The sequence below is a fragment of the Zootoca vivipara genome, chromosome 4, assembly GCF_963506605.1.
Source record: "Zootoca vivipara chromosome 4, rZooViv1.1, whole genome shotgun sequence".
Taxonomy (NCBI): Eukaryota; Metazoa; Chordata; class Lepidosauria; order Squamata; family Lacertidae; genus Zootoca; species Zootoca vivipara.
This window is the reverse complement of record NC_083279.1, coordinates 88,703,126-88,991,483: the sequence shown is the minus strand read 5'-3', so window position 1 is coordinate 88,991,483 and position 288,358 is coordinate 88,703,126.

Genomic DNA, 288,358 nt, shown 5'->3' with positions numbered 1-288,358 from the left:
GATTGCTCTGGAGGACAGGAACTCTCTTAGCACCGTACTCCAAAATTGGTACTGAGACACATGTAGGAATTCATTTATCTGAGTCAGCAGCATCAACACTGGGACATGAGGCGAATGCTGCTCCTACTTGTGGGTTGTGGGTCCAAGCTGGCTTTCTGGTTCCAGCAGGTCTTTTAAGGTAGTGTTCGGGTTTACGCTGAATGTCATTTGTAGGGTTTGTTTTAATGTAGATCACTTAGAAATGCAAATGATTAGGCAGTATATAAATGCCTGAAACAAATGAATAATTATTACTTCTACTACCACCACCTACAACAGATGCTTTTGCTCATTATGGGCTACCTCGCTTTCCCATTCTGAATCTTTTCCACAGCAAAGCCAGAACAAATTTCTGGATGGACTTTCCAGCTTCTTTGTCGGCTGGGACCCACCTTAACTCTGCTAAATAAGGACAGCTTTTGGCCTCTGAACAGAAAGCAGTTTTTTTTTTTACTCTGCCTCGATTGCTAGCATGGCTTCCTTTCCCATTTCCTAGATAATGGTTGCTTGCAAATTGCAGTCCACTCTGAGCTTTGCGATAATGACCTATTACTGGCGCTTGCCTTGAAATGGCAACATCAGTGCATTTTCGAAAAAAGCCAATTCCTGGTTGCGTTGACTGAACCGAAATGACTCTCTTTATCAGGGTTCCTTCCCCCCACCCCAAGTTCCTGAGCGTTGTGAAATTTCAGCTGCCTTTGGAGATTTTGAATCGAGATGCTCCTTTCTCTCAGTGCCAACGCCCTCCCCACCCCCTCGTGATCCGCATAAGAGAAGTTATATTTTTATATTCATGCCAGACTATGAACTTTGAGGTTGAACAGAGAGACCTGGAACGAAATGGCAATGCAGATTGCCTAGGAAGGGAAACAGATTCACAGCTGACAGCCATCTCTGTGTTCAGTTTGTGAATACGTTTTGTGCGAGTTGATGCAGCTAAGGGGCAAAATAATGTTAGCTGAGTGGCTCATGTACACAATAACTGCTCATAGCCTACAGTCTGAACTGGCAGCGACTGACCAAGACAAAGACCTTGCCGTCAACTCATTGAACACGCTGACCCAGCGTGCAACAGCTGTGAAAAAGGCTAGAGATCAGTAGGAAAAGGAACTGAAAATGTAACTGCCAGTATCACAGACCCTCCAAGTGTCCCCATTTTCCAGGGACAGTTGGGGATTTACAGAACCCGCCCTGGTTTCTGATTTGATCCTGGAATGTCCTGCTTTCCCTAAGATGTCCCTATTTTCACTGGAGAAACGTTGGAGAGTATGGAGTTCTGTGACCCCTGAGCCAAGAACATAGGTAGCTATACAACCTTTAGAAGACATCTGAAGGCAGCTCTGTATAGGGAAGTTTTTAAATGTTTTATTATGTTTTAAAATATGTGGGAAGCCATCCAGAGTGGGGGTTATAACTAAAACAACAGCAGCAGCAGCAGCAGCAGCAACAACAATAATAATCATCATTATAAAACAGGACTTCCCTATTTTCATCAGAGAAATGTTGGAGGACATGCATTCAGCTTCATTGGAAGTTCCCAAGCTTTAGCCTTATGAGAGAGGGAGAAAAGCATTTTTTGTATCCAATTTCTCCATACCATGCATAATAATAAACTCCTGCCATTTTGCCTTTTCCTTGCCTTTTCACTAAACAGTCACAAATGCTGCAAACTTTCCTCACGGTGTCTCTCAGAGCTGTCAGAAGTCAGGAGAAATATGCCTTACATTTTCTACAGGAAACTGAAGAAGAATTTGATAGCACTATGCACCACAGACCAAGCAGTTTATGGAACTCTGTAAGAATGCTAACTGCATTAATTTCAATGGATTTTGCACAAAGTCCTAATGGATTTTGTCCACCATCTTTTAAAGAAGTTATGGTGGAAATAACCCCTTTGCAAAGTAACAATAATGTTACATATATATGAGTAAATCAGACAGATTTCTGTCTTCATCAGTGATTCTTGCGTGTTCATATTTCAAATGTGTAAGCTAAATCCTGCAAAGGAACAGCTATTCTGATCTTGGAGATTTATATCTCCCTGGGAAATTGCTCTTCAAATCTCCTAAGCTCCCTATTCATGCTGCGAGATGGATACTTAAGGATCCAAGTTACTCCTTTTAGAGTCTCGGTTTGAAGTGAAATAAGAGGCCATTTTCAAGCTATAAAAGTAATACCCAAGTCTAACAACAGCAAAATTGCCTTAATTAAAGTTGTAGCTCCGGGTTTTTTTGCGTGGTTTCCTCTCCCTCTGCGGGCGTTAATTTAACAACCCTGTGAACTGCCGCAAGGTCAATAAAGTTAGCCGTGCCTTTAACTGAAATAACTGGCATCAAATACCTATATGCTTCATTGCCCAGATAGGATAATTATGGAGATGTATAATTTTCCTTCTCTTGAAAAAAATAAAATAAAATAAACAGGAGGAAATGAGGGGGCCTGCCCGATTTGTTAACATTCCCAGGTTGCCGGCTAGTATTTTCCTACCAGCAGATGAAGATGAATTCTGCTGGGGCAAATTAGGCATGCCTAAATCCCATTACAGCAATTATTATTTATTATTGTGATTAAAATTTGCAGGGCATTTTTGCAAAAAGTGCAAACTACCTTGCCTAGATGGTTCAGAATCTAGATAGGCGGCAAGTCACAGGAGAGTAAAGAAAGGGGTTGGGGGTTGGGGACAAGGAACAACAAAGGGAAGGCGTTCAAAAACCATAAGCTCATAGCAGTTTCCAGCCATTATGGGAACATCGTCCCCTTTAAATCTGCAAGATTATATGGACAGGAGTCGGAGGAAGGAGGGGACTCCAAAGTTAATAGGGTGGGGGAAACCATAAAAGCGTAACTGAACAACAATGTACCATTAAAGGTACAAGTGCAAACTATAGCAAAATGTAGTGCTTTGCTTTAGTGTTTCGGCCAGCCAAGCAGTATTGCCTGTTTCTAGGCTACTCCATTTCATCCCTTGCCTGGCATTTTTCAAAATCCACAGGCTTACAAAGAATTGTAGAGTAGAAACGGGAAAAGCAACCTTTATGCACTCATGCAACCGTATCAAAACTGTATCAGAATTCCCTTTTGCATCTTTAGACCTTTAAACCTCACCCTATAAATAAATTCAGACAAGACTCAAATTTTGGTTTGGTTTTTGGCAGAATTTAGGCCACAACTTTATTGATTACATCAGGTGAGTGGTTGCATAGGCTCTGGTTCGACTAGCTCCCTGCACCCTTGCAGGTAGCGCTGACCCAGGGCTCTACCATAGATCAGCCTAGGGTGAACACCTGGAATGATGGAAGGTTGGGGACATGCTATGTCCACCACCCAGATGTCCCCCTGGACTCAGGCACGGGCGCAACCCCCTCATAGGGTTGACCAAACCATTGGGTCCCTGGATTCCTTTAACAGAATGCCCTTCACATAGGGATAGCGAGAGCGTTCCCCCAGCCCTTTCACCTGAACCAGTGCCTATCCACAACCTTACAAGTTGTGACGATTTGCTACGCGGCAAGCAAAACCCAAAATGCACCAGCCAATCAGCCAAGTGGGGGAAATTCCTGCCGTGCCCCTGTCCCAACGACAGATGACACACGATGGCATAGCAAGGTCAAGTGCGCCAGCCCTAAAAATAGGGAGAGGTGGGCGGGTGTTATGATGCACTGACCAAGAGAGAAAGCTCAGGGTCACGTGAATTGGCATATATAGGTCCTTTGATCAGTTTGGCTAGCGTCCCATTGGTCTGATTTGTCAGGAGTATGGGCAGGACTCAGGCTCTGGAGCCTGTAGTGCTTTGCAGGACTGGGGCCTGCCTCAGCTTGTGCTGGGGAAGCAAGGAGTGGCCACTCAGGTGAGGCCACTTGATAACTCACTGCAGCTGGTGGCAGGAGCTGGGAGGGATAAAAGATCAGCATTTTCCTTCAGCTCTTTGCCACAGCAACACTATCCCTGCCTTGTTGCATCTGGCATCTTGCTCCTTGCACCTTGGACCCTTGCCTTGCCAATGCCTTGCTCGTTGGACACTCGCCTTGCTGACGCCTTGCTGACGCCTTGCTGACGCCTTGCTGATACCTTGTTCCTTGGACCCTCGCCTTGCCAACGCCTTGATCCTCGACCCTTGGACCCATGCCTTGATCCTCGACCCTTGGACCCTCGCCTTGCCGACGCCTTGATCCTCGACCCTTGGACCCTCGCCTTGTCGACGCCTTGCTCCTTGACTCCCAGACCTCCGCCTCCGCCTTGTTCCTTCACTCTGCGACTGCCTGCTGCTGGACCCTCAGCCCTGCACCTGGTCCTGCTTCTACACCACCATCTTGCCTCTGGTCCTGACGTCCTCAGCCAGGGCTTCAACCGCCCGCCGGCCGGACCGTGACATGATTCAACCCAGCATCAAGGGACCTACCAATAGGGTGTTGTGGCTATCCAATTTAACCCACCCACAACACAGGGTTCAATTGCCAGGATGCACTGTGATTTAATTGATGTACATTTATGCTGACTTGCACTGGTAAGATGCAAGTATAGACTACTACTGATGCCAAAGTGTTTTTTCAGGCTCTTGTGATTTTTCACACCATTTCTCTACTCTTTCTTTAAACGGGCCAGTATATTTGTTATCTCCAGTTTTTTCGGGTATAGGTCTGGAGGTTTAGAACAGATAAATACCCAAATCAATAGCCCATCCATTTCAGATTTGAGCTCCTTGAGAATGCTAGCATGCATGCCATCTGGTCCTGGAGATTTATTACTGTTTAATCTGTCAATTTCCTCTACACAATTTGTTCTTCTTCCATTTGTGACAGAGGAGGACGTCTTAATAGTACAGGGAGGAAGCCGCTCTGCAGGGATGCTAAGCTCCCTCATTGAAATGTTGGAGGCATCCAATTACAAATCAGAAGGACTGCGCTTCTGTCTTCAAGCATTTCAACTGGATCATGTCGCACACTTGGAAATATGCCACATACAAGAGTAAGCGTTGCTCAAGAAATTCTGCATGCAGGATAATGTCAGAAACACAACCATGCTCAAATCTGGCTTGGGGTGGAGGAGATAAAGATTTTGGCTCCTGTTTCCCACCCTCGATCCGTACCAAATATTTTCTACTCTGCCTGATGTTTCTCTCTGTTTCCTTACCATACTTAAGGTGGTTTTTTTAGATGGGGGGGGGTAAATTGCTCCCAGTACGGTGTACATAAGATCAATGGGAAATGACCGTCCCTGTCTGCAGGCTTGAAATCTAAAAGACACAACATGAAAGGAAAAAGGAATGAGGAGGGAGGAGGAAAGCAAGCAAATTCTGGCCCCAGATCTTCAAGTTACACACAGGTACTTAGAATGACCAGTCAGAATGGAAGCTCTTCTGGGGCATAGCTGTCAAGTTCTCCCTTTTTTTAAGGGAAATTCCCTTATGCTGAATAGGCTTCCTCGCGAGAAAAGGGAAAACTTGACAGCTATGTTCTGGGGACGGGAGCTAGCCTCTTTATCTCTCCCTCCAGTGCACTTTGATGGAATGGCTGCTGGCAACCTACAGTTGATGGAGGAGCTTCTTTCCCCTGCTGCTGTTTTCACCCTCTGAACCTTTTTCACCTGGAGATGCCAAGGACCAAACCTTGAAAATATCAGTGGGTTTACTAGTAGCTCTTTGATTTTCCTGGATTGAAAAAATGTGTGGGGAGCCTCTACAGTTTGAAAATAATCTCCACAGCCAACTTCCACAAGTTGGAAGCAGATTAAAGGAGGACAGGGCCCAAGGGCGTACCCACCACGGGGCAAGTTAGGGCAGCTGCCCTACTCTAGAAGCCAGCTGCCCCCCCCAGGCAAGGCTAAGCATGGCGGGGAACCAGGGAGCGCGGCGCGGTGGGCGGGAACGCCGAACTCGCACTCCGCTGGGCTAGGCTCCGCCTCCGCCCACCAGCCCTGCTTCTAGGGAGGGGCACAGTCCGGCGGAGCGTGAGTTCGCCGTTCCTGCCCGCCGCGCTGCGCCCTCCCTCCAGCTCCCTGTCGCGCCCTCAGGCAAGGCCAAACGCGGCGGGGAACCAGAGAGCGTGGCGCGGCGGGCGGGAACGCCAAACTCGCGCTCCGCTGGGCTGGGCTGGGCTCTGTCTCCGCCCACCAGCCCTGCTTCTAGGGAGGGGCACAGCCCAGCGGAGCGCGAGTTCGCCGTTCCCGCCCGTCGCGCCACGCTCTCCCTCCAGCTCCCCATCACGCCCTCAGGCAAAGCCATGCACGGCGGGGAACCAGGGAGCGCGGCAGGGGGGCCTTCCTGCCCTGGCGAACTCCTGCCTTGCTGCCCCCTTTCCTGGCGCAGCGGCGGCTGCACTATTGCCGGCGCCTCCCCAGCTTTCCTCTCTGTGACAAAGGCGCCCGCCTTTGGCCAGGGTCTTTTCGATTGGGCCATAGCGAGGCAGCGGGAGGAGCTTGGCTCCGTCATCTGCCCACATGCAAAACCGTGCAGGGGTCGGCAGTTGCTGAGAACAGGGTCGCAAGGAGAGAGGGGCGTCTGCGCGGTTCCAGATCTCTCTTTCTCTCTCTCTCTCTCTCAATCTCTCTCTCAATCTCCCAGCTGGAGGGAGGTCGCGCCACGGTGCGCTCTGTCGGGCTGTGCTCCGCCTCTGCCCATCAGCCCGGCGCCTCTGACTGCACTTTCCCCGCCCACTTTGTGGCCCCTCCCCTTCCGTGCCTTGGCCCCTCCCCTTGCCCCCCTAGTTTTGATCCTGGGTACGCCCATGACAGGGCCTGGAGTGGTGGTTGAGAGACCATGCGTCCTTTCTGCTCCCCTCATGGGGTCTGTTCCCCACTTTTCAAGAGGACTAGAGTCTCTGCAGAAATGGAAACATACCTCCCCAGTTTTGTAAGTGCCAGCAGAAAGTGGGAATGAAAAGTCCTTTTATGACTGAGAAGGCTAGTTTCTAATTCAGGAGGCTTAATGTACCCCTCCCCCGAGGCACAAGTTGTGCCCAGCATTTTGGGGTGTGTGTGTTTCACTCTACAATATCCTCTTTGAAGTGAGGAGAGGTGAAGCATCAGTAGCAATTTTTTTCTGCTTGAAAGAAAGGCAGAAAAAAGGCCAAGGAGCTATCATCATACCATGATAACAAATGAAAACAAGCAGGCAATGCTAGAGAACACCATCTGGAGATGTTTGCTTGGTAAGCCTCATTTGACAGTACACCTATTGTCTGCTTGTGATGAAGAATGTATGAGCAGGAGTATGGGTAGGGTTTTTTTTTAATACTCAAGTGGATGGCCTTTGGTTCTTCCAACTGTCGAGAGAGAGAGAGAGAGAGAGAGAGAGATTGCAGTGTTATGTAAGTACATCATTAACACCGGACTAGGACTCTGGAGTATTTCAACTCTACTTATGATAAACTTAACTTTCGAAAAGTGGTCTCGGTGGAAGCAATTCCGTTTTGATCTAGGTTCAGCTCAGCATATGGAAACAGCCAGAGAGTCATTCAAAATCAATGCGTCTTGTTCAACTGAATAGTATCCTCATTGAATGGGAAGATACTTGCATTGCAATCTCTCACTCTTCTTGGCTCTGTACCAGTCACTCTATTGACTCCTGAGATGTGCTCCAATATAGAGAGGGTATTTGAATGGAGTGCTTGGAAACAAACAAAGAACGTGGAGTCCTTGAGAGGGAAAAATATCTTTTTCTGAGTTGCAGTTCTGAGCGCCCTGGCCCTTCCAGCATTCCTCTCTAATGCCTGCCTCCCACTGCTCTGATCAAATTGGGAGCTCCCAACCTCAATATACGCAAACCACAGCTGTAAAGGTCACACTGCCGTGCACACAGTTCTGACCAATGGCACCTCTGTGTAACAGAGGCAGTGTTATGTACTGAGCTGAATCCTAGAACAATAGGATCCAGAATCAGCAGTATGATTGGTCCGCAGGAGCCACCCAATCCAACTCCAGGTGCAAGTGAATCCGCAACCTGATTGGCCTGCAGGAGCAGCCAATCAGGCGGCTGGCAGAAGTGAATCTGCAACCTGATTGGCCTGTAGGAGCAGCCAATCAGGCTGCAGGCAAAAGTCAATCCACTACCTGATTGGCCCACAGGTGTAGCCCTGAAGTAGCCAATCACGCAAGGCCCATTGTGTAAATAATGTATATAAGCAGATGGTTTTGGGAACAGAGCCATTCTTCTCTTCTTCTCCTTGATGACTATGAGCTGAATAAAGAGCATGAAATTTACTCTCGACTCCGAGTATATTTCAGGCAGTCTCCACATTCTCTTGGAGATAGGGTTGCCAGACTCAATAGAGGACAGGACTTCTGTGCCTTTGATTGCCCCGCTCTCTTTTGAGTCTGGAACCCTTAAAGAGAAACCAGCAGACCCTTTGCTTGGAAATTAAACAAAGGGTCTGTTGGTTTCTCTTTAAGGTTTCCAGACTAAAAAAAGAGAGCAGGGCAATTAAAGGCACAGAAGTCCTGTCCTCAACCCTACTTGGAGAACATAAGAAGGTGGCTCCTAGACAGGCCAAAAGGTCCATCGGAACCCTGCAAGCAGAATCTGAGTGCAACGGCACTGCCCCCACCTGTGATTCTCAGATACTGGTATTCAGAGGACTACTGTCTCTGATGGTTGAGGTAGAACACAGCCATGGTGTGATGGCCTGGGATTCAGACTCAGATGCTGAACCTGAGGTGTCCCAGCCTACACAGGGTTCCCCGCCTCCAGAACCAGCTGAGCCGGGTCTAGGGCCTGAGCCTGAAGGGTCCTCACCTGTGCAGGATCCTCAGGTGCAGTCTGCTCTGGGCCCCGATGTGATGGAGGACCCATTGCCTGCAGCTGCTCCACTCCCAGCCCCATCAGGGGAAGCCGAGGCTGACCCTGGGTCCAGTTACCCACCAGCCTCTCCTGAGCTGCAGAGGCTCAAGGCAGAGAGGCGAAGGGAACTAAGTTCTTGCAGGAGGAGTGCTCGCCTCCAGGCCAGAAGGAGAGGCAAGTCACTGGAGGATTGGGGCCACCCCATGCCTCGGGGTAGATAAAAGCCAGCCAGACCCAGACCCAAGTTACGGGAGCAACATAGTTGCTAATGTGAGCCTGCCTGTGACCTTGTGGCTGTACCTTGCCCTGCTTCCTGCCGGACTGACACCTTGCTAGACTCCTGGACCTAGGACTGGACTTTGACCCTGTTTACGGACAAATCCTTGGCGTGTTCCTGACCTCTGACTACCTGGCTAGACCCACGGGGTGTTTCCTGACTCTGCTTTCGCCCAGCCCCTGGACTTGGTTGCCTCGCTTGGACCTACCGCTGCTGACCCGGACTGTTGAGTTTCTGGTCATCCCACCCGGGGTCCACTGGGCTGGGCACCCCAGGGCCATCACATATGGCTAGGAGCCTTTGATAGACTAATCATCACTGGAAGTCCACCAGTCCTCCTTGATGGGCTGTCATGGGGACCTCCATCCCTGTGAGATGCCGCAAGAGGCCCCATCATTTCTAAACTGAAACCCATTTCCAACCTTTTTATTTTTAAAAAATTGTTCTTACAGGACATTGCTATTTTTGTGTCTGTCCATCATCCTATTTTTAGATAGGAAGCAGCTTCTCTCAGACACTTCGTCAAGCGGAACACCGAAGTGCTTTTCCACGTGGGATTCGGCTCCGCTCAGCAAACTTTATAGCTTCCAGGGCATATGTCATTTTGAAGGCCAAATAAAAGTCAACGGCAAAACCAGGATGAAGCAAATTTGCTACACAGCTGTGCTGTAACTCAGCAAACCCGCATGGCCTTCTGAGTTAACAAAAGCAAAACGCAGTCAAATCCTGCCTAGGAAGTGCTTTCTTACAAGAACATTGGGGGGAACAGGGGATGAGGTAGGAGAAGCTGCTGAAGATATGCCCCCAATGGCTTCTGGGTATTCAGAAGCATTGCCGCCTCCAACTGTGGAGGCAATCATGGTTAGTAGCCATTGATAGTCTTTTCCAGTGCTATTTTTCTAGAAAAAGAGGTGCCAGAACTCACCATGAACACTTCCCTCATTCTCTTAAGTGCCCACCTGAGAGATGCTGGAACTGAGTTCTGGCTTGGGGGGGGGGGCTCTGGTCCTCTCCTCCATGAATTTGTTCTTTACAACCATCTAGGTCAGTGACCAACACAACTCTTCCTATTTTCCAAAGCAAGAACGGAGAACCTGTTGCCCTCCAGATGTTGCTCCCACCATTCCTGACCCTTGCTTATGCTTGCTAGGACTGATGAGACTTGTAGTTCGGCAACATCTGGAGGACCAAAGGTTCCCCACTCCCGCTTTAAGGGACCCAACTGCACCAAAGCTACAACGCAGATTTTAAACCATACCTGACCCTGCCAGACTTCAGAAGAAAATCCCTGCTCCAGATCCTGTGTTCAAGGGCTTGAACAACATGCTTTTTATCTCTCTAGGTTCAGTTTTCTACATTCAAATTCCCAGCCGTACCTATTTCTGGAAGCAGAACCCCTCTGTTGGTGCTTAGTGAATTATGGTGCTGCTGGAAGGCAGGTAACCTGAAGTGTGTCTGGAGGTGAGGTGTGTCTTTTCGCCTAGACATCATCTGCGCAGTAAAACGAAATGTCAGCCTTACTGTCGAGGCAGATGTAGCAGGCTACGCAAAGTTATAAAACATTCTCCCGACGCTTCTGCATGACAGCCGAACATGTGCAAAAATATCGGGAAGTTTGGCGTTGGATGGGAGAAATGAAACCTACACAGAAAGATGTCTTGTTGTGAATCAGATGGTTGGTCTGTCTAGTTCTCTGGCTAGGAGGAACTCTCCATGGGTTTATCAGACCCACATCTTCCCCAAGCATGCTAAGTGAGGTCTGTTTAAAATAGAGGTTCCAGGAACTGGAGGTAGAAGCTTATGCAGGTAAGGACATAAGAGCTCTGTGGATGAGGCCCAAGCTCCCTCTGAGTCAGGATCCTGTGGTTGCTATTTTTATCTATTACCCGCCATATACGCTAAGGCCCCAGGATGGGTTGCAACATTAAAACAATATTAAATACAGTTCAAAACAACTTAAAACCATAAAAATAAAGTCTGTCCTAAAAACATACATCTTCAGTCATAGAATTGTAGAGTTAAAAGGGACCACCGGGGTCTTATAGTCCAACCCCCTGCAATGCAGGAATCTTTTGCCCAATGTAGGGCTCGAACTCACAATGCTGAGATTAAGAGTCTCATGCTTTACCAACTGAGCTATCCTTGCCAAAAGCCAGATTCTCCAGAAGCACCTCTGTGAGTTCTACAGCTTAGGGGGCCACCACAGAGAATGCCCTCTCCCAGGCCCCCAGGCCCTGAGCATCTGAGGGCAGTGAAACAACTAACAGGGCCCCTCTGCTGATATAAGCAGCCAAGAAGGTCTTTAGGGAAGGAGGCGGTCTTTTAGATAGGTGGGGTTTCAATTGTCTGGGCTAAGGGCTTTAAACTCCAATATGAGCCCCTTGAATTGGGCCAAGAAACAAACTGTCACAGAAGTGAGCCAGTCAGTAATCACACAGTTCAAAGATGGAGTTAACTCTGTATTAGCAGAACCACAACCTCCACAGGTGGGTTGAGTGTCATGCCTAATGAGCAGAGCAACTCATGGTCTTCCACCATGAAAATCAGTTGTTGAGACTGAAAGTTCCCTCCTCCCCAGGGCTTTTCCCCAGCAACCAGAGACGGCACCTGCATGCAGTCAACCTCTTCTCCGCCCTTTTCATGCCTCTTCTGGTTCTGGGAGACAAGGGGAGAAGGGAGCTTGTCGCAGTATCAAGGGAGACACCTGTGACTCTTCAGCAGTCTGATTCATCGCTGCCTCTTGGCCTCCCTCCTCTCACTCTCCTGCTTCATCTTCTGCATTCCTGTCTGCCACAGACTCTCCCAGCTCACGAAGCCCTGTTACCTCTACAGCTTCCGATGCCTCCTCTTCCCAGTCTTCTCCGCCTTCTCCCTCTTTGTTGTCCCACCACCAACGTCCAGGCTCTGAGTCTTCTTCCCTTGCTTCCTCCCACCATTCCTCTGCATCCATCCATCCATCTAGACACCCCAAAGAAGCATTTTCAGCTAAACGCATTGCAAACTTTGTATGAGAAATGGGTTAGCAAAAACGGAACTCCACGGCACCATCTGGTGTCACAGTGTTAGAATGCATATAACAGTGCATAGAAAGCGCTTTTGCTTTGCCAATGTAGCTGAGTCCCAAGCTGTATTAAAACTGAGGTTATATGAGATCAAAATAAGAATGAGATCTAAACTGCTTTGATGCCCCCCCCATAGGCCTGATAATAGCAATTAATTAATTAAATGATTTTTGCTGGGAACGGAATCTAGTTCTCCAGATGTGGCCAAGCCAAGTGCAGAACAGTTGTTCCTGCATTACAGCAGGTCTGCATGTACCAATGTTCTCTCACCCACTGGCATTGGATCTTTTCGTAACCTGTACCTGTTTACGACTGAGCGCTGTGTCCCTTCTTTGTTTTCCACCTGCAGCACCTTCACCCTCCTGTAGCACCCTGTGGAAGGAAGGCTTCCGTGTGTTTACTTATGACCTAATTAAGTACTTTGTATTCATTACTTCCCCGTCCCCGTCTCCCAATTAATCTCTTCAACGTAATTACTTTGCCGTGTACACTCTGTCAAGCGTGCAGCGTCGGACCTGTCCGGTGTTTATTAAACAGGGCAAATGTATGGCCAATTAGTCTGCAAAAGATAAAAATGGGTGCCTCTAAATGTCTGCCCCTAAAAGCACCTCTTGATCTTCGCTGCTCCTTCCCACTAATGCACATTTCATTCCTATAAATCCAGCATCTCATTCGTCTGGTGGCATGTTTATGTTGCCTCTATTGCTTCGTTGAAGATGAATGGAAATGCAGGTGAAAGCAAAGGAACGCTCTGAAGTGCCACCACCGAAAGCCAGTGATTATAATAGAATTGTAGACTTGGAAGGGACCACAAGGGTCATCCAGTCCAACCCTCTGCAATGCAGGGATCCTTTGCCCAACCTGTGGCTTGAACCCACAACCCTGAGATTAAGAGTCTCATGCTCCATGGCAGGCATAGGCAAACTTGGCCCTCCAGATGTTTTGGGACTACAACTCCCATCATCTCTAGCTAACAGGACCAGTGGTCAGGGATGATGGGAATTGTAGTCTCAAAACATCTGGAGGGCCGAATTTGCCTATGCCTGCGCTATGGCTTCAGCTATCCCAGAAACCTATGCCAGAGGAAAATATGAGAAGTGGTTTCACACACTCCATTCAGTGAGCTGATGTGGGGTTTACTCATGAGTGTAGGAAAAGGGGAAGAGAAAGACAGACCAAGAGAGCTTTTGACCAGCAAGAAGCCCTGAGAGAGAGAGAGAATCAGAATGAATTTTCCCTCCTCTCCCTGCAGGCTATTTTTTATTATAATCAAGGTGGCAACCCAAAATTCAAACGCTCCAATAAAATCCTAGTACAGTGAATAATTAACAAAGACTATCCTGAAACCCTGGGGACCCAGGTGGCGCTGTGGTTAAACCACTGAGCCTAGGGCTTGCCGATCAGAAGGTCGGCGGTTCGAATCCCTGTGACGGGGTGAGCTCCCGTTGCTTGGTCCCAGCTCCTGCCAACCTAGCAGTTCGAAAGCAAGTCAAAATGCAAGTAGATAAATAGGAACCGCTAAAGCGGGAAGGTAAACGGCGTTTCCATGTGCTGCTCTGGTTTGCCAGAAGCGGCTTTGTCATGCTGGCCACATGACCTGAAAGCTATATGCTGGCTCCCTCAGCCAATAATGCGAGATGAGCGCGCAACCCCAGAGTCGGTCAGGACTGGACCTAATGGTCAGGGGTCCCTTTACCTTTACCTTTATCCTGAAATCCTACCCCCTTCCAACATCTCCCCTTATCAACACTACAAAGGATTCCTGAGAGGATTAGGCAGGAAGGAAAATCAGGGAACAGGTTTACCACCTCTAGGATCTACATCAAAGGCTTGTTTACAGAAAGAAAAGAGGAATGCCAGATGCCCTTTTGGCCAGATCTGTAGTAAGCATGTGAGCCAAATGTTTTAGGCAAATGGCTCGTGTCTTGCATCTTAGGTTGAAATGTGATTTACCAGGTACAGAGAAATGGAGACCACAAGCATCCCATGGAGTTTATATCACAAACTATACATTCTATAACCCAGGTGGAAAAAGTCTGACCTACTGAATTATGAAATTCGGGTCATCCTCTTCAACCACACACATGATTATAAATCTATGATTCCTTTCAATAAATCCCTGGGATGCTACAAGCTGACACTCTGCAAACGTGTCTACACAATAGTTGCTTAAGGATAATTGGTTTAATTGACACTGAAGTGGGAATGTCTGGGTATTGGTGAAAAGTTTTAACAGGGGAAGATTACGTTGACTAAAGAACAGTAAAAAGAGCTCTCTCTGAGCTTTAACAAGCTGATAATTAACTACTGTTGTTTCCTGCTAGCTATAACCTTAGATCAGGTGACAAAGGTATTTGGTTCCAAATCTGCATTTTGAAGGGAGTTGGAAGATAGAAATGAAGCTCTCAATGAAAACAGCTCCAGGCCAAATGGATAGAGAGAGACCTTTGCTTCTAGGTTAGTTTGGATTATTTCATATTTTCTAAGATGCTGAGCCTGTGGCGGACAGCACAAGATATTGTCTGGATCATTTTCAATGTACATTTGATGTTTTAATTCGATTTTAAAGAAAGTTCTGCAAGTAAAAAGTCTGAATAATATTATGATGGGTCTAGGCAATGCTTCCTTCCAGAAGGAACAGTTTTCATGTAGCCAGTCACTTCAAACTGTGCAATATTAATATCAGCAATAGATATCAGCTCTCTATATTGGACAAACAGGCCAAACCCTACGCCAAAGGATAAATGGACATAAATCTGACATCAGGAACCATAAGACTGAAAAACCAGTAGGAGAACACTTCAATCTCCCAGGACATTCTATACAAGATCTCAAAGCAGCTGTTTTATTACAGAGAAATTTCAGGAACAGACTGGAAAGGTAAGTTGCTGAATTGGAAATCATTACCAAGCTTAAAACCATGGAAGCACCTGGGATGAATAGAGACATCGGATTCTTATCTCATTATGCATGATCAAGCTTTCTTTAGCACCTCAGCCCAGGACTAATTGCAGCCATCAGCAGCCATTAACATCCATCTACAGGTTTACCACTCCCATCAGCCCATCTCCCATTCCCACCCCCCCACCCTCTGTATATATATAGGGTCTGACACTTCTGTTTCTAGTGTATCTGAAGAAGTGTGCATGCACACGAAAGCTCATACCAAAATATAAACTTAGTTGGTCTTTAAGGTGCTACTGAAGGAATTTTTTTATTTTGCTTCGACTCAGACCAACACGGCTACCTACCTGTAACCAGCAATAGAGTTTACGTGTACTTTTTCATGAAACCACTTGCACACATGTAGAGACAGCTTGGGCCACTGTTCAAAGGTGAACAAGCGTACGGTTGCATATGGTGATTGCATTAATTTCTAGTCAATGGCCTCTTTGACAGCAAATGCAGAGTGTTTGCGAGCCTGTTTGCCCGAAGTCCTTTCCTGGAAATCCTGCTGTTGATGCAGACAATCGCACTGCAGAAATACAACATTCATCTCAGCGCAATTTGAAAATTACAAAGCAGTTAAGATAAAAAATGTGACATTTTTTATTTGGCCGAATGGGGAGGGGGTGTTCTTCTAAAGGCGGGCAGCAAATGGCTTGCATACGTTTTTATGGGGGAGAAGGCCAGGGATGAGAAATCAATGAGGCTTTATTTAATCATAGCTAACGATTTCCCACAGTTTTAGCACCGCTTGGCCACCGAGAGACTGAAGGAGCCCCAGGCAATGACAGAAGCACACTGTGTTTATGGCCTGACCGTGGCAGTTAAAAGGGAGAATTGGTGTGCCAAGGGTATTTATTGACCATATAAGGAGGGACTCTCTTTTCGGCAGTAAACCATGGCTTTGTACCCTGTAGGAATGATGGCACACCTTTGCAGGATGAGTCAAGGCCACAGCACGGGCTGGTGTAGCTCAGCAATCACATTTAGACAGGGTTATCAACTTATCAGGAATGTGGACTGTACTTTGCTTTTTCAGGCTTGCTTGGGGATAGATGCCTCAGCCTGTGTTAGAGTTTCACAAGTCCGCTCCATCCCACTTCCACAAATCACTTGCAATCCTTTTTTGTGGCGTTTGTGTGATACACACACAGTGCTAAAAAAGATTGCAAAGAGGTTGCGCAGAAAATGTCGTGTATAATTTCCCTGAATAAATTGATAAATTCTGTGAACATTTTCTTCCTTAAGAGAAGCATACTACAGTGGTACCTCAACATACGAATGCTTCAACTTATGAAGGTTTCGACTTACGAAGTCGACATCCTCGGAAGTCTTTTTGCGTCGCACGGTACGCGCATGCGCAGAAGTACAAAATCGCACTTCGCGCATGCGCAGAACGGGCGCTTCAACATCCGAATACCTCGACTTACGAAGAGCGGCGCGGAACGGATCATCTTCGTAAGTCGAGGTACCACTATATATATATATATATATCATACCAATCTTACACAATAAAAAAGAATTTAAGCATACCTGTTCAGAACAAATGAAGAATGACAGAAAGAGCTGGTTACATAGCTGCCAAGTTATCCCTTTTTTAAAGGGATTTCCCCTTATGCTGAATAGGCTTCCTCGCGAGAAAAGGGAAAACTTGGCAGCTATGTGGTTAAGAGTATTTTTAGATCTACCGTATATATTTATGTATTAATCTGTGGTTTGATTGCCTAGAAGGTGAACATCAGGAGGAGAGCATAAGGCTGTACCTTATCTCAGGATGTTTATTCCAATGGTTTATAAATAAGCTCCATTTTTGATAACTTTATTGAATGTACTACCTTCTTTAGAACCTCTTAGAATGTGTGTCTTTTGTGTGTTCAGACCCAGAGACCTCCCCGCTAAATAAATTCACACATGACTCAAATTTTGGTTTGGTTTTTGGCAGAATTTAGGCCATAACTTTATTGATTACAGCAAGTGAGTGGTTGCATAGGCTCTGGTTTGACTAGCTCCCTGCACCCTTGCAGGTAGCGCTGACCCAGGGCACCAGTATAGGTCACATGGATAGGCGGAAAGCCGGGAACAGGCTATATCCACCACCCAGATGTCCCCCTGGTCTCAGCCACCGGCACAACCCCCTCACAGGGGTTGACCCAAACCATTTGAGTCCCTGGATTCCTTTAATGGAATACCCCTTCGCATAGGGATGGCGAGATCATTCTCCCATCCCTATCACCTGAACCAATGCCTATCTGCCACATGAGTACCTATGCTCGCCGCCAACCACTCACACCTGTAACCAATCCCTTAACTCCATTGACACAGCAGTCAGCCATAAATAATTCCCAATCACAGACAGATGAACCCCATCAAACCTGTAAATCACGGAAGATAATTCCAGGGTGATGGATCACCGTCCTGTCCAAGGCCAGAACCTTCTTGGCCACTGCGCTCTGGATGTGCCTCCTGGCCCTCTCCATGGCAGCTGGGCACCGGCTTCCTCACAACACACGTCACTGCTAACTGCTGCGACCAGAAAAGTTTGAGTCCAGGAAGAGCTGCCTTCAACTCTTCCAAGTCCTCCTGCATGCAGGTCCGCAGGTTCAAGCCGGGAGCTTCCAGCAAATCATTCTCACCCAGCTTCACCACCATCACAGCAGGTGTGCCTTCTGCAGACACCTTCACCCGCACCATTGGGAGAAGCTCCTCCCAACACATTCCTCGTCTGGACACCCAGGAGACTCTCATGTGGTCGGGGAATCCAAGGACATGCTGTTGCTGTTTCGAATGCACGCACCGAAAGAGGAAGCTCTGGGTCACGTGCATGGGTATATATAGGTCCTTTGATCCATTTGGACTGCGCCCCATTGGCCAGATTGAACCCAACATTGAGGGACCTTCCAATCGGGTGTTGTGGCTGACCAATCTTACCCACCCACAACACAGGGTGTCTGTCTCCAGGTCTCACCGCAACACATGCCCTCTTTGAGGGAGGACCCGATAAATGGTTGAGGGAGTTGGGTATGTTTAGCCTGACGAAGAGATGACTGAGAGGTGACACGAGAACCACCTTCAAATATCTGAAGAACTATCCCATGGATCAAGCTTGTTTTCTGTTACACCAGAGGTCAGGACCCAAAGGAGATTCGGACCAAACATTAGGAAGAACTTTCTAATGGTAGGAGCTGTTCGACAGTGGGACGGTCTCCCTCGGGAGGTTCTGGACTCTCCTTCTTCAGAGGTTTTTAAGCAGAGGCTGGATGGCCATCTGTCATTGATGCTTTAGAGATTCTTTAGCTGTGATTCCTGAATCGTAGAGCTGCCCAGATGACCCCTGGACTTCCTTCCAACTTGACAGTTCTATGATTCCGAGTCATCTGTGCCTATGTTCAGTGTGGGATGTAAACCATTGGTACAATCAAATGCAACATTCCCTCCTCCCCCTGCATATGATCTGGGAGATGGGCATGGCTCTGGCTGACTCCATAAAAGAGCCGAGTCATGCAGCCATTTTCTCAGTCTGTTTTGTCTTTCTATTGTCTTGCTGTTCTTTTGCTGCCCTGCTGCTCTCCAGCAGCCGTTTTGTTCTATTAATGATTTTTCTGTCTCCCAATGAGATGATCTCACTGTTTATTGTGTAACTATTAAGCAAAGCCTGCCTTTCAGGGATCAAATCGTAAACGGAAATGTGAGTAAACTTTTTGTTACTTTACTCGGAAAGACTCTAGTGTCTTTATCCTTTTAAGAGGGATTAAAGGGGACACCACAGGGACCCAGGTGGCACTGTGGGTTAAACCAGAGAGTCTAGGGCTTGCTGATCAGAAGGTCGGCGGTTCGAATCCCTGCAACGGGGTGGGCTCCCGTTGCTCGGTCCCAGCTCCTGCCCACCTAGCAGTTCAAAAGCACATCAAAGTGCAAGTAGATAAACAGGGACCGCTCCGGTGGGAAGGTAAACGGTGTTTCCGTGCGCTGCTCTGGTTCGCCAGAAGCAGCTTTGTCATGCTGGCCACAAGCTGTTTGCGGACAAATGCCGGCTCCCTCGGCCTATAGAGCGAGATGAGCGCCGCAACCCCAGAGTCGGACACGACTGGACCTGATGGTCAGGGGCCCCTTTACCTTTACCCTTTAAAGGGGACACCAGGAAATAAACTTAACTAAGAGATTCAAGCGAATCTGCAAACTTGCTTCCAGCTATATTGGGGGGAATCTGCTCTGTTACATCACTTACAAGCATGAGTGAAGGATGATACTTATTCAGTACAGTATATCCTTTCCTACCACCCTCAACATTCCCACATTCAGCTACTTGTGAGAAGGAGTCCACACATGGAGAGCAAGACAGAGATGCGGTGGTCATTCTCCTCTGTGGGTGGGTGCCCTTAAATCTAACTCATTTCTCATGGCACACTAATATGCCCTGGAAGACAGTTTGCAAATTATTAAAGTATTTAAAAAGAAGAAAAGGGCTTCAAGTGAACAGTGACTGACAGTGCCTGAGTGACACAAATCAGCTGAAAGTGTTCCCAAAGAAATCCCAGCAGCTTTGCAATTATGCTCATCCTTTTTGCTCATTTGCTCCTAAAATTTGCTCATCCACCCACCTTTTTGCTAGCCTCATCATCACAGCCATTTTATAATGAGAAAGATTGCGTTGAATGTTGGCAGCTCCTTCGTCTCAAGAAAAAGAATGGAAATGTCAGAGGAGCTCCAATTTAAGGCGTTTAGCTCTCCTATGAAATCTACTAAATTAAAATAAGACCATTAAGTATGATCAAGTTTGAGCTAAATAGGATTGTGGGAGCTTATAGCAACCCCCCCCCCCAGTCACTCTCCCCTGGTGTGCAGATGTTGTCTGAGATGGAGGTGCTTGGTTTCAAAAGGCCTCTGCACGCAATTGGTTCAGACCTCTGGCGAGAGTGATCTGACTCGGTTCTCAATGCCCACCTGAGAGGCCTTCCAGTGAGTTCCGTCTGGAAAAAATAGCCCTGTTCTCCTCAGGGAGGTTCGTTTGGTGCCTTCAATAGACACCTTTAGCCAGTTAATCACCTTTGGCTGATTAACATCGCAGATCCTTTTAATTGTGCTTGTGGGAGGGTGTCAGGCTTCAAGGAATTGGCTTCCTCCCCCTCTTTGGCAGTAGATAAGCAGAACAAAGGAAAAGGAAACAAAAAATAAAATAAAAAATTCCTTCCCGTAGCACCTTAGAGACCAACTAAGTTTGTCATAGGTATGAGCTTTCGTGTGCATGCACACTTCTTCAGATGCGAAGGAAAATGAGTCTTCTTACCAGTTAGAAACTTTAATGATCACAGCGAGAGAACAAAGAATCCATTTCCTAGGAATGGTGGTGCTCCCACTTCCTCCCTAGTCCCCGCCATCACTTCCGCGTCTTGTAACCTGATCTCACAACCACTGTGCTTTCTGTGCTGCCCCTTATCTGCTCTTCTTGACCTTGGGCTGAGCGGATGAATGCTTTCCAGAGACGGTGAATCTGTTAACTCTCTCTGTCCCGGTGCTGCTTCTCCTAGCTGTTCCTCATTCATTATTTCCCAGCTTCTGCCTTCTCAACTGTGTCCCTCTGCAAACCACTGTTCCAAATCTATACTGTTCTCCTGCTCCTGGGAAGACTCCATCATTCCTCCTCAGTGTAGCCTTCCTCAGCACGGTCCCTGACAGAGGGGGGAGTTGTTGCTTTGCTTCATTCTGTTTTTTATGATGTATTTTGTGTTTTTATCTTGCATTTTTAATGCTGTGAACCACCCTGAGATCTTTGGATGAAGGGCGGTATACAAATTTAATTAATAATAATGGTGGAGGGAGATCCCAGTCTAGATTTACCACGTTCAGAACTGGCATGCTTGCTACCAATAGCACACCGGTGTTTAGAGTGCAGAGACATGCTGCACACAGTGTTGATTTTGGGAAATTACATTTGATCCAGCTGCTATAAACATATTTCAGTGACATTGTTAGGTTAGGTTAGGTTTCATGCAAACCAGGAGAGATTCAACTCTCCCATCCATAATAAATTGTGCATGGGTGCTGGCGGTTAGGTCAGGTTAGCATGACACATATTTGCCATGACCTTCCCCTTAGTCTCTACGTGCCATTTCATCTGTCTGCCATTGTGGTATGTTAAGTAGCTCCAAAGACGTCCACTAAGCTTTTGGAAACTTTTCATAGTGAGAAGTAGTTGCAAGGTAGCAACTACTTCTCCCTCTCTTTTAAAAAAGCATTCCTATATGTACACTTCATGTAGAATTTGGCAGACCCATTTGGCTCTAGCTATAAGCATACAGAGCCCAAGATCACTTATTTGAATCCTACTGAATTCATCTAATATTCTGTTCTGTTTAAAAGTCTGCATTTTAAGCTCCATGATCAACAACAGCATGGCCTGATCATCTGAAAGCAGTTTATTCCTCGCTCTGCTTGCTCTCATAAGATTAACTGGGGATGCCCAGCAGATATCATGCTTTATATTTTGCCTTTATGGCTTTTTACAGGCCCAGCCTTATTCCTTCCGAAATGATCGTGCAGAGGAAAAATGCAGGATGCTATCAACTGCAAGGCATCCAAATCGCTCCTGATCAACGGATCACATGACCTATCTGGAAAGTGATGAAGTTCAAAGCTTCAAAAAATAATAATACTGTACTCTGGTATAATTCAATACTGGTAGCCAGAACTGGTCTGGGGAAAGTAAGGCTATTTATTTGACTTTCGTCAAGCATAAATTTGTAAATGGATATAGAGTGCTTATCATAGCTTTTTGGGGGGGGGGAGGAGGAGAGCCTCCCATTTTAATGGTTCCTCGGCCTCTCGAAGAACATCTTCCTGTCATGCCTGCAACATTTCATCAGCTTGAAGATTCTTCCTAAAGTGCAAGGATTCATTAAAGTCATCTGAAAGCAATTTTCAATTATCAAAATACTATTTAAGGACTGGAGCGGGGAGGGGGAGAGAAGTCTTTGATGATGACAAAAGTCAGGAGTGATTGACACACTCTTGCTTGTCATTTGGAATCAATTTCACACTTAGGGGGATGGGGGTGGGGTGGGGAGAGGAGGATATAACTTTGCTAGGAAGGAGATCATCCGCTGTCAGCAGGTGACAAGAAGCAGGGGGTGCGAGGAAGGGGATGAAAGCAAATTTTACTTCCGTGGAAAAGATATATATATATATGCAAGGAGCATGCAACTCTTCTGACATGTCACAATTTAAGGTAAAGGTAAAGGGACCCCTGACCATTAGGTCCAGTCGTGATGCTCATCTCGCATTATTGGCCGAGGGAGCCGGTTCACCTTTGACTGAACTTAACTGTCCAGGAGTCCTTTACCTTACATTTACCTATCGAGCACCACTGTAACAGAACACATCACAAAAAATCATTAGATAGACCGTGGGAAGGGTAATTTCGTTCAGACAAAATCTGATGATGGTGAGCAGATTCTGGAAGCAGATTTTTGAGCTTTCTAGAAGAATTTGGAGGGCAGTTCTGGAGAAGACTTAACCAGTTCTCAACATGATCCAGAATCACAGGTGAGCAGAAGTTTTGGTCTGGCGTTGTTGTTGTTGTTAATTATTGACTTTATATACCACCCTATATCCGGAGGTCTCAGGGCGGTTCTCCCCACTCAGGGCACAGGCAAAACAGTTTCTTGTGCCCAGCCACTGAAACCCTCTGTAGCCTTCTGGAGGGGCTTGTGGGATTGCCTGCCAACTCTGTTTTTGAATTGGCTAATCATGGCCTTGGTTGGAGGCACACGACCGGAGCACCAGACTGGAGTGAAGAAGTCTTCACTCTGGTCCTCCTCCAGAGTATTTCAGCCGACAGCGCTTGGCGTCACCAGCATGGTTGGCAGAGCAGCAAGCCTCCTGACCACCCCATGTATACCTCTTGCTTCTGTGCTTTTCAGACTTTGCTGTGGTGGAAGATGGCCGCCTTATTCGGGGCCCAAGAGGCTCCGTGGTTTAGACCACAGCACCACCCAATAACACCCAGCCAAATATATATATATGATTGTGCAGTAAAGCCAGGAGATCAGCTGCATAGCTAGCCACTTGGGTGCATGGTGTGGCACATGCACCGTGCGGGGGTGGAGCGAAGTGCCTTCAGGGTGCACCATAATGCAAGTGCCTGAGCCCACATTGCTTTTTCAGGCAGTGCGGAGCCTGTAGGCACCTGAGTCACCACATCACCCCCAGGAGAGATGCAGGGCTGGCTCTAGGGCAGGGGTGTCAAACTCAAAATCATCGGGGGCCGCATAAGCAGTTTGGTCACCCTCAAAGGGCCGGTTGTATCTGTAGGACTATGTGTCTACTCTTTATTATCATAAATTATTGTCACTGCATTCAATTATTACTGTTTTTTGTAATAATGTAGGTAATAACTAACATAGTCAAAATAATGGCAAGCAGATATTCAAATGTACCAATTATTGTACAATTTATTGAAAAATGATTTTTGGTAACTGCACTGGGTGGTGGAGGCTCACTAGGGTTTCATGCAGGAGCTTTGCAGAGCTACTGGTACCTGGAGATGCTGGGGTCCTTCTGCATGCAGGACAGATGTTTTGCCAGTGAGCCACCACCCTTCACCAAAGGGACTGGCTGAGGTTGACTCACTGGAGCTGTTCTCCTGGTTCCAGGGTTTAAGGGCCAGAAGTATAAAGCAGCATCCTATGTTTCTGAGGAGAGGGAGAGGGAGGGGAGGGAGGAAGGAAGGAAGAAAAGAGGGAGTGGGAGGGAGAGAGGAAGGAAGGAAGGAAAGAGGGGAGAGAAAGAAGAGTAGGAAATAAGGAGGGGAATAAAGAAGGAAAGAAAGAGGGAGAGAAGACAGAGATAAAGAAGGAAGGAAGGAGAGGGAAAGAAAGAATAAGAATGAGGGAGAGGAAGAAAGATGGGAAAGACGGAAGAAAGGAAGGAAGGAAGGAAGGAAGGAAGGAAGGAAGGAAGGAAGGAAGAAAGAGAAAGGAAGGAAGGAAGGAAGAAAAGAGGGAAAAGGAGGGAGAGAGGAAGGAAAGAGGGGAGAGAAAGAAGGGTAGGAAAGAAGGAAGGGAATAAAGAAGGAAAGAAAAAGAAAGAGGGAGAGAAGACAGAGATAAAGAAGGAAGGAAGGAGAGGGAAAGAAAGAATAAGAACGAGAGAGAGGAAGAAAGAAAGGGAAGGGGGGGTCGCTGCCTTGATTCAGCACCAGAAAAGAGCGCGAAGGGACCCAGGGGCAAAAAGCATTTCCCGTGCAGCGTGAGGCAGCGGGTGTCCGTTTTAGGAGACGTGCGTAAAGCCTCAGAGTTGCACATTCGTGAGGCTGAGCCGCTGCTGAGCTCACGTTCATGAGGCTGAGCCACGGCAGGAGGAGGAGGAGGAGGCGGCTTGCCGGGTTGGTGTCCGTCAGCGCCGTACGGAGAGACCCGAGTCTCTGAGATGCAGCAGTGCTCTGTAGCACTTTGAATCCTCCTCCTCCTCCACGCGGCGCTGCTGGGTGCTTTGTCTGTGCTTCAGCAGCAGCAGCAGCCATTTCCAGGCGCCGAGCAGAGGCAGCAGGAGGAGGATTCAAAGTGCTACAGAGCACTGCTGCGTCACAGAGGCTTGGGACTCTCCGTGTGGCGCTGCTGGGCGCTGACCCGGCAAGCTGCCTCCTCCTTCTCCTGCTGTGGCTCGGGGTGCTCCTTGCAGTGCTGCTCCGGCCGCCTTTCTACCCCCCAGGCCCCAGCTGTTTGTCGGCGCTTTGTCGGCGCGGCGCTTCAGCAGCAAGGTCCCATTGCTGGGTCCCGCTGGCTGGGGCGCTCGGCGGGCCACATGACAAGGTCTGGCGGGCTGGATTTGGCCCCTGGGCCTTGTGTTTGACACCCATGCTCTAGGGCAAGGCTGGGTGACGCAGGGCACCAGGCCGTCAGGGGGGTGCCGCGCTGCTGTGCCTGCTGAAGCTGTGCTGCACGCTGTGCCCACCAGCCAGCCGCGCTGGAAAACGGGGCGGGGGGCGCCGGAGGGATCGTCGCACCACAGCGCCAGGGCGCCTGATATACTTAAGACGGCCCTGGAGAGACTTGTGGCTCGGGCACGGTAAGTGCTGCCCCCCCTGCAGTGTGGCTCCCAGTGCCCCCTGCCCCCCCAGTTATGCCTCTGCAGGAGATATTTTTAGAGGTGCTTTCTTGGTGGTTGTGGGTTAAACATCTTAAGTGGAGCATTTTTAGCAGATAATGGGAGGGAGGGGGGAAAAAACCACCCAGCATTGCTGAAGCCCCAAATGGCGTTTGCTAATGATAGCAGCGACTTTGAAGAAGTAATGAGGCATATATAGAAACATTTGGCATCCAGAAACTCAGAGCAAAATGTATTACTTTTTAGTGTCCCGAAAAAAGGCAAGGGAAGAGATGGGGAAGCATTTGCTTTCAAGGGGAAGGACAGACTTTATTTTAAGCAGCCATAAAGAAGCACAGTGGAAAGCAAAGACATCCATCTCCCTTTCTCCCCGCAGTCTTTATTCTCAAGGGACTGCAGCAGTGCAGTTACTGAGTTATGGACTAAGCTACTTAAGCTGGCTGTGAGTGTGGATCAATGCACAAAGTGGGCGTTTGACTGCCCCAAGCGAGTCCAGGTCCTTGACAACCTGGAAAGGGCACAATGGGACCCCTGCAACATTGGGCAGCACCCCTGATTTACATAAGACTGGACTTGGTTGGACCACTTGTCTGATCTAGTATTAGGTAGCTGCCTTTTTAGCCACACAGAGGACCAGTATACAGTGGTGCCTCACAAGACGAATTTAATTCGTTCCATGAGTCAATTCATTTTGCGAAAAATTCGTCTTGCGAATTGCGGCTTCCCATAGGAATGCATTGAAATTCCTTTTTTTGCCCATTGGAACACATTAATTAAATTTCAATGCATTCCTATGGGAAACCGCGATTAGCAAGACGAATTTTTCGCAAAACGAATTTGTCTTGTGAGTCACCATCAGATCCCATTTGTCTTGCGAAAAATTCGTCTTGCAGGGCATTCGTCTTGTGAGGTGCCACTGTACAGAATTATCTCTTTTACCAAGCAATCTGTGGGGCTAAGAGGAAGAGCACAGGGACACACCTAATTCTAGGCCAGACTAATGGTCCATCTAGACCAGGCATGGCCAAACTTGGCCCTCCAGATGTTTTGGGACTACAATTCCCATCATCCCTGACTACTGGTCCTGTTAGCTAGGGATGATGGGAGTTGTAGTCCCAAAACATCTGGAGGGCCAAGTTTGGCCATGCCTGATCTAGGCTCTCCAGGGTCCCAGTCAAGATCATGATGTAAAAGATTGGACCTGGGACCTTTTGTCATTGAAAATCACCTCAATATTGATCCAGAGCAGACTCCAATGTATAATTAGCAGAGTAAACACTAAAAAATGTTGCAGGATTCCAAAAAATAAAATAAAATAAATAGACCAGGGGCATTTCATCCAACAGAGCTTTACTGCTACTGAAGGCAAATGCGCGTAATGGTCACAAATCCAATACAATCAGGATTGGCACTGTCCATAAGAAATCCAGTTCCATCAGACTTAAGTTTAACTTACAATAACTTGTGATTCTCATCTCTCTCTCCTAACCATTAGCACAATGGACCTTGGTGATGGTTATTATGGGGTGTGTGCTTACCTGCTTACCCACCTGTGGGCACTGCTCTCAGGCAATGCACAAATAACCTCACAGGCAGATCCTTGTCTTTACCATGCACAAGAAGACGCCACTGTCTGAAGAGCTGCATGCCTCAATTTTCTCTCTCTCTCTTTTAACCATTAAATTTTTATTTATTCTCATTTTTTAACAATTTAAACAACACATTGAACCATGCGATACATAGCTCTCCCCAGCTCTGACTCCCCCCCACCCCCTCCGCAGGTAAATTAGTTCCGTCCTCTCGCGTATTTCAACTTTCTCTTAGGATCACAAATATAGGATTTAATTAATAACTGCCAACGATTTCATTCCTTTATAGTTCATCCTAGCAAAGTCTACAAATTTACTCCATTCTCTATTGAATTTCTCGTCACCCTGGTCCCGTAATCTGTAAATCAGTTTGGCCATTTCCATAAGATCTAACAGCTTCGTTTGCCACTCCGTAATCTGGGGTAACTCATCTGATTTCCACTTTTGGGCAATTAATAATCTAGCGGCTACCGTGGCATACATAAAAAATCTCTGATCACTTTTTGCAATTCCATTATCTATCAGCCCCGGTAGAAAGGCTTCTGGGTTTTTTTTTTTGAAGGTATATTTGAGAATCTTTTTTAATTTATTATAAACCGCCTCCCAAAATATTTTAATCTTGGGGCATCCCCACCACATGTGAAAGAATTCTCCATTTGATATTTTACATTTCCAGCAGGCCTTATTCTGCAATCTATACATTTTTGCTAATTTGACCGGAGTCAAATACCAGCGATAAATCATTTCCCAGACATTTTCTTTTAAAGTTATACAAGCGGTAAATTTTAAATTCTCTTGCCATAATTTTACCCAATCATCAAATTCTATGTTGTGCCCAAAGTCAATCGCCCATTTATCATTGATTCTTTCAATTTTCTCAATTTCAAGACACAGGGAGAAACTTCAACCCAGACCTGCATGAGGAAAGAGAAACGAAACCTTGCAGACTCCCTTATAATCACAAATAGTGATAGTGATGGCTGATAGCCAAACTTTGTCAGGTAAATCCCCATACATCAGAATGAGCACAACGAAAACAGGGAACATCCATCGACCGTTACTGCTGTCAAACAGGGATCTACCTAACAAGGGAATGATTGGCGAGCAGCAGCCATGAGTGTCTTGCACTGAGGACAGCTCCCTTGACGCAGCTGTGGGGCATGTGGAATACAAATCTAACATGTGAGGGGGCAGGTGGGGGAAGGAACTCATGGGCACACTCATGGGCACAGCGACATTTGCTGCACATCCTGACCTGAGCTCACTTCAAGGCCCTTTGCTATGTTGCTGCTGCTGCATAAATGACAGCTATCCCCACTAGGGGTGGAAGAATCCATCCTTTGATGTTTCCTTTGTTGTTTAATTAATATATAATTAATAAATAATAATAAAATAAGATTGCTATTTTTATTATTTTTATTTCTATCCCGCTTTTTTCTCAGACCAGGACTCAAGGTGGCTTACATGAATTAGAACAACCAAGATAAAAAAAAAACCTATTAAAAACCACTGTTTAAAAGTGATTGAACTCTAAAAGGATTAAAACAACGTGAAAACAAATCTGTCAAGATACATATAACAAAAACTGCATATATTCCCCATCTGTAAAGTCAGTTCTCCACATTCTCACATCAGTTTGCAAATTCCTTTAAAAAAAAACTATAAAAAAACTAATGAAAAATTATAAGCATTGTAGTGTGGCTCTCTCCTAATCGACACATTTCTGTATATGCTTTCCCCCAACACAGTATGCACATTTTACATAACCTGCCCCCCCCCAATTCCTACTGTGCCCCACTCACCCTCAGTGGGTTCCCAATATACCCTTGCATCTGCAGATCCATGTTTGGGTTCTCTGTTCTCTACACACAAGAGCTCTCCAATACTCAGGTCCTTCTCCTCGGCATCAGAAGGGTGGCAGTTTTGCCAGCCTATACTAGATCTCGCCCGTAGCTCATTTAACTCTTTCCTATTTGGACATGAAAAACAGTTTAGCATGAACCCATGAATTCATTTCTGTCGAGGACTCTCTTTTACAATGCTGAGTCAAAGAAAGAGCTTGCAGAGAGAGAGAGAGAAAAAAAGAGAGAGCAGTAATGAACATTTACAATTGAAAAATCCTGGCTATTAGTTTGGTGAAGTGAGGAATTGATCATCAAGCTATTCACTTCTTAGCGCGGGACGTCCATTTAGCCACTTGAAATAATCATTCTGTTGGAGATCATTGCTCTTTAGGGAAAAGAATTGATCAATTAGAGGGAGATGGCTAAACCTGAGCTAGGGATGCAGATCTTGGAACAAGTATTTCTTGCAGCCAAGAACTTCTGGCTTTGGAACAGGGAAGACTCAGAAAAACACACCATCATGCTGCTCTGTTAATGTCACTGCAGTGCCAAGGAAGTCGGTCTTGTATGTGATAGCATCAAACAAGTGTCGGGGGACTTCTTTGAGCTGAGGGTCACATTCCCTCATGGGAAAGTGGTCAGGGGCCATATGGTAGCAGTGAGTGGGACTAGCAATGGCAGTGGACAAACACATCTCATTCACACAAACATGCACCCATTCACACAGTCAAAACTCCCTTCCCCTTATCTCTTGCTCCAATTTCTCTTCCTCCTCCTTTCTGTATGCGAATGGTAACTTTCCTAGGTCTAATTCTTGTTTGGGGTGCAGGTTTTGGGGGGGGCAGTATGCTGTAGGTGGATGTTTAGCTAGCGATGGGGAAGAATTTGTTTTGGTTTGCTTTTAACAGTGGACCAACCTTATCTGATGCTGCCAAATTCACTTGAGGATCGGAATACGACTCCCAGTTATTGTACTTACACTTATACCCCCACCTTTCCTCCAAGGTGCTCAGGGTGGTGCACAAACTACAGCTCCCATAATTCCTTGGGGGAAGCCATGGCTGTTTAAAGTGGAATCATAGTATGGTGTGAATTTGACCCAGGTTTAGGAAAGCGCCTCAATTCAGAGATCGTTGCTCCCCTGGTTCCGGAAGGGGAGGGCATTTTGAAAAGAGTTAAGAAGGATTGGCCTGAGGGCCAGCTCTACCATTAGACAGAATGCGTTGACCACCTCAGGTGGCAGATTAGTGGAGCTCAGCAGGGGCAGACCTCTAGCTGTCCCCCTCCTGAGCCCCTGACTATATCCTTCTGTTGGAGGATATGGTCTGCAGGGCTCCCCCCCCCCCAACTGGACTCACCGGAACTCATTTCCAGCACTTCTTAGGTGGGTGCCATTTCCATTACAAAACTTGCCCTATGCAGCCATAACTACCCTAGAGCCCTCAGTTGTATTGGAGGACACTATGCTTTTGCCATTGTTGATTTAAGATTTAAACGCCAGTCCATTCCTTTTCTGCATGTTGAAAGTGAGCAGGAAGCCATCTTCCCTTTGCCTCAGGCAGCACAGTGTCTTGAGCTGGCCCTGGTTGGCCCAGTTCTCCATTCTCATAATCATCAGTTCCCAACTTGTTCTTTTAGCTCTTTGGCCTTCATACTTGCTCTCCCATTCCTCCCCTCACCATCTGGAACGTGTCCAGAGGAGGGCAACCAAAATGGTCAAAGGCTTGGAAACGATGCCTTATGAGGAACGGCTTAGGGAGCAGGGCATGTTTAGCCTGGAGAAGAGAAGGTTCAGGGGTGATATGATAGCCATGTTTAAATATATAAAAGGATGTCATATACAAGAGGGTGAAAGGTTGTTTTCTGCTGCTCCAGAGAAGCGGACACGGAGCAATGGATTCAAGCTACAAGAAAGAAGATTCCACCTTAACATTAGGAAGAACTTCCTGACAGTAAGAGCTGTCCGACAGTGGAATTTGCTGCCAAGGAGTGTGGTGGAGTCTCCTTCTTTGGAGGTCTTTAAGCGGAGGCTTGACAGCCATCTGTCAGGAATGCTTTGATGGTGTTTCCTGCTTGGCAGGGGGTTGGACTGGATGGCCCTTGAGGTCTCTTCAAACTCTATGATCCTATGATTCTATCTCATGCTATTAAAAAAATCCCCTCGCTGCTTTGTTAACAGCAAATAGGTTTGGTTAAACAGAAACGCTGATTTTCAAGGCAGCTCTGGGAAGAAGGCAGGGAGACCAGCCATTTAGCAGGCCGTAAAACATCATCCCATCATAAAATGTCAAAAGAAGTAACAGTAATCATAAAACAAACCCAGGTAACGGAAACCTCAACAAGAAAGACAGAGCCAGATCTCCAACTCCCTAAAGGCTACAGTGGAACAAACAAAGGCTTCACTGATCTGAGAAAAATGAAGAGGGAGGCAGCCTCTTGAGATTCGTGGTGATCCACAATGCAGGTGTCATCGGCAAGATGAATTAACAGGGAGAAATAGCACACCTGTATTCAAACATATGTCCACAAATGAACGGAGTGAAACACCATCATTGTTTTTTTAAACAGGCACCACTTAGCTTCAAATTTATATCTGTAACAATGAGAACTAGAACCTTAATTTTTAATAAAAAAATTCCTTCAGTAGCACCTTAAAGACCAACTAAGTTTATATTTTGGTATGAGCTTTCGTGTGCATGCACACTTCTTCAGATATGCATGCACACGAAAGCTCATACCAAAATATAAACTTAGTTGGTCTTTAAGGTGCTACTGAAGGAATTTTTTTATTTTGCTTCGACTCAGACCAACACGGCTACCTACCTGTAACTTAATTTTTAAAAATTTAAAAAGTGGAACAGAGTCGTTTAACTTGCTCAGATATTATTTACTATTGTTATATTGTTGTGGTAACTATGTTATCATATTTTTTAAAACTGGGGTAGGGCATGGAATCTGCTCCTTGGACTTTTTACTAGAAAGGTGAGAAATGATCGATGACAGATTCTGCACATTGCCATTTATCTCCAACCTTTTCATTTCCTCCCCTTAACACCTATGCGTCTATATACATCTGACACCTCTGAGGATCATACTCCGTTCTTCTGATGAAGGGGGCTCTAATCTACGAAAGCTTATTCCATAATAAAAAATTGTTAGTCTTAACAAAGTGTCACAAAATTCTAAGAATACGCCAGTGTAAAGGGGAGGCTGCTGCACATTCAATCAGGCTGGCCAGAGTCATCTGGAAGACGATTTAGGAAGACACCTTGATAAGATAACAGGAGTTTCTAAGTGGAAAATAACTCCAAGCATGGGGTGTCCAACTGGAAGGCCGGGTAAAGAGACATGAGCAGTTCACACGTTGCTGTAACCCAGGCATCCCCAAACTTCGGCCCTCCAGATGTTTTGGACTACAATTCCCATCATCCCTGACCACTGGTCTCATTAGCTAGGGATCATGGGAGTTGTAGGCCAAAACATCTGGAGGGCCGCAGTTTGGGGATGCCTGCTGTAACCAGTAATATTGCAGAAATGATACAGGCATAAGGGCTCCATGTATTCAGAGTGCTGTATGTTGTTGTTGTTGTTTAGTCGTTTAGTCGTGTCCGACTCTTCGTGACCCCACGGACCATAGCACGCCAGGCACTCCTGTCTTGCACTGCCTCCCGCAGTTTGGTCAAACTCATGTTCGTAGCTTCGAGAACACTGTCCAACCATCTTGTCCTCTGTCGTCCCCTTCTCCTAGTGCCCTCAATCTTTCCCAACATCAGGGTCTTTTCCAAGGATTCTTCTCTTCTCATGAGGTGGCCAAAGTATTGGAGCCTCAGCTTCATGATCTGTCCTTCCAGGGAGCACTCAGAGCTGATTTCCTTAAGAATGGATAGGTTTGATCTTCTTGCAGTCCATGGGACTCTCAAGAGTCTCCTCCAGCACCATAATTCAAAAGCATCAATTCTTCGACGATCAGCCTTCTTTATGGTCCAGCTCTCACTTCCATACATCACTACTGGGAAAACCATAGCTTTAACTATACGGACCTTTGTCGGCAAAGTGATGTCTCTGCTTTTTAAGATGCTGTCTAGGTTTGTCATTGCTTTTCTCCCAAGAAGCAGGCCTCTTTTAATTTTGTGACTGCTGTCACCATCTGCAGTGATCAAGGAGCCCAAGAAAGTAAAATCTCTCACTGCCTCCATTTCTTCCCCTTCTATTTGCCAGGAGGTGATGGGACCAGTGGCCATGATCTTGGTTTTTTGATGTTGAGCTTCAGACCATATTTTGCGCTCTCCTCTTTCACCCTCATTAAAAGGTTCTTTAATTCCTCTTCGCTTTCTGCCATCAAGGTTGTGTCATCTGCATATCTGAGGTTGTTGATATTTCTTCCGGCAATCTTAATTCCGGCTTGGGATTCATCTAGTCCAGCCTTTCGCATGCAGTAAGCAATAAAGCTGATCTTTCCATGGCGCTGCTGTCTTTATTTTGGTTACAGAGGACTGGTGTATTTCCAGGCCCACTTTGTAGGGTCACACATACATCCTTTTATTTCTATGCTGCCTTTCCATAGTTAAAACCGTGCTCAAGGTGGCTTGCAACATGAAAAAATGCCTAATCACAACATAATAAAAGTAGTCATGAGCAATAAATGAAACATCAAAAAGTACACAACCAAAAAGAAAGTTTTCCACATAAATCATAAATCGTGTCCTCCCTCAAAGAGGTGAGGCCTGGCAACCAAACCCTTGTGTTGTGAGTGGGTACGATTGGATAACCACAACACCCAATTGGTAAGTCCCTTGATGCTGGGTTTAATCTGACCAACGGGATGCTAGCCAAATGGATCAATGCAAATGCATGTGACCCTGAGCTTTCTCTCTTGGTCAGTGCATCGGAACACCTGCCCACCTCTCCCTGTATTTAGGGCTTGCATGCTTGACCTTACTCTGCCGCCGTGTGTCGTCTGTCATTGGGGCAGGGGCACGGCAGGAATTTCCCCCACTTGGCTGATTGGCTGGTGCCATTTGGGTTTTGCCTGCCACGTAGCAAAGTGTCACAACTTGTAAGGTTGTGGATAGGCTCTGGTTCAGGTGATAGGAATGGGGGAACGCCCTCGCCATCCCTATGTGAAGGGGTATTCCATTAAAGGAATCCAGGGACTCAATGGTTTGGTCAAACCTGCGAGGGGGTTGCGCCCGTGCCTGTGTCCAGGGGGACATCTGGGTGGTGGACATAGCATGTCCCTGGCTTTCCGCCATTCCAGGTGTTCACCCTAGGCTGACCTATGGTAGAGCCCTGGGTCAGCGCTACCTGCAAGGGTGCAGGAAGCTAGTCGAACCAGAGCCTATGCAACCACTCACTTGCTGTAATCAATTAAGTTGTGGCCTAAATTCTGCCAAAGCCCAAACCAAAAATTTGAGTCTTGTGTGAATTTATTTAAGGAGGAGGTTTAAAGGTCTAAACACGTAATAAGATCTAACATAAATATCCCAAAAGTAATATCAGAAACAGCAACAACAGCAGTAGCAACAAAAACCACTAAACAATACAGGGACTCTCTCCCAGCCCTACCTGAAAATGCTGGGGATTGGATCTGAGACCTTCTGGAGATGCTCTGCCACTGAGCCACATCTGCCCCCCATCACTACCACATCATAGAATCACAGAATTGTAGAGCTGGAAGGGGCCACAAGGGTCATCTAGTCCAACCCCCTGCAATGTGAGCATCTTTTGCACAATGCGAGGCTCGAAGCCATGACCCTGAGATTAAGAGTCTCAGTCTCCCTTGCAGACAACCACAGTGTCTGGAGACAGGCAGTCAAATCGTGTTTCCATAGCTGTGACCAGAGGAGGAATGACGTCTGGGAGGAGTGCAGAGAGAGGAAATGCCCTGGTTTATCTGCAGCAGCACAACTGGACACCTTCATCTGCCTCAGCTGCAACAAAACATGTCTCTCCCGCATAGGTCTCCACAGCCACAGCAGGTGCTGCTACCTTGCAACAACTTAACCCTCACTCAAAAATGTGCACTCCTCCATTGTCTCCTGAGACAGACGGATGCCAGCACTTCTACTGACTGAGCTATCTCCCACCATTTTAACAATGCATGCTCTGAGTGCAGCAGTGATCTCAATTGTCTGTGGGGAATGCGCCCTTGAGCAGAAGATATTGGTGCGCCTACCTCTCTCCGAGGAGCTGAGCTCCTTCTTGTGTAAGGATATAATGAACAAATGAACACAAGGCTTAATTTAAACTTCAAACAATGGGGAAGGAAACAGTTCCCATTTTCTATAAAGCCAGCGGATCAAACATGGCAATTTTCCTAACGAAATGAAAACAAGCCTCCATAATTAAAAGGAGTTTCAAGGCCTCTGGTTTTCGAGAACAGCAGCAAGGGGGCCTGGGTGACTGTTTTCCTCCCTGGTAGTGTTAATAATAAATAAATTAAAATAATCAAGACCATAGGGGGAAATTATGTTAACTCCCCTATCGAATGGTTTTGAAAAGAAAATATTAAGATCTTCCAGTATTTGAACAAACACGGAATGCTGCTTCTCCTTGGTTGAACAGCAACATGGTTTTCCACTGGAAAGTCAAGAGGGATTTCTGTATTGTTAATTGAATTTGTATACCACCATTCCTAAAAAGCTCAAGGGAGTGCGAGTGGTTTCCCGGCACACACATACTGCAGAGCTGTGTACCCTAACAAGAGCTGGAACGAACTTTCACAACTCTTTTTGTAACCATTTCGTGAAGGATGAATGCGAATCAACCAAGGGAGCGATCCTATGGCAAGATCCACTGGGATGAGCAGCTTAGGGTGTAGTAGATCTTCGATTCTGGTAGTTGGGACACCTTACCTGTCAATCATCTGATATCGTTACAACATCAGGCAATTGCCCCACCCACCTGTCTAACTCTCTTGTTCTACGGTTCTCAAAGCACCTGACATGCAGAATTTTAAACAGACAATTTTGAAAACAAAACTTTGCACAGAATGCCCGAGGTTTGTAAGCAATCTTTTAAATTTTGAGAGCTTTTTCATATTTTAGAGCCTGATACTTTAAATCACAGCCTAGCCCTTTGTGTGCATTAGCAGAACCTTATGAATAGACCTCTTAATTAAAATACGCACACATGTATAAGCACACACAAAATCCTCTTGTCCCCTTGTATCCTGAAGAACGGAATCAGAAATTGAGAAGCTCAGAAGATTCCAATTGCTTACTGTATTCCCAGGGCTGAGCAGTGTCTCATTTCCATCAGAAAAGCTACCTGAATACTTCACATCTGTGTTCTGCACAGAGCTTTTCAGACAAGCCACAAGGGGACCAAGCGGTACCCAAAATAAACGGCATAAAAGCAGGCATCACTTTAGCCACTCACAGGGGGGTGGAAGCGAGAGATGAGCAGCCACAGCCCTTTGCGTCTCCAGAATAATTTACACTGAAGCCTTGGGGATGAATTTCTGGGGAAACCGGAGGATCTATCAGAAATTCCCAGCGGAGGAACACTGCAGTCCCCAAACTCCTTTATTTGCCTGCTCTGCTGAATATACACACATAAGATATTAAGAGGCAGCCTGGGAAATGCAGGGCTGGGCTGTGATTTAAGGTGTCAGTCTCTAAAATATGAAGAGCTCTCAGATTTACTCCACGCCCCAGTGAACATCTCTATTGATTGCCAGGGCCGCAATGAGACCTTTTTTGTATTTAAAATTCCATGCATGAAGGCTGTGATGTTGTGGTTGGGAAGTCTTAAATTAAAGCAAGTCTTTTCAACAGCTGTATATGGATTTGTACAAAGGGAGACTCTGATGTAAAAAAACCCCACAAAACCCCCACAACATTTGATAAGCGCTGTTTAACTTACCATCATATACAAAAGGCATCTCAGCGTTTTTAAAAAGTACATTGTGCATATAAGGAGAACAGCAAATCAAAAGAGGCTCCCCCCCCCCGCCCATATACATCAAAAGAAAAATGTCTCAGTTTTTCCCATTCAGAAAAAAAGGTGGAAGGTGGAAGGAATGAAAGGTGGAAGGTGGAAGGAATGAAATTAGACCACCATATGTTTCAGACTGGATGATGTGCCCTTAAAGCAAGAATGGACAACCTTTGGCCTTCCAGATGTTGTTACAACTCCCAGAAGCCCAAGCAAGCCCTGTAACATCTGGAGGGCTAAAGATTCCCCAGTCCTGCCGTACAGTCGTATTCTCTTTATAGATCAACATCAGCGCTTTGAATTTGGTCTAGCTGGTAGCCAGTGCAGGTGTCCTATGTTCAAACCACCTTGCCTCAGTCAGCAGTCTGGCTGCTGAGTTCTGCAACAGCTGTAGCTTCTGAACTGCCTTCAAAGTTAGCCCTGCATGTAAGGCATTGCAGTAGGGGTTGCACCTAGGGGTTACCTGAGCATAGACAGTGGAATTTAGGTTATCTCTGTCCAGATTATGGTACTAAATCCTAGGAGTGCTCTGTAGAACTTAGAGATGTGGAATTTAGACATATGCAATGTAGAGAAGACGAGATAGAATCATAGAATCATAGAGTTGGAAGAGACCACAAGGGCTATCCAGTCCAACCCCCTGCCAAGCAGGAAACACCACCAAAGCATTCTTGACATATGCCTGTTGTGGGATGGAATACTGGGGCAGACAAGTTACAACAGTTCCTAGAGTGTCCACTAAGAGGAACTCAACTGGAGGAACACCTGACTAAGTTCAGTTTCCTGTTCCTCCAGACATGCAGATGAGATGGAATAGCTGGCAGATAAAAGCCCCTAGCCAGCAGCCATTCTCTCTCTTAGCCATCTCTTCTTCAATGGGAACACATCTCCAGAGAATCTCCAGTTAGGATGGTTCTCCCTCTCGGCCTGCTGCCAAGAGAGAGACCAGATGGAACCTTACTCTATTAGGTAGACTCCAGATGTACATATTTGTAACTTTTCTACGTAAGCCTGCCTTTCTGAGATTACGCTGTTAACTCAGGATGTCATGTGAGTAAACTCTATCTTATTTTAGTACTATTGTGTCGTGTATTTCTTTTAAGAGGGAAAAAGGGGATTTCCCAGGAAGTATAATGTTGTAGAGGTTTTAACAAACCTGAACACACACTTTTGCTGCGCACAAAAGGGGAATGTCATTCTGCTGATATTGGAAGCTTGATAACACAAGCTTGGATAGGATCTATCTAATAATATATCCTAATCCACATCCCTAATATTCCCACACCTGTCAAGCCTCTGCTTAAAGACCTCCAAAGAAGGAGACTCCACCACACTCCTTGGTAGCAAATTCCACTGCCAAACAGCTCATACTGTCAGGAAGTTCTTCCTAATGTTTAGGTGGAATATTCTTTCTTGTAGTTTGAATCCATTGCTCCGTGTCCGCTTCTCTGGAGCAGCAGAAAACAATCTTTCTCCCTCCTCTATATGGCATCCTTTAATATATTTGAACATGGCTATCATATCACCCCTTAACCTTCTCTTCTCCAGGCTAAACATACCCAGATCCCTAAGCCATTCCTCATAAGACATCGTTTCCAGGCCTTTGGCCATTTTGGTTGCCCTCTTCTGGACACGTTCCAGCTTGTCAGTATCCTTCTTGAACTGTGGTGCCCAGAACTGGACACAGTACTCCAGGTGAGGTCTGACCAGAGCAGAATACAGTGGTACTATTACTTCCCTTGATCTCGATGCTATACTCCTATAGATGAGATGATGAGAGGCTTCTGCATATACTGGCTGTTTTATATGTTCTTTTATTTTATTTTGAAATCACTCTGAGATGCTCCATAGGAATTGATTCATCAGTGAAATAGATGATGATGTACCTTCTCATTCCTTCCAAAGGTCTTCTACTATTTATTTATTTTTTATAAAAAAAACGAAGCTGCAATCATTTCCCCCGAAATTTCTTCAGCTCTTTGGCTCAAATAGAAACCCTCCAAATGGAACCGTCCAGATCCCCCTAGAATGTCGCAACAGGATAAATCTAATAGAGATTCCAATTTAAACCAGCCCTATACTTTCCCTCTCTCTACAACTTTTTTGAGAAGCAACCCACAAATGGGTTGCTCAATCTATATGCAAAGCACATTCTCCCGGAAATGTTGTACACATGTCAGCATTCTGTTTGGCTGACACCCATCTTGTTGACTCAGCTGTAATTTGGGCACCGGTTAAATAATCCAGATTCTCCAGCAGACGAGTGATTAGGAATTCTTACAGATGGTTTTTAGATGGCCCTGAATAAATTCATTCTCTTTGACTTTTCATCCCCACTTTGAATTCCCACCCTCCCTGTTCTGCTACTAAAGGGCTTAGCGGGCTTGTTTGTTGTGCCACCATTATGTCAACAGCCTAATCTGCTTTTTAAGAGGCGAGTCAATATTGTATTTTATTAAACCAAATGAGAACTTTTAATTGTATTTTCTTTTCCAGTTAACCTTGCCTCCGTTTTTTTTTCTGAGCGGCTGCCTGCTAATTTTATTTTCAGTAAGCAAATCTTTGCTCAGGCCTCTTGCTTTCCCCTCCAGTTGAGGAAGCTAAGAGGTCTGCCAACAAGACGAAGTAAAGTGTGGAATTGGTGTTACGGTGTGAAACTCTGCCATCCTGCACTGTTGACTTCAGTAAAAAACAGTAGAAGACAGCATGGTGGCAGGTCGGGCACCCTGGCGCTGAGGCGTGGAGATCGCTCTGGCGCCCCCGCCCTCGCAGCGTGCCGCACGGCTTCCGTGCGGCTTTGCTGTGCAGCGCCCCCCCTGTTGGCCCGGCGCCCTGGCCTTACCTTCCAAGTTCCGGACTGCAGAATCCGGGACCGGCAGCCATTTGACACCGGAAGTTGCGTCGATGTAACTTCCGGTGTCGCTTTGCCCTTCTATGGGCACTAAAAATGGCTGCCGCCGGCTTCGAAAGTCGCTTGTACGCATGTCAGGAAGTGCGCCAATGCAACTTCCGGTGTTGCTCCGCCCATCTATGGGCACCAAAAATGGCTGCCGCCAGCACCGGAAGTCACGTCTATGCACTTCCGGACATGCGTAGATGCGACTTTTGAAGCTGGCGGCAGCCATTTTTGGTGCCCATAGAAGGGCAAATCGGAAAGAAAAAAATGGCTGCCGGCAGGAGAAAATAACGGAGAAAAACGGGAGACGAAGTGATACGGGGGACCACCGGGAAAAGGTAAGTAAAAAAGGGGTTTTCCCGGGGAAAACGGGAGACTTGGCAGCTATGCACCCCGCACAACCGGGACTACACCTAGAGCCGGGCCTGCATGGTGGTATCAAGGTCCAGGAGTTGGATTCCTTTTCATCAGGTGACGGAGGCAAACAAGAAGCAGAAGGGCATGCAACATCAGATCCAGAAATGCTGCTTCCAGATGAATTTGTATGGACAGTAAGCATGAGATACAGTGATACCTTGGTTTTCAAACTTAATCCGTTCCGGAAATCAGTTCCAAAACCAAAGCTTTCCGAAACCAAGGCACGCTTTCCCATAGAAAGTAATGCAAAATGGATCAATCCGTTCCAGACTTTTAAAAACAAGCCCTAAAACAGCAAATTGACATGAATTTTACTATCTAACAAGACCATTGATCCGTAAAATGAAAGCAATAAACAATGTACTGCGGTCACAAAAGCAATTGATGAATCAGTAGCTGAACTGGGTTCCACACAGTCACAAAAACAAAACGAAAAGAGCCGCAAAAACAAAAATGCAAAACAGAAAGCAAAATCAGACAGACCTCAGCGTAACACTCAAAACGGAAGTGTGGCATTCAAAACGGGAGCATAATACTCAAAACGGAGCACGTTCGGCTTCCCAAAAACGTTCACAAACCAGAACACTTCTGAGTTTGCAGTGTTTGGGTTCCAAGTTGTTTGAGTACCAAGGCGATTGAGAGCCAAGGTACTTCTGTACTGCTGTCCTCTGACTCTGATGACTCCACTGTCGAGGACCTGCAAGACCTGAGTTTTCCCTGCTCCATTACTATAGATTGAGATTGAATCCTGACAAGACAGAAGTACTGTTTGTGGGGGACAGGAGGCAGGCAGGTGTGGAGGACTCCCTGATCCTGAATGGGGTAACTGTGCCCCTGAAGGACCAGGTGCACAGCCTGGGAGTCATTTTGGACTCACAGCTGTCCATGGAGGCACAGGTCAATTCTGTATCCAGGGCAGCTGTTTATCAGCTCCATCTGGTACGCAGGCTGAGACCCTACCTGCCCGCAGACTGTCTCACCAGAGTGGTGCATGCTCTAGTTATCTCCCGCTTGGACTACTGCAATGCACTCTGTGTGCTACCTTTGAAGGTGACCCAGAAACTACAACTAATCCAGAATGTGGCAGCTAGACTGGTGATTGGGAGCAGCCGCCGAGACCACATAACACCGGTCTTGTAAGACCTGCATTGGCTCCCAGTACGTTTCCGAGCACAATTCAAAGTGTTGGTGCTGACCTTTAAAGCCCTAAACGGCCTCGGTCCAGTATACCTGAAGGAGCGTCTCCACCCCCATCGTTCTGCCCAGAGACTGAAGGTCCAGCACCGAGGGCCTTCTGGCGGTTCCCTCGCTACGAGAAGCCAAGTTACAGGGAACCAGGCAGAGGGCCTTCTCGGTAGTGGCACCCACCCTGTGGAATGCCCTCCCACCAGAGGTCAAAGAGAACAACAATTACCAGAAGCTTTTAATGTTTGATGGATTTCTATTTTGTTGGAAGCTGCCCAGAGTGGCTGGGGGAACTCGGCCAGATGGGCGGGGTATAAATATATTATTATTATTATTATTATTATTGTTGTTGTTGTTGTTGTTGTTGTTATTAGCTGTTACTAGAAAAGGCTTGGCCCCTTTAAACAGAGCATCATCCCTTGCTGATGATCTCAGTTCCTGGAGACAGGCAGAGAGGTTGTGCATCCATAGGACCATGACCAGAAGAGGCATGACCACTTGGAGGAGAGAGAGGAAACATCATGTTGCATCTGCAGCAGCACAGCTGGCTGCCTACATCAGGCTCATAGCTCGGTCGTGACCATTTAGTTATGCAGAGCTAAGTAAATCACATGTACACCTTGCAGAAGGGGCACGATTTGCCGCCAAGCTAATGGCATCCGTCTCCAAGGACACCCATTGCTTCTTCCTTGTAAGTGAATGCCTGCCATTCATTCTCAGTTGGTGGATATACTTGGGGATGATGTTGTAAATGGAGTGGATTTTTTTTAAAAAAAAAACAAAAAACCCTATTTCTCTGCACAGATGATTCTTCATTGCCCCGGGACTTCAGTCACCAACTTCTTAAGTGACTGAGATGGTACAATTCTTGGCAACTCGATAACGCCCCCTCCTTCTTCCCCCTTCCCAAGCTTGCTTCCAATTATTTTCTCATATTAGCAGCCATTTTTCACCACATCAGTCAGTTTTCAAAGACTTCAATCATGTTCTGTACAAAAAGAAGGGAAAGAGCCTCCTTCTTACAGGGTTTACAACAGTATTCTTTGTAATCTCTTTGTAGCACAATACTTTTAGAATAGTCCTCTCTCTCTCTCTCTCTCTCTCTCTCTCTCTCTCTCTCTCTCTCTCTCTCTCTCTCTCTCTCTCTCTCTCTCTCTCTCTCTTCCCCCTCCTATCTTTGCTGTCACATATACCGAACTGAACACCATGTATGTGCAGACATAAGGCTTTCTCTCTTCTATAAGTGCATGCAAAAAGCCTTCCCCGCTCTATACGAAAATTTCATTTGTATAACGAAAATCCCAAGGAGACAAATCAGTCTATTTATCTTCCATGCCACTTTCATATATGTTCATCTATTTGTTTTTCCTGTCCTATTTTTGCATTAACCAAAACAGACTTTGGACATGCCTGGCCTGTTGGAAGACCTCTAGAGCATGATAGTACTCTCCCCAGTTGTGGTTCCTAGCAACTAGAGGCACAAAACAGTACATAGCCATCTTGATTAATGGTCTTAGACTCCACACATTTGACCAATGTTTTTAAACCCACCCAAGGTGACTGCGTCTGCCTAGTAGCTGTTGAAAGCCTTCTTGATTACTTTGTCTCATGTTCTTCTCAAGCCAGCCAAGTGGCATCACAACGTCATGTGTCTGTGAATTCCAGAGTTTGACTTTTCATGGTGTGAAGAACTGCTTCCTTTTGTATGCCCTGGATCATCTAAAATGAAACTTCATTAAATGACCCCAAGTCCATAGTATTATGAGAGGGAGAAGGAAGCTTATCTCTACATTCTCTCCCTAAGTTAATACAAGGGGAATTTTAAGGAAAAACCATCTTCCACAAAAGCTGCTGCTTGCCTTCTATCACTGTGCCATACAGAGCGTGCTCACGTATGGTTTATGTGTGTGGTACGGAAGCTGTACTTCTCAGGACAGAGCAGGGCTGTGCAGAATTATTAAAACAGCAGAGAGCATTATTGGCTGCTCACTCTCCACCTTAGAACAAATTTACACCACCAGGTGCCATAGAAAAGCACTAGACATATCAAGAGATCCAACGCACCCTGGTCACCATTTCTTTCAGCTCATGCCATCGGGACGGAGATATAGAACAATGCAGGCAAGAACGAGCCGTCTCAGGAACAGTTTCTTCTCTAGAGCGATTTTGGCCTTAAATGGTAAGTCTGGACTTTGAAGTCATCTTATTTTACTTGTTATTTTGTATTATATTTACTGTTTTTAATTAGGTTTTGTAATTTTGGATTATGCGGAATGCTTTATCTGAGTGGATGTAGCAACCGAGTAATTTCGTTGTTCCCGCAAGGGGACAATGACAATAAAGATATCTTATCTAAGTTCTTCTCTCTACTTTCTACACAGCATGCATAAGTCTATATGATGCTCTTCTGTCCATTCTTACTCACCCAAAGAGGCTCAAATGCTGCAGCCTTTTCTTTTAAGAGAGTTGCTGCAGCCCCAGGGCCGGCCCTTAGGCAAGGCTGGGTGGCGCAAGGCGCCAGGGTGCCGGGCTGCCAGGGGGGCGCCGCACTGCTCTGCCCGTGCGGCAGCCGCACTCAGAAACGGGGGGCGGGTGGGCACCAGAGGGATAGTTTGCGCCACGGAGCCAGGGCGCCAGCTATGCTTAAGATGGCCCTGTGCAGCCCCTTGATCTGTTGGGCTAATGCTTCCTAAAACTTCTCCCGTTCTGTGATATTCCAGCTGAGGTTTGCAGCAGACCCTCCTAGTGTCCCTATTTTCCAGGCACAGTCCTAGATTTGCAGACGCCATCCTGGTTTCTGGAATGTCCCACTTTTCCTTAGGACATTTTCATCAGAGAAATGTGGGAGGGTATGGAGTTATCTGACCCCCCAAGTCATCTGAAGGCAGCCTTGTACAGCGAAGTTTCAAAATGTTCTATTGCGTTTTTATATACAGTGGTACCTCAGGTTAAGTACATAATTGGTTCCGGAAGTCCGTACTTAACCCGAAGCGTACTTAACCTGAAGCGAACATTCCCATTGAAAGTAATGGGAAAGTGGATTAATCCGTTCCAGATGATGTAAAGCACCCCCTAAAACAGCAATTCAACACAAATTCTACTGTCTAACGAGTCCATTGATCTATAAAATGAAGGCAATAATCAATGTACTGTACTATAAAATAAATAAGACAGTAGGCTCGCTTGTAGGGCTGTCTCCAAAAAGGCCTCCCGCCTCACATGCTGGCCTGATCTCCCAAGTGCTGTGCATTTTGTTTTTTGTTTTTTTTGTTTAATATATTTTTATTATCTTTCACAAAATTCTTTACATCAACATATAAATTTCATCTTTATACATTGTACAGCTCTCTCGGGCTATGACTTCCCTCCTCCCTTAAGTAGGTAGTATGGGTCACTTTACTCGCGCATACTGGAATTCTATCATTTCCCAAAAATAAATGCTAGCTCACTAACAAAGATTATATCTATATTACATCAACATTGTAGGATCTAGTTTATACCCGCCGGAATCTTTAACTTCTTATAGTTCTCCTTTGCATAGTCCCAAAATTTACTCCATTCTTCTCTGAATTTCGGGTCCTCCTGGTCCTGGATTCTGCAGGTCAGGTTCGCCAACTCTAGATATTCCAACATCTTCACTTGCCATTCCGCAATTGTAGGTAATTCCATCGTTTTCCATCTCTGGGCTACTAATACTCTCGCTGCCACTGTGGCGTACATGAACAGTCTTTGATATGATAGCCATGTTCAAATATATGAAAGGATGTCATATGGAGGAGGGAGAAAGATTGTTTTCTGCTGCTCCAGAGAAGCGGACACGGAGCAATGGATTCAAACTTCAAGAAAGAAGATTCCACCTAAAAATTAGGAAGAACTTCCTGACAGTAAGAGCTGTTCGGCAGTGGAATTTGCTACCAAGGGGTGTGGTGGAGTCTCCTTCTTTGGAGGTCTTTAAGCAGAGGCTTGACAGGCATATGTCAAGAATGCTTTGATGGTGTTTCCTGCTTGGCAGGGGGTTGGACTGGATGGCCCTTGTGGTCTCTTCCAACTCTATGATTCTATGATCTATTTTCTGAATTTCATTTCCCATCAGCCCTAACCAAGTGCTGTGCATTTTGGCCCCTACTGGCAGGGCAGGGCGGGAGCCCTACCATGTAGCTGGCCTACCATGGATTTCTAGCCTGGAGTGGGGTCGCCTCCCTGCCTGAGAGGTGTGAAGAAACCACTCCCGATCACTCCTCCCCGCAACCCCCCCTGCTCCTGCCATCGCTGCTACCACAACCACCGCCAGGCAGGAAGGCAGGCAGACATCCCTCCTGGCATCCTCTCCGTGAGGGCGCCCCACCCCGAGGAGGGCAAACCCTCCCTGTGCCCACATGGTTTGCTGCCCCTTCCCAGCGCGGAGAGGCTTATCCTCCCAGCCCAGCCCCGCAGCGGCACACATGCAGAGGGAGGATCTCAAAACAGCCTCCATCCAATCACAGCTGTGGGAGCAAAAAGAAAAGAAAAGAAAAAGAAAGAAGGGGGAATCTAACCGAGGAAAGGGGCAGCTCCCCCCTCCCTCACATCCTCTGGGATCCCCTCCCTCCTCGTTACTCTAGCTTTTCCCCAGCACACATCACTCCCATTTTGGGCGCCACCACCCCACTCTAAACACACACACACCTACAGTGGTACCTCGGGTTAAGTACTTAATTGGTTCCAGGGTGCCATTTGCACCCCGGAAAGTACTTAATTCGAGCGGCGATAGCGCATGTGCGCGAAGATAAAGCGCTTCTGCGCATGCGCAAAGCACACACAACATTTCTGCACATGCGCACCCGGTGGAACCTGGAAGTAAACACTTCCGGGTCTGCGGAGTACTTAAACTGCAAGTACTCAAACTGAAGTGTACTTAACCCGAGGTGTGACTGTATGTTGGAAGCCACCCAGAGTGGTTGGGGCAACCCAGTCAGATGGGTGGGGTATAAACAGTAAAATGATAATGATGATTAGGATAGCCATATTTTTATTGGGGAAATTTTGGAGAGTATGGTATGCAATAGTACTTTGGGTTGTGTCTGAGGTCGCGCAAGCAGTGCTCTGCTCACTCAGCAGGACCTCCCCTTCTTTTCAGCTTTGCTTGCACCCTCAAAATCTCCTCCTGAGTCTCAGATTTGGGGGTTTGCAGAGGGAAGTTTCATTGGGGCAAGCGGATGTTTGCTGCATGAGCAGAGCAGCAGCTTTAGTATTCCAAGAGCAACAACACCAAATATTTGTGGGGTTTTTTTAATGGCATTATGGTATAGGCTGTTCTATATTTGATTCCTTTTCTAATGATCCCGAACATGGGATGTGCTTTTTTTCACAGCAGCTGCACATTTCAATACTATTGTAAAAAAATTGCATTTTCTCTCAGAGCGTGTATTTCTAACCATATTTCCTCTCAGAGAAAAGCATGTGTCTCTGGGTGTATTTTCTTCTCAAAATACACATTTTTATTCATTATTTGAGCCTTGAATGGTGCACAAACTTCCCAGAGGGCCTGAACCAGAGTTTCCAATCTGCATATTGTTAATCTAGGCCAGGCTTCCTCAAACTCGGCCCTCCAGATGTTTTTTTTGGCCTACAACTCCCATGATCCCTAGCTAGCAGGACCAGTGGTCAGGGATTATGGGAATTGTAGTCTCAAAACATCTGGAAGGCCGAGTTTGAGGAAGCCTGATCTAGGCCCTGCCAGTTATTGTAAGTTTAATGCACACAGAAGAGCAGCCATGGTAGATTATGATGGACGACACCATGTCATGCCAGCAACCTTTTTAGATTTTGCTGTTTGCTAAGATGTTGCCAATCGGCCAGGAGCAGCGCCGTCTTAAGCGCCCCTGTCGCCATGGTGCGCCGGATCTCTCCGCCGCCCTTCCGCCCCGTTTCCCAGCACGGTGGGCAGGTGGGCGCCGCGCGCAGCGGACCGGCGAGCCAGCAGGCGGGCGCAGCTCGCGGCGCCCTCCTGGCGGGCCGGCACCATGGTGCCCTGCGCCACTGGGGGTCTACGATGAGCCGGCCCTGGGCAGGAGCTCAAAACTTGCCCCATCTACTTACTTTGGGGGTAAGTCATACATATCTGTTGTATTGCTTGCTCCTTCTTATTCTGCAGTTAAAAGGGCAGAGGAGGGAAAAGTGAGGCAATTCTAAATAAAGTCTGACATTTTAGAGGACCTAAAAGCAGGCTGATCTCATTTCATGCAGCTCTGCTGTGTGTGTATTTGGTAGTTGGAAAGTGAGGCTGCAACCCGAAAACGAATTGACAGAATGAAGCGATTCGGAGAAGATGCCTGCCACTAAATAAATTAGGCGTTCTTGTGGATTTCTTACTTTAGTGGGATCATATGAAAAATGTACTGGCAAACAGGTGCCAGGTCTTCTCTAAACGTTCTTGACGAAGGACTTCTCAATAACTTTGGCTTGTTATAGGCATGCCCGAGGAATGGGGTAATGAGGAGAATACTAGGCAGAAAATGTCTGAGCACTCAGTTGTTAAACTGTGCAGAAATGATAATCGCCTCAGGGCCTGGTGCCCTTCAAAAAAGGACTGCGCTGGACTTTGAGCTCCATTTGTAGGCCCGAAATTCTCCTCAGAAATGCAAACGGGCAATGCTTGATTTGTGCGGGCATTGTTCAGGTTCATCATGTGCATTGGCAGAGTGAGCATAAGCCCACCCCCATTATGCCCTCTTCCGGGTCCAAAAACGGCCCATGTGTATGCAGTCAAACGTGCCTTGGACCAAAACAAAATGGTTGTTTCCTGTACTAAGAGCTGTATCCAATGTTGCATGTGTAGACCCTTTAACCATCCCCGAATAAATTCAGACGAGACGCAAATTTTTGGTTTGAGTTTTGGCAAAATCAACTTTATTGATTACAATCAAGTGAGTGGTTGCATAGGCTCTGGTTCAACTAGCTCCCTGCACCCTTGCAGGCAGCACTGACCCAGGGCACACCATAGGTCAGCCTTGGGTGAACACCCGGCACAGTGGAAACGGGGTCAAGCCGGCCCACCAGCCAGATGCCCCCCTGGACTCTAGCTCCGGGCACAACCCCTCTCAGGGTTGACTAACCAAATAGTCCCAGGATTCCTTTAACAGATTACCCATCACATAGGGATGGCCAGACCGCTCTGCCACCCCTATCACCTGAACCAGAGCCTATCCGCAACCTTACAAGTTGTGACGATTTGCTACGCGGCAGGCGAAACCCAAATGGCACCAGCCAATCAGCCAAGTGGGGAAAATTCCTGCCGTTCTCCTGTCCCAATGACAGACGACACACGACGGCATAGCAAGGTCATGCGTGTAAGCCCTAAATATAGGGAGAGGTGGGCGGTTGTTCCGATGCACTGGCCCAAAAGAGGAAGCTCAGGGACACGTGCATGGGCTTAAATAGAGGTCGCTCGATAGAATTTAGCTGGCATCCCATTGGCCTAATTGCACCCAACATTGAGGGACCTCCAATCGGGTGTTGTGGCCATCCCAACGTTCCCACCCACAACACAGGGCGTGGTTGCCAGGTCACACCACAACATGTGCCCTCTTGTTAAGGAGGACCCGATTTCTCCCATTCCCACCTTGAGGATCCTTGCAGGTCCGGTCTTTTCCAATTCTGATATGAATTGAGCTGATCTGCTCCTCCCAAGCTTGTACAGATCAGAACTTTCTTGTCTGCCAGCTTGCAGGAAATGTGGGATGGTTAAGGATGGTCGAAGTCCTACGACAACAAAAGACCAAAGGTTGAAGAACACTCCACTGATTCATGCAGTCGTTCAATTCACCCCCTATTACTAGGGGGTGCATTGTAGTGGGTTGGTTTTGATTATCTCCAGTGCTGTTTTCTATATTTTTTAAAAAAAATGTTATGGGGTAGACCTACTCTCATTTTTACTTAAAAAAATGAGGTCACCATCAGGGGTAGCAATGGAACTGACAATTCACTATTCTATTCAATGGAACTGATGATTCTTCATGGTAGAGAAAAAACTATTATTATTTTTAAAAATTAGTTTCTTCTCCTATTAGATTCACAAAACGTTTAGGGGTACTCCTGCATACCCCCAGGAAAAAATAGGTTTTTCTCTAATCAAGTGTCCCAGATTTTTTAAAAAAACAAACTCCTCTAAAACTTGTTTGAACCAGAGAAGTTGGGCAGATGAGAAACACTTGGGATTTGGTTTTTTTTTTTTTAAAAAAAAAGGATCCACTCGTTTCTTCCGATTGTTTTTAATTCATTTTAGTCTTGTTTTGGGGTTTTGTTTAACATTTGTTCTGAGCAACCCTGTGGCCTTATGGAGATGGATGGGCAAGAAAGCCAATAAATAAACAAGAATGATGGAGTTATCATAAAAGTGCTACTCTGGAATGAAACCTACCATCTTTACAAGCTCCTGGGAGGCTGTAGCTATTGAAACCCCAGCATACGAATCAGGGGCAGGCTGTGCTTAATTGATGGTCAGCAGGGGCAAGATTTAGGAGTGATACCTTGACAACCTGCTGCTGCAGCTACAAGGCTTTGCCCTCGTAGACTTGGCCTGAGATTGAACAATCGATCAATCACTCCCCAAGACCTTGCTTTATCTTTTACAAACCAAACGGCAGAGCAGTTCCAAAAGGGGCAATAGAAAAGGGAGGGCGTAGACCTTCAAAATAATGGGAATAGTAAAGCCATTCTATTCCATTATTCAGTAAATGCAGAAAGGCAAGATTTTCTGGAAAGTGTGCATTTTTTTTAAAATAATGGGATTTAGCAAATTTGGGGGGGGGGGGAAGTAGTGTAATTAGATTTAAATTCCACACAAGTGAACTTTAGGAGATGTGTTACCTTGAACTGAGGCTGGCAGAAAGAATTAAGCTCAATGACTAATGAGGCCATATTTGCAGGACACAACGCAATTTGCAGAAGTGAACCAGATCCATAAATTATCGCTCAGGAAGTAACTTTCTATTATATTTCACAGCCCGCTGGAATCTGTAATTTTTCACATGCCTTGCCTTCTCTTTCTTCTTTTGTTCGGTGTCCAAAAAAGAGGTCCTCCAATCTCCTGTTCCCATACCTGCGTCCTATCATGATATTAGTTTGATTCTTTCTGAGACTGCATGTTGCCCTCCTTCCAGGCATCACCCGGCAGCTAGAGTGAGGCCTGCTGAATTTTACCAAAGGCATGAATCCTAAATGAGTTGCCGCGTTGCCCATTGTGTAGGATTGGTTAGGAAATTGCTAGGTTCCTCTAAGCCTGCTGAGAACCTCCTCTTCTTCACAGATGGTGCTGCTTTGGGCTATGTAAGGGCCGGCACTAGGGATGGGGAGAAAATGGACTCATCCTGCGTTCAAAGGTGAACCTACCTAATCCACACTTTCTGAAGCAACACATGAACCGAAACACAGCCATCTCTCCCAGTTTGCACCTCTCCTAATTTTGCAAGAGGGACGCAGACGGCGCTGTGGTCTAAACCACAGAGCCTAGGGCTTGCCGATCGGAAGGTTGGCAGTTCGAATCCCCACGATGGGGTGAGCTCCTGTTGTTCGGTCCCAGCTCCTTCCAACCTAGCAGTTCGAAAGCACGTCAAAGTGCAAGTAGATAAATAGGTACTGCTCTGGTGGGAAGGTAAATGGCATTTCCGTGCGCTGCTCTGGTTTCACCAGAAGTGGCTTAGTCATGCTGGCCACATGACCCAGAAAAATTGTCTGCAGACAAATGTCGGCTCCCTCGGCCAGTAAAGCGAGATGAGCGCCACAACCCCAGAGTCGTTCGCGACTGGACTTAACTGTCAGGTGTCCTTTTACCTTTTTTAAATTTTGCAAGGCATTTCTCCAGGCAGGTAACGCATACCCTCTAACACACCGAGTCCCCAAACCGGGACATGCGTCTCCCTGTCTGTGCTTCCATGTGCATCATGTGACTCACATGTGATCATGGAGCCCAGAAAAGTTCTTTTGGGGGGGGTGGGGTGGGGGAGATCTCGGCACTAAATTGTGCGAGACTACGGTACACAAAATGGTCACCGTGCTATTGTGGGGGGGGAACAGGATGTTCCAGTTTTCCCAGGACACTTTCATGGTACGGTAATGTCTATGAAAAGTGCTTACACCAGAGTAAAGTGTGCCTTAAAATGCATAAGCACATGAACATAACATTAGAAACACATTCTATTAGGGGAAAATTGGTTTGCAACCATGCTAAAATATTGATACATCTTATAAAGGGGGGGGGATTCATAAAAAACATCAACCATGCTAAGCAATGTGGAAATGTGGCAAACTGAATTTAAGACTGGAAAAGCGAGAAACTGAAACTGAGAAATTCACCCATCCCTAAGCCCAGCACATCAGAGAGCAGAGACCCCTATTCTGTCAGCTTTTTCACAACTCTAGTTATAACACCACTGATGGCAGAACGTCCATTTCACCCTCACTTCAGATGCAATTATTTTTGGTGGAGTCATTTCACTTAATCAGCTACCATTCATTCATTCATTTCTGAATCATAAATTTTCCCACTGGTGATCTTTATTTGACTTCCATTTCATAAGCAAAGCAATAAAAAACGTGCTATATTAATTTTATATGCTACAAAATGTTAATGAGGTATAGATAAGGCACAAGGGCACAAAATACCTGGAAGGTTTTCCCAGTAGCCGAAAGTTGTCAAACAGAAGTATTGAAGCGAAGTGAGGAAATGGAATATAATGCATGAGGCCTGCAGCCTTCACACATCCTCTTTCCTGGGAGTAAGCCCACTGATCTCACCCAGGCTTGCTTCTGTGTATCTATGGAAACTGTTATCATTTAAATAATTGCACACAAAACATTAACAAATCAATGTAATTCATTTCCCTCACATTGTTATCGGGGTGGGGGGTGGGGTGGAGAAAGGAAGGTACTGGAAACAGTTAACATATTGATAAAGAAGGTGGAAAAGAGATGATTAAAGTGTTAATTTTAGCACGACTGAAGAAAGGCTGTGTGTATAAATATATGTACTTTCTAGAGATAGTTTGTTGTTGTTTAGTCGTTTAGTCGTGTCCGACTCTTCGTGAACCCATGGACCAGAGCACGCCAGGCACTCCTGTCTTGCACTGCCTCCCGCAGTTTGGTCAAACTCATGTTCGTAGCTTCGAGAACACTGTCCAACCATCTCGTCCTCTGTCATCCCCTTCTCCTAGTGCCCTCAATCTTTCCCAACATCAGGGTCTTTTCCAGGGAGTCTTCTCTTCTCATGAGGTGGCCAAAGTATTGGAGCCTCAGCTTCAGGATCTGTGCTTCCAGTGAGCACTCAGGGCTGATTTCCTTAAAAATGGATAGGTTTGATCTACTTGCAGTCCATGGGACTCTCAAGAGTCTCCTCCAGCACCATAATTCAAAAGCATCAATTCTTCAGCGATCAGCCTTCTTTATGGTCCAGCTCTCACTTTAATAATAATAATAATAATAATAATAATAATAATAATAATAATAATTTATTATTTATACCCCGCCCATCTGGCTGGGTTTCCCATACATCACTACTGGGAAAACCATAGCTTTAACTATACGGACCTTTGTAGGCAAGGTGATGTCTCTGCTTTTTAAGATGCTGTCTAGGTTTGTCATTGCTTTTCTCCCAAGAAGCAGGCGTCTTTTAATTTCGTGACTGCTGTCACCATCTGCAGTAATCAAGGAGCCCAAGTAAGAAAAAGAATATAATCAATCTGATTTCGATGCTGCCCATTTGGTGATATCCATGTGTAGAGTCATCTCTTGTGTAGTTGGAAAAGAGTGTTTGTGATGACCAGCTTGTTCTCTTGACAGAACTCTATTAGCCTTTGCCCTGCTTCGTTTTGAACTCCAAGGCCAAACTTGCCAGTTGTTCCTTTTATCTCTTGATTCCCTACTTTAGCATTCCAATCCCCTGTACTAAGAAGAACATCCTTCTTTGGTGTCATTTCTGGAAGGTGTTTTAAGTCTTCATAGAATTGGTCAATTTCAGTTTCTTCAGCACCGGTAGTTGGTGCATAAACTTGGATTACTATGATGTTAAAAGGTCTGCCTTGGATTCGTATCGAGATCATTCTGTAATTTTTGAGATTGCATCCCAGTACAGCTTTTGCCACTCTTTTGTTGACTATGAGGGCCACTCCATTTCTTCTACGAGATTTTTGCCCACAGTAGTAGATATGATAGTCATCCGAACTGAATTCGCCCATTCCCTTCCATTTTAGTTCACTGATGCCCAGGATGTCAATATTTATTCTTGCCATCTCATTTTTGACCATATCCAGCTTACCATTATCCATGGTACTTACATTCCAGGTTCCTATGCAATATTTTTCTTTACAGCATTGGACTTTCCTTTCACTTCCAGGCATGTCCGCATCTGAGCGACCTTTCGGCTTTGGCCCAGCCACTTCATCAGCTCTGAATCTACTTGTACTTGTCTTCCACTCTTCCTCAGTAGCATGTTGGACGCCTTCCGACCTCAGGGGCTCATCTTCCAGCGCCATAACTTTTATATGCCTGTTGTCTTTGTCCATGGAGTTTTCTTGGCAGGGATAGTGAAGTGGCTTGCCAGTTCCTTCTCCAGGTGATAGTTACCTGAAACTATCTCCAGAGATAGTTACCTGAAAATAAATAAATGTGAACTTAAATTTAGGCTTGGACTCATATTGCATCCATGTCATTTGCCCAGTTTTCTTTCATTGGCTTTTTGGGTTATAAAGCAATGCATTTCTTAAATTGGAATAAACATGCACATTCACACATCTTAGAGTTGCCATACCCAAGGGGCACCATTTTCTGGAAATAAGACTTTTAAAATGAAAGTAAGTATATTGTGTTAAGGCAAAGATCTGGTTTTTCTTTTTAATGACTTTTTTTGTTTAAAAAAAATAACAACCATAATCTCAGAAATTGGGGAATGGAAGACATCTCTCTTTTCTCCTTTTCTTCAGTTCTGAAATACCTAGTCAATACAATTACACATCACCAAAGATCCTGGAAACTGTTGCAGATCAAGGGACAATGAAGCAATCTGTTCCTTTTTAGACACAAGTACACTGAATCAGGCTTTCAGGGCCATCAGTTCAGCGTTAAATGGAGGGGTGATATACCTTTTGAGGTTTCAAACTATTTCACTAGGCATCATCAATACCTTTGTGCTTATCCCAGCCTTAGGAGCTAGAAAACCACAGACTCTTCAAGGAAGCCCAGAGAAAATTGCCTGGTAGAGGCAGTAAATTACTGCATCAACCACAATGTCAGCATGAAATGGGATCGATTCCAACTAAACAAGTGAAGAGGCAGGAGCCCAGTTATTGATAAGGTGCATTTTATGGATGGGACAGGTCGGAGTCAAATAAAGGAAGCAATGATGGGAGTGGGGACATCTCATCTGGACACACATTGGAAGAAGAAATACAGAGCTTCAGCAGGGACTTCCAGAAGCTGGAACATACAAAGGCAAATTATCAAAGCACCAACAGAGGGTGAGTGGTGGAGGAAGCTGCTCAGGCACCCGGAGCGGCAAACATGATGTGCACCCCAGGGCGGGGGGTCGCTACGTAGCGCGCATGTGTGGCGTCACTATGTACGATGCATGCGGTGTACATAGCGCCACCACACATGCACGCTACGTAGTGGTTTGCTGCTGCTGGCGCTCCAGCGCCATACGGATAGTCCCGGGATCCTCTGCTCGTGGCTGCAGCCGCGAACGGAGGATCCTCCACATGCGGCTGTGGCGGCGTGATGGCTGATCCTGCCGCCACAGTGGGGCGCCGCCTTGTCACCCCCGGAGACGTGGCACCGGGAGCACATTGCCCTCACCGTCTCCTCATTGCGACGCCACTGCAGAGGGTGTGAGCTGGTAGACACCAGGAGAAGTTCTGGTAGCAAGGTTTGAGCTTCCCCAGCTTGGAATTTTTCAGGCTTGCAAAACCAGCCCAAATGCCCTCACTGTTTTTTATCAAGCATAATTGTTTAATTGAACACTGAAATGGATAATGTCTGCATATAAATTGCCGAAAGGTTTAACTTTGGAAAATTCCATTGGGCTATAATGAAGCTCTCTCTGAGCTTTAACAGGTTGATAATTAACTGTTGATGTTCTCTGCTAGCACTCACACGAGTGTTTAACCTTAGATCACGTGAGGGTATTCAATTGTAAATATTTATTTTATTTTATTTTTTACTGCATTCTTTATTTCTGTTTTTTTTTAATTAAAGATTTTCTTGGTTAACAGAAATATGTGCAATGTCTCTCGTAACATTTTTGCAAATCAGTTTCATTTGTTGAGACATTGGGAAGAAAAGGGGAAAAGAGGTAGATGGTTGAATGGGAGTTGCCCTTGTCCTAAGAACAGTGGGAGAAGAATGTGAAATGGAGTCTCTCCAGGAACTCCATAGACTTAGGCTGTATGCAGGTTGAATGCAAGCTATGGGAGAGATGGAGAACTGATTTTTGCTCTGATCGCAATTATGCTATGTATATTTAAGAAGAACCTAGGCTTGGATAAGCATATGCTTTATACAACTGGGTGTTGATATCTTCCTACCTGTTTTGAAGAAGTTCTGGTTAGTAAAGCTTTCAATAATGCTTATGGGTCTGGACAATTACCATTCCCAGAGGAGCCAGCTATTATGTATCCAAGTGCTTCGTGCCGCACAATATCAATATCTGCAATAGTTTTGCCATCTGTGAAATGGGCACCAAGATAGGCAGAGAGGGCATGTTGTTTTGGCCCTCGTTCTACTAAGTGCAGCTGTACTTTGTGGATTCGCCATGGAAATGACATGCCCATTGCCAGTTATTTGCGCAACTCTGCCTGTTTGTATCATGCGCCACATCTTGGTGCCCTCCTCCTTAAATCACTCGTTTAAAACAGAGCTCGTTACAATGGATCGAAGCACCCTTTCAATGCAGGCTACTTTGACGGATTGTTTTGAAGCCCCTTTTCCAGCAACAAAACAAAGTTGGAGGGTTTTTGTTTTGTTTTTTGTCTTCCTTCCCAACCACATCTCTTCAGGCCACAAGAGCTTTCTTTTCTTGAACCGCCGGCAAGAAGAAGAAATGCTCTGGCTGCGTGCCTATGAACAGAACATAAAACAAGATCAATAAGATGTTTCTTCAGCTTCAAAGCAGTTACCAAAAGAAGGAGAAGAGAGGCAGCACTCCAGTGTACACCACCTTGAAGACTTTTATCCTAAGAGACATATGACATATGAGCCGGAGAATAAAAAACAAAGCACTTTAGGAATCTATATATTTTTTCTTTATCTAATTGGCATGTCAATCAGTTCTCCAGTTCCTGCTGTATCTTCACTCTTACATTGATGGAAATCAGGGATTGCAATGGCTCATTTGTGTGGAACTGAGGCCAATTCTTACCTTATGGGGAGGGGATTAATTATTCCTTAGAAGACGGCCGTGAGCGAAGGAAATGTAATCTCTCTGCAATGACCACTGAAACAACACACATGTCTTTGAGCAGCCTTGCTTGCCAAAAAAAAGGAAGCTGGGAGAGCCCAGGGAGAATTGATGGGAGAAATGGAAAGGCAGGTGTAGGCTCTGGGGAGAAAGCCAGCGAGGTAAGGGGTTTCCTTGTTTTTCAGGAATGAGATCTGGAAAACATCAGCCCAGAGCTACCTGCCGGAAAGTTTCTAGACACAAGTCTAGCTCTCCAAACTAGCTGGCGATGTTGGTAAACTTGTGTCTGCAGAATTTGCAGATAGAAAAGGTTATGTTCGACGTTAAGTCCTGCTCAGGGCAGACGACCTGAAATTAATGAGTCCTGAGTTCGAATTACAAGAAAGGCAATTCCGACTAAACATTAGGATGAACTCTCTGACGGTCAGAGCTGTTTGAAAATGGAATGGACTGCCTCAAAAGGAAGGTCATTAGAGGTTTTTAAGCAGAGGTTGGATGACTATCTGCCAGGGATTCTTTAGCTGTGATTCCTGCATTGTAGGGGGTTGGACTAGATGACCCTTGGGACTCTTCCAACTCTACTATTCTATGATTCTATGTCCATTAACTTCAATGGATCTACTCTGAGTTTGGCTAGCTGTGAATAACACCCTAAAGGAGCAATCCTATGCACACGGTGGTTGCATAACAAAGGTGGTGTACATTAAGCCCGCATAAAATTCACACATACAGCTCAATATCCCAATGTCTGAATAGGTGTCCAAGCAAAGATGGTGTTTTTAAATAAAAATAAACTACAGTTGTCGTCATCATCATTATCAAAAACTACATTCAAATGAAGCAATGGTGTTAAGGTCCTTGGACCTTTGCTGTAATCCTAAGCAATTTCCTGGAGGAAGGTCCCATTGACCCATGAAGGATTCATCTTCTGAGAAACAACACTACAAGAGCTTCACATTTAAGAACACAAGAAAAAGCCTTGGGGAAAGTATTCCCGAGGCTATTTTCTGCTTGCATATAGGGACATTAGAAGACACTTGCAGGATCAGGCCAGTGACCCATCTATTTCAGCATCCTGTTCTCAAAGTAGCCAACCAGATGCATTCCTCTGTTCACCGTGCTTCCCCAAAAACAATTGGGACCCATTTCAGGACTTGATAGTTAATAATGCTAGCACCTGTTTAAATACCCTCGGGTGTGATTTGCTGCATCTTTATCAAAATAAAGGAGGGAGGGGGGTTATTGGTTTGTTTTGTGTTTGTTCTTATTGTGTATTTTGTGTTTTCATCTTGTATTTTTATCCTGTAAGCCTCCTTGAGGTCTTTGGATGTGCAAATTTTAATAATAATAATAATAATAATAATAATAATAATAATAATAATTGCAGCTGTCTTGTTTGTTTTCAACAAGCCATTCATTTCATTATCAATGTCACCCCTGGCGGAACAGTTAATGTACAAATTTTCAGGAATTCTGGATGAAGCCAGAATTATTCCTTGTGGATAAAAACAGGTGCTAAATATTATAACTGAACATGGATGCCAAACACAAAACTGGGGCAGACGTCCGTGTATTTTTTTCTCACTGGAGTTGGTAAGGTTCTGTGCAATGGCTCTGGGATGTGTCTTCCTTGCATATACATGATGGAGGATAATTGCATACATATTCAGGAAGGCTTGGCATTCCATATATTTTTCTGCAGTGTAATCCGGTCCGGGTGGTCCTCTTTCTCACTGACAATTGCATTCATCTGTTGGAGGTGATTTGTCTCACAGATGCACAGTCCTACTGACACAGTAATTACAAAGAGTGCCTGTTTCTGCTATATTGACCGAGAGAAGGAGATCCCCACAGTGATTCCTTTTTATTATCTATCCAAATGTCGGGGTGAACTTTCGGAATCCCCAAAGTTCAGCCAGAGGAGGGTCACAGTGAACTGTGCAGACTCTCCCATATTTCAGGGGGTGATGACTGCTGTATTATATGATTCTTGTGGCGCTGCTGGTTTTAGATGCCTGTCCATGGTGTAAGCGAATCTTTTCCCCCTCTAGAATGCCCCTTCAAACAATGCTATGGGTTGTATCCAAGCAAGCTCTACTAAGCATAACTGGCTCACCGGCTCTGGATAAACCCAGGATCCTGAACCAAATCAGGTGAATTTGGGTCTATCTGGGATACCCAGAGTGAGTCAACGCAGTCCATATCACTCTGGGTCATAGATTTGGAAGGGACCCTGAGGACCATCTAGTCCCACCCCTTGAAATGCAGGAATATGCAGCTGTCCCATATGAGGATTGAACCTTGGTGTTATCAGCATCATGCTCTAACCAACGGAACTATCCAGGGTAGGGTCCACTCGGAGAAGATCCAGGACTGTCAAAAGGGTAGTGGTGCCTGGCTAATTGCATGGTTAATCAGGGTTTTAAACCACAAACCAGAACCCAGAATGAGGCTATGCAGATATGACCATGCTTGATTATCTTTCACTAGACTTATTGGGGCCACTAGGGACATAGAAATCTCCCATACGCACCTCTGACATTTCTCTCATGGAGGTGGGATTTCTATTGAACTATGATGGCATGTCCTGCACTCGGAGAGCTTGGCTTGGACCAGAAGGCAGCTTAAGGAATTTCATGAAAGGGGAAATGTTTCCCAACCTATCTCCCCACCCTTTCCCAAGCAGCTGCTCACAATCCATCAAAAGTCTCTCAAAGGGGTCAGAAGCAGAAGGAGCTCATCAGACTGGATGGAGTCACTACGCTTATTTGTCATTGTCACTTTTGGGGCGCTGATCCTGTTGCCACCTCTCGCAGGGGCAGCTGCGTCTTCCTTCTTCCTTTTCCCCGGCTCACTGTGGGCTGGGGGGGAGGGAAAGCGGCCCAGGCGGAGCCCTCCCTCGCCACTCGCCCCAAAGCTGGTGGAGCGCGAGTTTGGCGTTCCCACCCGCCGCACCATGCCCTGCAGCTTCCTGTCGTACCCTCTGGCTGCCCACCGCACTTGGCCTTGCCGGAGGGCGCGATGGGGAGCTAGAGGGTGGGCACGGTGTGGCAGGCGGAACGCCTAACTCGCGCTCCGCCGGGCTGTGCCGCCTCTACCTGCTCAGCCGAAGCAGCATCCTGGCTAGGATGGCCCTGGGCAGCCTGGCCTGCACCCCCTCCATTTTGGCGCCCTAGGCAACTGCCTAGTTCGCCTAAATGGACGCGCCGGCCCTGCATGCAGTCAAATAAACGATTCATGTTTGCTAGATAGGGACAGGATGGGAGCTGAAGCTCACAGAGTTTTCCTGTAAGTATGCTAGAGAGGACCCTGTGGGAGACACTCTCACTGTGCCCTAACAGGTTGTCCTGGGCACGTTCTCTTCCTTCTCTTACTCTTCAGAAGAAAGCTTGCTGTTGTGAACTTCCTTGAATTAATGTGTTCGAGGAAGTTCACAGGAACTAATGTGTAAAATCCCAACCACAAGGTCAAAGCATTCCCCAAATCCCTGCGTCTGGGGCTTGTCTGACAAGGTTCCCATGACTGCAGATAGGCAGTCCCAGAGACCCAGTTTTCTCCATGGATGTCATTTCAATATACAAGCTGTCTCTCCCTATAGACCCAGATCAATCTATAGGCATCCTTGTGATATACAAGACAGCTCCCTACAGACCCAGCTAGTTCTGAGAATAACCCTCCCTTTCTTTTCTTTTTGGCTAGCCTAATCAGAATCTCATACTTGGTAAAGCACTATTCATTAGTATGGAGCTGAGACTCACCAATGCAATTCTAATTTCAATGGCACAATATCTAATTAAATTATGTGTGGTGCAGGGTGCTGCATGCTTAAATTACTTTCTCTGGCTGAGAGGGGAAAAAAATAAGGGAAATGTTATTAAAGCCCAAGAAAGAAGAAAAGGAAGGAAGGAAATGTCTTTCCCTCCCAAAAATATTCACTCATACCTTTCTTCACCTTTTTCTTTTTTAAAAATAGTCAACCTATTTGGACGAGCTGCAACTAGAGCAACTTTTCTCACAAAACAATTTGTTTAAGCTTTTTATTTCTCTCATGCACTTGATTTTCTTCCTCCACTATATAATGAAATGTTTTTTCCCCTCTGAGCTCCAGACTCTGCTGCATCATCCCCTGGGGAATTCTCCAAGGTTATTACATCTGTTGCTCTTTTGTGAACTTCCTGGTGGCTATATTCCAACTTCTGCCTTCTAGCTGGAAAGATGCTTTAATGATACCATCATTTTGTGGCTCATTGTTGAGTAATGTGATTACAACCATGGGGAATGCAAACAGAAATGATCACTGAGTGCCCCTCGCCAGTGATGAAGGGTGGTTGGTTCTTGAAAGGGAAAGTGGCGAGCTCTGCTGAACAACAGCTAATTGTGTTAGCTTAGCATCGCTTGATTCTATTGCCATTTACAGCCAGTTATTGCATTAGGTGCAGGATAATGGAATGAGTTCAAGGGGGGCATCCATTGTATTACCCTAAGGCACAATGCAGCGCATTCTACCTCCAAGGCCAGAGGGACTGTACCTCTGAATGCCCATTGCTGGGAGTCACAGGTGGGCAGAGGGCTATTGAGCTCAAATTCTGCTTGCAGGTTTACCGGGAGCATCTGGTTTGCCAGATGTTGGACTGGATGGGCCTTTAGCTTGATCCAGCTGGGCTCTTATGTTTTTAACAGGCAGCCCTGTTTAGGAAGGCTTTTAATGTTTAATAGATTGTTGTATTTTATTTTTTCTGTTGGAAGCCACCCAGAGTGGCTGGGGAAACCCAGCCAGATGGGCGGGGTAGAAATAATAAATTATTATTATTATTATTATTATTATTATTATTATTATTATTATTATTGCTGAAGGGGATGTGAGGGATGTTGCAAAACTGACAATGACTATAGCAGCAAACATGAATTATTATTTATTATTTATACCCCGCCCATCTGGCTGGGTTTCCCCTCGCCACTCTGGGCGGCTTCCAACAAATACAAAAATACATTAAAATATCACAGATTAAAAACTTCCCTAAACAGGGCTGCCTTTAGGTGTTTTCTAAATGTCAGGTAGTTGTTCATCTCCCTGACCTCCACAGAGCGGGTGCCACTACCGAGAAGGCCCTCTGCCTGGTTCCCTGTAGCTTTGCTTCTCACAGTGAGGGAACGGCCAGAAGACCCTTGGCGCGGTACCTCAGTGTCCGGGCTGAACAATGGGGGTGGAGAGGCTCCTTCAGGGATATAGGACCGAGGCCGTTTAGGGCTTTAAAGGTCAGCACCAACACTTTGAATTGTGCTCGGAAACCTACTGGGAGCCAATGTAGGTCTCTTAGGACCGGTGTTATGTGGTCTTGGCGGCCACTCCCAGTCACCAGTCTAGCTGCCGCATTCTGGATTAATTGCAGTTTCCGGGTCACCTTCAAAGGTAGCCCCATGTAGAGGCCATTGCAGTAGTCCAAGCGGGAGATAACTAGATCATGTACCACTCTGGTGAGACAGTCTGTGGGCAGGTAGGGTCTCAGCCTGCGTACCAGATGGAGCTGGTAGACAGCTGCCCTGGAATTAACCTGTGCCTCCATGGACAGATGTGAGTCCAAAATTACTCCCAGGCTGCGCACCTGGTCCTTCAAGGGCACAGTTATCCCATTCAGGACCAGCCAGATGGGCAGGGTATAAATAATAATTATTATTATTATTATTATTATTATTATTATTATTATTATTATTAGCCTTGATGCTGGAGACATGGGCCTGGAGTCCATCAGTGAGCAGGAAACTTAGACAGATACTGCAATGCCACTGAGGAAGGAACTGCACCAGTAGGGCGTGTCATTTTAGGACGGAAAAATTTCTTTTGCGAATTTGCTCAATGAGGGGTTCTAAAAATATGTTATTGCACATGAGGAATCCAAATCTGCAATTATGCTTATGATTGGTTGATGATTAGCTTGGTAAATTGAGATTTGTTTGAAATACACTTTTAAAAAGCCAGAAACTCACATTTTGAAGCGAAGTTAAAGTTTTTAATCATTTTATGCAAGCGAAAATATAAAGAAATTTTGTTTCCAGCTGTAACAACATATCATTACTTTATCTTATAACATCCTATTATAGTTTTAAAAAAACAGAATAACATTCACTAGAATTAATAACAAGTTTCATCAAGTCCTGTTTTGATTCATTTCTTGACAAAAGCTGACGACCTGTTTCTTGGCCCCCTTTTTCCTGTGTATACACTTTTCCTGCAGCCTCCTTGACTTGTTTCACACATCTTTCAATCCCTTGACCATGGCAAGGCCACTGAGGACCTTGCATAGGCTTGTCAATAAATTTCTTTATTTCTGTCATTTTGCATGTTAACGGAGGTTCATAAACTCCATCACACCAGTCTATCAACTCCAATAAGTTTGAAGCAGAGGTGTTTATGCACCAGGTCTTCGTTCTTCTATTGACTGGGGAAAGCTCTTCTTCAGATCTCACAGGATAGAAGTGTTAGGATTTCATAGTAGATTCTGTTCCACCTTAAACAGGAACAGGCTTGGAAGAGGATGCTGAGTGTGTCACATGATGTATACTTCCATTTGTTGTGCTATTGTAATGTTAGTTGCTTTCGCTTTGCTGATGAAGAAAGACACGTTTGGTCTATCTTCTGAGATGCTTTAGAATAAACGCTTGTAAATATGCAAGTACTTCTCTCTGAGTTTCTTCTTCTTCTTCCTGCTGCTGCTGCTGCTGCAAAACCACGCTAACGCTGGATGAACTCTGCAGATAACGTGTCCAGACTCCGAGGAGCCTGGATCGTATTACAGTTGGCTACCGGAGGGAGAAGAAGACACCCGGCAGATGCTTACCGGGGGGCTTGGTGGCCCAGGTCTTCTGCATGTATGCCAACAAGAACCCTTTGGCACTGAAAGCTGAAACACCTGTTATGGAAAGGCAAAACAGCAAGTGCAAACATTTGGGCAAGCTTTCTCTGGAATCTCTGCTTTGCACCCACACCCACACCCCCCCCTATAGTTAGGCAAATCTCTCCTCTAGTCTGAGGAAGGACCTTGGGAAAGGATGATGAATGAAGCCTTTGTGGATTACAGTAGCAGAAAGCATGAGGGGGGCGGGGCAATGCTCCCATGACTTCCCATCACTGCTGCTTACCAGGGAGAAGAGGAGGAGGTGGGAAATGGCAGGGAGATTGGTGTGGAGCAAACACCCCAGCAGGTACACTAGATTGGGTCTGCTGGTGCATCTGAACTGCACAAACAGCCCAGCCCTGCTGCCTCCCCAGAACTTTTCTGGTAAGCATCAGTGGCTCCGCTGTTGGGTGGTCAGGTGAGTGATGATACCTGCACTATGGATGGACTAGAACGAAGGAGAGAGAAATAGGCATTGATGAGTGCAATCTTTGAGGATTAGTGATGAAAGATACTCCATAGAGTTTACTTTGTAGCTATATTGCCCTAGAAGCTTGGCTATGGGTTTTGAAAGGATGACACATAGATCTTTTTCTATAACAAAAATTAAACTGTGAAGGATGCATTCAGATTTATTTTTTAAAAATCAAGCCTGTCACAATCTCTGGGTTTTTTCTCCCCCCTTGATATTTTTAAATAATGCATAGTTTAATTAATTTATTTTTAAAGAGATTGCCTTGATATGAGCTTGAAGAATTGTATTAATGGAGTGAAAGAATGAAGCTCAGCCATTGAAAGAACAAACTGGCTTTCGTTCCTTATCGGTTCACTGGTTTCTGTGGGGGAAAACCCCCTCTTCTACTAAATAATATTGAAAATAGGCATGATAGATGACTTGGGTCTTGTTCATACATGCTTCATTTGATTTCTTTACACTTAATGATCAGCAGAAGGATGTGTAAACTGACTTGGCAGAAAAGCTTTGGCTTGGATTCCTAAGATATTCACTCAAAGATGCCCTTCCCCACCTGTTTCCTCTGAAGAGCACCCAGAGGTTAGGGGGCCCCTCCCGAACAAGGGGGGAGGGATGGGGCAGGAGGGTTGCCGTTGGGGAGGAATAGGTGGGGAACTTCCCTGAATTTCCTTAAATTAGGTCACACTCACACCATCCATTTAAAACACTATGATATTGCTCAAAACAGACATGGCTTCCCCCAAAGAATTATGGGAAATGTGGTTTGTTAAGAGTGCTGAGAGTTGTTGAGAAACTCACCCCCTCTTTTAGCTTATGTAGAAGCTTTTATAGCTTAGCAATGTCCCATCAAGAGGTCTAGTCAAGAGTCTTAGGAATCAGCAGCAGGTTCCAGAGCATTTGCAGGACCTTGGAGAGCTCCTAGGATCCTGCTGAAACAACTGTGCAACTTGTTGCTCGTGCAAGCACCCAGGTCAAACTGCAGCTAGTGTGAAGCGAAACTTTAAGCTTTTACTAAATATCCAGTGTGACAATCTGATCGCGATAAACTTGCTTTGCACCGACTTCCAGCACACTAGACTCATGCTGACATTTTCTGACTCGGATACCCCTTTAAAGCTCCTGAAATATAGGGCCCTCTTACAGGACTATAATATTGATTTGAGGTGCGTTTTTAAAGACACAGAACGAAAACAACTACTGCCAAATTTGTCTTATAGCCAGACCGACCCCAGGCAATCAATGCCCTCTTTGTCGGAGGGCATTCGCCATAGGGTTGTGGTTCATTTGGCAGCGTCGTTAAGGATGGATACATGCGGTGCACCCAGCCATAACACTCCCTTGGAGAGGAAAACTTTAGAGTAAAAAGGCCAATTACATAAAGAACGCCAGCCCAATCAAAGATAGGACACTCCATAAGGCCTTTGGAAGATCCCGAAATTCACCATTCATTACCCCGGCTGGAATCCGATCAGCCATCGCCAAGTGACGCTCCTCCCAAGGGAAACACGACACACAGACAGTCTGAGACAGCTTTAATTGTCTTCGATGAAGACCCCCCCCAATTGCCTCCAGAAATGACACCTGGGTCCACAGACAAATAACCGACACCCCAGAGGTAGTGGAGGAAATACACCAGGAACCATTCAGGGCTTCAAGTGATAGCCAACCTTTTGACATGCACCTAGATTGACTTTATGTAATGGCTGGCTAGATATTTAAAAGAACATAAGAAGACCTTGCTGGGTCAAGCCAATAGCTCATCTATTTCAGGATCCTGTTTTCACAGGGTCCAACCAGATGCCTGTAACAAGACTGCAAACAGGAGCTGAGCTCTATAGATCTCCACCCCTCCTGCAGTTTCCAGCAACTAGCATTCAAAGAATCACAGAGTCTTAAGAATTGTAGAGTTGGAAGGGACCCTGAGGATCACCAGGGATAAATTGCAGAAATATGCAGCTGTCCCATATGGGGATTGAACCTGCAAGCTTGGCATTATTCACAACACTCTCTAAACAACTGATCTATCCAGGGTGGAATATTCAGAAGAGTTTGAACACACCCATCATGACTAGTAGCCGCTGATAGACTTCTCTCCCATCCAAAGACCTCCTTCTGCTGTCTTTGCTTCCTGTGGATTGGGAAGTCAGTGAGACCTTTCTGAATCTGAAGATAGCAGCATAACAGTGTCTGGCTGAGAGGGCCCTGAAAAAAATATGGCAGTCCTTCCCTCAAGGATAGAGCCAGGATCTCATCCTCTTCTGAGGTCTCCATCACATAGCTCATAGTCCCTGGGTCAGGGATCATGGCACAGTGTTGAGTTCCTCCTCTGCCTTCATGACTTTGTCTCTTGCACACATTGTTCAACATTGGCTACTGCTTCCAAATGCAGGGAAATTTGACAAGGGGTTGCTTATTTCTTGTATCCATTTGTTCTTTCCCAACTTGCTTTTCGGGGGCCTTTTTGAAGTTCAAATTGCTAAGAATATAAGAGCATAAGAACAGCACTCTCCCTTGCTGTGGTTTCTGGAAACTGTTATTCAGAAGCACGCTCTCTATGATGGTGGAGGCAAAGCATTGCCACTGTGGATAGCAGCCACCGATATCCTTGTCCTCCATTAAGTTCTCTAATCCTCTTTTGAAGCCATCCAACATGGTGGCCAACATTCATCCTGTGGGAGCGAGTTCCACAGTTTAACAGTGTGTTGTGTGAATAGGTACTATATTTGCTCTTCCAGCATTCTGTTTCATTGGGTGTCCCTAAGTTCTAGTATTATGAAAGAGGAAGAAAAACTCCAATCTATCTGTTCCCCCCCCCCCACAATGCATAATTGTATACACTTCTATCATGTCCCCTCTTACTTGTGTTTTCTCTAAATGAAAAATTCCCAAGACTTGTAACTTGTCCTTATAGGGAAATTGTTTCGTTCCTTAGATAATTTTGGTTGCCCTTTTCTGAATCTTTTGCAACTCTACAATTTCCTTTTAGATGTGACCAGAACTGTGCACAGTACTCCAAGCATGGTCACGCCATAGATTTGTGACACATGCTCTTGGGTACTGGTGTCATGTCAGCTTGTAATTATTTGGCTGAGTATTAATAAGGCAGTGAGAGATTTTACTTTCTTGGGCTCCTTGATCACTGCAGATGGTGACAGCAGTCACGAAATTAAAAGACGCCTGCTTCTTGGGAGAAAAGCAATGACAAACCTAGACAGCATCTTAAAAAGCAGAGACATCACCTTGCCGACAAAGGTCCGTATAGTTAAAGCTATGGTTTTCCCAGTAGTGATGTATGGAAGTGAGAGGTGGACCATAAAGAAGGCTGATCACCGAAGAATTGATGCTTTTGAATTATGGTGCTGGAGGAGACGCTTGAGAGTCCCATGGACTGCAAGAAGATCAAACCTATCCATTCTGAAGGAAATCAGCCCTGAGTGCTCACTGGAAGGACAGATTGTGAAGCTGAGGCTCCAATACTTTGGCCACCTCATGAGAAGAGAAGAATCCTTGAAAAAGACCCTGATGTTGGGAAAGATTGAGGGCACTAGTAGAAGGGGACGACAGAGGACGAGATGGTTGGACAGTGTTCTCGAAGCTACGAACATAAGTTTGACCAAACTGCGGGAGGCAGTGCAAGACAGGAGTGCCTGGCGTGCTATGGTCCATGGGGTCACGAAGAGTCGGACACGACTAAACGACTAAACAACAATTAATAAACCAATCAGTTCATGATGCTCAGCTCTATTCCAAATCGAGCACTATTTCCCCAAGAAGTTCATCTGTGGGTCAGAATATAAAATATGCTTCTGAGCATGCACAGTAAGCGTTCACCAGACCAAAGCCCAACCGCCTTCTCAGATCATGTACTGCCTAAAGTTTGCGAACGTGATAACCTTCTTTTTTGTTTGTGTGATCAAACTCGCATTGATTGCTATGGAACTACACGAAGTACAAAGCCATCTGTTTTGAAGGCAAGCGACTGGGAAGGAACCCAGAAGAATATTAAGACTTGCACTTGATGAATACGGTGGCTCCAGATGGGCACTTCATAGAATGAAATGTGCTACTTAGTAATTTATAGCGCTATCGATTAAAAAGTAATGCTCAGTTAGCAAGCATCCCGGGAAGGCTGTATCACTTTTTAAGTCACCGATGTAAACATTCATCTGGTAAATTAAATCAAAGGTAGAAGTCACTGGTGGGACTAGAGCACATGCATTATGCTATCTGAGCCCATTACTCCCTATCTGTCTGTAGGCGTATGCTTAATGGCTTGTGGCAATAGAAGATTTCTTATCAGGAAAGCTAGGAGTTAAGGGGAAAGAAGGTTACGTCGTCCCTGTTTTCCGCTGCCTCTTGCATACAGACTGCCAATTGCTGTGATGCATAAGGATAATAGCACCGAGCTTCCTAAGATGCATAAAAATGAGTCAAGGGTGCAGGGGCTCTGTGAGCATATGTGGTTCATGATGTGTGCACTTTTACCTTCATTCCCTACTTCAAGAACCTCAATAATGCTATGTTGTAGGCTCCGGTGTATGAATCCCAGGAAGAGTCAACAGTGGCCCTTTCCTTGACACCTGTGAGTTTGACAGGAGGTTTGAAAAGGGAGTCTACGTTAAGTATAGTAATTTAATTCACTGAAATTGCAAATGCTCGTATGAATTACTATGTGTTTAAATTTGATTGGTTGGTAACTGAATTCTAGAGCGTTCTCTAGTAGTTCTCATGGGATCGGCTAACATTGGTCCCACGGGAGGTATCTAGTTAATTAGAGACTTCGTTTTATGTGAAGCAAGATGGCTGTGTTTTAGAATCCACTGTGAACACTGCTGAGTTGAATAGAGTGTGGGAGTGGAGAGCAAAAGCTGCAGGAGAAGGTAAAAGTGGAAATCTCTCATAGGAGCTTCAAGTCAGGGCCTAATTGAGATACAGAAGGCTGAAAATGCTGAGATCTGAAAAGAAAGGAAAATGCAGTTGTTTGGAAGTTAGAAGAGACCAAAAGTCCGTGCTTGGAGAAGCATGCAACTGTAAATATTATGTTTTAATTTTGTTGCTGTTGTTGTTGTTGTTGTTGTTGTTGTTGTTGTTGTTGTTGTTGTTGTTGTTGTTAATGCCCCACCCATCTGGCTGGGTTTCCCTAGTAAAGTTTCTTCAAGTAAAATTTTTGAATGTTAAAGTCTGGACATTGGTTCAATTTCCAAAGAAGGATGTCAGTTTGGTTTCTCCAAGTGATCAGGAGACCTTCACAACTGTGCCTCCCGTTTTTGTACCAATTGACCTTCATCTTGCTTTGAACATACGGAGGTCAAAGGGTGGAGATAGCATGGATTTTGATGTTGGGAATGAGGCCAAAGGACATGGGCCTGGTATGCCTCCCTGCATTCAGTAAATGTCTGGAGCGTTTAGCTAAAAGGGGTTATATTAGCTGAAATATATAACACATCATAGAATTGCTTTAAGCTGTGCTCTGCGAGCTCAAGAGGCTGCTGAAGTAGTGCAAGAAATTCTTAAAACAGAAAAGGGACCAAGAAATCAGGTAATTCATAAGACTGGGATCTTTTTCATTCCAAGGGCTGCACAACCGCAAGGGCAGCTTTATGGAGGCTGGATGCCATTGTTGGGTGTGGCCAGAGGCAAGGATGGCTGAAGCAATGGAGGTGACTCTCACCGTTGTACAATAGGCTGCATTCCACCCATCCCAATGCCAGAGGCTTCTGTGGACATCTATTTCCATCCCTTATTCATGCAGGCATTTTTCACATGGTGGACATACTCCAAGCAGGCAAGAAACACTTGGGGAGGGAGCTGAGCAAGGTCGGGGAGGGAAGGGGCCTTGTGTGAGAGTCCTGAGGCCAGACAAAGATGAATGGGGGACACATTTGCTCTCTGGGCCCCACATATGGATGGAGTATCCATAGGCATTCCTCTGCAGTGACGAGGGATTAGACAGAGGAAAGCATATCATACACCATTGGGCAAATGGGTTGGGAAAGGAGGCATGCTGTGCCTATTCCTCCTGGAGTTCTGGGTGCCACAATTAAAGAAGGATATCAACAAGCTGGAACGGGTACAGGAGAGGGCAACGAAGATGATCAAGGGTCTGGGAACCAAGTTGAAGGACATGGGTATGTTTAGCCTAGAAAGAAAGGAGACTGAGAGGAGATATGATAGCCATCTTCAAATATCTCAAGGGCTGCCGCATGGAGAATTAAACAAGCTTGTTTTCTTCAGCTCTGGAGGGTAAGACCCAAACCAGTGGCTTCAAGTTAGAAGAAAGGAGATTCCAATTAAACATCAGGAAGAACTTTCTGACAGTAAAAGCTGTTTGACAGTGCAACAGACTCTCTCGGAAGGTGGTGGACTATCCTTCCTAGCGGGTTTTTAAGCAGAGGTTTGATGGCCATCTGCCATAGATGCTTTAGCTGAGAGTCCCGCGTTGCCAGGGGTTGGATTAGATGGCCCTCGGGGTACCTTCCAGTTCTATGATTCTATTAAACAGGTAACAGATGATGGAGAAGGATGATTCTGCCGCATTAACAACAACCACACATCGTTAAATCAGCTTTGAAAGGAATTCATGAGAAGGATACAAAATCCATGTCATTTCTGCTTACTACTGAAACAGAAGATGAAAAGAGGAGATCTGTGAGTGCCAAGTTTGTTAGTTCTAACTGGTTCTTTTCGTGGAAATCGCGAGAGCAAGACATTTGAATCTGTATTTGCCCAGTAGTTAAAAGAGCTTGGCTCAAGTTCTGAAAACGCTTCAAAGAGTCCAAATTCAGCCCCGTGCCCTTTGTCTGTGAAAGAGGGCAATGTTCATTTTAAAAAACTGACCTGTTGCCAACAAGGTAACAGTGTTTTTCCTCGGCTTTATTAACATCCTATATTTCAGGTTTGTGCAGATGGATGCTTTGCTGCTCCCGAATCATTTCCAAATGGTGTCTTTGTGACTTGCCAATCAGGACAAGGACATAAGAAGAGACCATCGTGTCCAGAATCCTGTTCTCAACCAGATGCCCGTGGGAAACCAGCAAGCAAGATCTGACCACTAGAACACTCTTCCCGCCTGAGGTTTCCAGCAACTGGTATTCAGAAGCATTGCTGCCTCCAGCTGTTGGGGCAGAGCAAAACCGTCAGGACTAGTCACCTTTAGTCGAATTTGTCTAATCACCTTTTGAAGCCATTTAGGTTGGAGGCCGTCACTGCTCCCTGTGGGAGGATCGTCTCTGAAGGGGAGAAAATAGCGGTTGCTAGGCTGCAGTCCACAGAGATTGCATTTCCCTTCCAGAGTTATATTTGGTTGGAGGAGATGCTGTAGTCAGGACTTTTCTTGCCTCATTCCTCCTTCGGTTCTCTTACCTGTGCCCTTGCTTCCAAAACCTGGAGTGCACCACATAACTCAGATGTCTTTCTCGGCATCACCTAAGAGTTTGCCACAAAACAAAGTTGCCTGTTCTCCGCTGTACGGTGTTTCAGGATTTAGCAGCTGATCTCCTAGGTGCTACTTTAAGAACATACATTTCCTGTTGATTTGAGAAGAGCTATAGCTCAGGAGCTCAGGAGCAGAGGATCAGCCATGCAGAAAGTCCCGGGTTCAATCCCTGACAGTTCCAGGTGGGGCTGGGAGAGATTCTGCCTAAAATATTGAGGAGCCATTGCCAGTCAGTTTAGACTAGGGTTTTGTTGGACTATAATTCCCATCATCCCTGACCACTGGTCTTGCTAGCTTGGGGTGATGGGAGCTTTAGTCCAAAAACAGCTGGAGACCCAAGTTTGGGAAGCCCTGGTTTAGTTAATACTGCACTGGGAGGTCAGTTTGGATTATATCAATGGGTACCTTCTAGGCCCATGATTCTGTTCCAAGGAGGTTTAGTAAAAGAGGCCGCTGAGCCAGTCAGACAAATTTCTTTGTAAGATAATGGCCTGAGAGCTCCATTGTCCCCCAAAAGTTGCCCTGTTGCCATAGAGACATCTTGCTTAGCTGGCTGGATAAATGCCATCCTAGGATGGAGAACAATAGGCCAATGAGGGCTGTGTGAGAGACAATTTGGGCTAATGCTAGAAGCTGAAGAGAGAATTTTTTTACTTTGTACAGCTGTGACTTGGGGCTTTACTGGAAACCTAATGGGGAAGCAAGATCTGTTGGAGTTTTAATGCTGTGAACCCCACCATCCTATGCTTAGGTTGCATATATGTACAAATAAAAACATACAGTACATCCTGAAGACACCACAGTCTCCATTGACCTTCATCCCAAGCAAACCAAATTCCTGATTAGCTCAGTCGACGGTAAAGCATGAGATTCCCAGGGCTGTGTGTTCAAGCCCCACATCGGGCAAAGGATTGCAGGGGGTTGGACTAGATGACATTTCTGAGGACAATTGAAAGTGTTGGTGCTGACCTTAAAAGCCCTAAACGGCCTCGGTCCAGTATACCTGAAGGAGCATCTTCACCTCCATCGTTCTGCCCAGACACTGAGGTCCAGCGCTGAGGGCCTTCTGGCGGTTCCCTCCCTGCGAGAAGTGAGGTTACAGGGAACTAGGCAGCGGGCCTTCTCAGTAGTGGCACCCTCCCTGTGGAACACCCTTCCATCAGATATCAAAGAAATAAACAACTATCTGATGTTTAGAAGACATCTGAAGGCAGCCCTGCTTTGGGAAGTTTTTAATGACTGATGTTTTAATGTATTTTTAATCCTTTGTTGGAAGCTGCCCAGAGTGGCTGGGGAAACCCAGCCAGATGGGCAGGGTATAAATAAGAAAAAATTATTATTATTATTATTATTATTATTATTATTATTATTATTAGACCCTCATGGCCCCTCCCAGCTCTATGATAATACGAATTCTATAAGAGCAGAAACCCCTAGGGTCTCCCACTGCTCAGAGACTAGGGTGCATGCAACAATACTGAGCTACATAGATTGATTGTCAGGTCACTGTGCTAAGCGATGGGTTTGTTTTTAACTCAGGACCATTCCCTACCATTTCCAAATGGCTTCCCCTAAGATGATTTTCTTTCAGCAGATAGGAAACACAATTTCAGCAGTGCCCTACCATGTTGTGTGTACACCAGAAGACTGTCTGCGCTTGCCTAATCCGCTGGCTGCGAAAACTCTATAGCAATTCTACAGGATAGTGAATGAATCATTCCTCTATGTTGTCATTAGCAAAGGAAAGTGGGGTTGAAAACCTCGCCAACCATAAATCATTGTAAACTTAGTTATGAAGAAAGGCAAACATAGTTTGATGTCTGCTTTTCAGAAAGCAAATTGAAAAACAGAGATTTTTTGATTTATTTAGTTTTTAAATTTGTCAAAATCGGTTTTGAACAAATATCCCTGAATCGGAAATGACTCCAGCCAGCAAGCATAGAAAAAAGTAATACCAGCAACTGAAACCCTCTTTAAAAATTAAGAGGCTGTATGAATCATATACCCGTTTAGGGGATTGCATTGTGGAAATGGTTGTTTAAACAAGCCGATGAGGAGAGAGACTTGGTGTAGCTGAGAGTCTGAAGCTTTTGTGGCCAAGGTGTGTGTCAGTTCACACATGCATGTTCATCACTCGATTACTGCAACACAAAGGGAATATATACATGCGTGAACAGGGCAGAGGAGAATGAATCTGAATATTACCAGAAACCCAATGTTTTTAAATAGGGTCACTTCACACATAGAGGGCAGGTTCACCTTGGTTTCCAATTCAATTCTGGACGTTATTCAAAGTGTGGACATTCATCTGTAAAGCCATAAAAGACTTGGGAAAAAGGTATCTGAAGGATCACATCCTTCCACCTATAGCTGCCTGGTCATTAAGATCTTCATCGTAGATCAGGCATCCCCAAACTGCGGCCCTCCAGATGTTTTGGCCTACAACTCCCATGATCCCTAGCTAACAGGACAAGTGGTCAGGGATGGTGGGAATTGTAGTCCAAAACATCTGGAGGGCCGAAGTTTGGGGATGCCTGTCGTAGATGGTTCTCAAAGTCCCCCCCCCACTGAAGGCAGCCTTCTCAGTGGTGGCTCCCTAGCTGTGGAATTGTTTTGATAATAACAAGAAACAAGCAGAACATGCCTGCAGTTTTTGGTTTCAGAAATAACAGGCGAAAAGCAATTCACTCCAGAACTGCACTAACAGTACAGTGGTGCCTCATAAGACTAAAGTAATTCGTTCCGCGAGTCGCTTCGTCTTGCGATATTTCCGTCTTACGAAGCGCGGTTTGCCGCGGCAAAAACAAAAAAAGCCAAAAACTTCATCTTGTGAAGCGCGGCCATAGAAAACTTCATCTTGCGAGTCACCGAAAACATTGCAAAACTCTTTCATCTTGCGAGTTTTTCGATGCGCGAGGCATTTGTCTTGCGAGGTACCACTGTAGTTTACTTTGTGAGGAAATCCAACAACAACAAAAAAGGAGGACATCTTAGCGTCCTGGGGTGGGTCATGGTGCATTTATGCTATCAAAGAAAAACACATTTGAGGAAAAATATCCTTTTGCACTTCATCTTTCGCCTACCTACTGCTTCAAGTTAACCCCACACCCTATCATGCCATCTCTGCACAGAAAACCCTCCTCGGATTCCCAGAGAGGATTGTCTGCTGCCTTTGATTATTTGTTTTAATGCTAGCGATGTCATGTCTGTGGGCCGCAATGTAAGACTCCAGTTTCTCCTCTGGTGCTCACAAAAGGTCTCAGTAAACATCCCCTCAAAAAGCTGCTCTTCCTGCTTGGCCTTTCCTCATGCTCCCGCAGCAGACATTTTTATTTTATTTTTTGCCACTCTTTTCTGGCAGACATTTTGTGACTGCTGCCCACAGTTCTTTCTCAAAATTCCAAATGTGCCCAGTGTCCCCTGGAAGCTTCCAAATTTCTGCTTTACCATAGTTCATTTAGATCTGGGCACAAATTGGTTTTCCTTTGCTTCCCACCCTGCCAAGGCTGGTTTTATATTAATTTTATGCTGGTCTGTTAGAATAGAATCATAGAACCATAGAATTGGAAGAGACCACAAGGGCCATCCAGTCCAACCCCCTGCCGAGCAGGAAACACCATCAAAGCATTCTTGACATATGCCTGTCAAGCCTCTGCTTAAAGACCTCCAAGGAAGGAGACTCCACCACACTTCTTGGCAGCAAATTCCACTGTTGAACAGCTCTTACTGTTAGGAAGTTCTTCCTAATGTTTAGGTGGAATCTTCTTTCTTGTAGTTTGCATCCATTGCTCCATGTCCGCTTCTCTGGAGCAGCAGAAAACAACCTTTCTCCCTCCTCTATATGTCATCCTTTTATATATTTGAACATGGCTATCATATCACCCCTTAACCTTCTCTTCTCCATGCTGTTGTTGTTGTTGTTGTTGTTGTTGTTGTTGTTGTTGTTGTTGTTGTTGTTGTTTACCATGTTCGGCACTGTTTTATGCTAGGTTTTGAATTTTCACAGCATTTGTGAAAATTTCATTTCATTGACTGAATAGTGTTCATGTTTTTGTAAGCCTCCACTAAGACTTTGGTCAATGGGATGCTTAGATATGGAAATAACAACAGCAACATATTTCTTCATTTATCTACTTGTGGTTACTTTAGGCTGGGTGTGGGGAGCCGTTGCCCCTCCAGATATTGCTGAACTACAACTACCATCATCCCTAACCATCAATCATGCTTTCTGGGATGATGGAAGTTGCAGTTCAACAATATATAATAATAATAATAATAATAATAATAATAATAATAATAATTCTCCCCAGTCAAAACCAGGCTCAGGGCGGCTAACACCAATAAATTTACAATAAAACATAAAAAGCAATTAATTAAAATACAGATTAAAATACAATATTAAAATTTTAAAATGCAGCCTCATTTTAAGTAGTCCATAAATCCAAACTATGAGGGAGGAAAAACACAGGGGTCAGGCTAAGTCCAGCCCAAAGGCCAGGCGGAACAGCTCTGTCTTGCAGGCCCTGCAGGAAGATGACAAATCCCGCAGGGCCCTCATCTCCTGTGAAAGAGCGTTCCACCAAGTTGGAGCCAATAATGAAAAGGCCCTGGCCCTAGTAGAGGCCAATCTCGCCACCTTATGGCTTGGGATCTCCAGAATATTGTTGTTTGTGGACCTTAAGGTCCTCCGCGGGGCATACCAGGAGAGGCGGTCCCGTAGGTACAAGGGTCCCAAGCAGAATAGGGCTTTAAAGGTCAAAACCAGCACCTTAAACCTTAAATCTAGAGGGCCAAAAGTCTCCCACAACTGCTTTAGGCTTTTGCGAAAGGCCTGCTTATTTACTTTTGGCTTAAATAAATTATTTATTGCATAAATAAAAAGAAATAAATGTATTTATTACATTGACATCCCACCATTCCTCCAAGGAGCTCAAAGAGTTCTCCTCCTCCCCATTTTATCATCGCCACAACCCTGCGAGGTAGGCCAGGCTGAGAGGCAGTGACTGGCCCAAGGTCGCCCAGTGAGCTTCTGGTTCCGACACTCTAACCCAGGCATGTCAAACCTGCAGCTCTCCAGATGTTTTGGACTACAATTCCCATCTTCCCCAACCACTGGTCCTGCTAGCTAGGGATCATGGGAGTTGTAGGCCAAAACATCTGGAGGGCCGCAGGTTTGACATGCCTGCTCTAACCACACTGACTTTTATTTTCATTATTTTCATGGCTTTTAGTCATTTGTTTTAGCTACCGAGGATACCGTGCCATTTTCCCCTTTTCATAACGAAACAAGAAGCTGTGCCAGATTAAATGAGAATTTACAACGCACGCCTAACAATTTCCACTCAGAAGTAAGCCCTGTTGGATTCCACGGGGATTACTCCCAAGTAAGCGGGGTTAACTGTTCTCCTCATGAAACCCGCCCCCCCCCCTTGCCCACAAAATGTAAAAGTGCAAGGTATATTAATTAACCGATCATCCTTGCTGTATTAACCCTTTTACAGATCATATTGTCTGTAAACTGCTGTAGATTTTATTATTGAAGGGCAGCGTAAATAATGTTTTAACCGCAATAGTGTATTCGAAAGTAAATAAACATTGCCTTCCTTTTCCCACCCATAAAAGGAACAAAGGCACCAGAAGACAAGGAGTCCTCGATTTTGATTTGGGTCAGAGTTGCTGCTTTGAATATAGCCAAGCTCTGTTGTGTTTCTATGATTGTTATGATGTCAGCCATGATGAATGGTTCCTCTCCGGAACGTGGATGAAAGGAACAAAACGAATATTAGCCTCTGCACAGAGTCCCTCTGACAACTGTATTCCTCGGGAAAAGTTCAACACATGGCACAGCTTCCAAAGCTCCCAACGAAAGAGGACCCTGTGATCCCAGAAACATGTATCAGTTTTTGGCCTCTAATAAAAGTCTGTTTGCTCTTGTGGGGTGAAGGAGGGGGGAGACGGCGAGATGGATTATAGCAGGGAAGAACTTGGGCCATCGAGGCAACTTGCCAAGTTAGTGGCGCACAGGGGAGAATGGCAGGGTTCCACTCCGCGGGTGATTAGAGAAGGCCCTTTGTTCTTACACTCGGGGAATCGACTGGATCAAGTCCAGGGAGCTGCAGGAAAGAAAGGGGGGGGGAGAGAGAGAGATTGGGAGATGGAGCTCAAAAGAAGTCAGGAAATAAATAAGAGGTCCTTACAAACAGCCAGTGGGGGACCCAGGGCCGTCTTTACCTGGGGGTGCAAGGGGTGCGGGGCACCCGGGCGCCAAATTCTGGGGGGTGCCAGGCGCCTGCCACTGAAGCCGCCTAAGCTCTTAACACTCTACCTGTTGTTGTTGTTTAGTCGTTTCCGACTCTTCGTGACCCCATGGACCATAGCACGCCAGGCACTCCTGTCTTCCACTGCCTCCCGCAGTTTGGTCAAACTCATGTCCGTAGCTTCGAGAACACTGTCTAACCATCTCGTCCTCTGTCGTCCCCTTCTCCTAGTGCCCTCAATTTTTCCCAACATCAGGGTCTTTCCCAAGGATTCTTCTCTTCTCATGAGGTGGCCAAAGTATTGGAGCCTCAGCTTCACGATCTGTCCTTCCAGTGAGCACTCAGGGCTGATTTCCTTCAGAATGGATAGGTTTGATCTTCTTGCAGTCCATGGGACTCTCAAGAGTCTCCTCCAGCACCATAATTCAAAAGCATCAATTCTTCAGCGATCAGCTTTCTTCATGGTCCAGCTCTCACTTCCATACATCACTACTGGGAAAACCATAGCTTTAACGTCTACCTGTTATGAAATAATAAATAAATAAACAAAATACATATATACCTAGGTATTACCGAAATGTATACCTACTGTTTCACTAAAGGACTTTCGACTTTGTGCGCTCATTTACCAAAGATGCGCTGCGCCAGCGGCGGTGCTTGTCATTCTCAATGGCGCCGTACATGTGAAATTAACTCTTACATAAAAATATTATGTTATGTATTGTATGGGGCTGCTATGTGGCAGCGGCGTCAGCAGCACCTTTGACACCTTTGGGGGAGGAAAAACTAAATTTGGGGGCTCTGGATGAATCTTTGCGCCTGGCGGCACATATGCTAAAGACATCCCTGGGGGGACCTCAGGCCTAGGAGCCAAATCTGACTCACCAGACCATTCTGTCTGGCCTTTGGGACTCTCCCAAGGGCTGTAGCTCAGTGGTGAAGCCATCTGCCTTGCACGGAGAAGGTCCTTGGTTCAGTCCCCAGCATCTCCACGCAGGACTGGGAGAAACTCCCCATTTGAAACCCCGGAGATCTGCTGCCAGTCAGTGTAGACAATATATGTTTTTGAGCCTTGGTGGGGGGGAAAGAACATAAGAACATGAGACAGGCCTGCTGGATCAGGCCATCTAGTTTAGGATCTTGTTCTCACAGTGGCCGACCAGATGCCTGTGGGAAGCCTGCAAGCAGGACCTGAAAGCAATTGAACTCAGTCCACTTGTGATTCCCAACAATAGCCATAATGCCTCTGACAATGGTGGTTTTTTTGTGAGGATCTACAGCATACCTGCCAAGTTGCTGTCTGAGAAATAAGGGTCCGGGCCGGAAGTAGCAGACCGGAGGTAGCGCTGCCGCCATTTGGGAATAGGATGGAGCATGCTCAGAAGTGACTTTTGATGCTGCTTTGCCCAGTTCCAAAATGGCCACCGCGCCAGAAGTCGCACTGCAGCCATTTTGGAACTGGGCAGAGCAGCATCAAAAGTCAGTTCTGAGCATGCTCCGCCCAGTTTCAAAATGGCCGCCGCGCCAGAATAAACCGGGGAAAAACAAAAAAATCTGTTCTTTCAGCTAGGAACAGCTGGAAAAATGGGGATTTCCTGGGGAATACGGGAGACTTGGCAGCTATGATCTACAGTGCAAGCCCTTCTTTTTTTCCAGTGCAGGCAGTGACCATTTTAGGCACATCCGGCATGTCTGCAACTGTGCATGCACACATCACGCCAAATCTGGAAGTGACCTGAGGATGTCACAAAATGGGGCAGAATGAGGTGTTTGGAGGCTTTTTCAACAGTGTTTCAAATATATGAAATTTCAGTTCAACACGCAGTGCCTCGGAATGCATACCCCATGTAAATCAGGAGTTGCCAGTACAGTCGTACCTTGGTTCTTGAACGGAATCCGTTCCGGAAGTCCGTTTCACTTCCGAAACCGTTCGAAAACCAAGGTGTGGCTTCCGATTGGTTGCAGGAGCTTCCTGCACTCAATCGGAAGCTGCCTTGGGCATTTGGCTTCCAAAAGAAGTCCGCAAACCGGAACACTTCCTTCCGGGCTTGCGGTGTTTGGGGGCCAAAATGTTCAAGTCGCAAGGCGTTTGAGAACCAAGGTATGAATGTACCTAGGAAAGGGAGGGAGTTTTAAGGGTGTGCACAGGAACAATCGGCATTCCTTTCGGAATGGGGAAACCCCCTTCACTCTGAAAGGCATATGGTCAATGGCTCTCTTCTGCATCATTTCTAATCCACCACACGCAGCTAACCCCATGGTAATAATCCTGTGCTAGGAGGCTTTGAGAGGGCTTGCAAGCCTGCGCTCGAAATCACTCATATAGTCATTGTTGCATATTAGGAAAACTCAGTATAAATGGGCAACACCTGTTGCCAATGAATGCAGCGCTCTCTGAGAGGCCACCTGCACTGCTTTCCCTTTGGAATTGAAACTGCACTGTATCCAAAATGCATGATGATTTGAGGCCCAGAGCCCTACCTTTTCACGGGCATCATAGAAGGGTTTGGGAAATGATCCATTCTTCTCTTCTCTCTTGGCTCGGAATCGTGCAAAAATGCATCACCTGAAACTCACCCAGAGCCTTAGCTATCACGCAGACAAATGCCCTAGGAAACAGAGCGGCGGATGTAAAAACCCAAGACAAACTGTCTATTGATAAGTTAGGAAGCGCAGCATCTACACAAAAGCATTTGCGTTCTTGTTGTGTTTTTTTAAACCTACCAGTACGGCTGTTAGAATGGTCAGCAAAGAAACACCAGCCACTAGAGGGCGATGCGCTATTACACATTGGGCAGGCACTCTAGGTCAAAAATCGGCTTGGTTTGAAACTGTTTCAATATAAACAGTATCAATATATTTAGATGATGATAATAATAAAAGGATTGTGGTATCTTGATTCATAAAAATGGTCATCTATTCTTTAACAGAAAGAGAAGTGTTTGTTTGTTTTCTCTCTCTCTCTCTCTCTCTCTCTCTCTCTCTCTCTCTCTCTCTCTCTCTCTCTCTCTCTCCTGTGTGTTTGTGTGTAGGATCAGTTTATTACCAAATGATGAGCTTTGCTCAGGGGCTTGGAGATTTAATGACATGCTTTCCGTAAACATAATAAATCCTTACCAAAATATATATATTCAAATGTGCAAGCTCTTTTAGACTTGGCAGTCAATTTTTTGTTACTGCTATCGTTTGGAGAGCGGGGTGGAATGAAATAAAGAAAAATACGTCTGAAGGAATTTTTTTCTATTTTGCTTCGACTCAGACCAACACGGCTACCTACCTGTAGGTAGGTAGCCGTGTTGGTCTGACATAGTCGAAACAAAATAAATGTGACATCAGGAATTACAAGACAGAGAAACCAGTAGGAGAACACTTCAATCTCCCAGGACATTCTATACAAGATCTCAAAGTAGCTGTCTTACTACAAAAGAATTTCAGAAATAGACTGGAGAGAGAAGTTGCTGAATTACAACTTATCACCAAGCTCAAAACCATGGAGGGACCTGGTTTGAACAGAGATATCGGATTCTTATCTCATTATACATGATAAGCGATCTTCAGCCATCTCAACCCTTGCTTTTTCATGCAAAACCATTTGCAGTCGTTTTCCGGTCATCAACAGCTATCAGTCAGTCAATCACCCACTTCCACCACCCTTCTGAGTGATCCCCCCTCCCCTCCCCCTCCCCTCCCCCTCCCCACCCCTTCTCTACATAAGTGCCTGGGGACTCCTATTTCACTGTATCTGAAGAAGTGTGCATGCACACGAAAGCTCATACCAAAATAAAAACTTAGTTGGTCTTTAAGGTGCTACTGAAGGAAACTTTTCCTTGTCTTTATACTTTCCTGGGCAACCAGCCGGGAGCCGCTGATAGCACCCTGACAATGGTGGACTGGATGAAGGCCAATAAACTGAGTTTGAGCCCTGGGAAGATGGAGGCACTGTGGGCTGGTAGTTCCTGTGTCTGTAAGATCAGCCAGTTCTCTACCAGAGATCCCAAAAGACCAGAAAAGACTGTTTACGTATGCAATGACAGCTGCTAGAACGACGTACGCCCAGAGGTGGAAAGAAGATGTAGTTCCAACCAAGGAGGAATGGCATGTGAAACTAATGAACTATGCAGAAATGGCTAAACTTACTGGAAGAACAAGGAACTAAGATGAAGCAATCTTCAATAAAGAATGGGGGAAATATGTGGAGTATTAAAGAAAACCATTGTAAACAACTAACTACATTAGCAGGAATAACTTAAGACAAGCAGTTAAACTACTAACTTGTTTGAAAAGTTGAGAGCAATAATCATAAGGAATTATAGTGGAGATGCAGTAATAAAAGTGAAATTAGAAGAAACCACAGAAGGGGAGGAGGGTAGTCAAATTATGTTTTTTATTTTACATTTTTTGTAAAATTGAAACCTTTGCAAAATAACACACACACACACACAGAGTGAGAGAGAGAGAGAGAGAGAGAGAGAGAGAGAGAGAGAGAGAGAGAGAGAGAGAGAGAGAGACAGAGAGAGAGAGACGATTAGCCTGTTTTTGGTTCTGGACGGGGTCTCCGCTCCTACTGAAAGAGCAGGTTCGGAGTTGGGGATTGATTCTGGATTCGCCATTCTCACTGGAAGCTCTGCACCACAGTGGCTAGGAGTGCCTTTCACCAGCTGGTAGATCAAATAGGACTACTTTGACAGAGATAACTTGACCATGGCGATTGATGCATTGGTAACCTCAAGCCTTGGTTGTTGCAATGCACTCTATGTGGGGTGACCCTCAGGTCTGGAGACTCCTGCCACTGCAAAATGCTGTGGCTAGACTGTTGATGGGGACACACACTGTTGCAATTACGAGCAGGAAAAATGCACTCAAGGAGGGTTCAGAGTAGAGTAGTAATTGCTGTGTTTGGCCAGGGAACGTAGCATGATCAGGGGCCTGTGACTGACACCTTTTGCCCTCAGGTCCGAGGTTCCCCAGCCCTGATGTTAGACACGGCAGAGAATTTAACAACCTTTGTAGAGCTGAGCTTCCAAGTCGCTTGAGGCTCTTGAAGAATTTATCGTCATAGCTCTCTGAATGTCGAGACCAAATGAAAGGAAGGCAGCCCCCCCCCCCCCGAGCTGCTCAGCATCCTCAAAGTGGGAGGAGGAGGCAAGAGAGGGAATTTTTTTGGTTTCAATGTAGTAATTTCCCATGTAGAGAATGAACCGGATGACTGATCTATAATTGCAGTGCGATTGCCACCCTGATTAGCTAGAAGGGGGGGGGGAGACGCCTGCATTGCTAATATCTATTTAGCCGGGGATTCCACAGGAAGGCAAAAGCTTTGGGCAGGAGATCCAGTGATCGGCAGAACAGGAGCAAGAAGCTGTGTGCTTGCACATCTCTTAACCAGGTAGGAAATTAAGCAGGAGGCTCGGGAACACTCCTGCAGCCATTCATTTGCAACATCGCCAGGGAGAAACAATGATATAATTTCTCTTCTGCTCATGAAGCAGGCTGGAAGGAAGACCAAGAAAATGGGCGTTTGCTATGCATCTTTGATGCACACACAAAGAACGGGGCCTGGTTTGTTCAACGTAGAGCAGGGATGCACAGTGCTTTTATTCTGGGAGCATTATACCAGCACCTTCCCCCCACCCAAAGGTTAAAAGTGTGCCACTTACTATAACAACTTCATGATGAATGTTGTGCTTGTCATTGAGCAGTCTTCTTGAAGCATGCTCCAATCTCAATTATGCTTTACAGGAGTAAGGCTTCTTCGCCACCCCTACTAAACCCCTTACCCTTTGCCTCCCTTCCACCATATCCCTGCACCTCGGCCATGTTTGTTGCTGTTCCTCTCAGGTTAGTTCAGAACCCTTGAAGGAAGCACAAGCTGCCGTTATCCCGAATGGGAACCCCTCCCTTCCCCCCATTTTCGAACCTTATGGAAAAGTTTATGGAAACCTGAGCAAAAGCTGAACTTGGCCGCCACCTGAGTTCCAGGATTCCTCAGCGCCACCTTACCAGGTGCTTCTCTCCACTCTAGGGAACCGGTCACTTCCTTTCTTAACCTCTGCTAGAAATCCCAGGGTCCTCTGTTCCCATAGGCCATGGTGAAACACATCTCTTCAAGACAGGCAGGGCTGGCCTGCTCATGAGGCAAGGTGAGGCAGTTGCCTCAGGCGGCAAATCTGGGCTCCAAAAGCACATCATTTGTTGCCCCCAATCCTGTTTCCTCCTCTGCAGCTGTGTCTCGCTGCTGCCGTGGGTGCCCCCACCTCCTCCTCTGCCCCACGGCTGCTGCCCCACCATCACACCCTCGCTTCCTCCTTCTCCTCTGATGTTTGTTTAACTTGAACGTACGAAGTTAAGAGTCACCTCTGTTGCCAATCTACCCTTTGCTTCAGCTTCCAGAAGGGAATCTGGCCCTCAAGGCTCCCTGACCCTATCTTAAAACAAGGTGACCCATGTGTGTCTACCGACAACGGTAACATTGCAAGGGAGGGCATAGAGGGTGTCTTTCCTGAGGGTCCCCCCAAACCTGGAACTGGTGTTTTCTTCTCAAACCAGAAATGGGTCCACCTATTTTTGGGGAGGAAGGGTGGATGAAGGGACTGCAGCACCTTCTCCCTCCCTCCTTGCCTTTGCAGCTGCAAAACTCAGCAGAAAGCATAATTTTACGTGACTCCAAACCCTTCCATCCTTTGAAAGGGATTCATTAATGCAGCTGTCAGCCAAGCAACCGACTCTCCAAAACCCTCTTTTTGCATTTTCGGCTTTCGTTTCCCTGCTTCTGAAACTCTGTTTATCAAGAGTTCCTCTGGAGGGTTTGAAGAGGTAAAGGGAAAGCGGGTTTCGCTACTCAAAGAAATAGGTTGGGAAAATCCAATAAGGCTTCACAGCACTTGCCAAGCGAAGTAATTACATGAGCTACAGCAAATATTTAAAGAAAAGCAACACTTTCGCCTCTCATTGCTGCTTTTGTTGATAATAATGAAGTGACTTGATAGGGAAGAAGCTGCAATGAGAGAGAGGGAAGAAGGAAATGAGAAACAAACCAGCTGGCTATTTATCTCCCTGCATTTGAGGACTTAACTGAAGGAGACACTTCTCTATTTATTTAGGCAAATGGATACAGCACACAGAAATATCCAAAAGAGCACGGTGGCTTCTCAGCATTCTTCCACATTATTGCTATTGGTTGCTGGGATGATATACAGTGGTACCTTGGTTTGCATACTTCTTGGTTTGCATACATTGGGATTACAAACACGTCAAACCCGGAAGTGCGTGTCCCGGTTTGCAACCTTTTTTTTGGATTACAACCCTCTCTTTTTTTTTATTACAAAAAAATAATAATTTGGAGGCCCCATTGGCGAAAGCACGCCTTGGATTACAACCTGTTTTGGTTTACAAATGGGCCTCCGGAACGGATTATGGTTGTAAACCAAGGTACCACTGTATACAGCATCAAGGGATGTGGCATTTTATGGGGTTTAGTGAATGAAAAAGATAGGCTCTGCTCTCAAGGAGCTTACCTTTTTCTAGTTGCAGACCATTAGTGAACAGGTAGTGTGGATGAGATAGGATGTTAGCTGAAGTCAAGTCTGGATTCAACAGAGAGCAGATAGAAATAGCTCATAAAATCCTCCTTATAGACCAGCTCAGTGCTGGATTCAGATTTTTGCTTCACTCACAACTACATCTCCCCGTCCAAGTAAGAAAAATGCATTTTTTCCCCCACAGTTCCAAACAAGCAAAAGTACTTGAGGGGGGATGCAGAGCAGGCTGGGGGAGGGGCGTATCCTGAGGGAAGGGGGTGTGGAATATCCCAGGGGCCAGATAGAGAGGTTTCAGGGACTTTATTCATCACCTGAGCTCTGGCCTCTATGAAAGCTGGCAAAATGCTGGCAAAAATGCGGGGAGGGGGGGCAAATCAAATCACAGAATTGTAGAGTTGTAAAGGACCCCGAGGATCATCTAGTCCAACCCCCTGCAATGCAGGAATCTCAGCGAAAGCATCCACAACAGATGGCCATCAACCATGGACACCTGCCAAAGATACAAAAGATACAAAGATACAAGTGCGCTGAGAAAGAGACAGAAAAACGGAAGCCTTTTCCACAGTGGAAGGTAACTTTAGAGGATGGGTTTTAAGCACAGCATTGCCCTGCACATTTTATGGGGCAGGGGAGAACTCTCATTCAAACCCAGACTCTAGAGCAGGGCCAGATTTAGGTTTGATGAGGCCCTAAGCTACTGTCAGTAATGGGGTCCTTTATAGCTGTCCTTTGTCAACAACAAATTGTCACTGTTTTTTGTGTTGAATATATGCTATATGGCAATTTATGGACCTAATAGATATCTAAAGCCATTCACACATGCAGAATGTAGGCACCGTTATATATAAAAATGAGCAAACCAGTGATATTTTAGGGAGCAGGCTAGCAGGCGGGGCCCATTACTTACATCATAGGAGCCTACACAACTAAAAAAAACCAAATGGTTGCTGTATGTAGGTTTTTATTTTATTTGTTTTTTATCTTATATTTTGGAAATGTACATCCAGGCGTTTTTTTCCTTTAAATTTTTTTGGGGCCCCCAAGAGTGTGGGGCCCTAAGCTATAGCTTGTTTAGCTTATCTGGCACTGCTCTAGAGCTGCACTGCAAATGTAATGGAAAATGAACGATATGTGTACCTGAGCCTTGTGGACATAAACTTCCCCTTTCCTACTCTTTCTAAGAATGAAAAGAATGCTTCTCTGCTTTGGCAAGGCAATACACGCTCTTCCCTCTGCAATCCATTCATACTTAGGGCTCCGAAAACAGAATCCGTTTTTATGCCCCGTGACAGCGTTATTAATGAATGGGCTGGCCACTGGTCATGTCAGATTGAACTAGTGAGCAATTATAACTACTTCATCTGTCATTTTTTTCTCCTTCTTCCTTTATTTTATAACTGCTAGTGCCATCGCCTCATTGACCTTCCCTGCTACTCTTTCCTCCACTTTTAATTGGCACCTTTGTCAGCACTGTCGTCATGACAAATCCACCTCTCCAGTATAGCTTCCATTGATTGGTCCTCTGTTATCCTTTCAACCTCATCTGTTACTTCTTCTTTCTCTCACCCACTCCCCTACCAGGTTAGCTCCTTGAAATATACTCGGGGTCGAGAGTGGATCTCATGCTCTTTATTCAGCTCGTAGTCATCAGGGAGAAGAAGAGAAGAATGCCCTTTTCCCAAAATCATCTGCTTATATACATTATTTACACAATGGGCTTTGTGTGATTGGCTACTTCAGGGCTACACCTGTGGGCCAATCAGGTTGCGGATTCACTTCTGCCAGCCGCCTGATTGGCTGCTCCTGCAGGCCAATCAGGTTGCGGATTCACTTCCACCTGGAGTTGGATTGGGGGGCTCCTGTGGACCAATCAGACTGCTGATTCTGGATCCTATTGTTCTATGATTCAGCTCAGTACATAACACTCCTCTTACTGTATTTTTCATACACACAGAGAGAAGAAGGAATCAAGGTGCAGCAGCTATCTGCAATTTTCTGCTTCTGGGGTGGGAATCTGATAGGCACTGTTGTGGGTAAGTGTTTGCGCATAGAAGAACTGATAACAGTCCTATGTACTGTAACTGGTATTCAGAGGCATACTGAATACCAGGCAGAGGGCCTTCTCGGTAGTGGCGCCTGCTCTGTGGAATGCCCTCCCAGAGAGTTATTTCCTTGAGACCTGACATCTGATGGGAGGGCGTTCCACAGGGCGGGCGCCACCACTGAGAAGGCCCTCTGCCTGGTTCCCTGTAACCTCACTTCCTGCAGTGAGGGAACCGCCAGAAGGCCCTCGGAACTGGACTTCCCATGTGAAAAACTTCACGAAAGCAAAGAACTAGCTCATCAGGGAGAAAGGTGCTAGCTGAGCCCTGATCCTTGAAATTCAAGTTTTCTACTTGCTGGGTATTTGATTTAAAGATGTGATCACTGCTTGCAACCTGGGCATCAAGACTATACCAGCTCTTCTTTCCATCCGTATCGGCCACAGGAAAGTCATCCCTTGATTGCAGTTATCAAGTGACAAACATTGGAGACCGAATTATATAAACAAAAGTTGAAGAAGTAGGGAATGTTTAGCCTGGAAAAGAGATGGGGAATAGGCAATGTGACAGCCATGATTTGGAGGGCGCTCACATACATGATGAAGCAAATTTGTTTTTTTGCGGCTCCGGAGAGTAGAACCCAAATCAACGGGATCCAATTCTGAGGAAAGGGATCTTGATTAAACGTTAGAAAGAACCTCCCAAGGATACAAACTGTTCAATAGTGGAACAGACTGTCTTGGAAGGTGATGAACTCTCCTTCATAAAAGCTTTTTTAAGCAGAGGCTGTTTGGCCACATATCCTGCTGCTGTACCAATAAACTACCTGTGCTGCCAGAGCAGATGACATTTGAGCTCACCTAGCTCTGATTCAATGTAGATACAGTGTGAACCTGAACCAAGATCCTTTGAGTCTTCTTATGCGTGATCTGTTGAACTCCCCCTACCCAGCCTGCTATTTAGTTGCTCTAGAAGCACCCGGAGAGAATTCTGAAGGAAAGGAGATGGTAAATTGACATAAAAAACCAAACAAAAAACGTTGAAACCAAAGAGCACCGCAGAATGTGTCATCTACATCTCGTAAGCTATTTTTAATGCTTTTGCGTGTCTGTGGGGGGAAGTGATTACAAAGTACACCTGCACGCCAGTAATTGAAGTTGTGTTTAATGCTCATTAAGGTGCAAATCAGAAGAAAAAGGAACACGGCCACCAGGCATTTATAATTAATGACACTGTATTAAGCCGTTACTTGGATGGCTAAACGATACAGAGCGAATTGCAATTACAAGACACATATTTCCAGGCCATCAGTTCATCGCCACCCTCTCACCTGTCTTTCCTCCGTTGCAGTCCCTGCCTCTCACACGTGTCTTAAGAGGATTCTTCATCTCGGTTCACAATGCATTTTGGGAAGGGCTGTGGCTTAGGGGTAGGGCATCTGCTTTGCACTCACAAGGTCCTAGGTTCAATCCCCGGGATTTCCAGGTTCTGCTGGGAAAGATGCTGCGGAGCCACTGCCAGTCACTGAGCTGGATAGTCTCTTGGTATGCAAGAAGTAGAGAGGTCAGAGACACTGGCTCATAGACTGTGGCCCTCACAAGACAGAATGACCACACAGAACATAGAAAATGGCCTTATAACGAGAGTTGTCCACATGGATTAGCAGCAAGCAGTCTCCCTCAGCTTTGCCTGGATATGCTAGGGCAGGCATCCCCAAACTTCAGCCCTCCAGATGTTTTGGCCTACAACTCCCATGATCCCTAGCTAACAGGACCAGTGGGGATTGTAGTCCAAAACATCTGGAGGGCCGAAGTTTGGGGATGCCTGTTCTAGGGGTTGGAAACAACTTTAAGAAAAGAAAAAGAACTAGAACCCTTCCAGTGTGGTGTAGTGGTTAAGAGCGGTAGACTCGTAATATGAGGAGCTGGGTTCGCGTCTCCGCTCCTCCACATGCAGCTGCTGGGTGACCTTGGGCTAGTCACCCTTCTCTGAGGTCTCTCAGCCCCACCTACCTCACAGGGTGTCTGTTGTGGGGGAGGAAGGGAAAGGAGAATGTTAGCCGCTTTGAGACTCCTTCGGGTAGTGATAAAGTGGGATATCAAATCCAAACTCTTCTTCTTCTTCTCCTTCTCCTCCTCCTCCTCCTCCTCCTCCTCCTCTTCTTCTTCTTCTTCTTCTTCTTCTTCTTCTTCTTCTTCTTCTTCTTCTTCTTCTTCTTCTTCTTCTTCTTCTTCTTCTTCTTCTTCTTCTTCTTCTTCCCCACAAAGCAGGGTTTGCAGAGCCATCCTATGCTCATTTACTCCAAAGTAAACCCACTTTTTTCAATGGGTCTTCCTTCCAGTGCATTGGGTTATGGCCTCGGTTGCTGCTGCTATATTTTTTGCTGTTGGCACCTGTCTGTCTCGAGATACTATAGAGTGCACCTTCGGGGATGAAGTCAAATGGCTGTGTTTGCAGCACTGAAGTGACCTCCCTGAGCTGCAAGTCTGGGCAGTGTGTATGGAGGTCTTGGGTTGCCCAGACAACAAGACCCACCTCTCGGCCTCGCTGATGTGGTCCAAAGGAAAGCAGAGCAAGACGCTTGGCTGCAGGAGTTGCCGGAAAGAGGTGCATGAGACCGTTGCATTAGGGACTCCATTTTGGACTCTTCAGCCTTTTCTTCTCCCGAAGATGTCCCACAAGGCAGCAGAGGTTCAGGATCAGACTTTTCCTTCTCCCAGATGGGCTATGTTCCCAGGTTGACGAGCCTCATCTGCCCCTTTCTTCCCTCTACTGCTGCACATGCAGAAACCATCTTTTTGACCATTGGACCCACAATTGGTCTCGTCCACTCAATCCGCCCAAGTCTGTCTTCACATGCAGAGGAAGTCCTGTGCTATGGTTTGTGGTTGTGATTATTGCCCATACAGTCTCCTGCACTGCTTGTGAGCTTCCCATAGTTGGTCACAGGATGCTGGAGGAGGGAGGCCTAAGCTCTAATTCAGCAGAGCTCTTCATAGGAAGGTGAAGGTGAATTGATCAAGGAACATTCATTCTACCATATGAGACTTTAACTTTCCAAAGTTTGGCGGGAGGTGGTAATTCATGCTTAGGTGTCAGGAGTCCAGGTTCCCAGCTTGATAACACAGTCAGCGTAGGTAATTAAAAAGGAGGATTTATTGCAAAAACAAACAGATAGCTCCAGACAGCTCTGACAAAGCTTCCGGCATCATTACTCAAGATGACAAAGAAGAAGAAGCAGAAGAAGCAGAAGAAGCAGAAGAAGCAGAAGCAGAAGCAGAAGCAGAAGCAGAAGCAGAAGCAGAAGCAGAAGCAGAAGAAGAAGAAGAAGAAGAAGAAGAAGAAGAAGAAGAAGAAGAAGAACAACAACAACAACAACAACAACAACAACAACAACAACAACAACAACAACAACAACAACAGATTGGACTTGATATCCCACCTTTCACTCCCCTTAAGGAGTCTCAAAGCAGCTAACAATCTCCCTTCCCTTCCTCCCCCACAACAAACACTCTGTGAGGTGAGTGAGGCTGAGAGAATTCAAAGAAGTGTGACAAGCCTAAGGTCACCCAGCAGCTGCATGTGGAGGAGCGGGGAAGCGAATCCGGTTCACCAGATTACGAGTCTGCTGCTCTTAACCACTACACCATGCTGGCTCTCCTTCCAGCTGCGACAGAAGATATTGAACTTACAACCCTTACGCCTCTTGTTTTGCTTCCTATCTAGCAGCCCTCCCATTCGCTGACTCTTAGGACTTAGTGGATCGGCTCCAACGTCTTCCTTTTCTGAGAGGCTGTCAGTGATACTGTTTGCCCCTTTTTGTGCTTCCTGCGAGCTTTGGCTGTGCTCCTGCCTGCTCTCATCTACTGCCTTATCAACCAGTTCATCAAGGTCAGGAAGAGCCAGAGTCTGCAGCTGATGGCTCTCCCCTGTCTGACTAACATCTAAGCCTCTCTGTTCCTGGCTGCTTTCTGCAGTTGGCTGCAAACCTTCGCTTGAAGCTGGCTCATTCCTGACATTAGATATCTGTTTTTCTTATGGCATCTTGTCCCCCGCCCCCCGCCCCAGCCAGAAATCACTGGTGTTGGTATTTGATGTTTACAACCTATTAGTTATTGTTATTAATTATTCACCGTTCATACTTCAATCTGAATACTTTGGTACAAGATGTTTCTTATTGATGGCTTGCTGATGCATTAATTGCAGTCTTTAGAGCTACTCATTTGTTTTGAAATGAACGGTTAGTGAATAGTTAGAAATCAGATCTTCATATTTCCACCCTGCCCCTGCCTGGTTGTTATTTATTTTCAGTTGATACCTTATTGTGTTGCTAATTTGGAATCTGCCTTAGTGTTTTAATTGCTAGGTTTTGGTATGAATTGCTCGCAGGATGCCTTATCTTGCTGTAATATTTTAATTTATCAATGTGAGTCTCTTTGTTGGACCAATTGAAATGTTTGTTGGGTTGGACATTTGGTGCCCCAGAGGAAAATTGGATTAAATGCTCCCCCAGTACTGAGTGTGTTTTTATTTATATGTTGCTGATCTGAATGGGATTGTTAATGAATTGTCTTGGAATGACAATTATGTTTTATTATGCATCATTATCTTATTACTGTTGCAATGTTATTCTGAGCCTCTTTGGACTTGCTGTGGAAAGGTGGCATAGGCACAAATTGATGCCGGTGTTGATGTTGGCAGCTGCTGAAGCTTGGCAAAGAGACTCAGCTACGAATCACAAAGGTCGCATTCACACCATACATTTAAAGCACTACGATGCTGCTTTAAACAGTCATGGCTTCCCCACAAAGACTTCTGGGATCTGTAGTTTGTTAAGGGTGCTGAGAGTTGATAGGTGACCCCTATTCCCCACCCCAAGCTACAATTCCCAGAGTGCTCTAACAATCAATCTGTATTCCGAGGGAACTCTGAGAATGGTATCTCTGGGAGGGGAATTGGGGTCTCCTAACCACTAGTCCTGCCGGTTTGAGACTACAAGCACCTGATTGAAGAAATTCTGCAACATGGCTGAAGTAGAGCCACAAACAGGTCAGCTTCAGCTTGGAGAGCCAGTGTGGTGTAGTGGATAAGAGCGGTAGACTCGTAATCTGGGTAACCGGGTTCCTGTCTCCGCTCCTCCACATGCAGCTGCTGGGTGACCTTGGGCTAGTCACACTTCTCTGAAGTCTCTCAGCCCCACTCACCTCACAGAGTGTTTGTTGTGGGGGAGGAAGGGAAAGGAGAATGTTAGCCGCTTTGAGACTCCTTAGGGTAGTGATAAAGCGGGATATCAAATCCAAACTCTTCTTCTCCTTCTTCAGGAACTCCCACCTCTGTAGCTAGAGAAGTGGGTTTGGGGTCTGAATATATTGCACCTATACATTTAAGAAATATATTTCCTACTCCCATTTCTTTTAGATTTTCCATCATGAAATGCCATGAGATGTTGTCGAATGCCTTTTCAGCATCTATAAACATAAGCGCTGCCTGTTTATCATTTCTGATCTCTAAGTACTCAATAATGTCTACTATATTTCTGACAATATCTCTTAATTGTCGACCCAGTAGGAATCCAGCCTGGTCCTTATGTATTATATTATTTAACACCTCTTTCAATCTTTGGGCCAGAATATCCGCGAATATTTTATAATCACTATTCAACAATGAAATGGGTCTTTAATTTTTGACACTCAGAAGATCAGTATCTTTTTTGGGATTAAAGTAATGTGTGCTTCTTTCCATATATTGGGAAATCAGCTTGGGGTCTGGGTTTGGATCAGGAGCACTTTCTGGAACAGGGACCCACAGCACACCCTTCAACATTTCTCTGATAAAAATATAGGGAGGTCCTAGTCCATAATAGGACATTGCAGGGGGTTGGACTTGATGATCCTTGGGATCCCCTCCAACTCTATGATTCTATGAATAATACTAATACTAATGTTATTATTTATACCCCAGCCTTCTGGCTGGGTTGCCACAGCAACTCTGTGCGGGTTCCAGCATATATAAAAGCATAATAAAACATTAAACATTAAAATAAAACTATACAGGGCTGCCTTCAGATGTCTTCTAAAGGTTGTATATAGTTACTTATCTCCCTGGCTTAGAGGTCGCAGAACTCCATACCCTCCAACATTTCCCTAATGAAAATAGGGACATCCTAAGGAAAAGTGGGACATTGCAGGATCGAATCCAAAACCGGAATGGCTTCTGTAAATCTGGAATTGTCCATGGAAAATAGGGACACTTGGAGGGGTCTTCCACAGTTATTACTGCTTCAGTGCAAACACAGCCAACTTAAGCATGCTTTTAAAAAAAATACAATAAATATATGTTTATGTAATTTGGCTCCAACTCTCCCCATCTGCTTCAAAATGAAAAGAGAAGTAAAGGGTTCAGTACATTCAGGTGCTCCCATTTCTTGCAAACAGATCAAATTACACGGAAGGTTATAGAGTTTGCTGACAGTAACAGCAAAATAAGAGCCTTTAGGAAACGTTGCTGCCTCTCTCCATCCCCACCTACCCGGTATCCCAATTTGGAAATGGGTCAAAGCACCTGGCACCCCCATTCATTTTGGCACAGGGCGGAAGGAAGGGGGAGGCTACTGAACACCCTGCCTCTTCTTGCGGCTCCACTCAGCGCAGGTGTTTCGCTAATTGCACAATAATGAGAAAAAATGCCCGTGTTCGGCAGCCTCTGAGTTCGCACTTCCTCCTCACGGTTTCAGGAGTGTAAGGTTACCTATTACACTGAACCGTAATACAAACATTTGCAGGCGAGCTAGCCAACAGCCCCCCCCCCAAGGCCTCTAATACCTTTTCCAGCTGTTTCTCTTTTGCATTTCCTGTTTTGTGCTTCCATACGAAGGGCTTCTCTTTTTTTGTCACCCAGCCTGAAGAAAGAAAAAGGCAAAAGCAGATTTCATTCTGCTTCATGTGACACATTCTCTCGCAAGAATGCACAGAAGCCCCATGAAGACTAATATATAACTGGAGAGCATGGAAGAGTTCTCTTTATGTCCGGCAAGGGACAAAGATGGATGCATGTGCTAAATCTTTGGAGTGTCTCCAGAGGGAGGTTTGGAAGGGTGCCGGATACATGGCGGCAACACGGTGCACATGAAGCCTTCGCAATAAGAAACCCTGGCTTATTTAAAGCAAATAAACGACCATTTTCCATCAGAATATTGTTATTCTTAGATGGAGCTCTAGGAATATTTTGTTTCATGTGCAATCCGCATTCTGAGCCAGAGTTCCGAAAACAGTGAAAATATACAATGGCAGCGGTTGCAACGCAGAGCCCATGGCTGGCAGTGGTGGGGGTAAAGGAATGGTGCATCCACGACCGCCACTTACCCCAGCCAAGGTGGAATGCGGAGGGTAAGGAAAAAGGACCCTGCACTATTCCAAATAGTCCCTGTTGCCATCAATGATGTCAGCTCAGGATCTAGAAGCCCAGCTCCACCACTTCCATGATTTGGGCAAAGTACTGTGGTGCACCTCAGTGGCGTATCGTGGGGTGCCAGGGAGCCATGGCCTCCGACACACATTTCTAAGGGGGGTGCAACCATGGGCCTCAGGGTCAGGGCTGGGCCTCAGGGCCGGTGGCGGGACCTCCTTCTCCTTGTGGTCAGTGAAGGGATGCCCATGCACCCCTGGGCTGGCCAAGAGAGAAGAAAAGGAAGGTGGGAAAGCGCTGCTGGAGTCACGCGCGTTGCCCAGAACACCTTGCTACAAGGAGAGGAAGGAAGGGTGATGCAGCGGCACTCTGGGCTTTGCATTCCTCTGCCTTGTCTCTGCTTCCCAGTTGGGGCAAGTTTTCAAGGAGAGACTCTTTTGATAAGACACTGGTTGGCGAAGGGACTGATCACTGCCTAGCCCACCAGGGGAGGCACAACACTTGCCCTGCCCCGGGAGCTGGCAACCCACACTACGCCCCTGGTGCACTTTGGTTGTTGCAAGACATGGGCTGGGCAGAGGAGCATCACTGCCTCATCTCATGCCTCTCCAGCATGGTGGATCTGGGGTTTTGATTGCTCTGTGAAATTTACCCACTTGCTTATTTGCAGTTTTTTTTATACCGCTTTTCAGGAGGACCTCACAAAGCATAAGATTATTAAAAGAGAAAGCATCATTTAAAAGAAGAAGAAGTTACAATAAAATGAGAAAGACCACTTGTTTGTTTCAAAAGGGCTGTCCCTGCTTCTTCTCCCCTTCCCTCTGGGCAAGATGGTCCTTCAGATGCCACGGTTGTGTCCGTTGGACCCAGGGAGAGGCCACAAAAGGTGATGGATGGTGACAGTTCCTCAAGCTTCTTTCTGCTCTCCACCCCTAAGGGCAAGAAGGACCGAAACACCACTCCAAGCATTAATGATAGGTGCTAAGATCGCACCCCTCAACTGTCCTGATTAAATCATTTTTGGGTTTTCTGCAACAACATGCTGAAGGGTATGTAAGATATAAATCACATAAACAAGGGGTAGGAAACCTTCGGTCTGAGGGCCAAATGTGCCCCTCCAGGCCTCTCTTTCCCCCTTATGGAACTTCCCCCAGGCTATACCTTTTGCCCAGTCACACCCCCGATCTCCCCTGGCCACAGCCCTCACTCCATTGCTTTGCACACCCCTTGACTTGTTTTTGCATGGCTGGAATGGGTCCCTGAACTCTGAAAATGCCTCTTCCTTGCCTGGATGGAGGATAGAGGTGTGTGTGGGGGGGGGTAGTAAAATAGCCCACTATACAAAGGTAAAACCTACATATGTTTCTCCACCCACTTTTTACCTCTGGTATATGGCCCCTGGAAAGTTGCCAGGGGGAATGTGGCCCTCAGGCTGAAAAGGTTTCCCCAGCCCAGTATAAATACCATCCATCATGGCACCTGGCTAGATCTCATACAAAACAAGCATAGAACCATAGAATTGTAGAGTTGGAAGGGACCCCAAGGTCCGTCTAGTCCAGGGGTCAGCAAACTTTTTCAGCAGGGGGCCGGTCCACTGTCCCTCAAACCTTGTGGAGGGGGCGGACTATATTTTGAAAAAAAATATATGAACAAATTCCTATGCCCCACAAATAACCCAGAGATGCATTTTAAATAAAAGGACACATTCTACTCATGTAAAAACACCAGGCAGGCCCCACAAATAACTCAAAGATGCATTTTAAATAAAAGGACACGTTCTACTCATGTAAAAACATGCTGATTCCCGGACCGTCTGCAGGCCGGATTTAGAAGTCAATCCGGCCCCGGGGCCTTAGTTTGGGAACCCATGGTCTAGTCCAAGAGCCAGTTCCTTCGTGTGCTTGTCTGAACAAAGTTTGGTTCGCTTGCGTAATGTCTTGTTTTAATTAAAAAGGAGTGATGTGTTCTCTCTCTTTTTGAGGGGGAAGTAGTATGTTTCCATCTGAGAAAACTGCATTTAATACCCCTTAATTTTCTTTCCAGCCCCTCTCTCTTCTTATTTCCGCTTCCCGAAGGAGAGAAGACCTCACCTGAGCTCATCCCCAATGGCCCTTTATCATTTCACATTCTGCAAATCAAATTCATTTCAGTACCATAAAAAGAGAGAGTCTTTGCTGAGTATCAGATTTCTCACATAGGAAATTTGCATTTCAGCCGTGAATATGTTCTAATTATTTCAACTCTCATTTTAACAGGAGTTAAAAATATATCCTTTTATGCAGAAAGTGTCTCATTTCAATGGCAATATTCCCTTTGCTTCCAAAGTTTGAAAAGCTGGGATTTATTTTTCTTTCCTTTTTTTTGTAGGAATATATTACATGCTGAAACAGTAGCTTATTTTACCATCAACACCAGTGCATTTTATAGGGCATAACAAGAATATTATGGGCACAGTATATGGAATGGCAGATTGGTCCATTTGCACACCATGTAAATTCCGCTTGCATTCATTCATAAATCCATTCCATGCCACTGCCAGGGCCGGCGCCTCCATTTAGGCAAACTAGGCCTTGGCCTAGGGCGCCAAAATGGAGGGGGCGCTGTCGAGCCTGCCTGCCGCCTGCCCACGCTGCCACCAGCGCCGGGAGCAACGAGGGAGCGGTGGCGGTGCCGGCGGCAGTGCCTGTACCTGAAGCCTTCAGCTATGGGCGCTGTTGCTGCCGACGCCGCTGCTTGCTCGCTGCCGCGGCCGCTGAAAGGCTCACAGCGTCCCCTCCATAGGCGGGAGGCGCACGAGCCAAAATGAGAGCTCAGCGCCCTCCCGCCTATGGAGGGGACACAGCGGCGTCAGCGGTGTTGTGCATGTGTCATGACACACGACGCACGCGTCATGACGCATGTGCCGGGGGGAGGCGCCAGAAGGTGATTTAGCCTAGGGCGCAAAAAGCCCTAGCACCGTGCCTGGCCACTGCCCCATTAATATGAGATTTTGAAATAAACATATAAGAAAATTCATATTTAACTCTGCATTTTATCTCAGTGTACATATTTCTAAATTTATTTTTATTTTATTAAAAATATGCATTTTTACCAATTTCGATCCTCTCTTTGAGCTAAGAATTGCACTGCAAAATTCAGAGAAGTGAGAAATCTGGAGGGTAATTGCATTCCGGTCTGTGTACTGGAGGCGCAAATTAGATTAGTTTGGTTTTAAAACGCTGACTAAATGAAATTCTCCATCCCTTGCACAACCCACTTTGCACTCCAGGAATGCTTTACTTTGTACTCCCCATCAGAAACCCTGGAGAGCTACCACCTGTTAGTGTGACCTAGCTGGACCAATGTTATGGACCTATGTTCTTGCCCAAAGCGGGCATGCTTTAAGTGCAAATTCTTCCTTTGCATTGCAAATATCCTGTTGTTTTGTGGAGCTTGGTGTAATCAAGAACAATCATTTACATCACTGGCTTGAATTGAAACCAGCGATACAAAGGCTCTCACCCTCCAGAAAAGGTGAAAAAATGGTGATGGCAGGTGAGAGAATCTATCCATCTGCCAAAATTGTCCAAGGGGTGGGAGAGTGCAGGATCTGATCCCCCAGTCAGTTCCTGTTTGCCATCCCTGAACCACTGAGCCTCTTGGACTTGCCAATCGGAAGGTCAGCGGTTCGAATCCCCGCGATGGGGTGAGCTGCCGTTGCTGTGTTCCAGCTCCTGCCAACCTAGCAGCTTGAAAGTACACCAGTGCAAGTAGATAAATAGGTACCACTCCGGCAGGAAGGTAAACGGTGTTTCTGTGCACTCTGGCTTCTGTCATGGTGTTCCGTTGCACCAGCAGCGGTTTATTCATGCTGGCCACATGAACCGGAGAGCTGCCTGTGGACAAACATTGGCTCCCTCGGCCTGAAAGTGAGGAGCTCTGCAACCCCATAGTCGCCTTTGACTGGACTCAACTGTCCAGGGGTCCTTTACTTTTACCTTATAGACAATGCCCTAGCTTTTAAGTTTTTACCATATATTCCCCGGCGTATAAGACGACTGGGCGTATAAGACGACCCCCAACTTTTCCAGTTAAAATATAGAGTTTGGGATATATTCGCCGTATAAGAAATATGACCCGGCGTATAAGACAACCCCCGACTTTTGAGAAGATTTTCATGGTTTAAAAAGTAGTCTTATACACAGGAATAAACAACGTATTTACTCACATTTGATGGCGTAAACTGTTCTCGTGTTCTGTTGTTTCCTTGTTTTTTGCTCTTAGAAGATAAGCTCCAGCCAACAAGAGCAAGCACCTGCAAGATAGTGGTTCTTCTTCTATGAACACTTAGACTAGACACCTAGGTCTAACTTTAGTAGGCTTCTTTGGGTTTACCCACAATTATCTTTTGCCCTGCTCGTTCCAGACACAGCTTTGTGCTTTTTAAGTCTGAGTGCTTTTTCCTTGTTCCAGAGCTTCCTCCGTGAAAATCTGCTCTTTAAAGCTGAACAGCAACAAACGGTGATTCAGGCTTTCTGTAGGTTGCTGTTCATTCTGATTCAGCTTTAAAGAGGAGTTTTCATGGGGAAAGCTCTGGAGGGGAAAAAGGGGGGGGGGAGTCAGACATGGAGCTTTAAAGCATGGGCCATGCCTGAGAAGCAGAGAGGAAAGGTGAGCGTGGATAAGTCCTTTGACTACATGGCGAACCATCTGATATACTCACTTTGTCTCATCTGGTTTAGCCCTCTGATGGTTTCATGAATGTCGGTTTCATTTGCAGTTGTACTGCATCACAACTTTTGTTGCCTTCAAGGGTTTTTTTCTTCTTGGGGCAAAAATTGAAATTGTTTCCAAAATTGGTTAGTTATTTTGATGACACAGGGAGTTTGGCACCAGAAAGTCGCCTTGAGAATGCAGGTGGTCTGCCATGTGAAAATATAGAAATGCTGAAGTAATACATAATGAATATATAATGCTTATTCATGTGCATGTGACCTGGAAGCATGCTCCGTCAAATTCATTCCAGCAGAAAATGTAAGTTATACAGAGAGCCTATTGGAATGCATGCCTCAAAATCCATGTTGGAAACTATACTGGTTGGATGTTTGCCACAGGAATGGCTTATGGGAGCATTGCTGTGAATTACAACTACACATTGTGCAGGCGACGGATATTAATGGATTTCAGCATCTTGAACATTTATAAGATTATGTGCTGAAGTGTCTTTTTACTATTATATTTATTTATCTGCATTGTTCCTTAAAGTTGCTTTCATGGCTTTATTTTATTCTTTTGTCAAATAAGTACTCGGCTGCCGTGAAAATAATTTATATTTGTGGGAAAGTGCAGGAGAGGAGAGGGCTGTTGAGAGCCAGTGTGGTGTAGTGGTTAAGAGCGGTAGACTCGTAATCTGGTGAACCGGGTTCGCTTCTCCGCTCCTCCACATTATTGACCTTGGGCTAATCACTCGTCTCTGCAGCCTCTCAGCCTCACTTACTTCACAGAGTGTTTGTTGTGGGGGAGGAAGGGAAAGAAGAGTGTTAGCCGCTTTGAGACTCCTTCGGGTAGTGATAAAGCGGGATATCAAATCCAAACTCCTCCTCCTCCTCTTCTTCTTCTTCTTCTTCTTCTTCTTCTTCTTCTTCTTCTTCTTCTTCTTCTTCTTCTTCTTCTTCTTCTTCTTCTTCCATCTTGCTTGTGGGCTTCCCCCAGGCATCTGACTGACCACTGAGAGATTAGAAAGTTGAACAAGCTGGGCCTTTGGCCCATAGCTGCCAATTTATCCCTTTTTTAAAGGGATTTTCCCTTATGCTGAATAGGCTTCCTCGTGAGAAAAGGGAAAACTTGGCAGCTATGCTTTGGCCTGATCCAGCAGGTCTTCTTATGTTCTTATGTCATTAGTTCCCATCTAGTTTCAGGGATTAGCACAAAAACACATGTGGAAAGGAATGAATCTCCCAGAATTTTTAACAGAGGAGTTTGGCAGAGACAACTCATGTTCCTCCTACACGAGCATTTCTCTCTCTCTCTCTCTCTCTCTCTCTCTCTCTCTCTCTCTCTCTCTCTCTCCTCAAAATAAAAATTAAAGACCTCTCCTCTTCAGCCGAGTGTTTCATTGTTTTCTCATGTTGCTAAATGTTCGTTTGACTACTTCATCTGCCAGAGACGTTTCCCTCCCTACATTTCGATTTCCTTGTGCTGCGTCTTGCATGGAAAGTGTTTCCTAAATAAAACCTGATTGATGGATGTTTGGCGTCGTGGGACCTGCAGCATTGCACATGAAGGAAAACATAAGAAAGAGGCAGATGGAATCTCCGTTGCATATTGGAACTGAAAGATGCCATCTTCAATGTTGTTACACGGCCAGAACCACACTGTGCGTTAGTCTTTGAATAAAAGAGGCCTAAAGCATATCAGTCCAGGCAGTAAGAACTGCTTTGCAAAAGACTGTGGCTTGCTTGTCCTGAAAAACTGTTCCTCCATGCTCTGGACTCCATATGGTTGAAATGATGTGCTTTGTGAGCTTAGCATGTAAACAGTATCTCATACCTGCCATGCAACTGTGTTCAACATTTATTTGACACCTGCTATTCCATTTAGTAATTCCTGGTTGTTGTGGTTTTCATTCATGCATTTCATTCATGCACCTTTCAATAGGTGATGAAAAATAAAAGAGATGTTTTTTAAAAGCTGATACTTCAATTTTTATTTCAAAAGTTTGACAATGTCCACTCCCACCGCTCCAAAAAACAGGTTGTGCCCCCCCCCCCCGAAGAGCTTGGTGTATCAACATTTCCCATGCCCCCATAATTATTCCATGGGGAATGCGATTGGTTTCCGATGGTCATTTGCAATAAACAGAACTGTACATCACCTGTCAAATAGTAACAAATGTGTAACAAATACAAACAAATATTGCATGGCAGATGTCAAATATTGTCGCATGGCACACTTGCCGGTTCATGTGTGCAGAGGTTTTTCCTAGCAGTCCTGATGTTATCCTGAAAAAGCCTAGCTGCATAATCTATATATATATATAAAAGTAAAAATTGTGAAACTGCATTCTACACTTTTCTCTGTAACCGCTTGACCGATCGTCCTGAAATTTTGACACAACGATCCAGGCCACTCCCCGAGCGTTGTTGGGGGCAAAAATCCCTCAAATCACACACCTGGGCAGGTGTAGACCTGGTTTTCCACCAAGTCAAACAGCACCCTCAAGTGGCGTAGTACCCTCATCCACCCCCTCCCTTCCTGTGAAACCTAAGCCACACCCACAACCCAAATGACACCATCAACCAAGCAACTGAAACCACCAAGGCGGCCATTATCAGACAGACTAGGCCGCTTTCCAGACTAGGCCAAGTGGAGGTGGGGGGGGGGGGCGAATAGAGGGCAGGGATAAGTAATGGGTCAGAACAGGGTGGGGAGAGACACAGGGATGAAACCTGCCCTCTCCACAATATCTCACCTCGGCTTTGCAGACTAGGCCGCTTTCCAGACTAGGCCAAGTGGAGGTAGGGGGGGGGCCAATAGAGGGCAGGGATACATAATGGGTCAGAACGGGGGGGGGGGAGACACAGGGATGAAACCTGCCCTCTCCACAATATCTCACCTCAGCTTTAGAGACTAGGCCGCTTTCCAGACTAGGCCAAGTGGAGGTGGGGGGGGGCAATAGAGGGCAGGGATACGTAATGGGTCAGAGCAGGGAGGGGACACAGGGATGAAACCTGCCCTCTCCACAGTATCTCGCCTCGACTCAGGGGGACTCTGAGGCTCAGGGGTATCTGAAGGGGGGCTATTACCCTCCATTTCACAGACTAATGCACAGCAACACGTGCAGGGCCAGCTAGTAATAATAATAAAATCTCAAGGAGCCACCTAAAAGAAGAAACTGTTGGTGCCACCCTAATTTCCAGGGGGAATAGATTCCGAAGTGTGGATACCATGACAATAAAAGATGTACCCTTATCTGTTTTATAAAACAAAACTTCCACCCACAATAGGGCCTCACAAGGAAACCTAAGGGTTTTGGGGAAAGGGTTTATATTGGAAAAGGTAGTTGAACGGACAGCAACAGCGAGGAGGGGGGGCAGAGGACTAGGAGGCTTCAGGGGTTGGCAGTGGGGCCCCATTTGGGACGTAGGCATCAACAGGTACCCAGGGATACTCACTCCTGACATCAACCCTTAAGGATGAGCAGAGTAGCCTTAATCCAGTTCATTTCTGTGCTATTTGCATTGAGCAGTAAGTCTGCCCCCGCCCCCCGTTTTGTGCAGATTCTTTAAATTTTTTGCATGAACTTGATACGAAAAGACTTAAACAAATTTGTGTTTGTTTGTTTAAACAGTTTATATATCGCTTAACTACAATGGTCTCTAAATGGTTTAGAAAGATACAATGCATTTCAGTGGACGAAAGTAAAGCTATTCTTTACATTAATTCTAGTTACAGGTAGGTAGCCGTGTTGGTCTGAGTCGAAACAAAATAAAAAAATTCCTTCAGTAGCACCTTAAAGACCAACTAAGTTTTTATATTGGTATGAGCTTTCGAAAGCTCACACACGAAAGCTCATACCAAAATAAAAACTTAGTTGGTCTTTAAGGTGCTACTGAAGGAATTTCTTTACATTAAATTTGCTTACGTGATTTCCGTTCCTGACCTTGGATGAAAATGAGAATTGCAGGAATTTCCACCCCTATTTCCATTTCCAGTTGTATTCTTAGACATCCCAAGTATTTACCTTGTACTTCCCAAGTCCTGATGCTCTTTAACAGTGCTTTATTTCTGGGGGACAGTACGCAGGGGTACGCATACCCCTAAACATTTTGTGAATCTTTGTACTTTTGTCCATTTAATGTATTTATTTTTCCCAATCTGAACTATGAAATGGTGATTTTCTTGAGTCAAAATGAGAGCACCACTCAACATTTTTTAAAGAAATGTTTCACCAGGAAAGAGAAACATCTATTCCTGGCGGCTAACAGATTGAGGTTGAATCCTGACAAGATAGAAGTACTGTTTGTGGGGGATAGGAGGCGGGCAGGTGTGGAGGACTCCCTGGTCCTGAATAGGGTAACTATGTCCCTGAAGGACCAGGTGTGCAGCCTGGGAGTCATTCTGGACTCACAGCTGTCCATGGAGGCACAAGTCAATTCTGTGTCCAGGGCAGCTGTCTATCAGCTCCATCTGGTACGCAGGTTGAGACCCTACCTGCCTGCAGACTGTCTCGCCAGAGTGGTGCATGCTCTGGTTATCTCCCGCTTGGACTACTGCAATGCGCTCTACATGGGGCTACCTTTGAAGGTGACCCAGAGACTACAACTAATCCAGAATGTGGCAGCTAGACTGGTGACTGGGAGCAGCCGCCGAGACCACATAACACCGGTCCTGAAAGACCTACAATGGCTCCCAGAACGTTTCCGTGCACAATTCAAAGTGTTGGTGCTCACCTTTAAAGCCCTAAACGGCCTCGGTCCAGTATACCTGAAGGAGCGTCTCCACCCCAATCGTTCTGCCCGGACACTGAGGTCCAGTACCGAGGGCCTTCTGATGGTTCCCTCGTTGCGAGAAGCCAAGTTGCAGGGAACCAGGCAGAGGGCCTTCTCGGTGGTGGCGCCTGTCCTGTGGAACGCCCTCCCACCAGATGTCAAAGAGAAAAACAGCTACCAGATTTTTAGAAGACATCTGAAGGCAGCCCTGTTTAGGGAGGCTTTTAATGTTTAATTGTTTTATTTCATTTTTCTGTTGTAAGCCGCCCAGAGTGGCTGGGGAAACCCAGCCAGATGGGCGGGGTATAAATAATAAATTATTATTATAATATTATTATTTCCATGATGCCAAAAGGAGCAAATGTAACTTTAAAGAAGACTTTGGTGAGCAAACTGTATTCCCCCCACCCCACCCCATTACATCCTTGAATGTATGGGAGCAAGTTTGTCTAAGCAGAACGAGATGTGCCCAAGGGCTTAGTGATTCTTTTATTCTGATGCTTCTTATCAGTGGCATCCAACAGAGCAGGGAGAAAATGTCCTGTAGCTGATTATCCTTGGAGAGAATAGAGCTGAACTGTACCTTACCTTCCATTAGGGAGACTGGGTTGGCCTTCTTTCAGGTGACTGATTTGGAGGGTGGGGTATGGTTAAAAGGGCAGCAAAACTGTAAGGTATTTAGTCTGCCATTATAATATCATCTCTGTTTGCTATTTTCAGTTTCAGGTGTTAATAATAATAATAATAATTTATTTATACCCCACCCCTCTGGCTGGGTTTCCCCAGCCACTCTGGGTGACTTCCAACAAAAGATTAAAAATACATTGAAAACATCAGTCATTAAAAACTTTCCTAAACAGGGCTGACTTCAGATGTCTTCTAAAAGTCAGATAGTTGTTTATTTCTTTGACATCTGATGGAAGGGCGTTCCACAGGGTGGGCGCTACTACCCAGAAAACGCTCTGCCTGGTTCCCTGTAACTTCGTTTCTCACAGTGAGGGAACTGCCAGAAGGCCCCTGGCACTGGACCTCAGTGTTGAACGATGAGGGTGGAGACGCCCCTTCAGATATACTGGGCTGAGGCCATTTAGGGCTTTAAAGGTCAGAACCAATACTTTGAATTGTGCTCGGAAATTTACTGGGAGCCAATGTAGGTCTTTCAAGACTGGTGTTATGTGGTCTCGTCGGCCGCTCTGTGGTCTAAGTGACTAGGTCAGTGGTTCTCAAACTTTTTTCTCCAGGCCAAACTTTCAGAATAAAAATTTGCTCACGTCACACTGAATTTTGTATTGATAAGAAATACATTGGAAAACAAAAAGAAACGACTCCCAGCAGTGCTTGTTTTATAACATAGAACATAACTGTTTTATGATAGGATCATAGGGCATCCAGAAAGTATAATACATTGCATATGAACATGAATCATTGCCCCCCAAAATAAATGAGCCTCTTACATATGTAACTTAAGTATGTATACAAACTCAATGAGAGCTGGGAGCTCTCACATTTATATTAGGTCTGAATTGAGACAAACAAACTCCTGTCTCCTCATCAACACAAAGAAGCCTTTACCTTTTCTGCTCTTTCGAATCTGTCAGAGCTCAAAATCCCTGCTCACAACAATACGCCATGGAGTAGGCATTATGATCTTGGAAGATGCTTAGTAGGGCCAGTTCTGGAGTGACCTCTAATACTTGCTTAGTTATTTTGCATATTTCTCGTATGGCTGTTTTCCAGAATAGTTGGTCCCATGGACCAGAGCACGCCAGGCACTCCTGTCTTCCACTGCCTCCCACAGTTTGGTCAGACTCATGTGCGTAGCTTCGAGAACACTGTCCAACCATCTCATTCTCTGTCATCCCCTTCTCCTTGTGCCATCAATCTTTCCCAACATCAGGGTCTTTTCCAGGGAGTCAAAGTATTGGAGCCTCAGCTTCAGGATCTGTCCTTCCAGTGAGCACTCAGGGCTGATTTCCTTCAGAATGGATAGGTTTGATCTTCTTGCAGTCCATGGGACTCTCAAGAGTCTCCTCCAGCACCATAATTCAAAAGCATCAATTCGTTGGCGATCAGCCTTCTTTATGGTCCAGCTCTCACTTCCATACATCACGACTGGGAAAACCATAGCTTTAACTATACGGACCTTTGTCGGCAAGGTGATGTCTCTGCTTTTTAAGATGCTGTCTAGGTTTGTCATTGCTTTTCTCCCAAGATCCCAAGAGATTCTCCCAAGATCTCCCAAGATCTCACTTTTCTCCTTTTCTCCCTAATGTAACACTAATGTCTCAACAAATGAAACTGATCTGTGGAAAATGAAACTTGAAAAAAGAGACATTGCACATACTTTCATAAACCAAGAAATCTTTAATTAAAAAATACGTTAAAAACAGCAACAATATGACATGGAGAACGGTAGAAAAATAGCCAATGTTCTTGAAGAGAGGCATGGAAACTGTTTCTGCTTGATATAAACCTTCCCAAATTATTTTGATACTATGCTAAACTATACTACACTACACTGAAATGCTTAAATGTTTCTTGGATTGTCCTTGGATCTTCCTGCCACGCTTGCCACACTCTCCTGTGCCACAGCCTTTGAGAACTGCTGGATTAGGGTGATTCCCATTGGCATATACAGTAAACAATATAGAATAGCTAGTACGGGGAACTTTTGAAAAGAATAATATTTCCGTTCTGGAACATGAGATGATCCAAACCTTGCAGCAGGTTTTGATCCAGGAATGTGGAACTTTCCCCAAATACCATTTCCCAAAGGGTACTTAACTGGAATATTAACCCTGCGTGCCTTCCCCATTACCAGCAGTACCAACCAAATCCCAGGTTGATTTGGAATGTAGTGAATTAATCTTTAAGATATATATATATATATATATATAATCCCTCATAAAAAAGGTCATTTTTTAAAATTGCCTAACGCCCAAGGTCAAAACTTGTTCTGGTCCTGATGACATCCCTTTAAGTATGGCAGAATCTAAACATCTTGTCCCAAATTCTCCCTTCAAACCAGAGCTGGGGAAACCTATCTTCCTCCAGATATTGTTAGATTCCAAATTCCCATCAGTCCCAGCCAGCATGGCTGCTGAGCCACTACAAATGCCAGTGAAATCACTATTTAACAGAGAGCCTTTGTGGTGTAGTGGTTAAGAGCGGTAGACTCGTGATCTGGGGAACCGGGTTCGCATCTCCGCTCCTCCACATGCAGCTGCTGGGTGACCTTGGGCTAGTCACACTTCTCTGAAGTCTCTCAGCCCCACCCACCTCACAGTGTCTGTTGTGGGGGAGGAAGGGAAAGGAGAATATTAGCCACTTTGAGACTCCTTCGGGTAGTGATAAAGTGGGATATCAAATTCTTCTTCTTCTTCTTCTTCTTCTTCTTCTTCTTCTTCTTCTTCTTCTTCTTCTTCTTCTTCTTCTTCTTCTTCTTCTTCTTCTTCTCAACCAAGGAGGTACCTTTCATCGGAATGGAAGCCCCTGGATGGCACCATGTTTGTTGTCTGTGTCAAGGGAATCCTGGAATCACGAGGAGTCTCTCTCGCGTTGCAGCACTGGATAACTGCAGCAGACAAAGATTTAAAGGGCAGGACATCCAAATGAAGACAAATCAGTTTTGTATGTATCAGTATGTATGTACATGTTGGCTTAATCAAGTTGGCCTTCCTCACCCCTTCCTCCACCACACGTCTCCCAATTGTATTTTATGGTAAATAAAAACTAAGATCTGCTGAGGCCCTGTTATGTACTGAGCTGAATCCTAGAACAATAGGATTCAGAATCAGCGGGAGCTACCCAATCCAACTCCAGGTGGAAGTGAATCCGCAACCTGATTGGCCTGCTGGAGCAGCCAATCAGGCGGCTGGCAGAAGTGAATCTGCTACCTGATTGGCCTGTAGGAGCAGCCAATCAGGCTGCAGGCAAAAGTCAATCCACAATATAATTGGCCCACAGGTGTAGCCCTGAAGTAGCCAATCACGCAAGGCCCATTGTGTAAATAATGTATATAAGCAGATGGTTTTGGGAAAAGAGCCATTCGTCTTCTCTTCTCCTCCTTGATGACTATGAGCTGAATAAAGAGCATGAAATTCACTCTTGACTCCGAGTATATTTCACTGGCGACGAAGGTGGGATCCTGCTGAGCTGACCGCCACCACGCACTGCACCGCAGCACCGCCACCTGCTGCACCGCTGCATCGCACCGTGCATCCAGGCTTCAGCTCCAGGACCCAAGGAACCCAGAATGGCAACCGACAGCAGCTTCTCGCCATTCAAACCAGCATCAGGAGACTGGGAAGGGTATGCCGCCCGTTTCAACTTCCTCCTGCAAGCGAAAGAAGTCACCAACGATGCCATGAAGAGGGCGACATTCTTCAGCGTCTGTGGAGAGGAGACGTTTGAAATCGCCCGGGCTCTCCTTGCACCTAGAGATGTCGCTACCGTCTCTTACAAAACAATAATGGAACGGCTGAAGGAGCACTTCTCACCACAGCCCTCGGTGGTAGCTTGCCGAAATGCCTTCTACGCAAAGCGGCAAGCCCCGGGGGAAACCATAACTGGGTTTGTGACCTCCCTCCGCCAAGCCGCCCGGTTATGCAACTTCTCAGAATTGGAGAACATGCTTCGTGACCGCCTCGTCGGTGGCCTGAGGGACGAGATGTTGCAACGACGCCTCTACACCAAAAAAGACCTCACGTTCCAGATTGCTCTGGAGGAAGCCCTGGCAACCGAAGCCGCCGAGAGGTCAACGCAAGAGGCACGACCGGCCCCGCCATCCCAACCGAGGGTCTACCACGAAGACCTCACCGACGAATCCGAATCTGACAGGGAGGAAGTACACCGAGTACAGCGGCGCACTCAAGCAGCACACACACCACAGCAGCCTCGACGAGAAGGAGGGAACTGTGCAAGCTGCGGGGAGAACCACGAGAGGAGGACCTGTCGTTTCCGCAACGCAGAGTGCAGGCAGTGCAGAAAATTGGGACACATCGCCCGGGTGTGTCGGGCTCGACTCACCCGTCGACAAGCATCAGATGACCGACCCAGGAGCCCCAGGTCACACGGCACCATGCACCAAGGCAACTCGACGGAGATCACGGACTACCAGGTATTCCAGTTGCCCCATCCCAGCACAGAGAAAATTTATATAGAGGTACAGATAGAGGGAGCCCCATGCCGCATGGAGCTGGACACGGGTTCAACTCTATCCATAATCTCGGCCCGAACATTAAGGGAACTGTGCCCTAATGGGGGTCCCAAACTAAGGCCGGCCCCATTCACCCTCCGGGACTTCCAGAAACGTAAGGTCCCTACAATGGGGGTGGGGACCTTCAGGGTGCAATATCGAGGGCGAAAGCAACAATTGGACTTGCTGGTAGTTAAGGGCCCCTACGTTAGCTTACTGGGACTGGCATGGTTTGGACCTCTGGGGCTAGCCGTTACCGGGGTGAACCGCACTAGCTTACAAGTGGACGTGGACGCCATATGCAAAGAGTTTCCAGGGGTTTTCGATGGGGCATTGGGACGATATACAGGACCCCCCATTGCCCTACAGCTAGACCCCGCTGTACGACCCATCAGGCACAAGGCCCGCCGGGTCCTGTTTGCCCTGAAACCCCGCATAGACGAGGAATTGGACCGGCTCGTGGAGCAAGGAGTGCTGGAGCCGGTGCCCAACGCCCCCTGGGAAACTCCAATTGTCACACCCGTCAAGCCTAACGGTTCGGTCCGCATCTGTGCAGACTACAAATGCACCATAAACAAGGCTCTCACGGCCCATGCATACCCAGTGCCAGTGGTCAGCCATGTCCTCGCCACCCTGGCTGGGTCAAAAATCTTTGGCAAACTGGACTTGGCCCAAGCGTATCAACAGTTGCCTGTGGACGAAGCCACAGCAGAGGCTCAGACGATTGTGACGCACAGAGGGGCATTCAGAGTAAAGCGGCTGCAATTTGGCGTTAGCGTGGCACCAGGCATATTCCAGAATCTAATGGACTCTCTCCTTAAAGGGATTCCTGGTGTCACCCCCTTCTTCGATGATGTACTGATCGCCGGGCCCACACCAGAGGAATTTGAGGACCGCCTCCGCTCCGTCCTGCACCGTTTCCAGACGGCGGGCCTCAAGGTGAAGCGGGAAAAGTGTTTACTGGGAGTGCCGCAGGTGGACTTTCTGGGATTTAAGGTGGACGCAGAAGGGGTCCATCCAACCGGTGACAAGGTACGGGCCATTTGTGAGGCCCCAGCGCCCAAGAGCAAGCCCGAACTTCGGTCATTCTTGGGACTATTGAACTTTTACCATGCCTTCCTTCCCCATAAGGCAGCGGTAGCGGAGCCCCTACACAGACTCCTAGATAAAAGGGCCCCTTGGGTGTGGGGCCAGCGACAAAGGGCCGCATTCCAGGCAGTCAAGGACTTGCTCGTCTCGAACTCGGTCTTGGCACACTTCGACGAGAGGCTGCCAGTGGTGCTGGCATGCGACGCCTCTCCCTATGGCATCGGCGCTGTCCTGGGACACCAACTCCCGGATGGAAGAGAGGTGCCGGTGGCATACCTCTCCCAGACGCTTGCTGCAGCCGAACGAAACTACTCACAGATTGACAAGGAGGGTCTGGCAATCGTGAAGGGCGTAAAAAAATTCCATGATTTCTTGTACGGGCGGCCCTTTACCATAGTGACTGACCACAAGCCGTTGCTTGGCCTGTTTGCCCCTGAGAAGCAGACCCCCCAAGTGTTGTCTCCACGTGTCCTCAGGTGGTCAATTTTCCTTGCCGGCTACCAGTATGCACTAATCCACCGCCCTGGGAAGGCGATGGGCCACGCAGACGCCCTCAGCAGGCTACCACTACCAGAAACAGGCCCCGACCCAGCGCCTGCGCAAGAGGTTATGACCCTGGAGCTGCTTCCTGACCGACCCATTCAGGCACAAGAAGTTGCGCACCATTCCACAAAAGATAGGGTCATCTCCCGGGTCCTGGACTGGGTGTGGCGAGGATGGCCCAGCAGCAGCCCCGGGCCAGAATTCGCTGGCTACACAAACCGCAAACATGAACTGTCGGCCCACAAGGGGTGCCTGTTATGGGGAAGCAGGGTTGTTGTTCCCCAGCCCCTCCGCAAAAGGGTCCTCACAGCCCTACACGAGACACACCCAGGGGTAGTGAGGATGAAGGCCCTTGCCAGGAGTTATGTGTGGTGGCCGGGGATTGACAGAGAGATAGAGGCCTGGGTCCAACACTGCCAGACCTGCCAAGAATCCCGCCCGGATCCCCCAAGGGCCCCAGTCCAGCCCTGGGAGTCCGCCCGACATCCATGGTCACGCTTGCACGTGGACTTCGCTGGCCCCTTCCAGGGAAAAACATTCTTCATAGTGGTGGATTCCTACACCAAATGGCTGGAGGTCGCACTGGTACCATCCACTTCTACGGCGGCAGCCATCCGGGTACTACGTAAGCTGTTTGCGACCCACGGGCTCCCTGACACCCTCGTCTCGGACAATGGAACCGCATTCACGTCAGAGGAGTTCCAGACCTTCACAGCGCAGAACGCCATCCGCCACATCCGCTCAGCACCATTCCACCCTGCCACCAATGGCCAAGCGGAGCGCATGGTGCGGACCACCAAGGACAGCCTCCGCCACATGACACAAGGGGACTGGGAATACCGCCTTGCCGCATTTCTTCTAGCACAGCACAGCACCCCAAGCACAACGACGGGCCGGAGCCCAGCTGAATTACTAATGGGCCGGCGCCTTGCAACTAGACTGGACCGACTTCACCCCGACAGAGCTCAGGATGAGGTAGTGGTGGGGAAAGGCAGGAACCCCCGGACATTTGTGGCCCAGGACCCAGTGTATGCAAAGAATTTTGGGGCAGGCCCAGCATGGGTACCCGCCACAGTCACCAAGGTGACCGGTTCCGTGTCGTACGAGGTACTAACGGAAGGGGGGCAATGTTGGCGCCGCCACTGCGACCAGATACGGCGACGATTCCCAGGAGGAACCCGGGAGGAGAGCGGGACAGAGGGGTCCCAAGGGGACAGCAGGGCAGTGAGGCCTGTAGAGCGAGAGGGGTGGGCAGAGGAAGCAGAAGCAGTAGGCACAGAGGGGCGCCCCGAGGCTGGAAGGACACCGGAACCAGAGCTACAACCTAGTGGTTCAGTGGCGCCAGACCAGACAGCCCCGGCACAGCCAGCAGCCTCGGAACACGAGCCAGAACCAGAACCCCTGACCAAGGAACACCCCAGGCCACAACGCACACGGAGGCGGCCAGCAGACCTTGGGGACTACGAATGCAACTTCCCGGGCAGGACTGGAACTTAGAGGGGAGGGGTGTTATGTACTGAGCTGAATCCTAGAACAATAGGATTCAGAATCAGCGGGAGCTACCCAATCCAACTCCAGGTGGAAGTGAATCCGCAACCTGATTGGCCTGCTGGAGCAGCCAATCAGGCGGCTGGCAGAAGTGAATCTGCTACCTGATTGGCCTGTAGGAGCAGCCAATCAGGCTGCAGGCAAAAGTCAATCCACAATATAATTGGCCCACAGGTGTAGCCCTGAAGTAGCCAATCACGCAAGGCCCATTGTGTAAATAATGTATATAAGCAGATGGTTTTGGGAAAAGAGCCATTCGTCTTCTCTTCTCCTCCTTGATGACTATGAGCTGAATAAAGAGCATGAAATTCACTCTTGACTCCGAGTATATTTCAGGCCCGGAACTACAGATCACAACCACGAACAACTCATTATGGGTTTGTTTTTGTTTTAATCCTTTGGGGGACATTTTATTTGAACCCAGTTTCCTCCAGGCTCTGGTCTGGCGATTAGTGACTGCTTAATTATCCACCTCATTAGCTTCCTATTAATAATAAATACCAGGAGGCAGATACTTGCAATTGCACTGCTTGTTTAGGAAAGGAAGGCTGTGTATGGGCGGCACTTCTAAAATGCAAATCCCACTTGCAAAACCAAACCAAAAAAACCCCACACACACCAGGAGGGTAAGTTTTACCAATGCTATTTCTCTGTGGGATCATTGAAAGCTACCTTATACTGAGGACTCAGCTGTACAGCTGGAAATAAAAAGTCTTAAGTGTGTTTTAAGTGCAATATACGAGCCAGACTGGATTGCTTAATTACAGGATTCTAACGAATAATCAACTTGCTTCCAATAAGTTGCAAAGGGAATGTGCTGTGCTATTTGCTCACTAGCATGGCTGAGGAGGGATAATATCAAAACAATATATCCTCTCCTATCTTCCTGGTGCTGGAGGAGACTCTTGAGAGTCCCATGGACTGCAAGAAGGTCAAATCTATCCATTCTTAAGGAAATCAGCCCTGAGTGCTCACTGGAAGGACAGATCATGAAGCTGAGGCTCCAATACTTTGGCCACCTCATGAGAAGAGAAGAATCCTTGGAAAAGACCCTGATATTGGGAAAGATTGAGGGCACCACTAGAAGGGGACGACAGAGGACGAGATGGTTGGACAGTGTTCTTGAAGCTACGAACATGGGTTTGACCAAACTGTGGGAGGCAGTGGAAGACAGGAGTGCCTGGCGTGCTATGGTCCATGGGGTCATGAAGAGTCGGACACGACTAAACGACTAAACAACAACAACAACATCTTCCTAAAGATTCCCACAAGCTGAATTCAAGACAGATTTAAAATAGCCCTACTTCACACAGCTGTGGAGCTCTCTCCCGCAGGAGGTCATGATGCCCAGCCAAGCTAGATGGTTTTAAAGAAGGATGAGGACAATGCTTCGTAGCCTTCATGGGATTTCTATTATATCAGGAATGCAAGCTGGGAAATCCATGACTGAATGCCTTTGTGTCAAAAAAACACACACACCTAAATTCACATTGCAAACATGCACACTATTTGGAAGGTGATGCTAGAAACTGTTCTGTAGGGCTAGCTTTCCACAGGCAAGGGAAGGGGAGGGAGAATTAAATGATGCAACATCCCGTCTCCATTTCTGATGTGGTACAATCTTATGAGGAGCATGTCATCATTGTGGAACATGCAGTTCATATCACCATTTGACTTTGCAGATGATATCAAAGGAGGTGAAGCCTGTTCCATTAATTACTTTAGGAAGCTCAGATCTGAAAGCAAAATCGGCTTGATTGTGACCACAGGGCAGAGGAGAATTCCGTTCAGTCCGCATTTGAAAGCAAATTGGCCTAATTCCCAGTTTCTGGACTTATATGCAGATCAGATTGTGGACTTCTTTGAATTTTGTGATGCAATTTTGGTTAAAAATGTTTTAATGATCATTTCAGTATATCTGTACACCAGACACACCCAACTTCCAAGAGACTGCGATCTACTCCCACTATTAAAAAATACTGGCAGTGATCTACCCATCAAAGTTGTTGAGCTTTTTTTGGAGGGGGGGGGCAACCATGATCAACCTGTTGGACACACCTGCTGTACACCATGCAGAGGTTTTACTATAATCAAAGGGCATATACTGTTATGAGGGTTTTTTGGGGGGGGGTGTCAGTCTGGATGTTGTCCTAGACCCCTTCCAGTTGCTGTGATCCTGCATCTGCGAGGCTAGAATGTACTGTATAAGGGGGACTCTGAAGAACAGGGGATGACAGAGGACGAGATGGTTGGACAGTGTTCTCAAAGCTACGAACATGAGTTTGACCAAACTGCGGGAGGCAGTGCAAGACAGGAGTGCCTGGCGTGCTCTGGTCCATGGGGTCACGAAGAGTCGGACACGACTAAACGACTAAACAACAACAACAACAACAACTGAAGAACAGGCCAAACTAGTCCCTTTGTCAGGGTAGTGACCTTGGTCATTCAGCCAAGCACCTGCATAGAAAGAAAGTGAGAAAATGGGTGGACCTTCCCACGCCCAGCCTTGTTTGACTAGTGGGTGGAAAAACAATTGTCAGATTTGGGGTATGTGCTTGTGAGTTGGAACGTGGATGCTGGAAGCTGGAGACAGAAGTATGTCCATAATACTCCATAGAGTACTATAGTACAGTCGTACTTTGGTTTTTGAACAGTTTAGTTCTCAAACATTTTGGCTCCCAAACACTGCAAACCCAGAAGTGAGTGTTCCGTTTGTGAACCATTTTTGGAAGCCGAACATCTGACGGGGCTTCTGCAGCTTCTGATTGGCTGTAATAACTTCCTACAGAGGAACCAGACAGAGGGCCTTCTCGGTAGTGGCACCCACCCTGTGGAACGCTCTTCCATCAGATGTCAAGGAAATAAGCAGCTATCCTATTTTGAAAAGACATCTGAAGGCAGCCCTGTTTAGGGAAGTTTTTAATATTTAATGCTGTATTGTTTTAATACTCGATTGGGAGCCGCCCAGAGTGGCTAGGGAGACTCAGCCAGATGGGCGGGGTACAAATAATAAATTGTTATTATAAATGATTACTACAGCCAAACAGAAGCCTCGCTTTGGTTTTTGAACATTTTGGAAGTCGAACGGACTTCTGGAATGAATTCTGTTCACTTCCAAGGTACGACTGCATAACTGTATTAGATTTAATAGAGAAATATTTTTATATAGTTATGCACATGTACGTGCTGTTACTTTAGGAAACCTGGAATCTCTCTCTCTGTCACGGTCCAGGCTGCTTATGAGCAAAGTCCCAGCAAGGAGCATCGGGACCGGGGGCAAGATGGTAGGCACGAACATCCGGAGAGCAGAGGTCCAAGGGTCAAGAAGCACAAGGGAAGAAGTCACAGACCGAGGGTCGAAGCACAAAGTCACAGCCCGAGAGTCAAAAGGTAAGCAGGCACGCAGCGAGGCAGATAGTGTGTTGCTGTGGCAAAGAGCTGAGGGGAGATGCTGGCCTTATATCCGCTGCCGGCTCTTGACACCAGGTGCAGCGAATACCAAGTGGCCTCACCTGTGCAGCCACGCCCTGCCTCTCTGGAACAAGCAGAAGAGGATACCAGTCCTGCAAAGCCCTGCTGGGCCTGGCTCCAGCACAAACTCCTCTCTCTCTCTCTCTCTCTCTCTCTCTCTCTCTCTCTCTCTCTCTCTCTCTCTCTGTGTGTGTGTGTGTGTGTTATATGTGTTATGTGTGTTATAAAAATGTTTACAATAATGCATTGTTTACAATAATGCATTTAGCATTGTTCATATTTTAATGGAACAATTTTTTAAAGTGGCTTGCATCTCCATGCAGTGGCGTAGCGTGGGTTGTCGGCACCCGGGGCAAAGCAAGTAATTTGCGCCCCCTAACCCGTGGATTTTAGCACTCGAGTCTCTTCCACTAGATTAGATGGCCGGTGGGGCGCAACCAGCCACCAAGCCCCACGGCTCCGCCGCTGCCACCCCCCACCCCGATTGGCACACGCCCCCTCCCCAACCTGCCCCCCTTTGATTTGACCTTTGATTTGACTCCATGACATCAATGAAGCAAGATGGGAATTAGAGGGGGTTGGGAATTTGTGCAGATCAGCTCATCATCGAGATCCTCCCCCAGTAAATTCCATCCCTCCTCATAAAAGAGCCAATTCCAAATTGAGACATTGGGAGTTCATTTATCCCTAACGCCCGTAGGCTAGTTTGACCCTGCTTGTATTTAACAGTTCTATCTTGAAAACTTGCAAAAGTGATATGCTGTTCTTTCTCTCCTTCCCCTTTACTTTCCTTTTCTTGCAGAAGAAATCATTTTTTTCTCTCTCTCCCTCTGATCTAGTTAAGCCACCCCCACCCCCATGGTCCCCAAGCATGTTTCAGACAAGCTTTGGATGATTCGTGGTTTTATGATACATTTGGAGCAGCCACCTGTATTTCCCGACAATAGATTTTATTTTCAGATAGCTGAAATTGTTTGCAATGCATTTTGTTCATAAAGCCACATAAGGTCTTCGGGGCAGAAAAAGTGCAGGTCTAGACAGAATTATCTCCGGAGCCGAGAGCTGTGCAGCTAAGGGTGTCCACGGAATTTAAAGCAGGTTCGGGGGTGGGCAATATAAGCAGGAGCTTGGGGAATTCTCGCTGGTTCTGTGACATGTTATGAGGAGCGTGGGAGGGAGAAAAACCACTGACACAGAATCACTCCTAGCTGGACCACACAGTCTTCAGACTGCTAGGGGACGCCAACAGAACCTGGAATGCTTGGGCAATGGCTGAGGACCTAGCACTTAATAATAATAATAATAATAATAATAATAATAATAATAATAATAATATTTGTACCCCTCCCCTCTGGCTGGGTCTCCTCAGCCACTCTGCGCAGCTTCCAACAAAGATTTAAAATACATTGAAATGTCACACATTAAAAACTTCCCTAAACAGAGCTGCCTTCAGATGTCTTCTAAATGTCAGGTAGTTGTTTATTTCTTTGACATCTGACGGGAGGGCGTTCCACAGGGCGGGTGCCACTGCCGAGAAGGCCCTCTGCCTGGTTCCCCATAGCAACAACTGATGACTCCAGGGAAGTCCAGGGCTAATGTGGGTTGTGATTCAGAAAGTAGGTTGGTCAAATATTAAATAACTGAAGAGCCACAGTAGATCATTAAAGGTAGAAGTGGAATAGACTGATCAATGGATACAATGCAAGATACATATATATGGCCTCATTCAGGGGTCAGCAAACTTTTTCAGCAGGGGGCCGGTCCACTGTCCCTCAGACCTTGTGGGGGGCTGGACTATATTTTTTTGGGGTGGTGGTGGTGGTGGAATGAATGAATTCCTATGCCCCACAAATAACCCAGAGATGCATTTTAAATAAAAGGACACATTCTACTCATGTAAAAACACACTGATTCCTGGACCATCCGCGGGCCGGATTTAGAAGGCGATTGGGCCGGATCTGGCCCCCGGGCCTTATTTTGCCTACCCATGGCTTAATATTGGTTTGGGAGGTTGGCCATGGTAGATTTTTGTAGATTATATTTTAATTACCCTGTACAGGATGAGCTGCCCTCTCTCATACAGTGGTACCTTGTTTTGAGTTTGGGATCTGTTCCAGAGCCCCAGACGCCTGACGACAGGGACACTTGACAAAGTTTGCACTTCTGCGCATGCGCGAAGCGCGATTTAGTGCTTTTGCACATGCGCGAGTGGCAAACCCGGAAGTAACCCGCTCCAGTATTCCGGGTTTGCTACGGACGTTCGCAGAAATGGATGGTCAATGGGGCGGACGTTTGTAGAGGTATTACTGTATTTATACCAGCCCTTCAGTTGCATCATTTTCTGATACAGCTGCTACCTGTTACTGTGTAATAAGTTGCTCTTCAGAGATTGATTAGATACTTTATCCTTATTTTACACAATCAATCAGCTTCAGAAGCTGTTTATAGCTTTTGTGCAGGACAAAAGCATCCCAAATGATTCCTTAATGATGATGTGACATTTGATGAATAATCAGAGGATTCATTTTTATTGTCATTCTTCTTTTTTTCCCTTTTTGGTGGGGAGAGAAGGGGACAGGAAAAATTTTTCAACAGAGAGATAACTCAGATGCTGATGGCTTTTAGTTTTGAACCGTTTGCAGCTTTCGCTTTTTCAATTATATGTTCTGGTGTGGGGAATGCAGAATATGGGAGATGGTGGCAGGACAAATGGTGAGCAAATGAGTGGTCGAAAAGGGAGAGGAAAGGTTCTACAATTTTTTACAAAAACAAAACAAAAGAGGAATTATTGGCTTGGGAGCTATCTGTTGTCAACAGAAGGGTTCGTTTTGTTCAATGACATTTTAAACAATTGTGCGGGGCGGGGGGGGGAGTGCACTATTTAAAACCACTAAAGTCACATTGTGGCTAGAGTGTTCAGGTCTAACACTTAATCCCAGAGGCAGATATAGAAGTTGTTAAACTACAGCTCCCATCAGCCCCCCAGCCAGCATGCTTAATGGTCAAGATTGATGGGAATTGCAGTTCAACAACATCTGGGGGCACCAGGTTGGGGAAGGCCACCCAGGGACTTACCACTACACAACACTTGGTGGCTGAGCCAACTCAGAAAAGAACCCTCTTGCTAATTTTGGGATTAAAGACAACCTTTTTCATAGTCCTCTTCAGCTGTTGGAGAACTTCAGCCTGCCTCTGGAGAATACCCAACAAAAATAGCCTTTCCAGTTTCACCTCCCATGAACTTTGGACACAACTGTGGCTCCATATTGAATATTGCTTCATGTTATTTTAATATTGCCTCCGCCTCTACACTTTCTAGAAACTATTAGATTGGATCAGCCATTCTGTTTTCACTGGTGTTTTGCAGCCTCCACTGATTTAAGCAGGGATGTTGTAAAAGGTTACTTAAATTGCAAAATAGAGGTGGCTGCTAGATTGAGGATGCTATTTTATGCATTCTTACTTAGGAGTAAGGGGCCCAGGTGGCGCTGTGGGCTAAACCACTGAGCCTAGGGCAGGGGCGTCAAACTCAAATTCATCGGGGGCCGCATCAGCAGTTTGGCCACCCTCAAAGGGCCGGTTGTATCTGTAGGACTATGTGTCCACTCTTTATTATCATAAATTATTGTCACTGCATTCAATTATTACTGTTTTTTTGTAATAATGTAAGTAATAACTAGCTCTGAAAGCAGAAACATAGTCAGAATAATGGCAAGTAGATATTCAAATGTACAATTATTGTACAATTTATTGAAAAATGATTTTTGGTAACTGCACTGGGTGGTGGAGGCTCGCTAGGGTTTCATGCAGGACCTTTGCAGAGCTACTAGTACCTGGAGATGCTGGGGTCCTTCTGCATGCAGGACAGATGTTCTGCCAGTGAGCCACCACCCTTCACCAAAGGGACTGGCTGAGGTTGACTCACTGGAGCTGCTCTCCTGGTTCCAGGGTTTAAGGGCCAGAAGTATAAAGCAGCATCCTATGTTTCTGAGGAGAGGGAGAGGGAGGGGAGGAGAGGAAGGAAGGAAGGAAGGAAGAAAAGAGGGAGTGGGAGGGAGAGAGGAAGGAAGGAAAGAGGGGAGAGAAAGAAGAGTAGGAAATAAGGAAGGGAATAAAGAAGGAAAGAAAAAGCAAGAGGGAGAGAAGACGGAAAGGGAGAAAGAAGGAAGGAAGTAGAGGGAAAGAAAGAATAAGAATGAGGAAGAAAGATGGGAAGGACGGAAGGAAGAAAGGAAGGAAGTAAAGAAGAAAGAAAGAAAGAAAGAAAGAAAGAAAGAAAGAAAGAAAAGAGGGAGCAGGAGGGAGAGAGGAAGGAAAGAGGTGAGAGAAAGAAGAGTAGGAAAGAAGGAATAAAGAAGGAAAGAAAAAGAAAGAGGGAGAGAAGACAGAGATAAAGAAGGAAGGAAGGAGAGGGAAAGAAAGAATAAGAATGAGAGAGAGGAAGGAAGAAAGGGAAGGGGGGTCGCCGCCTTGATTCAGCGCCAGAAAAGAGCGCGAAGGGACCCAGGGGCAAAAAGCATTTCCCGTGCAGCGTGAGGCAGCGGGTGTCCGTTTTAGGAGAAGTATGTAAAGCCTCAGAGTTGCACGTTCGTGAGGCTGAGCCGCTGCTGAGCTCACGTTCAGGAGGAGGAGGAGGTGAGGCAAGAGGAGGAGGAGGCAGCGGCTTGCCGGGTCGGTGCCTGGCAGCGCCGCACGGAGAGTCCCGAGCCTCTGGGACGCAGCAGTGCTCTGTAGCACTTTGAATCCTCCTCCTCCTCCACACGGCGCTGCTGGGTGCTTTGTCTGTGCTTCAGCAGCAGCAGCCGTTTCCAGGCGCCGAGCCGTGGCAGGAGGAGGAGGATTCAAAGTGCTACAGAGCACTGCTGCGTCGCAGAGGCTCGGAACTCTCCGTGCGGCGCTGCCGGGCGCTGACCCGGCAAGCTGCCTCTTCCTTCTCCTGCTGTAGCTCGGGGCGCTCCACGCAGCACTGCTCCGGCTGCCTTTCTACCCCCCCCGGCCCCAACTGTTTGTCGGCGCTTTGTCGGCGCGGCGCTTCAGCAGCAAGGTCCCACTGCTGGGTCCCGCTGGCTGGGGTGCTCGGCGGGCCACATGACGAGGTCTGGCGGGCCGGATTTGGCCCCCGGGCCTTGTGTTTGACACCCGTGGCCTAGGGCTTGCTGATCAGAATGTCGGCGGTTCGAATCTCTGTGACGGGGTGAGCTCCCGTTGCTTGGTCCCAGCTCCTGCCAACCTAGCAGTTCGAAAGCACATCAAAATGCAAGTAGATAAATAGGAACCGCTATAGCGGGAAGGTAAACGGCGTTTCCGTGCGCTGCTCTGGTTTGCCAGAAGCGGCTTTGTCATGCTGGCCACATGACCTGGAAGCTATACGCCGGCTCCCTCGGCCAATAATGCGAGATGAGCGCGCAACCCCAGAGTCGGTTGGATAGGAATATTATTATTATTATTATTATTATTATTATTATTATTCATTGAATTATTATACCGCCATTCATCAGTAGATTTCAGGGCAGTTCACAACATAAAAACACAAGATAAAAACACAAAACACATAATAAAAGCAATAAAAACCACAAATCAATACCTCTACCTCCTCCCACAAACATATTTATAGAATTTAGGATGTTACATTGCTGATGCAACTTAGGCTGGATCTAGACACATCAAAAAAACGTTTCAGGAAAACGCGTTATAAACCTCATAATGGGAAATCACATTGCTGAAAGACCGAACTCTACAGCGCCATCTGGTGTCACAGTGTTATAACTCATTTAACCCCCCCTTTTTTTTTACTAATGTAGTTGAGTCCTTAGGCCACATTCAGGCCACATAATTAAAGCACTATGATACCACTTCAAATATTCATGGCTTCCCCAAAGGATTCTGGGAGTTTGTTAAGGGTACTGATAATTATTGGGAGACTCCTAATAATTAATATAATTCCCAGAGTGGTTTATCCATCAACCCCTCTTCCCATTGAACTCTGGGAATAATAGCTCTGTGAGGGCAAATGAAGTCACTCACAAATGCCTTTCAGCCACCTGGAAAATAAGATTGGTGCAACACAAAACCCACCCACACACCCTGCGAGAATTTCACTTAAGTTGTCTCTCTCCTTTCATAATTTTTGGGTGCAATTTTTTCCCTTCATCAGATGGCATGGTTGGGGAAAAAACACAGGGCACAATTTCAGTGCAACATGAGAAATTATGGAGTCATTTGAAGAAGCAGGAGCTCTACCTCTCTTTTAAATCGGAACCAGTGAAGGCGGTGAATGTCCTGTGTGAGTGCCTGGAGGCGGTTGGAGGATGGATTGAGGATGAATCCTGACAAGACATAAGTACTGTTCTTGCGGGGACATGGGGAGGGCAAGTGTGGGGGACTCCCTGGTCCTGAATGGGATAACTGTGCCCCAGAAGGACCAGGTGCACAGCCTGGGAGACATTTTGGACTCACAGCTGTCCATGGAGGCGCAGGTCAGTTCTGTATCCAGGGCAGCTGTCTATCAGCTCCATCTGGTACGCAGGCTGAGACCTCTATGTGCCCGCGGACTGTCTCACCAGAGTGGTGCATGCTCTAGTTATCTCCCGCTTGGATTAGTGCAATGCGCTCTATGTGGGGCTACCTTTGAAGGTGACCTGGAAACTACAATTAATCCAGAATGCGGCAGCTAAACTGGTGACTGGGAGCGGCCGCTGAGACCACATAACACCAGTCTTGAAAGATCTACATTGGCTCCCAGTACACTTCCGAGCACAATTCAAAGTGTTGGTACTGACCTTTAAAGCTCTAAATGGCCTTGTTCCAGTATACCTGAAGGAGCATCTCCACCCCCATCATTCTGCCTGGACACTGAGGTCCAGCGCCGAGAGCCTTCTGGCAGTTCCCTCACTGTGAGAAGCAAAGCTACAGGGAACCAGGCAGAGGGCCTTCTCAGTAGTGGCACCCGCCCTGTGGAATGCCTTCCAACCAGATATCAAAGAAATAAACAATTATCCCATCAGATGTTTAGAAGACATCTGAAGGCAGCCCTGTTTAGGGAAGTTTTTAATGTGTGACATTTTAATGCATTTTAATCTTTGCTGGAAGCCTCCCAGAGTGGCCGGGGAAACCCAGCCGGATGGGCGGGGTACAAATAAATTATTATTATTGTTGTTGTTGTTGTTATTATTATTATTATTATTGAAATGGGGCTGCGGCAGGTATTCTGACCTGTATAAGCTTTTGATTCCCCCCCCCACAACCCAAAACAGACACAGTCATTTCCCCACAATTTGTAATCCTGCGTCTTTACTGTTACAACTAACCAGGGTAAGTGCTATTCAATTATATCACATGTAGACTTTTTCTTTCTCAACATGAACTCATGGCTTCAGCTTTATCCTGCCATGATAATGGGAAATGTTTGCGACCATGAAAAATAATATCCATGCACCTTTTCAAAATGGGACTTCTCACCATTAATTCTCACTTAATCATCATTATTCATATTTAAACATTTTCCTTTTTTTCATAAGTAATTTAACTGACAACTTACCTGAGGACTAACATCCTTAATGTGTAAAAATACTGGCAATTCACTGCAAATGATTTGAACCACTTAGTGCTTTTAGAGAATGACCAAATGGATTTTCATTTCTTAGTGCCCATTTTGCACCACTTTAATGAAAGGCACTCACACAATTAGAACAATTTCTGTTATAACCATGACAGCAAATACGACCTTTTGTGGGATAATTTTTGTTAATTAGCACTGCCAACCAGTTTATTTCTGGAAAGTTGTTATATAAACACACATGCAAGTATTTGGAAATGCAACACTCCCTTGCAGCTTTGTAAACCAAATCAGAAAAAGCAACTTTCCTTCCTAACCATGTCCGTTTAAGAGTCTGGAGATGTGGTGATGGGAGGAAGGTTGTGGGGGTGAAATTCCCTTTGGGGGATTCGATACGGAAGCTCAAACCAGATTTCCAATTAGGCAGACTTTTATTCAGTATCTGAAGAAGTGTGCATGCACACGAAAGCTCATACCAAAATAAAAACTTAGTTGGTCTTTAAGGTGCTACTGAAGGATTTTTTTTATTTTATTCAGTAATGCATTACAGGTCAGAGTCCAAAGAGTCTGAGACGATATTCTATTAGCACACCCCTATATAAGGGGGGGGGGGGAAGAGTGTGTTACCTTGGCTGTTTATTCTCTAGCCAATCACTTTGTGCCACCTACTGTCACCCCACCATCTTTTCCTCCAACCACAGTCCTTGAAAACAGTCACCCATCCCAACTTTTTCCCTCTGGCCTCTTTGCATCATACCTGGAGCTGCTTTTCACTCCAACTAAGACCCTCCATAACTGGTTCTTACTAGTTTTGTGTTCAGGTCCAGTGCCGGATTTACGTATAAGCTAAACAAGCAATAGCTTAGGGCCCCACTCTCTTGCCCCCCCAAAAAAAAATTAAAGGGGAAAAAACACTGGATGTGCATTTCCAAAATATAAGATAAAAAACAAATGAAATAAAAGCTACATACAGCAACAGTGTTTTGTGTTGTGTAGGCTCCTATGATGTAAGTCATGGGCCCCGCCTGCTAGCCTGCTCCCTAAAATATCACTGGTCTGCTCTTTTCTATATATAGGGTGCCTACATAAAATATGTATTTTACGATAAAATACATATTTTGTTATGTGCAAATGGCTTTAGATACCTATAACATATATTCAACACAAAAACCAGCGACAATGCGGGTTCACCATCATGGTGAGCACGATTTGCGGTGGGGGCTTAACAAACCACTCCTGAGTTGCAAAAGTCTGATAGGTCCCTGGCTGTTGTTGGGCAAATTTGTATGTTGCAAGTTGTGGGTCAGCCCCTTGGGTATGTAAGCCTAAGAGAAAGGTTTCTCTTTCTCTTTGGCTGCGTTTTCGGATCCCCACCCTCCCTCCGCTGTTTTTTAGGCCTCTGTGTTGACATTGCTGTGCCTCTCATGGGGTCGCCTGTATTCAGGGGCCGGGTAGGAATTTTTCCATTTGGCTGATTGGCTGGTGACATCTGGTTTTTGCCTACTGCATGGCAAGTAGTCACAACCTGTAAGGTTGGCGGTTAGGCATTGGTTATTGGTTGTATATGGGGTCTGTTGACTGTGTTGGCCCCTTGAATTAATGCCTGAGTTAGGGGAGATTCCGGTCAGGAATACAGGGGCTCTATGCAGTGTCCATAACCCCGGTAGGGGACCAGCAACACACATGAGCCCCTGGGAGCCTGAGGGGAGAGGGGAGAGCCTATTGGACCCGACTCCCTGTCTCTCCCTGTAGGGTTGCCCCTTGTTGACAAGGCGAGTTTATTTCTGTCCTTAGGTGACAGTTGGAGAACCAATGCCTATACAACCACTCACATATTTTATATTTGTATTTCAATAAAAGTTGTGGCCAAATTCATGCCAAAAAACCATTAAACAAAATTTCTGTCTATTGTGTGAGTTATTTGAGGAGTGGTTTTGGGGACCTCCACACGCAAAGGACAGCTGGACATATAAAGGGCCCCATTACCTTCAGTAGTTTAGGGCCTCATCAAACCTAAATCCGGCCCTGTTCAAGCCGTACTCTTGTACGCATGAAGCTGGCTCCCCTAATAACGGATTTCTCTCTCAAGGTGCTATAGTGCTCATTCAGAACAGACAAAAGAAAATAGACACCCACCCACACCCGCTTTCACCCTGTTCTACTCGCACACAACCGCACCACTGGGTTTGTGTTAATCTTAGAATTGGACTGGAACTTTAAAATTGGGCTGTTTTTCCTTTCCTTTCCTTCTTTCTTGGGCTTTTCTAACCCAATCTCACATCAAAGCAGGGGGGTTGCAGTTTGCACATCACCCCTTTTCCACCGTTGGTGCTCTTCCACGGGAAGATTTTTTTGCAACCGTTGGCTACCCAGGCAAATGAGTGCATTCCGAGAGTGCTCATTATTCACCGCCCTAAATTGACTCATCATGATTCATTTTTCCCCTCGCTAATCTGCATGCATCACCATAAATTATTAATAAATTCATCATCATCATTACCCACATCGTAAATTATTTACCTTACCTTTCTTCGGTTCAGCACTCCCCCCTCCCCCTCCCTGATATTACTGGCACTCCCTTCCAAAATAAAATATTCCTTTTTGCATAAAAAGGCAAGGGAATATGAGGGTTGGGAGAGAGAGAGAGAGAGAGAGAGAGAGAGAGAGAGATTTCCATTATATTTCTTCTCAGTGCTATTTTTCTAGAAAGAGAGGTGCTGGAACTCACCACGCTCTCCTCTGAAGAAGTATCTGAAGAAGTGTGCATGCACACGAAAGCTCATACCAAAATATAAACTTAGTTGGTCTTTAAGGTGCTACTGAAGGAATTTTTTTATTTTGCTTCGACTCAGACCAACACGGCTACCTACCTGTAACGATCTCCTCTGTTGTTCTCGTATAATGGCAATGGTGCCCACTGGGTTCTGGCTGAAAAAAAAGCTGTTTCTACTTACTCAGGTGATGCTGCACAATGGAACCTCGGTTTTTGAGCATCTTGGAAGCCGAACGTTTCCATTTTCGAATGCTGAAAACCCGGAAGTAATTGCTTCCATTTTCAAATGCGCCTCGGAAGTCGAACGGCTCGGCTTCCGAGGTACGTTTCTCAGTTTTCTCAATGGGATTTGCCGACTGCCCATTGAGCCACAGTTGTCGAGCGTTTTGGAAGTTGAACGGTCTTCTGCAACAGATCACTTTTGACAACCGAGGTCCCACTGTATTTGACAAAACAAAGGGACTTAGGAATGGCTTTGCTCAAGGCCGACACAGCACATTTTGCTGTCTGAGGAGAATGTGGAGCGATCAATGCCAGCCAAGTTATACCAGTGACTGCCACAACTGCCACAAGCACCTCTTCCTCTGCCGGGCAACAAAAGTTCTATAATCATAAATTAAATGGCTAACCATTTATTTCTGTATTTTAATATTTTGTTGGAAGCCGCCCAGAGTGGCTGGGGGAACCCGGCCAGATGGGCAGGGTATAAATAATAAATTATTATTATTATTATTATTATTATTATTATTATTATTATTATTATTATTACCATTTCCTGCCCTTTCATGATGCCCTAAAGCAGTCACTTAATAGTTAAGAACATAAAGAGAAGCCTAGTGGATCAGGCCAGTGGCCCATCTAGTCCAGCATCCTGTTCTCGGAGTTCCCAACCAGATGCTTGTGGGAAACCTGCAAGGAAGACCCAAGCACAAGAGAAACTCTCCCCTTCTGTGGTTTCCAGAATCCAGTATTTAGAAGTGTTACTGCCTCCAACCATGGAGGGAGAACATAGCTATTACAGCTAGTAACCATTGATAACCTCATGTGTATGAATAAGAATAAGAATAAGAATCAGGGCTTTTTCAGGGGGAACTCGCTGGAACTCAGTTCTGGCACCTCTCAGTGGGTTCTAGAACCTCCTCTTCCTCCTCCTGCGATCACTCGTAGCCAAGTAAGATTGTCTTCCATAAACACAGTCTTAACAGGGAGTCTGTAAGTGTCTGTGGAGGACAATTCTGGATCAACACGTCCTTCCACTGTGGGGACCTAGGTTTCCGGGCGGGAGTTGATCACAGTGAAGGTTTGCCAAGCGTGCCTTCCTCTTAGCGCGTTTCTCCCTTACATCCTGAGTTCGAGCATCTTCAAAGCCCATGACACCTTTGGTAAAGGCTATTCTCCAATTGGAGCGCTCGCAGGCCAGTGTTTCCCAGTTGTCAGTGTTTATACATTTTCAGACTTGCCTTGAGAGAGCCTTTAAACTCTCAGGTGGGCACCATTGCCCTTCTAAGAGAAAGAGTTCCAGCACCTCTTTTTTCTTGAAAAATAGCAGCAATAATAATAATTTTATTATTTATACCTTGCCCACCTGGCTGGGTTTTAGTAGTCTCCTGATGAATTTCATTCCAGAATAAGGCAACCTGTGGGCCTTCCCACCAGAGATGGAAGAAAGTCCCTCTATTCCCATTGTCTCTCCTACATTTCAGTAATGTATTGAAAGTAATAAGAGATAGCCAAACGAATGTGTGGTGCCATCATGTAAAAAACAATTAAGGAACATTCTCTCCCATGTGCAGATCCTTGTTTTGTGCTGCTTACAGCTCCAAAGTCCTTCCCAGTTCATGTGCTCCATGTGAATATTGAAATGTTTTTCCCCAAGAGGATTTTTAGCCTGGTAAATGGTCTGTTGTAATCTCCGAAAGGTCATCGTATGGAGCTGATACCTCTCTCTCCTTGATTTAGGACAGTTTGTTCAAAAAGTGAAGGTCTATTATATGCATTCAATGCTTTTTGTTAGGAAAAATAGGCGCCTGTACTCACAATGAAGTTGTTACAGTAAGTGCCACACTTTTAACATTTGGGGTGCCGGTACTGAGTACCCATGAGTATCCCATTTAAAAAAGCACTGTGTGTATTTACAAACTGATCTGTCAATAAACGTTGACAATGCTGAGCTAGAGGGGGTCAATTTTCTCACCTGACGTAAAGAAGTTTCCTGTGACCAGCACATTTTTATTTTTATTTTAGTAACCCCTTTGCTTCGTAAGCACCATGGTGCAAACTGTGAAAGAATGATAATGGCAATCATCTGTGAGTAGGTTTGAGGCCTGGCCTCAGCTATTATTTCTGTGAGTTTACTGGCTTCGTTCTCCTTCACTGTGAGATCCCAGCCAATCAGGGGTCGCATATTGAATGTGTCACAGTGGGCCAATTATTTTCATTGGCCAATGAACCCAATTCAGAGGGAGGGCAAATGCTAGTCAATTCTCTCACTTCGACCTGATAAACAGTTTGGGCTCCATCTCAGTATGTATGTATGTATGTATGTATGTACCTCAACTTATGAATAACTTGACTAACGAATGTTTCGAGTTACGAATGGAGTTCCGCCTGCCATTTTGGATGTGGTTTAGATAGGATTTTTTTGACTTACGAATTTTTAGATAGGATTTTTTCGACTTACGATTTTTTTTTAAAAAAAAATTCCCATTGGCTTTGACATACAAATTTTCCGACTTACGAAGGTCCGTTTGGAACGGATTAAATTCGTAAGTCGAGGTACCACTGTATTATGTATGTATGTATGTGTTTACATGCATGTACACTGGTACCTCGGGTTACAGATGCTTCAGGTTACAGACTCTGCTAACCCAGAAATAGTACCTCAGGTTAAGAACTTTGCTTCAGGATGAGAACAGAAATTGTGCAGTAGCGGCGCTGCGGCAGAGGGAGGCCCCGTTAGGTAAAGTGGTACCTCAGGTTAAGAACAGTTTCAGGTTAAGAACGGACCTCCAGAACGAATTAAGTTGTTAACCTGAGGTACCACTGTATGTACTTTATGCCCCTGATCAAAGTTTTGGCATAAACCTTTGGCTTGGCCCTGATGGTGGTCTTTAAAAAACAACAACAAGTGTTTTGACTTGCAAGATTAGGAATCCTTCTTGTAAACTTTTTCAGTCTTCTGCCTGTGGGTTGCAGAAGGGAAGCACCAGATGCAGAATACAAATATAGCATTTGTGAGAATATTATGAGCATCTTGGTTCTGTTTCCTGTTTGTCACACTGTATCTATCACAGGTTATTTTTAAAGCTCTTTTTCTCTCCTTTTGAAAATCTGGTTTATAAAGCTCCTGTGACTGGGGTAGGTTTGTATCTGTGTACCTCTTTGGAGGTCTTTAAGCAGAGGCTTGACAGGCATATGTCAAGAATGCTTTGATGGTGTTTCCTGCTTGGGGTTGGACTGGATGGCCCTTGTGGTCTCTTCCAACTCTATGATTCTATGATCCTCTCCCAACACATGTGGAACTATTATGGCTACTATAGCTGCAAATAGCATCTCATGAAAATTCTAACCACTCTTAGAGTCAGACATATTTGGCAACAGGAAAATAATGTTTTGCTGTGAATTCCCCATTGTAGTCCTCTGTGTTCTGTAAGCCTTCTTTCTTTCTCATCATTATTGAGATGTATCCTTCCTCTCACTTTAGCCAAGATCTTAACTATGAATAATTCATTGTTATCAATTTGGACACTTATATTTTAAAAATGGAAAGCCTGCAGATAGCCTCCAGATTAAATCGCATTAAGAACAGTCGGGTGAATATCTTATTTAACAAATTAGCCTCTTCTCCCACCATAAGATGTACTTTCTGAGTTAATGACTGGGCATTTTAATAAGAATGGATGTAATTATTTTACAGTCCCTGCTCTTTAGAGACCAGCATCCTTCATTTTCATGTACAAAATCCTCTGGTGTGGGAGCATTATTGGAACAGAGGGGTTTTTTAAAAAAGTCACAACACATGCCTATAACTTAGGGGGAATGGCCTTTCTTGGAGAATAAATAACACATGGGGGAAAAAGGTGGTATTAGAAAAAGCACTGAGCCTTAAAGAAATGATAAGAGTCATTAAGTGTTATTTTCCCCCTTAAACTCCTTTGCTGCCACTGTCTCTGATTCTTTCAAGAAGAAAAACGGGAGGGAAAACAGGCTAATGAAGGCAAGAAATAGAAACGGAGGAAGTTGGGTGAAGGTTGGAACTTGAAACACAGGAAGTTGGGTGAAGGTTGGAATTGGAAACACAGGAAGTTGGGTGAAGGTCGGAACTGGAAACACAGGAAGTTGGGTGAAGGTCGGAACTGGAAACACAGGAAGTTGTGTGAAGGTTGGAATTGGAAACACAGGAAGTTGGGTGAAGGTCGGAACTGGAAACACAGGAAGTTGGGTGAAGGTCGGAATTGGAAACACAGGAAGTTGGGTGAAGGTCGGAACTGGAAACACAGGAAGTTTAGCATTGGAAGCACTCAATCTCACCTCCTCTGTCAATTGTCACTATTACAGAAGAGAGGCAACCCCTGTATTGTGAACTATAAAACTAAATGGTAAAATGACTGTCATTATCTGCTTCTCAATCCACTTGCAATCTTGAACACAAAGAAGCTCATCCCACAAGGAGAGCAGGCCCAAGACATTTTCAGATTTTGAATGATAGATTTGATGCCACAAAGATTAGTTCTCATACCAGGGCTGGTGTCAATAGATGGCATGATTGGGCACCTGACAAGAGTCTCCATGGACTCTCCACCGTTGCAACCTGCTTGTTCAGCTACCTCCCATTCTGGATCAGAGGAGATGAGCAAGCAAAGAATTGGAGGTGGGGGCAATGTGGGGGGGGCAAAGTAGCTGCTACTGCCTGCTTGAACATTGGGTCTGTCTGGCAGCAAGCTGGTGGTAGAGATGATGGAGGCAGTGATGATAATGAAAAGCACACTGAGACAGGTGTGTGTGTGCTTATTGGTGGTGTCTTCCTCAAGGGCACTGCCAAGATCTGGAGCCGGCGCTGGCTTGTGCCCAAATGCCTGTGACTTTTCCATAACAATAACGGGAAGATTTTATTTCTTATTATTAAACTTCTAAATGGGCCAGAGGGAGGAGTAGGGGTGAGAGGCAATACAATTTAATCCTTTCTCCCTTTTTTTGCCAGTCTGTTAAAGGTGTGTGTGTGTGTGCTTTAACAGCCCTTTATCAGTGATTTCTTTTTATACTTTACCCCTTAGCGTCCAATAAAATCTTGAAGCAAAATAACACACAAAGGGCGGAAACATGCAGGCAAGAGATATAAAAACCGTGGCGGAAACTAGCCTCCAAGACACAAGATTATTTAGTTTACAGTGTCATAAAATATTTCTCATGGGCATGGAGAGGTGGAACAGCTCCATAATACTGAAGAGGAGAGAAGAAACAGAAATAAGTAAATAGTCGTAACACAGCTGCAAAACTATGATGGGTCCAAATTTGTATTTAGGGGCCAGCTTTCTTTTGATCGTCATTATCTGCCATACATTTTGGAAAGCTGTTCATTTGCTGTATGTTTGGGCACATCTTACGGTACTGTAACTAAATTTTGCATTATTGGTCCGTGTTCCAGTACAATTTGATGCCATTTTGAATCAAGATGGCAAACTCAACTTTTTGGAACTGCACTGATCTCAAAACACTGTGTTGTTGTTGTTGTTGTTGTTCTTGTTGTTGTTTTCCTTGGAATTCCCAAGCAATGGTTGGTACAAGGCTTCTGGCGATAAATATAGTTACAATAATATAAATGATGCTTCAAAGAGTGATACTAAAGAAAACCACTCCAGAATAACTATGCAAATTTTAACAGAGACAAGAGAAGGAGGGAAAGTCATGGAAAATAGTAGGCAGCTGAGTTGGATTTGAACAGGCCGAATAAGAAGTGGGAACAGAAAAGAGCAGGAGCAGTTGCCTCCATGTGCCTTGTGCTCTCCCTCCCCCTCTCTCCCCCCCCCCACAGTGGTGCCTCACAAGACGAATTTAATTCGTTCCATGAGTCAATTCGTTTTGCGAAAAATTTGTCTTGCGAATTGCGGCTTCCCATAGGAATGCATTGAAATTTCTTTTTTTGCCCATAGGAACGCATTAATTAAATTTCGATGCATTCCTATGGGAAACTGCGATTCACAAGACGAATTTTTCGCAAAACGAATTCGTCTTGAGAGTCACCATCAGATGTGTCTTGCGAAATGTGTCTTGCGAAAAATTAGTCTTGCAGGGCATTCGTCTTGCGATGTACCTCTCTCTCTCTCTCTCTCTCTCTCTCTCTCTCTCTCTCTCTCTCTCTCTCTCTCTCTCTCTCTCTCTGTGTGTATATATATATATATATATATATATATATATATATATATATATATATATGGGGGTGACTGTTTTGTTCTCTATGCATTCGGACGCCTTTTCAGATATCATCACCAAACTCAGCACAAGCTTTTCCAAGATGGAGGTGGGAGTTTTTGTTGATGTTGGGATGCCGGATGCCATTTTGAAACAAGATGGCGGTCTGAAAATAGCTCCAAAACTCATAAAACATGTTATCCATTTTTAATAATAATAATAATAATAATAATAATATTCTTGGTTTCTTCTGATTCCTGGTAAGTGCTAGGTCCTCCCTGCTGATAAACAAACAAACAAACCAGCACTGCCCATAAGAGGGTTAAATCAGAAATGCCAGGAGTCCTTCTGTGAAGCTGGCAGGCCAACAACTTGTCCTCCAATAACTTGTTTCTGGCTATTGTGTTAAGAAGGACCTTTGATTCCTTGTTCACTCCTGAGCAACTTTAATGAAGGTTCTGATGTTAACTCTCTTGGATCCAAGTGTGATGTCATCTCGCTTAGCAACACTAAGTCAGACCCCAAAGCCAAGATCTGAGCGTTCTTGGATTCTTACCCTATAAAGGTTCTCCAGTGTGCTCTTCACTCCTAAGAAAGAAGACCCAATCAATCCGAAACTCATTTATTTCACAGCAAGTCGCCCAGCTCCTGCTGAGTTTTAGGAATGGAAAAGAATTTTAATTATAAAGAAGAAATGCTTGCGGAACTCAGAAAATTAAACTTGGAGGTGCTTCCCTCCCCCCTTTCTCCCTCAGCTTTCCTTTTCTTTTTAAAGAGGTAATTATAACAAGTTGAAATTTCGTTAGATTTATTGGAATGGTCCAGTTAAATGCCTTGCTGGAAATAAGGAGATCAAATTCAATATAGTCACGATAAGTTGTAACCAGAAACCAGATCTGAGAAAATAATAATATATTAAACAAACAAAAAATCCAATGCATTCAGGATTGGCACTGTCCATAAGAAGTCCAGTTGCAGCAGACTTAACTTAAATTTACAATAACTTATAATAAGTCAAAACCTGAACACCATAGCATACTACGTACAGAACACCAAACCAGAAGGAAAAGAGATAGAAAAAGAAAGTGAGACCCAGGCTCTTTCTGGCCCTACTTTTATAGTCAGCATGACCTTCACAGAAAGAGATAATAGAACCAGTTTAAGCCAGCTGTACTCAGCTTCTCTGAAAGAATAACCCAAACATCATGAACCTTCTGCTTGCTTCTTTCACACATAGAAGCTTCCAGAACCCTCTTGAATTAATTAGAACAGGAAAGACCACTTTCTGCACTAAGAAAGGCAAACTGTCAAATCTTTGGGAGAGACTCTCTTGGTAGTGCTATACTTACCTTCCAAGTCCCGGACTGCAGAATCTGGGACCGGCAGCCGTGTGACACCGGAAGTTGCGTTGATGTAACTTCCAGTGTCGTTTTGCCCTTCTATGGGCACCAAAAATGGCCGCCGCCGACACCGGAAGTCGCGTCTATGCACTTCCGGACATGCGTAGATGCAACTTTTGAAGCCGGCGGCGGCCATTTTTGGTGCCCATAGAAGGGCAAATCAGAAAGAAAAAAATGGCCGCCGGCAGGAGAAAATAACGGAGAAAAACGGGAGATGAACTGATATGGGGGATCACCGGGAAAAGGTAAGTAAAAACGGGGGTTTCCCGGGGGAAACGGGGTACTTGGCAGCTATGGTGCTATATGCTACCGAGGTTTGTCTTCCACTAAGACCAGGTCCTTCAGTGTGATGTCACCTGCCCTTTGAATTCGCTCACAATGACCACAAGGCAGGCATCTGTCTTCCCTAACTGGGTGATCCAGCTATGTTCGATATAGTCAGTTGATCTACTGGTTTGTGATGTAGGTTGCATTTGCCTTATGAATATAATTTTGTTGCTGATCATATGATGTTCGCTGCCATGATATTTACTGATGATACAGATTTTTATTTTTTTTTTTAAAAAAACCAAAAAAGGAATATCAAACACCAGAGGAGTGGGAACACATTGAACAGATCCAGCCTTTGCACAACTGTCTAAAGCAGGCATGTCAAACCTGCGGCCCTCCAGATGTTTTGGACTACAATTCCCATCTTCCCCAACCACTGGTCCTGCTAGCTAGGGATCATGGGAGTTGTAGGCCAAAACATCTGGAGGGCCGCAGGTTTGACATGCCTGGTCTAAAGCAAAAGCTGTGCACGAAAGGCTTCCATGCAGCCCAAAGCATGCACAATTGGGGCTCTGAGAAATGCAGAATTTTTTGCATGTACAGCTATAGGCATGGAGGCTCCATCACTACAAATGGTTGTACTCTTTTCACGAAAGCTTGGTGCATCCCTGCTCCCATGTTGGCCAGCATGGGAGTCAAGAATGCCCAGAAAGGGTTTTGGTTGTTGTCAAATCCAATTCATGTAGAAAAGTCTGGATGAAGTTTACAATTTGCTGAACCAACAGACTTGATATTTGAGATAGAGGAAGAAGAAGAAGAAATTACTGTTCCACCGGTGGGAGAGGTGGAACAGGGAAGGGTGGGAATTCAAAAGCCCCCCCAAAAGGGGAAAAACAAAAAGGTTAATACCCCAGTGAGAGAGGGGAAGAAGCAAGTAGGGGGAAAGAGAATGAGAATGGAAATAAAGCGTGGGAATTACAGAAGAGGGGGGAAAGGGTTCGGCAAAATTTGGAACGGGACAGATTAGGAGTGGGATGAGGGAGAATTGCATTAATTTGTATTGATTGATAAAAAAAGGGTCTGAATCTGGAATGCATTAAGGAACTGGCTGAAACTTCTGGAGATACCGATTCCAAGGAAAGGAGGATAGATTCAGTTTTGTGGGTGGGAATAATAGGGGGTAAAAGATTTTGATAGATAAGTTTGAATATTTTTGGGTAAAGGGTAGAGAATAGTAGATAAATAATAGCAATGTGAAGTGTGAAGGGTTATTAGTAAAAAAGAAGTTATAATTTGGAAAAAATAATGTGATTTTAGAATTGGGAACTGCAAGAGTTAGTGTATTATTTAGAACTCAAGAAGGGGGAATGAGGAAGTCCGAAATGTTTAGTTTTGAAGTTATTGATATGTGAAGAATTTTGGGGAATAAGATTTGTTGAAATTGCTTTATATTTTTTGTATTTTTCTATTGTCTTTTTTCTTTATAGAAAACCCAATAAAAATTATTGTAAAAAAAAAGAAAAGTCTGGATGAAGTTTGTAGAGTAAGCCTAGTCTGTCCTGCTTTGGCTCCCCATAACACCAATTTTGCTTTAATGAAGAAATGGAAAGCAAGCATGTCTTAGGTGCATGATTCGCCTGAGATAGGAAAGGTAGTGCAGGATGAAACAATGACATTATATGTATAGAATCATGTAGTTCTACGCAACATGATAGATAGCCCCATTATTTTCAGGTCCACCATGTGGTCATTGGGCTATTAAGGGAACATAGTTTCAGTGAAAGAACAAACAAGTGGTGAGGTCGTAGTTTCTGGAAGTACATCAAAAGGAAATGATATGAAACAATTTTTATTTTTTTTATTTTTTTGCGGATTTAGATAAAAGGCCCAGTGTCTTTATCTGAGGAAACGGCAAAGATCTGAGAAGAACCGTATCAGAGGAGATACGGCACTGGATTGTTTTAAATGTTCCTGAGGTAACTTTCTGTGTGGATCTTATAGAGGGCTTTTAGTCCTGTTCAGATGGTATCTTATCCAATCTGGGTTGTCCAATATATGTAACAGTCAATGATACCTGCTGGAAATGTGGTCATACTGGAGCAAATTTGCTCCATATTTACTGGAAATGTCCTAAGATGATACACTATTGTATATCAATTTGGGATCATGTTGGAGATATGGCTGGTAATGTGATATCCTTGTACCCATTAGTAATTTATTATTATTATTATCATCTTAAAAGTACAGTTGTACTGGAAGTTCTGGAGATGACTACACGCTTTTTAATAGCAGCTAGGAAGATAGGATCTAAACAGGGAGGGGGGAACCCTATATCTACTATCTATGTCAGAATGGTTACTATGGGTGTGAGGTATGGAAGACACTGTAGTATTGTCTTTGCCCACTCCTGATGCTCTCATCAAAGAGAAATAAAAACATTACAATTTATTAGACATTAACTCTTTCAATAAAGCCTTAAAATTCTACAGATGTGCAGGCTTTGCTCATGTTGGCCACTGTGATGATTTGAGGGCCTAACTATACATGACACTAATTGCATAGCTTGCAATCATGTCATCGTTTTTTCTTGCATTACAGGAAGAGGGGAGATTGTTATCAGGACTCCAGAGTGTGCGGAGGGGAGCTCGAAACCTTTGCTTACCCAACGTGATCTTGACAAAACGCAGGAGCATACACACATGCATAAGGAAATGAAGCATAGAGTTGTAAGGGACCCCAAGGGTCATCTAGTCCAACGCCCTGCAATGCAGGAATCATAACTAAAGCATCTGTGACAGAAGGCCTTCCAATCTTTGCTTGTAAACCTCCAAGGAAGGAGAGTGCACCACCTTCCGAGGGAATCCGTTCCACTGTCGAATAGCTCTTACCGTGAGAAAGTTCTTCCTAATGTTGTATTGCTCTGTGAGCTGAACCTAAAGCGATGACTTGGGGCTTCTCTGGACACCTGGTGGGAGGCAAGAGCTAGTAATGATAGTGATATGGATGTATATACAAGGTGTGACTGGAAGGTTCAGTGAACGGCCACAGAAATTGGACAGCAAGAAATATTCAAACATACAATCGGCATTGGAAACCCACGAAATGCTCACAATTGTGTACAGTGATGAAACTGTAACTCAAAAGACAGTATATGAGTGGTTTAAGGGTTTCCATGAAGGGCGGAAAACCATTGAAGATGACCCTCAGTCTGGCAGATCATCGGCGAGCAAATGTCGACAGAGTTCGTGAATTATTGATGCGGGATCGGTGTTCGTCCGGCCGAATGTTGGCAAAAGAATTGCATATGCTGTGTGAAATCATTACTTAGGTTACTGAGTTGTCCCACCCCCCTTTTTCTCCTGATCTGGCCCCACTAGATTTCTTTCTTTTTCCAAAACTGAAATCTGCACTGAAAGGGCACAGATTTCCCAACATCTCATACTTCCAAGCTGCTGTGATGCGGGAACCGAAAGCAGTACAAAAGGAGGACTTCTCCAGAAGTTTCCAATAGTTCTATGAATGTTGTCAGTGGTGCATTGTATCAGAGGGGGCTTACTCTGAAGGCCTGTAAGGTATGTACAGGCCTTCAAAGTAAGGGACCCAGGTGGCGCTGTGGGTTAAACCACAGAGCCTATGGCTTGCCGATCAGAAGGTTGGCAGTTCAAATCCCCGCGACGGGGTGAGCTCCCGTTACTCAGTCCCAGCTCCTGCCAACCTAGCAGTTTGAAAGCATGTCAAAGTGCAAGTAGATAAATAGGTACTGCTACAGCGGGAAGGTAAACGGCGTTTCCATGTGCTGCTCTGGTTCACCAGAAGCGGCTTTTTTATGCTGGCCACATGACCTGGAAGCTGTACGCCGGCTCCCTCAGCCAATAATGCGAGATGAGCACTGCAATTCCAGAGTCGGTCACGACTGGACCTAAGGGTCAGGGGTCCCTTTACCTTTACTTTAAGGTATGTATGTTCGAATATTTCTCACTGTCCGATTTCTGTGACCATTCACCAAACTTTCCGGTCACACCTTGTATGTGTGAATTAAATCATATATATACCCTAAAGGCACCACAGTCTGCATTGACCTTCATTCCAAGGGTCATGTGCAGATACCCCTGGAGCCTGTTGCCTTTGAGAGAATGCGTTCCATGCAACACTATTCTGAAGTTTTCCAAAACGTTGAGTTTGAACCAAGGTTAAATGCTGCGTGGGGTAGGGTGGCTGTTGCCCAGCATCCATGTCCTCACACACCCACATTCTTGACTCCCCAGCCATTCACAGAGCCTGCAAATGTGCAGCGGGTTGCCCTGTGTACAGTACCCTTTTAATTCATTACCTCCACAATGCCGTCGCTAATTTTTACTTGATTGCCTGTTAAGTAACTGCACTGCATTGAATTAATAATTACACCAAAATAGCCCACAGAGAGAATGCTAAGAAGCAACTTCTGAGACGATCAACTTTCTCGCTTGACAGTGCCTGCTCAAAACTAACACAGCATGAAGATTGAATTATCTCGTAGCCATTTACAGATAACCATTTCTGGGTCACTCCTGTGGGAATACACACAATGGCAGCAAACTCGCTGTCAACGCCCTGGCAATGAATAGAGGACATGAGTTAATTTCACAAACATTGATTTATCTGTGGAAGGGGAAAGAAAATTACATTAAAAGCATTAGATATCAGATTGCCACTCTTGATCCCTTTCTTTCAAGCACCGCATGCCCTAAATGGAAACACAAAGCTAAAGAAAATGGGAAATTTCATTGACGCCGGGTTCCTCGTTCCATTCCCTCCGTTTACAGGGCGGAGCCCTGCGGGGAGAAAGATTGAGCAAAGCACTTGCTTAGGAACCCTGAGGAAGCCTATTAGGGAATCCTTGGTGAGAAGATCAGTAACAGCAGATTTGGCTGATACAGCTGCTTACCCACCACTTTCTGTTCTTCCCCCTATGGAACATGCAACTGCAAAGAAGGGTTGCCAGCTCTTGAAATTAGTTACAATAACAAAACACTGGGTCTTAAATAAGCCTCCAGGTAAGGTTTCTGAGTCAGAGGGATGAGCCCAGAGGGAACAGGTAGTGGTGTGGAGGACCAGTAGCTGGTCAAAAGGATGGGTCACAGATTATTGCAAGATGGGCACTTTCACACATTATGAAAAAAGGAAAGATGCACACACACACCCCAAAAGGGGCAAAATAGGGGATAGATTTGCTTCACATATGGCACATGCTGATTTACAGGTGAAACTCAGAAAATTAGAATATCGTTGAAAAGTGCATTTATTTCAGTTATGCAACTTTTTATTTTTTTATTTTTATTTTTATTTTTAAAAATGCTTTCTTTTGGAAATTCCACAGTAATAAAACAAATAGTTACAATACAGTGGAACCTCGGTTTATGAACACCTCAGTTTATGAATTTTCGGTTTACGAATGCCGCGGACCCATCTGGAACGGATTAATTCACTTTCCATTACTTTCAATGGGAAAGTTCGCTTCAGTTTAGGAACGCATCAGTTTAAGTACTCCGCGGACCGTCTGGAACAGATTAATCCACTTTCCATTACTTTCAATGGGAAAGTTTGCTTCAGTTTATGAACGCTTCAGTTTATGAACAGACTTCCGGAACCAATTGTGTTCATAAACCGAGGTACCACTGTAATACAAAAATAAACATCGCTATTACATTTCATTAATTACATTTCATTTATAATTGACCCTCCTAACGACAAATAATTACAATTACAACAAATAAAGACTTGACATACCTTGCTTTGCATGTCATGCATCTACCGCATACATTGGCTTCACTTTTTAAGTTGTGTTACTGAAATAAATGCACTTTTCGGTGATATTCTAATTTTCCGAGTTTCACCTGTACATGAGTAGATGCAGATTTGGAAATAATTGCCATCATTTCAGCAAAAATACAGTGCACTGTCATGGGGGGGGGGGGGCTGTGAAAAAGTGACCTGTGTGCCTGCTCACTCTGCTGTTGATGGAGAAACCTCAAGGTCTCTGCTCTCCTTTTAGATGGGGAGAGACCAGAGATTCTTACAGACAGAGGACTGTCTGAGCACACAACCACCCTAGATTACAGAAAGCTCCAGTCCAGGGCAAATAGCACAGTTAAATGGGAATGGCTTTGTCCTCTTACTTTTTTGGTAATTTCCCAGGAAGCAAAAAACATTCCCTCTGAGATTCTGTGTGTGAGTGTAGACTCTCAGACCCTCCAAGTGTCCTTATTTTCCAGGATCAGCCCCGGATTTACAGAAGTCATCCTGGTTTCTGATTTGATCCCCAAATATCCCGCTTTTCCTTAGGAGGTCCCTATTTTCATGGGAGAAATGTTGGAGGGTATGGAGTTTATGCTTCACTCCATGTGAAGCATGTTAATTCTGTGGTGAGCTGGGTGTTAGCAAAGTCACCTAAACAATGCAGATGGAGACTAGAGAAGAAAGAAATCCTAATAACTCTATACTCAACAAAGAGAACAATGTGTAACTTGAGAAAGAAACAGATTTTTTTTTGTCTTTAAGGGCAGGCCTTGTTGAGAACATAGTTATACTCAACTAAACATTCAGAGGAAAGCTCCCTCATAGCTGCACAGCCAATCAGAGCACCTGCGACCTCATTAAGGATCATGCCACCTCATTGGTTGCTAAGCAACATGTCTTCCGCCCCTCTTGTCTGGTTCACTTACTGACAACTGAATTAACCCTTAAATTACAAGCTGAATGATCCCTGCTGTTGCACTTCCAACAAGGAGAAGTTGCTCTTCTCCTTCTTTTCTTAAGATGAACAGAGCCTCTTGTGTCTGAGGAAAGGAGCTCAAGGGGGGATCCTAGTTTCCCTCTGAGGTAAGAAAATATTGGACTGTGCCTCTGAGGGGTAAAGTAAGAAGTAGATTTATGACGATGTCAAATCCACTGTATTCATCAGTTTCAAAGTGTGTTCTAACTCTGGCCAAGAACCATAACATTTCCCCCAATGGATGAATACACGCATATAATATGTTGAAATGAAATAAGGAAGATCTATTAGCAGGAGCCAGCAGGCGGAATATGCTTCTCTCTTTTCAACAAAATCCTTGCGGATTTTACATCCTGATGAGGGATGAACAAATCATCCCTTTTCCATTCCTTGCCTACCAAATACAGTTAATATCAGTCCTCCTCTTGAGTGCTAGTTCAAGGGAGAGCCTAAGCTTAAAAGCACCCCCAACTTCCAGTCACATTATCTAGTTCCCATCTTTACTGATGGAGGGTAACATGACCACTGGTGTTACAACCATACTAGTGCGATGGGTTGGTGTGTCTGACAGCTAACCAGAAGGTTGGTGGTTCGAGTCCACCCAGGGACAGCTGTGGGCAGGATCCCAGCATTCCAGGGGGTTGGGCTAGAATTCAGTGGTGGCCAAGCTGTTTGGGGACTACAATTCCCATCATCCCTGACCACTGGTCCTGTTAGGTAGGGATGATGGGAGTTGTAGTCCAAAAACAGCTGGAGGGCCAAGTTTGGCCACCACTGGGCTAGATGACCCATGATTCTATGACAAAAGGTAACACACCATCTGTTTCTCTCAATTATAACTAGAGGCCAGGGGGCCATATTCCATTCCAAACAACTTTCCCTTTTCTTTTCTTTTTTGGTAAATATTCTTTTATTGGTTTTACAATTTCATCTTCAACAATTATTCTTTTCCAAAGGAAAAGAAGAAACTGTTTATGTTTGCAACAACAGCAGCCCGGATCCTACTAGCTCAAAGGTGGAAGGAAGACAAGATATCAACAATAGAAGAATGGCAAGTGAAAATGATGGACTATGCAGAAAAGGCAAAACGTACGGAAAAGCTCAGAGATAACGACATTGAGAAATTTTAAAAAGAATGAGAGGCATTCATTGTATATGTACAAAAATACTGTAAACAAGTAGAAACACTAGCAGGCTTTGACTAAACATTTGCAAGTACTGTAGTTGAATTGAGATAAAATTTATGGAAGGAAATTTGAATTGAAATATCAAAATTTGATGACATGCAATTAGGATAAAACAATAAGGGTAAGAAAAAGAGGTTTAAGTAAATTTTGCAGAAAAGGTATATATTCAATGAACCAGGAAAGGAAATGGAGGGAAGTCAGGAGGTTAAAGAGAACCTCCGAAAAGTTCTTTCTTTCTCTCTCTCTCTCTCTCTCTCTCTTTCTCTCTTTCTCTCTTTCTCTCTTTCTCTTTCTCTTTCTCTTTCTCTTTCTCTTTCTTCTCTTCTTTCTCTTTCTTTGCTTCTTTTTACTTTCATTTCACTTTATTTTTTTATGTTGGATATCTTGTATCTTTCCTTTCCAAGTAACTTTCCGAGGGCCACAGGCCAGAGGTGGGTGGGGCCTGAAGCAAACAGAAAGGAGGGGGGATGGAGGAAAATGTTACCTGTGTACAACAGGCCACACACACTCACACTCCTTTCTGTATCCTGCATCCAGAGAAGCGAAAACTCAAGAACGCATAAGCAAAAAGGTTGTGAAGCAGAGCCAGTATGGATTATAGCCTGGAGAGAGAGAGAGAGAGAGGGTGTGAGATTGGGAGAGTGGATGGCCACATTTGCCCCGTAGGCCTGAGTATAGCTGTCAAGTTATCCCTTTTTTTAAAGGGAAATTCCCTTATGCTGAATAGTCTTCCTCATGAGAAAAGGGAAAACTTGACAGCTATGGGCCTGAGGCTCTCCAACTGTGCACTTAGGACATCTGTACAAGCTGAGGCCCCCAGTGGACCCCCAGCATTTACAAGTCGGGATTTGAGATGGCAACCCACTGTTGTTCTCACCACCTTAGGATGTGTCAAGGGTTTTCCCTCCAGACCCCCTGCATATCACAGAGGATTCTGGGATATGCTGCCATCTTCTGAGGGTCGGCGTTCACACTGAGGAAATGGGGGAGCTCAGTTGCCTCTTGAATTGAGCTGTTTTGGGGAAGCTACCCAGGGCGCCAGCTACGTTTGGGGTTTTGCTACTGGATTGAAGAGCACACCATATAGCTTCGTCCAAGAAGCGAATCGGACTCACACATAGCCTGCTCATTCAAGTGATCATAATTTGAGCAGATATTCTGTTTAAAGCAAATTACACAGAACATGGAGGGCAGGTGATAAGAAGGTGCGCAGCTGAACTGATTAAATTCACCTCAATTAGGCCTGGGTGTGTGGATTTAGTGAGAGAAAATGGCATCCCGAAAGTAAAGAACTTTTCAAAAAGAAAAAAGAAAACTGAACTGCGAGCATAAAGAGGAAAATCTTCCTCCAAAGAAGAGTCTGGAGTAAAATCAATTCCAGTATAAGCCTCTTATTAAATACCATTTTGGCAGTCAAATTATCTGCACTTTTTCCCCTCCTGAAATATGAAACCACCTGCTTATTTTAATCCTGCCAAAAGGGAAATTTTCTGAATGTTGTGTGATCTTCTTGAAAAATTAACTTGACTTGCCATTTCTTTCTTTTCACAAAAGGCATCTCCTCCATTGAAGGCAGGCGTTTAGATCTTTTCCCCCAAGAAGCAATGCCCATTTGGGGCAGCAACGACTAGTGGTTTCCGCTCTCCCCAGGGCTCGGGATCAAAGCTTGGGGCGATTGGAGACTCTTGTCTGCCTTCACAGCACTTTCCCTAGCAATCAATCAGCCATCACCTATTGCCGTGGTATCTCCGGAGAGGATGGTGATCCCTTGCCAGGTTTCATTGGGGGGGGGGGGAGATACAGCAACTTCCTCAATAAAGGGACCACATATTTATTCATCCTATAAACCTGTATGAAATACATTTGGCTTTGGCGAAGTCCTCCGTGTGCTTTTTAAAATATGTTATTTCAGGGAAATCTGATCTAATAATAAAAAAAAGGAACAGATTAGCAGGAAAAGGGAAGGTGGTGGGTTGTAAGTGATGAAGGAAGGCTGTTTGACCTAAGGGACCATGATAAGGGCAGAGAATGAAGAACCACACAGCTTAAAAAGGATAGAAAGATTGTCTAGGAAATAAACTCCAGGCCTGTCTTCTCCAACCTGGTGACTTCCAGATGTTTTTGGACTACAACTTTGAGAAGCCCCAACCAGCATGGTCAACAGTCAGGGGCGATAGGAGTTGTCCTTCAGAACATCTGGAGGACACCAAATTCTGGAACCAGTTGGTTCCCAAGCCTTCAGGTCTCCCTAATCCCATGTTGTACAGACCTTCCAAGTGTCCCTATTTTCCAGGGACAGTCCTGGAGATTTGATCTCAGAATGTCCCATTTTTCCTTAGGACATCCCTATTTTCTTCAGTGAAAAGTGAGAAGGTATGGAGTTATGCAAGCCAAGGAGATATGTAACTACACAACCTCACACACAAAGCTTTATTGCAGTCCATAAACCCAAAATATACTAGACAACCTTTAGAAGACATCTGAAAGCAGCCTTGTATAGTGAAGTTTTTTAATGTTTAATGTTTGATTATGTTTTTATTGGGGCTTTTTTCCCAGCCGGAACTCACTGGAACTCAGTTCTGGTGCCATTGCCATTATATGAGAATAAGGGAGGTGTTAATGGTGAGTTCCGGTCATAGCTGCCAAGTTTTCCCTTTTCTCGCGAGGAAGCCTATTCAGCATAAGGGAAAATCCCTTAAAAAAGGGGATAACTTGGCAGCTATGGTTCCGGTCCCCGTTTTTTCTAGAAAAATAGCACTGGTCTTTATATATGTTGGAAGCCACCCAGAGTGTATGAGGCAATCCAATCAGGTGGGCAGGATATAAATTATAAAATTAGTAGTACCGGTAGTAGTAGTAGTAGTAGTAGTAGTAGTGCTATGGAATAGGACGTCTAAATTTTCATTGGAAAAATGTTCGTGGGTATGCGATAATGGGATAACTTTTATCCAGCGCCATTGCCTGCCATGAGGAGAAAAACGTTGAGAGCCTGTGTGACATAACAGTTCGGGAATTGGACTACGACCCGGGAGACCAGAGTTCGATTCCCTACTTGGCGGTGAAGCAAACTGGGTGACCTTGGGCCAGTCACCCGTCTCTCAGCCTAAGCTAACCCACACCTCTGAGGATGAAATGGGGAGGAGCAGCTCTGCCACCTTGAGCTCCTTGGCAGATATAAATGTAACAAATAAATAGTGCAAAAATGTGTACTTTAGGAGAAATCTGATGAATTTTCGTGAGGACTTGAAGAAGAAAAAAACCTGATATGAAATTGTGGAGAACTCAGCATAAGATGGAGAAAATGAGAAACTGACAAAAAACCGATATTAACAGATTCAACAATCCCTAATGTTCTGCCACAGATTCTTCCTCCGCAAAGGACTGTTCTACCCAAGAACCTTGAGAAGTGATGTGATAAGGCATTTTCCACTGGAAGGGGTGCACGTGAGACATTTAAAAGTAGAAAAAGAAAACAATCGCTATAGATGGCAGAGCACCAAACTGAACTTCTGTGCTTGAAAATATATTTTGAAAAACCAGTTGGCACAGTCTCAAAACCTGCCTGGAAGAATTAAAACTTTAATCCCTGTTTAGAAAGTATTGATACCTCAGCTTGTAACGGGCCTCTGCAGACAACTCTGTAGTTACCTGAGGGATGGCTCTCGCCGCCAAAATGCTGTCACCTTTTGGCTCCTCAAAACTTTTCTGAAGGCAGATTTTATCCCACCCTCCAAAGACAAATTGATCCCTGCAAATAAACCCAATTCTACCTTCGCTGTATGTTCTGTCAGCTTTTATTTTACAGCATGAAATACATTTTGGGGCAAAGCGGTTTTGACAAAATGGCTCTGCTTGACTCAGACATAAGTGTGTGGATCCAGGCATAAACTTGTGTTTTACTCAAGGACTGCAACCTTGAAAAAAATACACATTACCAAGAACTTGTACAATTTTTCTTCTCTCTTTGCAGAAATCAGAGGTTTGATCCCTGTAGTCCTGAGAAAAGAGCCTGGATGTTTTTATTCTTTATTAGTTGTGGTAGTTTCCCTTTGAGTCAGCAATCTGAGTGCTTCCTTTGATCTGAAGGCCTTTGCAATTCTTTTGTTTAAAGGAATGAATGAATGAATGAATGAATGAATGAATGAATGAATGAATGAATACATACATACATACATACATACATACATACAGTAATTTGTACCAAGGATGGGAATCAAGAGTCAGTTAAACAAAGGATGTGGGATAAATGTCAGGTATTTTTTCATGAAGGCATATTCATTTATCAGGGGTATATAATTACCCAGATTTATTGTGTGCAGCAGTTACCAGGCCAATCAGATTTTAGGCCCAATATTATCGACCAGTGGAGACAGGGCTTGAGCCAGACAACCCTAACATGGTCTACGTAGAAGTCCTATTGAATTTAGCTGGGCTCATTCCCAGATAAGGGGAGTTACGATTGCAACCTAAATCATGGAAATGCTGTGTGTATATACGTGCCTATAGTGTGTGTGCCAGCATGTCTGGTGAATGTGCATGTGTGGTGTGTATGTGCCCATTCCTGTATACATGCTGCTGCTGGCATGTGGTATTCTGAGGGCAAAAACTAGGATTGCTATACCTGTATTTCAAAAAGTAAAAAAAACAGGGCATCCTGAAAGTTGTTGAGCTTTTCGGAAATTCCCCCCCGGTCGTCAATTCCACCTTTGAAATCCCGGTAATGTTTGGGGAAATTCAGACGTATGGCAGCCCTAGCAAAAACCGGTTAGCTGCCCCCAGAATAGAGTTCCCATTAGCCCTAGCCAGCACGGCCAATAGTCAGGAATGATGGGAGCTGTTGTCCAGCAAACATCTGGAGGTCTGATTCTAATCTGTTCTCTCATTTTGGGACACCGGGAAGGAGAAGGATTTTGCTTGCTCCATAGTTTGGAGCAAGGCCCCCTGGTTTGTACCCCAAAGCAGTACTCTAGATAATAATAATAATAATAATAATAATAATAATAATAATAATAATAATATATTATTTGTACCCCACCCATCCGGCTGGGTTTCCCCAGCCACTCTGGGTGGCTTCCAGAAGAATATTAAAATACAATAGTCCAATAGTCCATGTCAATCTGTGGTTTAGGCAGCAAGTCTACAACCTGCTCCAAGCATTGCTTTGGTTATTTATTTCCAAGATAGTCAGAAGTTATGTGCAGCCACTTTCTGGAGCATTAAAAAAAAAAAATTAACTGGCATAACACAAGTGGCATGTTTTAAAGTTCCTCATTGCAGTGCTACACTGTCAAGTAAGAAAACAAGGAAGCAAACATTTGGACCAGTAACAACCTTTTCGTTATTATTCATTCTTTTGGTGTACGTGTTTAAGGATCTCCCTCTTAAAAAACAACAACACAACCCACACAGAACTGGGACAGGAGTCCCAGCAGCTGGGGCACATTTGGAAAATTGGATTAGACCATTCTAATGGTTCAGATGCTCCAATTTTCAGAAGAGTCAGCCCAACAGCTGCTGGGCTTCTCTTTCATCTCCTGCTGATGATCCCACTGCAAGCTCAGGATTATCAAGGCAGAATTAAGGGAACTGTGGGCTCCATAACACCAGCATGACAATGCAGCTCAGTTACTCTTTCCACTTCCTTTGGGGTATTGCACATTACAGCCCTACAAGGAGGAACATGGTATGGGTGAAACTCAAGCATTTACTCCCCAGAGGCTCTTAGAGCCCTGAGATACAATGTTTCTCTCTCCCCCAGAGTGACATTCGTAAATACAGTGGTACCTCGGTTCATGAACACAATTGGTTCTGGAAGTCTGTTCATAAACTGAAGCGTTCATAAACTGAAGCGAACTTTCCCATTGAAAGTAATGGAAAGTGGATTAATCTGTTCCAGGGGTACTTAAACTGAAGCGTTCATAAACTGAAGCGAACTTTCCCATTGAAAGTAATGGAAAGTGGATTAATCCGTTCCAGATGGGTCCGCAGAGTACTTAAACTGAAGCATTCATAAACTGAAGCATGGGTGTAATTGGTTCCGGAAGTCTGTTCATAAACTGAAGCATTCATAAACTGAAGCGAACTTTCCCATTGAAAGTAATGGAAAATGAATTAATCCGTTCCAGATGGGTCCGCAGCGTTCATAAACCGAAAATTCATAAACCGAGGTGTTCATAAACCGAGGTTCCACTGTTTAGTTTTCCACTGATGATGAGAAGAAGAAGAAGAAGAAGAAGAAGAAGAAGAAGAAGAAGAAGAAGAAGAAGAAGAAGAAGAAGAAGAAGACCCTTCCCATCTGGCTGGGTTTGCCCAACCCCAATGGAATATTAAAAACACTTCCATTTAAAACTTCCTTAAACAGAGCTGCCTCTCAGATGTCAGATAGTTGTTTATTTTCTTTGACAGCTGATGGGAGGGCGTTCCACAGGGCAGGTGTCACTACCGAGAATGCCTTCTGCCTGGTTCCCTGTAACTTCGCTTCTCGCAGTGAGGGAACCACCAGAAGACCCTCGAAGCTGGACCTCAGTGTCCGGGCTGAACAATGGGGAGGGGGGAGATTGAGTTAAAAACACAGAACCAATGGGAGATGGGGAAAGGAAGGACAGCAGACCCACCTGTTGGCATTGTACTTTAGAAGTGCCAGCCACACCATAAAGGGTCTGTAGGACTTTACCCAATGCAGCTGATACACACACAGAAACATGCAAGTCTCAATATAGGAATCTACAAATGGGAGATTGAACCAAACCTGTGTCTGTCCCCCCCCCTTCTTATATTCTTCTATTTATTACATTTCTATACTGCCCTGCATCTGAGTCTCACAATATAGAAACACAAATATACATAACATAGTAACAAACTGGCTACGTTTCATTTCGTGAAAGCCATTAAATAGAGTCTCTTTATATAGTCACGAATAAATGTAATATTCTTATTACATTTGTTTGAAACAGTGCATGCGTTTTGTTGTAAAGCCAGCCACCAGCACACAACGATGGCGTACTTGCATGGGAATAAAGCCCTGTGAACTCAGAGTTTCTAGCAACTGGTGTTTAGAAGCATTGCTGCCTCCAGATGTGGAGGTAGGCCCCACAGGATGCCCCGTGGATTGGTAAGGGGTCATCTCCTGGGGTATGAGAGCTGGTGGCTGGAATGGCAAGGTGGAAGGCATGGAGCCCTGTTGTTGTTGTTGTTTAGTCGTTTAGTCGTGTCCGACTCTTCGTGACCCCATGGACCATAACACGCCAGGCACTCCTGTCTTCCACTGCCTCCCGCAGTTTGGTCAAACTCATGTTCGTAGCTTCGAGAACACTGTCCAACCATCTCGTCCTCTGTCGTCCCCTTCTCCTAGTGCCCTCAATCTTTCCCAACATCAGGGAAAGAAAGAAAGAAAGAAAGGAAAGGAAAGGAAAGGGAAAGAATGGGAAAGATGGAGCCCTACAGTGTCATAAAATCGTAGAATTGTGGAGTTGGTAGTGATCTGAATAGTCATGTAGTCCAACCCCCCCCACAATGCAGGAATCTCAGCTAAAACATTGATGGCAGTTAGCCATTTAACCTCTGCTTAAAAACCTCCAAGGAAGGAGAGTCCACCACCTTCTGATGGCGTCTGTTTCATGGTCGAACAGCTCTTACAATTAGAAAGTTTCTCTTATGTTGAGTCGGAATCTCCTTTCGTGTCACTTGAATCCTTTGGGTCGAGTCCAGTGTGATAACCCTTTGGATATTTGAAGATATCTCCTCTCAGTCTCCTCTTTTCCAGGCTAAACATACCAGGCTAAACCAACTCCCTCAACCGTTCCTCATAAGGCTTGCATTCTAGACTCTTGGTCATCCTGGTCGCCCTCCTCTGCACACATTTCAAGTTGCTGATACAGTGGAACCTCGGTTTATGAACACCTCGGTTTATGAATTTTCGGTTTATGAACGCCGCAGACCCATCTGGAACGGATTAATTCACTTTCCATTACTTTTAATGGGAAAGTTCGCTTCAGTTTATGAACGCTTCAGTTTATGAACTGACTTCCGGAACCAATTACACCCATGTTTCAGTTTATGAACGCTTCAGTTTAAGTACTCCATGGACCCATCTGGAACGGATTAATCCACTTTCCATTACTTTCAATGGGAAAGTTCGCTTCAGTTTATGAATGGTTACTCTGCGGACCGTCTGGAACGGATTAATCCACTTTCCATTACTTTCAATGGGAAAGTTCGCTTCAGTTTATGAACGCTTCAGTTTATGAACAGACTTCCGGAACCAATTGTGTTCATAAACCGAGGTACCACTGTATCCTTCTTAAATTGTGGTGCCAAAGCCAACGAGAGGCAGAACCAACTAATTCTAGCTTTGTCCCCGTCCTCCTCTTTGTTGAAATTAAGTAGGAGGAGGAGGCTGACAGGCTGTGGCACCCTCTGGGCTGGTTTAAAGTAGGGTGGTATATCAATTAGGGCTGGCTGAGAGCAGACTGGTGAGGCAGTGCCTCATTGACTTGAATGGACCAGCCGCCGTTGGTTGTGGGCCTTAATAGATGCCTGATAATGCCGGTCCCTGACACTGGTTCTGGCTGCTGCCTCCATATCCCACTTGTGGGCTTTCCAGAAACATCTGGCTGCCAACTGCATGACACTACCTGGACCTTTGGCCTGCTCCAGCTGTGCTCCTCTGATGTGCTTCTTATCTTCTGTAACGTAGGTATGTGGAAGAGCAGGTTGGTTGGATAACTGTGCACTGAAAGGGGAAACGGGGGGGGGGAGGACCTCTAAAGATACTGGATGGTTTTAAAGAGAAAACATGAAACATACTTTTATGGTATCATAGATTTCCAAAGGAGTTTGTTGGACATTAGCGTGATGAGACTGGCACGATAATCAGATTCAGAAGCCGAGTCAGCAGAAAGCTCCCCTGCTCACCGCTGCAAAACACATTCATATGGAAATTAAATGGGAATTACCCCCCTCTCCCTTTCCTCCTGACTCCAGTCTGATGCTCTGGAAAACAAACAGATGCTTAACAAGCGCAAGTGCAAACGAGGACCAGAGGAAGTGACTTTATTCCATTGCCAAATTGTCCAGGCCTTTCCTGGTACAAGATCTTAGGAGATTAGCGAGAAGCTGTGTCTATGTGTTTGAACGAGATCAGCAAGGGAATGCTGAGAGCACAACCCAGTTACAAGGCTTTTTTTTTTTTAAAAAAAAATGACAAATCTCTTTCATTTTCCAAAGCAATACAATGCACACCGGGAATTTTCTTTCCAGATGGATAAATTGCAGGCCATTGGGTTTCTCTACCTTCCAAGAGCTGTACTCCCTTGCACTCTTACATGAGAGAAGACCCCACTGAATTCCCTAGGATTTACTTCTGTGTAAAGCCAATTAGGATTGCTAAAAAAAGAATCCCAAAACTGTTTTTGGAGTATAACTCTCATTATACCTAGTTAGCAGGACCAGTATTCGGGGATGATGGGAAATGTTGTCCAAAAACAGCTGGAGACCCAAGTTTGGGAAACCCTGATATAGACTATGCCATTGGATGAGCTAACCCCACGACACTTAAGGAATGGGCAGCTTATGAATGCATCCAGTGCTATAGGCTTTGACAAAAACTCCTATATTCTGAAGCAGGCATCCCCAAACTTCGGCCCTCCAGATGTTTTGGACTACAATTCCTATCTTCCCCGGCCACTGGTCCTGTTAGCTAGGGATCATGGGAGTTGTAGGCCAAAACATCTGGAGGGCCGCAGTTTGGGGATGCCTGTTCTGAAGCTTCAAATCACTGGTGAATTCACAAACATCTCTGAAGTGCTGCTCAGGAATGCGGCATTCTTCGTGTGTTGTCCTTCGTTCATCCTGTGCATTGTGCATCATGTTGATTTCTTCTCTGATTGGCCATTATATAAATTACTGGGGCAGATGATCACCCTTAATTCTTCTTACACAATTGGTTATTTTATGGTTTGGGGTCCCAGGTTTTTTGTTTTTTAATTGTTTGGTTTCTTTTTCCAAAGAGCAGCTAGAACATTCAAGTGCAATCATGCCCAGCATGTGGATCCCACTGAGCTTCTCGTTTTTTTGCATAACATAAAGGTTAAAGGCAAGGATGGATAAGATTTTGCAAGCCAATGGCTACATTGATCTCTAGCCAATCCTCCAGGAGCCGCATGCCACAGTGGGCATGGCTATGGGGAACGTGGTGAGAACCAGAGTTCTTAATGGTGCTGTGGAAAAGACCTTCTCATCCCCTCTCTACGCTTCCCTAAATAATCCTCGTTATTTATTATTATAATCATTTTTAGAAAAATGTACAAATTTTGGAATTTCTTGGGGGTTCAGAAAACCATTAGGCACCAATGTACCATAATTTGGGATCTATGAGAGCAGACATGATTTTTATTTATTTTTTTACAAAAATAAATGGATTTTTTGTGGGTAGCCAAATGGAAATTTTGGGGGTAGGGATGGACTGACAAAAAAATAAAATTGGCACCACAACAGGGCAGGAAAAAGTCATTGATTAAAAAAGAAAAAGAAATGTGGGGTTTGTAGGCTCACATAAAACCCTTTGGACATCATAGAGGGAGACCTGCAAGAGTGGTCCAACATATTTCCACTTGTACAACAAAACACAGGAAGCTGCCTGATACAGAATCAGACCATTGGTCCACAAAGCTTAGTTATGTTTACACTGACTGGCAGCAGCTCTGTGGTTTCAGAGAAGAATCTCCCCCTGCTTTGCCTGGAGAGTCCAGGGATTGAACCCGGGACTGCCTGCATTTAAGGCAGAGCTCCCTTCCCCTTGTCCTTCTTGCAACACCTGTGTGCCCCCAAAATCTGCTCTGGAGGGTTGGGGACAGTGCTGATCAGCTGACTTTTGGGATTGCTACACAATAGAGTTTCCAGTCTGTTTCCAGTCTGCTGATCAAGCCCTCCTGGAGTTGGTTGGGATCTTCCTTAGCTTGTCCTGCAATTAAAAAAAAAAGCGAGGAGGGTCACTTGGCATCACATTGGCACCAGGTGACTGACAGGTGGAGGGACCCACCTGTCAAAGTGGCTAGCCAAGGGGAAAGGACGGCAGGATCTGGTCCACCAGGATGAAAAGGTTTCTAGCTTCTCGTCTAATGCAACTCACTGTGCGACGTGACATTAACACAATGAGTTTTTTGGCCACCCAGTGGTATGTGCAGGTGGCGCTGTGGTCTAAACCACTGAGCCTCTTGGGCTTGCCGATCAGGCGGTCAGCAATCCGAATCCCCGTGATGGGGTGAGCTCCCATTGCTCTGTTCCAGCTCCTGCCAACCTAGCAGTTCGAAAGCACGCCAGTGCAAGTAGATAAATAGGTACCGCTGTGGCAGGAAGGTAAACGGTGTTTCCGTGCGCTCTGGTTTCTGTCACGGTGTCCCGTTGTGCCAGAAGCAGTTTAGTCATGCTGGCCACATGCTCCCTTGGGTTGAAAGAGAGATGAGCACCACACCTCATAGTCACCTTTGACTGGACTTAACTGTCCAGGGGTCCTTTACCTTTTTACCTTTACCATATGTGCAGTGGAAAAACTCATGTGCAGTGGAAAAACTCATGTGGTGAGTTCTCAGCAGAGTTCTCATGTGGTGAGTTCTCAGAGAATTTACCTTATGTGCAGTGGAAAAACTCATGTGCAGTGGAAAACCTCATGTGGTGAGTTCTCAGCAGAGAGATGCTGCTTTTCGGCAGTGGCTCAGTATCTCCCATAATGCCTAATCCTACCCTTTATGTGACACATTCCCAGGCACTGAAGAAAATGGAACAGCCGCTCCATGCACAGAGCACATGTTGCTGGCTCAGAGTTTAAATATTTGTCTTCTGGTGATGAAATCTTTAAAACTGGGGGTAAGCGACAGAGCGAATGCGCAGATTTCCATTTAAATAGCCATTGATAATAGCAATAACTTTCTCTTTTTTGGTGAACACGCAGGGTCAGGTTGTTCTGAACTAAAAAAGAAATTAGCAGCGCTGGAAATGTCTCCCTCCCCAGTACTGTTGGCATGGTAAGGTGGACGCCACCGGCTATGAATTTTGCCGCAAAATTTACAATGTCAGCAAGTCATCTAGATGATTGGGCTCTGGCTGCTGCAAGGACACCAAACAAGCAGAGCCCCGTGAACATGTCTGCAGCTAGCTAATCTTTGAATTTATGCACTGCTCTTTTTTTATTTATCACAAAGCCCGACCGCACACAGAGCCCTCACTCTCCTCCTGCCAAGACCTAATGAAAGAGCTCAGTGTGGGAAACTGTTGCTTTGCTGCCTGTTACTTACGGGAAATCCAATAACCAGCTACTTGTGCGTCAAGCCAAAAGCTGGTCGGTCGTGAATAGAAAATAGCATAGGGATGGAATGGTCAGAACCAAGGTACGGGATGCTCATGAATCGAAAGCGACCGCCATGGAAATGTCCCAGGTTCAAGAAGATTCTCAAATGCTGGTTTCTCCCAGAGGCACCCACAAATGCTTTCTGGTGAAGGTCCTTCTCCAAGAGGATTCTGACTTTTAAGAGGAAAGTATGGGATACAGAGCCTTCTTAGGGGTTTCCCTCTGGGTTCCTTTCCAGACAAGGCCCTCCGAGCTTGTTCTCTAAAGTTTTCCAGACAGGTTGTCAAGATGTGGCTTCTCAAATGGGAACTCCATATTTGTGCTGGTGAGCAAGCTACTATGGATTTTCTTTTGCCCACCTGTGTTATTAACTGGCATTCCCTGTATGTATTTATTTATACTTTATTGACTGGTGTTAAAGTTATATAAGTAAAGTCTTTGGACAATAAGATGTGTCAGAAGGGTTAATTTTTAAAAAAAAAAAAGTTGATAAAGCAGGTCAGGAGTTAGCGGGGAGTTTTGGAACAGAATTTGAAACTAATGGAAATGCCATTTTTGGCTCAAATTTCAGAGTCAGTTATGTGTTTATTATTATTATTATTATTATTATTATTATTATTATTACCCCACCCATCTGGCTGGGTTTCCCCAGCATAGCTGCCAAGTTATCCCTTTTTTTAAGGGATTTTCCCTTATGCTGAATAGGCTTCCTCGCGAGAAAAGGGAAAACTTGGCAGCTATGTTCCCCAGCCACCCTCCAAACTCAAAGTCATTATGACAATGTGGACAGGATGCATACCCTTGCCTCCACAGAAAACACCCATCAGTTTTCTACAGTGGAAAGGGGCAGCACTCAAGGGTAGTCTGGGTTTTGCTTATGGAGGGGCCCATCCAGACATCTTTAATTAGCTTCTATTAACTGCAGGGGGGAGTCTGTGACACAGTGGTAGAAGGCCCTAGGTTCAGTCATGGGCATCTCCAGGTAGGGGTGTGAATATCCTCTTTCCAAAACTCTAGAAAGCCTTGGCAAGTCAACTTTGACAATACTGAGGCAGATGTACCAGTCTGTATTAGGCAGCTTGCCTATAGTCCTATGATTCCTGCAGGAGAGTTGGAGAGCTGTTAATGGCCATTGGGCTAGATCAGAGGTTTTCAACCTTTGGATCCACAGCTCTCTTGACCAACTACATTCTTTCTGCAGCACCCCTGTGGGGCTCCGGAGCCCAGTTATGTCACCGCTTGCCTGCAGACATGACAGCCCCTCACCCCTTTTTGATTTTTTTGTAATATTTTTTTTTATAAATCAACATTAAGTCAATACAATTTATCAATACTACAATCAGCTACATTTCCCCCTTCCCCCCCTTCCCTCCCCCTCCCCCTCCTCGGACTTCCCTCAGCTCCTTTATCTGATTTATTTTTACATATTGTTTCTGCATGTTACACGATTGTACATATCATTTCCCTAATTGTTCACGGTCTTCTAATAAAAAAAAAAAAGTTGTGTATGTTTATTCAAAACCTGCCAATGAGTGTAAGGCTCTTTGTTTTTCCCCCAAGTAATTTATGAAAAATTTCCCATTCTTCCTTGAATTCCCGATTGTCCTTTTCACACAGTTTGTATGTTAATTTTGCCACTTCCGCATAAGCCCCTTGCCCCTTTTTGAACACCGTCCCTTGTGGATTGTTCCCTCACCCTCCTCTCTTCTCTCTCCCCCCCTTGGGAGACTTCTGGGCACCCACAGCTGCTGCCCTTGGTCTCTGAGCTGCCCCCACCCCACCCCAAAGAAAGGTGCCTCCTTACACTGCTCCACAGGGGCCCAGGAAGCACCCCTTGGCCGGCCCCAGAGGCACCATTCGCCTGGGGGGAGCTTGCAGCCAGGGCTGCTGCAATGAACAGCTGTGCAGCTTTTGGGAGACAGAGATCATAGAATCATAGAGTTGGAAGAGACTACAAGGGCCATCCAGTCCAACCCCCTGCCAAGCAGGAAACACCATCAAAGCATTCTTGACATATGCCTGTCAAGCCTCTGCTTAAAGACCTCCAAAGGAGACTCCACCACACTTCTTGGCAGCAAATTCCACTGTCAAACAGCTCTTACTGTTCGATGCAAGAGAGCATCATAGGGGGGAGGGAAGGAAAGAGGAACAGAGGCCAGTGTTGCACCCATGACCATCATTCAAGGCACCCCAGGGTGCCATAGCACACTGGTTGAAAACCAGTGGGCCCAACTTGAGATAAAACACCTTCATGTCTTCCTTTGCTTGAAATATGGGATCAGTATTGGACAGAGCACCCTCTCAACTGCTTCCTAAGCCTGCATTTCTTCCAGTGCTCAAAATCTTGCAACTCTAAAGGCATGACAGGTTGTTTTCTTTGACCCTAACATCTTTGCACATAACACTGTCTAGGATCAGACATGAGGGGATTATTACGAGCAGGGACATTTTTTTTTCAAAGGTGTCCTTTGGTTGGGAGGCAGGCCGTGAATCCTTTGTGTGTCTTTTCAATGCACAGTGTGATCAGTAGCCCCACAAAGGCACTTGCCTCAAAACGATCTTCTCCACATCTAACCAAGATATACGGAAAGGGGTGGAAGGGTGCAAAGGAGAGGTGTCAAAGCTAATGTTATCACCTTGTGAGAAGAGAGGAGACGTTTCTGAAAGAAGCCTTGATCTAAATTTAGCCGGACGTATAAAGTGCAACTTTGCGCAAAGTTCAGCATCTAGGCTAAAACTTTGAAAAAGAAAATTTCCACTAAAAGCACTTGGCTGAAATAAAATAATAAAAAAGACTGTTTTTAGAAACATGTCCAAGAAAGACATATCAGAAATATGACGGTGATTCTGATTTGTCTATGGTGGGTGAGCAAGTCACTTGGAGTTTTGAAATATTTTGTCAGGAGGAAGTTATGGGGCTGTCAAGCCCTGTATTGCAGCAAATGGCTGGGCATATTGAGAATTCAGAGTGAAGCAAGTGGAGACTTTCATAAATTCATATATTTGGGATTTGGAGGGGGGGAGGATATGGGTGTAGTGACCTCCTTGTGTTTATCCCATCATTCATGGAGAGAATGGGTAGAGAAAATATTTTCTCCCTCTCTTATCATGCTGGAATTCATGGACATCCAATGAAGATGTGTGGTGGAAAAATCAGGACAGACAAAAGAAAATTGTTCCTCGCGTGACACAAAGTGAAACTCTGGATTGTGCTCCATAGGAGGCAGTGGTGGCCGCCATCTTGGATGGAGGGCTGGACAAATTCATGGAGGAAAAGGCTATCAATGGCTTTGGTCTGCCTCTATGACAGTAATGGTTCTGAATACCAGTTGCTGGAAGTCACATGAAGAGAGAGGGCTCTTGTGCTTGTGGGTTTCTCTTTTCTTTTAATAAACATTTTTATTACATTTTCCAATTTAAATATCTAATCCATTTTCCAATTATACAAATTTTGTTGTTGTTTAGTCGTTTAGTCGTGTCCAACCCTTCGTGACCCCATGGACCATAGCACGCCAGGCACTCCTGTCTTCCACTGCCTCCCGTGGTCAAACTCATGTTCGTAGCTTCGAAAACACTGTCCAGTGTCCAACCATCTCATCCTCTGTCGTCCCCTTCTCCTAGTGCCCTCAATCTTTCCCAACATCAGGGTCTTTTCCAGGGAGTCTTCTCTTCTCATGAGGTGGCCAAAGTATTGGAGCCTCAGCTTCAGGATCTGTCCTTCCAGTGAGCACTCAGGGCTGATTTCCTTCAGAATGGATAGGTTTGATCTTCTTGCAGTCCATGGGACTCTCAAGAGTCTCCTCCAGCACCATAATTCAAAAGCATCAATTCTTCGGCGATCAGCCCTCTTTATGGTCCAGCTCTCACTTCCATACATCACTACTGGGAAAACCATAGCTTTAACTATACGGACCTTTGTCAGCAAGGTGATGTCTCTGCTTTTTAAGATGCTGTCTAGGTTTGCCATTGCTTTTCTCCCAAGAAGCAGGCGTCTTTTAATTTCGTGACTGCTGTCACCATCTGCAGTGATCAAGGAGCCCAAGAAAGTAAAATCTCTCACTGCCTCCATTTCTTCCCCTTCTATTTGCCAGGAGGTGGTGGGACCAGTGGCCATGATCTTGGTTTTTTTGATGTTGAGCTTCAGACCATATTCAGACCATATTTTTACAAATTGTACAAATATCAATTAAACATTTTATTCAAATCTTCTGCCAAATTATACAAATTTATCGACTCCCCATGCTCCAGACTCAGAAGGCCTAATCCTCTTATAACGCTGCCGTTCTTTCCCACATTGTCCATCCAGATCTTTTCCCATAATCTATTATTATCATTCTTTCTTTTTTTCCATGTCACTGAGTTCCTTCCAGCAAGCAAATTTAATCAAGCCATATTTAATATTGTGTGGATTTATATTCTACCGGTAGTTCCCTTTTGTAAATTTAGCACTGTCTCCTCGCATGCTGGCATCCTTGTGGGTTTCTTACAGGCATATGGTTGGCCACTCTGAGAACAGGATGATGGGCTAGTGGCCTGAACCAGAGAGCTCTTCTTTTTACTTCCCTCTTTCACACAGAACCATCTTATGCACAAACACACACACACACACACACACACGCACAAACACACACACACACAACCCATTAACTCATGCATTGAAGGAGAAACCCCAGGACTTCCAAGTTTGAGGGATACACAGGTATCCATGTCCCATTCCTTGTTTGTTTGTTTGCCTGTTTGATTTCCCTTTTTTTAACCAAACTTTATTAACAAGTAAAATACAGTATATACTGGAGTGGCTTGCCAGTTCCTTCTCCAGGTGGATCACGTTTAGTCAAAACTCTCCACTATGACCTGTCCATCTTGGGTGGCCCTGCATGGCATAGCTCATAGCTTCTCTGAGTTATTCAAGCCCCTTCGCCACGACAAGGCATTGATCCATGAAGCTACCAACATGAGTTTGACCAAACTGCGGGAGGCAGTGGAAGACAGGAGTGCCTGGCGTGCTATGGTCCATGGGGTCACAAAGAGTCGGACACGACTAAACGACTAAACAACAACAACAAAATATATACACTAATATTGGATAACAGAGGTAGACACCCTTTTTAAATAAGAGTAAGTTAACTCCCTAGACATTTCAAATAACAATGACATTTCAAATATATATTTCCATCCTTTCCTTGAACTAATTTTCTTTATAACTTAAAGTAGTCAACAAAACAGCTGAAATTTCCAATGGTCTGACTTGGTAGAAGGCAGTTTCCTATCTACCTATCAAAAGAAACTTTCAATTAAAGTACTGTTCCTAACCAAATGCACCTTCTGAAGGCTGCAATCAAAAAACACCCACTGAAATGCATTATTCCATTTCCTATTCCCTATTCTGATTTAATGTCTTCTATAGAAATCTCCTTACCTTTAGTCTTACAACTTGTAATCCTGGGACGTGTTCTTATTGAAAGCCATTGTGCATTTGCAGTGTGAGGGGCGGGTTGCTCTGACTTCAGGCCTGGCAGCATCAAACAAGGGACCACGAAGCTACACAATAGGCCATCAGCCTTGAGAAAAGATAATCTTTATGAAAGCCTGAATGAAACTAGTGATCATCCAATTGGGGATATGCAGAAGTCAGTGACAGGCATTCATTGTGTCAGCTTTTCAATCTACAGACAACCATTGATCAGTCAAAACCATCAAATAATCAACTTCAGAGTTATATTATGACACAGGCAAACTTTGATGAACCCAATTTCACTCTGTCTAGCTTCTGAGTTATATTAGAAACCTGTTTAAGGGATGTCTGGTAGAGGGGGAGGTCACAGGGGTGTAAACAACAACAACTCTCCTGTACATCAGAATTGGATGCAATTTTTAAAATACATGAGCTACATCAGTGGGTTGTCAAACATTTCTGAGGCACCAACCCCTTGGTTCTATAAACTCACCTCCAGTGCTACCTACCCTATAAAAAGCATTATTCGGAATACATACCCTCCAAAATTTCTCCACCAAAAATAGTGGTCTAAACCACTGAGCCTAGGGCTTGCTGATCAGAAGGTTGGCAGTTCGAATCCCCGCGATGGGGTGAGCTCCCGTTGTTTGGTCCCAGCTCCTGCCCACCTAGCAGTTCAAAATCACTTCAAGTGCAAGTAGATAAATAGGTACCGCTCTGGTGGGAAGGTAAACGGCATTTCTGTGCGCTGCTCTGGTTCGCCAGAAGCAGCTTAGTCATGCTGGCCACATGACTGTCTGGAAGCTGGCCGGAAGCTGTCTGTGGACAAACGCCAGCTCCCTCGGCCTATAGAGCGAGATGAGCGCGCAACCCCAGAGTCGTCCGCGACTGGATCTAACAGTTGGGGTACCTTTATCTTTTTAAAGGAGGAGGAGGGGGCAGTTTCTGGACTGTCCCTGGGAAACAGGGACACTTTGAGGGTCTGAGAATAGTGGCTTGTGAGACCCATTAAGAAAGATAATAACACAATAAAATTCAAAACGGTAACAATTAATTGCACAATTATTAAAATCCAATTAAAATAATTTAGTTTAATTAATTCCCCCTAAAATGATGAACTCGATCTAATGTTAAAAGCTTTTCAAAGTCTGACAGCCATTTAGACCTCCAGCAACCCCGTCGCCCACTCACCTCTTAGTGATCCCATAGCTAACCTCACTACCCCAAGGAGTGGTACCCTCCACTTTGGAAGTCCCTGATATACATCATCTGCTCCTTAAAATGTGTTGGCCAATAGCATGCATTGCAGTGGGATCAAACTTGCTTCCAAAGACTCATTCCTTGTATCCCCAGTTCAGTTCCATGTGTCCCCACCAGCGAGGAACGTGATTCTGTTAATGGGAGTCAGAGCACATTCAGCTTGACTAGAAATGCTGCGAAAATACCAGGGGGGCTTTTTAAAAATTTATTTGCTCAGTCTTGGGAAGCAACAATGCTGCCAGCATGTTCAGCATGAATGGGTTTCAGAGGTGTGAATGGGGCTTGCAAATGCAAGTGCACAAAATCCTAAGTGAGGCACTGTGAAGTCAAGGCAGTGCTATTGTCTACACACTGTCTGAAAGGACCACACAGTGGGTCAACACACTGTACCCCAGGCTCTGTGAAAAATACAATTATGGGCATCGACACTGCACTCCAGTGGGCTGTTGCTCAATATCAGCATTGTGAGGCTGATTCACAGAAAACCCCATGAAAAATTAAAGGGGAGAGCCAAAATGAATTTCCTGCTGATTCAGCCTCTGCCCGGATTACCAACACCACAGAAATCAGCATTATGTATGTTCAAATAGCTGGGCAGAGAAACCATCTCTTTCTCAACAATAATTTATGAAACAAAAGGTTTATAGGGGCAAATTTAGGTCTGCGGCAGCAGAGTGCATTTTCCTGCTGCTTAAAGCAGAAGTGGTTTTCATACAAACACACACACACACACACACACCACCACCACCAACAATCAAAATACAGCTTCTGAGACAAAAAAAATACAGCTTCAGCAAAACTGCATGAGACAAAGATACTCAGTCAAAATAATGTAAATCACATTTAGAGCAGAATAAAATGGCTCTAAAGCAATATCTGTATTAATGCCCAGACCATAGGTTGCTGTTGGAAGGCATATTTTCACAATCCCTCATGGAGGGAAGCACAAGGCGAGAGCGCCAATGGAATGGCAAGGCCTCTAAACTAATAAAAAAGGACAAGCTCTTCATAGAAGTATTGTTCTGCTACATCGAGCAACCCATTGCAACAATGCACCAACATGTCTCCTATCCTCCCTTGTAGAGGCATTTCAATGACTGTAAGTTCACCTAAATGTTACTTGGGGAGGGGGTCAACAGAACATACAATGACCATTTTCAACAGCTGGTCCACGATCACCATGCCGTAGAGTTTGACTGCCTCCTAAACACAAGACGGAGTGACAGTGCAGAACTTGGTTTAGTTATTATACTATTCTATTCATTTAACCCACTTGCCATTAAGAAAGGTTCTCAGAGCAGCTTACATAAGAGAGAGAGAGAGAGGGAATGAGAGAGAGAGAGAATACTTGGGGAAGTAAAGAACCATTCCTCAGGGTCTCCCCGCTACCCCAAACTGACAAATACCGGTACCTGTATCTGAAATTTGCCTAAGATTCACCCATGCCAATGCCATTTCTTTTTACATAGTAACATTTAGTGGTTATATATGAGGTTGCTGTGTCTTGTGATTCATTTCATTCAAAAATCTAAGATGGGCTGTCTCCAGGACACTGGCATTATTTATTTTGATCAAAATGAGCCACCATGGGGCCAACCGAGAAGGAAAGACGAATCTGAAACTAACTCCTAAGAGTAGAGATATTAAATGAAGGGTGGCAGGCTTGCAGACTTCCAGGTGTTGTTGGACTCCAATTCCCATTAGCCCCAACCAGCACAGCCAATAGTCAGGGGTTATGCAAAACATAGCCCAATGCTTTTCATAGCACCTTGTACCTGAGAGCCGTATAACCCATGGGAGGGGAACCTGTAGGCCACCAGCTGGTGCTGAACAGTTCCAATCATCATTGATGATAGGCCATCCTGGCTGAGCCTGATGGGAGTTGTAGTCCTTCCCCACCTCTGCCTTAGTGCATTGCCACTTTCCATTCCTACTTACCTTGTGCCGGCAACAGCAATGAGAAGGTATTGCTGGAGATGCCTCTCATCACCCATCATTCTCTCCCTGGATCCTCATAAGAAAAGTTGGTGTGGAACACATTCCCTGAAGTGCAGAAGTTTGGAAACCATTGCTCTAGGATATGACAAGTTTCAGGTGTCATAAACACATACTCATACGCTGAACTTTCCAAGTGTAGAACAAGCTGACCTATTTGCACGGGGGGATGTTTCACATTGGTGGAGACGGTCAGTTATGACCCCCGTGCCTCTCTTCTGAAATCTCAAGGCTTTGAAACAATGATGAAGGAATTTTACGTGCACACACACCCGCGAGAACCCCTTGGCGCCCTGTGATAAAGGTTTCTCTTTTCAATCCACCTCTTACTACGGAAAAGCACTTAGGGGAATCAAACCGAGCCAAGGTGTTGACCTTTCGTTTCGACCGCTGAAGGCAACAGCAAAGAGCTCAGAGTGGATGTTTCAGATGAATGATGAGGGCCAATTTGCAGCAGCGCAAAAGCCCTGATCCTTCCTTCCTCGCAGAGGAAAGGAGCTGGTGATTAAAATCTCAGAGATGATGATTAAAAAGGGGGGGGGGAAGTAACAGGTGATGCTCACATTGAACCATTTCGAAAAACATATTAAAAGGAAAAGAAGAATCTGCACCCAGGAGCTGATCCTGGAGAGAAAAGGCATTAAAGGTAATGAAAACTAGCTCCAGTAAATCACGTCTATGGGTGCCCTACAAGGATCACATTGCTCTGGTGTTTTAAGGATGGAAGAATTGCCTTTATAGAACCATAGAATGTTACACTTGAAGATACCTTGAAGGTCACCAATCCAACTCCCTGGTCACTTCAGGATCTGCAAGCCAGGATGCAACTTCTTCTTTCTTCTTCTTTGGTGATCAATCGTAACTGAGTAAGATAGTCTTCCATGGCAACTACAGCATTCTTGGCATACAGCCATAGGACTATAGGAAGTTACCTTATACCAAGTCAGACCATGGGGTCCATCTAGCTCAGGATTGTCCACACTGACTGGCAGAAACTCTCCAGGTTTTGGGACAGGGGTCATACCCAGCCCTGCCTGGAGAAGCTGATGGTTGAACCTGGGACTTTCTGCATCCTCTCATAGATATCTCATAGAATCAAAAAGTTGGAAGGTACCCTGACATCATCTGGACATGAAGGAGCATCTCCATCCCCATCGTTCAGCCCAGACACTGAGATCCAGCACTGAGGACCTTCTGGCAGTTCCCTCATTGTGAGAAGTGAGGTTACAGTGAGGAACCAGGCAGAGGGCCTTCTTGGTAGTGGCGCCCGCCCTGTGGAACACCCTCCCATCAGATGTCAAGGAAATAAGCAGTTATCCTATTTTTAAAAGACATCTGAATGCAGCCCTGTTTAGGGAAGTTTTTAATATTTAATGCTGTATTGTTTTTAACACTCGATTGGGAGCTACCCAGAGTGGCCGGGGAAACTCAGCCAGATGGGCGGGGTAAATAATAATAATAATAATAATAATAATAATAATAATAATAATATCTAGTCCAGTTCCCTGCAATGCACAAATATGTCCCTTATGGGGATCAAACATGCAACCTTCTTGCTGTCAGCACCATGCCCTAACCAACTGCGCTGTCAGTGGAATGCACACGGCCTCTGCTTAAATACCTCCCATGAAGAAAAGCTCACCTCTTCCCCAAGTCTGTTCTACTATCAACTCTCGCCATTTGGAAGTTTTTCCTTGTATTTCGTTTCTTGCAGTTGCTACCCATTGGTTTTTATCCTGCCCTCTGGATCAGCACAGAGTAAGTCCGCTCCACCTTCTGTATTGCAGCCTTTCAGATATTTGAAGACAGTGGTCATGTCTCAACCTTCACCTTCTCTTCTCCAAGCTACACATACCCAACTCTTTCAATCATTGTACAGAGCCCTTGGTTTCCGGAGTCCTCACCATTCTGGCAACACTAGATGCCATCCTGGTAACACCTGTGACCCTCCAGATGTTGTTGGTCTCCATCAGCCCCAGCTTGCATGGTCCATGCTTGGGAATGTTGTCCAGAAACATCTAGAGAATCACAGGTTAGCTACTCCTGCTCTACATGCTGGCTTAGACCAAACGGCTACCTAGTCTGGCATTCTGTATCCATTGATGGCAAACCACATGCCTCTTGGCCCTCCTAAGCAAGTTATGAAGGAGATGTGAGAAATGGGGTCCTAGGCTAGACACATCTTTTTTCTGACCCAGGAGGCCTTTTCTTATGTTCTCAGCACAACTGGGCTTACTCTGGATAAGTAAGTATATCGTTTAAACCAGCCTAACCAACCTGGTGTCCTCCAGACAACACATACCATCATCCATGGCCATCTCATCTGGAAGGCTCCAGGTTAGCAAAGGCTGATTTAACCTGTGATCCTATACCTGTTTAAAATCATGTTGCAATACTTTGAGAGTACTGCAGTTTGGCTGGACCCACACACTCTAGAAGGCTGTGATTGTTACTCCAAATCTGGTCCTGTACTTTGATTCTACTTCGACTCTCTTTTTTATGTATAGTATTTTTTCCCCTGCATTCCAATGGAAGATGCTCCACTGGCAGAATCTAGCTAAGATAATGTGTCCATTTAACATTGAGTTAATTTTAAGCACACAGCAGGTGCCCTTTTCAGTTCTTCTTTTTTCATTCTTCATGCTTCCAAATTCATGGTCAACGGTTTGAAGTCATAATTAAGAAACAAAAACCGCAAGAGCCTTTAACAATTGTTTTGAATAAATAAAGGTGCACACTGAATACAGTTTAGATGCTATCTACTATCCATTTGTGGAGGTCCCTAAATTTGCATTCCTTAGAGCAACATATGGGCCAAAATGCAACTATCCTCTGAAATTCACCCGTCTCCAAATTCTGCACTGCAGTTCTTCAACAAAGAAGAGATGCATATATTAGTGAAAATGGCATGCAAAAGGGGAATGCTTGCAAAAGCTGCAAACCAAATATGTATATTAAGAGAAATGCATATGAAGATGCTGAATTTTCATCAGGGTTTTTTTTTTTGGGGGGGGGTAAAAATTGCAAACTGATGTGGGAGAAAAACCGGAGACCTGAATTTACAATGGGAGAAAAAATCAGAAACGGGAAGAAACCAAAACTGACAGCTGCATCCATCCCTGGAAGCAAAGAGCCAATAGTAAACCAGGCGGCTGAGGTCGGCCTGCTTGCACCTCGCCTGGAACAGAAAGAGAAATGTCCCCTTGTTTCATTGACGCGACAGGAACAATAACAAGAAGTGGCACCATCTAAATGCATTCTTGTTGTAAGTGACAGAACTGAGAATGGGGAACGGGACAATAAACCCTCAGCTGTTCTCATTAGAACCGTAAGATGGTCACCTCTGGACACTCCCACAGTTGTGTTTCTCCCAGCTCTGTGAAATATTTGCTGCTCTTTATCACTTGATTTTAGGCTTCTTCTTCTTTTCTTTTTTAAAAAGCAAGCCCAACACACTTTATATGCTATGGAAGAAGGTGCTTTTTAATTCTTCGATTTCAGAGTCTGTCTGTTCTTTCTTTTCTTCCACTGGCATTCTGCATGAGGTCTTCTTTTACAGCGGCAAAGAATAAGTAGTTCAAAATAGATGCTCAGAAGCGGCAGGAAAGGGGAGAGAAAGCAAAATGTTATGCATTACATCCCTTAATCTTGCAGTTAGGGAGAAAGGAGTGGGTGAGAGTGAAATGTGCTACTTTGTGTTTTCCATCTGAGAGGGTCCCACTGGTCGGGGGGGGGGGGAGGAAATATCTCCCCAAGGTTTCCACTGCATCTTTCTTATAAATGATTCGCTTTGATCAGAGCCCAGCGAAGATTCCCTCCCCCCCCCCTCGCTGGCTTTCAGAGGCAGTATTCCCCGATCACAATGGTGACATTCTTGACAGCTCAGTGGGGTTGAGCAGAAGTCGGAAATGGGGTGTCAAAGGAAGAGAACTATAAATAAAAGAGGGAGGGGAGGATTCAAAGTCAAGTCGAATACAACTGGTTAGCAGCACACACACACACACACACACACACACACACACACACACAACCATAACAAATAGCAGCCAAATATGTAGGGTATGCAAGGGTAAATTAGTGGCTCGTTGTTGAGTAAGGAAGTGCCATTCTTAGTTGCTGCAAAACCCAGTGCTGTAGATAAGAGGCTTCTTAGCAGGAAAACGCAGCTTGGATTTTATCTAAATCTCCGCCCCATTTGAGAGTGAAGAATTAAAAAGAAAATATGGGCCCAAACGTAATGGATGCAATATTCTCTCTTGATAGATGCAGGACGAAACTAAAGGGGATGGGTGTTTGAGAATGGACAGGAGTTCTGGGACCACTGCAGGATCAAAACAAATGCATAACACACACACACACACACACACACACACACACACACACACACACACACACCAAACATTCCTCTGATGAAAATAGGGACATCCTATTCCATAAAATTAATTATCAGAATTTTATTATTTGTACCCCACCATCTGACTGGGTAACCCCAGCCACTCTGGGTGGCTTCCAACATGTATAAAAACATAATAAAACATGAAATATAAAAAAACCCACTTCCCTATACAGTCGTACCTTGGTTCTAGAACTTAATCCGTTCCGGGAGTCCATTCGACTCCCGAAACGGTATGAAAACCAAGGTGCAGCTTCCGATTGGCTGCAGGAGCTTCCTGCACTCAGTCGGAAGCAGTGGTAGCTGTGTCGGACGTTCAGCTTCCAAGAAACGGTTGCAAACCGGAACACTCTTCGGGGTTTGCGGCATTCATTTGTTCGGGAGCCAAGCCATTCGAGTACCAAGGTACCATTGTACAGGGCTGCCTTCAAATGTTTTCTAAAGGTTGTAGAGTTATCTACTTATCTCTTTGGCTTGGGGTTCACATAACTCCATACCCCTCCAACATTTCTCTAATAAAAATAGGGACATCTTAAGGACCCAGGTGGCGCTGTGGTTAAACCACTGAGCCTAGGGCTTGCTGATCAGAAGGTCGGCGGTTCGAATCCCTGTGACGGGGTGAGCTCCCATTGCTTGGTCCCAGCTCCTGCCAACCTAGCAGTTCGAAAGCACGTCAAAGTGCAAGTAGATAAATAGGTACTGCTACAGTGGGAAGGTAAACAGCGTTTCCATGTGCTGCTCTGGTTTGCCAGAAGCGGCTTTGTCATGCTGGCCACATGACCTGGAAGCTATACGCCGGCTCCCTCGGCCAATAATGCGAGATGAGCGCGCAACCCCAGAGTCGGTCACGACTGGACCTAATGGTCAGGGGTCCCTTTGCCTTTACCTTTAATCTAACCTTTAAGGAAAAGCAGGATATTCCAGGATCAAATGAGAAACCGGGACGGCTCACGTAAATCAGGGACTGTCCCTGGAAAATAGGGTCACTTGGAGGATCTGCAAATGTTTGATAAACTGCCTATCTAGAGAATATCTTCCACAAATTGAAAGTTCCCAGAGGACAAAGTAGACAAGACCGATTCTTTGCAATATTTGGTATGACTTTATTTAATTTACAGATGGAGCGGCGCGAGGTTGTAGGGTCCCACTTGTACACGCCATGCCCTTGGGAAATAAGGCCAGATAAAGCAGCCTGTATCCAGCATGGAGCTACAGTAAGTTCATTTTCTTACCTTGATCCCGAAGATCTAAGGGAGGTGGGGGTGGTGGGACAGGTTTTAATTTTTTTTTTGACATGACAGTCTACCTTTGAAGAACTAGAGATTCCTTTAAGAAAAGGCGAATTTCTGGGATTTTTTAAAAATCAATTTGTGGGAGCTGCAAACTATTTATTTATTCAACCCCCCCCCCTGCTTTTCAGGCAGCTGGTTCCCAAAGCAGCTCACAACAATAAAATAATCAAATTAAAATGCAATAAAGACCCAATTAAAACTGCCTTCAAAATCCATCCATCAAAACAATTTGAAAAAAACAACAACTCTGTAGGTAACGGAAACATAGAATAGTAAGGAACCTCAAGTGGGTATTATTATTATTAATTTATTTATACCCCACCCATCTGGCTGGGTTTCCCCCACCTCTCTGGGCGGCTTCCAGCAAATACCAAAATACATTAAAATATCACAGATTAAAAACTTCCCTAAACAGGACTGCCTTTAGGTGTTTTCGAAATGTCACGTAGTTGTTCATCTCCTTGACCTCCAATGGGAGGGTGTTCCACAGGGCAGGCGCCACTACCGAAAAAGTCCTCTGCCTGGTTCCCTGTAACCTCACTTCTCACAGGGAGGGAACCGCCAGAAGGCCCTCAGAGCTGGACCTCAGTGTCCGGGCTGAACAATGGGGGTGGAGACGCTCCTTCAGGTATACAGGACCGAGGCCGTTTAGGGCTTTAAAGGTCAGCACCAACACTTTGAATTGTGCTCGGAAACATACTGGGAGCCAATGTAGGTCTCTTAGGACCGGTGTTATGTGGTCTCGGCGGCCACTCCCAGTCACCAGTCTAGCTGCCGCATTCTGGATTAATTGCAGTTTCCGGGTCACCTTCAAAGGTAGCCCCACGTAGAGGGCATTGCAGTAGTCCAAGCGGCAGATAACTAGAGCATGCACCACTTTGGTGAGACCGTCTGCGGGCAGGTAGGGTCTCAGCCTGCGTACCAGATGGAGCTGATAGACAGCCGCCCTGGACACAGAATCGACCTGTGGCTCCATGGACAGCTGAGAGTCCAAAATGACTCCCAGGTTGCGCACCTGGTCCTTCAGGGGAACAGTGACCCCATTCAGGACCAACCAGGGAGTTCCACCCACCCACCCGCCCCCTGTCCCCCCAAAACAGTACTTCTGTCTTGTCAGGATTCAACCTCAATCTGTTAGCCGCCATCCATCCTCCAACCGCCTCCAGGCACTCACACAGGACCTTCACCGCCTTCACTGGTTCTGATTTAAAAGAGAGATAGAGAAATAGAGGGTATAATTAATAGAACAGTAGATGTTGGTCTAAGCCAACCTGCCAGATGTTTAAAACTACAACTCCCATCAGCCTCAGCTATATAACCAATGGTCAGGTCAGGAATGTTGGGAGTTATAACCCAAAATGTCTGAAGGGCACCAGGTTGAAGAAGACTGGCTTGCATTGGCAACAGGAAAGTTTGCAGCTAAATAAAGTCCGGAAAGTGTAGTAGGACTCTGAAAATCTGCTCACTCAAGATTCCCGGTGATGACTGTTTTGCCAATCTGGTGCCTTCCAGATGTTTTGGACTGGCTGAGCCTTTGCCATTTTGGTTCTGTTCTCTACCCAGGCAGCAATAATGAAGTGTGTTTGTTTGCTTGCTTGCAATAAGCAGTAAGGGTTTGTTTCTGCTGAAATTGTAAACGATGGCAAACAGAATACTGTAGGGTCGTTTGCTTAAGGATGTAATAAAGAGGTAAGTTAAAGTGATCTCCTACCCCATTGCTCTTTTAAAGCACCCAGTATACTCACAATTGCGGCGGCTGGAATATTTCTTTCTCTCTCTCTCTCTTTCCGGAGCACATAATGATGGCAAACTTTCTTGTATGATTCTGAAACCTTTACCCCTCTCACTTTAGGAAAGGCAGCCTCTTGTGCATTAGGCACTTTGCAAAGTTAAGGATGTGACTGCCTCAGGGCTGTAGTTGGTCCTACTCAGAGTCTTATCTTCCAAGTCCCGGACTGCAGAATCCGGGACTGGCAGCCATGTGACACCGGAAGTTGCATCAACGTAACTTCCGGTGTCGCTTTGCCCTTCTATGGGCACCAAAAATGGCCGCCACCGGCTTCGAAAGCCGCTTGTACGCATGCCAGGAAGTGTGTTGACGCAACTTCCGGTGTCGCTCCGCCCATCTATGGTACCAAAAATGGCCACCGCCGACACCGGAAGTCGCGTCTATGCACTTCCGGACACGCGTAGATGCGACTTTTGAAGGCGGCGGCCATTTTTGGTGCCCATAGAAGGGCAAATCGGAAAGAAAAAAAATGGCCTCCGGCAGGAGAAAATAACGGAGAAAAACGGGAGACGAAGTGATATGGGAGACCACCGGGAAAAGATAAGTGATACGGGGGTTTCCCGGGGGAAACGGGGTACTTGGCAGCTATGCTCAGAGTAGATCCACTCAAGTTGGTGGGCCCCGTCTGCACTATACATTTAAAACAGTGTGATACCACTTTAAAGAGCCAAGGCTTCCTGCAAAGAATCACCGTCATCTTTTTTAATTTTTTTTTTGAAAAAGTCTTTATTTCAGTTCTTTAAAACATTACAAAAGTATAACAGATACAAAACATTTTTTACAAAAGGTGAAGAAATTATGAAAATACCAAAAAAAAAAACCCGAATAACCAAAGTAGAACAGAATCACCGTCATCTTATATGCGTGCCATCTTCCCATAAAAATAACCATGCTCACAGCTGCTTATGCCAAAGAAAAATGGAATATGTCTCAAAATCTACCATCACAAGAACAAACAATGGCATAATAGCAAATATAACGGGCGGAAAGGAACATCTCAGTACAATAAATACAGCAAGATTTCATTAACATTTGTAAGAACTAAGATCTTTTAGTGTGGCAACATCTGGACTTTGGAACTCGCTGCCTCTTGAGATCAAGCAGTGCATTCATTTTGGCACCCGCTAAAAGCATTCTTGTTTATACAAGCTTCTTCAGTTTAGGTAATGAGTGGCGCTGTGGGTTAAACCACTGAGCATAGGGCTTACTGATCAGAAGGTTGGTGGTTCGAATCCCTGTGATGGGGTGAGCTCCTATTGCTTGGTCCCAGCTCCTGCCAACCTAGCAGTTCAAAAGCACCTCAAAGTGCAAGTAGATAAATAGGAACCGCTACAGCGGGAAGCTAAACGGCGTTTCCATGTGCTGCTCTGGTTTGCTAGAAGCAGCTTTGTCATGCTGGCCACATGAACTGGAAGCTATACGCCGGCTTCCTCGGCCAATAATGCGAGATGAGCATGCAACCCCAGAGTCGGTCACGACTGGACCTAATGGTCAGGGGTCCCTTTACCTTTACCAAACTGCTTTTCTATTTCCTTAACCTCATATCCTTTCCCACCAATGGTGAGAGGGGAGGAAAACCAACCCAGAAATGTGGTCATCTCACCTAGGAAGGAAGGATGGCTACAGGTCCAGCATAAACATATGACCCAGTTGGGGAAGGGATAAAAATCTATTCAATTTGCATTTAAAAGTCAATTTACCTAATGCTCACTTTCCAGAATAACGTATGAACTGAAACACAGCCAACCTTCAAAGTTCACAATTCTCCAAATTCTCCAACACTTCTCTCTAACCAAGCAGTACGTACAGAAATGCATATATTGTGCACATAAATGCATATATGAGCTAAGCTAACATACCTGTCTCCCTATATTTAGGGCTTACGCTTGACCTTGCTATGCCGCCATGTGTCGCCTGTCGTTGGGACAGGGGCATGGCAGGAATTTTCCACACTTGGCTGATTGGCTGGTGCCATTTGGGTTTTGCCTGCCACGTAGCAGATCGTCACAAGGTTGCAGATAGGCTCTGGTTCTTGTGGATAGGGGTGGCAGGATGCCTAGCCATCCCTATGCATTGGGTATTCCTTTTAAAAGGAATCCAAGGACTCATGGTTGGCCTTCCCCATGCAAGGTTGTGCCCTGAGCCTGAGTTCAGGGCTCATCTGGGTGGGGGCATGGCAGGCCCCCCTGCCTCATAGCTGCCAAGTCTCCCGTATTCCCCGGGAAACCCCCGTTTTTCCGGCTGCCCCCAGCCGGAAAAACGGATTTTTTTTGTTTTTCCCTGGTTTATTATGGCGCGGCGGCCATTTTGGAACTGGGCGGAGCATGCTCAGAAGTGACTTTTGATGCTGCTTTGCCCAGTTCCAAAATGGCTGCAGTGCGACTTCTGGTGCAGCGGCCATTTTGGAACAGGGCAGAGCAGCATCAAAAGTCGCTTCTGAGCATGCTCCGCCCAGTTCCAAAATGGCGGCAGCGCTACTTCCGGTCTGCTACTTCCGGTCATAGCTGCCAAGTTTTCCCTTTTCTTGTGAGGAAGCCTATTCAGCATAAGGGAAAATCCCTTAAAAAGGGGGATAACTTGGCAGCTATGCTTCCGGTCCAGTCCCTTATTTCTCAGGCCGGAACTTGGCAGGTATGCCCTGCCTGCTCTGTCCCAGGTGTTCACCCAAGGCTGACTTATGGTTGGTGCCCGGAGTCGGCGCTGCCTGCAGGGCTGCAGGTAGCTAGTCGAACCAGAGCCTATGCAACCACTCACTTGATTTGCAATCAATGAAGTTGTGGCCTAAATTCTGCCAAAAACCAAACCAAAATTATGAGTCCTGTCTGAATTTATTTCTAGGCCGGGTTAAAGGGTCTCCACGCGCAAATACTCATCAGGACCAATTGTTTCCATTGATGTTATAAGGACCTGTGAGAGGGCTGGGAAACCTCCTCCATGCTTCTAGTTACAGGTAGGTAGCCGTGTTGGTCTGAGTCGAAGCAAAATAAAAAAAATCCCGTCAGTAGCACCTTAAAGACCAACTAAGTTTTTATTTTGGTATGAGCTTTCATGTGCATGCACACTTCGTCAGATACACTGAAACAGAATCCACCAAACCCTTATGTATATACAGAGCGTGGGGCTGATGGGAGTGGTAAACCTGTAGATGGCTGCTAACGACTGCTGATGGCTGCAATTGGTCCTGGGGGGGAAAAGCAAGGGCTGAGGCACTAAAGAAAGCTTGATCATGCATAATGAGATAAGAATCCAATGTCTTTATTCATCCCAGGTGGCTCCATGGTTTTAAGCTTGGTAATGAGTTCCAACTCAGCAACTTCTCTTTCCAGTCTGTTCCTGAAAATTTTCTGTAATAAAACAGCTGCTTTGAGATCTTGTATCTCCCTGGGGCCTGGGATCTTCCAGGTGTTATTATTTGCAGACCCTAAGGTCCTCTATGGCAGTGCTCCCCAACCTTTTTATCGCCGCGGACCAGTCGACGTTTGATAATTTTACTGCGGCCCGCTGAGGTGGGGACGTTGATTGTTTATATTTTATTTAGATTGTTTTGATTTAATAATTTTAATTTAATTGTATTTAAATCTTCCTTGGGCGGCCCGGTACCAATTGATCCACGGACCGGTACCGGTCCATGGCCCGGGGGTTGAGGACCACTGCTCTATGGGACATACCAGGAGAGGGGGTCCCATTAGGATGAGAAACAAGGCACCTTGCGAGCATCTGGCTTTGCCACAAACCCTCTAGTACATCCCCGTTTTCCTTTTCCTTTAGCCCAAAGACAGTCGAGCAATGTGACTTGCCTACTTAATTACTGCAGTCTGCTATTGATGAAAAACGCATGTTGTATTTTGTATTCTGCCGAGGCCCCCGTTATATTTCTCAATTTTAGGCTTATAAATATTCTAGCAGGCCATTCTAATATTATTTTTTTTTAAAAAAAAAAGTGGGGGTAGGGAGAAAAATCTAACAGTAAATGGTTATATCAAATGGAAGCTATCAGGGGACAGAGAAATCTGTGCGTATCTCAATGTATCACGTTGCACAGATAGAGGATACAGATGTTTATGCAAGGAGGGAGAAAGACGGAGAGGTGAGAGGGAGATGTCAAAATAAGAGATTGGGCTTGCATTAATCTCCAAGCTCTCGCATAAACACAAAGGAGGAGGTCCCCTAATAAAACAAAAAAACACAGACAGTGTCAGCGGGATCTGTGAGCACTGGAAGAAATAGTAAATATTATATGGAACAAACAATACAGTGAATAGTGACAGTTATACATAAGACAGTAATCAGATCTTACTGCAATAGTAGCAGTAGTGGATAGAAACACATCTGTAAGGTGTTGCCCAAACTCCAGTGAATAAACGGAAAATGCAACATTCACCTGTAAAGCTGAACCTTATGGAACATTTCCACTGTTCATTTAAAGCACTATCACACCACTTTAAGAAGTCCCCCAAAGAATTATGGGAGCTGTAGTTTAAGGAACCTGAGAATTATTAGGAGACCCCCTTACTTTGCTCCCAGAGTTACAGTTCCTAGACATTCTTGTCAAGAGGAATGGATTGTTAAACTGTAGCTCTGTGAGGGGAAGAGAGGGGTGTCCTAACAAACTACAGCTCCCATAATTCTTTGGGGCAAACCATGCCTGTTCGAAGTGGTACCATTGTGCTTTGAATGTATGGTGGGAATGTGACCTCAAATGAGTATAGAAGGTCTTGTGAGGACTTATGGGGGGGGGACCACAGAATGATGTGCCCATTTCTGGGGCACCACAGTTTAAGAAGGATGTTGACTGGCTGGATTGCATGCAGAGTAGGGTAACCAAGATGATCAAGGGTCTGGAAACCAAGCCTTATGAGGTTGTGGACTCTCCTTCCTTGGAGGTTTTTAAGCAGAGATTGGTTGGCCATCTGTCATGGATGCTTTAGTTGAGATTCCTGCATTGCAGGGGGTTGGACTAGATGACCCTGGGGTCCCTTCCAATTCTATGCTTCCATGAAATGGTTTGAACTGAAGGGAAAATGAGAAGCTAATAGAAACTGAAATTGACAGATCAATTCATCCCTCGCACCACACATTATGTTGTGTCCTTGATGGCGTCCTATTGGTAAACAGGGGTTGTGTATGAATCAGACCTGTATTTCTATGTTATTAGGACACACTTATTTCTGTTAACATTTAGCCACCAAGGCTACTTGAACTGCCATTGCAAAAGCAGACTTGATATCAGCACTAATGTTCGCGTCATGGCTGTGTCTCAGTCCATTACTATGGAATATAGCTGTAACTGTATAATCATTGATCGATATAGCTAAGAAGATATTCTCTCCTCACCCTGCCAAGTCTGGCAGTGATGCAGATATTTTTGTTCTCCAAATAAATGGCCCTGCTTTCCTTATGCACCTGAGGTGACTGCAAACAACCTGCTTCGTGGCTTTTTGCTCAGATCAATATTGTTTATAAAATAGTGCCCTGGTATTACTCGGTGCCATTTCAGAGCATTTGCTTGCATGACATGCTGCGTCTGAAGCACATCTGCTAAATTAGAACTCCTTGTGGAAATAAAGGCCTCGTTCCATTTTGGAATGCCTCTTGGTATCAGATGTGGCTGTTGCGAGCGGAGGTCACGGTTAAGCAAAGGCAACTTACAACCAGCGAAAGGACAAGGAGGGATGACTCTGACTTGTATAAATAATAAATTATTATTATTTCGGGAAGCTTTTAATGTTAATATTATTTCGGGAAGCTTTTAATAGATTATTGTATTTTAATACTTCCATTGGAAGCCACCCAGAGTGGCTGGGGAAACCCAGCCATATGGGCGGGGTATAAATAATAAATTATTATTATTACAGTCATACCTCGGTTTAAGAATGCCTCGGTTTGAGTATTTTCAGTTTAAGTACTCCGCGGACCTATCTGGAACGGATTAATCCACTTTCCATTACTTTCAATGGGAAAGTTCACTTCAGGTTAAGTACGCTTCAGGTTAAGTACAGACTTCTAGAACCAATGACACTCATACCTCAGGTTAAGTACGCTTCAGTTTAAGTACTCCGCGGACCTATCTGGAACAGATTAATCCACTTTCCATTACTTTCAATGGGAAAGTTCACCTCAGGTTAAGTACGCTTCAGGTTAAGTACAGACTTCCGGAACCAATTACACTCATACATCGGGTTAAGTACGCTTCAGGTTGAGTACTCCGCGGACCCATCTGGAACAGATTAATCCACTTTCCATTACTTTCAATGGGAAAGTTTGCTTTAGGTTAAGTACGCTTCAGTTTAAGTACTCCACGGACCGTCTGGAACGGATTAATCCACTTTCCATTACTTACAATGGGAAAGTTCGTTTCAGGTTAAGTACGCTTCAGGTTAAGTACAGACTTCCAGAACCAATTGTGTTTGTAAACCGAGGCACCACTGTATTGTTAAGGGCAATGAGAAAAGTCTGAGTCGGAAGCACTTAACAGCCTAGTGCAATTGTCTTCAATCATTTCAGACCTGGGCTCTATCTTTTAAGCCAAATATCCATTTGGCGACCCATATCTTAGTTTTCTTCACCATCCATTTGCATGGCGGCAGAGCTGCTACTGTGATCCACCTTAGATCAGGACATGATTGCCGGGTCCTAACTCACCGGTTGAAGACCGATGGGCTTTAGCAACACTGGGCAACCTTTTTCATCCCAAGGGCTACATTTGGTTTTTGACAACTTTTGGAGGGCCGGACACCAGTGATGATTCTTGTCTTTGCATGGTAGGAAACACTTGAGACATGGATAATTCAGAGGCTGCTACACACACACACACACACACACACACACACACACACACCTCACCATCTAGGCAAGTCAAAGGTGTTATCAAACACTAAGGCTGCATTCCATCTAGGTAACCCTACTTAAGGAAAGGCTGGAACAGGGGCGGTGAGGGGCATGGCATGGCATGGCATATTGAGGTTATGAATATTGTAGATATGGAAGCAATTGGGTGAATAAAAACTGGCTCTTGAAATGAAATTTCTCCGGTCCAAAGATATGGTTCAACAGCTTTACGTACAGAATTTTAACTCCAAACAATAAAAGTTACATTTAAATAGATACATAATTTCTTATGCTGATCCAAGCATAGGTATAATACCTTAGATTACAAAATATCTTATACCCTGGGCTAAAAATCAAAGCTCTGTCTCTTCTCCATTCCAGTCTCTATTAGCCCAAGGCTGTAGAACGGAGATTAACATGTCCATTCTCTTCAGCAGCTTGAAAACAAAAAGCTCACACCCAAACTGGGTGCCAACAGATGAGCACATGCATAGGCCTGTAACAAAAAAACAAAAGAAAACAAAACTTTCATGTGATGTAAACACTTTCTGACAAGTCACAAATATATAGCCCCAGTTAATGATTAAGCTGTTAGGCTCTCTTTAGCTTCAGTGGAAATTTCCAGATGCACTACACTGTATACATACAGACACATTATATTATTATTTTCCATTTCACTGTACATTAAACAATTATCCTTAACATGGAATAGGAAGGGGAATTACTGTTGTTGTTGTTGTTGTTGTTGTTATACCCTACCCATCTGATTGGTTTCACCAGCCATTCATGGCAGCTTACAGCATGTATAAAAACATAATAAAACATCAAACATCAGAAACTTCCCTGTACCGTGGTACCTCAGGTTAAGAACTTAATTTGTTCCAGAGGTCCATTCTTAACCTGAAGCTGTTCTTAACCTGAGGTACCACTTTAGCTAATGGGGCCTCCCACTGCAGCCGCATAGCCCCCGTGCAATTTCTGTTCTCATGTTGAAGCAAAGTTCTTAATCCAAGGTAATATTTCTGGGTTAGCGGAGTCTTGTAACCTGAAGCATCTGTAACCCGAGGTACCACTGTGCAGGGCTGCCTTCAGATGTCTTCTAAAAGTTGTGTAGTTCTTTATCTCCTTGACATCTGAAGGGAGGGCGTTCCACAGGGAGGGCAGAACTCAACAAAAGGCCTGAGGGCCAGATAGAGAGCTCTGGAGGGCCACATTTGCTCCTGGGCCTGAGGTTCCCCACCCCATCTTAAGACATACTTTCACATGGTCGTAATTCCGTACCACAGCAGCACTAAGCTATGGTGGAAGTTTGAAACTGCCATCTAGGCATGCTCTTCCTTGGGCAGTGGGATAATTTCCCCAAGGGAATCAAGTTTCTTCCAGTCTCTTATTTTGTATTCCCCCAAAGACATTCTCAATCAAGTATTACTGAGATCCTACATGCAACACATGTTTACATGTGAGCAGGAATGTATTTAGGGAAGTGGCATAGCATCTTCTGCAATGAATCTCAGGACTCGCGTTTCGGATTGTACCGTGAAGCCAGGATTCGTTGACTCAGCCTGTATGCATAATGCCTTTGTGAAGCATTTCCAATCTCTGCTCTGATTTTCTGCTATTCAGCTTTCCTCTCGTCCCACAAATAAGCATATCCTTCACTTATTACAGAATTGCTTTTCTCGTCAGAAACTCGCTGTTTTATTTATTAGGTATCATTGTGTTTTGTGGGCATTGTACCGCAGGCAGTTTGAAATGTTAATCAAGTTTCTGTTCTCAAAGAGGGCTGTGGTCTTCTGTTTCCACTTTGGGAAGCATTTTTGGTCGCCTCGGTATATTTTATAGATGCACAGGGTTTCATGAATAAAAAGCAGTGCAGTGACCTTTTCTCCAAAAGATAATGCCAACTGCAATATAAGGAGTCTTTCTGTTTGCTGTGTGTTCCCATTTTGCTCTGCTCGAAGCCATGCATGTAGCTCTGAGGATTAAGCCATATTATTATAATCTTGGGGGTGGGGAATTTTGTTCTCGCTCAGGGTGCCATATTACCAAAGTCCTCCCCTGCCTGTGAGAACAGGTTGTTGGACTAGATGGGCCTTTGGTCTTGTCAGGGATGAGGTGACTACTCTTGAGTAACGACCTTCCACATGCTTGTCTTTCAGACGGTTTTATTGGTGCACATTATTTACAGTGTAACAAACTACAGATTCCATGTCTACCCGCTCGAGTCAGATTCCTGCACTGCCCCCCTCCGCGTTCTGGACCAGCATAAAAGCCTCAGAACTGAGAAGCCCCTCCCTTTCCTCCTCCTCCTCAATTCCGGCGTCGGGGGGACAGGTCTTCTGTCAGACCAATTCCTGTCCTCTCTTTCCGCCTCCCTCTCTTCCTGCCTAGGGAGCAGGGGCTCTTGGATGTTGCCAGAGCCCTGGCACTCCCTCTCCGTTTCCTGACTCCCTCCATCAGACCCTTCGCTCTCATGACTGCTGGGAGATGGGCTGCTTCGGATGAAGGGGGGGGTTCTCTATAAGCCCTCCCCCTTACAGGTCTGAACCAGCAGGGCTTCTTTTAATGCTCTAATGTCCATAGTGAAGTTCCTTGGGAACTGACCATACCAGGGGGGCAATTAACTGTAACGTATGTAGCTAAATGGCAAACAGTCGCAGGAAGAAAACCATGTGGTTTTCGTACATGTTGAATACTGAGCTGCCCACATCAGGTAAGAGTTATAGAACATAATGTTTCAGCAGTCATAAACCTATAGCTACCTGCCATCGCTGATCAGTAACTGGGGGGGGGAGGACCACAGGGGCAGTTGCCCCAGGAACAAAATTTCAACTTCCGATGTTGCCTCAATACAGCCGTATGCTTCTGTCACTGGGCTCTGTTGAACCAGGAAGTGACCTTTCCAGACCACAAAATGACTCTCCTTCTCTTATCTCTGTGGCTGTGATCTCCTGGCTGATGCGGATGTCATTAGGCAGCAGAACGCACATCCGTACTCCGGCCGTTTTCTACCCTCGCAGCCTCCGCACGGCCCCGGGTGCCGGCAACTCACGTTACGCCACTGTCGTTGATAGACCTCTCATCACAACCAGATGGCTCACTGGAATGAAACAATATCAGTCATCTTGATTTGGCCTGAGTACAACAAGCAAATCTTTCCTGGTTTGGGAAATAACAGCAGAACCATGCATTCATGGCCCATAAGGCAATTTACATAACCTACAGTCAAGCATTACCCACTATGTCACAAAACAATAAGCAAGCTTTCATGTTCTTCCGGCTTGATTAACAGCATTTGAAAGCTTGTTCACTATTTTCAGACACTTTGATTGGCCATACTAGTGTGTGTTTTTTGGGGGGGGTTAATTCATTCAGGAATTTTCTCTAGAAGGGTAGGTACAGAGCACTTCTGAAAAGTGTGTCCAGGCAGCTCACCTCCCATGCTGTTTTCATTGGCATGTCCTGGACCAAAACCCAGGAGCAGCAGTGATCTAAGCATGCCAGCACCCATTCTCTATCTCTCAGATGCCTGCATTTCCTCCCTGCATTTTCGCCACTCTACTGCAACACTGACTAGCTCCACACAGCATGGCACACCTCATATTGATAATGCGAACCATCCTTAAATTGGTGCTTATTGATGTGTGGTTCAAATGCTGAGATGAGAGTCACGAGAGGAACGACAAGATGCAGCAGGGCGGCAAGCTGAAATATAGTTCCGCTGCGATTTCCATTCTCTCTCCTGTCCTTCCGTTCAACTTCAGAAAATGTAAGTGATACCGGGGGTACTCCATTAACCCAACTCACATATCGGGAGATGAGCAATGGTGGCCTCTGAGACAGTTTAAGCCTGCAGCTATCTTGCTTACGCCAACCTTCCTCACCTCACAAACTGGCTCACACCGCAGAACATGTGCTTCAGGAGAAGGCAGGAGGATGGATAGTAAACCTGTAAAAAGACCGTTTGTTTCCGTAAACCAGGGACTGGCATTAAGACTCTTGATCAGCCACCTTTCACGAACCTCAGGTGCATTTTGAAAACTGAACACGGTGCATTAAAAGCATCTTAAACCAGTGAAGCTAGGTTTTTTTTTCCCCTGTCTCCCTCTTTTAAAGAAATAAATAAACAGACACAGTCTAGAGAAAAATAGCCCACTTACAAGACACTGGGGATTTCCTGGTAATGGAGAAGAATACTTAGGAAAGGAAGGCCTTATGACATGCATGTCTGAAGAATGCTCCAAGAAAATGATGGAAATGGAGCTCTCTAATGAAGGTCGATATTCTGAAATAATATGTGAATAGCAGTTAAGATTGCCAATACATCACATAAACATTCAGTGCATGCACTTGATTAACAGACCAGACCTTGTCAGACAGTCTAAGTCAGTGGTTTTCAAACTTTTTGAGTCCGCAGCTCCCTTGACCGACAAAATTCTTTCTGCAGTTCCCCTGTGAGAGCCACTTACACTGGGATTCCATTACAGGATGCGTGCATAAGTGAGGATGCCCGCATCCTGCCTGCATTCTGCCCTCACCCTGCCCCATTCTGCCCTCTCTGGCTCCCCTGATTGTTCATCGGAGAGAAAGAGGGAAATATAATGCAGGAAGATATGGGCTGCAAGTTAATGAAAGGACAGGCCCCCGAGGCTCCTCAGAATGTTTCTCAAGTCCCCCCCAAGGTTTCTCAAGTCTCCCCAGGGTAAGGTTACCAGACGTCCCCATTTCCGGGGGACAGGTAGCCTCAGGAGTCAAACGTCTTTGAGCCCTTTGCTCTTGAATTCTAAGTGAGCGGCGCATACGCAGGGATGGAGGCTCTCCTATGCTTTCCAAAGACATCTCTGTCGGCAATTCTCCCTCTCCTTCTCCTAGCACCTCATAACTTGGCAGCTCTGCATTCTGCTACAATTCAGTCCTGTCTCCTTCTTCTCTTGAAACTATTGGGGAAGGGGGGACCGATCCCCCCACTCCCCCTCCTCCTCCTCCGAGGGAAGCAAAGGAGGAGGAGGGGGCAATTCCCAGCCTTCCCCTTCAGTCCAGTTCCTGACAGACCAGGACCTGAGAGACCAGGGTTCAAATTCCTGCTCAGACAGCAAACTCACTGGGTGACCTTGCGCCAGTCACCAACTCATAGCCTAACCTACATTACAGAGGATGATATGGGAGAAAATGAACCATGTCTGACCCCTTGAGCTCCTTGGAGGAAAAGTGGGCTGTGAATGTGATGAGACAGAGACAGAGAGAAGAGGACCCCGTAGTACAAAGATATCTCTATACTTCAGCAATTCATATGGAGTTCTTTATTCCATTTCTTTTGATATTGGCTCTCTGAAGTTTGATTATAATTTTTCCTTTGCAGAGTTTTAAAAAACATTCTTTTCTCTCCTTCTCCTACTACATTTTTATATTTTGCTGGCTCCCTATTTAAATTAAACCTTACTCCGTCCTGTTCAAATAAATTCTTATTTGCAGAAATTGATAACATACTTTAAATGATCATTTATTTACTGCTTATTCGTACCTTCATATTTGGGACCGTTTGTTATAGGTGTTATTAGACCGCTTGACTAAAAGTTCCCAGGGTGTGTTGCAACAATAAAAGATGCAGCTATAAAATAGAAATGTTGCAATCATAAAGCAAGAAAAGTGTGAAAACAATTAAACACATAGGGGAAACCCAATGCAAACATTTAAAAGCAGTTGCCACATATAAAATACCGCAATACCTCAAGGACCGTCTCTTTCCATAGGAACCTACCTGGACCCTGAGATCATCTTCTGAGGCCCTTCTTTGTGAGCCTCCTCCATTACAGGTCTGGAGGGTGGCAACACGAGAATGGGCCTTCTCTGTGGTGGCTCCCCGTTTGTGGAAGGCACATTCATTATACACCTTTAGGTGTCAGGCAAAAATGTTCCTCTTTAACCGGGCCTTGGGTTGACTGACATCCAATGCCCTTTAAAAATGTGTTGAGGAGGGGAGATTATTGGGTTGTTCTTGTTCTTATTTTTCCTGCACATTTTGTGTTTTTATATTGTGTTTTTGTGTTGTGGAGTACCCTGAGACATGTGGGTATATGAATTTAATAAATAATAATAATAATACAAAAACTACAACAACTGCAACAACTCCACTACAGATGCAGCCTGGGACAAAGATATCAATAATAATAATAATAATAATAATAATAATAATAATAATAATAATAATAACAATAACAACAATAATATGTTCCCCCCCCCAATCTGGCTGGGTTTCCCCAGCCACTCTGGGTGGCTTCCAACAAAAGATTAAAAATACATTAAAACATCAGTTATTAAAAACTTCCCTATACAGGGCTGCCTTCAGATGTCTTCTAAACGTCAGATACAGTCATACCTCGATTTAAGTATGCCTCGGTTTGAGTATTTTCAGTTTAAGTACTCCGCGGACCTGTCTGGAATGGATTAATCCACTTTCCATTACTTTCAATGGGAAAGTTTGCCTCAGGTTAAGTACGCTTCAGGTTAAGTACAGACTTCCGGAACCAATTGTGTTTGTAAACCGAGGTACCACTGTAGTTGTTTATTTCTTTAAAGGGCTTGGAAAGGGAAGGCACTGCACTAACAACAGAGATGGTGTGTTTCTAATAATTTTGTGTTCTCATTTTGCATTTTTATGTTGTGAATCGCCCTGTGATCTTTGGATGAAGGGCAGTATACAAATTCAAATAAATAAGCATTTAATGGGAGGAAATTCCAAAGGGTAGGAGCCATGAGAGGAAAGGCCTGATTCTTACATCATATGGACTCGTCTTCCTGATGAGATGGTGTCTGCAGGAGGCCCTGTGCTGCAAAGTGCAGAGATTGATTGGGAATATAAGGGCTGAGACGACCTTTTTGACATCCTGCTTCCAAGCTACACAGGGCTTTGTACACAATACCAGCCCCTTGAACCTAGCTCAGTAGTTAATTCCATTTAGAAATGGTCTGATTCCCTTTAAGTCAACACCTTCTAATATATCTGGACACAGAGGATGAATGCATCCTGGTCAAGTTAAAAAATAAATAAATCCCAAAGATTTAATAATGCAAGATAGTGATAGAAGTAAGCATTTGATTTTGGAGCTCTTTGAAAGTCCAGAGAGAACCCTGCTGCTGTCATAGATTTACTGCTTCTGGGGAGATAAAATGCCAGGGCCTGCTATGAAAGCTTTGGCTCTTTAGCTTTTGGTACAGAAGAACCCGAGAGAACAGAGGCAAAGCAGGGAGAGAGCAGGACGGCAGCAGTCGATCGACCTCTGCATTTCTCTGCATCTCCCCGGAGACGTGATTTATAAATTATAACCAAACATCTCAGTGCTTTTTCCTTGCTGTCCTAAATGTAATGAAGGAAAGAGTGCAGCAGGAAAGGGGTTACTCAGAAATCAGTGACGAGATCCAGGCACTCTTGGAGAAAACAGATTTTCTACATCCATTTCAGTCCGGGTTTCAGACTGGTTTCGGCATAAAAACTGTTTTGGTTGCCCTATATGGTGACCTGTGTCAACAGCTCCCTGGGGAGATGCGTCTCTGTTAATTTTCCTTGACCTTTCAGTGGCTTTCAGTACCATCAAACATGGCATCCTTCTGGAGCAGCTGTATGAATTAGGGGCAAGTGGCACAGCTTTGTGACATAGTCCTGGTCCTGCTTGATGCGAGATGCTTGGGGAGTGCTGTTCAGCCCCATGGAGCCTTCAATGGGGGGGTTCTTCAGGATTCGACATCTACATGAAACTGCTGAGCAGGGTTCTCCAGAGGGTTAGAGTACATTGTCAGCAATCTGCTGATGACACACAGCTCTACTAGTTTCATCTGAGACCCTATCTGTTCGCGGACTACCCTGTTTCTCATATTTTAAGACATACCCATAAAATAAGCCATAGCAGGATTTTTAAGCATTCAAAGAATATAAGCCATACCCCGAAAAAAAGACATAGTGATAGGCGCAGCAGCAATGCCGGCCGCGGCAGGAGGAGGAGGAAAAAAATAAGACATCCCTTGAAAATAAGCCATAGTGTGTTTTTTTGAGGAAAAAATAAGTATAAGACATGTCTTATAATATGAGAAACACGGTATCTCACCAGAGTGGTGCATGCTCTGGTTATCTCTTGCTTGGACTACTGCAGTGTGCTCTATGTGGGGCTACCTTTGAAGGTGACCTGGAAACTAATCCAGAATGCGGCAGCTAGACTGGTGACTGGGAGCGGACGCCGAGACCACATAACACTGGTCTTGAAAGACCTACATTGGCTTTCAATACATTTCCGAGCACAATTGAAAGTGTTGGTGCTGACCTTTAAAGCCCTAAACGGTCTCGGTCCAGCATAGCTGAAGGAGCGTCTCCACCCCCATCATTCTACCCAGACACCGAGGTCCAGCGCTGAGGGCCTTCGGGCGGTTCCCTCACTGCGAGAAGCCAAGTTACAGGGAACCAGGCAGAGGGCCTTCTCGGTAGTGACACCCGCCCTGTGGAATGCCCTCCCACCAGAGGTCAAAGAGAAAACCAACTACCAGACTTTTAGAAGACATCTGAAGGCAGCCCTGTTTAGGGAGGCTTTTAATTTTTGATGGACTACTGTATTTTAATCTTTTGTTGGAACCCGCCCAGAGTGGCTGGGGAAACCCAGCCAGATGGGCAGGGTATTAAAAATATGTTGTTGTTGTTGTTGTTGTTGTTGTTGTTGTTGTTGTTGTTGTTGTATTATGTCTATGATTTGGTAACCTCTAGGTTAGATTACTGGAATGTATATGTAGGGCTGTCTCTGAAGACAAGAAACTTCAGGTAGTGCAGAATTTGGTGTCCATGTTTCTCATGTGCTGGCTGAGCACATACTGAAGTTGTTGAGGCAGTGCCCCATTTGCCTGTATGGACCATTACTTCAAGGCTGAAACCACCAGTAGCCGCACATACATTGGGTCTAGGAAAGAACAGCTGTTCATTATTCTATTATTATCCCATGGATTGGCTCAGCTCTATATTGCTCTCCTCTTGTCTTTAGCTTGGAAAATTCCTAAAATTAATTTCATAACTGGCGCATGCCTGACTTTCCAGCTTCCTTCCCTTTTTCCTAACAGGTTTCAGATTCGCAAGAGCACAAGTATGCATTACACACCCAGTCAATATGGCAGGGAAAGCGTTACAGGAAATATTTGCTGTCTAGTTATACATGGAACAGCAGTGGAAATGGTGTTCCAAGCATAATGTGCTATTGTTATGCTAACAAAGTAGTGTGGTAGCGAGAGATATTAAAGGGAAATAGGAACCCCTCGCTTTATCCATCTGAGCAGGATGCTAGTAAATTGTTATTAAGTGACTTGGTATTGGAAAGAAAAACAAAGAGCCCTTTAAATTTATTCCAAAGGGCCATTCTATTGTTAACATGTTAGTAGAAGTTTGGAATAAATAAAAGGAGTCAATTGCCCGCTGCCATATCTCCATCAAACTTTGTTCTACAATGATGACTTGTTCAGTTTCATTGGTGGAATTCGAGAATGTAGAAAATGCATGGATTGGATTGCTACAGAGATGGGATTTATAAGATGGGTAGTTGATATCATATGATGAAATCACCAATGGTATGGGGATGGGACCTCCATTGAATTCGCCATTCCATTGCTAACTACGAAGATGATTTTCTTCTTGTTATACACACACGGAGAGAGAGAGAGAGAGACAGAGAGAGAGACAGAGAGACAGAGAGACAGAGAGACGGAGAGTATACTCCAAGAAATTGCAGATTTTGGAAAAATTAGCATGGATGGAAAGCAAAGGAACCCCACAAACCCAGAGAGCAATCCTATTTTGAAGAAGCTGGTGTAAAGCAAGCCTGTGTGATATTTTTTTTTGGGGGGGGAATCATTAAAGATTTTCTTGGTTTACAAAAGTACATGCATTGTCTCTTTTTTCAGGTTTCAAACTCTTTTCTACATATCAGTTACATTTGTTACAAGACATTAGTGTTGAGTACAGTATAAGGTCGGGGAAGAAGAGGGGGGGGAGGGTGGTGGTGGTGAAACCGATATTCTTTTTTATAGTGCACATGTGGGGTTTTGTGTCAGCGTCAACTGGGTCGGTTCTCATTCTATTCGTTTATTGCATTTCCTTGATAGTGAGAGGTATTGGGGGCAGGGTGTGGTTGGTGGTCTGTGGTTGGCCGCAGTGGGGTTTGTTTGCATTTGTGAGGAGAGGAGGGCTTGTTGGGTCCATACCTGCCAAGTTGCTGTCAGAGAAATAAGGGACCGGGCCGGAAATAGCAGACCGGAAGTAGCGCTGCCGCCATTTTGGAACTGGGCGGAGCATGCTCAGAAGTGACTTTTGATGCTGCTTTGCCCAGTTCCAAAATGGCCGCCACGCCAGAAGTCGCACTGCCGCCATTTTGGAACTGGGCAGAGCAGCATCAAAAGTCGCTTCTGAACATGCTCCGCCCAGTTCCAAAATGGCCACCACACCAGAATAAACCGGGGAAAAAACAAAAAAAATCTGTTTTTTCAGCTAGGAACAGCTGGAAAAACGGGGATTTCCCGGGGAAAACGGGAGACTTGGCAGCTATGGTTGGGTCAGGTAAGCAAGATTTATTCATATGCTGTCGGTGAGTTCTTGTTGTCTTCTTGGGCTGTGCATGTGAGAAAGGGGAGAAAACGTCCTCTTCTACTTGTCCCCGTGTCAGTTTCAGTCTGTGTAAATCAAACTGGTGCAACGCTCTGGAGTATATTGAGAAGCTCCCAGTTATTTGTCACCCAGCCTCATACCTGACCAGTGTTAGCAAGCACTCAAGTAGAGAAATATCTTAAACATAACAACAACAGTAAAGATTCCCTTGTTGTTTGCGCTGTCAAACCTTTTATCCTAATGCAACGTGAAGGAGGGGAGGGAGGGGAAGCCGAGATCACAGCATGCTGTTTTCTTTTCTCACATGTCAGAAACATAGCGACTGTTTCAGAGCCTGGATGTGCAACCTGGGAAAGGATGATTTGGTGAGAATAACATGTAATAATGGTGCATGGCGGAAACTCTTCTCCTCGCCCCGCACCCCCCCTTTAACTTCTCCCCGGATTAAGTTTGAAATGCCGCCCTTTGAAACATCCTTTGAAGGTGGGCTAAACAAGGCAGGCAAAACATGGCAATGGTGCCTGCTGTCATCCCTCAGTCAGTGATCAATGCAATTTTTCATTGCTGTGAGAGGAAGACTGAGCAACTCCAGAGCTCAGGTGGAATCCTGTAGCTAGACCAGTGGGGTGGTGTCAATCTGCCCATTCATCCCCTTCCTGCAGGAGAGAGAGAGAGAGAGAGAGAGAGAGAGAGAGAGAGAGAGAGAGAGAGAATGTGGAAGCAGCAAAATCCCCTCCCTTCCTGCTCTCCTTGGCTCCTTCATATTCCTTCAAACAAAGCCAGCTTCTCTCAAAGGCAGACCTTGGCCTTTGAACTGGGTATTTTGCTCTGATCTCTGCACAGAGTCAAGTATCTTCCAACAGGTATGGAATGCTCCTAGCTCAGGCATCCCCAAACTTCGGCCCTCCAGATGTTTTGGGCTACAATTCCCATCTTCCCTGACCACTGGGGAATCATGGGAGTTGTAGGCCGAAACATCTGGAGGGCCGCAGTTTGGGGGTGCCTGTCCTAGCTAAAACAAAGGAGGAAGGCCAGTTGCTCCATCCTAGCCAAGTGGCTTAAGTCCCCGTGGCTTGACTCTCAAGGTTTAGGGTTGATGCATGTCTAGATAAATAGGTACCACTCCGGCGGGAAGGAAAACGGCGTTTGCGTGCGCTGTTCTGGTTTCGCCAGAAGAGGCTTAGTCATGCTGGCCACATGACCTGGAAAAACTGTCTGCGGAAAAATGCCGTCTCCCTCGACCAGTAAAGTGAGATGAGCGCCGCAACCCCAGAGTCGTTCGCAACTGGACTGAACTGCCAGGGGTCCTTTACCTTTACCTTTGATGTCTTGTCCCCACTCCACCCTGGAAGAAACGAAACAGACTCACGGCACACAGAGTGACAATCCATGCAACAATATTTCATTTGTACTTTTAACGTTTGGTTGTTGTTTCGTTTGGGGATGTTTGGTGCTTCTTTGGAAATATTCATTTATTTATTTTCTCTGTGGTTCATAGAATTTGGTCATCCATAGTGATTTGTTGTATATCTCCCTAATGCTGTTCTAGGCTGCATCAACAGAAGTATAGTGTGCAGATCAAGGGAAATAATAGCCCCCCTCTATTCTTCCTTGGTCAGACCACATCTGGAATGATGTGTCCTGGGCGCCACAATTTAAGAAGGATGTTGATAAGCTGGAACGTGTGCAGAAGGGGGTAACCAAGATGATCAAGGGTCTGGAAACCAAACCTTATGAGGAACTGTTGAAGGAGCTGGGTATTTTTAGCCTGGAAAAGAAGAGGCTAAGAGGAGATATGTTAACCATCTTCAAATATCTAATTTTATTATTTGCACCCCACCCAGATGGAGCAAGCTTGCGTTATCCTGCTCTGAAGGGTAGGACTCGAACCATTGGCTTCAAGTTACAAGAAAGGAGATTTTGACTGAAAATCAGGAAGAACCTTCTGACAGTAAGAGCTGTTTGATAGTGGAATGGTCTCCCTCAGGAGGTTGTGGACTCTCCTTTCTTGGAGGTTTTTAAGCAGAGGTTGGATGGCCATCTGTCATGGATGCTTTAGCTGAGATTCCTGCATTGCAAGGGGTTGGACTAGATGACACTTGGTGTCCCTTCCAACTCTACACTTCTCTGATTCTAAGAGCCCAGCTATCAAAATCTCTTTCAAACTTAGCATATTAACACTAAGTCTTCTTACAATGAGTGTTGCTGGACTGCTTGGCCAGACTGTAATTTATTTTATTTTTTTAATGATTCTTCTAACTCTCAATGTATTTTGAAACCTCTCTTTATATTATTTAAATGTATTTCCCCTCCTTCGTGTTTTTCTCCTCTCTTGATGTTCTCTTTGACTAATCTAACGTGATAATTCAACAAATTCCTGAGACACACTTAGAAATAATTAGAATTATTAACCTCCTGCTTCTCAAGGTTACAGACCTTTTTAAAATTCTTTCCACCCCCTCAGACTTCATAGGCCGGGAGGATGTGCTCTTTGACTCCCCAGGAAGCAAACTACTTAGAAACTCATTATTCTGTTCCAGTGTAAACTCCCACTATCTATGTATCTAAATATAGAGAAAAACTTGTTTAATTATTTGCCAAAGTTAAACAGGGCCTTTCCGAAAGCTCGAGGCAGGCTAACAATTAAAGACTTAAACCATCAATTAAGGCACAAAACATGCAAAGTGGCATGTCGATTTAAAACACATTAGCTAATCAATCAAACATAAAAAAATCCAAAGGAATAAACTCTAAAAGAAGCCAGAAAGGGAGCCAAAAAAATAAAGAAACCACTCAAGGGTGCAATCCTGTGCATATCAACTTGGAACTAAGCTCCATTGAGTTCAGTGGGGCTTAGTGAGTCGTTAAGTGGATACAGGTTTGCAGCCTAAATCTATGCATGTCATAACAGGAGGGATTCAATGGTAATTTCCTGAACACAATCAATATACTGTACCAATGTCTTTGCAGGCAGGTACTCAGTGGTAGAGAATCTGCTTTGTGTGGCACTTCACTGCAAATCTGCCACCCGTGTTGGAAATGCAACAGCTGAGATCATTAACTTAAGGGTTAAACCTGTTATTAGTGAGTTGGCTAACCAAGAGGGTGGTGGGTGGTGAAATTGTCGCTTAGCAACCAGGCAGAGTGGCATGATGCTTGCTGAGGGAGCACATGCCCTGATTGGCTGTGCAGTTCTGAGAGAGCTTTTCCGCTGTATGTTCGGCTAAATGTCTCCCTGCTTTGCACGAGACCTGAAGCAAGAAATACAAAGGCTCTCTGTTCCTTTCTCCTCAAGTTATTCATTGTTTTTGTTTGGTCACCTCATCCAAGTGTTGTCAGGATTCCTTTCCTCTCTGGACTCCATCGGCAATCTTGGAGCAACTTTGCTAAAAACCTGAGGTCCACTGCTTCACCACATGGGGGTACTACCACGAATCCAGGAGCCCCCTCACACCTCCCAGTGCTGCAGCCTTGAATGAATTCTCCTTCCCACCCTCCAGTATCTCCTTTTCAATTTTAATCTTGCATAATTCTTTTAATTTTAATCTTGCCCAACGTGTGCAGTTTGCCCCTCAGGAAGCTAACAAGTGGTGGAAGAGAGAAGCAGATGCTAATGAAGATATTCAGCCATGGGAGTTTCAGAGTTATGAAAACTTTGGGGAAGATAAATTGTTCATAACTCTTTGAGTTTCTTCTGTATCTAGCTATAAAACACAAGATGACATAAATGTAACCTTGATCTTCCTGTAAGATATAGTCGCAGGCAGAGAGATAATTACCGCCGATGCGCTCTCTTGATATATGTTATTTTCTACATTTAGTTTTCAGCCACGCTGCCGCCTCCACGCACACTCTTCCTGCAAGAAAGGTTCAGATTCTTAATAGGAAGTTTGTTACAGCAGCGGACATCATGGCATATATTGTTCATATTTTTTTTACCGAAGCTCAAAAGTGCAATTGCCACCCCTCCTGGCTACAGGATGTCTCAGATTATTCGTCTTTCAGAGCAAAGGTCTGGAAGGAATTTGCTTTGACAGAACTAAACGGAACCATGCATCATGAAGACAAAGTTTGGCCATGAAGCGTAAAAGGGGAGATGGACAGATCAATGCTGATAATAAGATGCCCTTCCGAACAAGGGAAAGGTGTGCCATTAGACAATGGTGCTTGCTGCAACCTGAACTGCATGTTTTGCGCCAAACTTTGCTTATATCGCTTGTATCGCCAGCCAACCAGCCAACCAGCTTTGGGAGACTTGAGACCACCCTGCCACAGTGAGCCACTGGCAATGACTGGCAGGGACTCAGATGTGGGGGGGGGGCTATATGTCAGGGGCTGGCAGATCCAGGAAGTGGATGAATCTGGGTTTTGGGTGCAGAATGGGGAGAGGGCAATCTGGGGCCCAGTGGGTTTTGGATGTCCACCACTGAGAGGGACAGAATCGGAGACCGGTGAAGGGGAGCAGGAGAGGGAAGCTCCCTTGATTTCCTGCTCATTGCCCTCACCCCAGCAGATTCTTCCCATCTCCCCAGTGCCCACAACAGCTCCTTCAAGGGAGGAGGCACGTGAGAATGAGAAACTCCTCACACTCAAAAGGAGAGTGGCTATGAAAAGGACCACCAACACCTGCGCCAGGCAAGGAGTTGTGCTCCTCTCCATCATTTTCACTGCTTCCTCTTCCGCCCTCCTTTGCCTGCCATCCCTCTTTGCCTTCACTTTGTACAAAGTCTCTAACTCCCCTGCTTCCTCATCTCTGCCTTGCTTCGCTCTGAGCAGCGGTAGGTCTCAGATTTCAGTGGTGCCCTGTGCAACACCAAGATCCAGTGTCTTCCAATCTACTTCATAGTTGTGAGGCCCTCTGCAGCACCCCCGAGGCTACACACCCGGTGTGACCGAACCGTTTGTGCTCCCTTAAATCCGCCCCCACTCTGAGAAAGGCCAGCCAAAGGGAGTCCTTCTGATTGTGGCCTTCTGGGCAAGGCAGCCTGGAGAGTGCCTAAGGTGAATTTGTTTTCCCTGGTGGCTAGAAATTCTGTTTGAAAGTTAGATTTGTTTTTTTACAAAAGTTACACCAATTCCAAACAGTATTTCCAGCTACTCCTCATAGCAATCTTATTCATAAGGCCTTGATCTGGAGAACCACCTTGGCCCTTTCTCAGAGATGGGCAATACAGAGAGGTGGATGGAGTGCCAAAGACCCTTGCCTCACTTCATAGTTGGTTTCACCATCCATCCATCTGAGGTGGAGGGTGGGCTGGGCTGGTGCCAATTTGTGAGCCCTCATATCCACCGAATGAAACAATTGCCACATTTCTAGGCTATGCATGACATCAATCACATCATTTTCCTTTCAAGGGGTTGAGTAGGATCACATCTGGGGCAAAGGGTTAAAGCTTCCTACTGCCTGTGCCACGGTTCCAATCCAGGCTCAGCTCCACCTCTGGCAACCTTTTAAAGAAAATAAGCTTGCCCTCAAGAGCCCACAATATGCACCAAGTGTAGTTTAGACCTCAAAAGCTGCTGTTCTGAGAAGCCAACACCGCCATTTGAAGTTAAGCAGATGGGGTGACCAGCATCAAGGTCTTTTTCACCCTAGCATTCTTTATTTTATTGTTGGCACCCAATTGAGGCTCTTTTCCTGGTCCCCAGGACTTCTATTTTTGCATTGCCTTCTGCTGGAATTCTTAAGTGTTCTCTGTGATTTGTTAAAGTGTCATTTTATTGTGTTTTTAGGCTCTCCTTCTGCAAGCTGAGAACTATGGATGAAGAACAGAAAACAAATAACTCGAAACTTTTCTAAGTTGGACGTGGGGCTTTGGCTAGGCAACATCCAGACTCTCACCTTGCACATTTGGCTTCCTAGTCTGGTTCCAGATCCACCCATCAGTTTATCCACCTGCCTGCCTGCATTCCTGAGCAAGCTTGTTCTAGGTGATGATGACCTCCTAGACAGTCCTTCTAAGCCCTGCTGAGACCCTTTCCCTCTGTTGGAGGTCCAAGCTGTGTCCTATGTTACAGGGCTTTGCTAGATCCACTCAAAAATTCTGCTGGTTTCTAGTGCAGTGGAAGATGCTATCCCTTCACTAGTGTTGAAGTAAATTTCAGCTGCCTGTCCTCTTGGCTTCAGTATATGAGATAAGGACTGGGCACCATCTTGTCCTTTGATCCAGGCAGCAAAATTTCTTGGACTGGTTGAAAAAGCTGCTGCTATAATCAGTAGAATTACTTCTAGCCATGCCCATGATCACTTTGCTCATAAATTACATATTTCCAAAAGGGTGTAGCTGAGGAACAGGGTTGGCTCAAAGAACAGGATTTATGTTTATTGTGCTGGGGGAAAAAGAGAGAGAGAGAGAGAGACTTTGCTTCAATGTCTAATCACTTTGCAAACACTGTTTATTGCCTCATATACTTCACAACCGGCTTAGATCAAATACTAATTTTCTCACTATTATATCATGGTCAACACAAAATCAATTGCCTAAGATAAGAATTAGGGAAGATTGATGCCAAGAATGAAACAAGAACTTGGAGTTGTTAATCGGGACTTTTAATGTTCTTATTTCATAATTGTGACACCTTTCAAAAAATTAATCAGTGGCAAGAATTCTGAGTAGCACAATCAACAAGGCAATACAGGGATAGGCAACACAGTGCCCTCCAGGCATTTGACTACAATAGCCATCAGCCCAAGCTAGCATGTACAGTTGCCAAGGATAATGGAAGTTGTAGTGTGACAATATCTGGCGAGCACCACACTGGCTACCTCTGGTGCAATATAGGTCTAAATTGATTATGTTGAAGTCTGTTAGCTAAACTTTACTTCAACCCTGGCATCGGGGCAGTATCCTCTGTCGCTGCTGAGGAAATCAGGCTAGCTGAGGGGATGTGGATCAGGCTGTGCAGCAAGCACAGCTTGGTCTGCCCATTTACGGCTGCCTGAGGCTGATGCTTCACTCTGCCTCCTGGTAGGGGCTGGCTCTAACAGTCAAGGTGAGAGGTGGGTGTAAGTTCATCTTAAATATGCACCAGCGCAAGCGCTATGGGGGGTACAAAGGCAAGGTGTGGAGCATGGCAGTAGGAGTATTGTATTGACTCCGCTGAGTGGGAGTGGCATAGCATGGGCGGGACCACAGGGGCAGTGGCCCCGGGTGCACAATTCTTAGGGGTGCAAAATTTCAAAAGAAAAAAAAAGTAATAAAAATAGTGCACCCTCCCCCTCACACAGGGGGGCAAACTGAAAAGGGGATTTGGGGAATGGCTTTAGAAAGATACCCACTCCCGACCAATCCCCCACCCCGCTCTCTGCTGTGCTCGATGCTCCTGGGGCACTGTGGTTGCCACTTGGGTAGATTGCCAAGCTATTGTCCCTTCGTTCCAGCCTATTGGTAGGCGGTGCTGAGGATACTTGCCTTGCCCCGGGCACCAGCAACCCATGCTACTCCACTGGCCCACTGCCATGCACCACACCAAACAGAGCTCCCCATTCCCATTTTCCCTCTAAGTAAGTGGCTGTGACCTGTGGCATTGGGAAGGCAGGAAAGCAATGGCACCCTACTCATGCCACCCAACCAGCTGCTGCTGAAAATGGCAGAGTCACTCTTCAGGGAAAGTGGCCTTTGGAGGATAGGTTTGCAAGAACCGTCTAAAAGCAACAACAAATACTCGGAAACTGATTCTGCAACTGATATACAGTGAGAGGAACAGTCTTCCTGCTCTCCTGTACATGCATGCAGACATCCACACTGGGGACCATATAAACTTGTCGAGAGCCTTTTCCAAATGCTAAACTAAGGCTGGAGATCTGGCTCCAATTTGGAGCTTTCAGCCCTTGAAGTCTGATCCAGAATGAAACGGCAAACCCATTCCCTTAAGAGAAAGTGTGTGTGTGTGTGTGCATGTAGATGCAGAGACAAAGTGATGAACTTTCTTTTTCCTGCGCTGAGAAAAGCCAAACGACTCTTCTCGTCTGTGAACCCAGTAAACAAAAGATCTATCCTGGTAGCAAGACGCATTCCATATTGTTGCAGACCCTCCAACTCCACACAGACATAATCTCCAGGATTTGGAAATATTATTCCTTCTACCAGCAGCAAAGAGGAATGGGAGGCAGCCATCTGTTTTCTCCATTGAAAGTTAGCAGATGAGATAAATGAATTCTTTCTCCTTTCTTCCCTAATGCCCAAATTCCTTGTATCAACATACATGCACAGGCACGCTATAAACCGCGATGGCGAACCTCAGACTCGGGGGCCAAATGGGCCCCTCCAGGCATCTCTATCTCCCCAGGCACATCCCTTTACAGGCTCCGCTGTGAACCTTCCTTAAATTGGCTGCTCACTCTCCACCTTAGAACAAATCTATACCACCAGGTGCCATAGAAAAGCACTTGACATATCAAGAGATCCAACGCACCCTGGTCACCATTTGTTTCAGCTCCTGCCATCGGGAAGGAGATATAGAACTATGCAGGCACGAACAAGCCGTCTCAGTAACAGTTTCTTCTCTAGAGTGATTTTGGCCTTAAATGGAAAGCCTGGACTTTGAAGTCATCTTATTTTACTTGTTATTTGTATTATATTTACTGTTTTTAACTAGGTTTTGTAATTTTGGATTATGCGGAATGCTTTATCTGAGTGGATGTAGCAACCGAGTAATTTCGTTGTTCCCGCAAGGGGACAATGACAATAAAGATATCAAAAAAATCAAAAAATGCTTTTCCCTGGCTGGAATGTGTCATTGAATTCTGATGATGCTCTTGCCTGCCTACAGTGGAAAATGGAGAGGTTGCTCGAATGTGTTGATACTAGACTAGTGTGCAAAATAGAATCATAGAATCATAGAGTTGGAAGAGACCACAAGGGCCATCCATTCCAACCCCCTGCCAAGCAGGAAACACCATCAAAGCATTCTTGACATATGCCTGTCAAGCCACTGCTTAAAGACCTCCAAAGAAGGAGACTCCACCACACTCCTTGGTAGCAAATTCCACTGCCGAACAGCTCTTACTGTCAGGAAGTTCTTCCTAATGTTTAGGTGGAAAACTGATAACTCCCTGGATGCCAGCAGATTAATCCAGTCAGTCAGTCTATGAAGGTCCTCAAGCACTTGAAGTTCTACTGAGGTCTCCTGGCACCCTTTTCCTGGCATGAATTGCCCCTCTGCTGCCTCTACTTGCAACTTACTATAGGTTATGGGGATGCAGAGATAGCTGCTGGAAGGTGTTGGATGCTCCTTTCCATGAGTGGTGCATCCCTATTGGTTGAGTTTCCTGGAGCTAGTTGTCCATGAATTGTTTCACTAGTGCAGTAAGCTATATCACTCCATCACAAGCCCATGACCTGATCCATTTTTCCTGCTTTGCATAACAGAACAAGGATGGAAGTATATATTCACATAACAGAACAAGGACGGGTATGTTTAGCCTGGAGAAGAGAAGGTTAAGGGGTGATATGATAGCCATGTTCAAATATATAAAAGGATGTCATATAGAGGAGGGAGAAAGGTTGTTTTCTGCTGCTCCAGAGAAGCGGACACGGAGCAATGGATTCAAACTACAAGAAAGAAGATTCCACCTTGGCAGGGGTTGGACTGGATGGCCCTTGTGGTCTCTTCCAACTCTATGATTCTATGATTCTATGATTCTAAAAATGCAGATGCAATCCACTAGAATGTTAGTCTCATTGAACCTATTTGAAATTTATTGAGAACATGTTTATGATCAAGCTGTAGATAAGATAGAGCCATCTTCAAAGTTCCTTAAGCTTTCCCCAATGCTGTCAAAATTATCTCTTTGGTACAACTATTAAAAGTACAGGAGCTTTTTCTTCTATTACCCTGATCACTACCTGCAAATGACCTCCCCAGACTTTTAGAAGGGACTCTTAAGTGGCAACTTTCCAACATAGCACCCTCCAGATGTTGGAATACAGCTCCAATCATCCCCAGCCAACATGACCAATCACCAGGGATTACTAAAGTTGTAATCAAGCAACATCTGGAATGCACTACTTTGGCTACCTCTGCAATAGACAATAGGCATATCAGTTCAATGACTCAAAATATAGAAGGGAACATATATCAAGCAAGGACTGTAGGTCCTCAGGTTGTAGGTCTTCGAAGGTGAGAGCTCACACCTTGAATTGAGTCTCTATTGGTCCACCCCACCCTCCACATCTGTTAGGAACTGGATTTGTCTTCACCCATTTTTTTTTTAATGAAGACTATTTGTCCTCTACAGGAAGATAGCCCAGAGGAAACTGAACAGATTCTGGTTCCACAGCTGGTTTCCAGAATTCATCACATCAATTAACTTGCTGGCTATGCCTCATCAACATCGTTGGCGAGGGCGAAGAATCCGTCCTGAAAGGGTTCATTTCCCTGGAGAAGAGGCACTCTTTGCTTCCTGCAGAGCTGAGAAGGTCACTCCCTGCTGGATGGGAAGTGCAAGGCGGCTTGAATGGAACGACGACAACAAAAAGCACCAGGGACTTTAAGGATCTATGTGCCATGGGAACGCTGCAATGAATCATTTATCTTTATCATTAATTAAAGCGCATTATGATTAGAAACATACCACTGCGGCTCAGTCTTGCAAAGCAGGCACCACTATAGCCTTGAAAGAAGAGGCACAGGCATTTGTTGAAAAGCCCCAAACTTTTGCAAGCAAACAAACTTGGCGAGGCGACAGTGTGTTTTGCATTACATGGTTGAGCTTGACCATACGGCATCTGGTCTTAATTTGGTTTTTAACAAAAAAAAAGAGTTGCAGGTTACTCGCTGTCTGTATTTTGTTTTATGGTCTTTATTCTTCCCTGATGGGTCTCTTTCCTCCCTTTTCTTGGATGGGATTTAAGAGACTGTGGGATTAAGGGTTGGGGAGACCAAAAGCTTAGGCAACCTACACAAGAATAAACATATGATCGGTGAGGAGGGAGAGATGTAATATTTTGCTGGATGAACACATCAAGAGAAAACGAGATGAATATGGGGTGATGACTTGTTGAGCTCCATGAGACAGGGATTACCAAGCTACAAGGACAATGTTTAGTACTTATTACATCATTATTGAGGGAAAATGGGGATTCTCGCAGGAGAGAGGGGAAATAAGCAGCAGTACTGGCTACACTAATAATAATTTGTTATGCTTCTGAAAAAATTATTTGAATTTCTCCACAGTTTTGAAGCTCTGCGTGACTTGGTTTTGCTTTGAATGTGGAATTGATGCAATACAGGGGGAACCGCCAGAGAGACCCTTCCAGAATCACTCCTTACCATAGGGCACACCCATTGGGAATGATGGGCATTGTAGTTCAATGACATGGGGGGCACCATGTTGGCGACCCTGAATGCATTGCTGTCAGGAACTGGCTAGGCACTGAAGAGTGGTGGCTGCATATTGAGGAGTGGGCACTGGCAGAAGTGGGGTTGGAGGCTGTCTTGGAAGAAGGGATCAGTGACCTGGGAGAACCTGTAACAGCCAGGAGATGAGAGACAGAGGCAGGAGAAGCTGCAGGCTTGGAAATTGAAGAACAGGTGTAGGGTGAGGGAGTGAGAGGTCAGGCTGGTGTAAAGAGCTTCCAAACCTCCTCCTCTTCCTGCCCCCATCTCTCCTGCTCCACTGTCTCCCAGGACCAGAAGAGGATTGAAGTGGGAGGAGCAGAAACAGGTTCATGTCGGCGTGTTTATGGAAGACAATCTTACTCGGCTACGAGTGATCGCCAAAGAGAGACCAACTGCTGGTGCAGGTCTTATTGCATTTACTTCTGAGTGGACATGTAGCACCTTGCACTGGACATAGCTGCCAAGTTTTCCCCTTTCTCGTGAGGAAGCCTATTCAGCATAATGGAATTTCCCTTAAAAAAGGGGATAACTTGGCAGCTATGGCACTGGAAAATGCCCCTGATTTCAGTGGGGTTTCCTGTAACAAAAGGAGCGCTAGTTAGGATTACCAGAAAAGTTTCCTTATTTATTTGGCAAGAGCTATACCAAACTGCGGGAGGCAGTGCAAGACAGGAGTGCCTGGCGTGCTCTGGTCCATGGGGTCACGAAGAGTCGGGCACGACTAAACGACTAAACAACAACAACAACATATGCTGCCTAATAAAAGATAAATCTCTAAGCAGTTCACATAAAATGTTCATTAAAAGCAGTGATAAAAACAACGTTAAAGCAGTAGACATAATGCAATTTTTTTATAAAAAAATATGGATAAAATAAACAGTTTTAACAACAAACATCCATAATAAATTACAAGTCTGAATTGGCTTTTGTGTTTAACAGCAGCATGATGCTTAGATTTTCACAGGATGGAGATAAACATTAGCACTCTATTCGATCTCTCTTACACAAGTTGTCCAATATACAATTTGTTGGAAGGATGACATCAGAAACTATTCAGACTTAATGGGTTAAGCCTCTTATTGATCTGGATGATAGCAGACTGATTGGCTGGAGGTTCTAGTCAGTTTTTCATCACCATCATTAATATCACCATCCTATTTATATCTGGCCTTTCTCACAAGTTGGAAAACAAGGTGGCTTACAGCGTTAAAAGAAAACAATTATAAAATGTTGAGTAATAAATACAATCAGGTTAAAAACAATAATTAAAATACATAACGATGCATTTAAAACCAGCAATTAAAATGCAATTTGCAGCAGTTGGAAGTTATCTGTCAGAGAGGAAGATAGTACAGTTTTGACAGTTGGAGGAGCTGGAAGGAATAGTGGTTTGGGAGGAATTTCCCCTCTCCTCAAGTTATAATATACTCTTCTTTTTTATTATGAAGTTTAAAAAAACAGTCCAATAAGAAATATAAAATAAGAAAAAGAGAAAAATGAAAAACTGTACAAAACAAAAGAAAAACTGGGTTCAAAACCGTTAATTATTGTTTCAGTGTCATTGCGTAGCCTCTTGAGCAGGCATCCCCAAACTGCGGCCCTCCAGATGTTTTGGCCTACAACTCCCATGATCCCTAGCTAACAGGACCAGTGGTCGGGGAAGATGGGAATTGTAGTCCAAAACATCTGGAGGGCCGAAGTTTGGGGATGCCTGCTCTTGAGAAAACACTTCATTTTACTAGATATTGTTATATACTGGGTTTTTGTTTTTGTTTTACCTTTTTATTCTCTCTGGACTCTCTCTTTCTGATTCTGCCCTCTCTGCTAACACAATTCAAGCAATCATTTCTGTGCACCTTACTCTGCTGGCGAACGGCACTTTAAAATTCGGGGGGGGGGAATGCAAATTTCGAATGGTGGTTTTGTTTCAGTTTGCGTGCGGCTTCAGAAAGTGCAAATTTGGCAGGTACACCATCAAATGTGATCTCAATCAAATTTATCCCCCATCCCTACCCCTGAGTCAGAGGGGTTCAGCCACATCACATCGTCTGGCCTAGTCAGTGCAAAAGTGTGAGTGGGAGAGAGAGAGAGAATCTGGTTCCCCTGAGCTGGCCTGAAGTTTAGGGTCTGAGAACATGACCGATAGTATAAGGAAAGCACCTTCTGGGTGAACTAGAGAGGTCCACCAAACTTCATGATTCCTTGGCACAAGCTATGAACCTTTAGCAGCTTATAATGCTTGTATTGAAAACAAAAGGAGCATTGAAAACAAAAGAGAGCCAGTGTGGTGTAGTGGTTAAGAGCGGTAGACTCATAATCTGGGGAACCGGGTTCGTGTTTCCGCTCCTCCACATGCAGCTGCTGGGTGACCTTGGGCTAGTCACACTTCTCTGAAGTCTCTCAGCCCCACTCACCTCACAGGGTGTTTGTTGTGGGGGAGGAAGGGAAAGGAGAATGTTAGCCGCTTTGAGACTCCTTCGGGTAGTGATAAAGCGGGATATCAAATCCAAACTCTTCTTCTTCTTCTTAACCCCCTCATCCCCCACTTCTTTTCTCTGGCTCAGAGTTTGATTGGAAATGGAAGTGGAGTCCATGGCAGCCAACACATAATGTCTGAAATCCGGGACTGAAAAAAACATTCGCAAGGCGATCTGGGAACTTGTTTCTGCACCAAAATATCCCATTCTGGGCTACACACTACCCAGGAAGAGGAGAAGTCATAAAATGGGGGTCCCAGGAACCAGTCCGTCAGAAACTGCTGTATCCACATTTGGCTGCCCCATGTGGCAAACTCCTGAACTGCAGGCTACACGCTGCCCCTGCACCCAAGCCGGCCATGGGATTCTCCAGAGGAAGAAGTATAAAATGGCATCCTCTTACGGTTTGATAGGACAAAGAGTGGGGGGGGGGCATTTCAGCACCTGAAACCTCTTCCACAGCGCATACCATGCTCTTTCTCAAAGACGCCGAATCCCCGGTTTATGCATTCATGATGCAAGGCTGCGGTGATGGTACCTGGCTTCGTTTCCCCTTTATTAATCAAGAGCATTGTCCAACATGAGCAGCTGTTAGGCTGCTGATCTGGATTCCACCCAAAGAAGAAGAGTAGGTTTCATCACACACGCCGGCACCTTGGCCCTCTCCCCTGTTGATCGCTTGTACCTATCAAAGACGCCTTTTCAATGGTGCTTTAACATTTGCTCTCAAATCCATTCTGTGCCTTTTGTGACGATTTCTCTCTCTCTCCCCATCTCCCTAAACATTCGAAATTTACTATCATTCAGCTTCTGTGACATCAACTTCAGTTCTTGCTCGCTGGTGTTTTTGTTTCTGCGTACCTCCTGTGAGGGGAAAAAATAAAATCTTTGGCTTTTCAAGATGCCTGATTTCTGTGGGGAGATGAGATCTCTCTCTTTTTCATTTTGCTTTTACGAAGGATTATTTTTCAGTGGCTTGGAATATTGTTTCCTAAGACAGATGTGTTCTGACAACTTGCCACTATTAGCAGGGAAAGGCGTGCGTTTTGGGGAAGTCTGGCCCAACCTGGGGTCAAAGTCACATGTTACATGGGTATAAGGGTGGCAGAGGGAATGCTAAGCAGAGGTTCCAGGAGCCAACACTCTGTACCACTATCACTGCATTTCCACTGCAAGCTTGGCAGAAAAACCTCTTGTTTTGCTTCCTATCTAGCAGCCCTCCCATTTGCCGACTCTTTGGACTTAGTGGATCAGCTCCAACCTCTTCCTGTTCCGAGAGGCTGTCTCTGAGTTTGTTTGCGCATATTTGTGGTTCCTGTGAGCTTTGTCTCTGTGTTCTAGCCTACTCTCAGCTACTGCCTTATCAGCCTACCCGTCAAGGTCAGGAAGAGCCGAAGTCTGCAGCTGTCGGCTCTCCCCTGCCTGACTAACACCTAAGCCTCTCTGTTCCTGGCTGCTTTCTGCAGTTGGGTGCAAAACTTCGCTTGGAGCTGGCTCATTCCTGACATTGGAGGTGGAGGTGATGCCAGTTCAGCATAAATCTGTCACTGGCAGGAGGAGGCACCAGAAGTGGCTTCTCAAAACTATGGGTATCCGTTGTCATGAGGATAGAACACTCCTCGGCTTGCTCTATTTGTGTCTCCCTAGGATCCATCTCCTCCATGCCACTGATCTCTTCCTTGGACTTTGACATTTTTGGGGTCCCACCAATGCTTCCCCAATCCTGCGAGGTGTCAGGCTTCAGGGAATCCGATCCCTCCCCCTCACAGCAGGCTGCCAGTAATTAGATAAACAAGAAGTTCTTACCAATGCCTTTGATTCAATGTTCACAGAGAGGGGCTTAGAAACGTTGCCTCTAGGGGCAATGGCGTTGCTACAAGTAATCTCTCCCCCTTCACTTCTCAGTCTTCAACAGCATCATCCCCCTTACAGTGGCTGCTTAAGGCCATTTGCCTATTCACTTTCTGTTCTCCCACTTTCACTGCTCACTGGCTTCTGGGGGAAGGTGGGGTCTGGAATGCTTTCTAATGATAACATGTGAGCCAGCTGCTCTGACTCTGTTCCCCCCCCCACACACCTCTTCTCCCATTATTTCTCAGCTTTGTCCCTATTCTATCTTTAAGCTGTGACCTTCTCCAAACCACTGCTGTAAATCTATACTGTCTTCCTCTTCCCTGGAAGATTCAGGAGGGGGGGAGGCAATCTCCACCAGTCCCCCCCCCCCAGGCTTGGACCCACCTCTAGGTCATCCTCTCTGAGATCCTCCCACTCATCCTCAGGATCAGTCCATCAGCCTAAGACACCTCTTCAAAACCCATGACAACACCCACTGATCTAACCAAAAACCACCAACTCCTGTTCATCAAACTCTATAATGTTTCATGCAAGACAGGGTTGTCAATGGCTGTTACCCATAAAGGCAAAAATCTAATCTTTTTCATTAGCAAGTTGAAAGCATCTGTTAAATTCTCTGTCTGCTGCAGCTGATTTGTCGTTGCATATAGTAGTTTCAGTTTTATTGTTTAAAGATTCTTTTTCTCTGGTTCTTTTTTTAAAAAAATGTTATGAATATTTTATTAAGAAGATTTCATTTATAAAAAGATAGAGTGATGATAAAGAAAGAAAAAAAGTGAGTGAGAATGAAAAGAAGAAAAGAAACAATACTGGCACCTTACCATACATTACAGTTATGTACATTCTTATTATCCTAGTACACATGTACATTTCAATAACCTAAAGTATTCTGTGTAAACTCATTCCAAATACCATTGTATTCCAAATATCATTATTTTAGAACTTCTATTTATTAGCTGCCCGGACAGCTTTTGCTGAGAAATGGGAGGGAAATATCAGAAATAAAAACCCACCAGCAGCAGGGTATCTACTAAGGCATGAGAATACACACACACACACACACACACACACACACACACACACCAGCAGCCCCCATAGTTTCCTGGGCCTTTTCTTTATTTATAAAACACAACACATTTTTGCCAGAATGGCTCCATAGCGTATAACATTCCTATATCGATAGTCTCGGCATAATGCAGTTTATGGTCTGGGGTTTCAAAGAAGTTTGGAAATTTCTCAGTGGCTTCAATGAGCCAATGTGGGGACGTTAAGAAAAATACAACCTTGGTGCAAAGGCTAACTATTCTTGGGCACCGGTTCTCGCCTCTCACATTGGCCAACTCTCCATGCACAAAGCTATATCAAATAAACGGCACCAGAGTTTGATTCTACGACATACCATGCCTAATGTGTAATCTCCCCCTGTGCAAACACAGGCCACCAATATAATGATCGACCCAGGAGTCAATATGCTGAAAGCTGACTACATTTGTTTCCATATTCTTTAAATTGCCAAAAGCCATACATTTTTTTAAAAAGAAAAATTCAATGCACCTTCACACACACACACACACACACACACACACACACACACACACCCTCTTAAAATTATGGGAGCAATATGCATCCCACATGACACATTCCAGCCAATATATACACAGCTGTCCTTCAGACAGAAACTAAAAATAAAATAAAATAAATCTCATAAGGGTTATATTCTTGACCACACTGAATGAATAGTTCCATGGATAATTCCCACGCCAGATACCACAGCCTTCAACAAGTACCGGGTTTCGATATTTAGGGACTGACACTCCACCTCCAAACCATGACTAGCTTGCGTGTGCTCCATACAAATGTGGACGATGAAATGGGCTTATCTTTCTCAGGTAAACTTGTGTTTTAACTAGAGATGGGTGAAACATGTCTTAAGAGCTTTCTCACAACAATTATCAAATTTATAGTCACTTCCCTCAGAATATCTGCGGAGGGTAATAATAACAACAACAACAACAACAACAACAACAACAACAACAACAACAACAACAACAACAACAGAATATTAAAAACACAACGAAACTTCAAACATTAAAAACTTCCTTAAACAGGGCTGCCTTCAGATGTCTTCTAAACAGGTAGTTGTTTATTTCTTTGACATCTGATGGGAGGGCGATCCACAGGGCAGGCACCAGTACTGAGAAGGCTTTCTCCCTGGTTCCCTGTAATCTAACTTCTTGCAGCGAGGGAACTGCCAGAAAGCCCTCGGAGCTGGACCTCTGTGTCTGGGCTGAACGATGGGAATGGAGACGCTCCTTCAGGAAAAGTGGACCAAGGCCATTTAGGGCTTTAAAAGTCAGCACCAACACTTTGAATTGTGCCCGGAAACATACTGGGAGCGTACTGCGTTAGACATACTGAGTTAGGCAAATTAATGGAGGATAAGGCTAACAATGGCAATTAACCCTGAGGCAGTGTTCTACCTGGGACGCAGGTGGCACTGTGGTGTAAACCACTGAGCCTTGGGCTTGCCGATCGGAAGGTTGGTGGTTCGAATCCCCGCGAAGGGGTGAGCTCCCATTGTTCAGTCCCAGCTCCTGCCAACTTAGCAGTTCGGAAGCATGTCAAAGTGCAAGTAGAGAAATAGGGCGGGAAGGTAAATGGTGTTTCCATGTGCTGCTCTGGTTTTGCCAGAAGAGGCTTAGTCATGCTGGCCACATGACCCAGAAAAAACTGTCTCGGACAAACATCGGCTCCCTTGGCCAGTAAAGTGAGATGAGCGCCACAACCCCAGAGTCGTTCGCGACTAGACTTAACTGTCAGGGGTCCTTTACCTTTAGCTTTTTAAATGTTCTACCTGCACAGGTGTTTCTGGATTCCAGCTGCTGGGAACCAAAGGTAGGGAGAATGCTGTGGCATTCAGGCCCTGCTTGTGACTTTTCAATGGGCATCTCATTAGCCACTGTCATTGGCACACTGTATGAGGCCGAAATTTGACGGTCCCCCATCCTAGGGCTCATTCTGCCTTCTCAAGGCCAGGTAAACCAGGCACTGGGATTTGGGAAGGAAGTGCAAGGCTCTGGCAGGGTACTCGAGCCCCCCCTTCCTCCCCAAAGCTGGAAAAGTGCTAGCTAGGCTTTGGGATGGAGGCAGTGGCACTCTAGGACTCTGTCAGAACCTTGTGCCTCCTTCCCAAAACCCGATTCCTCGCTTACCAGGCTTTGAGAAGGTGCCCTGCTTGGCTCAGTGCCCAATGCTTGTGCACCACTTGCACAGCCCTGAATCTGCCCCTGCCACTTTGAGAACTGGTTTCTGGACAAGATGGATCAGCATGGTGTAGTGGTTAAGAGTGGTGGACTCGTAATCTGGTCAACCAGGTTTGCTTCCCCGCTCCTCCACATGCAGCTGCTGAGTGACCTTAGGCTAGTCACACTTCTCTGAAGTCTCTCAGCCTCACTCACCTCACAGAGTGTTTGTTGTGGGAGAGGAAGGGAAAGGAGATTGTTAGCTGCTTTGAGACTCCTTAAGGGTCTCAGGATATAAGGCAGGATATCAAGTCCCAAACTCTTCTTCTTCTTCTTCTTCTTCTTCTTCTTCTTCTTCTTCTTCTTCTTCTTCTTCTTCTTCTTCTTCTTCTTCTTCTTCTTCTCATCTAGGGATGTCACTGAGATACTGTTTGGGTTCATAATGGGAGGCAAGCTTCAGAACCAATGAATTCTCCTTTGACTTGCATTTTAATCCATACCGCTAACTAACCAACATTGCAAATGGGGTAACACTACTGATGAGGAAGGGCAGTAGCAGAACATCTGCACAAGGTACCTCGAATATCCAGACTGGAATCCTTCCTCTTGCCTGAAACTCTGGAGACTTTCTGTACTGACAACGCTGAAATAAATGGAGTATTAGTCTGGCTTTGTGTAAGGCAGCTTCCCGTGAGCCAAAGGAGCTGTGATTTGACAGTCCTCCCAACAAAATTCAGAAATAACAAATGGAACAATGGAGGAAAAATTCTCATGGTTTAGGTCTGCTTTGGATACAAGGCTGGGTCATAATAATAATAATAATAATAATAATAATAATAATAATAATAATAATAATTTATTATTTATACCCCGCCCATCTGGCCGGGTTCCCCCAGCCACTCTGGGCGGCTTCCAACAAAACAGAAATTCTAAAATACAGAAATCCATCAAACATTAAAATACAGAGATCCATCAAACATTAAAAGCTTCTCTAAACAGGGCTGCCTTGAGATGCCTTCTAAAGGTCTGGTAATTGTTGTTCTGCTGCCTGCCAGCTCAGTTGGTAAAGCATGAGACTCTTAATCTCAGGGTCATGGGTTTGAGCCCCCATTGGGGGGAAAAAAGATTCCTGCATTGCAGGGGGTTGGACAAGATGACCCCCGTGGTCCCTTCCAACTCTTTGATTCTATGGTTTGCAAGCCTTGTGATTATGGGCTCCAACATCCAAAGGGGGGCGGGGAGGAATCTGGTGGTGACTGGCTCAGAAGCAACTTTGTTGCACTCTGCTACTAGAATCTCTTTTTCTATGTGTTTGGTATTAAGTGGATTTTTCGGATCTTAGTTTAAACGCCTGCTTCTTTCTCTCCTGCTGTTACGTTATTGGCGAGCACACTTAAATCATTTGAGGAGGTGAACTTTGTCATCTTCTTCTGCTCATCCTTGCGTCCAGCCTTTCTCCTCCATATCGTATAATGCGGCGCCTCGATCTGAATCAACAAAGGTGACCGACACACTGACGCCAATAGGCTGCAGTTAATAAATACAGGCTAACCCTTTGGGGATTAAAAGTGAAGCAAGAGCCCGAGAAATTTCTGACCTGTGCTCCGAGATGCGCAGTCAGCAGAAACTATCCTGTAAGACGGAAGAAAAATTGTGTCCTGCTAAGTATAAAACCTAGAGCCCATTTTCCTTCCAGCGACTCACAACAGCTCCATCCGTCTGAAATCAGATTTGTGTTGGCAGTGATATAATTCAGTTTTCTTCGTGGGTTCCTCCATCATGGTAGGGTGACTATTTGACTCAGGGCTAGCCTTCAAGCAACAATTCGGAAAGCTCAAAATTATTCCGGAAGATGCTCCGTCTAGTTTTAAAGCATGATCATGATGCCTGGGTTAGCTACATGCCTAGTTCTTTGTTGTATGGTACAGCTGAGGTCTCATCTACACATTCTGCACATTCTGCAAAATGACATTCTAGGGTGACACCACCATCAAACAGCAGCAATTTCAAACATTTAATTTGTGTATTATTATTTTTTACTTTCCTTTTTGAATCTTCATAAATTAGGTCACAATAGTATTGGTTTTTATGCATCCAGTCACTTCAGACTGCACAATATTAATATCTGCAATATTCCCTTGGGGTTAGGACCTGGTGGTTGGTAGTGTTACTTCCCCATTACAGGGTTGTAAAGGATCCCTCCAAGGTTAGTAAGTTAAATGCATTTTTTTATTTAAAAAAAAAGTGTAAAATTGGTGGGAGAGGAGTTGAATTAATTAAAATATTTGCATGCCACAATTTCATTAAAAAAAACAACCAGAGCAGTTAACAGAAATTAGAACACCATAAAAACCACACGATTAGAACACAATAAGAACCACGGAAAAATTGAAGCAGATCACCAGCTCTGACTATTATGGAAAATGTTTTTTCTTAATTGTCTGCATAAGCCTGATGGCAAAGAAACATTTTCAGCAAATGTTTGGAAGTTAATGTGGAATGTACTTGCCGTATCTGTATTGGAAGAGCATTGCAATTTCAGAAGTGTCATTAGCCTAAGGCCTAATAAAAAGGTTTTTTAAAAAAATCATGCCAAAACATCATTCATGCTGCAATCCTAAAGTGGAAGGAAGAACAGCAGCAGCAAAAAAAAAAAAAATGAAGTCAGCTGAACTGCCATAACCAAGGTCCTACCAGACTCATCCTATGAGGGCATAAGAGAGCTCAGAGGAATGCTCTTGTGTTCCTCCACCAGTTTTGTGGCCTTTAAAAGAAAAGAAAACCCCACGATTTCCATTCCATTGGGAACAATGGAAGGAAATTAAGAGGCAGACATTTACATCAGATCCTCCGCTGGTCCAAATTTCTGTCCAGTTTGGGGGCATGTTAAACAGTTGAGACCGCTTTGGATTCAAGCCATTTCCTGGTTCTTGCCCTGCACATCTAGTTTTGGAACCTTCTGTGTCATCAGTTGGGATAGCAGAGGTTTTCTTGGTGGTGTTGAGTCTACAGGAATCCAACATCTGATCTCCCTCTCCCCCCCCCTCTGACTTCAGAGAGTGAGGTCCAACATACTGTTGTATGCTTGGAGGGCCAGTCTGAATAGTGTCTGTGGGTCCCTTCCAGACCTATGATCCTGTACCAAGGCGGTTTACAATCTAGGACAGGCATCCCCAAACTGCGGCCTACAACTCCCATGATCCCTAGCTAACAGGATCAGTGGTCAGGGATGATGGAAATTGTAGTCCAAAACATCTGGAGGGCCGAAGTTTGGGGGATGCCTGATCTAGGAGAAGAGGCTGCTGAAACAGTAAAACCAGTCTGTTTGCAAGATTAAGGCCTGAACTGGCCAGAGTATTCCATTTACACGTCCAAAGAGGTTGCCCTGTTGCCATAGAGACAAATGGGTAGGTCTTTTCCCATCTCCCCTGGCTGGGTGGCACATGATCCTAGGATAGAGAACAATAGGCCAGGAGTGTGTGAGAGAGAACTTATTGGCTGATGCTGGAAGCTGGAGAGACAGTTGATTTTCTTGCTCTGTTCTGGACCCAAAGCTATGGCTTGGGGCTTTCCCTAGGAACTACATGGGGAGGGAACGTCCATTAGTATCCTAATGTTGTGAGCTGGTCCATCCTATATCTCACAATGCCCATTGACCTTAATTCTAGAAAGCCGAAACCTGGGAATCTTTTGCCAATTGGAGATTGGAGTCAGCACAAGAAGACTCTATGGTTGTAGAGGCCATAGGATCACACCCATGAAGATTTAAAACTGAGCAAACCTTCGATCCTGTGTGTTTGAAGGGTGGTTGGCAGGATATGGATCAGAAGCCCACAGTTTTCATGATATTTTCTTTGTGCGGTGAGCTGGATGGCTTTAGATAAAGCAGTGAAACCGGATAATGCAAGAGTTATGCTTGAAATGTACAGATCTCTTTAGTCATCTCGAGCTTACAAACAGGGCAGATCTCTGTCTGAGTCCTCCTCCATCAACCTTAAGCTCACTGTTCCTCTCCCCTCCTTGATGATTAATAACATCTGCAATCCGAAACGAATTCAGCTGCAGTGTAATAAACTTGGTATCAATTTTACAGGTCACAAATAACCATGTAATGCAATAACTCTGTGTGTAGTTACAGATGAACACGGGACCATATGGTGCAAGGGAGCAAGAGTTCAGTCCAGAGAGAAAAAAGGAAGTAGTGAGATTCATCAAATCTACAGACACACATGCACACACACACACACACACACACACACTCACACATACACTTGCAGCCTGGCTGACCCATGCAAAGTCGGATTGCCAGACCTCTAGGGCTGCCCCTAGGTATCAAGTTTGGGCTCTGAAATCTCGGGGTCTGGGATGCTCCTGACCTTGCAAACCTAATTCAAGGGATTATGCATAATGGCTAGAGAACGTCCCAAATTCACTTGATTCCACACACATTTCCTAAATCCTGTTGGAGATCATGTGTATTGCCTAAGAAATATGCACAATTGCCTCTTCATGGAAAAATCATGTACACATTCTCCATGTGGCTTAGTAAATGTGCACAGTGGTTGGTTGATATGCACAGTAACCACTCAATATACATATTATTATTATTATTATTATTATTATTATTATTATTATTTTATTTCTATCCCCAGCCACTCTGGGCGGCTCCCAACAGATCACTAAAAACAGAATAAAAATTCAAACATTAAAAACTCCCTTAAACAGGGCTGCCTTCAGATGTCTTCTAAAAATCAGATAGTTGTTTATTTCCTTGACATCTGATGGGAGGGTTTTCCACAGAGTGGGCACCACTATTGAGAAGGCCCTCTGCCTGGTTCCCTGTGACCTTACTTCTCGCAATGAGGGAACAACCAGAAGGTCCTCGGAGCTGGATCTCAGTGAACGATGGGGGTGGAGACTCTCCATCAGTAGCTGTCTTGGATTCAGATCTCGTTGGATGATGATGTCAAGTGGGAAAAGTTCAGAGATGGTGGTAGCACCTCCTGCTCTCTTTTCAATATCAGCCTAGAAATATTATCAAAAGGAAGAATACTCCATGCTGTTGCTGGAAGGACTTAAGAAAAGGAGCTACTTTTGGCTTAGCTCCCCTATCCACCCACCCCATTATATTTTCCACTTCTATAAACTTAGGTTTAAAGCCATGTGGACCAAAGGCCAGATAAATGTGATTTGCTTTTTGTTTGGGCTTTTGGCAAACAGGAAAAGTCTCAGGATCCAACATATCTGGAACGAATCACTGCAACTTATTTGCTCAGCTCCAGACGGCATGTTGACACTACAAACATGGAGGAAAAAATCCTTGGAAGAAATATTTATATTCTGCTTTTTTAAAAGTAAAGAAAAGGTAGCTGTTGTCTATCCTTTCCGTGTCAACCGGGATAAATTCTTTTAAAGCTGTCAATTATTATTATTTTTTGCATTTTCCTGGGACGTTTAGTGCCTATCACAAATTATTTTGTGCAATGCTTAAGATTCCAGTGCGTGAAGCGAGTCCAGGTCCCCAGAGTGCACCCGCACTTTGAACTGGGTAGCTTACGAGATGCAGTGATAGTCTATGCAAGAGCAAATTGGGGAGAAAAACAGGGATGCCACGCAAGAGAATATAAAATGGGGAGATAAAAAGCACTCTGCATCAAAGCGAGCTTTTCCTTCAGAAATCCTTTTCATCACTCTGAAAAGAGGGGGGGAGAGAGTGGAATCTGTAAATGTTCTGTGATCCCATGAATTATATATGAATGATTATACAATTGCACTATCTGCTAATAATTACAGAAATAATTAAGCTCGAATGCATGCCACTCTATTCCCTTCTTTTGTCTTTTTAAATATTTTGCCGCATTGGCAAGTTTGGGCAGGCTCAAGGGCACTTGACTGCTTCTGTTTCGCTCTTGCTTTGAGGCCACGGCTGCAGTTATTTATGGGCAAATAAATTGTTGTAGTGACACAAAGCGTTTGCATGTGTAGAGGCTCATTTGGACGTCCTTTTCTGCTGCGTTTCTAGGCACAGGCCTGTGTTTTCAAGCACTGCGCCCAAGCACTTCTCTCTCTCTTTTGTGCCCTAGCTAGCATTTCCCCCCGCAAATACTCGCTCTTTACTGCTGGGTCAGAGCCAACGGAAAACCTGAAATGTTCCAATTCAGGGTTAAAAAGTTTTTTGTGGGGAAAGCGCCAGGGCAAAACAACAACAATGCTCTGACATGACATGTTAAAGCACAACCTGTGCATAGAAAGTGCAGGGCAAAAGGCAAGTGAGGATGAGCCCTAGGACAGCTACTACTTTGACCTTTCAATGTGGCCAGGACAAGAGATGGCTTTTTCCTTTCCTCCTTCCAGTGGGATGGTGTAAATGCTGTACAGATCTTCCAATTCTTTGGTTTGTTGTGAGGGTAAGGATGAGGGGGCTTTGGATCTCATAGATCAGTTTTAGGGATGGGTAAGACATTTGATTCAGTTCGCTTTTAAAGGAGAATCTACCAAATTTTGATACACACAGCCAAGCTCAGCCGCCCCTTGAAATTTGCACTTCTCTGAATTTTGCAATGCAGTTCCTTAGCCAAGTACAAAAATGCATATATTAGGGATGGGGAACTGTAAGGGGGAGGGATTACAGAGAAACCCCCCCCCCTCATCAGAAGAAGCCCGTCTCCAAGCAGTCATGAGAGCGAGGGGTCTGAAGGGGTGAGTCAGGAAATGGAGAGGGAGTGCCAGGGCTCTGGCAACATCCAAGAGCCCCTGCTCCATAGGCAGAAAGAGAGGGAGGTGGAAAGAGTGGACAGGAATAGGGCAGACAGAAGACCCGTCCCTCCGATGCCGGAATTGAGAAAGAGGAGGAAAGGGAGGCGCTTCTCAGTTCCGAGGCTTTTATGCTGGTCGCGAACGCGGAAGGAATTAGTGCAGGAATCTGACTCGAGTGGGTAGACATGAAATGAGCAATCCGTTACACTGTAAATAACGCGCACCAATCAAAACGTCTGAAAGACAAGCATGTGGATGGTCGTTACTCAAGAGTATTCACAACAAACCCTGACAGGAACCTTATCAGGAAACGCCTCGCAGGGCAAATCCCATACATTTTGCAAGCCTCTCTGCCCTCCCCTTTTAAGCCCTTGATTTTGGAGGCTTAAAAGGAGAGTGTGGGGAGACCTGCGAAGGGTTCTGTTTTTCCTCTTTAAGTCCTTGATTTTGGAGGCTTGAAGGGGGCACTGGAAGAGACTCACAAAGCCTTTTCTGAGTCTCCCTGTGGAGATACCAAGGTGGGAAGAGGAGACATAGCCCCAGGACCAGGGAAGCAGAGAGAGGAGGAGAAAAAAAGCTATAATATACCTCATGTTGGGCCAGTTCAGGGGGATAGTGAGTCTGTCACTGTCAGTTATGGCCCACACAATGATGTCAGCAGCTGATGCAGGAGTCTGTTGGGGTTGAGTGAGGTGGGTCTGGCAGAGGTGGCCAGTTCTCACAATGCTCCACCTCGGGGAGCCAGTGTGGTGTAGTGGTTAAGAGCGGTAGACTCGTAATCTGGGGAACCGGGTTCGCGTCTCCGCTTCTCCACATGCAGCTGCTGGGTGACCTTGGGCTAGTCACACTTCTCTGAAGTCTCTCAGCCCCACTCACCTCACAGAGTGTTTGTTGTGGGGGAGGAAGGGAAAGGAGATTGTTAGCCGCTTTGAGACTCCTTCGGGTAGTGATAAAGCGGGATATCAAATCCAAACAACTCTTCTTCTTCTTCTTCTTCTTCTTCTTCTTCTTCTTCTTCTTCTTCTTCTTCTTCTTCTTCTTGGAACACATTGGCAAAACATCACCCAGCAGGACTGAGCCCTCCTTTCTGCAGTGTGGTCGAGATGAGGGCAAAATGAGATTCAGCATTTCCTTCCCAACCACGCTCCTAACCACATAGGGTTTTAAAAAGCCAGATTAAACATTTGCCCCATCCATGAATTGATTCAGAGATAGATCCAAGTCAGGTGTTACCTGAGTTGATGGGAGAGGTGTTCACTGTTTTAAATTATACTACCCATTTAAAAAATCCCAATATTCTTTTGTTTCTTAAACTTCCCAGGCAACACAGAGCTCACTCGGCCTATAGAGCGAGACGAGTGCCACAACCCCAAAGTCGGTCACGACTGGACCTAATGGTCAGGGGTCCCTTTACCTTTACCTAAATGTATTGCCCCTGCTGTCCTTCATCTGGAAGTCAGATAATAGCAACAACAACAACAACTTATTTTTTTATGCCCCACCCACCTGACTGGGTTACCACTCTGGGAAGCTGCCAACAAAATATAAAGGGAAGAAAGCAGAACATCAAACTTTAAAAGCTTCCTGATCATTAATTAACTTGGCATGGATATATTCTGATTGTTATTGGCTCCAAGTTTTCTCTTCTTCTTCTCCTCTATCAGCTGCTGGTTCACTTTTTTGTGCCCCTGTGTTATAAAAGTGAGTTAATGAGACAAAATGGTGCTCTTGGTTTTCCTCCCTCTGATCTGCTGCCACTGAGATTTGTGCAAGCAAAATATATAGCCTAAGAAGAGATTTTAGAAATATGGCTGTACTACATGAACTAGCTAATGGACCGTCTACTTCATTGCCATTGGGTCTAACTTGGTCTGTTTCTAATGAATGAGTCCCATATTAAAATTTCCCAATGAGTATATAGAAGAGCTATTTTATTGCCAACTTTTTAGATGCCAGATTTGCTGGCATTCCCTTGAAAGGAAGACAAAGGTGTCCATGTAACCAAGCCAACATGGTGCCTTCCAGATGTTGTTGGAGTACAACTCCCATCAAAAAGCGCAGCCAGGAATGATGGGAGTTGTAGTCCAGCAACATCTGGGAAAAACGGCATTGGCTACCCTTGATGTGATTACTTAGAGGATGAAACTGTGTTCTTTGATGGTAGCTTTTATCAGGGTCCTGGTGAACGCAAAATATATTGTCTTATGAGGCCGTTTCCTGGCTGATCTTTAGAGACCCTTCAGGGTGTCAGGAAAAATATCTGAATGTTGTTCATTTCTCTAAGATTTTTATAACGTTTAGTTCTTTGTTGTTTTACAGTAAATTCTTTTATTGAGGGTGTGCTTTTGCATTTTGCCTTAGCAGTCAATTGACTATCATAAAACACCTGACTGTTTTATGTATTTGATACTGTATTTTATTAGATGGCTTATACTTATTTAGGTTTTATAGTTTTAGCTTTGGCTCCTAAATTCTAGCGTACATTAAGATTTCTGACTTGCATTGAGGTTTTCCTAACAAGCAGGGGGGGAAAGCATCTTTAATAAAAATTAGATTCATTAATAACTAAGGAACTAAATAAACAAAGTTTTTGGAACTGATCATCCTCTCAACAACACTTCATATGCTCAACTTCATGTTTATTCAGAGCCCTTTAAGTTGTGTGAATTACTTATGTAAAGCCCTGCAGACCTGAAACTCAGTTCGGATTATGTACAATTGCCTGCAAATATTTGAACAGAATAAAGCTCCCCCATTTCAAGCTTTTTAAGATCACAGAGTCCTTCATCACATGTTGGCGTCTTGTCACTATAAAACCAACTGTGTCAATTAATGGGGAATCTTTTCTCCCAATGATTCCATTACACCCAGACTTTCATAACTATGTCATAATTGGAATGTGGCGATACAAACATAAAATATTTGTATCCTTGAATGTGAAATACTGGTTTTTGACAGTTCCTCCCCCCCACCCCGCTTTGTTCTGCTCAGTCAAAACTGTTCCCAGTTGTTCATGAACATTTTCAGATCTGTTTTAAGAAAACCAACACTTTTTGTTTGTGGGTTTTTTTGGGGGGGGGGGAGTTTGAAGGTTTTTCTGCATATACCTGTTCATTTACATTGCCTTCATCTTGTTCAGTGCTATAGCCTGGGGTCGGCGAGGGTTGGGGGCTCAGAGACCCATTAATATTTCTGCAGCAGGGTCCTTGCAGGTTCCCCATCTCCAGTATCCTAGAAATAATAATAATAATAATAATAATAATAATAATAATAATAATAATAATAATAATAATAATTTATTACAGTCATACCTCGGTTTAAGTACACCTCGGTTTGAGTATTTTCAGCTTAAGTACTCCACAGACCTGTCTGGAATGGATTAATCCACTTTCCATTACTTTCAATGGGAAAGTTCGCTTCAGGTTAAGTACAGACTTCCGGAACCAATTACACTCATACCTCGGGTTAAGTACGCTTCAGGTTGAGTACTCCGCAGACCCGTCTGGAACAGATTAATCCACTTTCCACTACTTTCAATGGGAAAGTTCACTTCAGGTTAAGTGCAGACTTCCGGAACCAATTGTGTTTGTAAACTGAGGTACCGGTACCACTGTACTTCATCCCAGGAATGATCCAGCAATTTTTTTTGTTAAAATCAGTGCAGTTTTTAGAGGTTCATTCTGCCTCCTTAATCAAAGCGATATTCAATTGCTTTGAAACAAAAAGAAAAACTTGGAACTCAGGAACTGCTGTGTCCAAATGCATAGTGAACAAACAATGTTCCAATATATATATAGCAGATGGATATTTTTGCACACCACAAAAGTCAATTTTTCTTTTCTTAAAGTTGTTGCCAACCCTTTAGATATTTATTGGATTATTTAGGCAGAGTGAGGTGGGTATCTCAGGCAGCAGCCCTACCCACCCTTATCCCCCAAGTTCCTTTGTCCTGACCTCCTAAGATAGACCCCCCCCAAAAAAGGCCCTTAGGCAGAATGTTGTCCCGTTGTCAATGTTGACAGTTAGATTCCGTAGATAAAATGGGAGACTCCATCTTCTCCCTCATCTCAGGCGGCAAAATGTCTTGGGACAGCCCTGGTTAGAGGTTCCGGCAATTAGTAGTCCAAACATTTGCAGACTTTGTGAAGAAAAGACCCCCAAAATGGATAAACCAAACTATGCATGTACTGTATATCATTGCTGTGGATAAATTGGACTTAGACCAATTTTAAATTGCCTGTAACGTGCCTCTGAAGTTTTGAGGCTATACCTAATTAAGCACTTTGCTTCACAAATGTACCATGGAAAGGGCACTCGGCTTTCAGTAGTGCCTGTAATCTGCTTTAGGACCTTGGAACCTTGCTAAATGCATTTTGCACACAACATCTCTGAAGCAAGGTTGCGGAAACACACTCTGCATTTAGCAGGCAGCCTGGGAGAATTGCTTGCTGCTTTTAAATTCCCCGAAATATTCCTGTTTGGCTTAAATTTTTGTCGCGTGTTGATCTTCTCAAGGAAGCTCTTTCATTGGATTACAGACCCACCAAAGGAACTTAATTAATAAGATAGAGGTTGGTCTAGAGCAGGCATGTCAAACCTGCAGCCCTCCAGATGTTTTGGACTACAATTCCCATCTTCCCCAACCACTGGTCCTGCTAGATAGGGATCATGGGAGTTGTAGGCCAAAACATCTGGAGGGCCGCAGGTTTGACATGCCTGGTCTAGAGGGTCAGGTTTAAGGTGCTGGTTCTGACCTTTAAAGCCCTATGCGGCCTAGGACCCTCGTACTTACGGGACCGCCTCTCCTGGTATGTCCTGCAGAGGACCCTAAGGTCCATGAATAATAATAGCTCAAGGGTCCCGGGCCCTAAAGAAGACAGATTATCCTCCACCAGGGCCAGGGCTTTTTCAGTGATGGCTCCGACCTGGTGGAATGCTCTGAGCAGCGAGGATATTACTGGCTAAGAATTGGAAGAGTGAAGACCTATCTACAGTGGACGAATGGCAGATGAAGATGATTGAATTTATGGAAATGGCCGAAATGACCAGGAGACTTCGTGACCAGAGAGAAGAGTCGGTGGAAGAAGATTGGAAGAAATTCAAAGTTTATTTAAGAAATAATTGCAATATTGGAAATGTTTAATATAAGATTTGGAAGTACAGGGAGGTTGTAGAGGAGGATTTGTAAAGGTATTGTAGTGTATTAAGATTTAGATATAAGTGTTAAATAAGAATTGAAATGTTAAGGAATTAATAAGAGGTGAAGTTAGTTAGTTAAGGTAAAAATAAGATGATTGAAGTATGATATAGAAATTACTAAGGATGATATACAATGAAACGCAGCAAGGAGGGATATGAGGAAGTCAACAATGTCAGGACACATGAATGATATATATGGTTGTTGTTGTTGTTGTTGTTTCTCTTTTCTTTTTGTTTTTTGTATTTTTGTATTTTCGTGTTTTATATGTTTTTTCAGTTTTATAAAATCAATAAATATATTTTTAAAAAGAAGAAGAAGAAGAATGCTCTGCCCCACAAGACAAGGGCCCTGCAAGACTTGACCCCCTTCCGCAGGGCCTGTAAGACAGAGCTATTCCGTCTGGCCGTCAATTTGAATTAGCCTGATCCTCCATTCCCTTTTCCCTTTACTTTTTCTATGAAGAAACCCTTTTTGGGACCCCACATTTAAACTCTTCCCTGGTCTCCTTGCTGGCCCTAGCAGGACCAAACTTGGCCAGTTAGCCCTGGCGATTACTTGACGTTTACTAAACTGGGTTTCCCCCAAAAAAATGACCCTGATTTTTTTGAATTTTATTGACATGAATGCTATACTTATGTTGTATTTTAGGCTGTTTTTAAGCTGTTTTTAAGTGGCTTTTAATTAATGTTTCATATTTGCTGTTAGCCGCCCTGAGCCTGGTTTTCAAATCGGGAAGGGCGGAGAATAAATAAAAATTTATTATTATTATTATTATTATTATTATTATTAGCGTGCTCAGTTTACAAAAAAAAAACAAATGTAAAAAGACAAAGTTAAAAACAAAGTTATATACACAGTGTGGCTAAATAAAGTAACGGTGCCTGTCCAATATCAATAGGCAGGGAGTTCTGAATCTGCCACACCAAAAGATTCATTACTTACAAACGCAGAACAAATGTTGTGTGTGACACACAGAAGTGGCAGTTCTACAGTTCAAAGTGTTTGCATGGGCCTATATTTTATATGGGTTAAGGTAATCCATCAAATAAACGGGTTCCATGCTGTTAACACTTTGACCTTGGCACAATAGCAAACCAGCAACAAGTGCGCATGTCAATGTATATGCTGTTGCCTTCTGCACTGACTGCAGTTTCCAGATCAAGCACAGAAGAAGCCCCTCACAGAGTGCATTGCAGGGATCTAATAAAGTCAACAGTCCTTGAACCTTCATGGTCAAGCTCTTCCAGCCCAGGAACCACCATAATTTCTATACCTGCTTCAGTTTTGGTACCTATGTACAAAGCCCTGACAGATGATCTCCATCAATGTTGACCATCTCAAGATCAGCTGGGAGACACAGATCACAAGACAGGGCCTACTCAGTGGTGACCCTCAAACTCTCTCTTTCTCACACACACACTTGGGCAATATCCTGCTTATTGCTGGCCCTTAGATGCCAGTTAAAGACATATTTGTTCACCAGGCCCTTGGGGAATAAAATGCCCAGGAATCCACAATTGTAACTGTTAGACTGAAGTTTTAGAAGGTTTTTCCCCCCCAGATTTTTAATGCTGCTGTTCAATTTTGTGTTGGTGTTTTTAATTTGTGTTATGCAGTATATAAATCAAGTGCATATGGAGCCTCCATGAACCTTATTTTTTTAATATAATTTTTATTAGATTTTAACAAGAAGTACAGAAAAGAAGAAAAAAAGCACAAAAAAGAAAAATACAACAATTAAAAAAAAGACAAAAAGAAAAAAGATTCAGACTTCCTCATTTCCCCTTCTTGAGTTCTTATTATTAAAAATAGTTCTTGCATTTTCCCATTCTAACTTCACATTCTTTTTTCTAAGTTTCAACTTTTTCATTGCTATTATCCATTCTCCTTATACTTTGACCTCTTTTTTACTAACATCCTCTCTCCAAAATTACTATTATCTAACCCCTAATCTCTTTCCCTTACCCAAAAATATATAAAATTCGCATCCAAATCTTTTACCCATTTACTTCCACCCACACAACAAAGTTCCCACCCCCCCTTCCCTGAAGTCGAAGTCTCCAGATGTATCAGCCAGGTTCTTCATACAATCCTTAATACATTCCGAGATCAGACCATATTATATCAAATAATACCAAATAATCCAAAACCCCTCAACCCACCCCTAGTCTGTCCCATTCCAACTTTTGCCGAACTCTTGCCCCCCTCTTCTGTAATCCCATCACTTTATATCTTTGCACCTTTTCATCCTCTTTCTGCCCCCCAGTGTTTTCTCCTAATTGCCTCCATGAAGCTTATTTATCTAAGGGCACAAATCTAGCAGACTGAGCTTGCTGTACAGACAACCTAATGCACCCCAATAGCATCGTGAATAGAACCACATCCACTTCAAAAGGAAGGGGTGTTGATGTGATCATCTGATCAGCAGAGTCCAGTCCAATAAAATTGGACTGCAATTCCCATCAGCCCCAGGAAGCATGGTCATACTGGATGGGGCTGATGAGAATTGGAGTCCAAAACGTCTAGAGGGAACCAGGGTGGCAAAGGCTGCAATAGAATGTTCCTGAATTTTGGTCCATCAATTTTTGACCTTTTTGGATTTATTCTATTGAGTGTGAACCACTAATGCCCATAACAGCTACATTATAGCAGCTGAGAGCTACAGGCTTCCCGCGCAGTAAACGGAGAACCCAAAGGCTTTAGCTAGCTATAGATGACCTTTTCAGATCTCGCTGTTGCTGTTGTTTACGAGTGGCCACCGCCTTTCAAAACACGTTCTTGTTTTTATATTAACATTATATTATTATAACTAAATTACCTACTGCTATTTTTCTAGAAAAAGAGCCCCGAGTTTATCCCATATCTCTTCAGAATCTCCACAAGTTGAAGGGATAACCTCTGATGCGGGAAGATTTGCCATTTGGCAGCCAGTCTAAAATACTGTACATCATTTCAAGGTCCTGAAGGAAGTGCTCAGTTGTACCATAGGGCAGAAGGAACCAAGATTAATATTTATTTATTTATTTATTTATTCATACCCCGCTCATCTGACTGGGTTTCCCCAGCCACTCTGGGTGACTCCTAGCAGAATATTAATAATAATAATTAAAAAGCAATAAAACATCAAACATTAAAAACTTCCCTAAAAACGGCTGCTTTCAGATATCTTCTAAAAGTCAGATAGTTGTTTATTTCCTTGACATCTGATGGGAGGGCGTTCCACAAGGCGGGTGCCACCACCAAGAAGGCCCTCTGCCTGGTTCCCTGTAACCTCACTTCTCACAGTGAGGGAACCATCAGAGGGCCTTGGAGCTGGACCTCAGTGTCCAGGCTGAATGATGGGGGTGGAGATGCTCCTTCAGCCGTTTAGGGCTTTAAAGGTCAGCACCAACACTTCGGATTGTGCTCGGAACCACATTTCTGGGTTGGTTCTGGGTTCATGACCACATTTCTGGGTTGGTTTTCCTCCCCTCTCACCATTGGTGGGAAAGGATATGAGGTTAAGGAAATAGAAAAGCAGTTACTCATTACCTAAACTGAAGAAGCTTGTATAAACAAGAATGCGTTTAGCGGGTGCCAAAATGAATACACTGCTTGATCTCAAGAGGCAGCGAGTTCCAAAGTCCAGACGTTGCCACACTAAAAGATCTGAGTTCTTACAGATGTTAATGAAATCTTGCTATATTTATTGTACTGAGATGTTCCTTTCTGCACGTTATATTTGCTATTATGCCGTTGTTTGTTCTTGTGATGGTAGAACAAGGAGACATATTCCATTTTTCTTTGGCATAAGCAGCTGTAAGCATGGTTATTTTTATGGGAAGATGGCACGCATATAAGATGGCGGTGATTCTGTTCTACTTTGTAGGGAGCCAGTGTGGTGTAGTGGTTAAGAGTGGTAGATTTGTAATCTGGGGAACCAGGTTCGCTTCCCCGCTCCTCCACATGCAGCTGCTGGGTGACCTTGGGCTAGTCACACTTCTCTGAAGTCTCTCAGCCTCACACCTCACAGAGTGTTTGTTGTGGGAGAGGAAGGGAAAGGAGATTGTTAGCCACTTTGAGACTCCTTAGGGTAGTTATAAAGCGGGATATCAAATCCAAACTCCCCCCCTCCTCCTCTTCTCTGCTTTCATTTGGACCACCTCAGCAAGGCCAAGGGGGTGGATCTTGTCATCTAGGTAGCCCAGAACCTCGGAGGTGCACTCCATTGTCTCTCAAGACAGATGAATGCCAACAATAGGAGCACAGCAGCAGCAGCAGCAGCAGCAGCAACAACAACAACAACAACAACAACAACAACAACAACAGTAGGCAAACCAGAGGCACTATCAGAGTACAAACTTCAGCAAGGCAGGACCAGTGACAAGTACACATAGCCTGTGGAGAGTCCCAAGGTCCAGATGAAAGCCCTAGAGGACCACATTTGGCCCACAGGCCTGAGGTTCCACACCCTTGGTTGAAATAGCCCACTTCCTCCCTGACTGCTGCCTATTCTGCTGCATTCTTTTTCTGCAGCTTTTACATGCAGTGATGTTGGCCATAGCAGCAGCTTTGTTGGGCTGATTCTGGGACAGTTTCATGATGCCTGAAATTGCGGAAGATTACGCAAGTCAGCTTCTGCTGCAAGAACCATTGGATACTGCGGGGGAGCAAAAGATTAGGAAGGGTTGTGATGGCTTTAAATGCTGCCCTGTATTTGGATTCTGTAACATTCTGGAGGCAGCTAAATGAATAATTCACAATGAATGATTTAGTTGACTAATTTAAACTAATTTTCTCATAACTAATTGTCCACAAACAGTGTGTGTGTGTGTGTGTGTGTGTGTGTGTGTGTGTGTGTCCTAGCAAATATTTGCCATTGGCAATTGTTTGGGCAATATTTTCAGAGAATGGATGGCTGAAGATTGCTCGGGAACTGGCTGTTCATTGCAGCTATTTGTCTAGCATCCTTTCTCTGTTTTCCAAGCTTCTACAGAAACAGCAGGCAGAGAGTGGAGTGTTTAAGGGGAAATAACAGCAGGAGATTAGCAAATCTGGTGAAATTCAAAAGGACGCTTAGATATTCAGCAGGGATAAAATAAGCAATCACCATCATCATCATCATCATCATCATCATCATCATCATTTATATTGAACCTTTTTTTCTCAAAATGGGACTCAAGGTGGTTTACACAAATTAAAGCAATGCATAGCAAATGCAGAAAGCTAGGAAACATAGAAAAAAACTAGTTAGAAAGTAATCAAACTACAGTAGAATTAAAGCAATATAAATTGTTTTTGATGTTTAAATTTGCTGGAAGCCAAATATATATTAAATTGTGTGTGTGTGTGTGTGTGTGTGTGTGTGTGTGTGTAATCTATTAGGTAAAGGTAAAGAGACCCTTGACCATTAGGTCCAGTCGTGACCGACTCTGGGGTTGTGGTGCTCATCTCGCTTTATTGGCCGAGGGAGCCGGTGTGCAGCTTCCAGGTCATGTGGCCGGCATGACTAAGCTGCTTCTGGCAAAGCAGAGCAGCGCACGGAAACGTAGTTTACCTTCCCGCCAGAGCGGTACCTATTTATCTACTTGCACTTTGAGGTGCTTTCGAACTGCTAGGTTGGCAGCAGCAGGAGCAACGGGAGCTCACCCCGTCGCAGGGATTCGAACAGCCGACCTTCTGATCGGCAAGCCCTAGGCTCAGTGGTTTAACCCACAGCGCCACCCACGCCCCTTAAAATCTATTAAGGGAGATCCCAACCAAAAATTAGGAAGAACTTTCTGACAGTAACAGCTGTTCAACACTGGAACAGAGACTACTTGGGAAAGTAATGGACTCTCCTTCATTGAAGGCTTTTAAAGAGAGGCTGGATGGCCATCTGCCAAGGATTCTCAAGCTATGATTCCTGTATTGCAGGGGGTTGGACTAGATGAAACTTGAGGTCCCGTCCAACTCTGCGGTTCTATCATTGTAGGGGATGGGCTCAAAGTTCAGGTTTCCCTGCTGCAAATTCTACATCCTGGCAACACCTGTCATCTCAAACCTGATGTACGCTGTCTTCGAAAACACACTTTAGCATAGCTGCCAAGTACCCCGTTTTCCCCGTGAAACCCCCGTTTTTACTTTCCTTTTCCCGGTGGTCCCCCATATCACTTTGTCTCCCGTTTTTCTCCCTTATTTTCTCCTGCCGGCGGCCATTTTTTCCCTTTCTGATTTGCCCTTCTATGGGCACAAAAAATGGCTGCCGCTGGCTTCAAAAGTCGCATCTACGCATGACCGGAAGTGCGTAGACGTGACTTCCGGTGGCGGCAGCCATTTTTGGTGCCCATAGATGGGCGGGGCGACAGCGGAAGTTGCGTCGACGCACTTCCGGTCATGCGTAGAAGCTACTTTTGAAGCCGGCGGCAGCCATTTTTTGTGCCCATAGAAGGGCAAAGCGACACCGGAAGTTACGTTGACGCAACTTCCGGTGTCACGCGGCTGCCGGTCCCGGATTCTGCAGTCCAGGACTTGGAAGGTAAGCTCTTTAGTTCTCTTAAATGACTTGTGGTAGTGCATTTGCATGTTAAATATACAAGGCTTGTGCCAGTTTGGTGCATCAGCAGAAGGAGAAATGACAGCGCTAATTCAGCATACTCTGTTTTGGAACCCTCTGGTCCAACAAAGCAATAAACACACAGGAGCAACGCTGGTGCCAAGCTATTTTGCTCCCTAAAGGTAAAGGTATCCCTGACTGTTAGGTCCAGTCACAGACGACTCTGGGGTTGGGCCGCTCATCTCGCTCTATAGGCCGAGGGAGCCGGCGTTTGTCCGCAGACAGCTAACGGGTCATGTGGCCAGCATGACTGAGCTGCTTCTAGCAAAACCAGAGCAGCGCACGGAAATGCCGTTTACCTTCCTGCCAGAGTGGTACCTATTTATCTACTTGCACTTTGACGTGTTTTCGAACTGCTAGGAGGGCAGGAGCTGGGACCGAACAACGGGAGCTCACCCCGTCATGGGGATTCGAACCACAGAATTTCTGATCGGCAAGCCCTAGGCTCAGTGGTTTAGACCACAGTGCCACCCGCGTCCTAGGCAAGGCTAACTACTTGCACCAAAAAAAGCTAAGGAGCAATCATAAACAGCAATTCTAATGTATGAATTGCTTTTTAAAATCATTAAATTCTTCAAAATATAAAATATCACCAGAAATGTAAAAGATGTAACAAAAACTAATCTGTTTTAAACTGTGCCCCTCAAAGGACATTATTAAATGGTAAAGGTAAAGGACCCCTGGATGGTTGAGTCCAGTCAAAGGCGACTATGGGGATATGGCGCTCATCTCGCTTTCAGACCGAGGGAGCCAGCGTTTGTCCACAGACAGCTTTCTGGGTCATGTGGCCAGCATGACTAAATCTCTTCTGGCGCAACGGGTCACCATGATGGAAACCGAAGCGCACGGAAACGCCGTTTACCTTCCCGTTGCAGCGGTACCTATTTATCTACTTGCACTTTGTCTTTTGAACTGCTAGGTGGGCAGGAGCTGGGACAGAGCAATGACAGTGGAGATTCGAACCGTCGACCTTCTGATCAGCAGGCCCAAGAGGCTCAGTGGTTTAGTTGGCCTAATGATAAGCACTGGCTCTTTATAGAACCATATTCAGCTAAATCATTGCACTAGCAGAAGTCCGTGCAATTATTCTCTCTAGCACAATGGGACTCTCCTTGCCGCCCTCCCCTCATGCAGCCTCCTCGTGTCCTCCCCAAATCTGTTTCGGAGGCTCAGGAGAACCTCCGGAATACCATGCAGGGAGAGAGGAGATGGCTGATTGTCCCACTGGGCATGCAGAAATACTCATACAGATGCAACTATCTCCTAAGCACTACTTCTGAATGCAGCTCATACTCTCAAGGATCTGAAACAGAGAAAGTCATTAATTCCTATAGAACAAGAGAACTGTCAACGTACATAATATCTGGCTTGCTAATGTATGCCCCCACTTTTTTCCCGTTTTGTAACTTGTATACAGTTACAATAAATTAAAATAGGATTTTTTAAAAAATATATTAAAAATTGCAGCTGCCCAAAGTACACAGTCCTGATGGTCCGTGGGAGCAACTCAGCAACATTAGCAGTTTCCACTGATTTCCAAGTTGCTAATTATACCAAACTGCAGCACTGTTCCTACAGTAAGATAAGTTAATGAACCTCAGCTCATTATCCCTAGGTTTACTTAATAGTTCACATTATTATTGAAATGTGAAGCAGTAAGTATGCCAGCTTGTAATTGTTTTTTTTCTACCCTTATCTCTCCCCCCTCCCCTTCTTTGTATTTATTTTCTTGTATTATAGTGCATCTGTAGAGGGTGGCTTAATTACGATTTACTCTGTACTCTATATGTAAATGAATGGAGTTTCTTCTTTGTCTTAAGTGCTGCAGGCAGCATCCAGCAAGGAGAAATTGTCCCCCGCGTTAAGTCCACACTTACTGTACTTAAGAGCTTGGAAGGCAGGTGAGGTGAAGGTGGCTTTGGTGCAAAACAGGAGCAGCAACAAATGCGAAAGATTTATTATCCAATAATTGGCAGGGGGGGAATACCAAAATCGCAACACATGTCAGGCATTCCAATCCTCCTTATAAAGATGAAATAATATGTGCTAAATAAGACTCACATATAACAAACAACACATTTTCTCTGCGCTGCTGCAAGTCTGCCCATCTGTTTGCCTGCCTGCCTGATTTTCCTCTAGTGTTTTTTTGCTGCTGCTGCAAGTGAGAGAGGTACCATCGCGACACTGGGCAGCTCAGTTCATGGTGTTGATAATCCCAAAGTGGCAAGTTCAATCCCCATATGGGACAGCTTCATATTCCTGCATTGCAGGGGGTTGGACTAGATCAGGCACAGCCAAACTTGGCCCTCGAGCTTGGCCCTACAACTCCCATCATCCCTAGCTAACAGGACCAGTGGTCAGGGATGGGGAATTGTAGTCCCAAAACAGCTGGAGGGCCAAGTTTGGCCATGCCTGGACTAGATGATGCTCAGGGGCCTTTTCCAACTCTACAATGGTATGATTGAAAGCAGAGCAGGAGGGGGAAGCAGCAAATCTGTGCTTGAGGAACCCATGGCATTTCATCAGAGGAGGGGTTCTGAATTGGTCCTTCTCCTTAGTTCCTAGCCGATGTCATCGCATGAGTCACATTTGATTGGCTGTGTACATAGTATTATGATGTCATCTTGTTCACTGCCGCTTCCACTCCTTAGGGGACAACTCAGATGAAGGAAAATCAATTAATGCAAGCATATCCAACAGTATTCAGAAAACTGCTGTCACCATAGCTGCCAAGTTCTCCCTTTTTTTAAGGGAAATTCCCTTATGCTGAATAGGCTTCCTCATGAGAAAGGGCAAAACTTGGCAGCTATGGCTGTCACTTGGCTTATTGATGGACCAATTGGCTATCAGGAAAAGCTGTGTTCCTTATTGAAGCTCTTCTATTCCTCAGCAGCAGCATTTGAGAGAGCTTAAGAATAAGAAGTCTGCAAATATGCCAGCCTTCCCAAGCCAGTGCCATCCAGATGTTTCAGACTCCCAGCTCCCATCAGCCCTAGCCAGCACAGCCAGTGTTCAAGGATATTAGGAGCTGTAGCTGAAAACATCTGGAGAGCACCAGCTTGGAGAACCGGAAATACTTCATGCTAATTTAATTTCCATCAGTGTTAGACATTGCTGACAGTTCCTTGTTTATTGTGCTATGTTTAGTGCATTTTCCTGTGTGCCTGACTACTACTTTTGTCTGCTTGTGAGCTTATTGCGTCCTCCCTACCTGAATTACCAAAATAAGAAAGTCCTTTGCAGCCAGTTAGTTAGTTTTTTTAAAAAAAAACACCTACCTTTGTCCGAAAGCTGCTAAATGTTCAGATTCTTTTTTTCTTTTCCTAAGACAAAATGAAAAGAACTTTTCTAATTATTCCACCTTATAGACCTTCCCCCCTTCTATTGGAGTAAAGGGGCTTATTTTATTCAAGCTGTCATCCTAACTCTCAAGTAGCTTCAAGGATTGTCTTGATACCAGCCTCAGGAATACTATTTACCTTCAAAAGAGACACCAAGCATGAAGACTCTCGGCCTAAAAATAGATATACATAGCGGGAGTTGGGCTTGCGTTATAAATAGAAACAGATATCTTTGCCAACCAATAACCAATTTAATGTATGTGAGATTGAGCAAAGAGAACAAAGAGCAGGAATCATTTCCCTCGGGATTTAGTTATTTCATGTTGGCAGAGATTTGATTAGTGCGATTTTTAATTAGTTTGCCTATGGCTGGTATTTTTTTAAAAAAAAAATCAACTCTGCACTGTGTTTCTGTGGTAGTTCTAAAAAGAGCCATAAAAAAACCTTCTAGCTAGCCCATCTCTCAGAAGTGCTGGTAGAAATTCTCCAATACGTGCCTCCACTTTCCATAGTCTCCACTAAAGCTTTGCTCCAAATGAAAAATGAAAACGTTAGAGAGGATGAGCATTGTATAGGCCAGAAAGCTTGTGTGCTTTGATATCTCCATTTTAGCAGATGCAGTAGTTCCCTAGGCTTTCGAAAAACATCATCTGGTCCAGATACCTAAATGCTTTTACCTGGAATTAAGGGTTAATCCTTAACGCTGGTGCTGGTGGTGGTGGCAGCGGCAATGATGATGATCTTCATCGAATGATTTAATCCTGGAAACATATATTTTTTTTAGCAGAATCCATTAAAAAAATGAGTCAAGTATATAACACAAACACATGAGCAACTGCACCATAAAACCAGCTGAACTAAAAACTGCAGTGAGAAACACAATTAGAAATTGCTGAGTAAAGAAAACAGGACATCCAACCATCAAATTCTGCTTCTGAACTATGTGAGCTGAAGGAAATTGTGTGTGTGTGTGTGTGTGTGTGTGTGTGTGTGTTGAGGCGCTTTTTACCAACCCCCAATTCCAATACTAAACCTAAATACACTTGCTGGAAAAATGGTCGCCTCGGTTTGAGGGCCGCCACTCTACTCAGCTGCCCTGACACCTCCTTCTCTGAAAGGTAATTACAGTGGTACCTCGGTTTACAAAACACAATTGGTTCCGGAAGTCTGTACTTAACCTGAAGCGTACTTAACCTGAAGCGAACTTTCCCATTGAAAGTAATGGAAAGATAAAAGAACAAGATTGATAGAATAAGTGTGCAACCGAATAAGGTACTGTATATTCCTGTGTATAAGACTACTTTTTAACCCAGGAAAATCTTCTCAAAAGTCGGGGGTCACCTTATACGCCGGGTCGTATTTCTTATACGGAGAGTATATCCCAAACTCTGTATTTTAACTGGAAAAGTTGGGGGTCGTCTTATACGCCCAGTCGTCTTATACACCGGAATATACGGTAATATAAATCAGTATACAGTATAGGAGAGGCTGGAAGTCACAAGGGGTGAAGGGGTGTGGGGGGAAGAAGGGAGGTAAATTCTTAATGTTGTTTTAATGTTGTCTTATTTTAAGTTATTTTTGTTATATAGTTACTTAATATTATTGTTTAATATTATTTAATTATTTATTATTGGTTATGTTATAATTTGTATAACATAAGGGACCCAGGTGGCGCTGTGGGTTAAACCACAGAGTCTAGGGCTTGCTGATCAGAAGGTCGGCAGTTTGAATCCCCGCGACGGGGTGAGCTCCCATTGTTTGGTCCCAGCTCCTGCCCACCTAGCAGTTTGAAAGCACCTCAAAGTGCAAGTAGATAAATAGGGACCGCTCCGGCGGGAAGGTAAACGGTGTTTCCGTGTGCTGCTCTGGTTCGCCAGAAGCAGCTTTGTCATGCTGGCTACATGACCCGGAAGCTCTTTTGCGGACAAACGCCGGCTCCCTCGGCCTATAGAGCGAGATGAGCGCCGCAACCCCAGAGTCGGACACGACTGGACCTGGTGGTCAGGGGCCCCTTTACCTTTACCTTATGTTATAATTTGTGTTCAGTTTTTTCGCCATATGTTTTGAGATTTTGTTATTTTGAAAATTTTCAGTTAAGTTATGTCATTTATGTTGTTTATGTATGTGATTTTTTTGCCTTTTTTTCTTTTATTCTTTGTGTATGCTTTTAATGAAGAAATCAATAAAGTTATTTCAAAATCTAAAAAGAAAAAGAAAAAAGAAAAGAAAGTAATGGAAAGTGGATTAATCCGTTCCAGACGGTCTGTGGAGTACTTAAACTGAAGTGTACTTAACCTGAAGCGAACTTTCCCATTTAAAGTAATGGAAAGTGGATTAATCCGTTCCAGACAGGTCCGCGGAGTACTTAAACTGAAAATACTCAAACCGAGGCGTACTTAAACCGAGGTATGACTGTATTGAACTGCTTCAACCTCTGGATGAATCTACTTTTCTGCATAAGAACACAAAAACGGGAGATCAGCAGGAAATAAGGTTTGATCGGGGAGCACCTCTTAGAGAAAGCCTGCTGAAGAAATCCAGTGGAGGGAGAGGAGTTGATTCGTGCCCTGTTTTATGTGGCAGTATCACCTTAATCAGACATCTATTCGCTGGTTTGTTAATGAGAGCTACATGTCAGACTCGCTGCACATGAAGATATGAGGTTATTCCCCCAAGACTCGGCTGGCTGGGATTTCAAAAAGTCCCTGGCTCTAATAGCTGTAATTTTCTAACACTTTATTACCTCTGAGCTTACAAAAAGCTCCAGAGAGTTTCTGACAGCAAAGAGAGCTTGCAGAAGGGGGGGGGGAGAGAATCTGGTTTCTGCCCCCTGGAAGCTACGGCCGTTTCTGCTGGGGAAAAGGATAATGGCTTATAAAAGAGTGATATATTCAAACGGCTTGAGGAGGGGGAATTGCTTGGCTCCCAAATATCTGAAAGACCCTCTCAGGGGTTGAGATCGGCAGAGGGAGACCTCTTGGTAGTTCCTCCACCCTCAGAGGTTTGGAGGGGGGAGACAGCCTGGGATGGGGCATTTTCTGTGGTGGCTCATAAGCTGTGGAACTCCCTGCTCCCTGTATTTTGGGCACCTTCGTAATACTGCTTCTGGAATACTGATGATGACACATATATGATGCACCTCTTTACACTGGCGTTTGACACTTGAGGTGTGTGTTTCTAGGACCCGTGTTATGTTTATGGTTGCAAGCTGTTCTACACTGCTGTCAAGGTTGTGTTTTATGACACACAGCGTCTTGCAGTAAATAAAAAAGACTACGCAGAGTCAAAGGTTCAAAAGAAAGACTTTTGTCTAAAAGGCAAAGGCTTGTTACAAAAACTTCAGAAAAATCTTCAGACACATGAGGTACAAACGAAAGTAAGAGAGAGAGAGAGAGCAGTTTGCTGAGTCATATGGAAGAGGGTGAAAGGTTGTTTTCTGCTGCTCCAGAGAAGCAGACACGGAGCAATGGATTCAAACTACAAGAAAGAAGATTCCATCTAAACATTAGGAAGAACTTCCTGACAGTAAGAGCTGTTCGACAGTGGAATTTGCTGCCAAGGAGTGTGGTGGAGTCTCCTTCTTTGGAGGTCTTTAGGCAAAGGCTTGACAGCCATCTGTCAGGAATGCTTTGATGGTGTTTCCTGCTTGGCAGGGGTTGGACTGGATGGCCCTTGTGGTCTCTTCCAACTCTATGATTCTGTGATTCTGTGAGTGCAGGAATTTATCTCTCCTGGTTCAGCGTGACCTTGAGATAGTCAAAACAATATTTACATCAGAAAGGAACCTTCTAGAATCTTCCAGAAACTTCTAGCACTTTCCAGTTTCTGCCTTCAAAGACTTCAAAGTCAAGACATCTTAATGCTGTAACCCGCCCTGGGACCTTGGGGGTGAAGGGTGGATAATGAACAAATAAATAATAGGCATTTTTGAGCTTGATGTACCAACAGTGTGACACAGCATGAGACAGCGTCCTATGCTGCTAAGAATTTCCAGAGCTGTATTGGTTGTAATGCTTGCCCAATTTCTTCGTAAGTTACCGCATGCTGCTAAAATGTGTCTTCCCGAACTAGAGATTCAGCATTAGCCTTCTTTTCTGCTTGATCTCTCACTAGAGGTTGTGGTAGACCAGCGTCCCTGGGGGAATTATCCCACCAGACTCTCTAAATCACATCCTTAACCTGGTTGGGGTTCTGCCCAGGCTTATGGGTATCAGGTTGCCTTGATTCCCATCATATGCTACACAACTAGTGCAATCCGTAGATCAATGGTGCATTGGACCCACTGCCTGTTTCCAAATGACCTGCAGCACATGGCAGATCTCACAGCGCAATGCAGTGAGGCACAGCTTGTATTAAGTGAATCCAGGCAGCGGCAGTCTGGAGGATCCATCTTTACATGTAAGGCTAGTGTTTCAAAGGTAAGTCTTCTATCCGGAAGAATGAGCTGCAAAAAGTGTAAAAAGTTAAGACCCTCCAACTCCTCCTCCTCCCTTTCTCAGCAGTTCCATGCCAGCATTTCTTCAAACTTTCAGGGAACATTTTCCGTGTTGACCTGACTGCCTGCAAAGCTCACAGCCACAGAATCCCTATGGACTGCAGAGGGGCTGGGGCCTCTGGCTGAAGCGGGTGGCAGCCAGAGAGATGATTTTCTCAGCTATAGCTCTCTGTTTGGGAAACGGCTGTAGCTTTATGGTAGGCAGGGTGGGTGTGCGGGCTGCCCTGGGTGTCATCACTGGGGGAGGGTGATAAAATGGCAAAAATATGTGTTTTTGAAAAAATAACTCCCCCACCCACCGCACGCCCCTTCCTATGCCACTGCAGGGACACTCTCCCCTTGAGTGATTTCCAGAAACCGGAAGCATTGCTGTCTCCACCTTTGCAGGCAGAGCACAGCCTTTTAGAATCATAGAATGATAGAGTTGGAAGAGACCACAAGGGCCATCCAGTCCAACCCCCTGCCAAGCAGTAAACACCATCAAAGCATTCCTGACAGATGGCTGTCAAGCCTCCGCTTAAAGACCTCCAAAGAAGGAGACTCCACCACACTCCTTAGCAACAAATCCCACTGTCGAACAGCTCTTACTGTCATTAGTTCTTCCTAATGTTTAGGTGGAATCTTCTTTCTTGTAGCTTGAATCCATTGCTCTGTGTCTGCTTCTCTGGAGCAGCAGAAAACAACCTTTCACCCTCTTCTTTTATGGCTAGTAGCCTTCGACAGCCCTCTCCTCCATGAATCTGCCTAATCTAGAGGCGTAGCTAGGTGAGGTGGGGGGGGGGACTGGCTATCGCACCATGGGGCCTGCAGTGTGCCTGAGCCACGCGTCTCTCTTGAGGGGAGGCGGCGGGCGGACTGCCTGCAAGCTCCGCGCTGCTTTTCCGAGCAGCGTGGGGCTTGCGTCTGCCCACCGCCTCAGCCGCCGTACAACTCACATTTGAAAGCCAGCAACCTAAGATATTCAGAAGTGGCTCTGCTTTCTGAAGAAAGAAAGAAAGAAAGAAAGAAAGAAAGAAAGAAAGAAAGAAAGAAAGAAAGAAAGAAAGAAAGAAAGAAAGAAGATGGAAGGCAGGCAGGCAGGCAGGCAGGCAGGCAGGCAGGCAGGCAGGCAGGCAGGAAGGAAGGAAGGAAGGAAGGAAGGAAGGAAGGAAGGAAGGAAGGAAGGAAGGAACTTAGCATGAAATAAAGGTGAATATTCTTGCAGCAAGAAAAGGGAGAGGCCACTGTGAAGTTTGCAAAGGGGTTTTTACTGCTCCTTTCGGAGAGAAAAGCACGGAGCTGTTTTCCAGGTGTTCGGCAATAAATGATATGCTTTGCCGTCATCATTCAACAGATATTTCAAAGAGACTGTGCTGAGTTCAAAGCGGCAGTTAACATATGCTAATAATGCTAATTCCCTTTTTGCTGCTCTCTTTCAGAGTAAGCAACAAGGCCTTGCTGGAGCAGTCAAAAGGGAATTGGGATGGAGGTGTACCTTCCCCCGGGCAGGATCCTTGCTTTAATTATATGGAATGTACCAGAGCTTATGTTCTAGTCTGTTAAAATGTGCCAAGCTACAAAACGTGCCCCAGAGCCCCAAGTGTACATTGCCGTTCACCTTGCCGAGCAGTTTGCTCCCAGAGTCACTTTGCAATTTGGTAGGTAGGTAGGGAACAGATGAGGCCCCTTTATTGCAAGCCATCGCTTTCTAATTTGGCTGCAATCCATGCTCCCCTCACTCTAGGAAGGCTGCTTTATAACTTGGTGAGGAGCAAAGAGGATGTCCATTGGGTTCCAGACTTCACAGGATTTTTTCATTTACAGTGGTGCCTCGCTAGACGAATTTAATTCGTTCCACAGGTCTATTCTTATAACGAAAAATTTGTCTAGCGAATCCCATAGGAATGCATTGAATTTTTTTTTATTTTTTTGTTTTGCCCATAGGAACGCATTAATTGAATTTCAATGCATTCCTATGGGAAACCGTGATTCGCTAGACGAATTTTTCATAAAACGAATTCGTCTAGCGAGGCAACCTCCGCTAGAAAAATCCTTTCTTTAAGCGAAAATTTTGTCTTACGGGGCGTTTGCTAAGCGAGGCACCACTGTATTTATTTTTGCCTGTCTTTGTTTCTTTATGTCTCTAAATTCCTCAAGTCCTCTAAATTCAGAATCAGGGCAGACACAAAAGACGGGGTTGCCACCTGTCCCATATATACAATACAGCATTGTCCTGTATTTCAATGTAAAATGTTATGTCCTGTATGGATACAGTCTTGTCGTGTATTTCAGGTCTTCCACTTTCTCTCTCTGCCAAGTTAGGGATCTTCTCCAAATGCATGTGTTTGAAAGGTCATGTATTTAAGCTCTGGGTAGCCAAGCACAGGCAGATTTACAGATTCTCGTGTGTGTGTGTGTGTGTGTGTGTGTGTGTGTGTGTGTGTGTGTGTTTGATACCTCTGAGATCAATGGGGTTGACTCCCCCAGTTCAGTGTGTTCCATTCCTTAGCTCAGCTGCAAAGCTCCCTGCATGACCTTGGATTAAGAATGTTATTTTGCAGAGGTGGTTGTTGGTGGTAGAATTCAGCTTGCTTCACCTCTTAATGCAAGCCCACCTATTTGTATTTCCCAAAATAACACACAGCCCCAAATGGAGCTATCCTGCAAAATTCATAGTTCTCCAGTTTTTACAATGAAGATTTAGCGGTTACCAAAAAATGTGGACAGAAAGGTATGTGTTAGGGTAAAGTGTGCATAAAAACCAAATAGCTTAGTGAAAACAGCAAACATGCATTCTATCAGGGGGTCTGATTGCTTGCAACAATGCATATGACAAGAAACACACATTGAAATGCTGTTGAATACTTGTGAGACCTTTAAAAACAACAAATTGCAAACTGATGCAAAGATCTGGCGAACGGAACATAAGACTGGGAAAATGAGAAACTGAAATCCGTACCTTGGGCCAGTCATAAAGGTAAAAGGTAAAGGGACCCGACTCTGGGGTTGCGGCGCTCATCTCGCATGATTGGCTGAGGGAGCCGACGTACAGCTTCCAGGTCATGTGGCCAGCATGACAAAGCCACTTCTGGCGAACCAGAACAGTACACGTAAACGCTGTTTACCTTCCTGCTTGGAGCGGTACCTATTTATCTACTTGCACTTTTTTAACGTGCTTTTGAACTGCTAGGTTGGCAGGAGCTGGGACCGAGCAACGGGAGCTCACCCCATTGCAGGGATTCGAACCACCAACCTTCTGATCGGCAAGCCCTAGGCTCTGTGGTTTATACTTTCAGCCTAATCACTCTGGAGTGTTGTGGTACTAAACTCAAGGTTGAAAGACGAAATACTTGGCAATCAGCACCCTATCTTGTTCTCTAGCCTTTCTTCCCCACCCCCAAACCCCTCTTTCACTGCCTGTGCATTGAATTTCTTCCAAACCTTCACCCCAGTCCTGTACCTTGAGAAAGCCAGTGATGAACAATAAACGTTGCCTAACTACCTCTCCTAGATCTTCTCCTTCAACCCAGCCACATCATTCTTTCTAGTGCTGTTTTCATTCTTCCAATAAAGGCTGCAAACAGGTACAAGTTGGCCTTTTTTATTATTTTGAAGAGGGTTAACCTTTGAGCAGCCTCTCCTAGGAGCGAGGAACAATCCTTGCCTTTCTGCAGCCAACAAGAATATCCTTGTAATAATACGCTTTTCAGAGTAGCGGCACTTGAGAGCGAGTGAAGTATCATGGGCAATGCAGCAATTATAATGCCAAGCAAAGGTAACCGTGAGAGATTCTTTAGACATGTCCATGAAAGGAATGTCAACTCCCATCCTCCAACCCTCCTCCTTCTCTGGCTTAACCACTGAAACCAACAATAAATCAACAATAATTACAATTCCCCTTCAACTGCTTCCCAATGACCTTTTGCAGAAGAGTTGTATCAGGGGTGAACTATACATGCTGCAGATGCAGTATCAGTCTTGAGTGTCTGTTTATTTACTTATTTATTATTATCTATTTATTTGCTTATTTGTTGCATTTAATTCCTACCTTTTCCTCAAAGGAAAAGCTCAAGATAGAATACATGGTTTCTCCCCTCCACATTTAATCCCCACAACAAACCTATGAGGTAGGTTAGGCTGAGAGGAAGAAACTGGCCCATAACCATTCAGTGGGCTTCATGGCCGAGGGAATATTTGAACCCTGGTCTCCTGGGTCCTAGCCTGATTTTCTAACCACGACACCATGCTGGCTCTGGGTTGGACTTTGTTCAATCAGACCCAGGTTCAATCCTGCTCACCCTTAATCCTACCCCCTTCAAAATAATGCCCCCCCCAAAAAAGAAAAAGAAAACAAGCATCAGAATTGCCTTAAGCTCCTTTTCTCCCTGCATGGCAAAAAAGGTAGCAGTCACTCTAAGCTGGAAAATAAACCCTTTGGAGTCAAATAAAAAAATTCCTTCAGTAGCACCTTAAAGACCAACTGAGTTTTTATTTTGGTATGAGCTTTCGTGTGCATGCACACTTCTTCAGAAGAAGTGTGCATGCACACGAAAGCTCATACCAAAATAAAAACTCAGTTGGTCTTTAAGGTGCTACTGAAGGAATTTTTTTATTTTACTTCGATCCAGACCAACACGGCTACCTACCTGTAACCAAACCTTTGGAGTCAGTGTGCAGAAAGGGTTAATCAGCACCTTCCCCCCTGTCAGACTTCCATTCAAGATTCCACCCTCCCCTGGCTGCTTTTCATTCTTCATGTCATTTGCAGGCAGGCCTTTGGTATGATGCAATGATGACTTTAATCATCATTCAGCATTGAAGGCCACTAGGTGGCCTTTTGAGTGCACTATATTTTCACAGAGCTGCTGGAGGATTAAATGCTATGATCTCCCTATAGCAAGAGGAGTATGCCTGTCTGTCCATCTGTCTGCCTGCTCCCATCTTTCTGTCCATTTCTCTGTCACACTGTAACAAAGGACTGGTGTAACCTGTAGTGTTATTGGACTACAACTCCCATGCTGACTGCCACAAGCAGGGATCAGTGAGATTTTCACAAGTGAGGTTAGGAAACTGGGCAGACAAGCAGCATGTTCCTGAAAAATAAGTCATGTCAGACTAATCTGATCTCATTTTTTGACAGAATTACAAGCCTGGTAGATGAAGGGAACGCTGTGGATGTAGCCTATCTTGATTTCAGCAAGGCCTTTGACAAGGTGCCCCATGATATTCTTGTAAAGAAGCTGGTAAAATGTGGGCTAGACAATGCTACCATTCAGTGGATTTGTAACTGGCTTACTGACCGAACCCAAAGGGTGCTCATCAATGGCTCCTCCTCATCCTGGAGAGTAGTGACTAGTGGGGTGCCACAGGGTTCTGTCTTGGGCCCAGTCTTGTTCAACATCTTTATCAATGACTTGGATGATGGGCTTGAGGGAATCCTGAGCAAGTTTGCAGATGACACCAAATTGGGAGGGGTGGCTAACACCCCAGAGGACAGGATCACACTTCAGAATGACCTTAACAGATTAGACAACTGGGCCAAAGCAAACAAGATGAATTTTAACAAGGAGAAATGTAAAGTACTACACTTGGGCAAAAAAAATGAAAGGCACAAATATAGGATGGGAGACACCTGGCTTGAGAGCAGTACATGTGAAAAGGATCTAGGAGTCTTGGTTGACCACAAACTTGACATGAGTCAGCAGTGTGATGCAGCAGCTAAAAAAGCCAATGCAATTCTGGGCTGCATCAATAGGAGTATAGCATCTAGATCAAGGGAAGTAATAGTACCACTGTATTCTGCTCTGGTCAGACCTCACCTGGAGTACTGTGTCCAGTTCTGGGCACCACAGTTCAAGAAGGATACTGATAAGCTGGAACGTGTCCAGAAGAGGGCAACCAAAATGGTCAAAGGCCTGGAAACGATGCCTTATGAGGAACGGCTTAGGGAGCTGGGTATGTTTAGCCTGGAGAAGAGAAGGTTAAGGGGTGATATGATAGCCATGTTCAAATATATAAAAGGATGTCATATAGAGGAGGGAGAAAGAGTGTTTTCTGCTGCTCCAGAGAAGCGGACACGGAGCAACGGATTCAAACTACAAGAAAGAAAATTCCACCTAAACATTAGGAAGAACTTCTTGACAGTAAGAGCTGTTCGGCAGTGGAATTTGCTGCCAAGGAGTGTGGTGGAGTCTCCTTCTTTGGAGGTCTTTAAGCGGTGGCTTGACAGCCACCTGTCAAGAATGCTTTGATGGTGTTTCCTGCTTGGCAGGGGGTTGGACTGGATGGCCCTTGTGGTCTCTTCCAACTCTATGATTCTATGGTTCTATGTTTACTACCTCCAGCCCCATGGAACTATAACCACCTCAGAAAAACCAGGAACGGATCCTGGTGCCAGGAGTCATAAGCAATTACTCTCTCTTCTGGAGAAAGCTTCCCAAAGCTTCATGCTTGGCAGTCTTTCCCTAAACTGATTATTTCCTTAACAGGAGATTGGTTTCTTGGCTCATTCTTCTCACGCCCCACATCTCCTCCTGCCCACCCTCCCATAGCAATGGGCTTGCAGCTCAATTAAAACCAAGCATGCCAGCATGCACACAAAGTCTCTCTTCACGATGCAGATGGATGCTTCCGCACAGATATTCACGCTAAGTACCGTACATGGAGGAACGTACACCAGGGCTGCAAGATCCACTCACAATCCCGAAAGGACAGCACTCAGAGAAATAGATTTGAGCTCTGTGGTCTCCAATGTTTTGGGACTACAATTCCCATCATCCCTGACCACTTGTCCTGTTAGCTAGGGATGATGGGAGTTGTAGTCCTAAAACATCTAGAGGGCCAAGTTTGGCCATTCCTGGCTTAGACCATATTGGTTGTGAAGTCCATTGTCTCTCCAGGGTTGAGGGGCACCTTCCTATGTGTGCCGTGGTGGGCTCATAGGTGCCAACTCCCAGATTGAAAAAGTTGCACTGCGGCCATTTTGAAACTGGGCAGAGCAGCACCGGAAGTCGCTTCTACGCATGCTCTGCCCATTTCCAAAATGGCCACAGCGCCAGAAATCGCTTCTGTGCATGTCCAGAGACTCCAGACATGCGCAGAAGGAGCCTCCCCGGGCTGGTAGGAATCCGGGGGATTTACGGGTTTTTTTTTAAAAAAAATCTGGGATGCCAGCGGGAAACAGCTGGAAAAACGGGGTTTTCCCAGGGAATACGGGAGACTTGGCAGCTATGGGTGGGTTTCATATTCTCTGTTTTAAAGGAAGGTTCAGAAGGGAAGTAGGCATTGTCATCCCTTACTCCAGGAACATTCTGGTCAGAAGATGTGGCTTTACCCAACTCCTCGGATTCCTCAGACTCCTAAGACCTCAGTGTTTTACTCAAAAAGTGAATGAGTTCTGGATAGCATCTGCCACAGTGAGCTGTCCAGGGTACTGACAGGCTGGTGTAGGCCTGGCCCAACCCTAATGGATGTTACTGTGCTCTTCTGAACCTGACACTGCCCTTTCTGCCATTGCTTCAACGCAACAGCTCCCAGGAGCTCTGGGCCAAGTTTGGACAGGAGAGGGCATATACCAGGAAGCAGTGGTAGTGGCCTTGATGAGCATCAGTAGCACTGTGATCCAGAGTGAATCACACTTTAGCTTCCCGCAATGACCTTTGCATTGGGGAAAATTAAAAAGGCAGCCTTGCGCTGGGTAGGGGGATTATTTGAGGGGGTCTACAGCAGACATTAGTGATGGGGCTATGCCCTGAAGATGATACATGTTGACAATGGGCCTCCTCATCATAATCTCTGTGGTCAACCAGAATCTGTAGGCAGGGATATTTTATTTTATGTATTTATTAAATTTGTATATTGTCCTTCATCCATAGATCTCAGGGCACTTCACGAGATAAAAATTATACACATGGCCTTAGAATTCATCAACAAGAATTCAGTTTTTTAGGACAGTTAGCTATTAAAAAATATTAAAAATTGGAATAGAAGGCACCTGCTGAATCTTTGTTGACAGAGTATTCAAATGCTAGGCTAATGACACGAAAGATTTGGTTTCTTGTTGTTGTCAAATGAGCCTCGCTAACTCCGGGAATGACGAGTGAAGCTCCTGCTAATGATCTCAGTGACTGGGCTGGGACACAAGGGTTCAGGTGGCCCCTGAGGACCCCTGAATCTAAGTTGCTCAAGGCTTTGTAAATTAATTCAAACTTTGTGAAAGTTAACACATCCCCCTTGAGTTAATTGATCTTGACTGAAAAATAGTCACTCTAAAAAGTTGCTCTTTGTGGGCACCCTTTTGAATGGTCTAGTAAGTTTTAAATCAAGGTCACCTTGGAGAACTTTTGGCCAGATGTTGTTGCACTCCAACTCCCATCAGGCCCAGCCCCGTGGCCAATGGTCAAGAATGATGGGAGTTGCAGTCCAACAATATCTGGTGGCCCACAAGTTCCCCTTTGCTAACTGATGAATTGACCACATGCTGCCGTCCTAGGAATGTGTGTGCCTTAAACACCCCTTCACAAACTGTAGCGCTCAAAATGAATCCTGTTTGAAAGTCAACATTTCAAATGTATGCAAAAGAAATCGTCCACTTTGTGTTTTCATTTCTCTGTGTTCCCATGTACATAAAATTCCTTCTGTGTAGACAATACTGATCCAAATGGACCATTGATCTAACTTGGTATGGGACAGATTTCTCTGTATTCTGATATTATTATTTTACTGTCATCACTTGATCTCATTTCTCTGTCTCTCACACACATCCTTCTCTATCATTTTTTTTATCTTTTCTTTCTTAAGGGTTGTAAATTCTGCCCTTATTACCCACTTACTTTCCCCACCCCTGCTTTGGTCACTAATCTTGGGGCTCTAGCTAGGAGGCACAGCTGGAAAAATAACCTCCCTCTGTAGGGCCCAAAACTGTTTCTAATCTGCTGCCGTTGCAAGAAACGTCACCCTGAGGGATTGCTTTGCTTCCTATTGCTTTCCCTCCCTTCCTATAAACCTTGCTGATTTTTAATCTCCCAGGGTCCTGATTTCCACTTGCCTCCCATCTTTTATTTGTCTTAAAATGCCTGCCAGTGCTTTTCACACTTCATCATGTCTCCTGTAATACTGGCTCTGGGCCCATGCCAGAGACTGCAATTCTCGGCAAAAATGCATTGCAAGGTGGTTTGTCGAACACCGCATCCCTAGACTGCCTGCAGTTGTCATCTTCCTTCAGAAGTTGTTGTTGCCTGGATTGCTGGGAAGAGTGGAGGTTTGAGCTTTCTGTTCCCCAGGTTGTGAACAGAATGGCCATTGTCATAAGAAAATGAGACGGGCCTGCCATCTTCGTCCAGCACTCTGTTCTCACAGGGGCCAAGAAGATGCCTGTAGGAAGCTGGAGAGCAGAATCTGAACAACACACCTGTGATTCCCAACAACTGGTTTATAGAGGGTTGTGTACATAAGGTGCACCACATACGTCGTGGGCAGTGCCAGATTTACGTATAAGCTAAACAAGCTATAGTTTAGGGCCCCACTCTCTTGGGGCCCCCCAAAAAATTTAAAGGGAAAAAACACTGGATGTACATTTCCAAAATATAAGATAAAAAACAAATAAAATAAAACATACACAGAGCATTTATCTAGGTCCATAAATGTGAGGTGCGGGTGGCACTGTGGTCTAAACCACTGAGGTTGCCGATCAGAAGGTTGGCCATTCGAATCCCCGCGACGGGGTGAGCTTCCGTTGCTCGGTCCCAGCTCCTGCCAACCTAGCAGTTCGAAAGCACGTCAAAGTGCAAGTAAATAAATAGGTACGGCTACAGCGGGAAGGTAAATGGCATTTCCATGTGCTGCTCTGGTTTCACCAGAAATGGCATGGTCCTGCTGGTCACATGACCAGGAAGCTGTACGCCGGCTCCCTCGGCCAGTAAAGCGAAATGAGCTCCACAACCCCAGAGTCGTTTGTGACTGGACTGAACTGTCAGGGGTCCTTTACCTTTACTTAGATCCATAAATTACATTATAGCATATATTCAACACACAAAACAGCGACAATTTGTTGTTGACAAAGGACAGCTGGACATATAAAGGGCCCCATTACTTTCAGTAGCTTAGGGCCTCATCAAACCTAAATCCGGCCCCGATCGTGGGTGATGAAATGTTCATTGATATGCCTGTTAACCGGAGCTAGTGAATACTTCTTGGAGTGAGATACTGTACTATCCCAAATACTGAGCATCAGGGTGATATGGCAGAGTGGTTTACAAACTTTCGGTACGTTTTTATATACTCAGAGTATTTCCCTTGTTTCTTTGTACGCACGTTTGTTTGTAGTCCAAATAGTCTCAGGGAAGTTTACAGTATTTATAGTCCAAATAGTCTCAGGGAAGTTTACAAAAAGAATCGCAGTAAAAAGCAAATAGAATTTTCATTAAAATCGCAGTAATGGGAAACTGGGACGCGGGTGACACTCTGGGTTAAACCACAGAGCCTAGGGCTTGCCGATCAGAAGGTTGGTGGTTTGAATCCCTGCGATGGGGTGAGCTCCCGTTGTTCGGTCCCAGCTCCTGCCAACCTAGCAGTTCGAAAGCACGTCAAAGTGCAAGTAGATAAATAGGTAACGCTGCAGCGGGAAGGTAAATGGCATTTCCATGTGCTGCTCTGGTTAGCCAGAAGCGGCTTTGTCATGCTGGCCACATGACCTGGAAGCTGTACGCCGGCTCCCTCGGCCAGTAATGTGAGATGAGTGCCGCAACCCCAGAGTCAGTCACGAATGGACCTAATGGTCAGGGGTCCCTTTACCTTTAATGGGAAATTATAAAGTAAAACATTGTTTCCAGTTGTGAAGGTTTGGGGCTGAACCTTCATCCTTAATTTTTTTTGTGGTTTCTCCTCCCCCCCTCCATGCCTTTGTGTGTCAATTTATTCTTCAATAAACAGGTTCCCCATACCTGCCATAACCCCTAGAGTGTGCTCCCATAGGATTGCAGGGCAAGGCAACCACTGGCTATAGGTTAATAATAATAATAATAATAATAATAATAATAATAGTTTTATTATTTATACCCCCCAGCTGACTGGGTTGCCACAGCTACTCTGAGCGGCTTCCAACATATATAGAAACATAATACAGTGGCACCTCGGTTTGCGACCGCAATCCGTTCCACGGAGGCGGTCACTCCCCGAATTGCTTGCTCGCCGAAGGCACGCTTCTGTGCGTGCATGAAGCGTCCATAGAGTGCTTCTGCGCATCCGAGCACCATGGAACCCGGATGTAAACATTTCCGGGTCCGCAGTGGTCGGAAACCGAAGTGGTTGCAAACGGAGGCGGTCGCAAACCGAGGTTTGACTGTAAAAAATTACACAGTAAAAGGCTTCCCTATATAGGGCTGCCTTCAGATGTCTTCTAAAAGACAGATAGTTGTTTATTTCCTTGACATCTGATGGGAGGCATTCCATGGGGTGGGTGCCACTACTGAGAAGGCCCTCTGCCTGTTTCCCTGTTACCTCACTTCTTGCAATGAGTGAACCGCCAGAAGGCCATCAAAGCTCAATGTCAGTGTCTAGGCTGAATGCTGGACTGGACTGAATACCTTCAGGTATATAGGACCGAGGCCTTTCGGGGCTTTAAAGGTAAGCACCAACACTGCAAATTGTGCTCGGAAATGTACTAGCTAGGGTAGGTCAGATCCAGAAGCAATGTGCTACTGAATACAAGTTGCTGCAAGGTAAACACAGAGCAGGCACCCCTCTGTGTTTTGCTTTTCAGTTTCCCAGAAGCATCTAGCTAGCATCTTGCTAGCCTCTAATGGAAACAGGATATTGGATCAGATGGACCCTTGCTCCACGTTACATTCCAAGGGCTGGAACTCTTAGAAATAAGAGCCTGCATTCAGACCAAGCTTAATAGACGTAGAGCTTTATTTTATAGTTCCTGCTTTGCATGCAGCCACAACCAGACCTCCATTCTTCCTCCAGAAACCCCTTTACTGTGCCAGTCTAAGCTCCGGAGTGGCTTCGTTTGTGTGATTAACCCAGGGCATTCTGAAATCCTAGCCTGTATCAAGGAAAGGATCTGCCACAAACACTACAGCCTGGGCCAACAAGGCTCTTATATTCTAAGGACTTCCCTGACCCTGGAAGCACTGAAAGAGGAAAGAGACTTTCGGGAGTTTCCTCATGATGTGCAAAGCCATTTTGAGATACAGAAAGTGGAGCACTTAAGACCAGCTCCAATCCTAAGGACTGTGCAACTACTTCTGCCTGCCCAGTGGGGTTTGGGCAAATGAAACTGCCTTCTACTGTGACAAATGACTGGTTTACCCAACCCCATGCTGCCTACTCTGCGAGTTGCATTTCAGGGTCTCAGACACAGGGTCTCTCCTGTTACCCGGAACCTGAGATCCTGAGGGTGGTGTGGTTGATTTAGTTGGGCATTTGCCAGTGCCTCAAAAACCAGTAGAGGGCCCATTACCCCAATAGGGCTACCATTTCCACTTTGTGCAAAGTATCTAGGGAGATCAAGTGCAGCCTCATTTATTTTTAGTTTGCATGCCCAACATGGTTGCAAGCCACTTTGAGTTGCCTTAGGTGAGAAAAAGTGACCAATAAATTTAATAAATAATAATAATAAATACATGGGTGCTATCTCTTCTCAACCTAACCTACCATACAAGTAGGTGAGTACAAAATGAGCTGATTTTAGGAAGGGGATAGTTAATAATTCACAATCTGCACAATAGGGCAAAGGCCACAGCTGCATGGTAGAACATCTGTTTTGCATGCAGATGTTCCAGATGTTCCAGATTCAGTCATAGAATCATAGAATCATAGAGTTGGAAGAGACCACAAGGGCCATCCAGTCCAACCCCCTGCCAAGCAGGAAACACCATCAAAGCATTCTTGACATATGGCTGTCAAGCCTCTGCTTAAAGACCTCCAAAGAAGGAGACTCCACCATACTCCTTGGTAGCAAATTCCACTGCCGAACAGCTCTTACTGTCAGGAAGTTCTTCCTAATGTTTAGGTGGAATCTTCTTTCTTGAAGCTTGAATCCATTGCTCCGTGTCCGCTTCTCTGGAGCAGCAGAAAACAATCTTTCTCCCTCCTCTATATGACATCCTTTCATATATTTGAACATGGCTATCATATCACCCCTTAACCTTCTCTTCTCCAGGCTAGTCCTTGGCTTCCAGGGCTACAAGAGATGCATCTGCCATCCTGGAGAGTCACTGCCAATCAGTGTTGACAAACTGAGCTAGATGGACCCAGGACCTAACTTGGTATAAGACACCTTCCTATGCTCCTGTGTATCTCTTCCAGTTTTGGAGACCCAGTATGGGGATCATGCATATTAATAATAATAATAATAATAATAATAATAATAATAATAATAATAATAATAATAATAATTTATTATTTATACCCTGCCCATCTGGCTAGGTTTCCCCAGCCACTCTGGGTGGCTTCCAACAGAAAAATTAAATTAAATTATCTATTAAACATTAAAAGCCTCCCTGAACAGGGCTGCCTTCAGATGTCTTCTAAAAATCTGGTAGCTGTTTTTCTCTTTGACATCTGATGGGAGGGCGTTCCACAGGGTGGGCACCACCACCAAGAAGGCCCTCTGCCTGGTTCCCTGCAACTTGGCTTCTCGCAACGAGGGAACCTCCAGAAGGCCCTCGGTACTGGACCTCAGTGTCTGGGAAGAACGATGGGGGTGGAGACGCTCCTTCAGGTATACTGGACCGAGGCCATTTAGGGCTTTAAAGGTCAGCACCAACACTTTGAATTGTGCTCGGAAACGTACTGGGAGCCAACGTAGATCTTTCAAGACTTGTGTTATGTGGTCTCGGTGGCCACTCCCAGTCACCAGTCTAGCTGCCGCATTCTGGATTAGTTGTAGTTTCTGGGTCACCTTCAAAGGTAGCCCCACATAGAGCGCATTGCAGTAGTCCAAGCGGGAGATAACTAGAGCATGCACCACTCTGGCAAGACAGTCTGCGGGCAGGTAGGGTCTCAGCCTGCGTACCAGATGGAGCTGATAGACAGCTGCCCTGGACACAGAATTGACCTGTGCCTCCATGGACAGCTGTGAATCCAAAATGACTCCCAGGCTGCACACCTGGTCCTTCAGGGGCACAGTTACCCCATTCAGGACCAGGGAGTCCTTCACACCTGCCCGCCTCCTGTCCCCCACAAACAGGATTCAACCTCAATCTGTTAGCCGCCATCCATCCTCCAACCGCCTCCAGGCACTCACACAATAGCCTCCAAAACCCTGGAGCCAGCCCCAATTTCAGGAGCTGAGCCTGGGACCTTCTGCCGTCAAAGCACCTTCCCCTCCCCTGTTGTGTTTCTTGAACAGCAGCCTCCCATTCACCAGTCTCCAATCTAAGATGGATTCCATAACTGCAGTTTACATGATACAGCACAGAGGTCTGCAAGCTCCAAGGGGTGGAAGATGAAAATCCACTTTGTTGTGTGTGCGCACAGACCCTTTAATGTGCTTAAAATAACCCTCTGGATTCTGGCCACTGTTTTCCCCCAGGAGCTGAACATTTCTTCCAAAAGCCCTGCCGATGGGTTGTCATGAAGCTTCCTGCAGTGTTTCTTGTATCAGCTGTGAGAAGGACGGGTTGTTGGAGGCAGTTCTCTAGCGATTCCTTGGCACACAAATGTTCCGATCTATTCCATGTTGTCTTGGGTTCCCATGCAGCAACGCTTGGTTCGTGCGTCCTTCGGCAGCCCCGCTTCTGTTGCTCTGCCACATCTTAGAAGCCCTGAAGCATTACTCACGAAACATGCACAGAGCGTGCAAGTGTAATCTGAAGGTGAGAACAGTGACTGATGATCTGGACGGCGAGTCCGAGGGGGTCCCACAGCAATTAAAAAATACTTGCCCTCTGGCATAATCAAGCTGCAGCTGAAGGAAACAAATGGATGTTCATACTTGTTTCCAGAAGCCCCAGGGATTTCACCTCTGGCAGGTTTGATTTAGCAGTGTCCAGATGAAGAGGGAGCTTCTTCAGGGACTGGGAATAATCTGAGGCGTCTGTTTAGAAATGAGTTTGATGAGGAAGATTCCATCCAGGTCCCAAGAGGAGCCTCCCATTGCATCACTACTCACAGGTTTAGCTGCTCATTATCTTCACATTCTTCCCTCAAACCCCCACCATCTCACGCTGCCACTATCCCATTTCCTTAACTTCCATTCCTCAGCTAGAGTAGATGGAACATCTGAGTTTCATTTACGACCAATGTATAAATAAAGAAAGGTTGGATGGATCCAAATGGATCCTTTTAATTGACAATCAGAGTTGACTCTTGCGCAAGGGTTTCCCATCTCATCTCTGCATCAGGATGGAGATGTGTGTTTTGTGTGTGTTTTGTTCATGGATTCTACAATGGCAGCTAGGACTCTCCTAGCCCCAAAATGGAAAGATGATGAGATACCAACAAAAGAAGAATGGCAAGTCAAACTAATGGAATATGCAGAAATGGTGAAACTTACAGAAAGAATCAGAAACAATGACAATGAAGATTTTTATATATTAAAAAAAAGACTGGGAACCTTTTATGTTGTATTTACAGAAATACTGTAAAGAAATGGACTCACTAGCAGGGTTTGATTAAGCACTTAAAGGTAAAGGTAAAGGGACCCCTGACCATTAGGTCCAGTCGTGACCGACTCTGGGATTGCGCACTCATCTCGCATTATTGGCCGAGGGAGCCGGCGTATAGCTTCCAGGTCATGTGGCCAGCATGACAAAGCCGCTTCTGGCAAACCAGAGCAGCACATGGAAACGCCGTTTACCTTCCCGCTGTAGCGGTTCCTATTTATCTACTTGCATTTTGACGTGCTTTCGAACTGCTAGGTTGGCAGGAGCTGGAACCAAGCAACGGGAGCTCACCCCGTCACAGGGATTCGAACCGCCGACCTTCTGATCAGCAAGCCCTAGGCTCAGTGGTTTAACCACAGCGCCACCTGGGTCCCTTTTAAGCACTTACAAGATTAAGCACTTACAAGTAAGAAAATAAGTTTAAAGGTCAAGAAATAATAATATGGAATGTAATTGAGTGCAAGATGTAATTATGAAAGAAAATTTAGTATTAAAATGATAAGAATTTAAGTGTATTGAGGTATAATATCATTAAAAAAGGACAAAAATTAAGCAGAAGTAGTAAATATTTAAAGAACCAGAAGGGGAAGTTGAGGCAAGTCATGGGGAGGTTTTTTTTGTTTTTTATATGACAAATATTACAATGTGTTATTTGGCTGAATATTAAATTGTAAAATATATATATTGTAAACTCATATATATATGAGTTGTGTTGGCAGTGCCACATGTCCCCAGGACAGTCTCGAGCACATATTTTTTATGGTAACATCTATTGAAAGCACTATGATGTCACTTTAAATAGTCATCACTTTCCCCAAAGAATTCTGGGTACTGTAGACCCCAATTCAACCCACAAGAGCTGCAATTGCCCAAGTGGTTTGTAGCCCACCAACATCAGAAGAACGCCGTGTTGACTTCCCCTAATGTCTATAACTTATCATAAGGCAGCATCTTGTGTTGTGATGTTCTGTATGCACCAATTTATTCTGTAGGAGGAATCTATTGTGGGGTACAGTTTGGCGCCCAATGGATGTTTCAGAGGCATTTTTTCTTGGCTTCACATTGGAACACTGCCAAATCTAAGTGGCTGCTACTCCTTTAAACAGAAAGTTTAATTGCGTCCAATTGACCATGTTCGAATTTCTCATGCATCTCTACCAAAATGTTTGGAATCTAGTTACATAAGCTTTCTCACCAGGGGTTTGGTAGCGGTGAGGCAGCTTGCCACATTAGGAAGTAAAGATGTAGTTCTGTAGAGCAAAATGCAACCTCTTTTTAAAAATTCTGGCTACGCTAGCCATAGTGAGATGGGAACTTTACGTCTGGGGGCAGAAGAAAAACTCATCGCGAGCTTGATTCATCTCTAGGCTATACTTCATTGTTATGTTAGATCTTTCAGCGTGAAGGAGCCCAGGCCAAGAGGAAGGAACAGCTGCAATAAAGCATCTATCGACAATTCCTTGCCATTTTGGACTAAGATTGAAGAGCAGAACTATAAAGTCTATGGCGTACTGAACTTTTTCCAGGCCAATGCTTGTGTTAAGTAAATACTGCAACTCATGGCAGTGAATATATATATAAAACTTGGGGGTGTTTTGTTTTGCTTTTATTTACCAGTACATACACTGTGTGATAACACAGTGTCATTCCAAGAAGAGAAGAGAGACAGTGTGGAAGCAGGGGTGGACTTTGGTAATCTTTCATAATATGCTGCCCTGTGTGAGGTCAAAATTTGATGCTGGCAAATGGACCATCTCAACTATAAAAGGTAAAGGGACCCCTGACCATTAGGTCCAGTCGTGACCGACTCTGGGGTTGCATGCTCATCTTGCATTATTGGCCGAGGGAGCCGGCGTATAGCTTCCAGGTCATGTGGCCAGCATGACAAAGCCACTTCTGGCAAACCAGAGTAGCACACGGAAACGCCATTTACCTTCCCGCTGTAGCGGTTCCTATTTATCTACTTGCATTTTGACGTGCTTTCGAACTGCTAGGTTGGCAGGAGCTGGGACCGAGCAACGGGAGCTCACCCCATCACTGGGATTCGAACCGCCGACCTTCTGATCAGCAAGCCCTAGGCTCAGTGGTTTAACCCACAGCGCCATCTTCTCAATTTTGTGCCCCCTCAGTTGGGCGCCTTGTGTGGGGAAACTGCCCACATAGCCCAAAGCCCAGCGCTGGTGGGAAGGTTAGGGAAGACCCCTGCTCAGAAAGCCAATCCCAGTCAATGTAGATGGCAGGTAGCCAACCTGGTGCCCTCCATGTGCTATTACATGTGCCCTCCAGATGGTGCTGGAGCCCAACTCCCATCAGCCCCAGCCAGGATGGCCAATGCTCAGAGTTGCAGAGAATTATATTCTAACAACAGCTAGAAGGCACCATGCTGGCTTCCTTTGATGTGGTCAATACAGAACTAGATGGTCTGAGACATGTGTTCCTGTGTGATGGTTTGCATGCACCAAGTTCAAGGTTCAATCACTTCCGTCTCTAGTTAGAAGGGGATCCCAGGAGCTACAGCCAACCCAAGACATTTTGCTGCCTGAAGTGGAGGACAAGATGGCACCTCCCACTCTATGCTCCCTGGTCCTGAATGGGGTAACTGTGCCACTGAAGGACCAGGTGCGCAACCTGGGAGTCATTTTGGACTCACAGCTGTCCATGGAGGCACAGGTCAATTCTGTGTCCAGGGCAGCTGTCTATCAGCTCCATCTAGTACGCAGGCTGAGACCCTACCTGCCAGCGGACTGCCTAGCCAGAGTGGTGCATGCTCTGGTTATCTCCCGTTTGGATTACTGCCATGCACTCTACGTGGGGCTACCTTTGAAGATGACCCGGAAACTGCAACTAATCCAGAATGTGGCAGCTAGACTGGTGACTGGGAGCAGCCGCCGGGACGACATGACACCGGTCCTGAGAGATCTACACTGGCTCCCAGCACGTTTCCGAGCACAGTTCAAAGGTGTTGACCTTTAAAGCCCTAAACGGCCTTGGTCCGGTATACCTGAAGGAGCGTCTCCTCCCCCATCGTTCTGCCCGGACACCAAGATCCAGCGCCGAGGGCCTTCTGGTGGTTCCCTTGCTACGAGAAGCCAAGTTACAGGGAACCAGGCAGAGGGCCTTCTCGGTAGTGGCACCCACCCTGTGGAATGCCCTCCCACCAGAGGTCAAAGAGAACAACAATTACCAGACCTTTAGAAGGCATCTCAAGGCAGCCCTGTTTAGGGAAGCTTTTAATGTTTGATGGATTTCTGTATTTTGGTATTTTGTCGGAAGCCACCCAGAGTGGCTGGGGGAACCCGGTCAGATGGGCGGGGTATAAATAATAAATTGTTGTTGTTGTTGTTGTTGTTGTTGTTGTTGTTGTTGTTATATGTTCTGGACTGGTAGTTAAATCTTACTTCAACACACTAGTCCATTCAGCAGGAGTCTAGCTTAGGGAATGGATGGTAGGCTGTTGGTACACATAGCTCTGTCTTCTAACACATCAGCGCTGCTCTCTTCCCTGCTACGGAGGTGGATGTCTCACTTTGCTTAAAAATAGGACTGGCCCTGACCGGACCTCGATGTTGAAGTTTGAAGAGAAAATGCCAGTTATAGAAGAAAACTAGTGAGACTGGTTATTGAGTTAACTCTGTATATGGCAGGTTCAGATAACCACCTTTATTATCATCAGCAGAGCATAAGCTTATTCCCCCCAGGACAGGCGCCTGGGACGTGGAGGAAGCTCACCTCGCAAAGCACACCTGGGGCGCATGCACAGCAGCCTCTCTCTGCCCCGGGGTCAAGCCTGACCTGGGGATGGAGCTGCTGTGGCTGGTGGGCTGCCTTTTGGGACATCTTCAGGAGAGAGAGAAAAACTAAGGAGTAAACCCTACACATATCCAGACCTGGAGTCCCGAAGACGGTTGGGTGCTTCCCTGTATGCCTCCTTCTGACAACTCCTGCATCCAAGCTCGTGTCAAATGCATGGCTCTGCTCTCCTTTGGACCACCTCAGTGAGGCTGAGAGGGGGGGGTCTTGTTGTCTGGCCAGCCCAGGACCTCCATCCACACTGCCCAGGCTTTCACCTTTTTTTGGGGGGGGGTGTCACTTTGGTGCTGCAAATAGCAGGTTGATTTCACTCCATTGTCTCTCGAGACAGATGGATGCCCGCAAGTATGGGATAAGGTAAAGGGGTAAAGGGACCCCTGACCATTAGGTCCAGTCATGACCGACTCTGGGGTTGCACGCTCATCTTGCATTATTGGCCGAGGGAGCCGGCGTATAGCTTCCAGGTCATGTGGCCAGCATGACAAAGCCGCTTCTGGCGAACCAGAGCAGCACATGGAAACGCCGTTTACCTTCCCGCTGTAGCGGTTCCTATTTATCTACTTGCATTTTGACGTGCTTTCGAACTGCTAGGTTGGCAGGAGCTGGGACCAAGCAATGGGAGCTCACCCCGTCACAGGGATTCGAACCGCCGACCTTCTGATCAGCAAGCCCTAGGCTCAGTGGTTTAACCCACAGCGCCACCTAGGTTCCTTTCAAGTATGGGATGGTACCTAGTAAATCCTGGGAAAAGTGGATACAGATCATTTTCCTCCCACCCCAAAATATTATGAGAACTTGGGGTCATCTCCAGTTAAATGGATCAGCAGTGGACAGAGGACATATAAAACACTTCTTCACAGGAACACAGGAAGCTGCCTTATACTGAGTAAGACCATTAGTTCCCTTGGTTTAGTAACAGCCACACAGACCAGTATTGGCTCTCCAGTTATCTGGAGATGACATGGGTTGAACTGGGACCCTCTCCATGCAAAGCGGATGCTCTAACACTGCGTGACAGCCCTTCCCCAAAACCAGACATCACCTTCCAATGCACGATCTTGGAAGGGTCTACAAAAGCACTCCATCCTAGTGCCGTTGCAAGAGACCGGAGTTGGAGAAACCAAGGTGCAGGAGGAACAATTATAAAAACAAAACAAAAAACAAATATGTATTGATACCAAATTCTCCATGGGAGGTGGGGCCGCCTAACCAAGGCAGCCTGCAGTGCCCTTAGAGCTGCAAGTTGGAAACTGTTTCTTCTTCTTCTGGGGGTTCATGGCAGAGCACTGTTGGAACATTTCAGTGTGAGCCTCCACATGGGCAGGGCCAGTTGTACAGGTGTTTGCCACACAATCACTGCTCCAGTGGTGATGGTTGGGGAGGAGGAACGACGCCAGCTTGACCTGCAACAAAATGTTGCAGCATGGTGTGAGGCCGCTCAGGATTCCAGCCACTCCAGACCACCAGCCCCCTTCCTGTTTTTTTGCACCCTGAAATAGTCTTACAGTATCCGATGGCAAATGAGCAGGCTCAGTCCCGCATTGGGTAGTTTTCTGGGTTCTCCTCAAAGCTCTTTCCCCTAAATTTTTTTTTTGGGGGGGGGGGGTACTTTTGAAAACTGGAGGGTATCTTCTCCCGCCAGACTGCTGGTGCCTCCTTCTGGTATGAAGGGTGAAGCTTGGATGCTGGGAATGGAGAGAACGGCGTGATGGCAAGCCTTCATATCCCACATCAATGCCTTGGGATGAACCCGCAAGAAAGCATCTCTCGCACCACTGCCGTAACTCCAAAGGGACACCTTGGTTGCATGGAGTTATTTTATCGGATAACCACCTGCAACAAGTTACAGAGCCCACTCCTGTGTTATGAATAGTGCCTTTTTAAAAATCTCCCTATTAATACATGGCTATTTGGGAAGCCTTGTTTCTGACGAAAAGTGTTTTGAGGTTGCGATTCCCACTAGCCCAGTCTAGTCTAGTCTGTGTCTCCCCTTTCAAGACCTGCGGAGACATATTTTGATTAATTGAGCAGTTCCCATTGCAGCTGAGAACCAGATGCAGCTGAGAACCCAGCCACTCAGGATGCTCAGCTCCTGCGTAATTAGTTTGTTTTTTAATCTCTTAATTCTGCAGGAGTAAACTTTAGGGTGTTAATGGGAGGGGTTTGGAGCAGGAGGATCATGACTAATGTGCTATTAACAAGCATTCGGAGGAAACTAGCTCTGGCAGGCCAAGAATCTGGTTGGGGGAGGAAGGGAGGGGGGTGACGGGAACTGGGACCTGTTGCAATTTCCCCCCACTGCTTATATATGGCCAGGAAGGGCTTTTATGTTTTGTTTTTAGTTGGTTTTCTCACGGGGATCCTAAGAGTAGGTGTGTGTGTGTGTGTGTGTGTGTGTGTGTGTGTGTGTGTGTGTTTAAAAAAAGGGCTGGTCGTATTCCTGAATAAGGACTAACTAGGGAATGGGGATTTTTATACAGTAGAAAAAGCATTAACGGCTGAGGGGGACAGCATGGAAAGAGCATTAACTTCATGATTCTTTTACCAGGTCTTGCAGCAGAGCAGGGAAAGACACAATGTCATTAGTTTACATTGCACACAAATTGCAGAACCGGCTTTTGAGGTGTTTGTTGCTATCGCCGACTGTAGACACCTTCTAGTATACATCGGAGGCACAGGCTGCGTGTATTACGTGCATGTTACATTTTTAAGACAGTGTGGTGCAGTGGTTAGAGTGTTGGACTAGGACCTGGGAGATAGGGTTCAAACCCACACCTGGCTATGAAGCTCACTGGGTGACCTTGGGCCAAACACGCACACTCAGTTTAACTTATCGCACAGGGTTGTCACGAGGATAAAACAGGGAGGAAGAAAGCCAGGTAAGTCACCTTGAACTCCATGGAGGATAAAGCTGGGATATAAATGTAATAACATAGAATAAATAAAATAAATGTTAGCGTCAATGCAGTCCCAGTACTCATTTTTTTCTAGGTAACCGCACACACTCAAGAACTATTGCATATGTTTTGTCTCTGGAAAGTGCTTCTTGAGAAATGGGTTTCATTGTGAGGGTGGGGAGAGAGATAACTGCACGCACACACAAATGTTTATGTATATTTCTGAAGGATATATATATACCTCCAAAGCAGTATACACCCTGGGAAGGGCAGTATACAAACATTAATGACAAGGACAAGGTTAATAATATAGCACTGTCTGAGGGTTTTATTTTTATTTTAGACTAGCTGGCCCTGCCACGCGTTGCCGTGGCTAATCCCTGTGACTGCCACCACCCTGTGTTGATCCATGATCCTGCCCCCTCCCCCCGGGTTTCCCCTGTGATTCCCCCCACCCTATCCCGTCCCATGATGTATCATGCCCCCTCTTCCCTCCACCCCCCGGGTCATCCCTGTGACTGGCCCCACTGTGTCCTGACCTATCCCGTCCCATCCTCCCCCCAACCCCTACCCAGGTGAGAGTACCTCCATTTGGCCTAGTCTGTAAAGGCTTCGGCCTAGTATGTAAATGGCAGCTGAGGTGCTGTTGAGAGGGAAGGTTCTATAGGTGTAGTACCAGTGCAGCCACCTCTAGAGGGTGCTGGTTTGCAACCTGGTTCTTTTCCCAGCATGCACTTCCAGCTGAGTGGTGCGTTCTGGAACAGGGGCTTGGGGGGGTTTCACCTGGCGGAGGTGTGGCATCTGTCTTTGAAAACCTTATAAGAGCCTTCGGACATTTTGCTTTGGACGTTGTGTTCAAATCTGAACGCAATCGGTGAAGCGGTTTTGGAGAAAAGTGGATAATAATTCACATGCCCAGTTTACATAGATAGATGATAGATAGATAGATACTGCCTTTGAGAGAGAGAAAAAGTTTGCAACCAACCTAGAAGTTCCAAAAAACTTAGCAAGCATTTTTCTTCCTTCTCTTTTAAGGGATTAAAAAAGGAAATCTATTAACACTCTTCACACTTTGCAATGTCAGGCAGGCACTGCAATTATTCCCCAAAGATGTAGAGTGAGGAAACATACAAAATCCTCCATGCGGGGGAATTGAAAATCTGTTACACATATAGTAGGCACATGAAGTTCTCGACAGATGCAGCCTTGGGCTCTGGATGGTGGGAGAGCAAGGCGCGTCGAGAAGCAACATCTAAAACTCATCAGGGTGACCTCTGGAGGTTTGTTCAGAGTCTTTAAATCAGAGTTGCCTCTGGACAGTTCATATTGGAGACAGAGATCATTTGGAGGGATTTACGTACAACTGCTTGTTACCCCTCGCCCCATTTATGGGTGTAAGTGTTCTTGTAATGGGGGTTATTTCCAAAGAATGCGTCTTAAGGATCACAGCGGTCGTGATTTTAAACACATGTACTATTGAATCCCATTGAAATAAATTGGGATGTAGCCCCACTTAATAGCTGTCAGTGTGCAAGATTAGCATCACACAAATACTGTGCTATTTCTTTAGGGCATAGTTGACCTAGAAAAGGAATGTGTTGATGCATTGATAAGAGAAGTTAATATTACAATGGTTTCCAGAAACAAGACCTGGTTCTAATTAGGTTTGAATGGAACTGGCTCCTTCCATTTCTTTACCCAGAAAGACTCTCTCTCTCTCTCTCTCTCTCTCTCTCTCTCTCTCACACACACACACACACACACACACACACACACACACACACACACCAATAAAGGTGATTTTGTACAATGTGTCAGTGGTTACCTATCTGAAGAAGGCACCCTCAATGGACAGCCAACACCCAGTAACTGAAGCTCTAAATAGATAATATACAGAGGAGCTCCATATTTCAGAGCTTGCGCATGCGCAGAAATGCAAAATGACATCATGCACAGAAGTGCCGAATCGCGTGCGCAGATGTGGCGCTGTGGGTTGAGAACATGCCTCCCACACGGATCATGTTTGCAACCCGAGGTATGACTGTATGTATATAGATAGATTAGATAGACAGATGATATAGTGAAAGAAATAGAGACGGAGACAGAGACAGAGATTAAACATGTGGAAATGCCACAAATTGAATTTAATTAAGATTGAGGAAGAATGAGAAATGGAGAGAAACCAAAACAGATTTACCCATCCGTATCCTGAAGCAGCCACAGATGAGTTGTGCAAAATTTGCAACCAGTCAATCTGAACATTGACCTCCGGTCAGTTATGGTCTCCCACCAGGGTCTTTATTGTCAGGAGCTGCTGGGATCTCTGTACATCGCCCCCTGTGCAGTAAGCCATTGAACTGCAGGAGGCAGCTCCTCAGGGAGGAACCTTCAAGCCCTGAACCAGCTCCTGGATTAACTCCACTCACCCAAGCTGGTCATTGGATCCTCCTGGACAGGAAGGAGTATACCAAGGCTTCCTGTTCCCTATAACCTCTTGCTTGAGCAACATGGTCTTCCTGACCTCTGGTGTGTCTTTGTATCCTTTGGTTGTCCTTCAATCCTACCTTTGAGAGGGAAAGTCAAGCCCTTAGGAGGCCGCAGTGCATGGCTGGGTAGACTTCCTTCAGCATTTAAGTTAGGAGAGGTCACAGGATGCACAGCTTTCCCATTATAGAAGTAACGCCCTGTGTGTGCACCCAGGGAAATGTAATCAGCTTCTCAATGCAGCTAATCCATACAGCCGTTCTCTCCCACCTAGAAGGATAACGCAAACAGCAGGCTGCAGGAAACCACAGCTAATCCTGTTCACTCAAATGAGATAAACGACACATCAAATTGGCCTACATCTCTGCAGTAGCTGGAAGTTAGCAAAAAAGTAGGTCTGGCATATGCTAATTAGTTGTTATTATTAGCACTGCTAATAATAACAAGGCCAGTGGAAGTGATGATATTCCAGCTGAACTATTTAAAATTTTAAAAGATGATGCTGTTAAGGTGCTACACCCAATATGCCAGCAAGTTTGGAAAACTCAGCAATGGCCAGAGGATTGGAGAAGATCAGTCTACATCCCAATTCCAAAAAAGGGCAGTGCCAAAGAATGCTCCAACTACCGCACAATTGCCCTCATTTCACACGCTAGCAAGGTTATGCTTAAAATTCTACAAGGCAGGCTTAGGCAGTATGTGGACCGAGAACTCCCAGAAGTGCAAGCTGGATTTCGAAAGGGCAGAGGAACCAGAGACCAAATAGCAAACATGCGCTGGATTATGGAGAAAGCTAGAGAGTTCCAGAAAAACGTCTACTTCTGCTTCATTGACTATGCAAAAGCCTTTGACTGTGTCGACCACAGCAAACTATGGCAAGTTCTTAAAGAAATGGGAGTGCCTGATCACCTCATCTGTCTCCTGAGAAATCTCTATGTGGGACAAGAAGCTACAGTTAGAACTGGATATGGAACAACCGATTGGTTCAAAATTGGGAAAGGAGTACGACAAGGTTGTATATTGTCTCCCTGCTTATTTAACTTATATGCAGAATTCATCATGCGAAAGGCTGGACTAGATGAATCCCAAGCAGGAATTAAGATTGCCGGAAGAAATATCAACAACCTCAGATATGCAGATGACACAACCTTGATGGCAGAAAGTGAGGAGGAATTAAAGAACCTTTTAATGAGGGTGAAAGAGGAGAGCGCAAAATATGGTCTGAAGCTCAACATCAAAAAAACCAAGATCATGGCCACTGGTCCCATCACCTCCTGGCAAATAGAAGGGGAAGAAATGGAGGCAGTGAGAGATTTTACTTTCTTGGGCTCCTTGATCACTGCAGATGGTGACAGCAGTCACGAAATTAAAAGACGCCTGCTTCTTGGGAGAAAAGCAATGACAAACCTAGACAGCATCTTAAAAAGCAGAGACATCACCTTGCCGACAAAGGTCCGTATAGTTAAAGCTATGGTTTTCCCAGTAGTGATGTATGGAAGTGAGAGCTGGACCATAAAGAAGGCTGATCGCCGAAGAATTGATGCTTTTGAATTATGGTGCTGGAGGAGACTCTTGAGAGTCCCATGGACTGCTAGAAGATCAAACCTATCCATTCTTAAGGAAATCAGCCCTGAGTGCTCCCTGGAAGGACAGATCGTGAAGCTGAGGCTCCAATACTTTGGCCACCTCATGAGAAGAGAAGAATCCTTGGAAAAGACCCTGATGTTGGGAAAGATTGAGGGCACTAGGAGAAGGGGACGACAGAGGACGAGATGGTTGGACAGTGTTCTCGAGGCTACGGACATGAGTTTGACCGAACTGCGGGAGGCAGTGGAAGACAGGAGTGCCTGGCGTGCTATGGTCCATGGGGTCACGAAGAGTCGGACACGACTAAACGACTAAACAACAAATTAGTTTAGAAGGAGGATAAATTAGCAATGGTATTCAGCGAAGTGGTATTAACGAGATGCCGGTGTTTGAAGAATATCTCTCACTTTTCTTTGCACATATCGGCTCTTGCAGATTTTAACAAATTTCAAGCTGAGCTGTATATTTCTGGTAGCGGGTGTTTGCATTATACCCTGGTTGACATTATATATAGCAACTCTGGCTTTTGACGCTTAATCCTTAAGTTCAGAAACACCAAAACATTTTAAAATGAAAATAAAAAGTTGTATCAGGCTCTTGCCAATTATCAGTGGTTGATTCTCCCCATTGTTCTCAAAAATAATGGGGTGAGGGAGTTGGAGTTCTCTGCATGCCCAAGCAGGGTTTTGAAATACATGCAGATTTATTCTTCGAGGAGTGTGCGTGTGTGTGGACCTGTTAGAACGAAAATGGGGAAGTTTTATTGGCAGTGTATCCTTTCCACAATTTGGCACGCCGAAAGCATCTTCATGCAGAATCTGTTTCTGGTCGGGTCTAGTACCAGCGACACATTCTTGGGAAAATCTGTTCCTTTCTTTTTAAAGTCTCTCATCTTTGTGGGAGACCACAGTAGAGCCAGGAAAATATTTGGGCGTGCAGCTCAGGAGCACAGTAGACTCTGGAGGTGGGTGGGTTTGTTTTACATATTAAAACTTCCTAAATAATAGAAACAACTCATTGCCACGTGTTAAATAGGCCTGACGTGAACTACTGAGTAAATGTGCTTCATATTTACTTCAATTAGGTTTTCATCTAAGACTGGGATGCTCTTAAACTAAACTAAAACTAAAACAAAAAACTGGAGATATTGCCACGCTATAAAATAGCCGGAAATCTGATCAAAATATGGCTTGGGCAAACTTCGACATAGCCACACTGGAGTGTGTGTGTGTGTGTGTGTGTGTGTGTGTGTGTGTGTTGCAGAGGGTCTGGACTGAATCCAAATTGCATGGTGTCAGAGTCTGCAGTCTACAAGCAGCATCTGAAATGAGGCCCCCCATCACCAGGCCCCCCATTGACCCATCTCATTTAAAAAAACCAGATCCCTTCCAAAGCCAAAACTGTTTACATTTTCTGAAATATGTGTGTATTCCATATATATATGGAACTCGGGGAGTTTCTCTTTCCGCAGGTGCAATGCTTCCGCATTGTTCTTGCTTACAGCAAGCCACACTTAAATCCTTACACTGCATACTGAAATGAAAGGAGATTTACATATTGCAGCTCAAATGAGCTTTGTGCTCACAGGTGTTATAAAAGTCGGCAAACAGGTAGTCTGTTGCAAAGGCAGAAGTAAGTGGTTGAAAGCAGGAGATGGCGGTATACTTGTGTGTGTGTGGTGTTATAAAGGAAGTGATGAAACAGAAGCCAACTGAAAGGCATTATCAGTCTGCTTCCAATGCAAATAGAACAGGAGAGAAGAGACTACTAAGTTTTCGATCAGAATTTTGCAGGAAGGTTAAAGAGACCAAAGTGATTTTCCCAAGCAGACAAGGAATAATCATTTGGTGCATTAACCTATGCAAGTCTTTTGTGTTGGGAACTTCTTTCATTCCAATATAAATTTCCAACATTAGGGAATAACTGGAAAGAATTTCTACCTTGCATTTTTGTGACCCTGTAAGGGTAAAAATGAGGGGAGGAGGCTTTTAAAATATTGACTTTGTGATTTAAGAGAAACAATCTGGAAACAAATGGAGCTTCTTGTAGGTTTTTGCTTAAAGTGAAATTTGAAGGACATTTGAGGGCCCCAGTCTGGCAAAAACATATATAGAAACTCTAGGGGAAAGGGAAATGATTGCAATTAGATTAGCAACATTTCTTGGGTTGGGGTAGGCAGTTCAGAAAGGTATCAGGTCCATCCCCTGGCACCTCCAGAACTGGGGAAAACTACTATCTGAAACTCCAGAGAGTTGCTAGCTACATCCACACCATACATTTAAAGCAGTATGATATATTAAGAATACAGTCAAACCTCGGTTTTCGAACATCTCAGCTGCCAAAGTTTTCAGAGGCCGAATGCCAAAATCCCGGAAGTGAATGCTTCCGTTTTCTAACGCGCCTCGGAAGTCGAACGGCTTCTCAATTTTCCCCATTGAGCTTGCTGACGGCCCTTTGATCCTTGGTTTTTGAATGTTTCAGAAGTGGAATGGACTTCCGGAACTGGTTACGTTTGAAAATCAAGGTTCTACTGTATATGTTTAATACACATGGAATGTAATGTTTGCATGCATTGTATTTGCAAGCATTTTGCAAAGAGAAGTTTGCATTAGGCACGAGAGGCTTCACTCTGGCAAATGTGACAGAAAAGGTTGGATGCGTCTTTTTCAGTCTTTAGGCTAATTGACGACTCATCCTAGCAACCCAAACTGCAGTAAGAAGTTACAGGTAGGTAGCCGTGTTGGTCTGAGTCGAAGCAAAATATAAAAATTCCTTCAGTAGCACCTTAAAGACCAACTAAGTTTTTATTTTGGTATGCGCTTTCGTGTGCATGCACACTTCGTCAGATACACTGAAACAGAATCCACCAGACCCTTATGTATATTCAGAGGGTGGGGGTGATGGGAATGAGTGATGGGCTGATGGGAGTGGTAAACCTGTAGATGGCTGTTAACGACTGTTGATGACTGCAATTGGTCCTGGGAGGGAAAAACAAGGGCTGAGGCGCGAAAGAAAGCTTGATCATGCATAATGAGAGAAGAATCCAATGTCTTTATTCATCCCAGGTGGTTCCCCCCCATCAGCCCATCACCCATTCCCATCACCCCCACCCTCTGAATATACATAAGGGTCTGGTGGATTCTGTTTCAGTGTATCTGACGAAGTGTGCATGCACACGAAAGCTCAAACCAAAATAAAAACTTAGTTGGTCTTTAAGGTGCTGCTGAAGGAATTTTTTTTTATTTTGCAGTAAGAAGCTAAGCTCCAGGATGATGAACAAGCTTGGGATCCCTCTCTGGGACCAGAGAAAGAAAAGTTTATTGAACTGCATTAAGGACTTTAAAAAGACAGGAGGACTGCATTGCTGTTAAAGAGCAATGCGTTACTTTTTATGTTTGCAACGTTTAACTGTAACTATTTTGTAACTATTGTAATTATTGGCCAGGTGGTCGATGTGGCCATGGGGCTGAAAGACGTTTCCCATCCCCGATGTTACAGTATTGCTATTGTCTTGCTGCAGTCACCAATACCACTGTATAGTCAAATCAGCACAGCCATGAATAGACAGATGTGTTCTGGTATTACGCGCCTGCATCTTTCCTGTAAAATCTAAAGTCTGCCTTGGAAGAATCTGCGTGCTGTGTTTCCCCGAGGTTTCCAGTTTCAGCATCATTTCCTGAGAGCTTTGCATTTTAGCACTATCCAGCTACAGTTTCTGTTAGGAAAAGGAGAGAGAGAGGTGGAACGCTCTAGAAAGACAAGGGGAAATGGTATGTTTTCCCCATATGGGCCATGGGGAACGCTCAGTTACAACCCAATAGTCTGTCATGAAACGATACCCTCTGATTGCATCACACTCAATCGACTTCCGCGTGGCTTGTGCTTTTTCTTCTTGAGTCTTTATAATTTGCCATATACTGCTTCCAAACATAACACCATTTAAAAGGCTCCCTTGGTTATGTGGAGTTTGTGTGTATGAGGTTTTGCTTTTTAAAAAAAAAAAAAAAGGCATAAAAACAAGAAGAGAGACAGACAGAGACTGGGAATTCAAAATGACCATTCAATTTTCAGAAAGAAAGAAAAATCTATTGCGTAAAACAACTTGGGGATGGGGTATTATCTGGGTTTTTCTTTGTTGCTGTTGGTCTTTTTGCATCTTTATTTTAGATTTTGCTGTGATTTATGTAGAAATTGGTCGGCTTGCTTTTGTATTCTTTAATGTTTAATTTATTGTTAAGACTACTTTTCATTTTGTAAGCCATCTTAAGCATGGTTTGAACTGTGGAAAGGCAGCATGCAAATAAAATTATGTATGTAGAATCACTACCTGAAACAGTCCTTGGTCAACCCATGGTTGACAAGCTTTCCTGTCCATAAGCCAAAAGCGAGCCATCAAGGCAACCAAACACTGGGGCTCCGCCTTGCTCAATGGACATGTTTTCACTTTCCAGACAAGCATTTTTGCATTTAAACAATACAGAACTAGGTGGACTAGTGGGCTGAGTCAGTATAAAACAGCTTCCCATATTTCTATTGCATTGATATATCATAATCACATACCTGCCAACATGTAGCATCTCAAAACCAGGACGCACGTATTTCAGAGATGTTCCCTCACAATGCCCCCAAAGTGCATTGTGAGATCACAGCCCACAAAACAACAACAAAACTTTTTCTGAGTGAGATCTCGGCACAAAATCATGTGAGATCATAGCACCCCAAATGGCCGCTGTGCTCTCACAGGCAAAAAACAGGTTGTCCCTTTTTTTTTCTAGGCCACTTACAGTGTATGTGATGGTTTGGATCAATTGTGGGCCTTCAGGCATTTATCTGGGCCCTGGGCGTCTCCCTTGAGTTCAAAAGGGAATCTTCCCAAGTAAGCTGATATTGACTGTAATCCTATACCCACTTGCCTAGGAGTAAGCTCTTACTTCTGAGCAGATAGGTTTAGGATTTCACTGTTAGTCGCCATCTTGGCAACTGCCAATAAAAATGTTTGATAAAGCAAAACACTTTTCAGTCCACTTATTCAGTGGTTTTACCTAGGATTTTGCTCATCCCATTCAAGCACATAAAGCAGAAGTAATTTAAATTAAAGTAACTCTAGTTTCAACTCTTGGTTTCCCCAATATTTGGCTCCCTTCACTGCCAAACATGAATGTCCGCCGATGAAGAGTTGACACTGCACAGCTTTTGACATAGTAATGCCAAACTGAGGTCAAAGCAGAGTTTGCCATGGACATTCATCTCCTGCTGTAAGAAGAACCACAAAGTGGGTGTCTCTCCATAAAAATCATATTTCACTGTCTCCTGGACCAGCTGGTACTTGAGAGTTTCCCGCAAAGCAAGCTTGCTCAACCCAACTGGCAAGAATGCATTATTTATCGACCACAAGGTCAAAGAGGTGTGTCATGCACTACACAGAATCTTCAGGACAAATGATGTTCATTTTTCAAAGATGAAGAAATGGGCGCTGATACGTGAGACTATTATGGTTCTCTTGATCATGGGTTGACCTTTCCTTCCTTCTTACCATTTGTCAAGAATAATGTATGAGAAGCAGAATCCAGCAATTTGGATAGGCAGGTAATTTGAGAGTATTTTCCTACTATTGAACATGTTTGACGGCCATAGAATTTCTAGCTGAGGAAATGAAAGTATATCAATCCTTCCCTTGCAAACACCATTGAGAAGTTCAGTGTAGGTGACTTTGGTTATTCTTGCCTCTGGAAACAGGCATTAATTTTTAGCAGGGTTGGAAGTATTATAATGGAGGCATCGCTGCAGACAGTGTTCACAGCCACCTCTGTGAGATGACAGTGGGATGAGGGTCTGTATTGTGGGCAATTATATCTCTACCAGATTATCTGCAACACTCTGAAAATAAATCTGTCTTCAGCTTCCAGACCAGAACATAGGGTGGTGGGTTTACCTTTCAGTGAGACCACTTAGCTGTACATCATGCCCCATGACTTCAGTCATAAAACTTTATTGTAGGTAGTGGGTTTTTATATGCCTGTTGTTTTTGTCCATGGAGTTTTCTTGGCAGGGATACCGGAATGGCTTCCCGGTTCCTGCTCCAGGTGGATCACCTTTAGTCAAAACTCTCCACTATGACCTGTCCATCTTGGATGGCCCTGCACAGCATAGCTCATAGCTTCTCTGAGTTATTCAAGCCCCTTCACCACAACAAAGCAGTGATCCATGAAGGAAAGACATCACCTTGCCGACAAAGGTCCGTATAGTTAAACTATGGCTTTCCCAGTAGTGATGTATGGAAGTGAGAGCTGGACCAAAGAGGGCTGATCACTGAACAATTGATGCTTTTGAATTATGGTGCTGGAGGAGGAGACTCTTGAGTGTCCCATGGGCTGCAAGAAGATCAAACCTATCCATTCTGAAGGAAATCAGCCCTGAGTGCTCACTGGAAGGACAGATCCTGAAGCTGAGGCTCCAATACTTTGGCCACCTCATGCGAAGAGAAGACTCCCTGGAAAAGATCCCGACGTTGGGCACAAGGAGAAGGGGACGACAGAGGACGAGATGGTTGGACCGTGTTCTCGAAGCTACTAACATGAGTTTGATCAAACTGCGGGAGGCAGTGGAAGACAGGAGTGCCTGGCATGCTCTGGTCCATGGGGTCATGAAGAGTCGGACACGACTAAATGACTAAACAACAACAACAAGTCGGTTTTGGGGGGTGCATGTGTCAGAGGAATTCTCTCATTTCTGGTTCAGACCTGAAGTGGTGAAGGTACAGGATATGCCAGGAGAACATGGCAATGTCAGCACACTATGGGTTATGCTTCTACCAATGCTGACAAGGGTTTGACTACTGCAGTTCCAGAAATGTCATTAGGGGACATTGGAGAATTCCAGCGGAAATCAAGACAGGAGCTGATCTTGCTACAATGTGCATGTTTGCCCAAGGTCAGGAATGGAAACCACACAAGTGAGTATGAATGGCTTACCTGGAAATTTGATTCCTAGGCTACACATGCAAAGCTGCAGAGTACTGAGGTAATACAGGCATCCCCAAACTTCGGCCCTCCAGATGTTTTGGACTACAATTCCCATCTTCCCCAACCACTGGTCCTGTTAGCTAGGGAACATAGGAGTTGTAGGCCAAAACATCTGGAGGGCCGCAGTTTGGGGATGCCTGAGGTAATAGAATGTATTGTATTAAGTTCAGACTTCACGTTGGTGATCGTAGTTTTGAGGGATCACCTACATTAGAAAGTATCTGCAGACAGGACAACAACATGCAGGGCTAGGGGCTGGGATAGAGGCCCGCTGTATTAGCTTTCCATTTGCAGGGATGTTTTTAAATGGAGGAGGGCCACTCACCGGGCTGGCTCCAGATTTGAGAGGAAACTGGGGAATCTGGAATCTGGTGGGCCCCTTCCTCTCTTGATAGCCTACCAGCCTTACCTGGCAAGGTTGGGGGGCAGTAATGTTGAGTAGCTGGGGGATACCCTTTTAATTTCCCAGAATGGCACTGAGTGATACAATGTCAGAGGCACTGTGGCAAATTAAAATGGCAGCTAGACCCAGAATGAGCAGCAGGTAGAGGGAGATGGATGAGGTCCTAGGACAGATGGGGATCTCATTGGAATGCTAGCCCATGGAAGCGACCTAAGGATTCTGGGTTCTGGTGCCATCACAGGAACACAATAAACTGTCTTGCCCGGAGTCAGACCATTGGTCCATCAGCATCACATGAACAGTGGTTTTCAGGCAGGGGTCTGTTTCGCACTCTTGACTGGAGATTGAACGTGGGATCTTCTGCATCCAAAACAGATGCTCAACCACTGAGCTGCCGTCCTTCTCCCAGCTGCCCAACTCCTAGAGGAGCTCTCCCATCTGTTGTGGCTCAACCCACTCTGGCCCTTCAGCATTCTTACTTCCTCATTTCCACTTGCTTCAAATTCAGGGCGGTATATATGATCGCTCCTCGCTTTCCACATATGGAGACTAAATGAAAACCACTTTTATTTAATTTAATGTTTGCCTTCTGGCTGCAGTGGACAAAAAAGGGTAGCTCTGAAAGAAAAGCTTTAGCGGGCTATAAAAAACTCTACAGCGGAGCTGTAAGCTGCCTCTTGATTTGGCTAAATGTTAAAGTGCAACTCTCATCACGCTCCTCAGCTGAATTGCAGATGAATTGGAGACCTTCACCAGGGACTGATTTGCTATTTCACCACTACTGTCCAAGCAACCAGTATCTACTTTTCCCCCTTCCCATCTGGCTCACAGCTGACTTCAACATGCCTTCAGTCCATGAGACTCCAGACTTCTCCATAGGACATCTTTTTTTCCCCAAAACCAGGATAAAGTCATGTTTAGATTTCTTGATGTGACACCTTATCATTCCAGATCTACAAATTTATTATCATCTCCATTATTGCCCATTGGTCCTAGTATGGTCAACTGGCAGAAGGATGGAAGTCACACCCAGCCCTTGCCATAACTTCGGACCAGTATCCAATCCTCACACCCACTGCTGCCTCCCTGTGAACTTGTTCGTTCATCACACTGAACACAGGTACACTATATCTACACCAGGGATGGGTGACTAGTTTTCCAAGAGTGGCCACACCGTAGATTATGAGACTGACAATTTCATTTCCAGTCCCTTTCCTCATGATCCCCAGTGCAACATTTGCCTTTTTCACACACTGCCACACACTAGGTCAATATCTTCACCATACTATCCACTATGACCCCAAGGAATCTGACCTAGTCACTCACAGCCAGTTCAGACCCCCATGAGCGTGTATGTGAAATTTAGATTCATTTGTTTGTTTGCACCAGTGCACATGACTTGACATCTGCTTTCATCGAATTGCACTTCCCATTTTACCGCCCATTCACTCCGCTTGGAAAGCTCCTTTGCAAATCCCTTTTTGTTTTAACCACCCTAAACAGTCTTGGATACCTCACTGTCTAACTCAATTCTCAATCATTTATGAACAAGTTTAAAAGCACAATATACAGGTATGTGGGGGGGGGGTATTCTTTTTGTTGGTTATTATGTATTTTAGCATTTTTCTATTGTATACTGCCCTGCAATCTTTGGAGGAAGGGCAACATAGAAATTTTAAAAATAAAAATAATAACAATAATAATATCGATCCTTAGGGGCCACCTCTTTGTACATCTCCCAAAGGACTAAACTCTGTCCAATTAACCCCCCACTCTGCTTCTGTTACTTAACCAGTTTCTAATCCACAAGAAAACCTTATTGACTTATTCCTTGACAGCTAAGCCCACTTGGGAGTCTTTGGTGAGGTACTTTGTCAAAAACTTTTCCGAAGTCCAAGTACACTATGTCGACCAGATCGCCCTGATCTATATGCTTGCTTGCTAACACTATGAAAAACTTTCAAGAGGTTTGTGAAACAGAGCTTTCCTTTGCAGAAGCCATGCTGACTCTGCTTCCGCGAGGCTTGCCCTTCTATATGCTCAGTTATTTTATCTCCAACGATACTTTGCACCAGTTTTACCTGCTACCCTACTATAAAAGGTAAAGGGACCCCTGACCATTAGGTCCAGTCGTGACCGACTCTGGGGTTGCACGCTCATCTCGCATTATTGGCCGAGGGAGCCGGCGTATAGCTTCCAGGTCATGTGGCCAGCATGACAAAGCCGCTTCTGGCAAACCAGAGCAGCACATGGAAACACCGTTTACCTTCCCGCTGTAGCGGTTGGTTCCTATTTATCTACTTGCACTTTGACGTGCTTTCGAACTGCTAGGTTGGCAGGAGCTGGGACCAAGCAACGGGAGCTCACCCCATAACAGGGATTCGAACCGCCGACCTTCTGATCAGCAAGCTCTAGGCTCAGTGGTTTAACCACAGCGCCACCTGAGTCCCGCTACCCTACTATAACTCACCCCTAAGTTACCCTACTATAACTCACCCCTGGTTCATTTATGAACCAGCTAAAAGGCTGGGACACAAATCAAGGGCCCCACTCAGCAAAATGAGCAAGCCCCAAATTAGCAGAGCTGGCATACCACACATTGAAGTAAGTGAAGTACGGCTTATGACATTCTAAAGAGGAGCAGTGGCATATGAACATCAAGTTCAGCTTCTAAGATGACCTAACTGCATCACTACAAAATTAAGTAGAGCTGATCCAGGGATATATTTGCGAAGTATGGCATGAAAAGAAAAGAAAAGGAGACAGACACAAGCATTTACGCATTCCAGTCTTCCTTATTTCTTTGCCTCTAGCTCTAACTTCCTTTCCTTCCTTTTTTTTTTAACCAGTTGCAGGGAGGTATGTCTGTTTACATGCAAGAGCCAGCTGGAACAGAGACTGCAGAAGCTGACTTTTGCAACTTTTCCTTTTGCTTGCAGAACTCGCTCTGTTTCCATCCTCAAAGAAGAATGTTGGCAAGAGGAACGACTCCAGCATCGGCGAATCCAAGAGCAATTAGCATGGAACAAGAACGAGAGTGTTAGCACTCGGGCTGCTGGCTGCAAAAGGCCATTGTGGGTATATAGTGCACAAGATATATTCTGGGTGAGGGAGGAGTGTCAAAACATGCAACGGAAAGAGAAAAGGCGTTTGACATGTTATCTTCATCATCATATATAGCAATATCAAGATTAGGCCCCCTCCAAAGTGGTGGGGTTCCATTGTATCCAAAATGCATTCACAAATTTATCATGAGCACACGTCTCCTTTATATGCACATATTTTTTTTGTTGGAGAACTGCATCACAATATTCAGGCAAGTGCATATTTTGAAGGAGTGCTGCATTTAGATACGCATGTTGTTTTAGGGAGTGTGAATTAGAAAGGTTTGCATTAGAATGCTAGCCCAATAGTATTCATCTCCCAGCCCTGCATCACAGAATCATAGAATTGTACAGTTGGAAGGGACACCAAGGGCTATCTAGTCCAACCCCCTGCAATGTAGGTACCACAGCTAAAGCATCCATGACAGATCCAACCTCTGCTTAAAAATCTCCTAGGAAGGATTGGCAACTCTGAATATCCAGATGGGTGCAGTCAGATGTGGGAGTATTGAGCTAGTTTTCCTGATTATAATCCTGACTCTGATCCTAAACCGCTGCTGCTTTGCGGGATATTTTCAGGAGGAGAAAATGTTCAAGGAGTAAACCCTACACAAATACGTGGAGTGGAGTCCCTAAGAGGGTTGGATGGCGCCCTGTATGAAGGGCCAGATTTGGTTTGATGAGGCCCTAAGCTACTGAAGGTAATGGGGCCCTTTTTATGTCCAGCTGTCCTTCGTCAACAACAAATTGTCGCTGTTTTTTGTGTTGAATGTATGCTATATGGTAATTTATTGACCTAACAGGTATCTAAAGCCATTTGCACATAACAAATAGGAGCCTACACAACACAAAACACTGTTGCTGTGTGTAGGTTTTATTTTATTTGTTCTTTGTCTTATATTTTGGAAATGTACATCCAGGTTTTTGTTTTCTTTTTTGCTTTAAATTTTTTTTGGGGGGGGGCAAGAGAGTGGGGCCCTAAGCTATAGCTTGTTTAGCTTATACGTAAATCCGGCACTGACTGTATGCCTCCTTCTGGCAACTCCTGCAGCCAAGCTGGTGCCAAACGTCTTGCTCTGCTTTCCTTTGGATCACATCAGTGAGGCTGAGGGGGGGGGGGTCTTGTCATCTGGGCAGCCCCGGATTTCCAAACACAATGCCCACGCTTGCACCCTGAGGAGGTCACTTCAGTGCTGCTAACGCTGTGGTTTGACTTCACCCCCGGAGGAACACTCCATTGTCTCTCAAGGCAGACAGATGCCATCAACCAACAATTTATTTCTACAATGAGGGTCGTGCTACTGCTTCTTCTATCTTGTATGGCTCGGGGTTGGGGGGTTGGGCAGAGAAGCAAATTCAGCCATGCATTAATTAGTTTCTTAATGCAGAAAGTCAGGTGGCGCTGTGGGTTAAACCACAGTGTCTAGGGCTTGCTGATCAGAAGGTCGGCGGTTCGAATCCCTGCAACGGGGTGAGCTCCCGTTGCTCGGTCCCAGCTCCTACCCACCTAGCAGTTTGAAAGCACATCAAAGTGCAAGTAGATAAATAGGGGAGGTAAACAGGAAGGTAAACGGCGGGAAGGTAAACGGCGTTTCCGTGTGCTGCTCTGGTTCGCCAGAAGCGGCTTTGTCATGCTGGCCACATGACCTGGAAGCTGTCTGCGGACAAACGCCAGCTCCCTCGGCCTATAGAGCGAGATGAGCACCACAACCACAGAGTCGAACACGACTGGACCTGATGATCAGGGGCCCCTTTACCTTTACCTAATGCAGAAACAAGCAGTTCCGTTTGCATTGCCTTTGTCTGATGTTGTTGTACATCACTGGACAATTGATGAAGAAAATACACCTGGTTTTTTTTAGAAGAAAAGGAAGTTGATGTGCTGCCCTTCAGTTCGCAAAATACCCAGAGCACCTCCAAGATAAAAAATAGGAACAAGTACAAAATAAAATCAACAAGACATTAAAATGAGGACAAACACAAACCCGCAGTATAAACAGTGAAATCCATTTTAAAATAATTGGATTAAGACCTGCTTGATGGCGTGCTGGAAAGTTATGCGTAACCCTTTGTGCTACCCAGTTAAAATGTGATCGGAGTTTCCTGGCTCAGTCCCTGCCAGGAAAGCTAGGGAATCGTTGAATGAATGACCTGAAGCACCACTCAGATACCAGGAGGATGGGCCGGCAATCCAATGTTTAGTTACAAAGGCTCTCTATTTAGCTTACAGAGCCCAGCATTAAGAGGATCCTTCCCTTTGGGCTCAAAATAAGAACACATGAAGAGCCTGATGGATCAGGCCAGTGGCCCATCTGGTCCAGCATCCTGTTCTCACAGTGGCCAACCAGATGCCTGTGGGAAACCGCCAAGCAGGAACCGAGTGCAAGAGCCCTCTCCCCTCCTCTGGTTCCCAGTGACTGGTATTCAGAACCACTACTGCCTCTGACTATGGAGGCAGAGCAAAGCCATCATGACTAGCAATCATTGATGGCCTCAGCCTCCATGAATTTGGCCATCACGACTTCCTGTGGCAGTGAGTTCCACAGTGTAACTATTTGCTCTGTGAAGGAGCACTTTCTTTGGTCTGTCCTGAATCTTTCAATGCTCAGCTTCATTAGCTGGCCCTGAGTTCCAGTCTTAGGCTGGAGGGAGAGAAACTCACTTCTTTCTGATTTTTCCACACCTTGTCTAAGTTTATTCACCTCTGCCATGTCCGCTCTTACCCACCTGTTCTCTAGAATAAAAAAGCCACAAATGTTGTAGCCTTTCCTCATGAGGGAGTCACTCCGTGCCCCTGGAACATTCTGGATGCCATTTTCTGAACCTTTTCTAACTCTGCAATATCCTTTTTGAGGTGAGGGGCCATGCCAGGAGTATATGATAGCAAACGTATATTTCCTTCTCTTCAGAGTAGCTTACAAAATTCAGCACCAAGATGATCCCTGCCCTCAGGCTCAAAATCTAAAAAGACATGGCAGCAGAGGAAAAGGGGACTGGAGGGAGGAAGAAAAAGCAAGCACAAGTTATTCGAATTACAGTTCTTATTTTATAGGTCTGTCTGTGCCGATTCTGACTGCCTAGAAGAGCAGGCAACTCCTTGCTGATGGCTAGCTTTTGATAAATAACAGTCCCTCCCGAAAGCACGTTTCTTTCCAGATCAGATTCAGGAGCAAACAGGTAACAACATCCAGGCCAGGAAGACGGGCTATCCCTTCCCTCAGGCAGCTAACTTGATGGAAATTAGAACCCTCAGCCTGTATTTAAAGGCAAGCTTTCCTAATTCGCAAACTTGAAGCAAACTGCAGGCATCCTTTGAAATTCACATTTCTCTGAATTTTGCAATGCCATTCTCCTGCCAAGTAACATGTACAAAAAAATGCATTCACTAGGCAAAATGCGTATATTACATAATATGTGCATAAAATATACACACAGATTAGTGGAAATAATATACAAAAATGAATTATATTAGGGAAAATTGATTTGATAAAAAAAAAGTATACACTAGTGGAAATTGCATACAATCATTATGTAACCCTGTGATAGATTTGCACTAAAATGCTGATGAGTTTTCATGACAATGTTTTAAAAAATGCAAACTGATGAGGGAACGTGGAAAGGTGGACCTAAGAGTGGAAAAATGAGAATATGAGAGAAATCAAGATTGACAGATTAATCCTCACCATTGCAAGGGAAAAAAACAATACAAATATATAAATATCAGAAGGGATATTATAAAGACCTTAAATGTTAAATAGATTTTAAAAACAATAACAACTCCAGTTCATGATTTGAGATCATTCTCCCCATAAGCTTTGCTGGTTTGAAGGCTTAATCCTGTGGTCGAAAGCATGAGTGTTCCTTTGCGGATAAATTGTGCGGAATCCACCCTGTAATTTGTTGCGGTTTGCCGCAAACAGTGATCAGTTCCCTCTTCCTCTCGTTTCCCTCTTTGCCAGTACAAAAAGAGAGGGTGAGCCTCGGATGAACATCACAGTAGCAATAAATGGGAAGAAAAGGGGGGATCTGCAGCGCCACTCCTGCAAACCTGCCTTTTCTTATATTGAATCTTTATTGTCCTGCCATTAAGGTGCTGTTATCTCCTACCTAATTACTTTACATAATGGAAATGGGAGAAAACCAATAAACACGTGGATGCAATCATAATATTAAAAGCTGTATATTATCATAATACCTTGACCCCAGCACAGCGGGAGATCCGCCCTCCATTCTGACAACGCTTGCTTACCCCCCCCCCCCCATGGCTTGTTATGTATTTGCTCTCAGGGCTGCTGAAACACCACTTTCTCCTGGAAAACAGGCTAACGGCACAAGATAAGCCTTGTCAAGTGCCTTATGGAACAATAATAATAATAATAGAAACCTGGAGGCTTTGGCTGTTGTTTTTAACTGTTGGTTTTCAGGCTAACCTGCAGGTCCCTGTTCTATCGGCGTTAAGGCGGATAAGGATGCACTGTCTCTGGAGTAATAATCAGAAAAGCAGAGAAAATAAGACACTTTTTCATTCTCTCCATCCTCCGGGGTAATCACAAATACAGCACAGGAGTGGGGGAGTGGGTAGGGAAGCCATCCATCATGGGGCCTCAAATTAATGACCCTAACATACAACATGAAGGCTCGATACCTTTATTAGTTACCAACCTACTACAACTTCTTGCAGGGGGTGGGGGTGGGGTGGGGTGGGTTAGGGACCAGAAAATATAAAACTAGCATGAGTTTGGGAGTTTAATTGGGCCATTATTATTATTATTATTATTATTATTATTATTATTATTATGTTCCACCCTATTCTTCGGCATGAAGAATTTATGCTTTTGAATTATGGTGCTGGAGGAGACTCTTGAGAGTCCCATGGACTGCAAGAAGATCAAACCTATCCATTCTTAAGGAAATCAGCCCTGAGTGCTCCCTGGAAGGACAGATCGTGAAGCTGAGGCTCCAATACTTTGGCCACCTCATGAGAAGAGAAGACTCCCCGGAAAAGACCCTGATGTTGGGAAAGATGGAGGGCACTAGGACAAGGGGACAACAGAGGACGAGATGGTTGGACAGTGTTCTCGAAGCTACGAACATGAGTTTGACCAAACGGCGGGAGGCAGTGGAAGACAGGAGTGCCTGGCGTGCTGTGGTCCATGGGGTCACGAAGAGTCGGACACGACTAAACGACTAAACAACAACAACCACCCTATACCCTCCAACATTTCTCCGATGAAAATAGGGACATCCCATTCCATAATGATAATTTTTACAATTTATACCCCACCCATGTGACTGGGTTGCTCCAGTCACTCTGGTTGGCTTCCAACACAATAAAGCACTAAGCATTAAAAACCTTCTCTTTACAGAGCTGCCTTCAGATGACTTAGAGCTCGGATAACCCCATACCCTCCAACATTTCTCCAATGAAAATAGGGACGTCCTAAGGAAAAGTGGGACATCCCAGGATCAAATCAGAAAGCAGGACAGCTTCCCTAAATGAGGGACATGCCTGGGAAATAGGGACACTTGGAGAGTCTGCCACGCTTCATTTGAAGATTAGAGGGTGGCTCACAACAGAAAAATGCAAAATGAGAACACAAAATGCAGAATAAAACAAAAACGAACCAGTAACCCCCTGTCCCACAAGCACATGTAAAAGGTGATGTTAATCAGCCAAAGGCCCGATTATAGAGAAATGTTTTTGCCTGGCACCTAAAGATAGGTAATGAAGGCACCAGGCGAGCCTCCTTGGGGAGAGCATCCCACAAATGGGGAACCACTGCGGCAAAGGCCTGTTCTCATATGACCACCTTCCGAACTACTTGTGTTGGAGGCATATGAAGAAGGGCCTCAGATGATTATCAGAGGGTTCGGGTTGGTTCATATCAGGAGAGGAGGTGCTTGAGATACTGTGATCCTGAGTTGTTTAAGAGTTTATAGGTCAAAACCAGCACTTTGAATAGGACCTGGAAAGTAATTGGCGGCCAGTGCAGTTGAGCCAGGATCGATGCAATATGTTCAAACAGTCTTGCCCTGGTGAGCAACCTAATAAAAGTATTACCCTAAAATAGATTAAGGAATCCTTTTTTACTTCCTCCATGAAAGCCCCTGGACCTATTTGTCTGCTATTTTACAGGCTTAATCCACTCAGGAGAGAATCCTGCGTCTGCAAATTTAATCTGTATGAGTCAAAAGGGGGGGATCTTACGGCAGGTTTTAGATGCCCTATAAGAGAGAATGGGGAACTTGGAGCTTCATTTTATACCGAGCAGCTCAGAACCTGAATTACAAAAGTCCAAAATAAAACAAGCAGCACGTAAAGGCACCAAATTCAATCAAGTTTCAATCAAGTATTATTAATCCAAAGAGAAAACAATAAGAGAACCATATACAAGTGCTGACACAAGAGCCAAAATCAAACGTTAAGCAGATAGCATGTACAAATTAAAGGCAAACCAGTCTTTATAGTCTTTGAGGCTATCTAGCGGTCAGCAAGTGGCAGCAGGTCGAACGAGGTGTCAATGGTAGTAGACAGGCTGCCGGCGTTTTTTTGCCTGTTTCGCCCATATGACGGGCTTCTTCAGTAGTTCTCCTTGTACTTTTATGTTTAGTACATTCACTGGTGGTATAAACCAGGTCTTATTAGTATTCGAATTAAGACACTAATATACATATAAACAGAACAAATATCAGAAACAGTACTTACAATTTGTATGAAACCACTTATCTTGGCTTAGGCCACAATGCTCAGGTGTTTTTTCAAAAGGTTCTCTCATTTACATATCCACTGGTAATACAAATCAAATTCTGATTATTGTTTGAAATAATACAGTAATACAATTTCTAAAATACATGTACACATAAAGAGATACTTACATTTCTTGTATTCAGAGTATTTTTGGTTTGAGCATGTATTGACTAAGCAAATATCCTGTGTTTGGAGCACACTTATATACAAAAAGTTGGTTCACAGGTGATAATAATTAAAGATGACAATTGGGAGGGGGCAGAAGAATGTGAGTACTGATAACACTTACAGTATCTCTATGATTACTGTATGTTATACTGCTGGTGTGTTCGTTTAAATGAATACAGAAAGGTCAAGATCTGAGTTTAAACCGTCCGGTTGTAATGTCTTAAACATAAAAATCAATTTAGTTTCTTGTTGTCTCAATATTTTTAGGATATCCTGCTTGTGGTATTTCTTGGGTGTGTACTGCCATAAGCCAAAAAACATTAAATCGGAGTCACTGTGTTTCATTTGTAAAAAATGAGGTGTAAGAGGGGCTTCCATCACTTTATTGCGGATGCGTGATCTGTGTTCTCCTATACGTACCTTTAGTGCCCGCGTGGTGCTGCCTACATACAGTTTGTTGCAAGGGCACCGTATGCAATAAACTACGTTCTTGGAGTTGCATGTGGTCATGGAGTTGATTTTAAAAGTGAACTGCATATGTTCACTTTTTATTTCTTTTACTTGTAAACTGTAGGGGCACATATTGCATGAGCCGCATCTATAGTGGCCTTTAGTGACAATGGATGGTGATTCCAAACAATCAGCTTTGACCAATTGATTGCGCAAAGTTCCTTTCTTCCTCAACCCTAAAAGGGGGGGATCTTTACAGCCAGGTATGTCTTCCACAATATGCCAATGTTTATATATAATGTTTCTAATGTGGCTGGCCAGGGGTGTGAAATCCATCCCCATGACCAGGCGGCTGGGTTTTCTGTTTTTAATGCTATCAGACCGTGTTTCAAGCAAATTTTTTCGATTGCGACCGTCTACACGTCTGTATGCGTCCTGTATGATACAATTAGGGTAGCCCCGGTTAACGAGAGCTTTTTCTAGCTGATGAGCCGCATTTCTATAGTCTCTCTTGTCCGTAGCATTCCTTTTCAGTCTGATTAACTGTCCGTATGGTAAATTTCTTTTTAAATGAGAAGGGTGACTTGAAGAGTAATGGAGTAGGGAGTAACAATCCGTTAATTTCTTATACGGTTTGAATGCCAAGGTGTTTCTATTTGAAATGTAGACCACTACATCCAAAAATGGAATTTCTTTTTTATGATACTGACAAGTAAATTTTAGATGGGAATCCAATGTGTTCACCCATTCTTGGAATGCAATACATGTTGCTTCAGATTTAAAAATTATGAGCAAATCATCAATGTATCTTTTAATCAGAATGATGTCATTTGTAAAGGGGTTAGATTCAGAAAAAAAATGTTTGTTTTCAAAGTCAATCATGTGAATGTTTGCTACCGATGGGGCCAATGCCGCGCCCATAGCAACCCCCTTGGTTTGGATGTAGAAGTCATTTTTATACCTGAAGAAATTATTTTCAAAAACAATATCCAGTAATTGGATTAAAAAATAATAAGGAGGGGTTTGTTCTTGTCTGGAACGTAGTAAATTTTCAATGGTCCCTCTTATGGTCTCTAGTGGGATATTAGTGTAGAGAGAACCTACATCGAGTGTTGCCAGGATCGCTCCTCTAGGCACGGGAAGGTCTTCCAGTTTAGCAATGAGATCTTTAGTGTCTCGGATATATGTGGTGGTGGCAGTGGAGTATTCAAATATAAATGAGTCTAGGTACTTGGATAAGGGTTCAGTGAGTGAACCAACAGCTGAGACAATAGGACGGCCCGGGGGTGGTGTGATATTTTTATGGATCTTGGGGAGAGTGTAAAAGATAGGGACCCGTGGATTTTTACAAAGTAGGAACTCGGCGGTTTGTATAGAAATATAATCTAGCGCTAGAGCCTCATTGACCGTGATACGAATAAGGTTAGAAACTTTCTGAGTGGGATCATAACTAAGAGGTAAATAATATCTTCTGTCGGCCAATTGCCTGTTTATTTCCCGTTCATAAGTGACTGTGTCCATTAAGACAATAGCCCCTCCTTTGTCCGCAGGTTTAATTGTGATGGAGCGGTCATTCGCCAAGTTATGAATTAGCTCTTGTTGTTCTCTAGTTATATTATGTCTAGTAGGGATATGACGTTTTTCCAATCTGTCTAAGTCTTTTATAATTTCATGATGAAAAGCTTCTATCCTAAAATCCTGGTTATGGGGGATGAAGGTTGATTTGGTTTTAAAAGGAGTACTAGTGTCCAAGGTATCAGTGTTGGACTGAAATAATAATTTTAGTTTCAGTTGACGGATCATTTTATACACATCAATGCGAGTGCTTAGGGCCGAATATTTTTGGGTGGGAGCAAAATTTAAGCCTAAACTGAGTACTCTCAACTCATCCGAGGAGAGTATCCGGCTTGACAGATTAACGACAGTTATCTGTTCTTCCCTCTGCCCCTGCGCCTGTGAGGGTCATACTGTGTATGTTGTCTGGGTCTTAATTGTCTAAACTCAGATGTTGATTCTGATGATCCTCTGCTGGAAATGCTACTGTTCTCATCTGGAATAGTAGTGTCGTTTTTTGTTTGTGGATGTTTGGTTTTTCTGTCAAAAAACCTATTGTTTCTATTTTCATATTTAGACCAATTGTACACTCTATTGTTTGCATAATCATCTTTATCTCTATTGAATTTTTTCCTTTTGTATAATTTTAACTCTTTTCTAAATTCATTAATAGAATCTTCAAAAATTTTTATTTCTCTATCAAATGTGGTTTTGTCACTTTCCTTCTTGAAATCTTTTTTAATCCTCTCTATTTCATGGTCAAATTTGTTCATTTCGGACTTAGATTTTTCGATGATTAGTAACATTAAATCAATGGCGCATCTATTGAGTATACCAGTCCATTTCATGACAAATTCTTCATCTCCTTTGTAAAGACTGGGTTGTTTAAGAACCCTCAATCCCCTTGGAATCATATTGGATCTAACATATTCCGAGAGCGTAGATGCATGTGAATATGCTCTAGTTCTTTTCCTCCCCAAGTCCATTAAATCCTCTAAAGCATTCACCATGTCCCTCCCTTCTTCCTCATCTAAGGGCAAATCCCCTACAATGCGGGATTGTTCTTCTTCAGTGTAACCAAACACATGAGTGCCAGAAGCCATAGGTACAACAAAAACAGAGATGATGGGCTAATGCTGCCAATTTCTTCAAAAGTCCAAAATAAAACAAGCAGCACGTAAAGGCACCAAATTCAATCAAGTTTCAATCAAGTATTATTAATCCAAAGAGAAAACAATAAGAGAACCATATACAAGTGCTGACACAAGAGCCAAAATCAAACGTTAAGCAGATAGCATGTACAAATTAAAGGCAAACCAGTCTTTATAGTCTTTGAGGCTATCTAGCGGTCAGCAAGTGGCAGCAGGTCGAACGAGGTGTCAATGGTAGTAGACAGGCTGCCGGCGTTTTTTTGCCTGTTTCGCCCATATGACGGGCTTCTTCAGTAGTTCTCCTTGTACTTTTATGTTTAGTACATTCACTGGTGGTATAAACCAGGTCTTATTAGTATTCGAATTAAGACACTAATATACATATAAACAGAACAAATATCAGAAACAGTACTTACAATTTGTATGAAACCACTTATCTTGGCTTAGGCCACAATGCTCAGGTGTTTTTTCAAAAGGTTCTCTCATTTACATATCCACTGGTAATACAAATCAAATTCTGATTATTGTTTGAAATAATACAGTAATACAATTTCTAAAATACATGTACACATAAAGAGAGAACCTACATCTCTAGAACAAACCCCTCCTTATTATTTTTTAATCCAATTACTGGATATTGTTTTTGAAAATAATTTCTTCAGGTATAAAAATGACTTCTACATCCAAACCAAGGGGGTTGCTATGGGCGCGGCATTGGCCCCATCGGTAGCAAACATTCACATGATTGACTTTGAAAACAAACATTTTTTTTCTGAATCTAACCCCTTTACAAATGACATCATTCTGATTAAAAGATACATTGATGATTTGCTCATAATTTTTAAATCTGAAGCAACATGTATTGCATTCCAAGAATGGGTGAACACATTGGATTCCCATCTAAAATTTACTTGTCAGTATCATAAAAAAGAAATTCCATTTTTGGATGTAGTGGTCTACATTTCAAATAGAAACACCTTGGCATTCAAACCGTATAAGAAATTAACGGATTGTTACTCCCTACTCCATTACTCTTCAAGTCACCCTTCTCATTTAAAAAGAAATTTACCATACGGACAGTTAATCAGACTGAAAAGGAATGCTACGGACAAGAGAGACTATAGAAATGCGGCTCATCAGCTAGAAAAAGCTCTCGTTAACCGGGGCTACCCTAATTGTATCATACAGGACGCATACAGACGTGTAGACGGTCGCAATCGAAAAAATTTGCTTGAAACACGGTCTGATAGCATTAAAAACAGAAAACCCAGCCGCCTGGTCATGGGGATGGATTTCACACCCCTGGCCAGCCACATTAGAAACATTATATATAAACATTGGCATATTGTGGAAGACATACCTGGCTGTAAAGATCCCCCCCTTTTAGGGTTGAGGAAGAAAGGAACTTTGCGCAATCAATTGGTCAAAGCTGATTGTTTGGAATCACCATCCATTGTCACTAAAGGCCACTATAGATGCGGCTCATGCAATATGTGCCCCTACAGTTTACAAGTAAAAGAAATAAAAAGTGAACATATGCAGTTCACTTTTAAAATCAACTCCATGACCACATGCAACTCCAAGAACGTAGTTTATTGCATACGGTGCCCTTGCAACAAACTGTATGTAGGCAGCACCACGCGGGCACTAAAGGTACGTATAGGAGAACACAGATCACGCATCCGCAATAAAGTGATGGAAGCCCCTCTTACACCTCATTTTTTACAAATGAAACACAGTGACTCCGATTTAATGTTTTTTGGCTTATGGCAGTACACACCCAAGAAATACCACAAGCAGGATATCCTAAAAATATTGAGACAACAAGAAACTAAATTGATTTTTATGTTTAAGACATTACAACCGGACGGTTTAAACTCAGATCTTGACCTTTCTGTATTCATTTAAACGAACACACCAGCAGTATAACATACAGTAATCATAGAGATACTGTAAGTGTTATCAGTACTCACATTCTTCTGCCCCCTCCCAATTGTCATCTTTAATTATTATCACCTGTGAACCAACTTTTTGTATATAAGTGTGCTCCAAACACAGGATATTTGCTTAGTCAATACATGCTCAAACCAAAAATACTCTGAATACAAGAAATGTAAGTATCTCTTTATGTGTACATGTATTTTAGAAATTGTATTACTGTATTATTTCAAACAATAATCAGAATTTGATTTGTATTACCAGTGGATATGTAAATGAGAGAACCTTTTGAAAAAACACCTGAGCATTGTGGCCTAAGCCAAGATAAGTGGTTTCATACAAATTGTAAGTACTGTTTCTGATATTTGTTCTGTTTATATGTATATTAGTGTCTTAATTCGAATACTAATAAGACCTGGTTTATACCACCAGTGAATGTACTAAACATAAAAGTACAAGGAGAACTACTGAAGAAGCCCGTCATATGGGCGAAACAGGCAAAAAAACGCCGGCAGCCTGTCTACTACCATTGACACCTCGTTCGACCTGCTGCCACTTGCTGACCGCTAGATAGCCTCAAAGACTATAAAGACTGGTTTGCCTTTAATTTGTACATGCTATCTGCTTAACGTTTGATTTTGGCTCTTGTGTCAGCACTTGTATATGGTTCTCTTATTGTTTTCTCTTTGGATTAATAATACTTGATTGAAACTTGATTGAATTTGGTGCCTTTACGTGCTGCTTGTTTTATTTTGGACTTTTGAAGAAATTGGCAGCATTAGCCCATCATCTCTGTTTTTGTTGTACCTATGGCTTCTGGCACTCATGTGTTTGGTTACACTGAAGAAGAACAATCCCGCATTGTAGGGGATTTTCCCTTAGATGAGGAAGAAGGGAGGGACATGGTGAATGCTTTAGAGGATTTAATGGACTTGGGGAGGAAAAGAACTAGAGCATATTCACATGCATCTACGCTCTCGGAATATGTTAGATCCAATATGATTCCAAGGGGATTGAGGGTTCTTAAACAACCCAGTCTTTACAAAGGAGATGAAGAATTTGTCATGAAATGGACTGGTATACTCAATAGATGCGCCATTGATTTAATGTTACTAATCATCGAAAAATCTAAGTCCGAAATGAACAAATTTGACCATGAAATAGAGAGGATTAAAAAAGATTTCAAGAAGGAAAGTGACAAAACCACATTTGATAGAGAAATAAAAATTTTTGAAGATTCTATTAATGAATTTAGTAAAGAGTTAAAATTATACAAAAGGAAAAAATTCAATAGAGATAAAGATGATTATGCAAACAATAGAGTGTACAATTGGTCTAAATATGAAAATAGAAACAATAGGTTTTTTGACAGAAAAACCAAACATCCACAAACAAAAAACGACACTACTATTCCAGATGAGAACAGTAGCATTTCCAGCAGAGGATCATCAGAATCAACATCTGAGTTTAGACAATTAAGACCCAGACAACATACACAGTATGACCCTCACAGGCGCAGGGGCAGAGGGAAGAACAGATAACTGTCGTTAATCTGTCAAGCCGGATACTCTCCTCGGATGAGTTGAGAGTACTCAGTTTAGGCTTAAATTTTGCTCCCACCCAAAAATATTCGGCCCTAAGCACTCGCATTGATGTGTATAAAATGATCCGTCAACTGAAACTAAAATTATTATTTCAGTCCAACACTGATACCTTGGACACTAGTACTCCTTTTAAAACCAAATCAACCTTCATCCCCCATAACCAGGATTTTAGGATAGAAGCTTTTCATCATGAAATTATAAAAGACTTAGACAGATTGGAAAAACGTCATATCCCTACTAGACATAATATAACTAGAGAACAACAAGAGCTAATTCATAACTTGGCGAATGACCGCTCCATCACAATTAAACCTGCGGACAAAGGAGGGGCTATTGTCTTAATGGACACAGTCACTTATGAACGGGAAATAAACAGGCAATTGGCCGACAGAAGATATTATTTACCTCTTAGTTATGATCCCACTCAGAAAGTTTCTAACCTTATTCGTATCACGGTCAATGAGGCTCTAGCGCTAGATTATATTTCTATACAAACCGCCGAGTTCCTACTTTGTAAAAATCCACGGGTCCCTATCTTTTACACTCTCCCCAAGATCCATAAAAATATCACACCACCCCCGGGCCGTCCTATTGTCTCAGCTGTTGGTTCACTCACTGAACCCTTATCCAAGTACCTAGACTCATTTATATTTGAATACTCCACTGCCACCACCACATATATCCGAGACACTAAAGATCTCATTGCTAAACTGGAAGACCTTCCCGTGCCTAGAGGAGCGATCCTGGCAACACTCGATGTAGGTTCTCTCTACACTAATATCCCACTAGAGACCATAAGAGGGACCATTGAAAATTTACTACGTTCCAGACAAGAACAAACCCCTCCTTATTATTTTTTAATCCAATTACTGGATATTGTTTTTGAAAATAATTTCTTCAGGTATAAAAATGACTTCTACATCCAAACCAAGGGGGTTGCTATGGGCGCGGCATTGGCCCCATCGGTAGCAAACATTCACATGATTGACTTTGAAAACAAACATTTTTTTTCTGAATCTAACCCCTTTACAAATGACATCATTCTGATTAAAAGATACATTGATGATTTGCTCATAATTTTTAAATCTGAAGCAACATGTATTGCATTCCAAGAATGGGTGAACACATTGGATTCCCATCTAAAATTTACTTGTCAGTATCATAAAAAAGAAATTCCATTTTTGGATGTAGTGGTCTACATTTCAAATAGAAACACCTTGGCATTCAAACCGTATAAGAAATTAACGGATTGTTACTCCCTACTCCATTACTCTTCAAGTCACCCTTCTCATTTAAAAAGAAATTTACCATACGGACAGTTAATCAGACTGAAAAGGAATGCTACGGACAAGAGAGACTATAGAAATGCGGCTCATCAGCTAGAAAAAGCTCTCGTTAACCGGGGCTACCCTAATTGTATCATACAGGACGCATACAGACGTGTAGACGGTCGCAATCGAAAAAATTTGCTTGAAACACGGTCTGATAGCATTAAAAACAGAAAACCCAGCCGCCTGGTCATGGGGATGGATTTCACACCCCTGGCCAGCCACATTAGAAACATTATATATAAACATTGGCATATTGTGGAAGACATACCTGGCTGTAAAGATCCCCCCCTTTTAGGGTTGAGGAAGAAAGGAACTTTGCGCAATCAATTGGTCAAAGCTGATTGTTTGGAATCACCATCCATTGTCACTAAAGGCCACTATAGATGCGGCTCATGCAATATGTGCCCCTACAGTTTACAAGTAAAAGAAATAAAAAGTGAACATATGCAGTTCACTTTTAAAATCAACTCCATGACCACATGCAACTCCAAGAACGTAGTTTATTGCATACGGTGCCCTTGCAACAAACTGTATGTAGGCAGCACCACGCGGGCACTAAAGGTACGTATAGGAGAACACAGATCACGCATCCGCAATAAAGTGATGGAAGCCCCTCTTACACCTCATTTTTTACAAATGAAACACAGTGACTCCGATTTAATGTTTTTTGGCTTATGGCAGTACACACCCAAGAAATACCACAAGCAGGATATCCTAAAAATATTGAGACAACAAGAAACTAAATTGATTTTTATGTTTAAGACATTACAACCGGACGGTTTAAACTCAGATCTTGACCTTTCTGTATTCATTTAAACGAACACACCAGCAGTATAACATACAGTAATCATAGAGATACTGTAAGTGTTATCAGTACTCACATTCTTCTGCCCCCTCCCAATTGTCATCTTTAATTATTATCACCTGTGAACCAACTTTTTGTATATAAGTGTGCTCCAAACACAGGATATTTGCTTAGTCAATACATGCTCAAACCAAAAATACTCTGAATACAAGAAATGTAAGTATCTCTTTATGTGTACATGTATTTTAGAAATTGTATTACTGTATTATTTCAAACAATAATCAGAATTTGATTTGTATTACCAGTGGATATGTAAATGAGAGAACCTTTTGAAAAAACACCTGAGCATTGTGGCCTAAGCCAAGATAAGTGGTTTCATACAAATTGTAAGTACTGTTTCTGATATTTGTTCTGTTTATATGTATATTAGTGTCTTAATTCGAATACTAATAAGACCTGGTTTATACCACCAGTGAATGTACTAAACATAAAAGTACAAGGAGAACTACTGAAGAAGCCCGTCATATGGGCGAAACAGGCAAAAAAACGCCGGCAGCCTGTCTACTACCATTGACACCTCGTTCGACCTGCTGCCACTTGCTGACCGCTAGATAGCCTCAAAGACTATAAAGACTGGTTTGCCTTTAATTTGTACATGCTATCTGCTTAACGTTTGATTTTGGCTCTTGTGTCAGCACTTGTATATGGTTCTCTTATTGTTTTCTCTTTGGATTAATAATACTTGATTGAAACTTGATTGAATTTGGTGCCTTTACGTGCTGCTTGTTTTATTTTGGACTTTTGAAGAAATTGGCAGCATTAGCCCATCATCTCTGTTTTTTTTGCAGAACCTGAATTACAGCTAGAAGTGGACAGAGTACAGGGGGACAAATAATCCAATGATGATGTTTGTTTGTTTGTTTGAAGCAATGATACAGACTTGAAGATACAAGGCAAATCTTAAAGTCCCTTTAATTTCTGATAAAATAAACAGGACAAGAGAAATAAACTCTTGGTTCAGCTCTTTCAAATTGTTATGGAAACCCAAGAAACTGGGCATGTTAGTTTTATATTTCCACAGGAAGCATGGAGCATGCATCAGTTCTCTAGCTCTAATTTGGTTGTTCATGCAAGGATGAAAAAAATCCTTCCTGTTGGGTGGTTTAGTACACTAACACTTATGACCCCCGACCTAGATTGTGATTATCTACATTTAAAGAGACCTGGGAGGCTATAATCAGAAGAATGGAGTGTGAAATCAAAAGGCTACATTAGGAATAAGAGCTAGGATTATGTTTTGAATTGCTCTTTATGCAAGATTAATTATCATGTGGAACACATGTTTGCTCATCTACCCATCCATCCAACCATCTCTTTTCAAACAAAGGTGAAGCAGAAAGCAGAAAGTTGGCCATGTCTTATGCAATTTGTTAATTTTCCAGCAGCCTCGGGGAACTGTCGTAGCAAATATACATGGCCTTGGAGAGAAGAAATGAATTAGAACTGATAACTTCAAGTAAGTGCGAGAAGGCGGGAGGAGAGACAGAACCATTTAGAATGGTTGTTTGGGACAAAAGGAGAACAGCAGCCAACATTTCACATATGATTTAGGGATGGGTGGCTATCCCCCAACTCAATTTATAGTCTTATACATTTTTTGGTCCCCCCCAGATTCCTCAGATGGTCCGACTAAGGATCGCGCTTTGAATCTCCTCTGAAGCAGAAGCCAGTGACAACTTTGTGTGCATGGATAATGAGCTGGAAGAGCTTCACAGACATTTTCGTGCCTCTGAAAAGGCATTCTCCCATTTCCAGGGGTGCAAGACTGTGAAGTGGGAGTTGAATGCATCACCCAATTGCCTCAACAGCAAGCTGGCATGTCTCTTCCCTGGTTTGCTCACAGTGAGGTCAAAACCAGGCTTTGTTTGCCTTCACTGTCATGATCGCATAATCAGATCTGATTGGCTACATGGCAGTGTGTCGCCATTGTTGTTATAATGCACGGGTGTCAAACACAAGGCCCGGGGGCCAAATCCGGCCCGCCAGACCTCGTCATGTGGCCCGCCAAGCGCCCCAGCCAGCGGGATCCAGCAGCGGGACCTTGCTGCTGAAGCACCGCGCCGACAAAGCGCCAACAAACAGCTGGGACTCTTAAACATGGTAACATAAGAAACCACATAATGTCCATACATAACATTTTAAGCATAAAATACAAAAAAAAACCCTGTGATATAAATACAATTTTCTATAC